The sequence below is a fragment of the Hibiscus syriacus genome, unplaced genomic scaffold, assembly GCF_006381635.1.
Source record: "Hibiscus syriacus cultivar Baekdansim isolate YM2019G1 unplaced genomic scaffold, ASM638163v2 tig00110328_pilon, whole genome shotgun sequence".
Classification (NCBI taxonomy): Eukaryota; Viridiplantae; Streptophyta; class Magnoliopsida; order Malvales; family Malvaceae; genus Hibiscus; species Hibiscus syriacus.
In genome coordinates, this window is record NW_024062685.1 from 347,895 (window position 1) to 619,848 (window position 271,954).

Sequence of the window (271,954 nt, forward strand, 5' to 3'; positions counted from 1 at the left end):
TTCGACTTAGTATTGCATTCGGTTCAGATTCAGCTCGGTTCGAGTCAAATCAGGTTTTGATTTAGTTCGAGTCTATGGAAATTTAGTTCGGGTCGGGTCAAATTGAGTCATTGGTTTTCGGGTCGGGTCAGAATCAGATTGATTGACTTTCAAGGTGGGTCAAAATCGAATTGGTTGGTTTCGTGTCGAGTCAATATCGGACCAGTTGATTTCAGTTCGTGTCAATTCATGTTGGTTTAGGTTCAGATCAATCTTTAGATTTTTGACTTAATTCAGATTGTTTCAGTTTGAGTCAACCGTCGTTACTCTTTGTTGTCTTAATCAACGGTTCATCTTTATAACTTGTAATTCAGAAAATTTATGTGACTATATATCGTCACATCCCAAATTCAGAGCTAAAAGTTCTAGTTTAAATTAATAGAATTAATAAATCTTTAAAATCTAAAATTGAATATCAAATTAGAATATTTGGAGGTATAAAAATAACTTTATAAATCATAATACATTTTAGGATTTAGGATTGATTGTAGTATTAACCCTCAACAATTTTTTACTTTTATTATAACCAATTATCATTTACATATTTAAAAAATACATAGTATATATACATATTTATTAATTTAATTTAATTGTTTATATTATTTTACTAAGAAGTAAAAACACATTACATGTACCCAATTCTCAACCCCAAATTAAAAAATTACTAAAAGTGATGATTACCTAGTTGTATAATATAAAATGAGAAAAAATATATATAATTATACTATTTATCTAACTACTAAAAATATATGATAATAATAATAAATTATTATTTGTTTATTAAGACTCAGTTATCGGGTTAAAATCGGGTCAAAGTTTGGTTCGAATCATATTGGTAAATTAAATTTGGGTTATTTTCGATTCGGGTTGATTTCAGTTTGGGTTGGTTTTTGTTATACTATAATTCGGGTCGATTTCAGTTCGGTTTACTTCGGGTTTCAGGTCAATTTTGGGTTATCATATTCAGGTCTGTATCGGGTCTCGGTTCAGGTAAATCAGTTCGGGTAATCGGGTATGAATTGAATTTGCCAGATCTATAAGCAGCTTGATATCGGTTAAGCAAGGTCTCAGATTCGAATTCTTGTGTATGCAGAAAATCTCCGCTGGGAGACTCTCCCACCAAAGCTAAGTGTGTGACCCGGGTCAGTCCATATTAATCAGGGCGAAGCCTTGGAACTGGAATGCAGAAAAAAATATATTTTCCTTTTGGGTCGGGACCTATCAACCTTTGGAAACATGTCTCAAATGTGGTTCTAAACAAATGGACTGCTAATACAACTTGAACTTTGAAGCTTGCAAAGGCCGTAATGAGTCTGGTCAATTAAACCAATCCATGTTAATTATTATCGTTACACAATATTGACTTTCAGTTTGCTGTAATCTTTCGACAAAACATATAGAACGTGGCAATTTGACCATCATAAAAATATTGTAATAAATTACAAATAAAGAAACCCAAGAAGGTCTTCGATTATCGCTTAAGGAAGAAGCTGTAAATGAAAGTGGTGCAAATAAACCCCACTTGATATCAAAGACTCACCAAGCTGGTTAAAAGTAGATTATCAACATTAAAATCTATCTAGTGATAGAGGGACAGCTGTATCTGTCATCGTTTTTCTATTCCGATCAAATATTATAAAAATTTATTATAAAAACAAATTTTAATCTAATTTATTTCATTAACAACACCGCGATGTTATAACATATGTAAAACGTTATTTATACAACTCGATTGTATATCCAATTTACGTAAGAATAACCGCAAGCTTCAGTGTGATACAATTTGCCTGCATTCATTCTCCACTTGTCACCTTTGATAAGCAAATAGAAGCAAGTTTTGTAACATTTCAACCTGCACAGCCAATGTTCTGACAAAACCCTAATTAAGCTTGTAAACATTTTTTCTCAAAGCTTGTAAACATTTTTTCTCAAAGCTTTTGAAAAAAAAAAGAGTAAAACCGAGGGGCTACAAAATTGAAACGGAAATACAAGAAGATAAAGAGAGTAGGTCAAGAAAGTGGACATTTAACCTAACCATGAAGGCATGTAATGATGGAAAAAAGGGAGAGCGTGTACTTTGAGATGATCATCCACTTTAAATACACCTTAATGAACCAGATGGTCCAGCTCTACTGCGCCTAATCAATTCCTTACCATCTCTAATTAGGTTACTTCTTTGCAAATCGGAACTGTTGGAGTTTTTTTCCAATCCAAATTCGGAGGAGATTTTATCATATCTGTGAATAGATTTGATGGGTGGGTGTGCCTTTCGGTCTTCTCCTGAAAAAGCTTCGTGCGCACGTAAATTAAATATGTATGAGCAATAATAATAGACTGAGATTGTTGAAATCAAAATACAGGTGTATGCTGAGGTAGTAGCTGGTGATATTTACATGCCCGATCTAACAAATTTATGTATGATTGTTACTTATGTATGCAAGGTGTTTGAGAAAAAGTCACAGTAAACTAGTCTGTTATCGTAAGTCTACGGGTTGAGTAAAATGGAGAGGAAGGGAGGCGAAACAACAACTTTGTTTGTTCAGAATATTCCACCGAGATATCATTGGAGAGGATTGTGGCAACTCTTTGGTAGGCATGGAGATGTGGTAAGCTCGTTCATATCAAGGAAGTATGATAGAGCAGGGGTTTTGGTTTTGTCAGTTTATCCAACAGGATCGATGCAGATAGAGAGTTCTTAGGTTGAATGGTTTATGGATTCTCGGATACCGGTTAACAGTCAAAGAAGCTAGGTACAGTGATAGGAGCCAAAGCAGGAAATTGTATTCGCAATCAGATTCCAAAGTTGTATCATCGGCAGAACAAGAAAAGAATAGTTTTTCTGGAGTGAGCACAGAGGAGCAAGCAATGAGGAGAAGGAAGATTGTTCAGGGGAAGTAGATGAGAATGTTGTTCGAAAACTTCAAAATGTTGGTAGGGACATGGCGTCGGTTTGTTCTTTGTGTCAAGTGGAAGATAGATTACGAGCTGGAGGCCTAGGAGAAATAAGTACTAAATTCCTGGGAGGGAGAGATTTCTTAATAGAGATTGAGGACGATGAGTTACTAAGAATTCTGAAGGAGAATAACTGGTCGTATCTCAAGGAAGTATTCTTGGATGTACAACCTTGGACAGAATCGTATAGAACGCCTCAAAGAATAACTTGGATTAAATTATTTGGAGTTCCGCTGCATTGTTGGAACCATGTTACCTTTAAGAGGATAGCAGAACAATGGGGTGAATTCTTATCGATGGGAGAAAATGCTTTGCAAGAGATGGGCTGCGACGAGGTGACAGTTCTTATTGCAACAGACAGGAAAGAGTCCATTGTTGATGTACTTGATTTGGAAGTGGGTCGAGATTTATTTAAAGTAAGAATTATAGAACAGATTACTGACAGCAGTGTTACAAAGTTTCAAAAGAGAGACAATAAAGAGTTTGAGTTGGCCGGTGACTCTCTGTCTCCGGTCGGAAAAAGCAGGTCTTCATCGGAGGAAGATAATACAGAAATGTGCCTTGAGGAAGACGATTTTCAATTACAATGTATGGAAATTTATAAGGAGACGACTGTTTATCGGGTGAGGGCGTGGGGGAAAGGAACATTGGAGAAGAAGCAATTATGGGGCTGAGAAAAAATGTTGATGGCAGTGGGAATGTGCAGAAGATAATTAATGAAGAGGTTGAAAACGTGGAGGGAGTTGAAGTTTCTGCTAGGAGGTTTTTAAATGTTCAAACACGTGCTAATGTGGAAGAAGAAGATAATTATAGAGATTTATCTATGTGGGATGGTACAGCTAATAATAGGATAGTGGAAGATCAAGTGGAATGGATGCAAGTAGATCTAATTAGAGGGAACCCCAAAATAGGAAATAAAAGGGAGGATTTGGATCAGAGGTTAAATGCACAAATGTATTTGAGTGAGGATTTTATATCGGATAAAAGCAGACAGAATTCAAGAGCAAAGGTCGGGAAAAATAAAAAATATGCTTCTTTAAAATGCATTCAATACAACTTTGCTAACTTACCAAGGAAGAGAAGAAATAGCCGGGCAAAGAAAAATAAAAAGAAGATAGAGTGCGAGGAAGACTGGACTGAATTAGAAGGAAGGTCTCTATCAGATTTTGATCTGCAAGCTAGATGGCAGAGACAAAAGATGGAAGCAAAGAAAACACTGCAGATTGGAAGAGCGTTGGGGATAGAGTTTGATGGTCCAGAAGAGATTTTAGTTAGGGAAATTGTAGCAGCGGAGGAATCGGAAGGCATATCCCAATCGTTATCTATTGCCTTTTAATTGATATTAGAGGGGGAAATTTCGGGGTGAAGTTTCTATCCTGGAACATAAGAGGTATGAGTTTTGCAGTTAAATTTTCTGAATTTAAGAGGGTAATTAGTGTTCATCAGATTGGATTTGCGTTGTCTCAAGAACAAAGAAAGTAGAGTTCATTGAAGTTGAAATAGGGTGCATTATTGTTGGTTTGGTATAAAAATGGTTTCAAGGTGGATAGTAGTATTACTAATGATAGATTCATTATGATTAGTGGAAGAGTTCTTGTGATGATTCGATTGTTTCTATAGTTAATGTTTACGCCCTTTGTGAAGTTAGAGGCCAAAACACATTATGGAATGAGGTAGTGATGGTTGTTAATCTGTTATATTTATCTGCATTAATATGATGGCTTTGTTTTTTGTTTATCGTCAATAATTAGCAGAAATGCAGTGTTGTCTGGTTCTGTCACTTTCTAAGTGGGTGGTATTGGGTGAGATGATATTTCAGGTTATGGGGCCTTTGCCCTGTCCGTATTGTTTGGATGTTGGTTGGGTTGGCAAGGCTGATCTAGTGTTAGAGTTGGAGTCTAGTTTGGTGCTAAGCTGAAATTGAGATCTCCATAAGGGCTGTTGCGCTACTGTTTATTGTTGCTGGTGCGGCAGATTGTTGTCTTCCTTCCAGCTTGGTTGTAGGAACCTTGGGGAATTGGTGCTTAGCTGAATTGATTACAATTTGCTGGTGCACTAAGGTGATTGGAATTTTGTGTCTTGTGGGGTTTTGCCTATGGTGTAGGTTGCTTTGTTTTGTTGCTTCAGATTTTATTGTTGTGTATGATTCTAAGTCGGGCTATGACTCTTCGGCAAGGTGGTTTGTAGAGTCTCATATTTTAAGTATTATGTAGGATCAATCCAAGAAGTGGTGTTGTTCTGGTTCTTGATAGTTTCATTTTAGTGCTGTAAGGGTAAGCAGTTCGGCCGATATTTGGGATTGAATTCTCGTTGTTATGGTTTTGTTAACATCATTTTTATTTTGTTCCTTGAACCTAGTTTTGAGTACTCTTTTCCTCTATTTAGGTTAGGGAGGTTTTTAACGAGACTCTTAACTTAGGTTTGTTTAATTATTAATAAATCTTATTTGCCGAGCAAAAAAAAAAACCAAATTTATGTGAAGCAGGTTGCATTGCAATTTCTCTCATCTTATCTTTCTATTTTTGTATCTATATGATCTGCTTATTTAACTATGTTCAAAATTCAAGAATCAAATTATTCAACGAAATAATGTGATTGATTCTTTTACCTTGCCGAGAAAAAAAATTATGTAATTGATCAAATCATGCGTATATTAATTGAGTGTTATTAAGGGGAGTGTTGTTATCCCTAAGGGTGTGTTTGGTTTGCGAAATCTTACATTACCAAGAGGAATATTTTTTTTTCGGAATTGTATTTTCACGTTTGGTTCACATAATCTTATATTACCGGGAATACTCTTTTCTCAATAGTAACATTTTTTTGTTAAAATGGTGTGAATGCCATTACCTCCAAATTCTTAGGTAATGAACAATTCCCACCACTTTGGACAAGAATACCCTTGGACTAATGAATTCTTTTTATAATGATCCTTCTAAATTCTTATTTTTTATACTTTACTCAAAATTATAAATTAATGAGTTTATTTATTAAAATATTAATAAATTTGAGAATTTAAAAATGTGAATTATTGTAAAAATGTAATTATTTAAAATAATATTTAACTTTTAGTTATTAAAAAATAGATCTTATATAATTGAAAAAAAATAATATTATCCACTACCATAATATTATTTTTTATATTATATTATATTTTATATAAATAAATATGATACTTATGAACATTATTTAAAAATATAAATTTAATATACTAATTATATTAATTATATATTAAATGTAATTTCTACTCAAAAGTTAGATAGTATAACGATTAAAATATTTTTCTGAATTTTCATTCAAATATTTATAAATTAATATTAAAGTTTAAGTTTAAAAAAATATCACTAGGATAATTTGATAAAATGTGCATCCAAGTAATCTTATATTCCTCCAACCAAACACTGTAATATTACATTCCCACTAAACAAACCAAATAAGATAATACAATATTTTCATAGTAATGTTACATTCCAGTAATGTTATTCCCAAAGATAATCTTACATTCCGTGAACCAAACGTCCCCTAAAGGTATTGAATTCAAGCAACTACTTCTGCGAGTATATGTGTTATTAATGACTAAGCAAGATATGAACATATATTATCTTATAATTACCCTAAACTATTCAAAATAAACTGTTAAGCTCATCCTCCGCTAGTTAATTGAGTTTGAAAATATGATGTTATCATAGGTCAAATCATAATTGTTGGAATTTATAAGAGTTCTAATATATTCTATCGTGCAACAAATTAGAGTAATTTGGTTAAAATATTGATTAAGCGGTTTCATGTTACAGTTTATGATTTTAATTTTGATTTAGTCTTATTTTTAAAAACTTCTGGTACTATCTGATTAACAAAGAAACAAATTAAGAGAAAAAAATTATGAGCTATAATATGAGTAGAGAGTAGAGACTCGGGGACAGAACCTGTCGGGATGCGACGACGAAGTCTCATGGTACTAACCTTGTTATACATCAAATTTGTATATTTCTTTGGTCAAATGTTGATTAAAAATATGAAACCTAATTGAGATAGATCTTCAAGTATACTTTATAATAAAGTAATTATCTTTATAAATAGATAATAGAAATTAGAGTTAACACTAAACCGGTGTAATCATTTAAAATCTCAAACAATTATCTTATACTATTAGATAAGTATTGAATATCTTTCCTCTATTCTTTTTTTTTTCCTAAAATTTTTCATATAAATTTGATATTTTTATTTTTAGTATTATTTATTTTACTGGTGACCATCTTCTCAATTATCATAACACCACAAAATTATTATTAAAAAAACACACACACCCCACAAAGCATAAAAAACAACTTAATGTCTTCACAACGACCAACGGGATAGTTGGTTGATCTAACCCATCCGGGTATCATTGCTTTGGATGTTAGCGTGTATCCGTGAAGTTAAACGCCTCAGAACAATCCAAGCCCTGAATTTTGAATCACGCAATTCAATACTTAGCCTGAAAATGGTTGCCGTCATTAAGAAAGGTAGACGCAATTTAGACTTGAAAATCCTTCTCCTCTGCTACACAATGCCCGTATTTAAGATCAACAACCACTACTTTTCGTGTGAGTAAATTACTCACAACTGTCTTTGTCCTTCACTTCCTTTGCAGACACCCCACCCAAATGTAAGAACTTCATGTACGTGGATTCATATGTACATTTGAAATGTGCGACTTTGCATGCATTCATGATATAATTACACATCTCACGTGCATATATATTTACTTGATTGTTAAAACGCATGGTTTTTCATAGGTGATCAACCCCGTGTTCTTCAACTGGCTAGAAAGATATGTAAAAGTTTAAAAAAGGAAGTCCAATGAAATGAATGATCAAGTCATAATTAATTTTAACAAGAATCTTGAAATGGCTGCTGCAGTAAATTAGTTGATATAGTAGCAGTTATGTAATCAAACTTAGTATTGTATAATTAATGATTTAGATGTCAATGAGTATTTGGTATAATGACAAGGTATATTGTATTGTTAATAAGAGAATTCATATTCAAATTTTAAAGACGATATATGTGTATTTTTATAACTATCATGATTGGCTGAGGTTTATTTTGTGTCACTTTTCTTGTTTAATTGCTAGTTGTTTGTTCATGTTATCATTTGAATTGGGTGCTTTTACATGTTTTTTGTACATGACGATAGTTTTTGGAAAATGTGCTAAAAAGGCCAAAAGTTGCATTTTTTGTTCTGGAATCAAGACTGGAACAATGGGCATGAAATCGGGCATGAAATGCTAACGTGGCAGTGAGTCAGCAGCTTTTGGAAGGTTCAACCAACATCCAGTTAGCAAGCTTCTGGAAGACGTGCGGACGACTGAGCAATTCAAATTCAAAAAATTAGATTTATCTTTTAGAATTAAATTCAAACATTTTTCAGAATTATCTTTATAATTTTATTTGATTTTTTTAGCTTTTCTAGGGTATTAGAGACTATAAATACCCACCTCAAGAAGCCATTTGGATCATTCAATATCTTGAGTCATCAGAATTCTCTTGTTTTTCTTTTTTTAATTTTATTAAATTTCTTATTTTACTTTGTTATTTTTCTTTTAAAGTTTTATTTTTAAAATGTTAAGTATGACTTTTGTCATGCTTAGCTAATTTTCCTTTTAGCGCGGGTAAAAACGATGACTCAATTCTAACGAGAGAATTGAATAACATTGCAATAACTTCAGAATTTTTCTCTCATTCTCTACGCTTATTTTTATAAAATCAAAACAAATTTTCAAAACTAAAGATTGACTTTGGTCTTGATTATTATCGCGATTATATATGTGGGAGGAAGGATCGGCTCAAAACACATTCGACTTCCTAAGAACACAATTTAACAAGATTACCTTGTTAAGTGAGAATTGAGATCGAAGAAGCGATTATTGAAATATCTTGTCCCAGTTGGTTGCAAATGCTCTTGGATCTTGATCATTATCAAGATTGCCTTGGTTTGATTAATTTCCAAAATCAAAATCGAAGATTGACTTTATTCGATGTACAACTTAGTCACGCGGATTGCACATGCTTAACGCGATAACCGAAGTAAATCCCGAAGGGTAAATCCATTTCGATGATCAGAAGAATTTGAGTTAGAACTATTACCCAAAGCTGCCTAAATCAACTGACTTTTCAGATTTTATTTTCTTTAATTTACCTTTCTTTATTTTCTTTAATTATTTTTTCTTTAATTTCTTTACAATCTTTCTTTCAATTTTATTTTTAATTCTCAAACCATCAAATTCACCCATCTTATTTACTTTTCATGCAAATCACGCCTAGGCCATAATCAAAGACGAAGAAATTCATCAGTCTCTTTAGTCCCTGTGAGATTGATCCTACTTCTCCTATACTATGATCAATTTAGTTTCCTTTATTTATTTTTATTTTATTCGAGAAGGAAGGAAATTATTTGACGTGAAAAACAACGCACATCAATGATTCAACATCAATGATTCAACATGATTTTATCCTAAAGTCGATTTTATTTCGATCTCAATTCTTGCCTTTACAAATATTAGTCTTTTTATGTTTGCCTTCTTGTGGTGATCTTTTGACATTTCTATGGTTGTATGTACTCTTTTTCTCTAATTAGACTTAGAGAGGTTTTTAATGAAATATACCACTCGTGTTAGACCTGTTTGATTAATCATTAATAAAATCATCTTCTCAAGAAAGAAAAACATTAACTTGCCTCAAACTCAAATTTCTTTCAAATAATTCGGCTATCCCTATAAGAGGAATAAGACGTAAAACCATTTCATCCCTTAGATTTGAGAGGGCCAAAGCCCAATAAAACTCGATACCCTAATTTTCTATGTACAAAAGGAGGGCTACCATGTGTTCCCTGTCCAATTTGATTAGATCTCTAAGGCGCCATATATACAAGTTGGTTTTTTAGGGTACCATCTCTTCTATAGAAGAGCTAATTTCTGTTGACTGGCTGTTAAGTACATACTCCAGCTGATGCAATGGCTAATCAAATGGTTGTAGTGAACGAAACAATACTTGGCCATTGTTTCCTTGGCTTGAAGGGTTACGATTTATTTGCTTTGTTTGCTGAAGTCATCACCATTTCACGGTTGCATTGAGCTTGTTTTTCAATTGGCATTGAGTTTATTCAGCTCAAATATGCCTTGAAAAAACATTCTCACTGAAACAGGTAAATAGCAGTAAAGCAACATAAATAAACACACATCCATACATTGCTTTATTTGAGCATAATATCCAAACACAACAGAGATTACAATATAAAAAAGTAAAAAATGCAGCAGTTAGTCCCAACAATCCACTTATTCAAATTACGGCTGCAAATAATACGGTAGAACATAGATTCGCAGTCTCTTTAACACACCTACCCTCTTAATTTCCACAAAATGCCTCCATTGTTTAGTGACCTTCTCTTGAATCATTCTCTCAGCCCTTTCACCTGCCTCCCCACCCTTATTCCCCTCTGCAACTGCTTCGGCAACAGCACCGACGTGGGAATCTTTCACAATGATATGACTTGGCTGCGAGTCTAGTTCCTTCAGGACCTCCTCGATATGTGAGATAAGTCTCTCGGCCAGGCTGCGACCAAAGTCCTCCCTAACGACCACACGCAGAAAGGCGATGTGTTGAGCATCTGCAGGCATCGTATACGCTGGAACAATCCACCCGAACTTCTTCAAACTATCGGATATCTGAAACACTGTGTATTTACTGCTGTCTTTCAGAGCAAAAGCCACCAGGGGAACGCCGACGTCTTTGGAGACTACTTCGAATCGTCCTGTGCTTTCTATCCCTTCCTTCAGAGGTCTTGCATTGTCAATGCAGTTTTCCATGATATTCTTGTATCCCTTTTATTGACAAAATATATAAACAGAGAACCGTGACCAAAGATCAAAATGAAATACAACTTTCACAACCTTGATAGTTTATATCAAAATTTTCCTAGAATTTACCTCTAAACCAAGCCGAATAAGCTGATAATATTGAACTATGATTTGACTGGACCCTGCAACAAGGGAGAAGGAGATGCTAATCATCAACATATATACAAGCGTATGAACTCTACTACTAAATATCAATTGCAATGAGATCGATCCTACATCTAAGCATTCGAGTTAAAATAATTCACTTACAAAGATGAAAAATGAATGCACAAAGATGTTACCTAGAATTAATAATATTTCTGATAATTTTTTATCGATTTATTATAAAATAATAACAAAATTATTAACAACTTTTTTTAATCGTATAAAACTATCGTGAACATTTCCTAAATATGCGATTGCGAATTGATCTGTACGATTAGTAACCCCAGTGTGGAACATTATCAATAATACACGCCAACTGCGCTGTCTTTTCCAACAGTCGAATGTGTGTCTGGGCCCCGGAAGGAATCCAACCAAAAACATCTTTGTCGGCAAAAATTATGTTGAGAACTTTAGATATTTTATTACACAGTGTTTCCTCTGCGTCAAATATCACTAACTTTTACGTGTTGATTGATTTATAATTTAATTTTGTTAATTTTAACATTAGCCTTTATTTTTAAATACAATTATATTATTTCATAGTTAATGATTTAACGATATGATGATATGATAGTTCTGTATTATGATGTAGTTGACGTGAATGCCTAAAAAAATCATTTTATTAGCATAAATAATATTAATTTTTTTAAAAAATCATAAAAATCCCAACCCCACAAATTCCCGAAATCCCAAAAAAACACTAAAAACCCTAAATCATTATCCCTAAATTCACCAACCATCGTCGTGGATAGCAAGTTGTTGTCATCGCATTGAAGTCTCCTCCTCTTGACGTGCAAGTTATTCACCATTCACCCGTCGATTAGTCCTCTTTCATGGTTCGATTAGAACACTTTATATTCTATGTTTTCGACGATAAATTAACATATTGTTCTTCTATTTGTGGAGACAATAGAGTGGGGTAGTTGGTGGTAAGGGTTTGTAGGTGAAAATGATGGGTGATGGCCATTGATTCGACGTCGATAATGGGTGAAATTAGGGATTTAGTATTTAGGGTTTTGGGGAATTTGAGAATTTTGAAAATTTTAGGTGTTTTTTGAAAAATATTATTTTAAGAATATATTTGTATATTATATTTGTAAGAATGTAACCAAAATCTTAAGTTAGTTGAGCGGCTAAGCTTCGTCCTTTGATTCCAATGGTCTTAAGATCAATTATTATCAAACTCATTTTTTTTAAATCTTTTCAAGCAAAACTACGTCGTTTTGGCTTTTTAAGCATCAAAACAACAATGTCAAAATGACATCATTTTGGTGAGGCACTCACGTCAACAACGTTACAGTGTGAAGCTTCCATGTCATTATGTTGTTAAATCATTAATGACAGAGTGGTATAATAGCACTTAAAAGTAAACATTAGTGCTAAAATTGAAACATTAAAGCGTTATTGGTATAAACGAGTCAACTCTTAAAGGTTGGTGATATTTGAAATAGTTTATCTTTTTTTATTACTCTATAGTTATTAAGACAATATATGTTATATATTTTTAATTATTGACAACGCATATTACTTTCAAACAATTACTCTCTAAAACTTTAAAGGAAACAACATTTTCTTCAATCTCTGGAGTTACCCAATGTGTTTTAATACAAAACATCTTAAAATAATAACAAAAGTACATATACATCATGATAATTACTCCTTTTTTAAACCATTATTAATAATTTGAGATTAATTTATGATGTTAATTTAAATCTTATGTAATAATTTAAAATGACGTGGGCTGCTTAAATTATTTACCCTAGTTTGCTTACCAGTTGCCAAGACCCCTTTAAAGTTGAGATAAGGCTTGAACTATTATGAAATGTAGTTGATGGAGGTCGCCTTCTTCATTGGGCTACGTAAACTAAAAACCAAAATCCCAGTTTCTGTTTCAATGGTCCCAAAGACATGGCTGTTGTATACCCATCAACTCGTCGTTCCATACAAATCCAGCATGAAACCAAAACCTAGCCCTCTTTATGTTTTGTATTTTCTTAATATATACACTGCTTTTTCACTTGCCACGTGGAGAATAGCAGATCCAGAAATATTTTTTAGAACAGAAATATATTTATAAGTAATCAAAAAATTTTGTTTGGGACACACACAAATAAAATTTCAGGGTTGACACTTTCAGTGAAGTGAACAACTAATATAAAAATATTCAAATTCCAGGGTGGATAAAATAAAATTTTAGGGTGGACACCTTCAAAAAAAATAACAATTAATATAAAGAAATTCAGATTCCAAAGTAAATACGTGATCACTTGAAATGTGGATACTCATCGTTTCTAATATATACTAATCGTAACTATTACTATACTTTAACGACTTATAACTTCGGAAATTAAGAAAATGAACCAAATTAAACCAACATCATGGTATGATTTGAATATCTATACTTTTAATTACATAATAAAATAAGTGTTTCTAAAATGTATCATATTTCTAAAAGCATATCATTGCATCTCAATTATTTTTTCATTTTTGTTTTCAAAATTATGTAAAAACTTGATTTTATAAAAAAAAATCATTACGGATAAAGGTAGATAAACGTCTATAAAATAATAAAACTCCAAACAGATATATTTATATAATTATAAAACACAATAATCCTAATTGAAAAATATAATGTAACTATTATTTTTTCACTAAAGGAATCATAACTAAATTTTGGAATCAAATTAAACACAATTCAAATTATAAAATCTAACAAAAAAATAATTTTGGTAGAAAATAATACATTTACTATGTCATAGACCCGTCAGAGGGGAGGGCATAGCTATACGGGTGAAAGTTAAGTTAAATGGGTTTGTATTTAACGAGACCATAACTTTCTAATTTTTAAAATATAATATATTTTCTATGTACGTTCAATAAATTATATAAATTAAAGTTTAAATATATACATGTGTGTATATTTTATAAGGTTAGCTGTAGGGGTTGGTGGGTGAATGACGAAAGATGGAAGATGGATTTTGGCTTCACTTTGTAAACAAGCGAAAACATTTCTCCAACTTGCACATTGTTAGTCCAACAATCAAACCAACAACACATCAATCCCCCACTTTGGTTTTCGGCTAAATCAATTTATATGGTTCCTCACTGCGCTTCACATTTGAATTCCAATTTCTACTTCTAAAACATGCGGGGCATTTTTATGAGTTTTAAAGCATAAACCACCTTTAATATTTACTACTTATCTTAAGATTATTCTTTCAGTAATATCTTCAACGATTATTGATGATAATTAACTTTCTAAGATATAAAGTGACATTTATTTAAATTATATTTCTCAAATATACGAGAATTCAGAAGAAAAAAATTCCAATTAATCTTTTATTATGTGATCACTCTGATTGAATTAAATATCGAGTTAATCATAACATGCATGTTACTATTCCTTTGTTGAGTTCATTAAACAAGAGAAATTCATGGCATCTAACATTTAGTTGAAATAATTAATGTCCCACTCATAGTGGAATTTTATTCAAAGGGTGATGGAGAAGGTCAGCAGGTGTTTGACTGTTAAAAAAGAACAGTTTAATTTGTTAATCATACACGTCCCAATTTTTAAGCTATCAAGCTGTTAATGTTAGTTAGGTCCGAAAGCCTAACAATAACCTAAAATCCCCCGAATACTTGCATTACTTCACAACCCCATCACGTAATTCATAAGTACACCCAGCCGAAAATAATATCAATTCATCTTTCTTTCTTCTTTTGTCCTCTAAGTTCCAAGTGCTTTGTCTTGACTAATCTGGACCGGCCCGTGTTGTACACATGATTTTGGTGAGTGAGTCTCCCAACAGAGATTTTCTGCATACACAAAGACTCAAACTTGAGGCATTATTTAGACAGAATCAAACTACTTATCACTTTAACCAATTCCTGCCAGTAAATTCATCTTTTTATTCTATTTAATTTATTATGTATGAATTATGGAAGTTATGTCTATCCGTTTAAATAAATATAATATTGAACGTTATAAAAATTATATTTAAACTCAGGACGTTGATAAATTAAAAAACCTAATATAAATTGATTATTTTTATTGTTGCAAGCATGATCATACTTATAATGAAAACATATTCATACCTAAATAGAACCAAGATGATTTAGACAAAGTGTGGTTAGCTTGAATGGGATATTAGTTTGGAAATGAAGGGAAAATGGGTAAGTTTGTAAGATCATGTAATGGTAGATAGGTGGGTTATAAGTAGAGGTTGTAGGTTAGAAACTGGAAAGACGTTGAAAGGTAAACGGAATTCAGCCACCAAGCAACCTCTCTTTCTCTTTCCATTTGTGTGTGTTATAAAAGTTGATGGATTACTCAGACCCTAATGTAAAGTGTTCGTTAGCCAAAACTTTGGCATCAATCACCGCTGCTGCTCCAACTCTCTAACGGAAAACACTTTCCCATCTTATATATATATATATTTCATCTACTTTCTACCATCTGATCTGAGTTCATTTCCCTTTTAATGTTCATCAAGTGAAAGATCAGATCATCAGCAGAAAAAGCTCCATGTGCACCAGAGGTCATTGGAGGCCGGCAGAAGATGAACGGCTTCGTGAGTTGGTGGAACGCTACGGTCCTCATAATTGGAACGCCATAGCCGAAAAGCTTCAAGGGAGATCAGGTACTTTACCATGTTTCACTTTTTTCAGAAGCTAGCTAGGGTTTGTATTGAAACATGCGGAGCTTATGCTTTGATTTATCAGGGAAAAGCTGTAGGCTGAGATGGTTTAACCAGTTGGATCCGAGGATCAACCGGAGCCCTTTCACGGAAGAGGAGGAAGAGCTATTGTTGACTGCTCATAGGATCCATGGGAACCGAGGGCTGTGATTGCTAGGCTTTTTCCCGGTCGAAACTGATAACGCTGTGAAGATCATTGGCATGTTATCATGGCTCGTAGATGCCGACAACGATCCACTCCCTATGCTAAAACATCACTTTCCTATCATCCCCAAAACCCTTCTCAGCCTCAGATAACCCCAAGATTTCCCCTACTTTTGTACAAGTTAAACCAAGGGTTCCCTCACCACACCTGTTCACCTCTGGATCCGACCCATTGTGTTGCAATAAGTCAAGGTATTTGTTAGAGTTTGTGACCCAAATTTCTCCTTCATATTTTTTATCATTTATGTATATTTTGGTGTCTTCGCTTTTGTTTTACCATCATTTCTTTATATTTGTATTTGAAATTTGTATATAACGAATACATATTCTTTACAAATAAGTAATCAACATATCAAACATGGTACATGCAGATCAGAAAAAGCAGGCAATTGAATTCTATGATTTCCTTCAAGTGAATACGGATTCCAATAGAAGTGAAGTGACAGACAACAGCAGGAGAGACGAAGATGAAGAAGTAATCAACAAGCAGTGCAACAGCACACAAAGACGGGGCCTGCTTCTTCGATTTCTTGTCCCTGGGAAGCTCCTCGGAATGATGTTCCTTTCTGTAAAACACTCATCACTTACATCAATACCTTGTAAAGAGAAAAAGGGAAGAAGAAACTAACTCCAACATTTGTAGGTGATATGTTGCCACTGCATCATTTGACATAACATATATTTATGAAATTCTATGAAACCATTTAGGTTTTTCCTAAGAAGAAAAAAAAGGCATGGTTATGTATGCTATATAGCTTATATACACAAAAGATATTGATGAAAGTGCAAACCCTTTTTGTTTCTATAGAAATAATGATTTGTCATCATTTTTCAAGGTTGATTTTTTAATGCTCATAAGTTATTGAATTTTAAATTTGATTTTTATTTACCATATGAGTTTATGAAGTAAAGGTTTACGCTATACATAATTTGTTGAATTTCAATATATTAAATATTCCAACAGTATGAATTTGTTTAATTCATAAATTCTTTATTTTTTTTAAATTATAAATTCATCACTAAATGAAACATCCAAGTAATTCATGTTAAATTCATGAATTAACATGTAAACATGACGGTACGAAATATGTATTTCAAATTTACACTTTTTTTTAAATTTAAATTCCAGTATCCATAGACATATATCTTAATATGCGAAAATTCTACGGTGCTCGACGCGAGCACCGTTAATTTAATTTATAAAAATTTAAATTCAACGAACTTAATGTATAATGACTAATTTTAATAATTAAAATAAACTTAACCCTCAAATCTTTAATTTTAAAAGTTATGACATGTTCTATATTTATAACAAAATAAAATTTAATCTCTAAAATATAGGACTCTAAAATTTAGTACTAGTGCAGAATATAACTTAGGGCTCTAAAATCTAAATCTTCAAAATGTCTTGAGTTTTCACAGGCTTAAATTTGGGTAGTCTTATAATCGAAATTCAAGTGTGGGTTGACTTCTTGTTAGGTTTAAAGCTACTAACTTGGTTTGCTGCTATAAACTTGGCTTACCAGGTTACGAGAGTGGTATATAGACTCTAAAATTTAGTACTAGTGCAGAATATAATTTAGGGCTCTAAAATCTAAATCTTCAAAATGTCTTGAGTTTTCACAGGCTTAAATTTTGGTAGTCTTATATCGAAATTCAAGTGTGGGTTGACTTCTTGTTAGGTTTAAAGCTACTAACTTGGTTTGCTGCTATAACTTGGCTTACCAGGTTACGATGAGTGGTGGTGTGAACCAGAACAGTGATAAAAATATGTAATTATACCAATATTTTAATTGTCACATCAGCTTCTCTATTAAATATTAATTGTAATTGACTTAATTAAATGCATTTAAATAGTGATCTGATTGAAAAATTTCAAAAATATTAGTTAAAATGAAAATGGACAATAGTTATTGATCGCTGATATAGTTTTACCTTTTATTTTAAATAATTTATCTTTAAATTTTTTAACTAATTTATAATTATACGTTGAGTCATTTGAAATTTAAATTTTATAAATTAAATTAAATCATAGTATTCGTCGTTAGTGGTCGAGCGTGGAAGAATGATCCCTTAATATACTAGATAATTCATTTTAAAAGCCAGTTAATGAATTTTACGAAGATGGAAATTATAAATTGTTACAAAATTATATTTAATGATTAACGCATATAGTGTAGTATAAAAATATCAGAGTATAATAATGACAAAATTTAAAACAACCGAATATAAATTATAGAAAAAAAAAACACGACTGGGGTAATAAAAAAGGCATAAACGGCGGCCGGTCTAATGGAGGACTGATAGCCTCAGTTTGGGCCAACAGAATATCAACTTCGGCTGGATTCAGCCTAAACGCAGAGTCGTTAGTACACAAGTCCAATTACGGGGCGATTCAATCCCATTGTTTTTGGTTTCCGATCACACCTGGCCGCCACCCCAAAATCATAGGAGTCTTTGAATTTGTCATTCCGGTTAGATTTGAAGCATGCTCTTGCCATTATGTAACTAATTGTTTTATAGGCAAAGTATGGCTAGCTGGAGATCCATCAAAAGATAACATAATAAAGTTAAAACAGCTCTGATTACCTCATGTGCTTAGCTCCTCTGTCTATCGGGCATTTAATCACTGTAAATATAAGGTTTAATCTGCCCTCACTCTCCGTATTCTTAAACTTTAGCCCCTCTATTTTAATTTCAGTCTCCATATCCTGAGTTTAATACCCAATGTGTAATAAAAAAATTAAAGTGAAGGAGTTGAATTAAAAATTAGGAACTAAATTTAAAAATTCCAAAGAGTAAAGGGGCTCGGAGCAAATTGAACCAAAACGAACTGCATATTATATTAGAATACATAGAGCAATATTTTATTTAATTGTTTCTACTGTTTTACTGGATGGTTTAAGGATGATAAAAAATCTAAAATCAATTGATTTTGATTGATTTAATTTTCTGAAATTTAATTTTGGATAGGGTTTTTAAATTTTTGGGTGGGTTATGAAGAAATTCGTACACGTTGATAGATTTATTAAAATATGTTTTTAAATTATATATTTAAGTTTTATTAAAAAAATTAATTCGAGACGAAAAACTAGTTTTTTTTTTGTTAACAAAGAAGAAGAAGAGAAGCACATTGTTCGAGAAAAAAAGTCAAAAAGAGAAATAAAAACAACCATAAAAGTTCCCAGCTTTAGCTTTAGCCGTCCTCTAGCCTTTTTGGGTTGGTTCTGCGGTGCGGCGTCTAAAAAACGGTTAATATACGGTGTGACCGGTTAAATAAGTGACCGGTTAAAATTTAGACCGGTTATGTTATATTATTTAACCGGAAATATTATAAAGTACAATAACATACTAGGTAGCGCTTATATATTAATAGGTAGCGCTTATATTTACCTATTATAAGTAACCGGTATATTATACCGATAGCATTGCAAATTTACCTATTACATTATTATATTGAAAGTGTCCATACTTTTTATAAAAAGGATCGATACTTTACAGTGTTCATGTTTTCCACCTACAATATTAATTTAATAATTTCATTTGCACAAAAATTATTTGATTGTTTTGTATTTATAAAATAATTTAGAATTTTTAATTTAATAATAATATATCGTAACGTAAGAAATAAATCATTAGACGCCTATAATTACTAAATTAATATCTTAAAACTCACTCAAAGGATAACCTTAAGAACACTTGAAGAAGCAAGAGAACAAATCCAAGCCAATCAAAAAAGAGAAAATCCCAAATGATAACACCGAACATCATATCAATGTTCAAATCAAGTTGTAGATTTTGATTTCCTTTTGCTTGGCATCATATGAGATTTGGATTTTGATTTCCTTTTGCTTGGCACCATATGACTTTGGATTTTGATGAGCATCGGAAGTATTTCAGACTTATGATTTGGGTGGTACTCAACTTATGATTTTAGTTGCTATTTGTTACATTTCTTGTATACCACCAGATCATACGCCCGAAAGTTTCTGACGCTTTAAAGTTGACCAAAAATAAATGGTCGGGATTCCCTCACGTTTATACGTTGGAAAAAAAACAATGGAAATTAGGAATAATCAATGATACATGCATATTGGCTTGGGCTAATATTTATGGAGCCGAAATATATTGAAATTCAAACTCAATTGAAATTTAAATTCAACTCCAATTACATATGAAATGAATTTGAAATGCAGTGTTAAATTGAACATGAAAATTGCATATTGATTCATACTGTTCAAGTAACATGCTTTATGAACCATCAAGCTAAAAGACAATATTGATTGAGTTCAAAGCTGAGTTGTGAGTTGATGGAGTTGTCACACTTGTCACATGGTTGGAATAAAGTACTCACATGCGAGATAGATTGTTTTGTTATACATAACCCATCTCAACGAAATTAATCCAATAATGTACCCATAACAATGTTCAATTAATGTACCACAACAATGTTCTATCTTAAAACTCACTCAAAAGATAACCTTAAATTAATGTTTTCCACAGTGAAAAAGTATGGACACTTTTATAAAAGGATAGACACTTTACAATAACCACTACCTATTACATTATATAAACGATACCTATTACATTATAAGGGCTACCTATTACATCATATGTTTACCTATATATTGAAGTGTCCATACTTTTTTAAAAGGATCGATATTTTTTTAAACTTATGTAATTTGTTTCAATTTTTTTAACAGTTTCATGTTTCCACCTACAATATTGATTTAATAATTTCATTTGCACAAAAAATTATTTGATTGTTTTTATATTTTAAAATATTATTTAGAATTTTTTTTAATAATAATATACCGTACGTAAAAAATAAATCATTAGACGCCTATAATTACTAAATATCTTAAAACTCACTCAAAGATAACCTTAAATTAATGTTTTCCACAGTGAAAAAGTATGGACACTTTTATAAAAAGGATAGACACTTTACAATATAACCACTACCTATTACATTATATAAACGATACCTATTACATTATATAAGGGCTACCTATACATCATATTTTACCTATTATATTGAAGTGTCCATACTTTTTATAAAAATGATCGATACTTTTTTTAAAACTTATTAATTTATGTTTCAATTTTTTTAACAGTGTTTCATGTTTTCCACCTACAATATGATTTATAATTTCATTTGCACAAAAAATTATTTGATTGTTTTTATATTTTATAAATATTATTAGAATTTTTAATTTAATAATAATAATACCGTAACGTAAAAATAAATCATTAGACGCCTATATACTAAATAATATCTTAAAACTCACTCAAAGATAACTTAAATTAATTTTTCCACAGTGAAAAAAGTATGGACACTTTTATAAAAAGGATAGACACTTTACAATATAACCACTACCTATTACATTATAAACGATACCTATTACATTATATAAGGGCTACCTATTACATATATGTTTACCTATTATTGAAAGTGTCCATACTTTTTATAAAAAGGATCATACTTTTTTTAAAACATCATTTGCAATGGTATGGTGTCTTACCTTCTCACAGTCGGTGAATTTCACATAGTTATCCAAAATGACACCCCAGAAGTAGAAATATTCTCAACACTTTCTTTATTGTTGGCTTCCAACGCCTGTGCTGTAATTACGCAACAAACATTATTAATTTAACCGTCTATAACCTACTTTACAATATTATAATTTAACTCACCACTAAGGTATGGAAGGTAGCCAATCCTCCGGTCTGACTTTTGAGAATCGTAGCATATGGTCCAGGCGAGCAAATCGATACCTAACAAAATTAATTACACATCAGAACATATTCAATAAGTTTTATTTATTTTCTACTTTCTACTTACACACCGCCAACCCATTCCGTAGGCTTCAACGTTGCAACGTCGTATACAGTAGCGAATTGATTTCCCATTGATATTACAGAATATCTGTATGAATCATTAGGATATATCTTGTCATGAAATTTAAATCACTAACAAAACAATATTTCACTTACCCCGATTCTAACTCGCTATTCCATAAGTAATCACAATGCAGCTTCGATGTCATCAATTCCGGTTGGAATGTCGCTTTTCAACCTCAATTTGCATACAAATTTTGTCACAACACATAATAAAAATCAAATTAAGTATTCTTTATTAAACTTACCTTCTGCTTCTTCTGGGGTGCAGGACATTCCGAATCCAAAACTGCTGCTATAACACTCTCCGGTGTATAAATGACATCGACTTCCTTCCTCATTTCTTCCTCTCTTCTTCTTCCTCTCCCTCTTTTCTTCTCATATTTTTTCATTTCATCGTACTTTTTTTCTACATAGCTCTTCATATCTTTTATTTCACCCTTCATTGAGCTCCTTCATCCGAGCATTTATCAACCACCCCTTCACCCCCGTAAGTTCACTCCAAATCACAACCTCCTTCACCACTCCCTCAAATTTTTCTCCCGTCACCATCTAATATCACCCCTTAACACGAAACTTCTTTCACCACTCACCCTCAACACCTCTACTTCTTTCACCACTCCATCTATTTTTCCTTCCACTACCCCTTATGCCTCGAGTTTCTCTACGACTTGATCAAGTTTCTCTTCGACCTTGATTGTCTTTGCATGATTCAAATTGGAATTTTTGATATCAGCCAATTCAGACATCAAAATGTCGAAGTTACTCTGTTTTGCTTCACGTCGTCCCACTCACCTTCATCCCCCAATACAACATCCCTCCTTTCTTCTCCTCTGCCTCCACTGCTCCTCTACATCCTTGCCAATAACCTTCAAAAATTAAATTACAATATTAACATTGATATATTCTTAATATTATTTAATTATATTTATTACAATTTCTTGCTTCTTCCCTCTATCCAACTTCAACTTCACCATCACTCTAACCACCTCTTCCTTCCCCCATGCACGGATGCGTGCCACTCCGTTCTTTCATAAGCCGGCACTGCCTCCAGCCCCCAAAATCGAACAGTGCAACCTGCATTATAATAAAATTTATATTTTATATAAAAACACAAAAAAGTGATTCAACTCATTTACCTCTAAGATTGCTACCCTTTGAGGTATCTCTGGCTGCCCTTTTAAGGTGATAATGATTCAATCAATCTCGAATGGATATATTCAGCCCAATTGAATTCACCCTTCAAGCCTTCATCGCAAAGAGCTTCATATATCCTTGTTCGTTGACGTATCACCCGTTGGACAAAGAAATATACGACAAGGTACAATAGAACTCGGCCTTCAGCTCATCCCCCAAGTAAGATCCACTTTTGATATCATCTTCAACTTCAGTATATGTCACCTTAGATTCAAACCATTTTGGAGGCAAGTGCTTTCCAGTTCTTACTCCTACAGACTTCTATAACACTTTTGCCTTTGTTTGTACCCCCATACGGCTGCAGCAGTCGATAACCCCAGAGGGAATGAATAATCACCATACTAGCCATACATTGACTGACGTCAAATTGTGCCATCAAGGATCGACACATTCCCTCCGAATAGGTCGATCCTTACTCCGATCAACGATCCAAAACCTATTTCTCCCAGCACATTCAACTGACCCTTCTCCTTAAGGTGTTTAATAATAAATTCACCCTTTTAATGCTGCATCTTGTCGACACTTCCTACATTTTTTAACAATATATAATGTTATAGTTCTATATATTTGTATCAACGTATTACAAGTTTAATGAATACCTTATTTTCATGTGCTTTCCTCCGTTCTTTGTATTCTTTACTATCATTCCTTGACTGTGTGATGTAAGGTTCCTTTCAGCATCACTCATTGAATTCCATTTGGACCTCACATCTTTTTCACCTAATATTAACATACTTTCTTAATCAATACATTAACCTAAATACTAATACTACTCATGTCAATTCTTTTACATACCGAACCGCTCTGTGTGCCATCTCCCTTCATCCTTTTGCATTCGCCATACTGTTAACATTTAAAATTTGTAATCAATTTAAAGTTTATCGATACTTTAATCCAATTACCATTTCAACAATAATAACAAAAAGACATTGATACTTACTAGAAGTACATATATCCACCCTTTGGTTGCTTTCGAGTCTCGCTCAATTTCAAGTACTCTCCCCAACAATTTCCAACCCATTGACTCCATTTTTCCTTCATATCAGTTTACGCAAATCAAATTATTTTGTTACTACACTTTCAATACAAATATAGATAACTACTCTTGTGGTAAAACGGTTTTCTTCAAAAGATTTGAATGGCCACACCAAATGTGTCGCACATTTATACACCTATAATATCATTTTCTACCTATATATTAATAAAAGTATCGACATTTATATTTTTCTGATATCTATTTCTACCTGCAATCGGTCCCAAATGCTTCCTTACTCCAAACCCCAAACACACATAAAAAACCCTATCGCGATTACTGTAATAAAAAAAATTAGGGTTCGACAACATACTTTTCGATTCGACTGCAGCAACAAACAACAAACTTCGCTTTAGAAAAGCCTTCTGAAATGCAGCAACAATTACTCTTCGATTTCAAAAACTCGTGTTCTATCTTTTTTCAGAGATATTTAGCTATGGCCTTTATATTTTGATCGGATATGTTATTTATATTTAATCGATACAAATACAAAAGTGTCGATACTTTTATGTCAGGTGTCGATACTTTCGAAGGATAATTACCTATTCTTGAAAGTGTCGATAATTTATTACACTACTTACGAAAGTATCGACACTTCAATATATCCGGTATCATTTACCGTTTTTATTTTTGATACCGTTTTTATCATATTTTACCTGTTATTCGTGTGGATCGATATTTTTTAAGTATCGACACATTAAGGCGCTATACGCTTCTCTTTAAATTCACAAGTGTCGATCCTTATAAACGTATCGACACTTTTAATTTACCGGTTTTCATTTGTTACCGGTTTATCATATTTTACATGGTATTCGTTTTGGATCGATATATTTTTTAAAAGTATCGACACTTTTTAGGATTTAAAACTGCTTTTAAAGTTGTAATTTATGTTTCATTATTTAATAGTGTTTCATGTTTTCCACCTACATATAATTTAAATTTAATTTACACAAAATTTTATTTGATTGTTTTGATATTTATAAAATATTTTTAGCATTTAAATTAACAATATTAACCAAATATAATAATAATAGTTTCAACAGTGAAATAGTATGGACACTTTTATAAAAATGATATACTTTTTTGAAAGTTATGTAATTTATGTTTCAATTTTTTATAGTGTTTCATGTTTTCCACCTACAATATTAATTTAATAATTTCATTTACACAAAAATTATTTGATTGTTTTGATATTTTATAAAATATTATTTAGATTTAAATTTAACAATATTAACTAAATAATAAATATATTTTCACAGTGAAATAAGTATGGACACTTTTATAAAAGGATAGATAATTTACAATATAACAGGTAAAATATGACAAACCAGATTCATTATGACAAAATCGGTAAAATTTACTTGATATGTTAAACTATGGACACTTTATAAAATGATAGATACTTACCGATAACCAAAGTTTACCGGTTATCAAATTTTTTAATAGTTTTCATATTTTCTACCTAAAACATTATTATTGTCAACATAATAGGTACCGCTAAACCGAATTATTAAATACATTTTAATGTATCCGGTAATGCTGTATATTAGCCGTATATTAACCCGCCTTTCCTGAGACAATCCCAGCCTTTTTGTTTTGGTTGAAATGGTGAAAAAGATAACAGCAAAAACATGACTGAGCCGAAAAGTTATGAATAAATGGTGCCCTCTGTAAAGGAAGAGAAAATTGCATTATTTGCTTCTCCTTCTTCTTCTCCTTCTTCTTAATGCCGTATGGGACTCACTCTGATGCACATACGAAAGTGAGCGGCTGAGTGATAAATGGAGTTTGGTTGGAGAAGTTGAAAGCGACGATTCTCGTCTGTCATTAAAACTATGGCACTGAAAAACATGGAGTTTTTTCGAACATATCACTTTGAAAAGGAACCATCACATTCTTCCTCTCTTTCTCTCTCTCGAGCTCTGATTTGTACTGATATTTATCAATGTTTCTGTGGGCAATATACGAGTAATTGGTGCCTGCTTTCAGTTCTTCTCAGTACCATTCTTTAATGCCACCCCATTGATGGTCTTACAATCCAATGAGTCCAAGCAGATAAGCCAAAATAACCCAAACCAAAAGCTGAGTATTCTGCTGATGACAAGGAAACTTCGTTTTCATCCGTCTCTCTGATCTTTTATTCAATGTAAATAGTATGAGTGGCAAACCTAACCAGGATCATGCCTGTTTAGAGTCTACTTAATCTTGGATACAGTCACAGTCATGATTAATGAAACTTCAAGACATCGATATACATAGTAACAAAATAATAATCAAAATTTATCTATTATATCATCCGTTTAAAATCCTAAAATGAAAAGTTATGATCTAGTTTGTTTAATTTTAAGATCGACAGGGACTTAAGGTATTTAAAAAAAAGTAGCTTAGGGATTAATTTGCTTAATTTCCATACTAAGAGGGACATATAAAGCAATTGAACAGAAAAGGGGGCAAGGCTTAATTTCTTCAATTAGATCTAAATATTGTGGAGAGCTGAGCTCTAGGACTAGTCAAGATAGAACTCCGAGGGACTTACTGGTTATAATCAAAATAAATTATGCTTGAATCGGATAAAGAAAAATGGTCTAACTTGTTGCCCTGAAATACTTGCCTAACATAATCCACATAACTCCAAGCTTTTCATTTAACCAAATCAATGAACAAATCACATAACACAAAATGCAGGATACAAACAATTCACTGATCAACTTTAGATCATAAAACAACCCTTTTTGCTATAGCATCAGTAGAACCTCAAAACAACCATTGTTTTACGTGTTAGTAAGATTTGATCGAATTGTTTCAACCGGTTCCTGTAATAGCTGATGAAATGTAACTCACAACAAGAGAGTTCTCATCGGGTGTTGTACTTGTTTCTTGAAGTTGATGCTTGCAGGCATGGCAGGTGATTTGAAGAATGCTGTTGTTGATTTGCTTCGTCGCATGATCTCTCAAAGCTTGAGCCTTCTCTAATTCTGCTTGTGCTTGCTGCCTGAGTCTCTTCGCCTTGGCAAACTCTTGCTCCGCTAATTCGACCAGCCTTTTCGCTTGCCGTCTCGCCTCTGTGGCGTAAGCTTTATCCGCCACCGCCAACTTTAACTGCTCTTCAGCATCGATGTTCTTGTTTGCACAAGTTACGGTCGGCCCGTTTTTCTCTCCGATATCGGAGGAGCCAATCGAGAGCTGTAACTGGGTGGAATGTTTATCATCTGTAGATGAATGGGGCACAGAGGGCTCCCTTGATGTGGTTAAGAGTTGAAGGTCCAAATTGTGGTAGTGGACATTTTTAGAGGAATTATTATGTATCGTAGGGTTGAAGAACATGATCTCACTAGATGGACTGGGGCTTGAAGCGGTTCGAGACAAACAAACCGGCTGTACTTCTTGCGATCCGGACTGGATATTGCAAGCATCTTGATGTTCTATGAAGCTCTCAACTCTGAAAAGATAAAGCCATAAAGGCAACGTTAACCAATTAGTAATAAGAAATAAGAAATCAATCTTTCACATATATCTTATAGTATAGGTATATTTTATAGGTATATGTGAAGTCGAACTTGTTTAAACAATTAATATCAGTAAGAATTTGAAATGAACAGTAGGATGACCAACGGGAAACTGATCATCGGGAGATGCGCTCAATTGTATATAAACAGCTATCAGTAAAAAAAAACAATGGAAATGGAACAAACCTTGAGAAAACTCTACCGCAGTCGCAAGAATGACCACGGGTCCCGCATGTTTTAAGATGGGCCTTATAATCAGATTGAACCGCATATCCCTTGGAGCATTTCTGGCACACCCATTGCTTGTGATTACTGTGTTTTCTCCTGAAGTGCTTCTTGATCCCAACCAGATCGCCTAGAGCATGACAAGGATCATGGTGCAAGCAACTAGGCTCGGGGCAAACGAACACCCTTTTTCTCACCACCGGAGTCTCTCTCTTCAGCAATTTCCAGGGAACCTTGTGTCGCCGCCGGTGCATCTGTAGGTTTTGGTCCCTCTGGAACCCTTGGTTGCAGATCTCGCAACATAACGATCCGATTCCAGTAGTGTCTTTGGCGAAAGAGAAACCACTTCTGCATCTGGATCTAAACATCACCATTCACCACCCCAATATAATATATTCAAACAATCAAACTACAACGGAAAATCTTATTATATACATATAGATAGAGAGAAAAGGAGATAATATGTACGTACCTGGTGTTCCTGCAGGTCTTCTTTTTCTCTTGTTGTTATGATTAGCATTCTCAAAGAAAGCAAATGGCTCCGAAGAAGGAAGTGAAGGACAAGAGATATTGGGCAACATGGATAAACTTTGCAGCAAATGAAAACCTTCCCTTGTTTAATATAAAACGAAAGAGGAGAGAAGATGAGAGGAAGGGAAGGGAAATGAAAGGAAAGGAAAGGACTTTTTGGTTAGATTTCTTTGGTGTTTGATGGTCGTCAGCTTTCCTTTTTACGCTTGCTTTAAACATTCAGCTTTTTTGGGGGGTGCTTTGGTATCAGCTTTTTTTTTTCCTCTGTTAAATTTCCAGCTCTCATGTTCATCAGGTATTTGTGTATTGTATAGTGACGGTGTCGACTGTAGAGTGTCCTCTCCCTAATAATAGCCTGTTTCCTCAGCCAATCAAAATGCTTCAAACTTGATCCCACATTGCAGAGAGAGAAAGAAAGAAACAAGCCTCTTCTAATTCATCCAAAATTGTTAATTTGCATGCAACAAATATGGGTTTGCTAATACTTTTCCTGAACTACTATTTAAGACTACTTAAGCTTTTATTTCACACATTAATGAGATAAGGTCCAAATCCAATAATTTTAAGATAAGACTTTTTTTTAATCTAAACGTGAATATAATGTAGTATATGTTCGAAAGAATCCTAATTTATTTGACAACGAAAATTCAAACTCCCCTAACATGCAATATACTCAAATATGAGACCTTTAAGGATAACAACTATCAATTTAATCACTGAAATAACTTGATTCATATTTTTAAGATACAAGATTTAATTATAATTCAATATACTAACAAACCATCTTTATAGCATAAGAAAAGTCGGGTAAGATGGCCAACTTACAACACTATAAATTGCTATTGATGTTAGTAAATATGTAACAATTTTAAGTTGTTTTTTTTATATGAATGCAATGAAATTGTACATCGAATAACTGCATAGCATTATTGTACGATATATATATATATATATCCCTTGTGACCAAACTTCTCTGACGTGTAATTAATTTAATCTGAACCAGCTTTTTTTAAAAAGAAAATAGTATACCGAATAAAAAGAAAGGGTATAAATTAATTGATTGTACCAATTGATATATATATACCCATTTCAGTGATTCCGGTCAATATTAGTAATATATATGAGAAATATTTAAAATAATATAGATAAACTTGAAATGTGACGTGCTGCTGGCCTAGAAAGAAGTACGACCCGTAGCTTATATGTTAAGTAAGTAGTAATATAATTGTTTAATATGGAGAAAAAGATTAGGAGCAATGGAATTTGGATGGACAATATGATTAGGAACCACATTCATCTGCAATGCCGCATGTGTTTACGAATCCAAATCTCACCATCCCCTCTTTCCTCTATTTAATAACCTTAATTACTGCACAGAGTTGGGCAGCCTTATGCCTTTTCCATTGTCATTCTTCTTGTTAATAAATTATTTATGTGCATCGTTATTACTTATTCAGGTTAAACGATGTTATAACAGATTTTACAAGTTTTGAGGATTTCGGCGGAGGTGTTTATGGATGCGTTCAAAAATTTGATATTTTCATAATAAGTTGGAACCATGCCTATATCTAGGATTATGGTTTAAATCTAAATGAAGTTATATAAATAGAAATAATGGATGGATGGGAAAGTAAGATATATTATGGTTTCTTTTGCTTTATCTTTTTGGGTTGTACTCTATTCTGGGTATAGGACCCTTTTCACTCTCCATGCATGTGCTGCCTGCCTCCCTCTATCGTCTTAATACGGTGGTGGATTCATATATCAATCTCCCACCCAAACACTAGCACCTAAAAAGTGTGCGATATCTTCATCTGTGCCGTTGTCTTTGAGCCAACGGGACGTCTCACTCGCCATCGGGTTTTCGAGGGAACCGAAGCACGTAATCTTCGTCCCTCCTAGGGAAGAAGAACAATCAAAAAGTGGCCAAAAAGAAAGGGGGTTTTAGTGGTGAACACAACATGCCTCACACCATGGAAAGAATCTTGAAGATAAAGGGAGTTGTTATGTGAGAGGGAAAGAGCCTTTCCATTAAGGACAAATAATGCTTTGCTAGGAAGGATCTAAGAGGCCCATGGTTTTCGGTATCGAGCTTCTTTGGGGGTGGTTGCGTTGGTTAATAACCTCTTGTTGTTTATATTATACGGATCATGATAATGATAACTATCAGTTGTATACCAAGTTCATAATTAAACCAAAGTTATATACATGATAAAAGAAAGCATGAGAATGGAGTAGATGGTAAGAAGCTTTCGGCAGGGAACCCTAACCTAATGATGAAGGAGTGGTGGGGGGGGGGGAATCTTTGATCCAAAAACAACTTTAGAAATTGCCCAAAGTCGAATGGTGATGGGTGAAGGAACAAGGCATGTGAGTGGGGAGACTTGTCTTTAAATCCAAAAAGGGAAGTTTGGGTGGGATAGTCCAAAAAGTCAATGCATCAAACCTAAAAGATCAAACACCCCTCGCCTTTATAAAAGTAACCAATGTGCAATTACTGTCACATTGTAGCCTTCAGTTTACGTAACCATTCATAATGAACCAAACAAAGGCTAAAATACATTCTCATGTCATTCGATTCATAATTTATTCACAAACAAGCCACCAAATTTTTAAAAAAAGAACTTAATAAAAAATTAAATACATTTAACCTTCCATTCTTAAAAATTCCATCAGTTCAATCCATCTTGTGATATTATCAAACCGAACGAGTCCATCCTATCAAAGCAGTAGTTAGATAACTACATTCTACAATTAAAACATCAAAACATTATTAGTATAATATGAAAGTAATATAACATTTGTGGGAGAAGAACAAGTAATTTAAAAGGACAAAAACTAAATTGTTTCAAATCGATAGAATGTATAAATTTTAATTATTAAAATTATTATTATGTCAGACCTCATCATTATTCCTTCTAATATTTGATTGTCAGTGACTTTTTTATAATAATATTTAATTGAGAGATTAAATTATAAATTTTAAAAGTAATCTATTTATAATCAGACTAATAATTGAGTGACCTGAATTGTATTTTACCCATAAATAAAACTAAATTATCAAAATGCAAGAAGGAGAAACTGATTGATGGGGACTTATCTCCCTCCCCCGTTACAGATGTTGCATTTTTTAATGTTCTTAGATTAGGAAATATTTCTTTCTCAATGAATTAAAGTACATAACCCTAGGCCTGTAAATGAACTGAACGTTCAGCGAACCGTTCATGAACCGTGCGGCTGGAAGTTCGTTTATGTGCGTTTATTTATTAAATGAACAAAAATGAACAAGATTTTGTGTACGTTTAATTAAATGAACGAACATGAACATAGGTCTTGTTCGTTCATTTACGTTCGTGAACGTTCAGTTATGTTCGTTTATGTTCGTTCGGTTATGTTCGTTTATGTTCGTTCGGTTATGTATGTTTATGTTCATTCATTTATGTTTAACCCAATCTTCTTAAATCAATTTTGGTGACCAATTTGTAAGTATCTTAAAAATATTAATTAATATGATATTCTGATGACCAACTCCATAATCAACCCAATTTTATTTGGAGATTAAATCGAATATGTTAACCCGTGAGGCACCTCGCACATATATTCATTTTCCTCCTTTTTTTCCCAAACCCTAGTGTTCACTGGAGAGTGGAGATGATCGCTGAAAGCTTCAAAACAAGTTATATTATAGTGCAATCTGAAGTTTGACATGTCTGTTTTCATCTCTTTCTCTGTTTTATTTGGCTTAATAGTTGATATGTAAAGTTATTGCGGGTATCTTCACATCTAAAACTCAAGAAAACATTATACTTCTTTCTAGAAATAGATGGGAAGATAAAGGTAACAATCGGAAGTATATAAGCATCAGTAAAGAGAAAAATATATAGAATTTGCAAGAAACAAAACAAAGGTTTCTATGCAATTTCTGAAAAAGAGTGTGATAGCGGAAGTAATGAGTTTTCCAGGAAGAACACATTAATAAGTAGAAAATACACTTTGACAATGAACTTTTGTTTTCATAGTTCTTGACCTTTAGTTGTGGAGTAGACTTTAGGTACGTTAAAATTTTGAATGGTGGTTTAACAATAATATCAGTTACGATATGTAACATCGAAGGGATTTCGGATCTATGTTATTGCCTTGTAGTCCAATTTGTACCGTTCGAAATCTTCATGCTGTTAAATTTTCTACTCTGCCAACGGAAAGGACCATTATTAACAAACCTCACTAAAGTCTGACATTGATGTCACAAAACTTTTAGTCGGCGAATTTATTAGAATAACGTAGTGGAAAATGATTGTTCATATGTAATCATAGATCACAAAGATAAATGTTATAGCGTTAAATTAAAGTCGTGTAAATCATTTAATATCTTTAAAAGATCAATCGAAATATTTGATATATTCAAACATTTCATCAATGTTAATCAGCTCTTACGCTATTTATCACTGTAGATTTGGTTGATTTGCATTGTCGACTATTTTTCATGAAAGAGCAATGGAAGGTAGGGTCTCTAATGTTTATGTTCGTTTATGTTCGTGTTCATTTATGTTCGTGTTCGTTTATGTTCGTGTTTGTTTATGTTCGTTTATTTATTAAATGAACGAACATGAACAAGTTATATTCCTTAATAAACGAACATGAACAAAAAAAATTTTGTTCGTTTATGTTTGTGTTTGTTTAAGTTCGTTTATTTATTAAATGAACGAACATAAACATATCTCCGTTCGTGTGCGTTTGGTTCGTTTACAGGCCTGATAACCCCTGCCCAATGCGATGATGTGTGCTTTATTGTGTAGCATTTGGAAGTTTGCATTCTTGGCAAAAGGATGAGGACCTAACATGAAATTAATCATGACTAAAATTTTCTAATGTTTTGGCATTGCAGGACCTCAAACACACTTTGTTTTTGGCACTGCAATCATCACTAAAATTCTCTACGCGGAATTTTGTCTGAAATCCCGTCACAACACAACTCTGAACCGATTAAGTACTTGAGTATGTTCTTATTCGAATCCAAACGTGTAATTTTTCTACATGTCCAGGTTTCTGTCAAATCTAGTTTTTTTGAAGGGAAGAGATCAGCTTCGAGTTAAGGTGTGAAATATCTAACTCGACCCAAAATAATATTGTAATTATCTTTTATATATTTAGGAAAAATCGTAACAATAACCATCCTAGATGAAAAAAAAATCCGATAAAATCATTCAGGAAATTATCGATAACCGGACGCATACGAAATGGGCGGAAAAAGAGTGAGTTTAAAGAAGGAACTTGTTGAATGGAAATCACGTAAATAAGTTCAGAAATAGGAAACAGTGCATCATCATATTGCTCAAGCAGAATGTAAAGAAGCTATATCAAGTCTCAACAAAGCAACAACGAGTTTATGCGGTCGGGACGTTTCTCCCCCCGACTCCACAACAAGGCAACTGCCATCACTTTGCTAGCATCATCCTTACAAACTCCTCATAGTTAACCTGCCCGTCACCATCTGTATCCGCTTCTCGAATCATTTCATCCACTTCCTCGTCCGTCAACTTTTCCCCCAGATTCGCCATCACATGCCGGAGCTGCAAAGTGAAAAGAGCCAACCCTTATCACCATGAAAGAAGCGCTTTCTCTATAGTTATAACATTTATATCTAAATCTTTTACAATGGTTCTTGAGAGGAGTGAAGAGATGAGGAGTACTCATGCTCTTTTACCTCAGCTGCAGAAATAAAGCCATTCTGATCCTTATCGAAAACCTTGAAAGCTTCCCTAAGTTCCTCCTCGGAATCAGTATCCTTCACAAGACAATTCAAGAGAAGCAAAAATCATCAAGTATAATTGATACAACAAGAGTATGATTACAATAGTACAGTATTTGGCAGAAAATTTTGTGATGACAAGTTAATGCAATGAATCTGGTGATGCCTCAACTCCTTAATAGAGGTGTGCATTCGGTTTGACAAATTAATGCTGGAATCCATGAAACAAGTCCATTCAAATGCAGAGAAGCCATGGTAAGAGCAATATTCAAGCAATACCAGATCCAATTATGGCTGCAGAAGGAAATGCTATACGGCAAATAATCACATTAGACTTCTATGATAGGAATGCAAACCATACGAGACTCGTGTTCGAGGAATTCACCTCAAGAAATGATGCAACGCAAATACACAACCGAAAGAGCAGAGGCTAGCTGCCACTACTGCAGCAAAAGAAGAGATTACCACACAGAAGGAATGACAAATAAACAATTGCAAGTCAATGTTTTTTGGTTTACGGAGTATATGCATCTGGAAGTGAAAATACACAATGTTAGCCTGTTCGATCCGATAAACAACAGCCTACCAGTGAAATGAAAACATAGAGAATTGAAAATGCACAGAATCAGAGTTTGAAATGAAATGAAAACCAATGAAATGTTTAAGTCATCAGGATTGCGATCGCAATTGCAAATGAAACACTTGGTTGGAATGTGTGTTCCATGGAATAAGCACAATGAAATGCAGGGTTTCAGTCACCTTCATTTTCTTTGCCATCAAATTTAAGAACTCGGGGAAGTCAATAGTGCCATTTTGATCAGCATCAACCTCGTTGATCATATCCTTCAGTTCAGCTTCAGTCGGATTTTGTCCGAGAGATCTCATCACCGTTCCGAGCTCTTTTGTAGTGATGCAACCTACACATCATGAGTTGTCCAGAAAGCTTTAATTTCAAACGTAAACCACACTAGGCCGAAGACACAGTGAGTTCTCAAAAGTCAACCAAGCATATGGGTTGCTAACTACACATATTCAATCCAAACAGGGGGCGCGGCGATCCCTTCGGATCAGACAGTGACAACCACCTTCCTCTCAGGTTGTCACAACCCAACCTAGCTCGCCGGGCAGCGCCGTGAAAGCATAGATCGGAATTATTATCTTGCATACCCACAGGCGTACGACTGCAGTCTAGTAATACAAGATGGGAAATAACTCAGATAGGATTCCAGTCCATACCCAAGAATGCTAAAGTTCTTCTATCTAAGAATTAGACAAATATGTTGTACTTTTTAGTGAATTTTTCCATGGAAGCAAAGCAAAAGTAAGGGGGGGGGGGAAGAACAAAGAACGGAGCATGTATACCATCACCGTCCTTGTCGAAGAGGCTAAAAGCTTCCTTGAACTCAGCGATGTGCTCCTCGGTGAGTTGTTCCGCCATTGTTTTCTCTCAGTTCAGGCAAAAGTGTATGCGATTTGCGAATGTGGTGGGTTGACTAGGTTATACTTCAGTTATATGTAAGAAGAAGCTTAAACTTCGGAGAATGGGACCCGCGAACTAAGGTTCCAAAGCACTAATTCTAAAGAATTAGATTCTAGCTATATACAATTGAGGCGTATTTCTCGAAAAATCACCCTTAAAAGCATAATTTTTCTGTTAGATACCGTTTAAATTTTATTTTTAATCTAACATCATTTGCAGGAAGGCACGCCCATGAAGCGTGCCTTACGTTGACATGAACACACGCTGGCAAAGACACGGCCCCTGGGGCGCGCCATATGCCACTTAAGGGTATAGTGTGATGCAGGGGTCGCACCTTTACTTTAATTTTGACATGCGTCAGAAATACACAGTGCAGAGGCCGCACCTTTACTTTAATTTCAGACTGTTCACACCCTTTTCTCACCCCTATAAATACATCTATTTTCATTCATTTGTATTACACCAAACCCTCTAAACTGCTCTCAAATCATCTCAACTTAAGGTATATTTAATTTAATTTAATATTTTATTAGTATTTTATTTAATTATTTAAATATTTTAATTAATTAATTTTTTTGCAGTTATAAAATGGAAAGTGATATGTTTCGTTTGGATGGAAATCATATATCGAGTCATTATACTGATACAATAATATTTTCATTTTAATTTAATTTGAATTATAATAATTTATTATTTAATGCATGATTATTAGTTTATAAATTAATTTTTGTAATTGTTAATATTTTAAGAGAGCGACCGTATATTAGATCATTTTATTAGGAACCTTAAGTTAGTGATACTTGCCTGTGTCTGCCCGTATTTAGTCGAGGCTGGATTCAGTCACATAGGTAGATATAAAGGCCATTGTAAGATAGAACCATACCTTATTTCTGCATTAGTGGAGCGGTGGAGGCCGGAGACCCACACATTTCATCTTCCGTGCGGAGAGTGCATGATTACGCTTGAGGATGTTTATATGCACTTGGGGCTTCCGGTGGATGGAGATGATTTCTAGGATGGCGCACGGTGTCTGGACTACTTTGTCGGGATTATCTAGGAGGTGTCCTGCGAAATTTTAAACGATTGTTGGATACCGTTAAATTGGTTAGATGCAAATTTTCGGGAGTTGAGCGAGGATGCCTCTGATGATGAAGTTAAAATGTATGCACGGGCATGCATACTGCAGCTGATAGGAGGGTTGCTGATACCGGACAAATCGCGCAACCAAGTTCACTGTATGTGGTTGCGACATCTTGGTGACTTTCATCTGGCCGGATCACTAAGTTGGGGCTCGACAGTCTTGGCTTTCCTGTATAGGGAGATGTGTCGAGCGACTGACTACAGGAAAATGTTATCGGCCGATGTCTCCTTCTGCTGCAGTCTTGGGCATGGTATCGATTGCCCTTTTTATGTCCTGTTGTGAAGAACCCGTTCGTATTTCCGCTACTATTGAGGTAATTATAAAACTGATTTTGTATATTAATCATTTTATACAGTGTATAATAAAAAAATCCTTTAATAGGTGGTCTACTGACAAGAAAATCATTGGGAGCTACCTGATGATTTAGAAAAAATGAGGGTATTAATCGATCAAAAGGCTTGCACAGAGGTATGCATTTTAATGTTTAAAAATCGATTTTTTATTATATTATTATAATTAGATTATTATTCTGATAAAAACTATATATTTGTTTTAGTTTGAATGTGTTCCATATTATCATGATGATGTGAGGATGTACATCCCACCTGAGTTGAGGGGCCCATCAGATTTTTGGATGACGATGGTCACTTTGATCTGTTATGCGATCGTCGAGTGGCACTCCACTGATCGCGTGCTCCGATAATTTGGTTTTGTACAATCAATTCCGGAAGCACCTCGTAATATGGACGAGTTGCATAGCACAGATCGATGCGACAAGTCAGATACAGATTGGCTGGTGAAGCATCATAAGTGGGTCGTGATGTGGGAAGATCGACATCGGCGCCTTCCCCGTAGAGAGCCCATTTATGATGACCTCTTGACGGTTGCAGATGGTTATTATGAGTGGTTCAACAGTAACGGGAAATTGTTTCTGCTTTTCGAGGATGCACGAGGGTAGAGCTTTTAGCGACGTCAACAGAGACGTGTACTGTCACAACCCCATCGTCTCCCGACTCATGGACGGAGAGCAGGTGCTTCTGGTTCATTCTCAGCTGTACCAGCAGGAACTTCACAGCAGCCACCGTCTGCAGCGACCTACACCCTACAGCCATATCTGATGTCGCCACCATCTTTCCCTTACCAGATGTCACCGCCGCCACTGTCTCCTGGTTTTATAACCCTGCCGCCGCCACTATCACAGAGTTATATAACCCCTCATGGAGGATATTATGGGTCTATGATTGCATATCTGACTTGGGGTTCATATTCTGGTTATTTGGCGAGTGCAGTCTCATCACCAATTGGCTGCCGCACAGACACCTCCTGTAAAATTTTCTCATTCATCGATGTCTGGGTTTTATGAGTTTTCCTAGTTATCTATGAGCGGTGGGTTAGTCAGTCATACACATCCAGAGTCCTTATTCTATGAAGGTGCTACATCGTCATCAGTTCCTCATCAACAAAATACATCTGCTCCTGACGACGACGACGACGATGATGATGATGGTGATGATGATGACAGTGAGGAGTCACAACCAGTTATACGAAGAAATCCTCCTCGAGACCGACAGCCACCGCCCTGCGGAATACATTCGCACCGCAGACATCGACAGTTTTTTATATTTTATTATATTTATATTTACTTGTTTATTGGACTTTCTTTATTATAATTTTTATTATTATTTATCATTTAATACTTAATTTATTTTGTTAATTTTGTTGGCCTTTTTGTTAATTAATTTGTTTATTACAATTTAATATCAGTTATTGTAATTTTTTTTTTTACCATTTAATACTTATTGTAAGTTTTTTTATTTAAAATATATTCAAATACCAATTTCTATTAGTTGAATAATATTTAATAATTGTGTTCTATAACTTTCTTAAGTTTGTCACTTATTATCTTTTATTATAATCACATATAAACGCTAACATTGAATCCCGTTTTCATTGAATTGTTTTTTTAATCATCATTAGTGGTTATCAACTGAAATTAACTTTAAGTAAATATTATTTGATAAACAACATTATATCAGTTCCTCATCAATGGTTACTTGATGACAAAAGAAGTGGACATATTCTTCTAGTGTGTCCTGAGTTTCTACAATGCCTACATTTTTGTCGTGTCTATATGTTTCTCGAATATCCATATAACAATAAATTCGAGTGGATTTTAGATGACCACGCTCCCTTGATGAGTGTTCAGAATAGTTAATATTTGCTCGTTATTTCTTCAGTTTTTGGGATTTATTGCTGTTGATTTGGCCATGTTGTGCTTGTTTTCGTACAGGTCATTGTTTTCCAGAATTTGTGACAAAACGGGTGAATTCTGCATTTTTTTATTATTTGGTCACGGCTGGAGACATGGGCACGACTCTGGGCACGACGCGGTATGACGTGGCAGTTTCTAGAAGGTCCAGTCAGCGGCGGTTTCTAGAAGACTTCTTCCGCACGCCTTCTGGAAGATTGACGAGTAGAGTTGCATTAGGAGACTAGTTTAAGTTTGAATTTAAATTTAAAAACAATTATCTTTTGTATTATTTTATTATTTTCTTTGCTTATCCTTTAGGCTTTGAGAGGCTATAATACCCACTTGGGGTAAGCCTAAAATCAGCATTCAGAATACATTCTTCTTTTCTCTAGTTTTTATAAAAGTTTTCTCTTTTCCTTTTCAAGTTCTTTTTTAGTTTTCTTTTTTTCAAGTTTTATTTTTATGCTAAGTATGACTTTTGTTATGCTTAGCTAAACTTTTCATAAGCCGATAGCTGTCGCAATGATTCAATTCCAACGGGAGAATTGAAACGGTCCCTTAATATCTTCGGAATCTCTCTCTCAATCTCTGCGCTTATTTTTCAAACTCAAAATAGTTTTCAAAATCGAAGATTGACTTTGGTCAAGAAGTTGTTGCGATTAAACGTGTGGGAGGAAGATTCGGCTTATAGAAATTCGACTTTCTGGGAACACACTTGGCGAGATAGCTTCGCCAAGAGGGAATTGAGATCGGAATTGACGGTTTATAGAAACAACAATCCGAGTCGGTCGCCACGAACTTAAACGGTATTTGATCTACAAATAGATTGTTAGAATCAACTACCGAAGCCGGAATCAAAGATTGCCTTGGGTACCGGTATACAAGATAGAGTCACAAGGATAGCCCTTGTAGACAAAGTAACCGACGTGAATCCCGAAGAGAAAATCTTATTCGATGATCTAAAGGAAATTGAATCAAAGCAAAGCTTGAGGCTACTTTTACCGTATTTATTCACAATCTTCATCTTCTTATTTTACTTTAATTACTTTTATTTAATCACTTTATTATCTTTTACTAAAATCCCCCCATTTTTACTGTTTCACGCCTGGCATAAATAATTCAGACAGAAATTTATAATTTTCTAAGTCCCTGTGGAATCGACCATTACTTCTCTTTGCTACGCATTTCCTTAATTTATTGATTGAGAATAAGGAATTATTTTGACATCCGAAACGATAGTTGTCAAATTGGCGCCGTTGCCGGGGACTTTGCCAAAGTTACTAATTTTGTTTGTTTTGATTTATGATCAGGACTAATCCGGGCACATAGTGGAGTACAACCTGGAGATCGAAGCTGAAGCTAGGAGACTCCATGCACAGACACTTCGGGAAAGAAAGAGACAACAATTAGATCCAGAAGAAAGATCAAATTCAGGTAATACAAATCCGATGGCCGAACCTATTATTCGGGAGTTAGCCGCGCCACCCACTGAACAAGGACCTATGTGCATAATTTTCCCCAAGGCGAAACTCCATACCATTTGAAAACTGGCCTTATTCATCTCCTCCCTACATTCCGCGGATTGCCAAACGAGGATCCACACAAACATCTCAAAGAATTTCACATGGTCTGCTCTAGCATGACACCACAGGGAGTAACCGAGGACCAAATAAAACTTAGAGTTTTCCCTTTTCCTTAGCCGACGGCTAAGGAGTGGTTATTTTATCTTCCTCCTAATTCGTTACTACATGGGCTAATATGACTCGTCTTTTTCTTGACAGGTTTTTCCCTGCAGCAAAAGTAAGTGAACTACGAATGAGAATACTTGGAATCAAGCAACTTGATGGAGAGTCGCTCTACGACTACTGGAGCGGTTTAAGAAGTTATGTTCTAGTTGCCCACAACATTGGGCTAACCGAACAAACATCATTCAATACTTCTATGAAGGATTATCTCCCCTGGAAATGAAGATGATCGATGTTGCTAGCGGTGGAGCCTTGGTGAATATACTCCTACCGAGGCTAAAGACTTAATATCGACGATGGCTGCAAATTCCTAACAGTTCCGCCCAAATAATGAACCTTCTCGAAGGGTTCATGAGATAAGTTCATATTCCTTGGAAAGTAAAATAGATAAGTTAACTGAAGTCGTAAACTCTCTGTTGCAGGAAAGACAGGACAAAACCGAGTATGTGAATATGTGCATTGTCTGATCATCCAACAGACGGTTGTCCACTGATTCAAGACGATGCAACAGCTCAAGTCAACGTAGTCGGAACTTCCCGGGACCTCCCCAAAGAGCTTATAATCCTATGGTAATACATACAACCCAGGATGGAGGGACCATCCGAACTTCAGTTATGCGCAGAACCCGAGACCGAATCAAGGCTATCAAGCGAGACCTCCACCACCGCAACAACCGCAGAAGTCATCATTAGAATTGATTGTCGAGAGGTTAGCACTATCCCAGAGAAATTCCAGACTCGAACTGAAACCTACTTCCAAGAGATGGACAAGCAATTGAGCCAACTGGCTCAAACCGTGGGGAGATTAGAGTCACAAAGGAGGCTACCATCACAAACTGAACCGAATCCAATAGAGAATGTTAGCGCCATCACCCTCCGAAGTGGTACAATTATTGAACAACCAAACCCTAAGGAGGTAAGCGCAAGATCCCGGAAGAAAGAAGAAGATTCAAACTCCAAAGTGAAGAAGAAGCAGTTGACGCAGAATCCCAGAAAGAACGATGAAGAACAAACGGACGATCCGAATCCATCTCCTACGATGTGCCACGCCTTTTCCATCAGGTTAGTTAAAAAGGATAAAAAGTTGAGGAAAAGGAAATAGACGTACTTCGGAAGGTAGAAGTTAGCATACCTCTCCTCGAAGTTATTCGGAAAGTTCCAAGGTATTGTCGGTTTCTGAAGGATCTCTGTATGACTAAAAGGAAGCTTACCGGGGTCGAGAAAGTGGATTTAGGCGTGAACGTCTCAGTAGTTTTCCAACGACCGCTTCCACCGAAGTATAAAGACCAAGGTATGTTTTCAATACCTTGTAAAATTGGTGAGGTTAAAATCAAGCGAGCTATGTGCGATCTAAGTGCCTCTATCAATGTAATGCCTCTCTCCGTCTATAATTTAATTTCCACCAAGCCTTTGAAGGAGACGAGAGTTACACTTCAGCTAGCCGACAAATCAATAATTTATCCTGAAGGACTCATAGAAAATGTTCTAGTGGTGGTAAAAAACTTAATTTTCCCTGCTGATTTTTATGTGATTGATATGGAAAATGATCGTAGCAACATTGGTTCTGAAATCCTCCTCGGTCGTCCTTTTCTGAGCACGGCAAATGCAAAGATTGATGTTCGAAGCGGTATCTTACTATGGAGTTCGACGGTGAGATCTTAAAATTTGATGTCTATAAAGCAATGAGATATCCGGATAACGTTCATAGTATTAATTTGTTGGCATTTTGAACTTGTTGATGATGAATCTAACTTTGTTGATGATTTATGCAAGAATCAGAAGATAAAAAGAAGACATAAGGGAGTTGAAAATATTTCAGTTGTTGATTCAAATTGATCTCAACTCCTTTAAAACTAAAGGTTTACCTTCCTTTTTGCAGGCACCAAAAATTAAGTCGAAATCATCAAGGAGCCGTTTGAAGAAATCATTTTTTGGTAAAAAATATGTTTTGACGGCCATTCTTCTGGACAAGTTTTTAAAATTGGGAAATATCCGAAGAAATCTTTGTGAGAATTTTCAAATTTCTCATAAGGAATTTCTTAGTTGGAGAAAGCGAATGAAGCGGAAGTGTTTGTCACGAAACCTGTAGTTTGAACCAGGTCGTCAAGCTAATGACGTTAAATAAAGCGCTTCATGGGAGGCAACCCATTGTTTTCAATTCCGTTATATTTTTATTTTTATTTTTTTCTTTTATTTTTTTTCGATTAAGCATATTTTATTTAATTTTGCAAGAATTTCAAACTTAAACAACGAAGAATTGAGAGATTATCGTCCGAAAAATGCCAAATTCTACCCCTAGCATGTAACGGTGCACGTTAGCACACTTCTAAGGAGACCGGTCGACAGTAAATCCGGGGAGTACTCTGTTCCTTCTCTTGCACTTTAATTTTTTTTTCGTTTTGAGGCAAAACGCTTTAAGTGAGGGGGAGTAGAGTGTAGGATTGAATTTCATTTCGCTTATCTTTATGCTTTGAATCTAGTATGTGTTGGTTGAATTGGTCGGAAATTTCATTAATTATCTTTGTCTTGTTGAAAATTTTTGGAATGCTATGCTTGTTTGGGAACACATGATTATTTAGGTTATGATATTCTTGATAATGGATAGCATGGATTGTGATAAGTTGGTATTTTTGTGATATTTCATGACTTTGTTGGTTGAAATATGATTAGCTCAATACATGAAAACAATTTGGTGAGATTTGAGCCTTTACGAGCATATCATTTTCGCTCTCATTTTGTTTGATTGAGTGTATCGAATTTGGCATTGGTATTCTAGAACCTGCATGTTAAATACTGTCGAGATTACACATGAACATGATGCTTAAAAATGATTTGGGCACCTTAGGATTAACCATTTCGTTTCCCCACTAAATAGCCTACCCATGCATATTTTCCCTTAGTTAAACACTTTTGAGCCTATTCCCGCTTCTTTGTTTTCACCATATTCATAAACCCGAGCCTTTTTATTTTATCCCTATTTTCTACCTTTTTCAGGGCAAGTGAATAATTTTTAACATTGTATTCTCCATCGAAAAATGTTGAATGAAAAAAAACAAAAGCTGCTGTTCGAAAAAAGAGAGACTGTTCAAAAAAAAAAGAACACAAAAAAAGACGTGAAAAAAAAATGCAAGACAAAACAACAAAATTGTGAAAAATGCATTTCGATAAGAAATTTGTTGTTTGATATTTTGTTTTTTTTATCTTGTTGTGCTTAATGTTTTGATGGAGTTGAGATTATTATTTGTTAGTTCCTTGCCTTGAACATTTAGCCTTATGTTTAGCCTTTTCCTCACCTTTACCTAAGCCCCGTTACAACCAATAAAAGACCCTTTGATTTATGCATCTTGTTCTTATTAGTAGTGGAGATTTGATTTACTTACAGGCTTATGGTAATACTGTGTAAATTCTGACATTGAGCGTTTCTTTACCCCAAACACATGGAGTGATTTGAGTGAATCCCGGTAAGGTATTGAGTTATGAGCATTGAAATTAATGAATGAATGGATATTACAATTGCACTTGACTTGTTCTAATTGGTGATGTTCAATTGATTGATTTCTTGACTTGAATAGTTATTGTGGTCTCTACCTTGCTTCCCTAAATGTGAAACTTGAGAAAGAACGTTTAATGAAGTTTTTGACTGATTTGGTTAATCATACTTGAGGACAAGCATGAGATAAGTGGGGGAATTGATGATGTTCAGAATAGTTAATATTTGCTCGTTATTTCTTCGGTTTTATAGATTTATTGCTGTTGATTTGGTCGTGTTGTGCTTGTTTTCGTACAGGTCATTGTTTTCCAGAATTTGTGACAAAACGGGCGAATTCTGCATTTTTTTTTATTATTTGGTCACGGCTGGAGACATGGGCACGACTCTGGGCACGACGCGGTATGACGTGGCAGTTTCTAGAAGGTCCAGTCAGCGGCGGTTTCTAGAATACTTCTTCCGCACGCCTTCTGGAAGATTGACGAGTAGAGTTGCATTAGGAGACTAGTTTAAGTTTGAATTTAAATTTAAAAACAATTATCTTTTGTATTATTTTATTATTTTCTTTGCTTATCCTTTAGGCTTTGAGAGGCTATAAATACCTACTTGGGGTAAGCCTAAAATCAACATTCAGAATACATTCTTCTTTTCTCTCTAGTTTTTATAAAAGTTTTCTCTTTTCCTTTTCAAGTTCTTTTTTATTTTTCTTTATTTTCAAGTTTTATTTTTATGCTAAGTATGACTTTTGTCATGCTTAGCTAAACTTTTCATAAGCCGATAGCTGTCGCAATGATTCAATTCCAACGGGAGAATTGAAACGGTCCCTTAATATCTTCGGAATCTCTCTCTCAATCTCTGCGCTTATTTTTCAAACTCAAAATAGTTTTCAAAATCGAAGATTGACTTTGGTCAAGAAGTTGTTGCGATTAAACGTGTGGGAGGAAGATTCGGCTTATAGAAAGCAATTCGACTTTCTGGGAACACACTTGGCGATAGCTTCGCCAAGAGGGAATTGAGATCGGAATTGACGGTTATAGAAACAACAATCCGAGTCGGTCGCCACGAACTTAAACGGTATTTGATCTACGACAATAGATGTTAGAATCAACTACCGAAGCCGGAATCAAAGATTGCATTGGGTATTCGGTATACAAGATAGAGTCACAAGGATAGCCCTTGTAGACAAAGTAACCGACGTGAATCCCGAAGAGAAAATCTTATTCGATGATCTAAAGGAAATTGAATCAAAGCGAAGCTTGAGGCTACTTTTACCGTATTTATTCACAATCTTCATCTTCTTATTTTTACTTTAATTACTTTTATTTAATCACTTTATTATCTTTTACTAAACCCCCCATTTTTACTGTTTCACGCCTGGCATAAATAATTCAGACAGAAATTTATAATTTTCTAAGTCCCTGTGGAATCGACCCTTACTTCTATTTGCTACGCATTTCCTTAATTTATTGATTGAGAATAAGGAATTATTTTGACATCCGAAACGACAGTTATCATCCCTCAATAAACTCGGATCTAGTACAATCAAAACCCAATTCTGAACCTCATCAGGGTCTTTGTCATTACATATGGGGGAACTCAAATTCATATACCTTAAAAACTTATGATAGTAGGTATACGGGATCTACAAAACGGTTATATTCTTAACGGGTATGCGAGCAAACTGCTATCACATGAGAGCGTGGATACTTTAGAGCTTGAAAAAACCCGCAGTAGCACCATCTGTCCCGTAGATTTACTCTTAACGACACAACTTCAATCCCTTGAAGAGGTCGTGGCAACTCTGTGACACGAAACAATACATATGTTATAGAGAAGCTTGTTACATATATTCCATTTAATGTAATAATTTTTTTGTAGATATGCAACTAATCTAGGGTGATAGACATGACCGCCTTGCATCCAGGTTTGAGCTTATCCCCCGAGCTTCGCAAAAAGTGCCCCCAAACAAAAATATATAGTTCTTACAAAAGCCGCTACAGGTAAGTGACGTGCAGCCTTTAAGGTTGAATTGATTGCCTTAGCCAAGCTGGTCGTCATGTGTCCATATCGATATCCACCATCATATGTGTTTGTCCACATTTCTTTATCGATGAGGCTGATGTAATCGTATCCTTCATCGTTCTTCGCTCACAAATCTTAAAGCATGGATTCAAATGTTTGAGGAAGTAGTTCGTAACCTGATCAAAAAATATAGAACTTACTAACTTTGTTTCTTTAAAAAATGAAAATGATCGAAAGAAAACAAACTACATCAGTTTCACTTACCCATGCGTATAAGTAATTGACGCTCATCATTCTTCTTGTACCTTCCATGGTAGTTCAAAACAATGTGTTGGATACAATACCTATGTTGGACAAAGGGTGGTTGCCACATTGGAGCCAAGGACTCCATTGTTGCTTTGATCCCAACTCCGCGATCTGAAATGACACAGATTTTTCCCCTCGTGATAACATGTGAACATAAGTTTCGGAGGAAAAAAACCCAAGAATCTGTATCTTCTCCTTCAACAAGAGAAAAAGCAACTGGAATAATGTTGCGATTACCATCTTGGACAACTGCCAATAGTAAAACTTGCTTGTATTTTCCATACAAGAAAGTCCCGTCGATATGCACCACAGGCTTGCAGTATTTGACAGCATTAACGCACTGTGGGTAAGTCCAAAAACCCCTGTAGGATTGACATCGATTGCGAAGAACTTGATCATTATGGTATGCATAGGAGGTTTCGAAGTCCACAATTATCCCAGGATTCAACCTCCGCACCACCCTAAACCAACTTGGAATTTCGTTATAAGATGCATCCCATTCGCCATGAAGTTTGACAATAACATTTTGTTTTGCCAACCAAGCTTTTTATAGGAGATAGTGTACCCATATTGTGATTGTATAGCAGAAATCAACACTGCAATAGCTATATGGGAGCTTGCTTTTACCATGGGCATGATGACTTGGCAGATCACTTCAGAGTCCAAGTTGGGATGATCTTGGTTGATCCCTCTAGCACAACACGTGTGAGGACCATTGCATACCTTTAGTTCCCATCTATTGTTTTTCCTCTTCCTCTTCGATACGCGAACCATCCAATTGTATCCATTTTCGCATTGGGCACAGTGGCATACATATTTTTCTGTCATGGAGAGGTCGACTCTAGATTTAACAGAATTACGGATATTGTAATTTTTATAGCCATCATCGCTTCTTATTTGCTTGAAAACTCTATGCTTAAAGATAACTCACCATTATTTATTGATGAGTAATATCCATAGTCACCGAGATGAGGCATATTCGTAAATTCTTGCCCGTACATTGCACCATAATCAACTTCATACATGTGTGCTGGAGGGTCAAGTTATGCCACATTTGAAGGAACTTCATCTATATTATCATCATCATCGGAGTTGAATTGCGGTGATTCTGGGTGAATGACTAGTCCAGTCTCAGCACCATCCGCACCTAGCTCACGAATCGATTCTTCTAGTAGAGATGATGGTTCTTCCATGCTCTCCACATTTAGGTCGAAGAACCTACTACTTGCATGTCTTCCCTTTGAACTAGAAGGCATATCGACATTGAGATCGAAAAAGCTCGCAGTCGAAGGCCTCCCCTAGAGCTTGAAGCTATCATGTCAAATGGAAACTGCACAGATTGTTGCGTCGAGGGCATATCCATATTAAGGTCAAAGAAATTGGCAGATGAATGTCTTCCCCTTGAACTGGACGTGATGTTGCCATACGGATTGTTCGTGAACCCACCTCAATACATATAGTAAGGAGTTGCTGATGAATGTCTCCCCATTGAAGTTGATGGGACGACACCATGATGCGGATTTCCCATTATGACATTAAAATCATTACACATTACTATAGTCGGGTTGTCAACTTGATCAGCTTGTTCAGCTAGCCCATAGTGAGAGCTTAATGATAAACCCCGAACAACACACACTTCAACAAACTTTGCATACATATCTGTAACGGCGTCTGAATAATTATTTTGAGAATCAACCATCATTTCAACATCATCATTGTTCGATAGTTCGAATGTTGTATAAGTTAATGGCAACAATGATGTTTGAAATCTGTACTGAAGCGACGACATTCTTCTAGTACATGAACCTTCCTTGAAATCTTCGTTATTAGCTCCTCAAGAGTTATGTTTCTCTTGAACGATATTTTAACATAATGATTTGATACGAAAATAATACCGATTTCATCTTCCCGAATTTCTCCATCATAATAAACAATAGCTGAAATTTGCATCATTTTTAGAGTTTAAAAGTGAGACAATCTATATCTGCAAAAAATAACCTGAAACAAGCCTAATTAAATAAATAATATATGAATTAAAATATACAGAAAAAAAATTTTACAAACATAAAAAATAATTTAAATAATATAATTTTATATTATTACCTTATCGGCAAAAATATTTCAATCTATGCTCTCGCTTTCCAATTTTACAAGCACAAAAATTAATTGCAAACAATTAGTATAATATTTTTTTTCAAATAATCATATATAATTATAAAAAATATTATAAAAAAATTACCTTATAACGAAAGATCGAACGAACTTATGAATCAAATATAAGAGGATTACCAGGTGTTATACTGGTTGAGAGGATTGTTGTATTAGTTTTTCGGTTGAGAGGAAGTTGTGAGAGAGTTTACGATGGAGAGGGGTATTTATAGCCGAGAGGAGTTAGTGTAATTATACAAGGCGCGGCCCATGCACCGCACCTTATATAATTGTCTCAAACTTAAAGTAAAGGCTCCCCCTACACCGCGCCTTGCATAATTGTGTCAGAATTAAAGTAAAGGCGCAACCCCTGCACTGCACTATACCCCTAAGGCGAGCCCCAGGGGCCGCGCATTTGCCAGCGTGTGTCCATGTCAACATAAGACACGCTTCAAAAGACGTGCCTTCCTATAAAGGGTGTTAGATCAGAAAATAAAGTCTGAATGGTGGCCGACAGGGAAAATATGATTTTAAGAGTAATTTTTCGGGAAATTCGCCTATAATTCACGGTGCATACAAGTTGACCCAAATCCACGGCCAATCTTTTTAACGTCGTGGGCCTTACCAACGAGCAACAACTTTCTTATATTATTAATTTTAATATAAGATAATATATATTTAAACCCATCTCCTAATTATTTGATATTAAATATTTACACTTTTAATATTTTTTATACTCGAATATGGACCACTTATTTTCTTTATTACTACCCCACACATTACATGTTACCTGCAAAGTAAACGTTGTTATAAATCATATAAATTATAATACTCTTAAGACGTGCCTCCACACTCTAAACTAATTATTAAGATTGCTTGTGTGATTTTAATTATAGGATAAATTACATTAGATATTTCTAAATTTTGAGCGTTGATTCGTTTATATCATCAAACTTTTAATTTTATCAATTTTAGTATTAATGTTTACTTTTAAGTACAATTATATCACTCATTCGTTAATAATATAACAGTACGATGACATGACAGTTGCATACTGTAATAATACTAACATGGAAATCTCACCAAAATGACATCGTTTTGATTAAGCTATTTTGATATCCTAAAAGACTTGAAACTACGTAGTTTTTCATAAAAAAATTTATTATAATTGTATATGAAGGATTTTAACTATTAACCTTTAAGATTAAATATCAAAGCTTATCCACTAAATCAACTTGAATTTGTTTTATACAATTTTATACACACAAGACACATCATTTCAAGACATGATTCACTTCTTCTTCTTCAACTTCAAACCTTTGAAATCGAGAAGCCATACCATTTTCAATACAGACTACGTAGAAGTACAGAAGAGAATCCAAAGATGAGTTGCTCAACGATTTCACATTTGAAACTACTATTAAGTCATGAATCGCTAAGATTATCAGAAACGATATTGAACCTTGTATTATTGTGCAACAATCTTAATTTCTCCTCAATCTTCTCTTTACCACTCGACAAGGAAGCGGAGTTTTGACTCAAGCATATCGCCTTCTTCATCGTCTTTTTTTTTTCTATTTTTTTTCCCATTTCTCGTGTTTTCTCAGCAACGACTCTAATTTCTTTAACATTTTCATCCAATTTAGATTCATCGAAATAAAAAATCGTTCTAGAATTTGATTCAACTTTCCCACTATTAAAAAATCTACCATTTTACTTCTATTATCCCTTTGGAAACCATTCAAGTCTCCATCTTTATCCTGAGAATTCCTATTTCTCATCATCTAAGTAGGAATTAATTTCTGAAACACTCAAATCCCAACAAAATAAAACCCAAATTTCAAAACGGAATGAGTTGAATATTTACCACAAATGCCATTGTTTTCTCCAGTTACACTCGATGACTCAGAAACCTGAAATTCTTCCACTTTATCGATTTCTTCCGAGGGAGGCTCGAAAACGATAACGTCGAGTGGTTTTGTTTTAGGTGAGGATTCTAATGGGGTTATGGGATTGAGGAGGAGAAGAAGCTTTTGCAGCAACTCATCATTGGGTTCTTTTCTATTCTTCTGCTCAGTCTGTGTTGAAAATGGTATGCTACTTGGTTTCTAAAAGCTTAGAGTTGTAGAAGAAGTGACCACGTCATATATATATAATGTTTATAAAACACGTAATAATTCAAGTTAGTTAGGTGGTTAACTTCTAATTTTTAGATTTAAAGGTTTTGAGTTAATCCCCTTAAATACAAATATTATAATAATATTTTTAAACAAAAGACGTAATTTTGTGTCTTCAGGGCATCAAAATAGCTTCACCGAAACAATGTCGTTTAGTGAGACAACCACGCCAACAATGTTACGGATCACAACTGCTAAGTCATCGTCACGTTAAATCATTAGCGGTGAAGTGACATAATTACACTTAAAAATAAACGTTAGTATTAAATTGACAAATTAAAAACTTGGTAGTATAAACGAGTCAACGCTCAAAGGTTGATGGTATCTAATGTAGTTTACCCTTAATTATAATTTGTAGATTAAGTTTATAGTATATTAATAAATTATAATATTTTATTTCTGGTTGATTTTTTATTTTAAATTTGGTAAATATACTTTTTTTCCTTTGCTCTTGTAAGGAATATAATTATGATCCATGCAAAAATTCAAAAGATTTATGAACAAAGAAGTAGGATTTTTAAATGAGATTGTTGAATTTTGTGACTCGATGTGCTATTTTTGGTAGTTCAGCAGTGTGATGTTGCAGAGTGTTGCATTTTCTTTTTGGTAGATCATGCTGCAATATAGGCAGCTTTTCATGCTGTTTTTCTCTGTTTGTTGCTTCTGTTTATGCTTTGTTTTGTGGCTGATCTTGCTGCAATTTATGCAGCGTTTTCAGGCGTGGTTTGCTGCTGGAAATTTGTTTATATGAGTTTTAGATCAATTGTATCTACTAATCACTTATGCAATCCAACTGTATCAATTAGTTACAGAAGTAAAGGAGAAAGACTTGTATCATTATCATGTAGTGGGTTAATTCATATTAAGGGAGCAGCAATCCTTTGTAAGTGGGAGGCATGGAGACAGGAGGAGAAATAGAAGAGCTTGCACATGTGGCGGTGGTAGCAGAAGAGAAGTTAGAGCTTAGTGTGGATGATGTGATAAACAGATCCCTGGGATTATCTCAGCTGTTGCATGTAGTATTAGTTTCATTGGCATGGGTACTTGATTCTCAAAGTACCTTAATCACCATCTTTACTGATGCACAGCCATCTGCTTGGAGATGCAAACAACTCGACCATCATCACACTAATTGGTGCATCGACGACGCTAGTAGTGGCAGCCAAGGCCAACCGATCAGCTAAGTTTGTGGATTAGCAGGCGGGACTTGGGAGTGGGTTGGAGGGAACACCACCTCCACTATTGCCGAGTGGAACCTTATCTGTGACCGCAAGTTTCTTGCTGCTCTTCCCGCTTTTCCCTTTTTCAAAGGAACAATTTTCGGTAATCATAACTTTCTTTCCTATGCCTTCATCAATGCAGCAAAACATGTATATAACGGCGTTTTCAAAGTAAACGCCACTAAATTTATACATATCGTGGCGTTTATATCCAAAACATCACAAAATGGTAACATTAATGGCATTTTTCCACAAACGCCGTTAAAACTCAGACTTTGGCGGCGTTTATTTCACAAATGTCGATACAGATAAGTACTTTAGTGGCGTTTTTAAACAAACACCGCCACAGAATCCTACTTCAGTGACGTTTCGGAATAAACGCCGCAAAAGAACCGTTCTTTAGTGGCGTTTTTGAACAAAAGCCGCAATAGGTTAGTGGTGTTTTTTTAACAAATGTTGTAACATAATCGTTCTTTAGTGGCATTTTTGAAACAAACGCCACAATATTTCGGAACATTTTATGTTGAAATGTTAGTGGCGTTTTGTTTGAAAATGTCGCGATATTTTGTTCTATAGTGGCGTTTGGTTTAAAAAAATGTCACAAAGTTTTATAAAAACCCCAAACTCGATCAGTGATGTATCTTTCTCTCTCAAATGTTTCAAGTGTTGTAAACCCTAACTAAGCTGCCAAATCCCTCTTCCTCGTACAACCCCCATAGTGCAAGCCCTTTTTAATCCTAAGTCGGTTGTGGTTCCTCAGGCCTCGCTTAATATGCGTTCTATCTCTGCAAATTCTATCGAAGGTCAATATGCTCTTCATCACTACTTCAAGCTTTTCCATGAAAACTATGACGATTTTGGCATTGAAAGAAGCGAAAGAGTTGATTGAGGGGTTGCCCAAGAAGTTCAAAGAAGGATTTTCGAAAGAGGAGGTTGATGATGCCAAGAAACAACTAGAAGAAGCTGGAGTTAAAGTTTCTATTGCTTAGATAACAAACATTTTCAAGCTGGAAGAAACTGCTTATAAATTTCTGAAATTTAATCATCCATGATATAATATAAAAACATAATAAACTTTGGGTTTACAATTTATAGGGAGCTCCTAAAATGCATCCGCAAAATAATACAAATATTGAGTTTCAACAAGAGTTATAGCTGAATACATAATAAAGTCTATAACAGTACATGCCTTATAAAGTTGACTCAAGATGTACTCTAAAAGGTCTCTGGAAATCTGCTCTACTGTACTGGAATATCTTATGACGATAGCTCCCCACAATCTGCCCTTAAGAAAATGCGCACAAAAACACATTCCGAACACTGAGCTTACGAGCTCAGTGCCTCACTGGAAATTGTACTATACTATATGCATTCACTAGATAAAGTGACAAGTGGCACAAGCCTAAATATGCTAAGTATTGTACTACTAATTTGTGGCTGGCATCATGGTGCAGTTGACGGATTCTGCATCTTGGTGCTCACGCACCCCTCTAGCACCTCCGAAGCACCATCGGGTACTCCTGGATGAGATCCAAAATTCTGTATCAGAAACATGCACCCACCGACTTACTCTGTCGAGTCTTGGGGCATCTGGCGCCCAGTCGGCTGCTGAAGTGTCGTAACACTAACTTGGATCCACTGACTATCGTATTTCTGCTAAAAGAAACCCAGGTGTCCTGATTATTTTCCGACCATCAAACAAGACTAGTTTTATGTAAACCTAGCTATATTATTTCTACTGTTATGATATTAATTATTTTTCTCGCTTGAAGTCTTATTTGAGGATAGTTTAGAAACTATGACCCAAGAGTATTGATACTATCCCTCTAGTATACAGAGATCATAAAATAGGTGCAAAACTCCTATTCTTCTATCTCAAAGACCTTAGTGAGGTCTCCACATATTATTAATATTTTATGAAGATACAAAGGAGAATAAATAGGGCTTTAAACATATTTATAACTTTAAAACATGAAATCTACCATGAGAGTGCTTTAAGCTCATGCAACCTACTACATTTCATCTAAATGACTTACACATGGTATAGTTAAGTCAAAAGTGAGTTACATTTGATATTAAGCTATTAGAAACGTCAAAGACTCATTCCAAAACAAGCTTTTCCTTCCCCTAGCTTTGGAGCCTTCTCCAACCTCTTACTCTAAACAAAACTAATTGCAAGGATTACTAACTGTTTTTAGGAGTTAAGGAGGGTTTTAAAACACTTTCTAAGGCTAGAAATATATGAAAACCGGATTGGAACCATTTAATTTCTTAACCTTTCTAAAACACGTTTTTGAGAACTATGGTGAAATGAGTGGTTTGAGAGCTTAAAAGAAAGATTGGGGAGTGCTGAATTCGTTTCTTACCTTGATGTTATTGGAAAATGCCTGAAGGGAACTAAAGCTCTCACCTTTACTTAGAGAGTTGAGGAAGAAGATGAAGAAGAGATAGGGAGTTTGGGAGAGAAGACAAAGATAAAGAAAAGAGGGAGGCAAAGAAAGCAGACGTGAGATCACTGTTCATAAATGGTTTTCAGCTTTTGAAATCCTCAATGGTGCGATTGCTCTTTTGGTTCTCCTGATTTTGGTTGCAAACTAAAAACACCCTTTTTAATCTCTATTGGACTTACCTCAAGCCTAGATCCTCTTTAATTTGGGTCAAGGCTTCCTACAAGCTAATGAATTAAACCAAGGCCCATCTTGGGTTAGCCCAATACTTCTAACCCGGGATTCAGGACGTTACAAAGTCCATATCTCTTGTTTGTTGTATTTGGGACTCTTTCCATCGTAAGCATAATGTTAAGTATATGGCTTCCTGAGACTAGGAATGCCCCTCTTTATGAATCGCTGAAACAACAAGAAGAGGAAGAGAAACTTCGTCGACTACCATCCAATTTGTCACCCAGTGGTGTAATTTTAGAGCTTTGAAATAAGATAACGATGATATCTCTTAAATATTGTGCATTTGAATCAATATAAAAGAACAAATTAATGCAAACTTTAAGCTACCATATATTTCCATTTATGTTGTGTAAAAGAGACCATTACAAAGGTTCGGAAACAACCTAAAATGTCGTGGAGAGCAATAGTCCCTAAAATTAATAACAACATTTTATCAATTCAAAAAAAAAAACTATGAGATTCGGATATTGATGCTGTGAGTATTATTTGGAATACAAATTACTGTATCCTACTTCCCTAGAAACCTTCTACTAGCGAAACTTGATAGAGTTTGTTCTAATTTATCTTTCTCAAGGTAAAAGAATTTCGTATTCTCTTTTGATACCGAAGCTTACTCTTTTTACTGTAAACTTGAACCATTGGATTATTTCGTCCAATAGCTTTGGTTCGGGTTCGATGAGGAGATCATGTAATAGACGTTCGAATAATTTTGTATTCTTTCGACAATGTTCGACTCGAATTTTTTTTAAATAATAGAGTTATAAAATATGACTCATTAAATCAAATAACTCAAATTCTTTTTCTTCTGCTTGACTTATAGAATATTCACTCGTAATCATTCATATTCAAAGAGTTCATGGTATTGGTGATTTATTCCGTTTTAAATTAACAACCATTAAACCAGCCATTATAATATGAATAAAGAAATATATGAGACCGCATTTGTAGTTCATGAAGCTTGAGGGCAAAAAAATAGGAATGACTTTAAATCATCTTCGAGTTTAATTGTCATGATATTATTGTTTCTCAACTAAACTCATTGGGGGACCAAGAGCGTGAATTTTTTTCCCCAATAGAATTAAGATAATTTTTATGTCAATTTATGGTTTATTAAGGGTTTCCCGGCGGAATTCATGTACGAGTAGTCGAGTACAACACACTATTTTCATAATATTTTACAATCTATAAGTGAATTGTTAGTTCAACTCTAAACAACCCTTACCATTCGGTTGAGCATCAAGAAACTCATATTGGTCCAACATATTGAAGATCATGGACGTATAATTGCTGGGTTGTTTTGCTGATTGCTGAGGTGTCATATAATTGGTTGGGATAACACACTTGGTTAATTCGTTTGTTGGTTACAGCCTGGATGGTGGTTGTTGAGTTAAACTTTTAGTGTTCACTTGCTTTACCATCAGGGGCTATAAAAAATTAACTCGAGAGGCCAGATTGTCAAATGGCCAAAATTCCTTTTTAGCATTAGATTCCTATTTTAGACATATTCTTGCTTGAATTCTGCAGCGTTTCATCTGCGCTAATAGCAGTAAACACGCAAGACATGAAACGCAATAGAGGAGCACATGAAACTGATATCCTCACTTGACAATTGAAGCTATCAGTTTCAATTAATCTCTTAATTGCAGTCTCTAAATTTGTGAATAATAGCTAGCTGTCAAGCTGAACGGTTGCAAGGAGGGTTAAAGGCTCTTTCATTCCTTCATTTCCACTTCATCTTGGCTTTCGTCTGCTTGTATTTTCTTTTGGATCCTCTCTTTGATTCTCTGTTGTGCTCTCTTCTTTTGTATTTCTATACAACATGGAGAAAGCAGGAGAAATGCAAGAGCTCCACATGATGCAGAAGCAGAAACAAGAGAAATAGAAGAGCTCCCACATGATGCAGCAACAACAGAAGCAGAAAGAGGAGAAATAGAAGAGCTCCAACATGATGCAGAAGCAGAAGGGAATTTGGTGCTCACAGTGGATGATGCCATGGACAGATACATGGAATCCCTAGGGTTATACCAGCTGCTGCACGTGGTCTTAGTTTCCTTTGCATGGGTATTGATTCCCAAAGCACACTAATTACCATATTCACTGATGCCCAACCATCTTGGAAATGCAACCATCATGACGTTAATGTATCAATATCTTCTTCGTCTTGGTGCATGAATGCCACTAGCAGTGGCAGCAAAGGCCAACCCGGTCAGGTTTGTGAACTGGCAGCCGGGACTTGGGAGTGGGTTGGAGGGAACACAACCTCCACTATTGCCGAGTGGAATCTTATCTGCCACCGCAGGTTTCTCGCTGCTATTCCAGCTTCCCTCTTCTTCCTTGGCACAATTCTCGGTAATCATGGCCTCATTCATATTTAAAATTTCAATTTTGATTCCCCAAAGAAAATGGCTTTTCCCTTTTGGTACCTGCTGGGTGATTGCTTCTACTGATCTATTAAGAGAGCAAAATTTAGAAGGATTTTTTTATTCGTATAATAAGTACATATGTGTTTTAATATGTTTCACCTTAGATTTTGGTCGGTATTTAACGTACAAACTAATGGTTGGTATTTAAAGTACCAGCTTATACTTGAGCGAGAAACTAGTTATTAACGATTGTATGTTTAGTTTTCACAGGGTGTGCTATCTATGGTAGACTAGCAGACGCATGGTTGGGTAGAAAAAAAACATTATTGGTGGCATGCATCTTTACTTCCATCACTTCTTTCGTGACCTCTCTTTCACCAAATGTTTGGATATATGCATTTCTCCGATTCGCAAACGGCTTTGCCCGTTCTGGAGCCGGTATATGTTGCCTTGTCCTCTCGTCAGAAGCCGTCGGCCGCAAATGGCGAGGCCGAGTAAGTCAATATGGTTCTTGTTCTTTACCGTCGGCTTCCTATCTCTCCCATTCATTTCCTACACTACAAGAACTCATTGGAGGTATATGTAGGATCATATCCCTTCCCCCTCTTGTCTATATAATTATCATAGTCCCATTTGTCTCAGAGTCACCTCGCTGGCTCCTTGTTCGAGGGAAAAACAAAGAAGCACTTGATGTATTACGAAAATTAGCGGGCGGAAAGGAACTACCCGATGATATAGAGCTTATAGTTCCATCTTCGACAACAACGGGCACAGACAACAGATGATAAAAATGAAAGTTTATGGACCACAAAATGGGCTGCAAAGAGGATGATTACGATAATGGGGTCTGGTTTGGGGATCGGATTTGTGTACTATGGCATCCAATTAAATGCCGGAAATCTCAACTTCAATTTCTACGTCACCGTTATAATTAATGCCCTGATGGATATTCCCGCTGTTCTTATCGGTGGAGTGCTATTAGGGTTCACGAACCGACGTATTCTCTTATCGGTGTTTGCAATTTCAGCCGGCATTTTGAGTCTTCTTTGCATCATATTCTCAGCCGCACCGAAAGACAAAACAAGTAGCAGCAGCTGGCCTCAGTTGACTATTGAAGCTATAGGTTTCATGGCAGCTTCTATTGCGTTTAATGTCTTGTATGTTTACTGCGTGGAGCTTTTCCCTACCAACGTTAGGAATTTTGCAGTGTCGCAGTTGCAGCAATCATATATGCTAGGGGCTTCTTTATCGCCTTTGTTGGTGGTCGTTGGCCGCCTGAGCTCGACTATCTCGTTCACCGTATTTGGGGCTCTTTCTATCTTGAGTGGAATGCTGAGTATATGGCTTCCCGAGACTAGGAATGCTCCTCTTTATGAAACGCTAAAGCAACAAGAAGAGAATGAGAACTTGGTCCACTGTCACCCAATTCGCCGCTTACTGTGCTCTAGCTTTACAACTTTGAAATAAGACAACAGTGACATCTCCTGTGCATATTAATCAGTATAGAAGAACAAATTAATGCAAACTTCGAGCTACCATGAGTTTCCGTTTATGTGGTGTAGTAGAGACCATTATAGTACTTCAGGAACAACATTTTGAGAGTGATCGATCTAATTCTTAAAGTCTGTAATATTCTATTAATTAAAATAGTTTTATTTTTTTCAACTAATTATTATATTCTTACATTCATATCAAATAAGTCAAATGATAACAAGTATTGAAGTTAATACAGAAGAGTCTACCGTGCACGTCCCATTACCACGTCGTACCACTAAAGCAGTACATTGAAACGTACTACAATAAATTTATCTTTTATTATGTAAATATTAAAAATTATAATAACTTATCTAAAATTAATTATTAATTTTAATACAACTATATTTAAATTATAATTTTTTATTAAAAATAATAATTAATTTAAGTAATTTAATTTGTTTAGTATTAAGATTTGTAAATTATTTAAGTTAAGAATGATCTGACAGTTATCGCTGAAGACCCTTAATTCATCGGAAAACTTGCCTAAAAACTCGTCAGAAAATATTATATTACAAATCTAACGCTGTCATTTTTCGTCGGTTGATTCACCATCGCCTAATAATCACCCAGTAATCGCTCAGCAGTCGAACGCCTAGGAGAACCCCGCAGAAAAGTGAGCGGCGCCCCTCTGCTGTTTCATTGATTCCACGAGGGTGGAAGGAAAATTTTAATTTTGAATGGTAAAATTACATTGCAACCTCCATTTGTGTTTTATTTTGAATGGTTAAATTCTATGAAACCCCCCATAGTTCCTCCTATTTATATTTGAGACAACTTACTTTTCTGTTTTAATAACATGGCTAAATTACACTACCCCATACTTTTGTTCTAATTTAAATGGACAAATTGCATGCAAACCCCTTCCCTTTCCCATGTTTAGATTTTACACTTCTAGGTTTTAAGAAATTTAATTTTTATTTATTAATGATAACAAATAATATGAAATTAATCCTAATAAAAATATGAATAAATAAAGTATTAATAATATTGTTAATTAAAATCAAAGAGTAAATTTGAAATTAATTATCAAAATAAAATAAAGTAACAAATATAGAAGATTTAAAACTTAAAAATGTAAAATCTAAACATGGGAAAGTGAGGGGCTTTGCATGCAATTTGACCATTTAAATTAGAACAAAATTATGGGGTCTATTAAAACATAAAAGTAAGTTTGTCTAAAATATAGACAAGAGAAACTATGAGGGTTTTTAATGAATTTAACCATTACAAATAAAACACAAATAGGGGGAGTTTAAATGTAATTCTACCATTCAAAATGAAACTTACCTTCCTCCCTCGTGTGATCAATGAAACAGCAAAGAGGGGCGCGGTCACTTTTCTGCGGGGTTCTCCTCGGCGTTCAATTGCTGGACGATTGTTGGGTGATTATTAGGCGATGGTGAACCGAGCGACGGAATATGACAATGTTAGATTTGTAATATAATATTTTTAGATAAATTTTTCGGCGAGTTAAGGTCTCTAATAACTGATGTTGATGGTCATTCTTAACTTAAATAATGTAAAAATCTTAATATTAAACAAATTAAATACTTAAATTGATTATTATTTAAATAAAAAAATTCATAATTTAAATATAGTTATGTTAAAATTAAAACTAAATTTGAATTAATGATTAATTTTAGATAAATCCTTATACTTTTTAATATTTACATAATAAAACAAATTTGCTTGTGGTACGTTTCGATACACTATTTAGTGGTACATTATGATATGTGACGTACGCTGTAGAATTTTCTAGTTAGTATATATATATATTAAACTATTATATTTATAATTAGTATATTACAAATTTAATTATCATTTATCATAAATATGATTTATTAGGGGAGTTTGGTAAACAACTTTTTTGAAGAGTTTTTAACTTATTTGATAATAAATAGTTTATTAGTAGTCAAACATTCTATTTTTAGTGTTTAATAAATACCTTTTTGAAAGAGTTTATTGTGCAAAATAAGCTGAAAATGAAAACGTTAGAAAATCTAACAGTTTGAAATATCTGATTGCAAAATAAGATGTTAAACGACATATTTGACAATATTTTTCCATAATCACATCCTTACCATAGAACCTAATATAATGAAATAGCATTCATCATAATATATTTAAGCTGAAATTTTATTTTATCATTTCATTTTGTAGTTGTAGATTCTCAAATATATTTTAGTTAAGAAAATATAGCAAAACATAAAAGTAAAAAAATGTAGTGTTGATATTTTATATAAAGTTAATAGTATGTATCAACTCATAAGGTTAATATTTTTAAATATTAAATTTAAAAAAAATTATTCAAAATTTTTAAAAATATTCACTAATTTTCTAAAGGAATTTTTAATTCATTGTGAAAAGCATTTTATCTGAATAATTTTACCCCAATAAAAACTAAAGTATTATAAAACATATATGTACTTAATAACTAAATGTATCATACTCTTATTTTTCATTTTACCCATGTCAGCTAGTAGTTAAATTTTACCAAACACTTCTATATAAACAGTTAATCAAATCAGTTTCTCAAATCAACTAATTAAATCAATTGGTCAAATCAACTACTGGAACCAGCTACCAGCAACTAGCTATGAGCTATCAGTTGTTTGTCAAACACTCCATAATCTATAAAGCAGTCCCACAAAATAATAATATATTAGATATTAACATTTATAAAACAGTGGTTTTTAGATTGTAATCCTTGTGAGAACATATCTTGTTATGCTAATTGATTGTGTCATGAGTTTTTATGCTCACAAATTGTAATATTACAGAAATTCAAGTTGAAAAATTCTTTAAGATTGATGATCGGGGTTTTTTAAAAAAATTATTTTAGTAAATTAGAATGTTGGAATTTGTGTCTGATTGGTTACTGACTAAATTGATTAACTGTCTATTTTCAAATTTTAATGGAGGATTAAAAGCATAAAATGAACAAGTGTGAACCAAATTGATAATAAATGAAAATGTGTTAGTATTATAAATGCATTATATACAGTTTAAATAATGTGTATAACTTTATTATGTGATAAATGCTTAAAGCATTAAATTTTCTACTCAAACTGAATTGAAAACCTCGTATTATACTCGTTTTAAAAATTTTAATTTTTTTAAGTAGTACGAGATTCAAAAAAAATTAATCATTGATGATGCACACACCCTGCAGATACATCTACTCGAACCCAATATATGTATAAATAACTTAAGTTGAGAAAGTTCTAAAAATTTAGTTGATAAGATGAATAAAGGAATTACGGGACCACAATTGTTAGTTCATGAAGGTCATGGTGTTGCAAGATTGAGGGCAAGAAATTTGGGATGACCAGAAGTTCATCTTTGAGTTTAATTGTCACGATATTATTGTTCCTCAACTAAACTCATCCGGCAGTTAGACCAATTTAGTCACGCACATTGTGTAAATAGAAGAGCGTGGATCATATATTGAAGAAGCAGCAAGAAACGCATCGGTTTCATATAAAGGTACTGTTGTAGGTGGGGGGCATCGAGAAAGAGCTTGCACATGCAGCAGTTGGAGGAGGAGAAATAGAAGAGCTTGCAAATGCAGAAGAAGTGAAGATCGGGCTCAGCCTGGATGATCCGATAGACAGCCACGTGGTATCCCTATGGTTGTCCCTGCTGTTGCACGTGCTCTTAGTTTAATCAGCATGGTGCTTGATTCCCAGAAAACCCTAGTCACCGTCTACGAAGGTCGAATGCCCAACCATCCGCTTCGTATGGAGATGCAAAATCCTTGACCCTCGTCACATCATCAATATCCATGTCTTGGTGAATGAACACAACTAGCAGCGTTAGCGAAGGCCAAACGAATCATGTTTGTGGATTGGCAGCCGGGAGTTGGTAGTGGATTGGAGGGAACACCACGCCTACTGTTGTCGAGTGGAATTTTATCCTCGACCGCAAGTTTCTTGTGCCAATAAAGAAGATGGATGCCGGAATAGTAGCAAGACTCTTGCCATCGCAAATAAGATTCCACTCTGTAATATTTGACGTGGTGTTCCCCGCAACCCACCCCAAGTCTCGGTTTCCAATCCACAAACATGACTCGGTTTGCCTCCGTTGCCACTGCTAGCATTGTTCATGCACCAAGACTAGATATTGATGCATTAGCATGATGATGGTCAAGGCTTTTACATCTCCAAGAAGATGTCAGGGCATCTGTAAATATGGTTATTAAGGTGTTCTGGGAATCAAATACCCATGCAAATGAAACTAAGACTACGTGCAACAGCTAGGATAACTCTCAATTAAATTGTACTCGGATATATATATATTATAGGGTGCTCAGTGGATATAATCCACAATTTGATTTCATCCTTAATTCCTTATCGAATTGCTATGCCATGATCCTTTGGACACTTATGAATTTAAGATGAAAATATCTCAAACATAAGAGCGAAGGACACCTACAAATCTCAAACATAAACTTACGTGACAAATATAAAAAAAAAACGAGAAATTAAATATATTTCTTTATCGTTGTAAATTATATAGCATTTTCGTAAGTTTTATTGCGCTATATGTAGCGTCCATGATACGTGCGACTTATTCAATTTTAAATTAAGAATTCATTGAATATATTAAGTGGTTTTAGTAGTTAGAAGGGAATGTTAATTTCCTTAGATATTCTAAGTTTATGTAATTACGTTTGCAATTAAGAATCATTAAAAGTTATGAGTTCAAGTAATTGCTTTTGCATGATGCGATTAGTAATTCATTAATTTTGTGTTTGTAATACAAATAAATGAATTATGGACTTGCAAGCTTGAGGGCAAAAAATTAGGGATGGCTTCCAGTCATATTTGAGTTGGCCTGTCATGATATTACTTTTGGTTTATCTTACCAAACTCAACTTTTGTCGGACCAAATTAGTGGCGCACATTGTGTAAATAAGTTATGCATGACTAGATGATAAGAAACAATAAGACGACGAATTGAAAGTCTAGAAATGTTAATTTAATTGGGTAGTTTTTTTTAAATGATTTGATGACCAGAAAGAAGGCTCGAAATTGGACGTGGATTGCCGCGTCGAATAGCAATGGGAGAGACCATCCAGATGCACGCCTTGCCACCAAAAAGTGTCCTGTTGAAAAGTAAGGAAAACGGTGCATTAATGCACCGAATTCATTCAATGCAAATTGTCAAAAGTTTCAATTAATTTATTAAAAAAAATGGTAAAATCTTAAATTAGTCATTGTATTTTAGGGTATTTACAAATTAGTCCTTAAGACTTCGACTATAAATACCCTAGTTCATTTAGCTTCAAAATCATCCCAAAGCATTCTAGCTTTCTTCTAATACTAGAGAGAATTTAGAGAGTTTCTTGAGAGGTGTTTTCTCCTTTTTATCAAGAGAAATTATCATTGTATTCTTCTTGGTAGATCGAGAGAGGTTGTAATTCCTATTTTTCTCATAGTGAAATTCTTCTACCGTTGCCCGTGGTTTTTACCCTATATTATTTAGGGGTTTTCCACGTAAATTTTGTGTCTCTTTTATCTTCATTTTTATTTTCTCAAATTATCATTTGCGATTTTGCTCTATCCGATAGCCGTCTTCCGCAACAATTGGTATCCGAGCCAGATTTGAGTGTGTAATATCTACTTATTGTCTTTGTGGTTGCCACCAAAAGGTAGATCCTCCAACATAAGAAAATAAGAAGGTATTACCATTCTTTGAGGTTCTAGAGAACTATTCACGATAGTGAAATAGTGGGAGCTATCAATAATAGAAGCTATGGCAACAAAATTTGATATTGAAAAGTTCAATGGGGGAAATTTCTCATTGTGGAAATTGAAGATGAAAGCCATCCTCAGGAAAGACGGGTGTCTAGCGGCTATCAATGAAAGGCCGGTGGATTTCGCAGATGACATCAAATGGAACGAGATGGACGAGAATGATATGGCAAACGTTCATCTAGCATTAGCAGATGAAGTATTGTCAAACATCGAGGAGAAGAAGACAGCTAAGGAGATATGAGATCATCTCACCAAATTGTACGAGGCCACATCGCTGCACAATAAAATTTTCCTTAAGAGGAAATTGTACACTCTCCGTATGCCAAATCTACTTCAGTGACGGAGCACTTAAATATTTTCTCAGCTTACATCCTTAAGCTGTAAAATAGGAGAACAAGAACGTGCTGAACTTCTACTTCAAAGTCTATCGGATTCGTACGATCAACTCATCATCAACTTGACAAACAATAATGTCACCAGTCTAGTCTTCGATGATGTTGCAGCTGACAAGGAAGACAGACAAGTAAAGTTGCAACAAGCAGAAGCGTTGACAACGATGAGAGGGAGATCAACAGAACGTGGCCAAAGCAACAGTCACAAACATGGTAGATTGAAGTCGAGGAGCAAGAAGAATTTAAAGTGTTACAACTGTGGAAAGAAGGGTCACTTGAAGAAGGATTGTTGGAGTCTAAATAAAACTCAAATCCACAAGGCAATACTGCAAACACTTCAGATGATGGAGATGCTCTATGCTGTGAAGCGTTAACCATCGTGGAAGGTAGAAAGAGATATGCAGACATATGGCTTATTGATTCGGGAGCAACATATCACATGATCTCAAGAAGAGAATGGTTCCATCAGTATGAACCTGTCTCAGGAGGATCTGTGTATAGTTGCAATGATCATGCCTTAGAGATCATTGGCGTGGGAACCATCAAATTGAAGATGTACGATGGAACAATCAAAATTGTTCGAGATGTGCGGCACGTGAAAGGCCTGAAGAAAAATTTATTATCCTACGGATTGTTGGATAATAATGCAAGCAAGATTGAAACACAGAAAGGAATCATGAAGGTGTTCCGTGGAGCGCTTGTGGTGCTGAAAGGAGAAAAGATAGCTGCAAACTTGTACATGCTGAAGGGAGAGACTTTGCTAGAAGCAGAAGCCTCTATTGCCTCATGTAGTTCAGATTCTTCAATGCTATGGCATCAGAAACTTGGACACATGTCAGAACAATGAATGAAAGTTCTTGTGGAGGAAAGCTACTTCTAGGCTTAACAAAGGTATCACTTACTTTGTGTGAGCATTGCATAACAAGTAAGCAGCACCAGTTAAAATTCAACACGTCAAATTCTAGAGGCAAAAATGTTCTAGAATTGGTTCATTCTGACGTATGGCAAGCACCAGTTACATCCCTAGGCGGAGCAAAATACTTTGTCTCATTTATTGATGACTACTCCAGGAGATATTGGGTGTACCCTATTAAGAAGAAGTCAGATGTGTTTTTAACTTTCAAAAACTTCAAAGCATGGTTGGAACTTGATTCTGGAAATAAGATCAAGTGTTTCAGAACAGATAATGGAGGAGAATACACAAGCGAATAATTTGATGACTTTTGCAAGAAAGAAGGCATCAAAAGACAGTTCACAGTGGCGAACACTCCTCAACAAAATGGAGTGGTAGAGTGGATGAACAGAACCTTGTTAGAAAGAACAAGAGCAATGTTGAGGGATGCAAGCCTAGAAAAATCATTCTGGGCAGAAGCAGTCAATACCGCCTGTTATTTGGTGAATCGAGCTCCATCAACTGCAATAGAGCTGAAGACACCAATGGAGATGTGGACTGGTAAACCAGCTGATTATTTAAACCTCTATGTATTTGGAAGTATAGTGTACGTGATGTACAACTCCCAAGAAATTTCAAAGTTAGATCCAAAATCCAGGAAATGCAAATTCTTGGGGTATGTTGATAGAGTAAAAGGGTATCGCTTGTGGGATCCCACTGCCCGCAAAGTGATCATTAGCAGAGATGTTATCTTTGTAGAAGACAAGCTACAAAGAAAAGAAGACGATGATAGCGTTGAAAAGTCAAAGACTACACAGATACATGTGGAAAAGGAGTTTGAACAAGGAGATTCTTCTGAAGCAGAACCAGCACATGATGAATAAGAACCAGAGAGTTCTGAAGCTCCAACAACTCGTCAATCAGATCGTGTGAGAAGACGTCCCAATTGGCACTCAGATTATATTATAGAAGGAAATATTGCATACTGCCTTTTAACAGAGGATGGTGAGCCATCAACATACCAGGAGGCAATAAACAGCTCAGATGCTTCACTGTGGATGATGGCGATGCAAGAAGAAATCGAAGCCCTTCATAAAAATAATACATGGGATCTTGTGCGACTACCACAAGGAAGGAAGCCAATTAGTAACAAATGGGTTTTCAAAATCAAGCGAAATGGTGACGATCAAGTGGAGAGGTATCGTGCAAGACTGGTGGTCAAAGGATATGCTCAGAAAGAAGGTATTGATTTCAATGAAATTTTTTCTCCTGTGGTTCGACTAACAACAGTTCGAGTAGTCTTGACAATGTGTACTACATTGAATTTACATCTGGAACAGCTAGATGTTAAAAAAGCTTTTCTTCATGGAAATCTTGAAGAAGAGATTTATATGCTCCAGCCTGAAGGTTTTGAAGAAGACGAAAAGAAGAACTTGGTTTGCAGGCTGAACAAATCTCTGTACGGTTTAAAGCAGGCGCCGAGGTGTTGGTATAAGAGATTTGATTCCTTCATTATGTTCATTGGATACAACAGACTTAATGCAGACCCTTGTGCTTATTTCAAGAGGTCTGGTGATAACGATTTTGTTATATTGTTGTTGTATGTGGATGACATGTTGGTTGCAGTACCCAACAAAGATCATATTGAAGAATTGAAGGCACAACTGGCTAGGGAATTTGAAATGAAGGACTTGGGATCAGCAAACAAGATTCTAGGGATGCAAATTCACCGAGACAGAAGTAATAGGAAGATTTGGCTTTCACAAAAGAATTACTTGAGGAAAATCTTGTCACGATTTAGCATGCAAGATTGTAAGCCAATTTCTACCCCTCTTCCTATTAACTTCAAATTATCCTCCAGTATGAGTCCTAGCAGTGAAGAAGAGATGATGAAGATGTCTCGAGTACCGTATGCATCAGCAGTGGGAAGCTTATTGTTCGCTATGATATGCACAAGACCAGACATTGCACAAGCACTGGGAGTGGTTAGTCGGTACATGGCGAATCCAGGCAAAGAGCATTAGAATACAGTAAAGAGGATCCTGAGATACATCAAAGGGACCTCAAATGTTGCATTATGTTACGGATGATCAAACTTACTAATCAATGGGTATGTAGATTCTGACTATGCAGGAGATTTAGATAAAAGCAAATCTACGACAGGATATGTGTTCAAAATTGCTGATGGAGCTGTAAGCTGGGTTTCAAAATTGCAATCAGTTGTGGCTACATCCACAACAGAAGCAGAATATGTAGCAGCTACACAAGCCAGTAAAGAAGCAATTTGGTTGAAGATGTTATTGGAGGAGCTTGGGCACAATCAAGAGTACGTCTCTCTGTTTTGTGACAGTCAAAGCGCCTTGCATATAGCAAGGAATCCATCATTTCATTCAAGGACAAAGCATATACGAGTTCAGTACCACTTCATTCGTGAAAAGGTGGAAGAAGGGACGATAGATATGCAGAAGATCCATACCAAAGACAACATAGCAGATTTCATGACGAAGGCAATCAATGCTGATAAATTTACCTGGTGTCGATCCTTCTGTGGCCTGTCATAGACATAAGCAACATGAAGGTACAAGGTAGAAAGAATGGTGTGAAGATATGACTGTTCCAATCAAATCTTCAAGTGGGAGATTGTTGAAAAGTCAAGGAAAACGGTGCATTAATGCACCGAATTCATTCAATGCAAATTGTCAAAAGTTTCAACTAATTTGTTGGAAAAAAAAATGGTAAAAGCTTAAATTAGTCATTGTACTTTAGTGTATTTACAAATTAGTCCTTAAAACTTCGACTATAAATACCCTAGCTCATTTAGCTTCAAAATCATCCCAAAGCATTCTAGCTTTCTTCTAATACTAGAGAGAATTTAGAGAGTTTCTTAAGAGTTGTTTTCTCCTTTTTATCAAGAGAGAATTATCATTGTATTCTCCTTGGTAGATCGAGAGATGTTGTAATTCCTATTTTTCTCATAGTGAAATTCTTCTACCGTTGCCCGTAGTTTTTACCCTATATTATTTAGGGGGTTTTTACGTAAATTTTGTATCTCTTTTATCTTCATTTTTATTTTCTCAAATTATCAGTTACGATTTTACTTTATCCGATAACCGTCTTCCGCAACATGTCCAATATACTTCTTGCATGGTCTTTTAGGGCATATATACCTCTTTTGTGGGCCGTGGCTGCTATCAATTCCTCGTCCGCCGAATATGTTCTGATGACCAAATTCCATTATCATGCCAATAATTTATCAGTGAATAATAATATGCAATGTAAATTAAATAATATAATAATAATCAGCCGCTCTAGCCTGTATCAATTTAGTGGCACACATTGTGCAAATAAGCTATTCGTGCTACAATCCACCACCACCACCTCTTGTCTCGGGCCCTACGCTAACTGTGCATTGAGTGAATCGTATATATGAGTCGATTTTTTTTAATAGAATCAAATAATTTTAATATTTACTTTATTATTACATATTCAAAATGATGGTTTTCTTTTATATTAATGTTAGTTCTCACACGTGAATCATCCTAAATAGTTAGTGTTTAATTGTTAATTCAAGCTTTAAACAACTCCCACCGTTCATTAAAATATATAAATAAAATACGTATCTTCCTTTAGTCAGTGGTGGGGTTTTAAGTGAACAGTGCATATGATGCTCTAATCAATTCGATTCATTTTTAATCCCTTCCTTTTTATTGATTTGGGTAATATATTAAGGGAGCAGCAAGAAACACCTTGGTGCAGCATAAAAATCTTGTTGTGGGTGAGGAACATGGAGAAAGGTGGAGAAGCAGAAGAGGTTTCACATGCAGCACCAGCAGCTGAAGGGAAGTTGCAGCTCAGTGTGGATGATGTGATAGACAGATACGTGGGATCCCTGGGGTTATCCCAGCTGCTGCACGTGCTCTTAGTTTCATTCGCTTGGGTATTTGATTCCCAAAACACCCTAGTCACCATCTTTACTGATGCCCAACCATCTACTTGGAGATGCAAAAGCCTTGACCATCACCACACTAATGCATCAATGTCCTCGTCTTGGTGCATCAACAACGCTAGCGATGGCAGCAAAGGCCAACCGAGTCATGTTTGCGGATTGGCAGCCGGGACTTGGGAGTGGGTTGGAGGCAACACCACCTCCACTATTGCCGAGTGGAACCTTATCTGCCACCACAAGTTTCTTGCTGCTATTCCAGCTTCCCTCTTCTTCATTGGCACAATTTTCGGTATGAACTATCATTCAAATTGTTTAATAGTACGTATTTAAACTCAATCGGTGGTGAACCTTCCACGTTTTCGAAGGTGAGGGATGGGAGGGAGAGGGATGACGTAAGGAGAGGGTTAGATTTTTTTTATTTTTTTAAAAATAATATTTTTATTATTAAAAGTAAAAAAATATAACGAAGAAAACATTAGACAGTTATTTTTAATGAAAAAATCTTTAGGAATCAAAAGTCAATTTGAGGTATAGTTTAGGCACCTAAAATTGTATCTTTTTGAAGTTTTTTTTTTGAAATTTTACATGTATGACATGCATTAGATAATAGTTAAATTTAACGGTCGTTAACGTCTATACACCTAAAAGTGTAATATTAAAACGTTAACCACCTATTTTTAACAAAAAAAAAATCTTTCGACACTGAAAATTAATTTGTGATGTAATTTATACACCTAAAACAAGTCATGTTCTAATTCAATCTTAAACATAAGAACATAATATAAACCATATTCTTTATTTTAATTTAGACATTTAAAATAGTTTAATTTTGACGTTGAATATATTTAAAATATGTGAATTAAATTATAAATATGCATACTCCGTTATAACGTGAGAGAGAAGTAATGGCCTTGCGCCTAAATATGAAATGTTTTATTTAGTCCCTTAAACAATGGAGAAATTATAATATGGTCCTATATTAATATTATACTTTGCTCCCTCCCTACACACACAAAATTTTTAAAAAATCATTTTTGATCTATGGAAACATGACTTTGTTCTTATGTGTACCTACTGAATGATAGCTTCGATCCAACTTGTTAAATAAGAGTGACAATGAAATCTTTGAAGAATTGGTTTTATTTGTCGGATCCTTTTTACCCACACAATAAGTATCTAATTAGTATCTTAAATATATTTCACGTTAGATTTAGATTGACATTTAACATCCAAACTAATGTCTATACTCACAAAAAGGACTAGATTAAAAATAATATTTCGACAAATCAATTAAACTGTTCTAAAAATTAGATCATAATTTAAGGATTCATAGTACACTTAAATCATTGAATATGTATGTGTGCGGATATACATACGTGTGAATATCATAGTAAGGCCAAAGTTATATTCTAAAAAAGTCTCAAGTATAAAATTAAACTCGACCATCCAAAGTATTAATTTTCTGCGATCATAACTCTTTTTATGCATGGAAAATGGGAAATTTATGTTGTTCCTTTAAAGCTGAAACCATAACTGAATGAGCGAGAAACTAGTTACTGATCATTGCTTGTTTTCCTTTCACAGGATGTGCTTTCTTCGGCCGATTAGCGGACACATGGTTAGGTAGAAAGAAAACATTATTGGTGGCATGCATCTTAACCTCCACCACAACTTTCATGACTTCTTTTTCGCCAAATATTTGGATATATGCACTTCTTCGATTTGCAAATGGATTTTCACGTTCCGGAGCCGGTATATGTTGTCTTGTCCTTTCAACAGAAGTTGTCGGCCGTAAATGGCGAGGCCAAGTAGGCCAATACGGTTTCTTTTTCTTCACTGCTGGCTTCCTATCTCTCCCATTCATTGCCTATCCTACAAAAGCCCATTGGAGGTATATGTATAGGATTATATCCCTTCCCCCACTTATCTATATTTTTCTTAGTCTCATTGGTATCAGAGTCGCCTCGTTGGCTCCTTGTTCGAGGGAGAAATAATGAAGCACTCGACGTATTACGAAAGTTAGCACGAGGAAAGAAATTACCCGACAATATAGAGCTCATAGTCCCATCTTCACCAACAATAAGCATAGGCGTTGAAGGTGATGAAAATGAAAGCATATGGACCACAAAATGGGCTGCTAAGAGGATGGTTACTGTAATGGCATCTGCTCTTGGGGTTGGATTTGCGTACTATGGTATCCAACTAAATGCCCAGAACCTCAACTTCAATTTCTACGTCACTGTTATAATTAATGCTCTGATGGATATTCCTGCTGTTCTTATCGGTGGCGTGCTATTGGGCTTTACGAACCGACGTCTCCTTTTATTGCTATCGACGGTTTCAGGCGGGGTTTCATGTCTTCTTTGCATCGTATTCTCCACTACATCGAAAGGCAAAGCAAAGGTTGATGATGGGTCCAAAAGTACTAGCAGTTGGCCTCAATTGACAATCGAAGCTATCGGTTTCATGTCCTCTTCTATTGCGTTTAACGTCTTGTATGTTTACTGCGTGGAGCTTTTTCCAACCAACGTAAGGAATTTGGCGGTGTCGCTATTACAACAATCATTGATGCTAGGCGCTTCGTTATCGCCTTTGTTGGTGGTCGTTGGCCGCTTGAGTCCGTCTCTCTCGTTTGCTGTATTTGGGGCTCTTTCTATCGTGAGCGGAGCGCTAAGTACATGGCTTCCCGAGACTAGAAATGCTCCTCTTTATGAAACGTTAAAGCAACAAGAAGAGGAAGAGAAACTTCGTCGATTACCACCTGATTCATCACATACTGTCTAGTTTTAGAGCTTCAAAATAAAACAACAATAGCATCTCTTAAATGTTGTGCATTTGAATTAATATAAAAGGGCAAATTAATGCAAACTTCAGGCTACCATATGTTTCCATTTATGCTGTGTAGCAGAGCCAGCTACCATTATAGAGCTTCATGATTATTCCCTTAACTATTAATTTTGATATTAATTAAATACTAGATTAAATTTGATGTGATTTATATTCGAAACGATTAAATCAAATTTAAATATATCTTTATACTACAATTTCATCCACATATTTTAATATGTTTCTTGTCCAATCCAGATTGATATTTAATTTATAAATTGATGATTAGACTGACGAAAAGATCTAGTTGGACAATACTAATGCTCTAAGGACTCAATTAGGTTGTATTGTAGTGAAGAGGCAAATTTTAGATCCGAATGATAGGTTAAGGACATTTCGATGGAATTTACCCAAATTTTTTTGTAAGACTTTGAATCTTGGATTTACAAGGTCTCAAGGTTCTTTGGGCTTGAGTTTCATCCGTAGGCCTTTCACATGGTTATTAGATATTAGAAAGCCCTAATTCCATTCCTCGCTTTCAATTTCTTCTTTGAAGAAGCACTTCGCTCTCTCTATCACGCATTTTGCTTCGACTTTGTTATTTCGAAGAGGAAAAAAAAAAGGCTAGCCGACGATGTCGCTTCGAGTGTTGAACCCTAATGCCGAAGTTCTCAACAAATCGGCGGCGCTGCACATGAACATCAACGCCGCCAAGGGGTTGCAAGATGTTCTCAAAACAAATCTGGGACCCAAAGGCACCATCAAAATGCTTGTTGGTGGTGCTGGCGATATCAAGCTCACCAAAGATGGAAACACTCTCCTGAAAGAAATGGTTCGTTCCTTTTTCCTGAAAATTTTGTAGCTTTTGTAGCTTTTTTTGTTTTTTTCTTCTTCTTCTTGTTCCTTGTTTGATTCGAGAAGTTTTCATTGTCTATTCCAGATTTAAATGCTTTTGCTATTACTGAAAGAATGTTAAATAATTAGTTAGGGAGATTAAGACTTTTCATGTTTGAGAAAGGAAATGGTTGATTTAGTTAGATTTACTGAGCTGTTCGATTTGAAAATGTTTCAGCAAATTCAAAACCCGACTACTATTATGAAAGCAAGGACAGCTGTTGCACAAGATGACGCTAGCGGTGATGGAACTACATCTACTGTGCTCTTCATCGGAGAGTTAATGAAGCAATCTGAGCGTTACATTGATGAGGGTTAGGACTCGTATGGCTGATTTGAATCCATGCTAAAGAACTGCTCACTTTGCACTTTTGTATCAGATTTAAGGATCATTTTTAGTTGGATGACGTTGAGATAATCAGAGCAGTTGTGTCAGTCATGTTACTGGCTGTAATCTTGTCATTGATAGGAAAATTTAAGATTAGGACTTTAGTAAGATTCTTTAGGTCAAGATCATGATATTGCCCACTGAAAATGATTAAAGAGAATTTTAAACTCAAAAATCCAAATGGTAGTAATCTACAAGTATGGACCTAGGCACATAGCATTTCCACATGTATATACACATACATAAATATTCATATCTACTTCCTGTTCTCGTTATCCATTATCTCTATCCATACTGATAAAGCATTGGTTTAGGGATGCATCCACGTGTTCTGGTGGATGGTTTTTAAATTGCCAAAAGAGCTACCCTTCAGTTCCTTGATAAGTTTAAGACTCCTGTGGTGATGGGTTCTGAACCAGATAAGGATATCATGAAAATGGTTGCCAGAACCACACTAAGGACTAAGGTATTTTCCAATTTTCTACTCTTTCTCCTTTACTATCTTGTATGTTTTCAATGACATCTGGTTTATATGTTTGACCATTTGTATTCTCACGCAGTTGTATGAAAGATTGGCAGATCAACTGACAGACATAGTTGTAAATGCTGTAAGTGGGAAAATCATTTGTTTCTACCTTTTTTTTTTCTCTTGACACTGAAGTTAAATGAACTTTTATTTAATTTTGCAGGTGCTTGGTATCCGAAAACCAGATGAGCCTATTGATCTCTTTATGGTGGAAATAATGCACATGCAGCATAAGTTTGTTGTAGACACACGGCTGGCATATTCATATTTCCTTCTTTTTATCTTGCATTGTATTTGTATGTATTCCACCTTCCTTGATGCTTGTGCTCTTGTTTAAATCATTCAAGATTGTAGTATTCAATGTCTTTGTTGTGGTTGCTGCTGTTTCAGTATGATAGTGAGTTCAGATGGCTTATTAATCACACATTTATTTATAATTTTAAGAATTTTGTTTGGATATTATGCCTTTGAGTTATGAGGCCAATTTCTTTTCTTTTTTTTTCAAGAGAGTGCCCCCCTTGAGAGGAAAATCAGTTGCTCTCTAGATTCTAACCAGTCCATTTGCCTGTAGTCTTCAGGTGCATTATTATTTTCCCCTTTAGCGGTTTTTGATATTTTGGCTGCATCAAGGTGTGCCTCTTGACAACATTGAGTTCTACTCATTGAGCGTTTTTTCATATTTTTGCTTATCTACTTTGTTTTTGGTATGTGTTGGCCTGTTTCTATATTAAGCAGCTTCTTCTGTTTACTTTTTGTGGTTTCCCTAGGTGGAGGGATTAGTATTGGATCATGGGTCTAGACATCCGGATATGAAGCGACGAGCAGAAAATTGTTACATTTTGACATGTAATGTATCGTTGGAGTATGAGAAAAGGTATATATATGACCATGCCTTTAACTCCATTTTTTTATTTGTTCATGATATGAGGGGTTCAAGGGGAGGGGGCACAAGGTTATCTGGTTTGTGGATCGGTTCAGTACAAGGAATGAAAACTGGAATGCAATTCTTACTTCTAAAAAACATAATTCGACAAGGGTTGTCTTTTTCGGTTCGTTCAGTAGGAACAAAATACGTTATATTGTAATGTATAGCTTTTTTGTAGAACTTTTATATATATTATTTGTGTTTATATAAACACAAAACCCTAAATGAATAACTTTAAAGTTTGTTAATTGTCTTGGTGTCTGCCACTGCATTTCTTTGGTTATCCTCAATATAGATATATTTTGTTGTGGTTGGCATCATGTAACTAATGTTTTAGCCCTCAGTGAAATAAATGCAGGCTTTTTCTACTCAAATGCTGAGCAGAGAGAGGCAATGGTTGCAGCTGAAAGGCGCTCAGTTGATGAAAGAGTCAAAAAAATTATTGAGCAAAAAAATAAGGTAGCATTTTATGCCTCACATACCCATTGTAATTGTGGTATTTCTGTAGCACGTATATATAAATTCTTATGATATTCCTACTACTCTTGGCCATCTGTAGGTTTGTGCGGGTACTGAAAATAACTTTGTTGTTATCAATCAAAAGGGTATTGATCCCCCTTCTTTGCATCTTCTTCAACAAGAAGGGGTAAGAAATGGGCTTTTGTTCTTTCAATCCCTATTCCTACTTACAAAATCTTCATAATATCTTTCTCTTTAGTAGATGTGTATTGCTTTCTTACAAGTGCTGCAATCTATCTATTTTTCTTCAATGTAGATGAGGAAGCATCAAATATAAGGCTGATGCGATTATAAATATTTTCTTCTATTGAAATGTTGCGTATATTAATGAATTTTATTTTATTTTTTGATGGTTTTTGTTGAAGTTTGTATCGCCTGTTTTTTATTTCAATTTGCTGATTTGTGGTTTTGTAGATCATTGCCCTCAGAAGAGCGAAGAGAAGAAATATAGAAAGGCTTGTTTTGGCTTGTGGAGGAGAAGCTGTAAATTCTGTTGATGATTTAACCCCTGACTGTCTTGGCTGGGCAGGACTCGTCTATGAGCATGTCCTTGGGGAAGATAAGTATACATTTGTGGAAAATGTAAGACATCCCCATTCATGTACAATTTTGATAAAAGGTACGTAGAACTGTTTTCATTTAATTAATTTGTACAAATTTAATATATATATTGTTAGTGCCGCATATGGAACATTATCTAGTTGTTTATATTCTACTCAAGCTCTTGTCAATAATACAGGGCCTAATGACCACACAATTGCCCAAATTAAGGTTTCTGTTCGTGATGGGCTTCGAGCCGTTAAGAATACCGTTGAAGACGAAGCAGTTGTATTAGTAAGTTTTGCCTGGTTGGCATTTTATTTGCAATGTAGCTCATATTCCACGTCTTCACATAAGCCTCAGCCTATGATAGAAAATGAATGCTGCAGGCAACCCTTGAACCCTAATTTAACCATAAAGCCATAGGTTGGAACAGAATTATTTTGGCTTGAATCTTACACACTTAAACCTTTTATGACATTTTCTGATATATGAATATATTTGTGCTTCAGGGTGCAGGAGCTTTTGAAGTTGCAGCTAGACAATACCTGATTAATGAAGTAAAGAAAACTGTTCAAGGGGTATGTCTCTGGTATATTTCCCTGTTACAATTAGTGAAATGACTTTTGACATATTTCTAATGTTTATAAATTCTGAACAGCGTGCCCAATTAGGCGTTGAAGCTTTTGCAGATGCCCTTCTTGTGGTGCCAAAGACTTGCTGAAAATGCTGGGCTTGATACTCAGGATGTCATAATTGGTCTTACGGTACTGCTACTTATTTTGTCTACTGTTCATTTTGACCCCATCTTGTCACTAGAAGCTGAAGAAAATACTAAGTTTAGCAATTGTCTTTGACTATCGATTCAGGGGGAGCATGACAGAGGCAACGTTGTGGGTCTAAACCATCAAAAGGAGAACCTATGGACCCCCAAATGGAGGGTATATTTTATACTACTCCGTTAAACGCCAAATTATAAACTCTGGGTACGTAAAAGCCTTTCCTACTTGTAGTTTCGAAGTACATTCATTTGCCGCATCTTTTTTCTTCTGTATTTTGCCATTGCTGACATGTATATTTCCATCTTGACCAATATCTTCCATTTGGTGTTTATTACGACTGCGTGTTTAGTACATGAAGCTTAAGAGTTCGTTTGTTTTGGACTCTGAAACAATGGAGGTATTATGATTTACAGGCCCGTAACTGCTTCACAGTTGCTGTTGGTGGATGAGGTGATTCGTGCCTTCAGAAACATGCGAAAACCAACTAAGGGCCTGTCCTTCTACTCTGTATTCGTGTGGCTTGGGTTAAATACATTCTGGGTTTTGCCAGTATGTTTAATGAAAGATTTTGTAGTGCATCCTATTCCTATACTAAGATTTTGTGTTTAGTTAGTAATAGTATGAACAAGTTCTTTTTCCCCTAACCTATTTCTTAATTAAATCTTAATAGTTTGAGTTTTAATTTGGAAGTGTCATGATTTTGGATCTTGAAATCACTTGAAGCTACGTACTCCTAGTTTCCGTTTAGTCACATTAAGGTTATTCTTGGAAATGGAACTTTTAAATTAATTATGGGGGAGGTTAACGCAACTCAATTTGTTTTAATTGCAATGTCAAGATTTTAATATTTAAGTTTATTTAAAAAATTTAATATTTTATTCTGCTAGATTTTGTATTTGTTCTAAAGATTTTCTATTCATTTGACAATAAATGTTCAAATATTTTGTAGTTTGTGGTGTAACTTGGAACTTCTAGGAATAATAATAAATTTTTTTAATCATTGAGATTACGTGTTTAATGAGTTCAATGTTAATTTATAAGATATATCATTTTATGATTAGAATACTTTTGAATTTAGCCTATAAACCCTTTGAAATTTGTAGAAGAAAAGAAACAATCGACAAACAAAAAACTGATGAAAAAATATAGGAATTGATAACAGTTAGGAAACTATAAAAACGGAAACAAACGGCTCAACGTCTGCAAGAAGACAGCGGAATATTAATGGGTTTGCACGACTCCATCGGTGTAATGTTCAGTTTGCAGCCAACGCCACAAGAACCGCCAGCCCTTTGCTCTGGGAAATGGAAACTAATTTGGTTTGAACCATTTGAAATGGCAAATGCATACCAACACAAATGTCATTAATATAAAACCCCAACGTTGGCATTGAAAAAATAAATGAAGATTTAAGCAAGAGGAGAAAAAAATCGAGAAACGGGTGATCATTTATATGTTGTGCTTTGCAAGTCAAATATACGTATCAGCCGAGCTGGAGAGATTGGATTTGATGGTTTACTCAGCTTTTTGGTGGTCGGAGATTGGGGCAGAAAAGCGGGGGGGGGGGATGTTTAACCAATCGCGTGTTGCATTCCAGGCAATTCATTCTTCACCAACTTCTACTTCAATTCCAGGTATCAATTCAATGACTGATTGTAAACTATATATAGATGGGAAGGATTGGAGCAAAGCTGGACATCGATTTTGTAGTGTCGACCGGAGATAACTTCTATGACAATGGGTTGAACAGCCAACATGACCCAGCATTTCGACAGTCTTTCACTAACGTTTTCAAATACGGGAGCCTGCAAACCCCATGGTTCAGCGGTAACTCCCACTAAATAATTCATACATTTTCATAGAATTCGATGTTGTATATTGATCTACGTTAACCACTAATTACGCGATTCCATGCAGTTCTGGGCAACCATAACTATAGGGGTCATGCAGAGGCTCAGCTGAGTCCTTTTCTTAGACAAATTGACTCTAGATGGTTTTGTTTAAGATCATTCATCGTCAATGCTGGTCAGTATTTTTATTTCTTTTTCCTTCTGTTTAACTCCATGTCAATCATATTAATTGGTTTTAAAATTTATTCAGAACCGGTTGAGTTCATCTTTGTCGACACCACTCCTTTTGTGAACAGCTACTTCCTAAGCCCGGATAGACAGACAGACGATTGGCTCGGTATAATTCCTCGCAGACTACATTACAAATCAGTTGAAGGTACGCTAAATACCCAAATTGTTACCGATTTATTTCAGTTTCAATTCAAATATAATTTTCAATCTGATCATGTATAGGATGTGGAGTCCGCATTACGAGACTCGAGAGCCAAATGGAAGATTGTTGTTGGACACCATGCAATTAGAAGCATCGGATACCACGGTGACACTGAGGAACTTAAAAGCCAGCTCCTCCCTATTCTCAAGGCTTATGATGTTCATTTCTACATCAACGGCCATGATCACAGCCTACAACACATCAGTGATACCAACAGGTAAACAGGGAAGAGATGAGCGTTGTTCGGGATCGAATTCCATCGGCCAAAACAATACTAACTTTGAATCCTTGAACTTTCAACCGCATACAGTTTTGACAAGCGGGGCAGGGTCCAAGGCATGGAGGGGAAGCATGAAAAAACAAAAGAGGGGAAAAGGTTCTATTATGATGGCCAAGGTTTTCTCTCTCTTCAATTCTCCAAATTTAATGCCCGCATAGCCTTCTACGATGTTTATGGCATCATTTTGCATACTTGGAGTACAAGGAAACCGTTTCTTCAGCCACACAGCACATCAACAATCAGTTGAGGATTCCATCTTGTTATACACTATAAGATGCAGTTTTAAGAAAATTTTGAATTCAAATGTAACTTGACGTACATTTGAATTGTGTTCATTACTATTTAATATAAACTTAATCATCATTTGTAAATACGACTGTTAAATCTGAATGTTTATGATTAACATAATGAAAAATGAAGAACATAATCTCAGCCTATATGAGTTGCAATGCAATCCCAAATCATGGTTTGAATCTTTATTATTTTCGTGTATGTATCTGTGCTCGTTACATTCTAAACGGGGTTTAATGAGACGATTCCTTTAGATGCATTATTACGTGACAAGATGCAAATTCCAACAGCAAAACATAAATACATACAGAACAATCAGTGCAAATTACTAAGTAGCAATCACCAAAATTTACACGAAACTAAAATATCTGGTCACCTAAGTCTCTGCTACAAAGCTTGTTTTAACAGGGATCTTATTGAAAGTAGCTAATTCATTACAAAATGGTACCTTGACTCTACGAAGCTTTCAACATCCCACAGAAAAGAACCAAAAGTGACGGCCTCCAAAACAAGCCTCTTCAAGCCACCAAAGCTAATCTTAATACGCTCGTTCTTGGAAGAACCAGCAGTCCCCCAAGGTGTAATAACAGTCCCAGGTCTTCCAAACAAGGCCTCTGTGTGCTTCTCAATAATGCTGACAGCTTCTTTCGATCTAATCGTAGCAAATCTCTGAAGTGTCTCCCCCTCAAAGGACATCACGTAAGTCCGTAACCGAGAGGGCTTTACCAAGTTAGCGTACTCTTCAGGACTGATGATACCAGACCAAGATGAGACTTCAGGGCGCGACGGAACAGTTTGATAGTCCCCCGCAGGTCCTATGTCCTCTCTCACAGCTAGCTCGATGCTACTTCCCTCAGCATCTGAAGCATTTGGAAGGATTTTCATGGTCTTCTCCAGCTGAAATCGCTGGTCAACCCGCTTCAGGAAGTACCCATACATTGCCGACGCAGCATATACTTGACCAATCATGCGTTTACTAGTCTGTGCAACAGATGATAAATCATCCGCTCGATCTCCCAGAATGAGAGATAGATGGTTCTGGATCATCTCATTAGCCTCCAGCGAGTGAAGCTGCACAAGCTTGTCTTCTTGGCTCGGCCACGTATCCACTAGACCCAAAGAATCCATAGAGGATGGAGTTATTGCAGGCACCAAAGAAACATTGGCATCCATAAACTTCTGAACAACCAATGCGTAGAGGATTTCCTCCAAAGCTCTATTTCGCTCATTAGCCTTAACCTCTGCAATTCTCCTGTAAAGCCAAACCTTTTCCATGATATATATATATATGTCCAGTTATCAATATACAGTAAGATGAATCACCAACCTATGCAATGTTAAGTCCGTGCCTGATGCAGAGGGTACTTCCTTCTTTTGCTCAGCATCCCACTCGGTTTGAAGCTGTTCGAGCTGCTGCTCAACCGCTGCAGGCATAAGATGTGGATGGCTCATCAAGATTTGAGACAAAAATTGCCCAATTGGAGACTCCATCCTTAGGGGTGCAATTGGAGCAGATGGGTCAGCCGAGTCAGGAGACGAAGATGATGATGATGCCCGTACAACCATCCCTCTCCTACTTCCCAAAACCATTCTTTTATTCCATGATCTTGAACAAGCTAGAGAGTAATAATGCTGCAACAATGAATTGATACACATTAAAAAAACAAAAACAAATTCAAATTCAAAATCATCAGAGAAATGTGTTCCACGGCTGGTGAGCAGTGGCGGATGCACAAAGCCCCAATTATTTTAGAAAATTGGTTAAATTTAGCTTAATGTGTTAAGGGGTAAATTACAATTTTTGCATAACCATTATTTTTAAGAAAATAAAATTAAAATTTTGGACTCCATTCTTAAATTTCTGGATCACTGCGTGAGTGGTGGGTTTCCATCCACAAGTATCAAATTATTCCCTTTTTCTTCCCTAGTTAATTTCACATAACGCGGCGAAACAGAAATAAAAAATAACAACAAATATATGAAAGACACAAATTTGGTAAAGATATATTGATATAACAACACAAATATAACAAACTAGTAAGTAATTTGGAACCTTAATCGAGAAGGAGGGGAGAGATCCGGCGGAGAAAACTGTCGATTTAGCAACAGAGCTTGTAGGTGGGTGTAGATACAAAGAAGAGCCGAACAAAGTGGCGGCGGCTGCCTCCATTTTCAGGAAGAGGAGAAATCTTTCACGAATATAATGAAAAAAAATTATCTTTGATGAGTCGATGAGGATCGAGAGGATTATTGGTTTTTGTTTTGTTTTCTTGTGTTGGGGACTGTGAGTCGATTGTTTTGTGATTGTCGCCTCTTGGTTCTGATCAAATGGTTTTTGACATTTTGGTCTAATTCCTATTGTAATCCTTTTATTAGGTTAAATTTATAATTTAATATGTGCAATAAAATTTCATGATTATTCAAAAAAATAATTATAATTTAACCCCTTTAATTTCATCACATCTCTTGTTTTTTTTATGGAAAAAACATTAGAAGATAACGACATTAAAAAATGAATTATCTTCTTAAAAAAATTCAATGAGAAAATCATTTATTTAATTCTTTTAATATTTTGTATCGTTTATGTTATGTGATAATTTTAGGTGAAAAAAGTGTAACATTTATACATGTATCTTATTAGCATGCCAATTATGTGACGATAACTTTCTTTTCTCGAGAGAAAAAGAATAAATATCATTTAATTAGAGAAAAGGTTCATTCTCCTCTAGAAAAGAAAGAAAATCTTCTTTCATCATTAACATAGTGTAGTAATTTTGGCTAAATAGGCTGTTGATAATGGTGTTGGTTCTTATAAACTTATCTATTATATAATGATAAAATATTTAATTTTATTGGATATTTGTCATAAATATATCAAATAATTACCGTAAGTATTTCAAAATAATACCAAAGGTACAATATTTGTAAAAATACATCAATCTTAAATATAAAGTAAATTCATTAAAGTTTATTAGATAATTCATATTTAAGGGTTGAGAAAAAGATTGCAAAAAAATCCAAATATTTAAGTAATTTTAGGGGTGAGCAAAACTCGATTCAATTCAAAAAATCGAATTTTTTCAGTTTCGAGTTATTCGAGTCAACTCGAATTTTTGCTTCGGTTTTCGAGTTCGAGTAGAGTTAGATTTTGCCAACTCGGATAACCGAAATTCAAAATGGATTTGTTTTGATATTTAGGTTTAAATATATTAAAACTACGTCAATAATTTATCAAAATGTCGATTGTACCGAGATACATCATACATGTCTTGTTGGCTGAAGTTGCAATTGACAGTAGAACATAATTCATTCATTGTTATAGGAACTTTTTCTAGTTGTTTTGTGACAATGTTTCTTATGGATGCTTTAAATGTTTAAACTTTCCTTTGTTAGCTACTGAACCAGTGACGGTCAGTTTGGCCAAAGTAATTGTTCCATGTTATATTTTTTTGTTGGCAATCTCTGTTTCCTTAGGTACCAACTGATTCGAATCAATTCCAAGGGACTGCATGATGGTTGCAAATGGCTGGAAATGTTTGAAGACGTATGGGCAGTGATTTTCTGTGTTTCTTTGAGCGATTACAACGAGACGTGGTCCCATGGTACAGGCTCCGTCTGTAACAAAATGTTGGCAAGCAGAGATATGTTTGAGAATCTGGTGAGCCACCCGTCTTTTAGGGACATCACTTTCGTGCTTTTGCTGACCAAATATGATGCCTTGGAGGAGAAGATAAACCTGATCCCATTGTCCACTTGCGAGTGGTTCGGGGATTTTAGCTCCTTGAAGCCTCATCACAATCAACAGGCCCTGGCACAACAAGCGTACTATTACGTGGCGGTGAAATTCAAGGAGCTGTATTATTCAATATGCGGCAGAAAACTGTTCGTTTGGCAGACTAGAGGCAGAGATCGCAGATCGATTGACGAGGCATTCAAATATTTAAGGGAGGTACTGAAATGGGATGAAGAAAAGAATGATAATACGTACGACGTCAACGATGAAGATTCGTTTTACAGTACGGAATTGAGTTCTTCTCCGTTTATAAGGCAGGAATAATCCCAGTAATCACAAAGCCAACATGTTGCAAATTGATCTTCTACGACTATAGATTAACTTGGCAAGACTGATATGTGATGGATTCATTATAGATTCTGCAGCAGATCTCTGTTGATGGTTGCTTACCAATTTTTCTGACATATTTTTCTGGGACATGCAGATTCATATTTTTGGGATAATAATTTGTACATCTGTAAAGTTTATTTGTTGGACATGGAGTAATTGGGATGCAATCCTATTCCTTTGTAGATAAATTGTATTTTTATACCAATAATATTGTTGCATAGTTTCTTGCTTTCAGTCCATGCTCTCCTATTTATTACTTATTAGGCTTTAGGACGATTGATTAAACAATTCTTGAATATTTAGGTTAGATGGATGATCACACAAGTTTATCGGTGTAACATCCTAAAAATTGGGTTAAATTGAAATGTTGATAAGTTTACTAGTCTATTTGGGAACTCTTTAAAAATATGGGGTTTTGGGTTGTAATTAACCCATAAATTTTGGAGTTTGAATACCCAAAACTTGCATTCACGTTACCATTTGTTATTTTGAAAAAAAATAGGCACCTTAGTCGGTTCTTTCTCTATTTTCTCCCTCTCAACAAAATGTTTTTGGTTTTTCTTTAGTTCGTTGCTAATCGAGAGGAGGTGTTCGACACCTCCAGTACCATTGCGTTCGTCTCGTCGACCTCGTTCGTCTAGTGTCCTTGGATTTTCATTCACCATCGCCGTTTGTAATCGGTGAAGTTTCGAATGTTCGGATTTCGCTAAAAAAACCCATCTTCGTCGATCTTTTTTGCAAACTGACCCATGTGATCACACTTATCAACATCATTCACCAGTTGACCCTGACCGTTCTCGCTCAACTCAGTTCGATTATGTCTGTTTGTCTTGAGATATGCGTAAGTATTATTTAATGACGTTATAGTCTTTTACCATTTAAAATTATGGATTTTGTGTTCATAGACTAGTATTATTTTAGAATTATGGATTATGTGTTCATAGACTAGTATTGTTTTAGATTCCCATTCTGCAGGACCTAGTATTACTAATGTGGGAAACGTAAGACTTGGCTGATATGCATTTTTCTCTTATAGGTATGTTTCATTGACCTGTTTGATATATTTAACATGTTATACTATATGTTATTATCTGTAAACATGTTTGTGATCTGATTTTATATTTATATATATATTATTTTTTTATGCATACTGTAACATCCTCAATATCGGGTTAGTGACTAAATTGGAAAGTTTCAGATTTTGGTGATTAAAATAGAATGAATGAATAGTATAAAGATTTATATGTAAATGATTGTGTAGAATTTAATTGAAAGGAAGAAGGAATGGAAGGGCCAAAGAGTCATTTGCAAGGAAAATTAATTAAAGAAGGGATAAGGATATATATGAGTACAAGTGGGTTGAAAAGGAGAGAACATCAAAGGCTTCCAAAGTTCTCTTCTTCTTCTTCTTTCTTCCTTGTGCGTGTGAACCAAAGCAAAGGTAAGATTTCTGATTATTGAGTTTCTTGTTAAATTTAATATTAGGTTTTGATTATTAGATGATAACTAAGCTTAAGGAAGCTTAAGTTATCTTAACATCAAAGGATGATTGAGTTATGAGAGATTTAAGATTTGAAGTTCTTAAATGAAATCTTGGAATAGAGTTCATAACTAGAATTGAAAGTTATATTTGACTTGTCATCAATCTAGTTAAGATATACGAAGTGTTAAAAGCGAAATTCAAACATGTTGATTTATTAATGTAATTCTTGAATTACATATGAAGGATAGGATTTGAAGGTTTAAGATGAAAAAAATGAGTATAAATTGGTTTAAGGATGTGTACTAGAGTTAAGAATGAAAAAGAGGATTAAACATAAAGGATTTAATCCAAAATGAATGAATTTTCGGGTTCAAAAAGAGGATTATGGGCAGAGTGCATCGATGCACATTCATAGTGCATCGATGCATCAAGGTTAAAACCCAGAAATTGTTTGAAGGTGTATCGATGCATTGGTAGTGCATTGATGCACTCTTTTAAAATAAAAACATCAAATGTAATTCATGCATCGATGCATAAGTAGTGCATCGATACATCCCATTAATAATGAAACATCGAATGCAATTGGTGCATCGATGCATAAGGAGTGCATCGATGCATCCCAGCAATAATAATACATCGAATACCTTTTATGCACCGATGCATCAGTAGTGCATCGATGCATACGTTCATTAAAAGATGAAATTGACTTTTCTCTTAGTCTAAAGAGTGAACCAATAGAGTATATTAGTTATAATACTGATATAAATCCATGTGTGATTATGTCGATACTAAAAGTAAGCTTATTCCGGAACGATCAAAGGATTAGAATCGAATCAAAGCAAAGCTAAGGTGAGTGCATACTATATGTATATTATAATGGAATAAGACTTGTGATAAGTCTAATCCCTAAGTTGATTTTTATAATATAGTAGTGGTGAATATGCATACATGATAATTATTGTGATACATGCATAAGACATATATATGTTCATGTGATATGATATGTGATATGACATGTGATATGAGATACATGATCACAAGAGAAATGATATGAGTACATGAACATATGAAATATAACAATAATGCCCATAGTATACGATATGAGAACTATATGTGTAATTGGCATGCCAAGAGTCGAGGGTATAATAGTCTTTCGGGATATAGTCCTTCGGGATGTAGTCCTTCGGGATGTAGGGGTCCTACGGGATATAGATAATAGTCCTACGGGACGAATACTGAACTAAGGTTCGGTGCCCCATGAGGGAATTGATACGAGCTGTGGCGACAACATTAGTGCACAACCTCAATGTACTCACATACCTCTATTCTCAATAATATACATGGGCTATACAATTGAAATGCATATTTACAGTGAAAGTGACACAAGAAGGTAAGTTTCGTATGTGCATTATATGTTATCGTGCGATAGATACATGCATATTGAAATGTCATGATCCAATGGTAAGTATGAACATTCATAAGTTTATTGTTGCATATTCATTTATTGCCTCACTAAGTCTATGACTTAGCGTGTAAGTGATTTACACGTAGGTACCAAGAATCAGGAAAAGTGGAAATAGAAGTAGCACGGACAACAATACTACTAAGAGATCAGATCAGAAGTAATTGACAAAGTATGTACTTGGTTATGTATAGAATGTTAGCATGTAATAAGTGTTAATTACGAATACTCTGATCGATTTTGTATTTTATGGTCTTATGTAAATTAAAGTATTTCGTTTTAATGAAAGTTTTAAAAATTCCCGGGATTTTCTATAAGAGTCAAGGTTTTGAAAATTCAATGTGACACCTCAGACTTGTATTCGGGTCGGATATGAGTTAAGGGTGTTATATTTAATGGTATCAGAGCTACAGTTTAGTCGATTCTCGGCATAAACCGAAGTCTAGAGCGTCTTATAAGGTATACATGCCAACAAAATAGTGGAAACTTCTTATCTGATGGAATAGTAAGTATGTTGTTTTGCTAATAGAACTATATGGTTGTATTTTTATAGATGTTCGGACAAAGTAGATCTAGAAATGAAGCGGGAGGCGATATACCCGCTGAAAGCAGTAATTCACCTGCCCTGGTCAGGCAGAGTGAAGAACAGACATCCTCTAGAATGCCTGTCAATGATCAAGATATATTCTTTAGAACGTTAGACGCGGTATTGACGCGTTTCCAACCTCCTGTTACTTCAACTCCAAAAATGAATGTTGCGAAAGAGTTGAAGGGATTAGGAGCTCCAGAGTTTAAAGGGGAAGCCAATGAAGGTCCTGTTATTGCGGACCTTTGGCTTAATGACATGAAAGTCATGCTTACGGGACTTCATTGTTCCGATGCTGAGAAGCTGGATGGAGTAATTTCCTTGTTGAGAGGACAAGCAAGGATCTGGTGGACCAATGTTACATTGAGGATATCTAATGTCCAAGTAACTTGGTCATTATTTTTAGAAGAATTCAAGCATAAGTACATTGGAGATCAATTTGTTCGTCAAATGAAGCAAGAGTTCATGAATTTGAAGCAATGGAATCACACTGTATATGAGTACGAGTGTGAATTCAATAAGTTGAGCCGCTTTGCTGCTGAGCTAGTTCCTACTGAAAAGGGTGTCTGTGAGTTGTTCGTAGAGGGTTTACGTCCTCGGTTAAAGGAAATGTTGATTGTCTTGAATTTATCATCATTTCAAGAAGTAGTTAACCGTGCCAAGGCTCTGGAAAGAGCTCAGAACGAGTGGTTTGAAAATTCAAGAGCTCATACAGTCAAAAGAACGGGTGTTTCTTCGAGTTTCGCACCATCAAAAATGGGAAGAGATGTTGGTTTTCGACCCATGTTAGATCAGAATCAGTGGCATCCTCCGCTAGAGGATCAAATCAAATGAGAGGTAGACAATCTCAGTCAGTGGAATCTGGAGCTGGGAGAACTAATCAGAGTCAAGCCATACAATACCCGTATTGTGGAAAGAATCATTTAGGGGTATGCCGGATGATTTCTGAAGTCTGTTTTAGATGTGGAGACGCCAGACATTTCGTTTGAGATTGTCCAATGTCAACCAGTAAATCTGTACAGCCAGAGAGGTCTGTTTCTGTAGCCCATAGGGGAAGAGGTAGAGGCAGAGGAAGAAGTCAGTCAGAGTCCTCTGCTCAACAGGAGATACACTCCACTGCTCGAGTGTACAACCTCAAGACCAATGAGGATTGTGATGACCCAGATATTATAACAGGTACCTTTCTATTGTTTGACAAAGGTGTTATTGTATTGATTGATCCGGGGTCTACATATTTATATATTACTAGTACGTTAGTAAGAGAATTGAACATTCCTTTAGAAACTACTAGTAATGAAGTAATAGTGACGAATCCACTAGGGCACAGTGCTCAGGTAAATATGGTGAGCCGAGGGTGTCCCATACGGATTCAGAGAATTGAATTTCCTGCTAATCTGATGGAATTACCTTTTGATGAATTCGAAGTGATACTGGGGATGGATTGGTTATATCGTTATTACGCTGATGTTGATTGTAGATTGAAAAGAGTGACATTGAGAAGTTCCGAGGGAATAGAAGTTATTGTATTTAGTGAAAGATGTAATCCATTAGCAAATGTGATTTCAGTGATGACTGCAAAGAAGTTACTACTACAGGGATGTCAAGGGTTTATTGCTAATGTACTGGATGTTAGAACCAAGGAGAAAGGGATTGAAGAGATTCCTATAGTCAGAGAGTTTCTCAATGTATTTCCTGCAGAGTTGCCATGTTTACCTCCTGACAGAGAGGTAGAATTCCAGATTGAGATAATACCAGGAACAACGCCCATTGCAATGGCACCATACAGAATGGCTCCAAAGGAATTGCAAGAATTAAAGATTCAATTAAAGGAGTTATTGGACAAAGGGTTTATTAGACCAAGTGTATCACCTTGGGGAGCTCCAGTTCTATTCGTTAAGAAGAAAGATGGATCAATGCATCTTTGTATCGATTACAGACAACTCAATAAAGTGACCATCAAGAACAAGTATCCACTTCCCCGAATCGATGATTTATTTGATCAATTAAAGGAAGCTTCAGTGTTCTCAAAAATTGATCTACGTTCGGGTTATCATCAATTAAAGATTCAAGAAAAAGATATTTCAAAAATGACGTTTAGAACAAGATATGGTCACTATGAATTTATCGTGATGCCGTTTGGAGTTACGAATGCACCAGCTGCTTTTATGGATTTAATGAACAGAATTTTCCAACCATATTTAGATCAGTTTGTTGTGGTGTTTATTGATGATATTTTAATATATTCAAAGTAAGAAGAAGAGCATAGTTCACACTTACAGATTGTTTTACAGATTTTACGAGACAAGAAGCTTTATGCAAAATTTTCTAAATGTGAATTCTGGTTGAATGAAGTGGCATTCCTTGGACATGTAATTTCTGCAGAAGGAGTTCGAGTGGATCCCCAAAAGATTAAAGCTATTCTGGAGTGGGAAGTTCCAAAGAATATATCGAAAGTTAGAAGTTTTCTGGGGTTAGCTGGTTATTATCGAAGGTTTGTTAAAAACTTTTCGATTATAGCATTACCCCTTACTAAACTGTTGAAAAAGGAAGTAAAATTTGTTTGGACTCAAGAATGTTAAGAGAGTTTTGGAAAGTTAAAGAAGATTCTTACAGAAGCTCCAGTGTTAGTTCAACCCGAGTCTGGAAAGAACTTTATAGTGTATAGTGATGCGTCTCATAGTGGTTTGGGATGCATATTAATGCAAGAAGGCAAAGTGGTAGCCTATGCTTCGAGACAACTAAAACCGCACGAGAAAAATTATCCAACGCACGACCTAGAGATGGCGGCAGTAGTGTTTGCTTTAAAGATCTGGCGTCACTACTTGTATGGTGAAAAGTGCTACTTGTATACGGATCATAAGAGCTTAAAATACTCGATGACTCAGAAAGAGTTGAATTTAAGACAAAGAAGATGGGTGGAATTTCTCAAGGATTATGATGTGGTGATTGATTTCCATCCTGGAAAGGCAAATGTGGTAGCTGATGCCTTGAGTCGAAACACGTTTGCAGCTTTGCGAACTCTTGATGCTAGATTATCGTTAAGATAATATGGTGCAATTTGTGTAGAACTGATGGTCAAGCCCGTATGGCTAAATTGAATTAAAGAATTGCAAGTTAAAGATGAAAAGTGTTTAAAGAGTATACAACAGATAAAGAATGGAGAGGGTACGGATTATGAGATTAAGTCTGATGAGAACTTGTATTATCAAGAAAGATTAGTAATTCCAGATGATGATGAATTAAAGAATGATTTGTTAACGGAAGCTCATTGTAGTCCATTGACAATGCATCCGGGAGGGAACAAAATGTATATGGATCTCAAGAGTCGATATTGGTGGCCAGGAATGAAGAAAGACATTACGGAATTTGTATCAAAGTGTTTGACTTGTCAACAAGTCAAAGCTGAACATCAAGTTCCGTCAGGATTATTACAACCGATTTTAATTCCTCAATGGAAATGGGAAAACATAACGATGGATTTTGTGACGGGTTTGCCTTTAAATCTGAACAAAAAGGATTCAATCTGGGTAATCGTGGATAGATTGACTAAGTCAGCCCATTTTATTCCAGTACGAACTGATTTCTCCATAGTTTCTGATCGGGATCCTAGATTCACATCACGGTTTTGGAAGTCATTACATAGAGCATTGGGAACTTGGTTAAACTTCAGTACAGCGTTTCATCCTCAAACCGATGATCAATCCGAGCGAACTATTCAAATTCTGGAGGATATGCTAAGAGCTTGTGTTATTGAATTCAAAGGATCGTGGGAAAGGTATTTACCACTTGCTGAATTTGCATACAACAATAGTTATCAGTCAAGCATCAAAATGGCTCCCTATGAAGCTCTATACGGAAGAAGATGTTGTACGTCCTTGAACTGGTATGAACTTAAGGATCGAGAAGTTATTGGTCCTTAGTTGATTCAGAATACGGAAGAGAAAATTCAAGTAATTCAGAATAATTTGAAAGCTGCAGCTGATAGACAGAAATCATATGCTGATTTAAAAAGGAAAGAAATTGAATTTCAAGTCGGAGATAAAGTATTCTTGAAAGTGTCTTCGTGGAAGAAAGTATTGAGGTTTGGACGTAAAGGAAAGTTGAGTCCTCGGTTCATTGGACCTTATGAGATTACTAAGAGGGTAGGATCAGTAGCATATCAGTTAGTTTTGCCACCTGAAATGGAAAAGATACACAATGTTTTTCATGTCTCAATGCTTAGGAAATATATATCTGATTCATCTCACATTGTGACTCCTGAATAAATTGAAGTCCGACCAGATTTAACTTATGAGGAAGAACCTATTCAAATATTAGCTCACGAAGTCAAACAACTAAGGAACAAGACTATTCCATTGGTTAAGGTCTTGTGGAGGAATCACAAAGTAGAGGAAACAACATGGGAACGTGAAGAGGATATGAGGATTAAGTACCCCTACCTCTTTGCATAATGAAAATTCGAGGATGAATTTTCTTAAGGAGGGAGAGTTGTAACATCCTCAATACCGGGTTAGTGACTAAATTGGAAAGTTTCAGATTTTGGTGATTAAAATAAAATGAATGAATAGTATAAAGATTTATATGTAAATGATTGTGTAGAATTTAATTGAAAGGAAGAAGGAATGGAAGGTCCAAAGAGTCATTTGCAAGGAAAATTAATTAAAGAAGGGATAAGGATATATATGAGTACAAGTGGGTTGAAAAGGAGAGAACAACAAAGGCTTCCAGGGTTCTCTTCTTCTTCTTTTTTCTTCCTTGTGCGTGTGAACCAAAGCAAAGGTAAGATTTCTGATTATTGAGTTTCTTGTTAAATTTAATATTGGGTTTTGATTATTAGATGATAACTAAGCTTAAGGAAAGCTTAAGTTATCTTAACATCAAATGATGATTGAGTTAGGAGAGATTTAAGATTTGAAGTTCTTAAATGAAATCTTGGAATAGAGTTCATGACTAGAATTGAAAGTTATATTTGACTTGTCATCAATCTAGTTAAGATATACGAAGTGTTAAAAGCGGAATTCAAACATGTTGATTTATTAATGTAATTCTTGAATTACATATGAAGGATAGGATTTGAAGGTTTAAGATGAAATAAATGAGTATAAATTGGTTTAAGGATGTGTACTAAAGTTAAGAATGAAAAAGAGGATAAAACATGAAGGATTTAATCCAAAATGAATGAATTTTCGGGTTCAAAAAGAGGATTCTGGGCAGAGTGCATCGATGCACATTCATAGTGCATCGATGCATCAAGGTTAAAACCCAAAAATTGTTTGAAGGTGTATCGATGCATTGGTAGTGCATCGATGCACTCTTTTAAAATAAAAACATCGAATGCAATTCATGCATCGATGCATAAGTAGTGCATCGATGCATCCCATTAATAATGAAACATTGAATGCAATTGGTGCATCGATGCATAAGGAGTGCATCGATGCATCCCAGCAATAATAATACATTGAATACCTTTTATGCACCGATGCATCAGTAGTGTATCGATGCATACCTTCATTAAAAGATGAAATTGACTTTTCTCTTAGTCTAAAGAGTGAACCATTAGAGTATATTAGTTATAATACTGATATAAATCCATGTGTGATTATGTAGATACTAAAAGTAAGCTTATTCCGGAACGATCAAAGGATTAGAATCGAATCAAAGAAAAGCTAAGGTGAGTGCATACTATATGTATATTATAATGGAATAAGACTTGTGATAAGTCTAATCCCTAAGTTGATTTTTATAATATAGTAGTGGTGAACATGCATACATGATAATTATTGTGATACATGCATAAGACATATATATGTTCATGTGATATGATATGTGATATGACATGTTATATGAAAACATGATATGAAGTGATATGAGATACATGATCACAAGAGAAATAATATGAGTACATTAACATATGAAATATAACAATAATGCCCATAGTATACGATATAAGAACTATAGGTGTAATTGGCATGCCAAGAGTCGAGGGTATAATAGTCCTTCGGGATGTAGTCCTTCGGAATGTAAGGGTCCTACGGGACATAGATAATAGTCCTACGGGACGAATACTGAACTAAGGTTCGGTGCCCCATGAGGAAATTGATTTGAGCTGTGGTGACAGCATTAGTGCACAACCTCAATGTACTCACATATCTCTATTCTCAATAATATACATGGGTTATACAATTGAAATGCATATTTACAGTGAAAGTGATACAAGAAGGTAAGTTTCGTATGTGCATTATATGTTATCGTGCGATAGATACATGCATGTTGAAATGTCATGATCTAATGGTAAGTATGAACATTCATAAGTTTATTGTTGCATATTCATTTATTGCCTCACTAAGTCTATGACTTAGTGTGTAAGTGATTTACACGTAGGTACCAAGAATCAGGAAAAGTGGAAATAGAAGTAGCACAGACAACAATATTACTAAGAGATCATATCAGAAGTAATTGACAAAGTATGTACTTGGTTATGTATAGAATGTTGGCATGTAATAAGTGTTAATTACGAATACTTTGATCGATTTTGTATTTTATGGTCTTTTTTAAATTAAAGTATTTCGTTTTAATGAAAGTTTTAAAAATTCCCGGGATTTTCTATAAGAGTCAAGGTTTTGAAAAGTCAATGTGACACCTCAGACTTGTATTCGGGTCGGATATGAGTTAAGGGTGTTACATATACACTATATATCTGACTTCTGAATATTGTGATATCAATATTAATTTGCATGTTGATGCATTTATGATATATGTATAAGATCCTCTATGGAGGGCATAATCCCCATCCTGATTCTACATGGGATTTATTTTTTGTCTGATTCTGCATGGGACATCGTTACTCGTTCTGAAGTCTGTATGGGATAAACTCCCCGTTCTGACATCTGCATGGGATAAATTCCCCGTTCTGACATCTGCATGGGATTATATCTCCGTCCTGACTCTGTTTTGTTGAGAAACTAGATTGAGCTTCAATATTCAAGAAACATTGAATTTATTCTTATTGATTTCAGTAGCCAGATACATTGCTTTATAGTAGCTAATAGAAGCTTAGCACAAGTCTAGAAGCTTTACAACTAGCTCCACTAGTTTCTAACAATTCTAACTCCCTTAACTAACCTTAACTGCTTAGCTATTCTAATATTCCCTCTACTTTCTCCTCTTCCTTCAACAAGGTAAGACACACATCCTTCCGTTCGACTTGAATCGGAAGTGTTGATGCTTTCTTCCGTTTGAATTGAATCGGAAGTGCCGATGCTTCCCTCCGTTCGACTTGAATCGGAAGTGCCGATGCTTCCCTCCGTTTGACTTGAATCGGAAGTGCTGATGTTTCCCTCCGTTCGACTTGAATCGGAAGTGTCGATGCTTCCTTTCGTTCGACTTGAATCGGAAGTGAACTTTTGATGTGAACGAACATTCAACAAAAAAATTCTTAAAAAAACCTATTCTATAACAACAATGTTTCGCAGCTTAACTACTAACAGTTCTTCATCCTCCTTGCGGTTGGGCATCATCTACAATAGTGATTACAGAGAGCGTCTTATCAAAATGATACCAACAACGGTTGGCCAAATGTCCGTTTTTGCCACACAACTGGAATTGGAAACGAGAACGACCTCTAGCACGACCACTACGAAAGGATTGCGTTTGACCACCTCGTGAACCAGAGATATTGACTGCACCAGAATAATTCACAACCTCTAAAGCAGAAGCTTGAGCAACGTTAGTACTGATGCTCAGACCATCAAATCGGTCAAAACTTTGATGCTGAAGCTCAACATTAAGAAGAATCGACACAACGCCATCAAATGTGACAGGGCCTCGACTAACGGTAATCACAGCGACAAACGAACGGTATTCAGTTGGTAACCCACTCAAGATTGTAGGAACCTTCTCATGCTTGAACACCAGACTCTCACACGCGACCAAATCATCACAGCTTTCTTTGACTTGTGAGATATAAGAACGCATGCTCAGCTCTCCTTTCTTAACTGCTTTCAACCGGTAATGCAGATTCATTATGGTAGTGATGGATTTACTCGCAAAAAAATTGTTTACGGCTGACCAGATCTCTGTCGCGGACTCCGCCCCAACCAGCTGAAGAAGAAGCGATGGACTAACAGTGGACAGAAACCACAACGCTAAAGCACTATCTTGTACAATAAAGACCTCATAATCTTCGTTTTCCACCACTCTCCCGTCATCAAGGATCACCGTCTGAGGCGGAGGCTGAACCAAGCCATACAACAGCTTCTTCAATCGGTGACTACGAACAACGAGAAGAATATGTTGTTTCCTCAACAAGAAGTTGAGTTCATCAAGAACGATACTAATCTTCTTGTTAGTGAACAGCTTGGAGTGAACCACCGTTTCACCACCGGAGGTCGTCGTATCCTCAGAACTAGCTCCATGAACCATGTTGTGAGTGAAAGAATAAAAAACGGAAGCACCAGGAAGTACCAGAATCGACAGCGAATGATACCATGTTGAGAAGCTAGATTGAGCTTCAATATTCAAGAAACATTGAATTCATTCTTATTGATTTCAGTAACTAGATACATTGCTTTATAACAGCTAATAAAAAGCTTAGCACAAGTCTAGAAGCTTTGCAACTAACTCACAATTCTAACTCCCTTAACTAACCTTAACTGCTTAGCTATTCTAATGTGTTTGGGATCCTCATATGAGGGCTAAATTTCCATTCTGATTTTGGTATTCAGTTTTCGATATCTCCTTGTAAGGTAATGTGCATATTCTATTGATTCGGAACGAAAGGTAAGATTGCTAATTTCTGTTGGGACATTCTGCTGGTAAAATATCTAAATTTTAATATTGGTCGATTATTATTTTGTTTATTATTTATACTTGAAATTTTTCTGCGTTGCAGTATTATCTGATTAAATTTTAGAGGACACATTGAGCATTGTAGCTCACTCCGTTTCTGTCTTTCTTTTTCATATTGTCTAGATATATGACCAGTTTTGGCTATCGAAAGTATTATCTCGATTATACACTGTATGTGGTTTAATATTTACTTTTAAGCCTTCTTAAAATGTGGCATGAGTTTATTTTTGATTTTATAATTGGTAAGCATTTTCAGAACGGCTTATTAAAAATTTTCGTTCGTGGATCGTATATGTGATCAACATGGTCACCTTGATTCAATTGTAACTCCTATATTGGGTCTAGAGAATTACAATTGGTGTCTATGGTGGCAAAATACATTGGAAAAAGATGACGACTACAAATGTATAAAAAAATCTTAATTTCAAAGAAGAAGATGCAGTAGAATAAAAAATTATTTTTTAACTCCCATGTCAACACATATTAGCACCAAACTATTATCAATAGTTTAACTGCCCAATATTTTAATTGAACCTAAAACTAAAAATTAAATGTTAAAATCGAATTAATTTAAAATTCAATGATGAATTAATACAAAAAAAAAACTAATGGTAAGTGAGATTTGAATAAAAACATGGTTGATAGGAGTTTGAAGGAGGAGGTTGGTTTGATCTGCCGTATAATATTAGTCCTAAAGTCAACAATGACATTTAGCTTGAAACAGCTTAGGCCTAGCACCGTGTTACCTGATCCACACATGCAAACGGTTCCGATGGTCAAGACTCGAAAACAAAGGTAATTAGCCAATCCCCGTACTATTATTATTCAAAATTTAATAATCGTATACGAATCAAACAATCTCGATAATAAAAAACATTTTTATTCTTTAGATTTCGAATTCAAAAATTAAAAATGTTAGAGATATAAACGTTTAATATTAAATAACTAATTGCGTTTACCTCATATTAATAAAAAAAAATTAATAATGGTATGATAGATAATGAATAAATCAACCTCGCGGGGTAGGTTTTCAGGGTCGGGAGACGAATAATTCAGATATCCAAGTCGACCCGTCAAACTCGCTACCTCAAAGACATGTTCAAACAAGCTTTGGTTTACTCGTAAGCGGAAAGGGCAGTGTTTTACCATTTCCAGTCCAATTCTTTTACTCCTTCAAAAATGGTTTTTTTTTTCTTTTTCAATGGTCAAAATTCAACACTCGCATCCCCTAAAACCTTAAATTAATTTCGTAGCATTTGGGTTTTATTACTAATAATCCAATTTGAACGCTTCTCGATCTTCAACCATCCTTTCGTGTTCAAGTCTGGACTTTGAACACCGTGTAATAGATCCCAGATTCAGCTCAATATAAAAACCTCAAGAAGCTCCCTTTATCCTTCACAAAATCAAGAACAAATTAGCCCCTTGCCTTTGAATTCATTAGCTCTGATATAATAACCTGTGGCAATGGTTTTCAGTTGGAGAAAAAGAAAACCCAGAAATGGAGATAAAAAAGTGCATCATATGGAGCTTGAGATCCCAAGGCATTTCATTTGCCCAATAGCTCTTGATCTTATGAAGGATCCGGTCACAATATCTTCTGGGATGACTTACGATCGAGAAAGCATCGAGAAATGGCTCGAAGAGGGGAATTTCACATGCCCCGTTACGAATCAAGTCCTTACAAATTTCGATCAGATACCCAATCATTCTCTCAGGAAAATGATCCAAGATTGGTGCGTGGAGAACCGGAGCCACGGCGTTGAAAGGATCCCGACGCCGAGAATCCCCGTCAGCTCAGCCGAGGTCTCCGAGGTTCTGTTTTCGGTTACCGATTCGAAGAGACGATTGGACCGATGCGAGTGTCTGAATTCCGTTCATAAAATCAAAAAATGGGGTCTCGAAAGCGAGCGAAACAGGAGATGCATCGTTGCGAACGATGCCGCCGGGGTCCTCGCCGCGGCGTTCGACGCATTCGCAAGCGACTCGGTGGAGAAGAATGCCAATGTGTTGGAGGAAATATTGTATGTAATGAACTGGATGTTCCCACTTGCTGAAGCTCAATTGCTCCTTGGATCAAAACCTTCCTTGCGTTGCATGGTTTGGTTTTTGAAATCAAACGACATTTCAGTGAAGCAAAACTCCATTAACGTCCTGAAAGAGCTTACTTCTTGCGACCAGCTATACGGAGAACGCTTGGCCGCCATTGATGGAGTCATTGGAATCCTATTCAAGTTCATTAAAGACCCAATTTCTCCTTTGATCACGAAAGCTTCTCTCATGGTCATTTACCACATGGTTTCATCACCAAACGAGAAAACCAAGGCTGAACTTGTGGAAATGGGTCTGGTTTCTTTACTATTAGAATCCATAATCGAATCTGAAAAGAGCTACTGCGAGAGGGCTTTAGGTGTTATAGACAAACTCTGCGAGACCAAACAAGGGAGGGAATCTGCTTACGATAACGCTCTGGCAATGCCGGTTCTGGTGAAGAAGATATTGCGTGTTTCGGAACTGGCAACCGAGTACTCTGTTTTGGCCATATGGAAGCTAAGCAAATACGAAGAAAAGGTCTTGATTGAAGCTCTTCAAGTCGGTGCATTTCAAAAGCTCTTGTTGCTCATACAAGTCGGGTGCAGCGGTGAAACCAAAGAGAAAGCAACTGAGCTTTTGAAGTTGTTGAATCCTTACAGACCTGGATTGGAGTGTATTGATTCTCAGGATTTCAAGAACATCAAGAGATCTTTTTGAGTTTTTTCTTCTTGTTTATCCTTGCAAATTCTTTATTCTTTGAAAATCCAAGCTGAATGTGCTTGGGTTCATTCATTTGGGGGTTTCATTTTTGTTGTAAAAAGAAAAAAACTAATGCATCACATTTTTAGCAGAATAATTTGTTGTTTTTGTTCTTTTCGTTTAACCATACTGAAATCGAATCGTTTGCAAATTTGGGGAATCAACATGAACATAAGGAGATGCTGTCACTAGTAACCTTGACGGACATTTCCAATTCAAGTTGAGATCAATGATTCAACCACAGAACCAGACATAAAGAGAGGAGTTCATTAAACTACAAGGAAACGAGTTTGCGTGAAAATGATTTGATTTGCCAATATTCAAATGTAACAAAAACACGAGTTGACGCTAACGTTAAAAATGTGAATCCACAACCTCATCGATTTGATTAATTGATTTTGTTTCGTTTTTTTCAAAATTAAAAAGAGTACAATACGGTTTGGACCGTCAAATTGACGCATTCAAACCGGTTGATATTATAGATGCAAACCCTAAACCGATGATGGGCTTCAAGTCGGAAGCAAGCAAAGCAAAGCTGCGCGTAATTTGACTTTTGTGTTCAAATCATATGAGAAAGCGTTGAATTAGAAGACCTCCCATTTCTTTTTAGAGAAAATAATCTCAGTGACCGAAAATGCCTTACAATATACGATTTTAATCAATTTTTTTTAGATTTGCCAAAATGACCAACAAAATCGTAACGCGAACTCTAATTTTTTAACTCAGTTTTCAAATTCGCAACGCGATTGTAAGATTCGTAACGCGATTGTAAGATTCGCAACGCGATTTTGAAAAATGTGTTGCGATAGTTAAAATGTGTTGCGAGAGTTTGAAAAACGTGTTGTTGCGATAGTGAAAAAGTGTTGCAATAGTGAAAAATCCAAAATAAGTTTACATTTTAACTATTACAAATTCACGTAGAGTTTGAAACAATAAAGAATGTGTTGCGATAGTGTAAAAGATTCTCAAACCATTTGTAAGATCTTAGTTTGAAACAATAAAGAATGTGTTGCGATAGTGTAAAAGATTCCCAAGTGTTTGCAATGCTCAATCCCACATAGTATTGGAAACACTATTGGGAATGGGTATTTAAGGCTTGAATTTCTCACTTCCTTGTTGAGTGGAAGAGAACAAGGGGGACTCTCGCGCACCGCCGTCGTCCCGTCCCGTCTCGGGTCGTGGTTGTGGTCGTGGTAATACATGTCTTCGACACGTTCGCGCAGATATTATCTTTTTAGAGAAAATTCTTAAGAAATCGCAACGTGAACTTGGACTATCGCAACGAATTTGGAAAATCGCATTGCGATAGTCAGAATCGCGTTGCGGTTTACATATTTGCATTGCGAATCTGGAAACTGATTTGCGATACTGGAGATCGCGTTGCGATTTACATATTCGCATTGCGATTTTCTAAAATCGCAACCCGAATTTGGAAAATCGCAATGCGATAGTCAAAATTGCGTTGCGAATCTGGAAACTGATTTGCGATACTGGAGATCGCGTTGCGATTTAGAGATCGCGTTGCGATTTAGAGATCGCGTTGCGATTTAGAGATCGCATTACGATTTTGTTGGTCATTTTGACAAATCAAAAAAAAGTTTGTCAAAATCGTATATTATAAGGCATTTTCGGTCACTGAGGTTATTTTCTCTTCTTTTTATTAAGCTAAGATCATTATATATTATAAATATTCTTAATCATTTAATAATGAACGCTCAATCGCTCTGTTATAGTTATTGATGTTCGAATCTATAAGAGCAACAATGATTCCTTTAACCACTGAAATAAGTTGGTTCGTACTAAAAGCTCCAAATTTAATAACATATGATAATAACAATCTCTAATAAATACAAATTTTTTATTATATTCATGAGATTTAAGATTTTAAACTATTTATTGATGTTTTGTATTCGAGCATTAGGAATATCAAATGTGTGAATATTCAATGTCAAATGCTTAAGAATTATCTTTAAACAAATATTGTTTTTACCATAGATTAATAAAAAAGATTTTAAGTTATTGTATAAATTCTCTTTCGACACGTATATATTTTAATTATACTAACTAGAATGTAAAAATAATAATTTCAAAACAAATAAGATTTAAACATGTTGTTAAGATTTTTGTTATCATCTACAGAGACTGCGTATGTTGAATATAAGAATGTTTAACATATACGTAGAGCTGTAAACGAGTCGAGTCGAGTTCGTGTATTGTTGAGTTTGACTTGACTCGAATATTCTAAAATGAAACATGACTCGGCTCGAAAACTAGCAAACCTAAAATTTTAAAATTTGACTTGATCTCGAAACTAGGAAGTGAAGCTTGTAAAAGCTCGAAATGAAAAAAAACCTAAATTTAACTCGATTCAAGCCTCAAACTCGAAGTTAAACCTTAAATACAAGAAAACCTTATACTTTATTTTTTTAAAAAAAAGCCAACATGTAAATGTTAATATTATTAATAACTTATTTAAAAATAAAATCTTAATATATTATATTTTCGAGTTACTCTTAAATTTTTCTTATAAAATATTAAATAGTTTATTTCGACTCGTTAAGCATTTGAACAGATGTCGCTGGATTTTGCTGATATGGAGAAAAGGTCGAATCAATGGGTTGGAAAAATTTACAAATAGGATTTGGGGTTTTGGGCTTATTTCATTGTAGAGGCTTTAGAAGAAAGCTTTTTAAGGAAATATATAGAGAGAAAGAAGGCTTTTATATTGATTGCAAATATATTTTTATATTATATAGAAATTATTCACATTTTTTTAAATGTTTAATAATTAATATAATCATTTGAATATAATTTAATGGTTTTTTTTTATGTTTTTATTCAAGTTAAATAAAAAAGTTTGGTGGCATGTCTGTTTGGACAGAGCATAGTAAAGTGAAGGTACGACCAATGCACTACACTTAATATCATCTATAAAACTTGATCCGTTAATAATACACACGTACGCGTAATAAAATAATATTTGTTTCATGTTAAATTATAACATCTTTTATTCAATCAAAAACAACTATAACATCTTTTATCATTCTTTTATTTTTTTGTATATATAAAAATAAATTTTTCTTCCATTGGTACGATTTTAATTATTTGTTAGTATTTTTAAGTTGGAATGTAATTTTCATGATTTATATTTATAAATGTTGAATGAATATAAGCCATTGACTTATCCTCCTTCATGCAAACCATTTTTATATAGGTTTGGTTTGAAGATTATTTATTTATTTATTTTTTATATTTGAATTTAATCTTTAAGAAATAACAATAATTTATTTGACATTGAAATTGTTAAGTTGATGCATGGAGACCTTATTTGAATAGTAAACATGGAGACCTTATTTGACTTGACATAGGATAGAACGGAAAAAGAAAAGTCGTGTAAATCTTTGAGTACAAAGTCGGCGTGCTTGGCAAACAAGTCATATGACAATATGCTCACAATTCTACTACTGCTGCCCCACGAATACGTAATATTATCTTCCAAGTAATACACAAACCCTATAATTTAAAAATCTTGGAGCCCACTTCTCCTCTCTACCCTCTCACCTTCCTCGCTCAAGTCGACTCTTATCACGTATATATTCAAGGCTTCCTTTTCCTTGAACTTCATTTACTTTTTTCACTCAAAAAACCTTCCTTTTTCCTTCACATGGCAGTATCTCGTAAGCGACGCCAGATTAACCTCAGCCTCCGGCTTCTGTTGTCGGAGGTTTCCGATCACCGCCCCCGGTTCCCCCTCCCCCTCCCTCCATCTGCCACCACAAGCGCTGTAACAGCTTCTTCGGTTACTATCCCAGCAGCGGAGCTCGAGAGACTCGGAGTACTCGGCTACGGGAATGGAGGCACAGTATACAAAGTCCAACACAAGCGAACCTCCAAGATTTATGCACTGAAAGTTGTTTATGGCAACGGAGACCTGACGACACGTCGACAAGTTTACAGAGAGATGGATATTCTTCGAAAAATTGATTCGCCTCACGTCGTTCGTTGCTACGAAACGTACGAGAATCCTTCAGGGGATGTCGCGATTTTGATGGAGTACATGGACTCTGGAACTCTGGATACACTTCTCCGTAACAAGGGGACTTTCTCGGAGCCCGGACTTGCTCATATAACGAGGCAGATTCTAAAAGGATTGAGTTACTTGCATAGCCATAAGATAACTCATCGAGACCTCAAGCCTTCGAATCTGTTGGTGAACAAGAAGATGGAAGTTAAGATCGCCGATTTCGGAGTGAGTAAGATTATGTCACGGACGCTGGAAGCATGCAATTCCTACGTCGGAACCTGCGCTTACATGAGTCCCGAACGGTTCGACCCGGACGCTAACGGAGGTAACTACGATGGATTCCTCGGCGATATCTGGAGTTTAGGGCTTACTTTGATGGAGCTTTTCGTGGGCCACTTTCCGTATATACCGGCGGGTCAAAAACCCGACTGGGCTACTTTGATGGTCTCGATATGCTTCGGCGAACCCCCTGTTTTGCCCCCTAGTGCTTCCGATGAGTTCCGGAGCTTCATGGAGTGTTGCTTGCAGAAGGAATCTAGTAAGAGGTGGACAGCCTCTCAGCTTTTGGAGCATCCGTTTTTGATCAAGTATCCGGTCGCAGATAATTGAACCGACCTGACAACAAACAGATCGTGGGATATGGGATTAGATGGTCGAGTTATTTTGTATAGACAATAATTAAATCTGGATTCTAGTTTTTCTTTATCCATTTTGTTTCTGAATATTATTTCTTTATGTAACGATGGTAGATTCATTACATTGAAAATTAACTAGTTTCGATATCCAGGGAGGACGAAGGGGAGAATAGGTCGTAGCACATGTATTTTGATAACGATAGAAATGGTGTAAGGATGCATGAAGCCGAGCAAGGCAAGCTTAGCCAAATTAAAGCTAATGGTAATAGTTTCGAGTGGTAGCGTACCAACTCCCCAACTACCTTCTAGTTTAGTTTCACATCATTCATTTGTTCATCAATGACGACACACCCTCATTCCACGTCTCATTTTCTGCACTTCACTATCTAAAGTAGGCGTGCTTAATCAACGACTGCAGCATTTTTAACCCGATTCAGTAAAAGTTCAATTTAAATTAATTGGACTTAACTTAACGAATTGAGTCGAATAAAATTTAAATTAACTCGATAAATTAATGAATAATTTATTAATTTTTCTTTATAATTTTTTAATAGTTATCTTAAAAAAATCAAAAAAGTATTGGTTTACTAATAAATAATAATAAAATAGATAAATTACTAATCTATTAATGTTATAATAAACAATAAAAAATAAAAAAAATATTAATTAATATTTTACTACGTTTAAAAATCAAATCCTACTTATTATTTTAATGTTTTTCAGATTTTTACATTAAAGTTTAGATTTTGAAATTGTTTCATACAATATTTTAACAATTTTTGGTTAATTTTAATAATTTATATTTGTATTAAACTATATATAATATTAGTAGATTTTACTTATGGTTAAGAAAATAAAAAAAAATTCAATAAACTTAACAAGCAAAACGAGCATACAAAATAAAAATTTAAAATTCAGATCATAATTTTTCAAAATCCAGCAAATTTCTTAATGAACAACGAGCTCGAAAATTTTCAAAGCTTTTAATTAACCATCAAATTTTTAATTTTAAAATTTAGATCATAATTTTCAAAATCCAGCAAATTAAATCCAATTAAACTATAACAATAATAATCCTAGCCCCGGATGTGGGGGGTAACAGATTCCCCATTGCCATGTTTGCATACCCAATCTGCCATAGTTTGCCGTGAATCATGCATCGTTTGCACCCCGCAAGTCAACAGAATTCTTTGCCACTAAACACACAATGGTTCGACTTAATTATCACTCGTAACGATTCAACTTGAACTCTCACTTTAGAGTTATTCTAATAATAGTAATACAGACATATTGATATACAATTTGATAAGGAAACAAAACTCGTCAATCTTGATACTTGGCATCATCGAGAGCACTGTCTTGAGAGGTTTGTATTCTCGACTCTAAACATCTTAATCAGGGTCCAATACAACATAACATATCATATATCAAGGAAAGAGAACTGAAGTACCAATCTTTTACATCATGTATATTATGCTTAGGTTACAAAGTTTTGGATATTGATGTTAGAGACATTCTTGAAACACAAGGGTCTGTTTGGCAATGGCAATACAAAGTTTTTCTGCATCTAATGATCTACACCATTCGACGACTCTCGGTACTCTTGGTCCCTCACTTTGAATTCTTCATTTCAGCTTCCTGCTGCACAAGTTTCAAATAAAATTACTCAAATCAAATTTAGTGTAAATATGGATTGAACTCGCACATGGTGAGATTTGAAGTTGGAATCTTTAAGTTCCTCTATCTCTTCCATGTCACTAAGCGAAGGCCTATTCGTTGTTGCCATTGGTAAATGATTATTACTAAAGGCAATTATTGATTGAGAATAATGACCAGAAATACATCAGGTGAAAGGGGATTAGATCTGGCCAGGTCCCTGAGTTGAGAATGCATGCCGTTGATGAAGGCTATTGATTCCAGCTGAGGTTCCTCCATTGCTTCCTTTAGCTTGCTCAGGACCGAGCAGTATCCTTCCTGCATGTATGCCGACCATTTAAGTACGCCCTAACCTATCTTCTGCAGTCGACTATTATGTATGAGAGGAATAAAATAAAGGAGTGTACCATGAAGAGGTCTAACTCTGATTTGCCGTTTAGCTGCATGCTGTTAGAACATGTATTCTTGTTCATATTATTACTACTATCATAAGGCTCAGCTTGCCTTTGATTTCCCTTGCTGTTTCTGCCTCCATTGCCAATGCCACCAACCTGACCAATGTGAGGGAAAAAAACAGTAAATAACTGTATAGTAAAGCACTAACCTATATAAGCAAATGGCTATGAGCTTGAGACTGAATGTAATCTTTCCTAGCAGATATAATAGGTTATGCTGGTGAATTGGTTGATACAGAAAATGTAAATTTGGTTCTAAACTAACTAGAACCTACAAGGTAGCTAGGTTAATACTATAGAACATTAACCCTAATTACATAAACTAAATATCAATATCATGTATCATAAAGTTAACAATGAGTACTTCAACAAGATCGTAGGATGCGGTGAACGTTCAATGCTAGTAAAACCTAAACCCAAGGGTTTGGGAGAGAGAGAACCTTCAAGCAGTCGAGGTGATTCTCAACGAGCCTTCCATACAAAGGATGACTAGAAATTCTTCTCTTGAGAAGCTCAATATCGTCACTATCTTCACCTTCTTCCTCCTGGTGATGATCTTCACTCTTATTGGCCTCCATCTCCAGTTCCTATCTAAAAACAACTCCTTAGTTTTGCCATATTTGTAAAGCAAAAATGTTTAATTAAAGGGCTGAAGGAGTATCCCAGATAGCACTGTTGGTACTATCTGGTAACAAATTTCATTGCAAGATACAGAGATAGTCCCCATTTTCGGAATGACCCATGCATATCCTGAAAGTGGTTTCATCATCAGTCAGATAAACAGAAGAAACACACTCATTGAAAGTAGTTTTCTCCCCTTTCTCTGCAACCCTGCACTAACTCTCATTGTCTTTTTATAGCAACGAAAGGAACATTTCAAAGGGTGGGTTTCTCGAGTAATGGGGATGCGAAAGCTCGTACTAGTCTTCATTTGTACAGTTTTCCCGTCTTTATTTGACCTTTGCACTGCTCATTCTCCTCCCACTTTATGTGTGGCAGAAAATTCCAAATTTGTCACTGTTTAGCACGGTACTCTTTCATCACCTGGCCTTGTTCCCACTCTTGGAAAAGACCTTGTTCCTTAACTGTTCATTGCCTTCCCCATCACTTTTTGACATTGACAATTCGATACCTACTGCAACATATATATATATATATATATATATATATTTATTGATTAGTAAACTGGAATGCTTTTGATGGGGACAAGTAGAGAGGACGATCACTGTTTATGAGGGCTACAGGCTACAGCTACTCTCTAACCATTTCATGGTTTTTGGCAGATTGCATACATAAATGGGCTCTTTACTACTTCAATGTGTTCCATATCTGGAATCCTTTTCACATGCACCAGATTCAAATCCTACCCTAAATATACATATAACTCGAAACTACTATTTCAGATTTTTTTTATTCATAATTTAAGGGGACAGCACTCCATCTGTCAACTTACAGAAAGATTCTGGCTATCTTCAATGTACCAAAAGAGTTTTTTTTTTATAATCATATCTACTAAATCAATAGGTGGTGTTACCAATTCTCTTATCTAACCTAAAATAAAATATATGACATTGAAATAGACATGTTATATAGATTCGGAGACTTGGTGCTCAGTTTTGGGTTTGGACTGAGGTTGGGCCTTTATTCTTTCATTTGACCACTTGGGGATGTTGGCCTTTTTTTCAGGAATGAGTTTTGCACGTGATTAAAAAAATCCCCACTACTAGACATGTTTAAAACCAATCACAATTTACCATCCCTTTTTATGCTCAACCAAAGAAATGATCTTTGACCATTTTTCTCTTACTTTTTTTCCTTTAAAGAATTTTATAAAATACTTTCCTTTTAAAAGTTATTTTCTTTGTTTCTTTATCTTTCTTGGTGTAAACAACTTTCCGTGTGAGGCATGTTTAACTATATTTATTGTTTCTATCAAGACAACTTATCATTCTATTTAGAAACTTGCTCTTCAGTTGTTCCTTTAAATCTTGATTTAGCCAAAAGCAGGTGATCCGATTATGGACATGATGGAAAAGTACAGAAATGAATAATTATTTGCAGAAACCAAAATGTATGCATCAACGAGCTTAATGAATTGCACAAATATTACTGGTAACCAACGTGTGATCTATGGGTTTATTTTGATGTTACCAGGATTCGATTGATTTGTAGATACTTCGAGCAAAGAACTGGCGGACAACAACATGATGCTATGGACAAACTTCGAGCTATTTTTATTTATATATATATATATACGTACACGATGATGATGATGATGATGATATCAATATCATGTGAAGCTGTCGTATGAGAACGTGATCCCATGAGGCCTTGGAATACATACATACATATATATATAATTTTTGAAATATAGAATTGCAGGCGTCAGTGTCAGTCCAGCATTCAAATTGCCATAGAAAAACAACAAACTGTCTTGGAATCGGCCGACCATTCTTAAGACTAACTTTCTATGTGTTAATCAAACTGGCATAGACTCAACCGCTACTTCATTCCCATTTTTGTTTTTTTTCTTACATTTTTTTCCCAATGAAAAGCTTTTCCTGTTATCTCTCACTTGGTCTCTGTTTCTCTTAATGGATCCTCCATTGAGCCCCGGAACCTACTCTATTCCCTTCAAGGTTAGTTGTTTGTTAAAGTGCAGAATACTTGGTTTCTCTCTGCTTTCTGCATGTTTTGCTTAAGTTCTTGCTTTGTTTTATCAGACCCGGATGCAGTTTCATAGTGTTAATTAATGATCCATTTTAGTAATCTTAATTTGATTCAAAATTTCATCTTTGTATATTATTGATGGGATCTTGTAGATGGTCAAATTTTAGTATCTGATATGATCGTTAGCGGAGACGGTCTAGCGGTTGTTTAACTTCATGGAATTAGAGATAAATGATATAATGAATTATGTGCAGTGCCTTAGTATTAAGCATTTGATTATCTGTTATTTTGATTTTCTTGATGTGGTTTCAGAAGGAGACCTGGAAGCATACAATCTTTTTGTCATTCCAAAGCCTTGGAGTAGTTTATGGTCGCCTGAGTACTGCTCCTTTATATTTCTTTACTTCAATCCCTACACAGGAATTCAAATCCGATGAGAGTGCATACGAGTACTTGTCGTTTATCTTTTGGACGTTGATGAATTTTAACTTGGATGATAACTTGCAGGTGGTACTTTTGCTTTGTACTCACTATTGTGCAGGCACGGAAAAGTTGGTCTGCTCCCTAATAACAATAGCGATAACAACGTTATGCAATATGACGATGAAAGTCCTTCCGTAAACAAGGTTGAATCGAGAGCTCGAAGGGTTATCGCTAAACATAAGAGCAGTCATTACTTGATGCTGTTCATGGCCCTGCTCGGCTCTTGCATGTTAATAGCCGATGCAGTTCTTACACCAGCTATTTCTGGTTTGATAAACCTGTTCAAATTCTCTTCTTTTGTGATAGTTTTTCTCACCGAATGGTACTCTGTATTTATGTTTCCTTTTTTTCTATTTTCCTTCACCAGTTTTAGCGGCTTCATCCGGTATTAAAAGATCAATAATAGATGATAAATGTAAGGACCGGCAGTAATAAGTGCAACCTTATATTTGAACCATCCATCAACCTTTAGCTAATAACCTTCCTATGTTGATTTTGCAGATCCCTCTTCCAATGAAAGAGAGGAGTCATCAACGAGAAATATTAAGAGATGTAAGTTTTATGAAACTTGATATATTCGAATTTGATATTTCAAAAAATAATGGTTGAAGGATAATTGACGTCTCTGTTGTACTCTTATTTATTTCAGATGTTCCTGTGCCTGTTGCATGTGCCATATTGGTCTGCCTTTTCACAGTGCAACTGTAACACCCCAAAATACGAGTTAGTGACTAAATTGTAAAACTTCAGAATTTGGTGATTAAAGTAGAATAATTGGATAATTCAATGATTTATCTGGAAGGATTGTTAGTAATTATTAAAAGAATTAAAGGGCAAAATGATCATTTAACCATTAAATGATTAAATTGTGTTATGTTGAGGATATATACGGGGGAAAGGGATAAGAAGAATATCTCTTCTTCTCCTCTTTGTTCTTCCATACGAGAGAAAGCCACAACAAAGGTGAGTTTTCTATTTTCTTGGTTATTTGTTGTTTTAAAAGTTGGGTTATGATCACTAGATGATAATTAAGCTTAAGGAAAGCTTAATTTGTTCTAAAACAAAAAGATGAAGAATTTATAAGAGATTTAAGAAAACGTGTTTTATATGAAATCATGGAAAAGAGTTGATAAGTTGAATTTGAAGTTAAGTTTGACTTGTCATCATGCTAATTAAGGAGTATGAAGTGTTAGAATGATATTTAGAACATATTGAAATTTGAGTATGATTCTTGAATTACATATGAATGATAAGATTTTGAAGTTATAGATGATTTTCATAGATATAAGTTGGTTTAAGTAATGGTAGTTGAGTTTAATGACATGATAGGGGTTTAAAATAGAAGAATTAAGTGAAGAATTGATGATTTTCGGGGTTAAAATACAATTTCTGGGTAGAGGGAACCGATACCCTATGAATGGGAATCGATTCCCCCTCTTGGACAAAAAATTCCAGAATGTCCAGGGGGTATCGATTCCCCTGGGGGGAATCGATTCCCCCCTAAAGGAAAAATGAAATTGGGTTCAATAATTTGGCTTAAGTTGTTAACATCAAGTTTAAGGTTTAGGCTTCTGATAGTTGTTTTGAAATGTTATATTTATGTAGATATTGAGCCTAAACAAGTTCTGGAATAATCAAAGGATTAGAATTGATTCAAATCAAACAAGGCTAAGGTGAGTGTAATTTTAATTGTACTTATATTATTGAACGAACATTGGCTTGCGATGAGCCAATGATGGACTTACTATGGTAAGAAGTGACTCCTAAAATGTTATTTGATATGTGATTCTTATATGTACATGAATACATGATATGCATAAACATAATAGCATGAAACATAAGATATATGATATGATATACATGATTATATGCATATGTGATATATGCTATGAGATATGACCAATGTGAAATGAAATAAGCTATGTGAATATATGAAATGGCATATGAATATGTAATATGATATGAAATATATGGTTACACATACATGTGGTATGTGACAGAAGAGAAAGAACAAGTGATGAGAAATATATTAATAATAAATGCCATAGTATATGATACGAGAGCTATAGGTATAGTTGGCATGCCAAGAGTCGAGGGTATTGTAGTCCTTCGGGACATAGTGGTCCTACGGACATATATAGCAGTCATTCGGGACGAATACTGAACAAATGTTTGGTGCCCCATGAGGGAATTTATACGAGCTGTGGTGATAGCATTAGTGCACAACCTCAATGTACTCACATACCTCTATTCTCAATAATATACATGGGCAACAACAACAACAATTGAAATATAAATTAAAGTGAAAGTGATGCAAAAAGGTTAGTTTCATGTGTGCATGACTTGATTATATATGTCATAGGAAATATATCCATGCATATTGAAATATCATGATCAAATGGTAAGAATGCATATTAATGAATCTACTGTTACATGTGTATTTATTGCCTCACTAAGTCTATGACTTAGCGTGTAAGTGATTTACACGTAGGTACCAAGAAACGTGAAGAGCATGAATAGAAGTGGCAAGGACATTATTATTACTAGAAGATCATATTAGAAGTAATCGACAAAGTATGTATTTTGTTGTGTATAGAGTGTTGGCATGTAATAAGTCGTTAATTATGAGCACTCTGATCGAGTTTGTATTTTGTAGACACTTTTATGTAAATTAAAGTATTTTGTTTTAAACCAAGTTTTAAATTCCCGGGGTTTTTCTTTAAGTGTCAAGGTTTGAAAAATCAATGTGACACCTCAGACTCGTATTCGGGTTGGGTACGGGTTGGGGCGTTATAGTTAATGGCATCAGAGCTAAGGTTTAGTCGATTCTCGGCATAAAATGGAGTCTTAAGTGTTTTATAAGGTATACATGCCAACAAAATAGTGAAAACTTCTGATCTGATGGAATAGTAAGTATACTGTTGTGCTAATAGAACTATATGATTGTATTTTTATAGATGTCCAGACAAGGTAGTTCTAAAAATGAAGTGGGAGATGATATACCCGCTAAAAGCAGTAATTCACCTACCTTGGCCAGGTAGAGTGAAGAACAGACACCCTTTGGAGTGCATGTGAATGATCAAGATGTATTCTTTAGAACTTTAGATGCGGTATTGACGCGTTTTCAACCTCCTGTAACTTCAACTCCAAAAATGAATATTGCGAAAGAGTTGAAGGGATTAGGAGCTCCAGAGTTTGGAGGGGAAGCCGATGAAGGTCCTGTTATTGCGGACCTTTGGCTTAATGACGTGAAGGTCATGCTTACGGGACTTCATTGTTCCGATGCTGAGAAGCTAGATGGAGTAATTTCCTTGTTGAGAGGACAAGCAAGGATCTGGTGGACCAATGTTACATTGAGGATGACTAACGTCCAAGTAACTTGGTCATTGTTTTTAAAAGAATTCAAACATAAGTACATCGGAGATCAATTTGTTCGACAAATGAAGCAAGAGTTCATGAATCTGAAGTAATGGAATCACATTGTATATGAGTACGAGTGTGAATTCAATAAGTTGAGTCGCTTTGCTGCCGAGCTTGTTCCTACTGAAAAGGACGCTTGTGAGTGGTTCGTAGAGGGGTTACGTCCTTGGTTGAAGGAGATGTTGATTGTATTGAATCTATCCTCATTTCAAGAGGTAGTCAATCATGCCAAAGCTTTGGAAAGAGCTCAGAATGAGAGATTTGAAAATTCAAGGACTCAAACAGTCAAGAGAACGGGTACTTCTTCGAGTTCTGCACCGTCAAAAAGAGGCAGAGATGCTGGTTCTCGACCTGAAGCTAGATCGGAGTCAGTGGTATCCTCAGCTAGAGGATCAAATCCGATGAGAAGCAGACAAACTCAATCAGCAGGATCTGGAGCTGGGAGATTTAACCAGAGTCAAGACAGACAATGCCAATATTGTGGAAAGAATCATTCTGGGATATGTAGAAGGATTTCTGGAGCTTGCTTTAGATGTGGGGAGATCGGACATTTTGTTCGGGATTGTCCTAGAGTAGTCGATGAATCTGCACAGCCAGAGAGGTCTATTTTTTACAGGCCAAAGGGGAAGAGGTAGAGGCAGAGGAAGAAATCAGTCAGAGTCCTCTACTCAACAAGAGATACGTTCCACTGCTCGAGTGTATAATCTCAGGACCAATGAGGATCGGGATGACCCAGAGATTATAATATGTACCTTTCTGTTGTTTGATAAACGGGTTATGGTATTGATTTATACGGGTTCTATATATTCATACATTACTAGTAAGTTAGTGAGAGAATTGAACATTCAATTAGAAGCTACTAACAATGAGGTGATAGTGACGAATCCGTTAGGACACAGTGCTCGGGTAAATATGGTGAGTCAAGGGTGTCCCATACAAATTCAGGGAATTGAATTCCCTGCTAATTTGATGAAATTACCTTTTGAAGAATTTGAAGTGATACTGGGAATGGATTGGTTATATCGTTATTATGCTAATGTCGACTGTAGACTGAAAAGAGTAACGTTGAGAAGTCCAGAAGAGGTAAAAATCGTGGTGTTTAGTGAAAGGTGGAATCCATTGGCAAATGTGATCTCAGTGATGACGACAAAGAAGTTACTGTTACAAGGATGTCAAGGGTTCATTGCTAGTGTGTTGGATGGAAGAGCCAAAGACAAAGAGATTGAAGAAATTCCTATCGTTAGAGAGTTCTCTGATGTATTTCCTGCAGAATTGCCAGGTTTACTTCCGAACAGAGAGGTAGAATTTCCAGATTGAGATAATGCCGGGAACAGCGCCCATTGCAATGGCACCATACAGGATGGCTCCAAAAGAGTTACAAGAATTAAAGATTCAATTACAAGAATTGTTGGACAAAGGTTTTATTAGAACAAGTGTATCACCTTGGGGAGCTCCAGTTTTATTTGTTAAGAAGAATGACGGTTCAATGCGTCTCTGCATTGACTACAGACAACTCAATAAAGTGACCATCAAGAACAAGTATCCACTTCCCCGAATTGACGATTTATTTGATCAATTAAAGGGAGCTTCAGTGTTCTCAAAAATTGATTTACGTTCGGGTTATCATCAATTAAAGATTCAAGAGAAAGATATTCCAAAGACGGCGTTTAGAACAAGATATGGTCACTATGAGTTTATCGTAATACCGTTTGGAGTTACGAATGCACCAGTTGCTTTCATGGATCTAATGAACAGAATTTTTCAACCCTATTTGGATCAGTTCGTGGTGGTTTTCATTGATGATACTTTAATATATTCAAAGTCAGAGGAAGAGCATAGTTCTCATTTGAGGATTATCTTGCAGAATTTACGAAACAAGAAGCTTTATGCTAAATTCTCTAAATGTGAATTCTGGTTGAATGAAGTGACATTTCTTGGACATGTAATTTCTGCAGAAGGAGTTCGAGTGGATCCTCAAAAGATTAAAGCTATTCTGGAGTGGGGAGTTCCAAAGAATATGACAGAAGTTTGAAGTTTTCTGGGGTTAGCTGGTTATTATCGAAGGTTTGTTAAAAACTTTTCAATCATAGCATTACCCCTAACTAAACTGTTGAAAAAGGAAGTAAAATTTGTTTGGACTCAAGAATGTCAAGAGAGTTTTGAAAAGTTAAAGAAGATTTTGACAGAAGCTCCAGTGTTAGTCCAACCTGAGTCTGGCAAGGACTTTGTAGTGTATAGTGATGCGTCTCATAATGGCTTGGGATGTGTATTAATGCAAGAAAGCAAGGTGGTGGCCTATGCTTCGAGACAATTAAAACCGTATGAGAAGAATTATCCGACACACGATCTGGATATGGCTGCAGTAGTGTTTGCTCTTAAGATCTGGCGTCACTACTTGTATGGTGAAAAATGCTACTTGTATACGGATCACAAAAGTTTAAAGTACTTGATGACTCATAAAGAGTTAAATTTAAGACAGAGAATATGGGTGGAATTTCTCAAGGATTATGATGTTATGATTGATTTCCATCCCGGAAAGGCAAATGTGGTAGCGGATGCCTTAAGCCGAAAGACGTTTGCAGCCTTACGAGCTATGGATTCTAAACTATCATTAGGTGGAGATGGTGCAATTTGTGCGGAATTGACTATCAAACCATCATGGTTAGATCGAATTAAAGAATTGCAAGCTAAAGATGAAAAGTGTTCAAAGAAGTTGCAGCAAATAAAGAATGGAGAAATGTACAGATTATGAGATGAAAACTAATGGGAACTTATATTATCAAGGGAGGCTAGTGATTCCAGATGTTAATGAATTAAAGAATGATTTATTAATGGAAGCTCATTATAGTCCATTGACGATGCATCCAGGAGGAAACAAAATGTATATGGACCTCAAGAGTCGATATTGGTGGCTGGGAATGAAGAAAGACATTACGGAATTTGTATCAAAATGTTTGATTTGTCAGCAAGTTAAGGCTGAGCATCAGGTTCCGTCGGGATTGTTACAATCAATTTCAATTCCTCAATGGAAATTGGAGAATGTAACAATGGATTTTGTGACGGGGTTGCCTTTAACTCCGAACAAAAGAGATTCAATATGGGTGATTGTAGACAGGTTGACTAAGTCAGCTCATTTTATTCCGGTACAAACTGATTTCTCTATGGATAAATATATTGAGTTGTATATCAGAGAGATTATACGGTTACATGGTGTACCTATTTCTATAGTTTCTTATCGGGATCCTAGATTCACGTCATGATTTTAGAAGTCTTTACATGGATCATTGAGCACAAGACTGAATTTTAGCACAGCGTTTTATCCTCAGACAGATGGTCAGTCTGAGCGAACTATCCAAATTCTGGAGGATATGTTAAGAGCTTGTGTTATTCAATTTAAAGGATCGTGGGAAAAATATTTTCCACTTGCTGAATTTGCATACAATAATAGTTATCAGTCAAGCATCAAAAATGGCTCCCTATGAAGTTTTATATGGGAGAAGATGTCGTACACCCTTGAATTGGTATGAAATTAAAGATCGAGAAGTTATTGGTCCTGAGTTGATTCAGGAAATGGAAGAGAAAGTCAAGTCATTCAGAATAATCTGAAAGTTGCAGCTGATAGACAGAAATCATATGTTGATTTAAAAAGGAAAGAAATTGAGTTTCAAATTGGAGATAAAGTGTTCTTGAAAGTGTCCCCATGGAAGAAAGTATTGAGATTTATACGTAAAGGAAAATTGAGTCCTCGGTTTATTGGACCATATGAAATCGTTAAGAGAGTAGGACCAGTGGCATACCAATTGGCTTTGCCACCTGAAATGGAGAAAATCCATAACGTCTTTCATGTCTCCATGCTTAGGAAATATCGATCTGATCCATCTCATATTGTAACTACCGAAGATATCAAAGTTCAATCAGATTTGACTTATGAGGAAGAACATGTTCAAATATTGGCTCACGAAGTCAAGCAATTAGGAACAAGACTATTCCATTAGTCAAAGTGTTGTAGAGAAATCACAAGGTGGAAGAAGCGACGTGGGAACATGAAGACGACATGAAGATTCAATATCCCCATCTCTTTATACAATGAAAATTCGAGGACGAATTTTCTTAAGGGGGAGAGATTTGTAACATCCCAAAATACGGGTTAGTGACTAAATTGTAAAACTTCAGAATTTGGTGATTAAAGTAGAATAATTGGACAATTCAATGATTTATCTGGAAGGATTGTTAGTAATTATTAAAAGAATTAAAGGGCAAAATGGTCATTTAACCATTAAATGATTAAATTGTATTATGTTGAGGATATATACGGGGGAAAGGGATAAGAAGAATATCTCTTCTTCTCCTATTTGTTCTTCCATACGAGAGAAAGCCACAGCAAAGGTGAGTTTTCTATTTTCTTGGTTATTTGTTGTTTTAAAAGTTGGTTATGATCACTAGATCATAATTAAGCTTAAGGAAAGCATAATTTGTTCTAAAAGAAAAAGATGAAGAAGTTATAAGAGATTTAAGAAAACAAGTTTTTATATGAAATCATGGAAAATAGTTGATAAGTTGAATTTGAAGTTAAATTTGACTTGTCATCATGCTAATTAAGGAGTATGAAGTGTTAGAATGGTATTTATAACATATTGAAATTTGAGTATGATTTTGAATTACATATGAATTATAGGATTTTGAAGTTATAGATGATTTTCATGGATATAAGTTGGTTTAAGTAATGGTAGTTGAGTTTAATGACATGATAGGGGTTTAAAATAAAAGAATTAAGTGAAGAATGATGATTTTCGGGTTAAAATACAATTTCTGGGTAGAGGGAACCGATACCCTATGAATGGGAATTGATTCCCCCTCTTGGACGAAAAATTCCAAAATGTTCAGGGGGTATCGATTCCCCTGGGGGGGAATCGATTCCCCCTAAAGGAAAAATGAAATTGGATTCAATAATCTGGCTTAAGTTGTTAACATCAAGTTTAAGGTTTAGGCTTCTGATAGTTGTTTTGAAATGTTATATTGATGTAGATATTGAGCCTAAACAAGTTCTGGAATAATCAAAGGATTATAATTGATTCAAATCAAACAAGGCTAAGGTGAGTGCAATTTTAATTATACTTATATTATTGAACGAACATTGGCTTGCGATGAGCCAATGATGGAGTTACTATGGTAAGAAGTGACTCCTAAAATGTTATTTGATATGTGATTCTTATATGTACATGAATACATGATATGCATAAACATAAGAGCATGAAACATAAGATATATGATATGATATACATGATTATATGCATATGTGATATATGCTATGAGATATGACCAATGTGAAATGAAATAAGCTATGTGAATATATGAAATGACATATGAATATGCAATATGTGATATGATATGAAATATATGGTTACATATACATGTGGTATGTGACAGAAGAGAAAGATCAAGTGATGAGAAATATATTCATAATAAATGCCCATAGTATATGATACGAGAGTTATAGGTATAGTTGGCATGCTAAGAGTCGAGGGTATTGTAGTATTTCGGGACGTGGTCCTTCGAGATGTAGTGGTCCTACGGGACATATATAGCAGTCCTTCGAGACGAATACTGAACAAATGTTCGGTGCCCCATGAGGGAATTTATACGAGCTGTGGTGACAGCATTAGTGCACAACCTCAATGTACTCACATACCTCTATTCTCAATAATATACATGGGCAACAACAACAACAATTGAAATATAAGTTAAAGTGAAAGTGATGCAAAAAAGATAAGTTTCATGTGTGCATGACTTGATTATATATGTCATAGGAAATATATCCATGCAAATTGAAATATCATGATCAAATGGTAAGAATGCATATTCATGAATCTACTGTTACATGTTTATTTATTGCCTCACTAAGTCTATGACTTAGCGTGTAAGTGATTTACACGTAGGTACCAAGAAACTTGAAGAGCAAGAATAGAAGTGGCAAGGACAGTATTATTACTAGAAGATCATATCAGAAGTAACTGACAAAGTATGTATTTTGTTGTGTATAGAGTGTTGGCATGTAATAAGTCGTTAATTATGAGCACTCTGATCGAGTTTGTATTTTGTGGACTCTTTTATGTAAATTAAAGTATTTTGTTTTAAACCAAGTTTTAAATTCCCTGGGGTTTTTCTTTAAGTGTCAAGGTTTGAAAAGTCAATGTGACACCTCAGACTCGTATTCGGGTTGGGTACGGGTTGGGGTGTTACAACAACGCTACGGAACCCGTAGAATCGGGCTCATATTTGCTCCGATAGCCATAGCATGCCTCTTGTTTATTAGCGGAATGGGTGTATACAATATTTTGCATTATGATCCATATATCATATATGCAATCTCCCCAAAATACATTTACATGTATTTGAAAGGTATTAGCCTCCGTAGCTGGAGGTTATTGGGAAGTCTCACTCTTTGCGTGGCAGGTCAGCATAGGCTCATAATCTGGTTTACTGTTAAGCATAACAAGATAGCTTCTTGTATTATTAGTTTTCAAACTGCATATGCAACATGTTTTCTTTGCAGGATTGGAGGCTATGTATGTGGATCTAGGTCATTTCTCGGGGAAATCGATCAAGGTGCTCGATCTAGTTTATGTCTTAACAAACTGCACTGATAATTCGATTATAGATTGACATAACTTTTCTCGGTTCTCTACTACATATGACATTTTTCTGCGTGATTTACCCTGTTTTAATTGTATGTTACGCGGGTCAAGTTGCGCATTCCTCTCCCATACACTAACCGCAAAGAGCTCACCCGGTCTTTCTGACGAATATAATCACCTTTTTCGATCCGTACCTGGTAAGTTGTTCAGCTGATTTCTACTTCATGCTTTAGATTGGCATTTTTGTTACTAACTGAAGATTGATTGGCAATTGCAGATCATTTTCGGCATGTCTACACGGTCTTGGCTCTATTTGCTTCGGTGATCGGAAGCCAAGCGACAATAACAACGTGTTTTTCCATTGTGAACCAGCGCCTAGCACTTGGTTGCTTCCCCATAGTGAAAGTGATTCATACATCAGATACGATACATGGCCAGGTTTATATACCAGATCTTAACTGGATAGTAATGTTTCTTAGCCTCAGTGTTACAATAGGCTTCCATGATGCCCCGCGAATCGGAAATGCTCTAGGTAAGCTTGTTGCACATATAAGAGTACGGTAAGCGTTCAAAATCCGTATTTACTGTCAAATTTGTAGTATGAAACCAATAGTAAATTTTGTGTACAGGCACGGCTGTGGTCTCTAGCATGCTGGTAACAACTTTTCTAATGTCACTTGTGATTGACCTGTACTGGGAAAAGAACTTGCTAGTGTCTGCTTGCTTCTTACTGTTTTTCAGGTTCATCGAGGCTTTGTATTTATCATGTAACATATTAAATTTTCATAAAGGAACCTGGTATCTGGCTATTCTTTTGGTGCTATCCTTGACTATCATGGTTTCATGGCATTATGGAACTTTGAAGAAATATCAATTTGACTTGGAAAACAAGGTAACTACCGAATGGCTTATGGAACTCAGCTCGGGCCTCGGAGTTTCCAGGGTACCCAAATAGGCTTTGTCTACACCGACATAGTAACTGGAATCTCGGTTTTCTTCTCCCATTTTATCACAAACGTACCCGCCTTTAATCAAGTGCTAATTTTGTGTCATTCAAGTCACTGCCTGAGCCTTTCATTCCTCCGAGTAGGCGTTATCTTATAGGCAGAGTTGGGCCTCGAACTAATAGAATCTACCGATGCATCGTAATATATGGATACCGAGATCATATCAGGGACACAGGTGACTTCGATGAATAGATCATTCGCTCCATTGGAGATTTTATCTGTTGTGGAAGGCGGCTATCGGATAGAGCAAAAACGCAACTGATAATTTGAGAAAATAAAAATTGAAGATAAAAGAGACACAAAATTTACGTGGAAAACCCCTAAATAATATAGGGTAAAAACCACGGGCAACGGTAGAAGAATTTCATTATGAGAAAATAGGAATTACAACTTCTCTGATCTACCAAGGAGAAAACAATGATAATTCTCTCTTGATAAAAAAGAGAAAACAACTCTCAAGAAACTCTCTAAATTCTGTCTAGTATTGGAAGAAAACTAGAATGCTTTGGGATGATTTTGAAGCTAAATGAGCTAGGGTATTTATAGTTGAAGCTTCAGGACTAATTTAAAATACCCTAAATTACAATGACTAAATTATGATTTAACCATTGTCCAAATTCTACAATTGTGTGCTGCCAATTTGCCTAATTAGCCGCCCACATTTTTTATAGCCATAATATTTTAACTTTGAACAATCTCCCACTTGAATATTTGATTGGAAAATCATGTCTTCACACATTCTTTCTACCTTGTACCATCATGTTGCTTACGTCTCTGACATGCCACAAGAGGATTGACACCAGGTAAATTTATCAGCGTTGATCGCCTTCGTCATGAAATCTGATATGTTATCTTTGGTATGAGTCTTCTGCATATCTATTGTCCCTTCTTCCACCTTTTCACAAATGAAATGGTACTGAACTCGTATGTGCTTTGTCCTTGAATGAAATGCTAGATGCAAGGTGCTTTGACTGTCACAAAACAGAGAGATATACTCTTAATTGTGCCCAAGCTCTTCCAATATCATCTTCAACCAAATTGCTTCTTTACTGGCTTGTGTAGCTGCTACATATTCTGCTTCTGTTGTTGACATAACCACAACTGACTATAATTTTGAAACCCAGCTTACAGCTCCACCAGCAATTTTGAACACATATCCTGTAGTAGATTTGCTTTTATCCAAATCCCCTGCATAGTCAGAATCTACATACCTATTGATTAATAAGTTTGATCCTCCGTAATATAATGCAATATTTGAGGTCCCTTTGATATATCTCAGGATCCTCTTTACTATATTCCAATGCTCTTTGCCTGGATTCGCCATGTACCGACTAACTACTCCACTGCTTGTGCAATGTCTGGTCTTGTGCATATCATAACGAACATTAAACTTCCCACTGCTGATGCATATGGTACTCGAGACATATTCATCCTCTCTTCTTCACTGCTAGGACTCATACTAGAGGATAATTTGAAGTTAATAGGAAGAGGGGTAGAAATTGGCTTACAATCTTGCATGCTAAATCATGACAAGATCTTCTTCAAGTAATTCTTTTGTGAAAGGCAAATCTTCCTATTACTTCTGTCTCGGTGAATTTGCATCCCTAGAATCTTGTTTGCTGATCCCAAGTCCTTCATTTCAAATTCCCTAGCAGTTGTGCCTTCAATTCTTCAATATGATCTTTGTTGGGTCCTGCAACCAACATGTCATCCACATACAACAACAATATAACAAAATCGTTATCACCAGACCTCTTAAAATAAGCACAAGGGTCTGCATTAAGTCTATTGTATCCAAGGCACATAATGAAAGAATCAAATCTCTTATACCAACACCTCGGTGCCTGCTTTAGACCGTACAGAGATTTGTTCAACCTGCAAACCAAGTTCTTCTTTTCTTTTTTCTTCAAAACCTTCAGGCTGGAGCATGTAAATCTCTTCTTCAAGATTTCCATGAAGAAAAGTTGTTTTAACATCTAGCTGCTCTAGATGTAAGTTCAATATAACACACATTGCCAAGACTACTCGAACAGTTGTTAGTCGAACCACAGGAGAAAAAATTTCATTGAAATCAATACCTTCTTTTTGAGTATATCATTTGACCACCAGTCTTGCACGATACCTCTTCACTTGATCGTCACCATTTCGCTTGATTTTGAAGACCCATTGTTACCAATTGGCTTCCTTCCTTGTAGTAGTGGCACAAGGTCCCATGTATTATTTTTATGAAGGGCTTCGATTTCTTCTTGCATCGCCATCATCCACAATGAAGCATCTGAGCTGTTTATTGCCTCCTGGTATGTTGATGGCTCACCGTCTTCTGTTAAAAGGCAGTATGCAACATTTTCTTCTATAACATAATCTGAGTGCCAATTGGGACGTCTTCTCACATGATCTGATTGATGAGTTGTTGGAGCTTCAGAACTCTCTGGTTCTTATTCATCATGTGCTGGTTCTACTTTAGAAGAATCTCCTTGTTCAACCTTTTTTTTCATATGTATCTGTGTAGTCTCTAACTTTTTAGCTCTATCATCATCTTATTTTTTTTGTAGCTTATCTTCTACAAAGATAACATCCCTGCTGATGACTACTTTATGGGCAGTGGGATCCCACAAGCGATACCCCTTGACTCCATCAACATACTCCAAGAATTTGCATTTCCTGGATTTTGGATCCAGCTTTGAGATTTCTTGGGAGTTGTACATCACGTACACAATACTTCCAAATATATGGAGGTTTGAATAATCAGCTGGTTTACCAGTCCACATCTCCATTATCTTCAGCTCTATTGCAGTTGATGGAACTCGATTCACCAAATAACAGGCGGTATTGACTGCTTCTGCCCAGAATGATTTTTCTAGGCTTGCATCCCTTAACATTGCTCTTGTTCTTTCTAACAAGGTTCTGTTAATCCGCTCTGCCACTCCATTTTATTAAGGAGTGTTCGCCACTGTGAACTATCTTTTGATGCATTCTTTCCTTCAAAAGTCATCAAATTCTTCGCTTGTGTATTCTTCTCCATTATATGTTCTAAAACACTTGATCTTATTTCCAGAATCAAGTTCCACCCGCGCTTTGAATTTTTTGAAAGTTGAAAATACATCTGACTTCTTCTTAATAGGGTACACCCAGCATCTCCTAGAGTAATCATCAATAAATGAGACAAAGTATTTTGCTCCACCTATGGATGTAACTGGTGCTTACCATACGTCAGAGTGAACCAATTCTAGAACACTTTTGCCTCTAGAATTTGATTTGTTGAATTTCAACCGGTGCTGCTTACTTGTTATGCAATGGTCACACAAAGGAAGTGTTACCTTTGTTAAGCCTGTAAGTAGGTTTTGATCCACAAGGACTTTCATTCCTTGTTCTGACATGTGTCCAAGTTTCTGATGCCATAGTATTACCGAATCTGAACTACATGAGGCAACAGAGGCTTCTGTTTCTACCAAAGTCTCTCCCTTCAGCATGTACAAGTTTGCAGCTATCTTTTCACCTTTCAGCACCACAAGCGCTCCACGGAACACCTTCATGATTCCTTTCCGTGTTTCAATCTTGCTTGCATTATTATCCAACAATCCGTAGGATAATAAATTTTCTTCAAGCCTTTCACGTGCCGCACATCTAGAACAACTTTAATTGTTCTATCATACATATTCAATTTGATGGTTCTCACGCCAATGATCTCTAAGGCATGATCATTGTAACTATACACAGATCCTCCTGAGACAGGTTCATAATGATGAACCATTCTCTTCTTGAGGTCATGTGATATGTTGCTCCCGAATCAATGAGCCATATATCTGCAAATCTTTTTCTGCCTTCCACGGTGGTTGATGCTTCATAACATAGAGCATACTCATCATCTGAAGTGTTTGCGGTATTGCCTTGTGGGTTGGAGTTTTTATTTAGACTCCAACAATCCTTCTTCAAGTGACCCTTCTTTCCACAGTTGTAGCACTTTAAATTCTTCTTGCTCCTCGACTTTGATCTACCATGTTTGTGACTGCTGCTTTGGCCACGTTCTGTTGATCTCTCTCTCATCGTTGTCAATACTTCTGCTTGTTGCAGATTTACTTGTCTGTCTTCCTTGTTCTTGCGCGATTTTCTTCTTGTAGAATAGCAGCTGCAACGTCATCGAAGACTAGACTAGTGACATTATTGTTTGTCAAGTTGATGATGCGTTGATCATACGAATCCGGTAGACTTTGAAATAGAAGTTCAACACGTTCTTGTTCTCCTATTTTACAGCTTAATGATGTAAGCTGAGAAAATAAAGTGTTCAGTGTATTTAAGTGCTCCGTCACTAAAGTAGATTCTGGCATACGGAGAGTGTACAATTTTCTCTTAAGGAAAATTTTATTGTGCAGCGATGTGGCCTCGTACAATTTGGTGAGATGATATCATATCTCCTTAGTTGTCTTCTCCTCCTCAATGCTTGACAATACTTCATCTGCTAATGCTAGATGAAAGTTTTCCATAGCATTCCCGTCCATTTCGATCCATTTGTTGTCATCTGTGAAATCCACCGGCCTTTCACTGATAACTGGTAGACAACCGTCTTTCCTCAGGATGACATTCATCTTCAATTTCCATAATAAAAAATTTCTACCATTAAATTTTTCAATATCAATTTTCGTTGCCATAGCTTCTTTTACGGATAGCTCACACTATTTTACTATCGTGAATAGTTCTCTGGAACCTTTAAAGAATGAGTAATAACTTCTTACTTTCTTATGTTGGGGGATCCACCTTTTGGTGGCAACCACAAAGACAATAAGCAGATATTACATACTCTAATATGGCTCTGATACCAATTGTTGCGGAAAGACAACTATCAGATAGAGCAAAAACGCAACTGATAATTTGAGAAAATAAAAATTGAAGATAAAATAGACACAAAATCTACGTGGAAAACTCCTAAATAATATATGGTAAAAACCACGGGCAACGGTAGAAGAATTTCACTATGAGAAAATAGGAATTACAACTTCTCTCGATTACCAAGGAGAAACCAATGATAATTCTCTCTTGATAAAAAAAAAAACAACTCTCAATAAACTCTCTAAATTCTCTCTAGTATTTGAAGAAAGCTAGAATGCTTTGGGATGATTTTGAAGCTAAATGAGCTATGGTATTTATAGTTGAAGCTTAAGGATTAATTTATAAATATCCTAAATTACAATGACTAAATTATGATTTAATCATTGTCCAAATTCAACAATTGTGTGCTGCCAATTTGCCTAATTAGCCGCCCACATGTTTTTTATAGCCATCGTATTTTGACTTTGAACATTATCTCCATAGAAGAACCCGATGCCGAGTCCTTGGTGGCACCCGAAGGAACAATGATTTTTGATGGAAAACAAGCAGAAGGAGATGGTTTGATACCTTTACATGATAACCAAGGCACAAGCTCAACCATTGCAGCAGCACAAGCGAACGGAAGCTCGACCGTTGACGCCAAAGGAAAGAAGAAGAAGGTACGGTTCATGTTGCCTGTTAATAGCCCGCGACTGCGTGTGTCGGTAAGGGAGGAGCTAAACGAACTAATCGAGGCCAGGGAGAGCGGGACTGCATATTTCTTGGGTCAATCACATCTGGTGGTACGCAATGGCTCCAACTTCCTGAAGCGATTCCTCGTCATGGTGTATGTTTTCCTTGATTAAAATGGTAGAGAGCCCCATGTGGCATTGAACATCCCTCATGCAGCTCTTGTGGAGGTTGCTATGGTGTATACGATATAATTGTAAAGGGCTGAGTACCCATACGTTTGTACAATGTACGTACATCATAGCAGGCGACTGCAGTCGCAATTTGCTATTACTTGTATATAGCAAATAACTGGTGAAAAATAAGAGAAAAACAGTTGCTTCACTCGACATTCAGGGGAATCCGATCGGATTTCAGAGAGATTTCAAATAAATTTATTAGAATTCCATCATACTCATATATACAAAGATTATGAGAAAACAGGGGATTAAGTCGGTAGACCGTATTGTTTAAATACAGTTTATTATAGCTTTTTGTTCAAAAACCGATCTCAGAAGCAGCCCCGTGCCCTCTAGTGACCGACAGAGATCGGGCTGCCACCGCTCAACCCTAAAGGAGATGGACGAGACCTCTGGTATGGAGAAATCTCTCTAAAAGCATGTCTCATCTCAGGCTGTCCAGGCGAACCGTCGATAATTTGCTCCGATTCAAGCTTTATTTTCCGAACTTGGCTGTGAATTGCAACATTACCCATGTCTTCTTTTCCTATGAAATACCTGCTGCTGCTGCTGTTGTTCTTCGACTCCATCTCTGCTGCCTGCTTCAACCTTGACAACGATACTTAACACAAAATTTCACAACCAAATATCTGTTTCTTCAAATCTTTGTATGATTTTCGATGGCGAAAAATGATGAGAGATGTATATATATATATATATACACAGAGAGAGAGAACGAGAAGGAAAAGGATAGAGATGAGGAGGAGACGTATGAAGGCAGGGCAGGCAAAGACGGAAGAAGTTCGGTGGGGAATAAATATCTTTTTTACGCGGATCAATTTGACCATCTTCAAATGTTTCCTCCTTCAACAGAAAAAAAAAAGAGTTTGTTAAATTCCTTACAAGTTCCTGTACTACACTTTGGATTTCATTTTAGTCCCTTGTTTGAAAAATGAGCAAATCAGTTCATTTATATACAAAAATCATTTTCTCACGTCATTTAATCCGAAAAAACATACCCAAGTATACAGAAATTTTAAGAGAGAGATTAATTATTATTTCACTCTTCTCTGTAAAGCACGTGGATTAGTTTGATCATTTTTTAAAATAAGGGATTAAAATGTAAATTCAAAATATAATAATACTTTTACCAAAAACGATGTGGGAAAAAGGTAGATAGGAATATTAATTTAATTGGATGCGTTGGATTTAATGGTATTTTCCCAATTGGTAGTCTCTATACGGAGACGAGGAGATGTCCACCAAAAATTGCCAAACTTGGAATTCTTTTATTTGACTGTGATCTTCTTATTATTTATCAAGACGTGAAGCGATTGAGAAACAAAACTAGTGGTTTAGTCCAATTTAATATTAACATAAATGGACAGTCAAGTTAAATTAAGATCGTGTTTAGATTAGCAACAATATAAGGTGGAGTTGGGCAATGAATAGTGTCAATTTCTGTTGATGTTCAAAACTTCAAAGGGGCTGCTGCGTACCAAATGAAAATTGGAACAAAAGAATCGTATTCTAGGCGGTTAGACTTCTAAGTCGGCCGTTCCATTGTCACCTGGTCAGCATATTGTAAACCACGTTGCATCATACCCCTTGCCCTTTTTCATTGGGTTTATGTTGATTTTAATTAACACTAAATCTAAGTTTAATATCAAATAAAACTCATCAAACGATTTTAATAATAAAAAAGTTATTTTTATTAGAGATCTTAAATTCGAGTAAAACCGTTCATAAAATATGCACGTTATTTAAATATATATATATATATATATATATATATATATATATATATATATATATATATATATATATATAATAGTCTCAAACATAAGACATTTGAATTTTACATAACTCCACCTATAATAATGTATTTAGGCTGCATATCACGTTTATCTTTCATATGCATATCTGTCTTTTATTCCATTTTAATATAATATTGGATATGGTTCAGAAAAATGATATACACGTGTTGCCCATAAACGCTCTTCAAACAACACGTCCCCCAAGCATGCAATAGCAATAGCAATAGCAATACGCACAAATCTTTTGGCCATTTTAGGTTTTCTTTTGAGCCATTTTTGTTCATGCCGCTTTATTATCACTCCAAATTAATTATGCGATGGATGAAACAAAAATCCTTTTATGCTTATTTATATTGATAATTAATATCTCGAATTATTTTATATATAATTATATTCAAAATTATAAGTATATAATATCTTTATCACAATAACTAATCATTATAGTGAGAACGTGTCGGTTTATTTCCTATTTATTTTTTTTATCTATCGTTTTCTATTAATAAAGGAGTAGATAAAAAAAAAGATGGGAGAGATCGGATTTGGCTCTTACATCTTAACCACATACTGATTTAACGATAAAATCTCCTCTAAAAATTGAGGATTGCTAAACGATGGAAACTCTAAATTTGGTTTGAATGGTGATGAACAGAAGGAAATATAAAATCAGCACAATCCCAAAAGCATTGTGTTTCTATTTCTTTTCTCCTTCCTAAATTTCTATGACAACATAAGAGGGGTGTCTGGATTTCATACAGAACTTCCCCCTTGGCCAGCATGTTGGCGTCTCTCATTGAGAAGATACCTATGAAACTGCAGGTTCCTGTGGAGTATATATGGTTCCTCTTATTTCTTATCGCCCTCCTCGCAGTGGCAGGCACTCGCAACGCTACGATGAAAGAGTCTCTTTGTAACATCCTACACTAGTACGACACACAGTCGATCGATAAGAGTGTCACACGGGACCACCGAAGTGATTAACCAAAAATTTTCTTTGACATGTTTCCATAAAATAATATTTACTGGTAGACATTCATAATAAAATAAATAACAACGTTATACAAACAATTTACGCTCGGGAGCTCCCATAAAATAATTAGACAAAATATACATACAATCTTTTAAAACAAGTAATGACTCGAGTATACAAAACAATAAATTTGAATATACATGCCCTCTAAAAGACTCGAGACGTACTGTGCTCTGGATCAAGGTCTAGATCACTGCTGGTCAACAGGCTCCCCTACGATTCTTCATCTAATCTGCGTAAGGAAACAAATTTCAAACACTGAACTAACAAGCCTAGTGCCACGCTAACAACTAAATTATACTAACATAGATCATTTATAACACGCTCAAATAATTGAATAAGAGTGTACAATGAAACTATCTAAATTCCAACATTAGTGAGTATCTTTGCGATACCCACTCTTTATACTATGGTAGATATCATGGTGCGGTTGAGGGATTTTTGCATCTCGGAGCTCACGCACCCCTCTAGTCTATAGAGGATGTGGCCCCTGGAAACTCTACATCGAACACCACATCCGCTGACTAGCCCACCCCTTGCAAGTGTTGGACCTTACGCCCTAACTAGTCAGATTTTAAGGGCCTTGCGCTCTACCTAAGGATATATCCAGGCTGTATCTATACTTTCGACACCCTAAACTAAAGAAAATCGGGTGTTCGAATCATTTCCCCGAGCATCAAACAAGGCTAGTCTTATTTGTCCCTATTTTATTTTGTTTTTACGTTCGATTTACATTTTATTATTGTTCTCACTTGTAGTCTTATTTTGGAGTTATTACAGAATTCTTGGGAAAACCTCACTTGCCTCTGTAATTCTCCTTGCTTAAAAGTCTAAAACATACCCTTGGTATTGATACTAGCCTTACAGTATAGATACCCACTCTGCAGTATTGATATCCCTATTAACTATTTCATCCATTGCAACCCAACTTTAAACACCTTCTCTTGCACTTATTCTAGTGTTTTACCTATTCGATACCATTTATGGTCATACTATGGGTCTAAGGTCTTCTGGGCAACGTTTTGGACAATTTTTGACATTTTAGGAAGGGGTTTCGAAACCTCTAAGGATGGTTTTGAAACCTCTCTGACAGAATGTCATTATGGACAAGGGGTTTCGAAACCAACCCAAGTGTTTCGAAACATTGTAGATTTCATTTTTTTTCACTCGAGAAAACTCTCCAACACACTCTCAAAGTCCATAATTTTCTACCTTGAGGTTTCCCAATTATTATTAAAGTTTTATGTGATCATATGAGTAAAAAATAAGGCTTTATAACATGCTAATAATACTAAAATACAAAATCACCATGGAAATCATCATATCACGCTCTATCTAACTTTCAAGCAACTACTACTTCCTTAATGACCTACAATAAGCATAAAAGAGTTATAAGTGTGGATACCTTGTGTTCTTGGCTAAATGCAAAGCTCTAATCACTTTAATGGAGCTTTCTCTTTTCCATTAACTTTTGAAGTTTCTCCTACCTCTTTCACTATTCAATGTTAAGAAAATGAAATTTTAAATGAACCAAAATGATGTAAATAAGATTGTAAACATTTCTTAAAACTTAAAGCTATCAAAGAAACTTGGAATCAAATTCTATTGAGCCTCCCCAAAAACCCATTTTAAAACTATGGTAAAAACTTACAAAATAAGTCTTATATTAAAGTTTGAAGAATGGTTATTCAAAATCTTACCTTAGTTTAACCAAAATGAAATGAAATGCTTAGAAAACAAGATAGATTTGAGATGGAAGAGGAAGAGAAATGAAAAATGCTAGAAGGAATAATGAGAATAGTATTTGGTAAGATTTTAGGGGCTTTGGTTCACGTGAATCTAATATAAAATGAGGGGGGAATTTTCATCTTCAACAAATTGGGTAAACTACACTTTAGGTCTTTACATTTTCAACCCTAATAATTTCACCACCTTCTATAAACTTCTTGGGCCAACTCAGCCCAATTCCAATTAAACTTGGTCCAAACCATCTTAATACATCTTTTGGGCTCTAAAATGGGTCTCGGGTTGACCCCAACTATTGATATGGGTTTCGGGGTGTTACACTCTCATTTAGTTGTTAGGTAATTTATTTCCTGTTTGTTTAGTTGGTTATATTAACGGATTAAAAGTTTTCAATTTTTTCTTTGAATAGATGTATCCCGTATCGATATAAGAAAACGAACGAAATAGATTCGAATGATGAAATGATCGAAGTACTTGTGATCAATGCACAAAATGGGAAAGATGTGTTATTCCCCAAAGGTGGCTGGGAACATGATGAATCCATGGAAGAGGCAACCGTTCGAGAGACGCTCAAAGAAGTCGGTGTTGTCGACAATATTGAAGTTAATGTATCTTATATAAATTCTTCATTTACAACATTTCTTGTTATTCCTCAATTTTAACCCCTACAATTTGGATGTACTTCGTTTTAATAGGGCAAACTAGGGAAGTGGTAGTATGAGAGCAAGAGACAAGTATTGTCCATGAAGGCCACATGTTTCCTATGCTTGTCTAGTAAGAATTTGACCTTTGGCCTGAGAAAAACATCTGGACAAGGAAATGGGTATGTAAGAAATGCTAGGTTGTGATCGCAATTGTTGGACAAACAAGCATTACACCGAACATTTTAAATTAATTTGAATCTAATTGTATACTTAGGTAACAATATCTAAAGGTCGAGAAGAATGCCCCTATTTGTGGATGAGGGAAGCTTTAGAAGAGTTGGTTTCCCGCCAGCAAATGCAGCATCGGACACATGAGGAAGTTGATCGAACAAATTGTAAGTGACCAACTTTCTATTTTATATAGTAAACATGCATGGGGTGGTGTTTGTTTCATTGAATTTGTGAGATATATAACTCAACCTAGCATGATCAACGTCATTGTTGCATAATAAAAGCTGCTTTCATTTCAGGATATATGTGCAAACAATCAAACATCTTTCTCTTTTATTTTATTTTTTGTAAGTACAAATTGTATTCATTCTTTGAGTTTGATAGAAATATGAAGATCCCAAATCCATATTGAGTTCAATTAATATCGAAAAAACCGAAGATTAATCCTTGTCTGAATTTAATATTTTTCTGTGAAGAGACGAAAGTCGAAATACCGGAGAAGATAAGATATGTTATCCCACCCAAGAAGCCGACGATAGTCCATGGTTGACTAAAATGGGTGTAAACCATGCAATATAGTCGAGCCAAGTAGGGGGTCAACGGAACCGATGGTGCTACTCGCCTCTCTCGACACCGTCAGGTTTTTTTCTCCGCAAGCGCTCGAGTAGATAAGCGCAATCGTCCTGCCCGTCTTCAGTGCTGAGGCTCTGTTGCGAAAGACGACTATCGGATAGAACAAAATCACAACCGATAATTTGATAAAATAAAAATGAAGATAAAAGAGACACAAAATTTACATGGAAACCCCCTAAATAATATAGGGTAAAAACCACGGGCAACGGTAGAAGAATTTCACTATGAGAAAATAGGAATTACAACTTCTCTCGATCTACCAAGGATAAAACAATGATAATTATCTCTTGATAAAAATGAGAAAACAACTCTCAAGAAACTCTTTAAATTCTCTAGTATTGGGAGAAAGCTAGAAGGATTTGGGATGATTTTGAAGCTAAATGGGTTAGTGTATTTATAATTGAAGCTTAAGGACAAATCTTGTAAATACTCTAAAGTTGTAATGACTAAATTTACAATTATACCATATAAAAAATTCAACAATTTCCACTTGCACCTTTCGATGCATTAATACATACAACTTTCGGTGTAAGTTGCACCAATTTTCAACAATCTTCCACTTGAAGATTTGATTGGAACAATCATATCTTCACACCATTCTTCTATATTGTACCATCATGTTGCTTACGTATCTGACAGGCCACAAGAGGATCGACACCAGGTAAATTTATCAACGTTGATCGCCTTCGTCATGAAATCTGCTATGTTGTCTTTGGTATGGATCTTCTGCATATCTACTGTCCCTTCTTCCACCTTTTCACGAATAAAATGGTACTGAACTCGTATGTGTTTTGTCCTTGGATGAAATGCTGGATTCCTTGCTAGATGCAAGGCGCTTTGACTGTCACAAAATAGAGAGACATACTTTTGATTGTGCCCAAGCTCCTCCAATAGCATCTTCAACCAAATTGCTTCTTTACTGGCTTGTGTAGCTGCTACATATTCTGTCTCTGTTGTGGATGTAGCCACAATTGACTGTAATTTTGAAACCCAGCTTACAGCTCCACCAGCAACTTTGAACATATATCTTGTAGTAGATTTGCTTTTATCCAAATCCCCTGCATAGTCAGAATCTACATACCTATTGATTAGTAAGTTTGATCCTCCATAACATAATGCAACATTTGAGGTCCCTTTGATGTATATCAGGATCCTCTTTACTATATTCCAATGCTCATTGCTTGGATTCGCCATGTATCGACTAACCATTCCCACTGCTTGTGCAATGTCTGGTCTTGTGCATATCATAGCGAACATTAAACTTCCCACTACTGATGCATACGGTACTCGAGACATCTCCATCCTCTCTTCTTCACTGCTAGGACTCATACTGGAGGATAATTTGAAGTTAATAGGAAGAGGGGTATAAATTGGCTTACAATCTTGCATGTTGAATCGTGACAAGATCTTCTTCAAGTAATTATTTTGTGAAAGCCAAATCTTCCTATTACTTCTGTCTCAGTGAATTTGCATCCCTAGAATCTTGTTTGTTGATCCCAAGTCCTTCATTTCAAATTCCCTAGTTAGTTGTGCATTTAATTCTTCAATATGATCTTTGTTGGGTCCTGCAACCAACATGTCATCCACATACAACATCAATATAACAAAATCATTATCACCAGACCTCTTGAAATAAGCACAAGGGTATACATTAAGTCTGTTGTACCCAAGACACATAATGAAGGAATCAAATCTCTTATACCAACACCTCGGCGCCTGCTTTAGACCATACATAGATTTGTTCAACCTGCAAACCAAGTTCTTCTTTTCTTTTTCTTCAAAACCTTAGGCTGGAGCATGTAAATCTCTTCTTCAAGATTTCCATGAACAAAAGCTGTTTTAACATCTAGTTGCTCTAGATGTAAGTTCAATGTATCACATATTGCCAAAACTACTCGAACTGTTGTTAGTTGAACCACGGGAGAAAAGATTTCATTGAAATCAATACCTTCTTTTTGAGCATATCCTTTGACCACCAATCTTGCACGATACCTCTCCACTTGATCGTCACCATTTCGCTTGATTTTGAAGACCTATTTGTTACCAATTGGCTTCCTTCCTTGTGGTAGTGGCACAAGGTCCCATGTATTATTTTTATGAAGGGCTTCAATTTCTTCTTGCATCGCCATCATTCACAGTGCATCATCTGAGTTGTTTATTACTTCCTGGTATGTTGATGACTCACCGTCCTCTGTTAAAAGGTAGTATGCAATATTTCCTTCTATAACATAATCTGAGTGCCAATTGAGACGTCTTCTCACACGATCTGATTGACGAGTTGTTGGAGCTTCAGAACTCTCTGATTCTTGTTCATCATGTGATGGTTCTACTTCATAAGAATCTCATTGTTCAAACTCTTTTTCCATATGTATCTTTGTAGTCTCTGACTTTTCAGTGTTACCATCTTATTCTTTTCTTTGTAGCTTATCTTCTATAAAGATAACATTCTTGCTAATGATCACTTTGCGGGCAGTGGGATCCCACAAGTGATACCCCTTTACACCATCAGCATACCCCAAGAATTTGCATTTCCTGGATTTTGGATCCAACTTTGAAATTTCTTGGGAGTTGTACATCACGTACACAATACTTCTAAATATATGGAGGTTTGAATAATCAGTTGGTTTACCAGTCCACATCTCCATTGGTGTCTTCAGCTCTATTGCAGTTGATAAAGCTCAATTTACCAAATAACGACGGTATTGACTGCTTCTGCCCAAAATGATTTTTCTAGGCCTGCAGCTCTCAACATTGTTATTGTTCTCTCTAACAAGGTTCTATTCATCCGCTCTGCCACTCCATTTTGTTGAGGAGTGTTCACCACTGTGAACTGTCTTTTGATGCATTCTTTTATGCAAAAGTCATCAAATTCTTCACTTGTGTATTCTCCTCCATTATCTGTTCTGAAACACTTGATCTTATTTCCAGAATCAAGTTCCACCCGCGCTTTGAAGTTTTTGAAAGTTGAAAACACATCTGACTTCTTCTTAATAGGGTACACCCAACATCACCTAGAGTAGTCATCAATAAATGAGACAAAATATTTTGCTCTACCTAAGGATGTAACTGATGCTTGCCATACGTCATAATGAACCAATTCTAGAAAACTTTTGCCTCTAGAATTTGACGTGTTGAATTTTAACTGGTATTGCTTACTTGTCAAGCCTGGAAGTAGTTTTTGCTGCACAATGACTTTCATTCCTTGTTCTGACATGTGTCCAAGTTTCTGATGCCATAACATTGTAGAATCTGAACTACATAAGGCAACAGAGGCTTCTGCTTCTAGCAAAGTTTATCCCTTCAGCATGTATAAGTTTGTTGCTATTTTTTCACCTTTCAACACCACAAGCGCTCCACGGAACACCTTCATGATTCCTTTTCGTGTTTCAATCTTGCTTGCATTATTATCCAACAATTCGTAGGATAATAAATTTTTCTTCAGGCCTTTCACGTATCGCACATCTCGAACAACTTTAATTGTTCCATCATACATCTTCAATTTGATGGTTCCCACACTAAAGATCTCTAAGGCATGATCATTGCAACTATACACAGATCTTCCTGAGACGAGTTCATAATGATGGAGTCATTCTCTTCTTGAGGTCATGTGATATGTTGCTCCCGAATCAATGAGCCATATATATGCATATATCTTTCTACCTTCCACGGTGGTTAACATAGATCGTCTACATCATCTGAAGTGTTTGCGGTATTGCCTTGTGGATTGAAGTTTTTATTTAGACTCCAACAATCCTTTTCAAGTGATCTTTGTTTCCACAGTTGTAGCACTTTAAAATTTTCTTGTTTCTCAACTTTGATCTACCATGTTTGTGACTGCTATTTTGGTCACGTTTTGTTGATCTCCCTCTCATCGTTGTCAATGCTTCTGCTTGTTGTAGATTTACTTGTCTGTCTTCCTTGTTCTTGCGCCGATTTTTTTTCTTGTAGAACAGTTGCTACAACGTCATCGAAGACTAGACTGGTGACATTATTGTTTGTCAAGTTGATGATGAGTTGATCATACGAATCAAGTAGACTTTGAAGTAGAAGTTCAGCACGTTCTTGTTCTTCTATTGTACATCTAAGGATGTAAGCTGAGAAAATAACGTGTTCAGTGTGTTTAAGTGCTCCGTCACTGAAGTAGATTCTGACATACGGAGAGTGTACAATTTCCTCTTAAGGAAAATTTTATTGTGCAACGATGTGGCCTCGTACAATTTGGTGAGATGATCTCATATCTCCTTAGTTGTTTTCTTCTCCTCGATGCTTGATAATACTTCATCTGCTAATGCTAGATGAAAGTTTACCATAACATTCCCGTCTATTTCGATCCATTTGTTGTCATCTGTGAAATCTACCGGCATTTCACTAATAGCTGCTAGACATCCGTCTTTCCTCAGGATGACATTCATCTTCAATTTCCACAATGAGAAATTTCTCTCATTGAATTTTTCAATATCAAATTTCGTTGCCATAGCTTCTATTACGAATAGCTCCCACTATTTCACTATCGTGAATAGTTCTCTAGAACCTTCAAAGAATGGGTAATACCTTCTTACTTTCTTATGTTGGAGGATCCATCTTTTGGTGGTAACCACAAAGACAATAAGCATATATTACACACTCAAATCTGGCTCGGATACCAATTGTTGCGGAAGACGGCTATCGGATAGAGAAAAATCGCAACCAATAATTTGAAAAAATAAAAATGAAGATAAAAGAGATACAAAATTTACGTGGAAACCCCTAAATAATATATGGTAAAAACCACAGGCAACGGTAGAAGAATTTCACTATGAGAAAATAGGAATTACAGCTTCTCTCGATCTACCAAGGAGAAAACAATTATAACAACTCAAGAAACTCTCTAAATTCTCTAGTATTAGGAGAAAGCTAGAATGATTTGGGATGATTTTGAAGCTAATGGGTTAGGGTATTTATAGTTGAAATTTGAGGACTAATCTTGTAAATATCTTAAAGTTACAATGACTAAATTTGCAATTATACAATATAAAAAATTCAACAATTCCCACTTGCACCTTTCGGTGCATTAATACTTGCAACTTTCGTTGCAAGTTGCACCAATTTTCAACAGGCTCTGCTGTCCACTTTGTATATTAGTCAGGACGTTATCCGCTATGAATTTTGTGATCGAGTCTTTCCATTTTTTGGGTTCCTTGGTTGAGTCGATCAAAATCTGGAGGACTCCGTAAGGAAGTTGGTTTTCCAGCATGAACAGATCAACTGGTGCAAATACGAGACGAACTGCTTTGGTTTTTAGTTTGCCAAACTTACGTTCGACGCCGTAGTGTATGGCGAATAACAGCACTGACCCGTCAACGACGAACATCTGAGATAACTCATCATCAGCGTATTGCTCTATATCTTTCGGATCGTAATATCTCCTCAGATCATTTACCTCTGCCTTGATCTTGTTAAACAAAGATTGGACAGTCGTTTCATTCTCCTCTGATGAGAATCTGAGCTTGGTCTTCTCAGCTCGCTCCAACCTGTGTCGGATAAATATATTTACATATTTATACATGTGAAAGCATAAAACTTTATAGTAAGTTTAAAATCAAATATGATATAAAAATAAAGTTATTTTATTTAAAAATACTTGTTTATAAATATACAATACCTTTGGCTGCGATGATGCAAAGGACCGAGGGCTATCAGCTTTGGCTCAAAATATTTCTGAAAATCCGTCTCGATACCTATCAGAACGGATGAAACTCTTTGTATTAATTATTTGGCTCTTTGGGAGCCTATCTCGATTGCGAGGAATCCAGATGACGAGCAACCAGTTGGATACAAAGAGTCAAAGGGAGATCAAAGGGAGGATATGATATGGGAAAATGCTTTAATTTATTTCTAAGCGATTAACACGTTGAGTTGGATAAAGTTATAAAAGTCGAATCAGATGTATTGGAAATGGACTTATCTGATGGTTGCAACTTCTGCATGATTAAGAATCCAAAGATTTTGGTTGAGATTCCTTATTACTACTGATTGAAATTGACCTGAAATGTTAGTGTGTATTGAATATGAACTGAAAGAAATAATATATAATTTGATGATCAAATCAGAGTTAAAGAGTAATTATTCGAATTATAAAAATATATGTGAGAATCAGACTGGACACTATTACTATATGTTGTTTTGTTAATAGTTTAGTCGTTTACTCTTCTTTTTGTATATAAAATATCACATATTATCATACAAAATTATTTAGAGATGAGTTCAACTTTTTAGTTTTACTAATCAAATTAATTCACTTTTAAAGAATTATTTAAAATAAATAAAAATTTCAAAATTATGACATGTTTTCAAATGAATCGGACTCAATATTATAAAATTAAAATATGAAGGTTGAATTTTACATTTCAAAATTGTATAGGGTTCGAAGACATATTTAAACCAAAAATGTTGTATATAAACTGTACCCCCCCCCTTGCTTTGCCGTAGACCTAAAACGTTTTTGACGGTCTCTGTTGTTCTTCGAGATAGTGGGAAGCTGCCACAAGCCCACAATGCCCACCGTAAGTGTCGGAAGGGATCGTCTTTTCGCTGCTCTCGGCAGATCATACAGTGAGTTTCTAAATCAATAACCTCATATTTTCCTTTTCTTCATCTAATTTCATTTTAGCCTCTAACGGAAGTAAAAACAAAATTCCTCAGCTCAAGAAGAGTTTGAAGATCTGTGTTTCAGTTTCGGGATTGAACTTGATGATGTGGTGAGTGTATTCTTACGCTTTTTCATTGGAAAACCGTGGGTATCTATGATTTTTTTGAAGAATGTTTTGCTATTGTGAACCAGACTACGGAGAAAGCGGTAATTTCGAAAGAGAAGCATTTGGAGGAGGAAAAACCTTGTGCTGACGATGAAATTATCTACAAGATTGAAGTACCTGCTAACAGGTTTCTGCGCTTATCTCTATAAAATTTTGTTTGTTAGTTCGATAGAAATTTACCACGTATTGTTGTTCGAAACTGGCTACATTACACCTTATAGCAATTTGGTAGCTTCTTGAATGTTGCTTATGAATTTACTCTTAATTTTATTAAGAACATCGGTTTAGTAACTGTTAGATTCCTTTGCAAAAATAGTTTCAATTTTAATTTAATCTAGTTGCGGTGACATGGAAATTGGAGAGAATTACGAGGAACATATCATAATTGTACTCATGTTTTTAGTTTGAAGTTTAGTTTAATAATAAAGAAGTATTGATGAAGGTTTTCTTTACAGGTATGACTTACTTTGTTTGGAAGGGCTTGCACAAGCCCTTCGCATTTTCAATGGGCTGGAGAAGATACCCAGATACACAGTTGCAAAGATTAGTAAGGAATCGATGCATAAAATGCATGTGAAAAAGAGGTAATTTTGAAGGTTGAAAAATTGGTTTTCACATTCTTTAGGATGTTACTGATACCTTATTCATTTCCTTATGTTTGCAGACATCTCTAATCCGGCCCTTTGTTGTTTGTGCGGTTTTGAGGGGCATAAATTTTGATGAAGCTAGCTATAACAGCTTCATTGATCTCCAGGATAAGCTGCACCAAAATATTTGCAGGTAACGTTATTAAACTAGTAAATCTGTCTGCTTACGTTTTCCATATAACCTATGTTTGTCGTCTGCCTATTTCTGATCTAATTTGAACTTGCAAAACAAATTTGCATGAGCTGTAAAGATATGATTGATTTTAATCTCTGATGGCAAAGGGGAATATTTACATGCATTCATCAAAGTCTGAGTGGCTATAGTTTAGTTTCAGTGCTTGGGGGAATATATAGCTTATTACAGTTTGGGTTGGACCTTTGTCGAGATGACATGGAGGGGTGAAAAGTAAGAAGAGGAAGCAAATTGTGCACATATTTTCATATAAAGCAATATTTATCAGTTTCTTCTTCATGTTTAGAAATTTAATAAGTGAGACTTACATGGGAAGTTATGTTAGGTCCAGTGGCATCTGCACTCAGCTGCTGAAATGAGCGTCTTTTGAATTGGGCGTCCATTTAGAATTATTCCAGCACAGAAACTGATACTCCCTCCCAATTGGATAGTAGGATTCTTGCTCCTGAATTTAAATTTAAAGTATATTTGACAACACTTTACCTTTGAAATGATTTTAATGAAGACAAAGAAGACTCTTGTTTTGTCACAATAATTAAAAATGACAAGTCTAGAAAGAATTTTCATTTCTGAAAAATGGAAGTGCCAAAAGAGGAAATAATTCCTAAATCTATTTTTTTACTTCCATTTTTGACTACTTAAGTGTTGATGTCTTTGAAACTTTCTAAACATAAGCAACCGATTTTTATTGTTCAAAGGTTTCACCTTTTTTTTAAGTTGTCCTACATAAATTTACTTTATTGGTTCAGGAGGCGGACCTTAGTTGCTATTGGGACACATGACTTGGATACATTACAAGGGCCTTTTACATATGAGGTGGGCTTCCTAACAGTATAATTCATATTTTACTAATATAATATTTGACAATTGTTTATGGATTACTAAAATGGTTGCCATACAAATAGTTGAAGATGCTTTAGAACCTCTGTTGAAGGTCAAACCTTGAGGGGAAAGGGCAGCTGCAGCCCAAGGCTGAAATCCGCTGCCTATTGTTAATTTGGTAAACTAGCAACCTGTGCGGTAGATAAGGGATCTTTTCTTATTTTTGTTGACTAGCAGAGGTGTATTTTTTATTTGTTTATTTATTTTGTATCAACCCAGCTGTCAATTGTCAAATTGGTAATGTTAGCAATAATTGCTTTTCTCTGTCTTGTTTAATTGAAGTTTAATTGTTGCTATTAGTATAGTTTGCTTAAACTTCTTTGCTTCCTTTTTGTTGTTCGTTTCCCCTTAAAGTATCAAAAGAGGAAATACTGTTTGATTAGGAATTATTGAGCAAATGTAATGTTTGATTCAATATTTTAAGACCTAGTAATTACTTTTGACATTATCATGTAGCCTTACTTCTCAATATCACATTCTAACTTGTAAGCAATTACTTAATTATTTGTAGGCCCTGACACCTACGGAGATAAATTTGTTCCACTGAAACAGGTATTACTGTTTTCTTATTGATACTATTTCTCATATACATATTGGCTAGACTATCCATTGTTATCTTGTCACTTTGATTTCCATTTGATAAAGTTCTTAGGAACTTAGCTTATACTAAAGAGTAGGGGTGTAAACGAGCCGAGCCAAGCCGAGTCGAGCTCGAGTATTGCTGAGCTTGACTCGACTCGAAAATTCTGAAATGGAGCTCGACTCGAACTCGAAATCCTGAACTGAAGCTCGTAAGCAGCTCGAAATGAAAAACAAATTCTTAAACTTAACTAGATTGAAGCCTCGAATTCAAACTCGAACCTGAACTTTAAATACATGAAACCTTAACTGTATTTTTTTTAAAGAAATCAACACATAAATGTTAATATTATTAATAATTTATCTTAAAAAAAATAAAATCTTAATATATATTTTCGAGCTGCTCACGAGCTTTTCAAGTTGAGTATCAAGTAGCTCGTTTCAGCTCGTTAAGAAATTGAGTTGAGTCCATTCGATCCTAGTATTTATTGAGCCTTGACTGAGTCAATCTCGAGTAGCTCGTGATCTATCTCATCTCATTTATAGCCCAACTAAAGAGAAAATGATTATTATTTTTTTGGTGAACTTCTACCGTTTTCAATTGGAAATTTATTATTGAATGCTCGTGTTGATCATGCTTCTATTATTATTATTAAAACAGCTAAGATCCCTTCTAATTTTTAAGATATTATCTTAATTTAAGAACTGTTTCTGGATATAGTTACCTTGCTATAAACTCTTGGCTACATAATGCTTAGATGTTTTAGGAACAAAACTTGTTAAGGGTGCTTTTCTGTTGTAGTGCCTTGGTTTTTAGGGATTGCAGTTGGTCTTTCCTTCAGCATTCTTGATCATCAACTCCTTTATTCCTCTTCTTGTTAATCATCTGCACACTTTTATTCATTTGAAATTTTTTCCTCGGTCCTCTGAGCAAACCTGGAATGGATCTTCTTGGTTTAGGTGAAGAACTTCAGAGCTGATGAGCTGATGGAATTTTATAAGGTAAACCTTCATAAAGGTTATTTGTCATGCTTAACCATGAAGTTGCTTTATTAAGCAATCAGTATCTTGGTACTTCTGTCTGAAACTTCTGCTCTTGTTTCTCCTTGTCTTTAGATAGGATTTGAGTACATTTTTTTCACTGAAGGGTTATGCTAAATATGTTTTACTAACACTTAACAGTCAGATTTGAAGTTGAAGAAGTTCTTGCACATTATCGAGAATTCAAGTGTGTTCCCTGTCATTTATGACTGCAACAGGTATGGTTGCTCTTGGTAATGTTCATCTGATCATTAGTTTTAGCTTTTGCGATTAGCAACCAATTTCACATTGACTTAAAGCTGCTTAACCTTCTGCCAGTATTTACTTCTTTTCAAGTGTATATTTGTACTGTAAGTCTTGTTAGGTTTAAAAATACTGAAATACAGCTGCATGACCTCTCTGTTTTTCTTTTCTTTATACAGAACTGTTTTGTCTTTACCACCAATTATTAATGGTGCACACTCAGCAATTACTTTGAAGACAAAAAATGTCTTCATTGAGTGCACAGCAACTGATCTAACAAAGGCTAAAATTGTTTTAAATACAATGGTAAGGAATTGAGTGCTGTTAGCTTCTGTTCTCACTTTTATAAGTGGTGGTAGGAAATGAACATTTCTTTCTATCTACAGGTAACTACATTTGCTACCTATTGTGAAAGAAAATTTGAGGTTGAACCGGTTGAAGTGATATCATTTGATGGAAACTCAAGTGTTTATCCAGATTTATCAGAATACAATATGGAAGTTCCACTATCATATATTACTGGTTCCATTGGAGTTCCTCTGGAAGTAGATGAGGTAATGCTTTCATTTTCTTTTTGCCTCTTATTTCTTCATTATCTTTTATGTTATCCATGTAGTGAAAAATTGTTTAATGGAGTTCCACTCATGCTGGTCTGTTTTGATATTTCTATATGTTGTAAACTGGCATATTTGTCTGAGTTTGTTCACTTAACCGCCCACTTATATAAAGGCGAGAAAGAATATTGAGTGAGGTTACACTAGTCTGATGTGGTCATGGTCATAGTGTCTATTTGTTCTTTGTTTTGATGGCATCATTGGTGGTATTCTATTGCTGACACTGGTCAGTTGATATAATTTAATAACCATCATGTGGTAAACTATTCTTAATTTGTTCTTCCATTGTTGTCGCTAAACAGGTCACTAATCTATTAAAACGAATGCAATTGAATGCTGAAAAAGCTGCATCAGAAGTACACAGTATCAGTGTGTCTGTACCTCCAACCAGAAGTGACATCCTTCACCCATGTGATGTTATGGAGGTAATGATCAAAGGAATAGTATTTCATGGACACATTTTTGAGGGAGACGTTGGGTGGCTCCCTTGTGGGTTTCTGCTAATGAGGCTCTTTATTCTTTTGCAGGATGTTGCAATTGCTTATGGCTATAATAATATTCCAAAGAGAATGCTTTCATCTTTGAAGCCCCTTCCCTTGAACCATCTCAGTGATCTTATCAGATCTGAGGTTGCCTAAATAAACTGAAGTAGTTTTTTCGTCTGTAGATTTTCTTATTGTTATTTTTCTATTCCCTAATTGAGGTTCTTTTTAGATTGCAATGAGCGGTTTTACCGAGGTGTTGACATGGATTTTATGTTCTAAGAAAGAGAATTTTGAGATGTTAAATCGAAAGGATGACAAATCCACTGCAGTGATCATTGGAAACCCCCGCTCTTCTGATTTTGAGGTTTGTATTTTCATGTTAAATATATGTATAAGATCATTTCAACATTCCAGCTTTCTGGGTTCCTCGTTACTGTGTCTGCTAGATTTGTAATTCAAGACTGATTGAGAACTAGTATTAGCTTTTATGATTTTTCAACCTTAATTTTTTGTCTAGTCTTCTTGAAATATTGTACATGGCCTTATTGTGACAATCAATTTTATTTTGACTGGTCTTAAAAATTGAACAGCCAATCGAGGAGCCCATTATTGTTCTCTATAGATAAGTGATAAACATTTGGTTCATTTGAAGGATGAGGGGGGCCAGGCTGGGGGGGGGGGGAAGACAAAGAAATTAGAATCAGATGTTCTGTGTTTTTACTTGAGCCTTTTATCGGAACTCTTTCTAATTAAAGAACAATGAAGATTGCTTATTCTGTTTGCATAGGTGGTCCGCACAAGTCTCATGCCTGGCATGCTAAAAACTGTTGGCCATAACAAAGACCATCCAAAGCCCATTAAGGTACAATTTTGGTTTTGAATTGGTTCAGGCTGAAACAGTCACTGAATATAGTGTTATGAATTTACTTTTTTGAATTGTGACACCTCATCTGTTGTGTTCTTTCTCGTCCCTTCTAACTAGAAGTCCTTGGACTTCTATTCTGTTGGAAGCATTCTTTCTTTTGAAAGACTGAATGACTGATGTTGGTATATGGAGGGGGATATATTTGTGGATATTCTTGTGTTAGTTGAACCGTTGTTTCATTGACAGTATCAGTGTAATACATTCAATGTCTCCTCTTCTTATGCAGAAATGTTCCCGGCTGTTATTTTACTATTATTTTCCTGTTATTCTTATCAAGTTTTACCTCATTCGTCTTAATCCATGAGTGTATGATTACCCTGCTTTTATTTTGTACTCATTTTTGGAAACTCACATGGCCAGATTTATGAAGTGGGTGATGTGGTACTTTTGGATGAGAAGAAAGATGTTGGTGCGTCAAACCATCGCCTACTTGCTGCATTATATTGTGGTGCTAACTCGGTTTGAGGTAAAATTTCCTTATTACACCCTCTTGTTTTTGTTATTAGATGACTCCATGCATTGACTTATTGTAATCTTTAATTGTCGGTTCTTGTTTTTGTAAAGATTGAAAATGTTCTTATTTAGTTGGTTTTGTAATCTTTATTTAAATGATCACAATGAACTTCTGGTTGATTGTGCATTGTTTTTTAAAAGTTTGGTTTTATTATGTGTAGAAGATTTCACAAGTTTTTTTCTTTGTTATGTATGGAGAATGGATAGTCCAAAATAGGAAGATATATAGTTTTGGGAAGAATATGGTGTTCTGAGATCTATAAGTATTGTCCAATTATTTATTTGTTCCTTGTGCGTTGATGGAACTTGATGAAATAAGGGCTTATTGTCTACAGCTGATTCATAGTCTGGTGGACAAAATCATGGAAGTTATGGGGACTCCTTTTGTTCCAGTTGGTGATAAATCAGGATATTATATAGAGCTTTCTGATGTAAGTGTCCCGTTCTTTGTTTTCTATTTTTTGGTGCATCCGTGCATGAGAGAGGGAAAGCACAAATTCTCCAACCACTTTTACTCAAGCCGTACTTATGACATTTATGTTTACTGTAGGAACCTGAGTTTCTATCGGGTAGGCAAGCCAAAATCATTTACAAAGGAAGGCGCATTGGCATTTTTGGTATTGTGCACCCTGAGGTATTGTTCTCAATTTAAGAAACCTTTTTCCGCCACTCAATCCTATGAAAATTCTGTTATTTGACGTTCTTTCTTTAGCATTTTGAACCTAGTGACTGTTTTTGCTCTGTTTTGATCTCCTCCTTCCGTACAATTAAACAAATACTCTAAAACTGCATCAGCATCAAAATTGTATGACTTGAAATTTGAGTGTCTTGGTGGGTAGTATAATGGACGTAATGTATAAGCTTTTTTTTCTTGCGTGGCATCCAGGTCTTGAACAATTTTGATATTCCTGATCCCTGCTCCTTCGTGGAACTCGACATAGAGAATTTTTTGTAGAAGATGTGTCATAACAGCTGAAGCTAGTTTGTCACATCTCTGTCTTTTGTATGGTTGTTACGACTAAATATTACGGTTTATAATTACTCGTAATCAAGCTTCCGGTCCTTACATCTATCTTTTGCATTGCTTAATGAACAAACAGGTAGATCAGCAGCAGTTGTACTTTGCCAAGTGCCGACTTAGTAGTACTGTTGTTTTAGACTACACCATTGGAATACTTCATTGCTTAATGGTTTGCCTGAGAATCTGTTGTTCACTGCTGTACTTTCAGGAAGTTATGTTTTGATGACGCATTTTTATGAGAGATTATACTGGATTGTAATGTTAACAAAGTTTTGATTATTGAAATTTGTTTTTATTGGGGTGGTGATGTAAAGAACTGTTCACAAATGTTAATATCTGTCCATACAAATCTAATCTATGTTTTAATAAACAAGTGTGTTTGTAACACTTCGGATCATAGTTTCAGTATCTAAGAAGCACTTGTGTTTGTATTTTGATGTTGAATCCGACAATGTATCATTCATGCAGATGAACATAGAGAAGTACTCTTTTGGAGTTCGATGGATTTTACAATTACCAGAGTAATATGCAACAATGTGTTGCAGAATGTTCCGAATGTTTTATAGGTTAATCATTCCTCTGAATAACAAAAAGAAAGCATCTGCTAACAAGATAACAACAAACAAAATATATATATATATGTATATATGTATGCATATATTATTCTTACATAACCCAAAATCGAACATCAAAAGACGTATATCACGGGAAGAAACAAGTCAACAATGAGATTTGAAGACCCTTAATTGATGGGTTGCATAGGACTTGAACCAGCAGAAGAAAAACTTATCCCATCAGACCCAAGACGACTGGAACCAGTAGATTTCTGGCTGATACTGTACGGCGCGGTGTTTGATGCTCTGTGCGTAAAACCAGAAACATGTAAAGCTCAGAAAACCCGATATATATATATATATATATATATATATATATAAATCTTCTCAGTATTATCAAGTACCTTTCTTTACGCTTCTCTAAAAACCGAGCTAATGAAGCTTTTCGAGCTTGTGGCACTGCTACTACAGTAAATAAATATAAAATGAGACTCACAGAAAATGAGAGCAGAATACGATAGCTACTGGAGAAATCCTGTAGAAAAAAGTTTAATACCTGTGGGAATTCGAGTTGTCACACCAGATCCTACTGAATTAACTGATTTGGGAGGCTGAGGTTGGTTACTAGTAGATGCTAACACACCTGCTCTTGGGGCTGCTGTTAGGTCATTGGTGCTGCTTGATCGTCCACCGGGGTTTAAATTGACATGAGAGGTCACAGAAAGATGACTCGGAGGACCCGAGAAAGGCGACACGGTGCGGGAACTATTTCCGGAAAAAGCATCGGCGGTACACGGTCGTGAAACATGTGTTAGCGCTTGAGTCATGGGAGCGGTTTTACTCTGAGCAGCGGAAGAACCGTTTCCAGCCAATAACATAATAGCTTGAGCCTGGATATGCAAGTAAAGAACCATGTACCACCCAAAGTTAATGGTGTAAAGAAGTTAAACAAACATGCTCAAGCAATAAGATTACCTTCTCAGGAGGCACGTCATCGTAAACGCACACGGATCCAGCATAAAAGATAGTCAATTGAGATGGTGCCGCGGAAGATTTTGCAGCAGTCCTACAGAAGGAATCCAACCGGAAATTTAGGCTATAATCTTTATCATATGCAATTGAGATTCAATAAGATGACTTGATATTCAAGTTTAGATACCTAATTTCAGTAGTAACGATAACAGAACTGGATGGAGGAACAACAGATACAGGGGGAGCCTTGATTGGAACTCCCGCAAAAGGTTGCAGCTTTACAGTTTGACCAACTATATTCTGTCCGATTGAAGCAAGACGGGGCTGGAGAAGAGGAGTGCTCATAGGAACTGTAATAGTTTGATTTGGCTGGCTGGAGACTTGAAATATCCTCGCAGCGCCATACGAATCGGCAGTCTGTATAGCCATAAATCCGGTCGACGGCGGAGGTTCATAAGCAGCCTTCCTCGGCCTATCTTCTTGAGCAGCTTTGAAAGATAGGAACTGAGGAAGGGTAGGTGCCTTGTTTGAGAAAGACAACTGCATCCCAAAAGAATACTGCAGAACCAAATGAAAATAGATATATTACCTCCAAACTTATAAATATGCAGGCAACAGCTACCTTGGGTTCAACAAGATCAAATGCAACGTGCATTCTTGACTGGTAAATTTATATAATAAGGTCAAACCATATATGCTACATCACTAATAATTAAACACAAATATGCTATAAGTTCATACATCACTAATAATTATATTAAAACAAAATCCGTATATGAAGCCAAAATCCCCATACATGATGATATCATGAGGAATCTAATTCATGCTCTTTCTTTTTGGTTATAAAAACCCCATTTGTCAGGTCATCTATGGCATTGGAATAAATTAGTCATTCACATTGTAAATAAATGTTTTATTTAATGAGATTTCCCATTTAAAAAAACCCAGATCACATGTCCTTACAGGTAGGCACTGCTTTTCAAATTGCCACATTGATGAAAAATAAAGTTTAAGTTCTTGATAAGAACAATATTAAATCACATGGGTATCCATCCATGTTATTTTTATTAACACGCAACCATGTATCAGCTTATATTTATCTGTCCTTTCCCAACTCCAATTTAAGATTTTATCTTAAAAAATCAAATATTGATATTATAAATAAAAAATTTAAATTAAAAGGATTATTTCCATAATAAATCTTCATAATATCCATAAATTAGAACCAAATATGTATAATTAATATTTTTTTTTTAAAATATCAATCAGCACTTGAAGTAATACCTATCAAAGATCATTATTATTTCTTTGGATAAATTACACGTTTAATATCTAAACTATTAGTTTTGATCTGTTTTAGCACTTAAAATTTAACAATATCTCAAGTTTAGCTTTTGTTTCACTTTAGTAACCCATTCAAAATTTAAAGTTAAGTTTGAAAAAAAATTAGAAATATAAGTATTAAAACGGACCAAAACTGATAGTTTTAATACTAAACGTGTTAAGTTTTTAATGACAGATACTAAAATAAAACAACGTTGAGTATGATTTTAAAAAATAAAAAATTTAAATACTAAAATGAATAAAAATGATAGTTTAGATATTAAATTCACAATTTACCTATTTCTTTTTCTTAATATTGGCTGCTCTTAAAATAACACACAGTGGAAACTAAGAATCTCACGCACATCGTCAACTTTATTAAAAATATCATAAGGTTGATGTAAAGTAATTGTACCTTGTGCTTATAAATATTGTACCCCAGACTCGTTTTTTTTTGTTAGTATTTATACGCATTTAAAGGAGGAGGACGTTTTGCTCGTGGTTTCTCTTATTGGAGGAAAACTTCCCGGGTTCCCCACGTTTGGTTACCGAGAAAATTGAGCAACTCGAGATGCGCATTAAAGCATATTTCATCAAGGCTCTAAACTGTACTTGGCGTCCTATTGAAATTTTATAAATGCCAAGCAAGATGACTTGGGCCTTGATTTTAGATACTCAAGTGCCACACAACATTATTATGTATTTCCCTAATTTTACGTATACAAATAAATTATTTTCTCTACCAAGTACTAATCAATGGTTTAATTCAATGATTCTTTCATGTATAAGCAAAGAACTGAAACTTCAACTGACAAACATGGAAATGGAGATCCAAGAAAAAATAGTCAAAACCCCAGAATTATTTTCTCTCGTTTTTGGAGTAAAATCTGAGAACCACGTAGAAAAACAGGCGGTAGAGAACTCCCCATGCAAGCAAGATAAGAATATCATACCAAAGGTTCTCCAAGTTAATTCCCATGGATGATATAACATCCTCTCCGATCATTGTGCATTGCAGGGTATCATTGTGTTGGATATGGAAGTCACTGATCGTCAGCTGCCCTAAAGGTCCCGGAGAAAGATCGGCCGGGTCTCCCGTGTAGCAGATTTCCTGGTCTTTGAACTCATTCACCAGCAAGGCCTCGAACGGGTATTTGATTGCCGATATGTAGTGGAGCCACCTCCAATAGATGGGTATCTTGTTCCCTTTGAGGAAGAATCCACATGTGAGGAAGAAGAGAGCCGTGGTGGCGATCACGACGGCGTAGCCGGTGATGTAACTCGGGACGAGTGCGCTCACGAGCATCACGTAAGCGTTGGTTGTTATCAGAGATGCGTAAAGGATAAGCCAGAAGTTTAAGAGGCTGCTGTTGAGGTGAAGCCAGCTTGGTGATTGCAGCGAATGTAAAGCCTTGGATGGCGAAAAACGGGAGGTAGACGATGAGGGAGGATATGACATAGGATGAAGCTCGATACGCGTTGTGGGAGGTTTCTCTGATGAAGATGAACCTTTCTTGTATGAACGTCGGGACGGCGTCGTTGGAGGAGAAGAACACCAAGCATATTGCGAAGATGTAGAAATTGAGAAGCCTGTTGATTGTTTTGAAATCATAGTGGCTCAAGTTTCGGAAGAGTGAGGATAAGATGATTGCCATGATTGTCAATACTATCTCTCGTGAAAGGAAAAGTTCCGGGGTTCGGGCCACGATGAGAAGGGTGCGCCACGACAGGATTGCAACCTCTCTGAGCCATGGGTTGGCGAACTTGGGTCCATGATCTGGCTCATCCAGCACTTCTTCCATGTCGAACTCGTATGAAGGTGCATACTGGTCTATCGATGGGCTAAAAACAACCGGGGTCTTGTGGTGAGAAGGAGGTGTTCGATTTTGTTGAGCCATTTGATGTCGGCCTGAAAGAAAACTCCTTGCACCAGAACTAGGCGTTTGACCGGGAGTTTGAGCTGGAGTCCAGGATGGTGCACGGCGAGGTGTTCCGGTGACACCGCGGTACACCCAGACAGAGAAATCTTTGTAGAACTGAGAGGCCAAGCGTGGCTGATATGCACTACTCTGCATACTCAATGGAGTCTGGGCCGGGAACCGGGACGATTTACGCTCCAGAGAGTAGTCGAAGTCTTCATCGTCATCTTCGTCTTCATCGTTGTAATCAAATCGGCCCGATTCTGATCGAGAAGCTCCATTGGCAGTAGAGAAAGCATGGCTATGAAGGCTAATAGCATGCCTCGAAACAGGTGTTTTCACGAAAGAGTTCTTTGGTATTCTCGGAGTTCTCGGAACCGGAGTCCTCGCAGCTTGATCAGGCTTGATACCATCACGTTGGTATAACACAAGAGGGTCGAGTCCTACAGTCGATTCATCGTACTCCTTGATAACATCAAGGAGATATTCAAGGCTGTTCTCGCCATCGGGAACCGGCCTTCCGAACCCAGAAAGGTGAGCCGGCAGAGTGCTCGGGCTTCCCGTATATATTAGTCTACCCCTGTAACATTTCATGCATGTACATATAGCTTAATTCAACAACTAGCCATAAATTTTATACGATGAGGAGCTATTGATGTGTTAAGTACTTTTGTACCTTGCTAAGACTGTTATACGGTCCAAGAGCAACTGAATTCTGTAGGAAGGTTGATGAATGGTCATGAGGACGATGCTACCACCACGAGCTATGTCCTTCACCTTCTCCACCACACTGTAAGCGCTCGTCGAGTCGAGACCCGACGTCGGTTCATCAAGGAACAACAGAGATGGCTTATGAATGATGTCAATGCCGATTGACACCCTTCGCCTCTCTCCTCCGGAAACCCCTCTCCTTCCTTCATCCCCAATATACGTATGTGCCGCAGTCTGTATATAGACAGAACCATAAATATATCATTTAATCTGTCGTTTTAAATTCCATCATACTATCTGTAATTAAGGCTAAAGGGCACACCTCTAAGCCGAGCTGTTTAAGCAACTCATCGACTCGATTTTTCTTTTCCTCCATGGAAATTGAGGGAGGCAGCCTTACTTCTGCTGCAAACATGAAGGTTTCTTGAACCGTCAACATGGAGAACAACTGGTCATCTTGCATTACATATGACGAAATCATTTTCATGTAGCTCGTAGTCACCTGAACCAAAGCATAACTAAAGAGTGAGCCAAGTTACTAAGATAATATATGTATGTGTGTGTGTGCGTACTGACCGGCTTTCCATTGATTCGAACAGACCCTTCGAGACTCCCACGAGCAATCCGACCAGCAAGGGCATCGAGAAACGTGGATTTCCCAGCACCACTAGGCCCCATGATGGCCATGATTTCGCCCCTCACGGCCTGGCCCGATATATCATTCAGAAGATAAACATCTTTCTTCACCCATTCACCATCTTTCTTTTGCTTCTTGGTGACACTGTAGGACAAGTTACTGAACTCAAACCCCTGACCGGGAATCATCTTCCTCGCCGGCACAGGTGGCACGCCGATATTCTTTCCAGCTGCGGCAGTTTTGTCCATGTCTAGGAGAGTCTCGAGGCTTTTATTCGCCGCATATTTCCCCGCCCTCGCCATTGGAAAATCAGTTTAAGCAGGCAGGCCCTGAAGTTTTAAGAGCTTGGCGTGGAGTGATGTGTAGGGGTTATAAAGAAGATAAAAGTGAAGTTGCAGACAAAAATGGTGAGGTTGGAGGGTTCAGCCGGCCATGAGGAATGTATATGAGAGATTGCAGACGAAGAAGACAAACGAAGAAATGATCGGTAAGACGAATTTTCTCTCTGTTTTTTCTCCTTTGGGTTTGTCGTTGATTTGCATTGGCATTACCGGAAAGCTGCTAAAGCTTGGTTCCATTTAGCACATGAGACAAATCGTACTTATAATTTTTGTGATTAATTTATAATTTTTAGGGTAAATGACCATATAACTATAGGGTGAGTTGCCAAATGACCATCATTTTTTAATTTACGTTAATATGATCATTGAACTATTTAAATTTTTTTAATATAGTCACTTATCGTTAACACTTAAATAATCGGCGATCCAACCAATAGTTATATGATCATCTATGTAGTTTATCCTAATTTTAATAATCGAAAGACTCAATAAAGTATCCAAAGATAATTTTATAATTTTTTAATAGTTAAGTAACTTAATTAGGGATGGCAAACGGGCGGGTCGGGTGCGGATACCCCCTCCCCATCCCCATACCCACCTAATATTTTTCAATCCACCACCCGCCCACCACCCATGATGGGTACAAATTTTCAAATCCACACCCGCCCACACGGGTACATTTTCAAATCCATCCCCACACCCACTACCCACTAACGACATACCCATCTAGACCCGTCTGACAGCAAACTAATGGGATGTTGGAGTTGGTTCCCAGACAGTTCGTGATGGGGTAGCAGCGCAAGCTTCAATTTGTTAGAGGAGTAGCTCTACGAATGTTATGGAGACAGATTGTAGGGAGCATGTAGTCGCAGAGCTGGATTGTTGTGTTGCTTTCGATGTTAATGCTCATAGTGCGCCTAATATGGATTTTGAGGGGCTAAAGAACATAGAAACTGATGCTTTTGATGTTAATGCTTATAGTACGGCTAATTTGTGTTTGGATGGGCAGCATGGGCTAAAGAACATGGAAAGTGACGTGGTTAGTGGGATTATGGGTTTAATCAAAGAGTCGAATATTTTCCTAATTAAAGACCAGATTAAAGACTAAATATCCTTAATATTTCGATAAATTATATGTTATATATTATACAATATTAAAATTTATAAATTAGTCTCTAAAATTACACCTAAATTCATAATGGTCCAAAATTTAATAGATATTTAGCTGGGTGGGCGGATGTGGGGCGGGCAGATGCGGGGCGGGTAATGTCTCAAACCCATTACCCGCCCACCACCCACGACGGGTACCACTTTATAAATCCACACCCGCCCACTACTCGCTTAAATTATACCCATCCCCGCTTCAATTGGAGCGGATACGGTGCGGAATCCACGAAACTGTACCCGTTTGCCATCCCTAGACTTAATATATTATTATTCTATAGTCAATGGACCATTTATGTACCTTACCCATTAAATTATTATATGATATTCGGGAGCAGTTATAATAAGTATTGGGTAGATTACACCCTTCCTCACTATATTATACTCTCTCTCCTATTTTTCTCACCCAACTTTCAATTTTTCTATTTCGCTTACTGAACTTTACAGATTGAATCATTTTGTTCACTGTGCCATTAACTTTTTAAAGGTGTTATGACGTGGCACATGAATAAAAATGACGCGTTTTGAAAAACTCAAATATACTCTAAAATGATGTCATTTTGGTGAGTAAAATATGAGATATATTAAAGTTTAATGACTCATGGTGTAATTTACCCTTTTCCTTCTCTTCTCTATTTTCTCTCCGCTGCCCACACGTCATTTTTCATTCCGACCACCATCAGCTGCCATAGATGGCGGTCGTTTGGTCCCAAAATGGGATGGGTCAGTTCGTCTCGACCCCCTGAGTCCAGATCTGGTGGTTGTTTCACGGAAAATGTCCCAAAACCTGTGAATTTGGACTGAAATGTTTCGATTTCCTTCCTTTCAATCTCAAATTTGTGGACTTCAGAGCAACTTCCAACAAAATGGAGGTCGGATTCAAACTCACGACGTCGAGGCGAAGCGACCCATCCTATTTTGGGACCAAACGACCACCATCTACGGCGGTCAACGATGACCAGCAATGACATCAAACCACCTTCTATTTTTATTTTATTTTTATTTTATTTTAAATAATAATAAAAAATGCCACATCAGCAGTCGTTAGAGAGAAAACGGAGAGTGAGTAAAATGGTTCAATTTGTAAAGTTTAGTGAGCAAAATAAAAAAAATTAAAAGTTGAGTAATGAAAATAGGAGAGAGAGTATAATACAGTTAGGAACGATGTAATTTACCCATAAGTATTTTATTCTTATAATACTATTTTTGTAATGTGTTCGTTTTTTTTGAGATATTTCTTAAAAACATTAAAAATAAGAAGATAAAATCTTGAATATTTTACAATACTATTATTTAAAAAATACAATAATTAATTATTAGGATTTTGATCGATCTTAATAAATTAAGATATTATTAAATATTTTATTAATCTTTTATGCACATAATATATGTTTTTTAGTAAGAAAGCTTTTTTAGTTAGAGAAAATAACCTCAGCGACAAAAAATCCCATATAATATACGATTTTAACCAATTTTTTCCGGATTTGCCAAAATGACCAACAAAATCACAATGCGATCGCTAATTCGCAACGCGATCTCCATTATCGTAAATCAGTTTCCAGATTCGCAACGCGATTATTACTATCGCAATGCGATTTTCCAATTTTGCGTTGCGATTTTCCCAATTCGCAATGCGAATAAGTAAATCGCAATGCGAATTTGGAAAATCGTAATGCGATACTGACTATCGCAACGCGATAATACAAAATCGCAATGCGAATTTGGAAAATCGTAATGCGATACTGACTATCGCAACGCGATAATACAAAATCGCAATGCGATACTAACTATCGCAACGCGATAATACAAAATCGCAACGCGATACTGACTTTCGCAACGCGATACTGACTTTCGCAACGCGATTCTGACTTTCGCAACGAGATTCTGACTATCGCAACGAGATAATACAGAATCGCAATGCGATTTTCAAAGTTCGCAACAGGTTTTAGTTTCGCAACACAAATTTTTTGTGTATATACCTACGCAGCAGCAACAACTCATAACCTAAATCCCTAAATCGCAACTCATCCATCTCCATCTATCACTCTCTCCGGCGACGTTCCTATATCCAACGACATCCTTCCCCCGGCAAACATGTCTTAGTTTCGCAGCTCGTTTGTTTAGTAAATTAATTTACAACCATGAAATCTCTAATGTTGATCATGTTTGGATAAATTTGTGTTTGGAGGGTCATGGGAGAATGTTCATGGTTTACAATATATGCCTTTACCATGAATCTTCAACTAAAACTGTCATTAAAAAAGTTAACTTATGAAACTCTAATGTTACGTGTTTCAAAGAAATTGAATTAGAGCCCCTAAGTGGATTTAGGCTATCTTATCAGAGAAATGGTAAAGTTTATTTTTAACCGACAATGAAGATGTTGAACAATTCATTGCTTACATTAGTGTTTCAAGTGATGATGTTACATTGTATGTTGTTGAACCTAGAGTATTGTTGGGTCAGTAGCGGGTAGTAATCAACTAAGTTTTCTCAAAACCCACAACCTTTCTCTAATCCAAATCCCAATCAACTTTCAGCACCAAATTTCGGTTTTCGTATTGACCAATTAGACGATGATGAGCCAACAGAAAAAATTGTGAGTACTAGTCAGTATTCGAAATTTGATCTTGGTCAATACCCGGACTTTGATATTGGTCAATACTCGGATTTTGATGATGTTTCAGAAGAAGAAACAAACCCTGCGGTAATGATTTTGATATTGGTCAATACCCGAATTTGATGATGAAACAGCCGTTGCCGAGGAAGATGTTGTTGATGATAATGAGGAGGAAGTTACGACTGTGAATGAACATGTTGAACATCCATTCTGTAATTCATATAATCCTGAAGAAGAAAAAGAAGAAGAAAAATTCCCCGAAGAAAAGAAAATGCCATTGGAGTATAACTAGAATATGCCAGAATTACTTCAGCTACCAGAAGAAGAGTTGGTAAAGAAAGCAGTTGATTGTTACACAAAAGTTATTCGTATCAAGAAAGATGATTGTTTTGATACAAAGGAAGACTTGAAGATAGCTTTGTATACGAAATGTGTGGAAGATGGCTATCAACTAAAAGTTAACAAATCAAGTAAAGATCGTTTCGAAAAAGGTGTATTGACAAAAACTGTACGTGGCGTATGATTGCAAAGAGGATAAAAGATTACGAAATGTTTCAAGTTAGGACTTTATTGATAAACATACGTTCAGAACCCAAGTTTTTCCTCACCATAGACATGCAAAAAAATGTGTTGGGTGGTTTTCTGGCTGAGTTAATGTTTTTGAATGGCAGGTATATCGGGGACATGAAATTATGACTGACATGAATACTCGGTTCAAGATTAGTATATCATATTCTCAAGCTTGGAGAGCAAAATGTTATGCCTTGGAATGTTGAGGGGGTCGCCAGAAGCATCGTTTGCCCAACTGCCGGCTTATTGTCACAATTTAAAGCTGAAAAAATCCTGGGTCGGTAACTCATATCAAAACAGATAGAGATGGACGCTTTGAGTGCTGTTTATCGCCATTGGTGCTACAGTTAGTAAATCAATATAATTCTGTTGACTCATTTTTGTTAGTTACATGCATTTCACATTTAAATGATTATATTTCTGTGTATATATTTTGTAGATTCGTTCGTTTATTACTTGCATGTGCCCAGTTTTATTTACGGAGCACATTAAAAGGTCGATACCTTGGAGTAAACTTATAGCAGTAGCCATGGATACTAACAATGGGATATTGCCAATAGCTTACGGGGTTGGCAAATCTGAAACCTCTGATTCATGGACATGGTTTATGGGGCATCTTAGGGATTGCATAGGTCCTATTAGCAATCTGATAATCATATCCGATAGGGAAAACTCAATTGACAACGCTGTTAGAAGATGTTTCCCAGATGCTTTTCATGGACTTTGTGGTGTTCATTTGTATAGATATCTAAAATCAAGGTCTGCTGGTATAAAAAATCACAAATGGACATACTGGAAGGCTGTAAAAGCTTATCGGGAAGTGGATTTTAATAAGCATATAAACTGTTTAAGATGTGTTTTACCTCAGTGTGCTCAAACACTAGAAGATGTCTGGTTTGAAAGATGGTCAAGAGTACATCAACTTGGAACAAGATATGGTTTCATGACGTCTAATAGTGCAGAATCAATCAACGCTCTAAGTCGTCATTCCCGGAAATTACCCATTACTATGTTAATGGAGTTTTTTCGAGACTCTATTCAACAGTGGTACTACAAGAAAAGAAACCATGCAGGTATTATTTCTTTAAATTCGTAACTTATCATATATTTTACTAAGTATTATTTATTTAAATTTACAGGAACATTGGAACATCGTGTTACACCATGGACAGAAAAAAAGATAACGAAACGTGTTGTGAAGTCAACGTCATGGAGAGTTGAACCATGTTCAAACACTTTGTTTGAAGTACTGGATAATAACTTAAATGGGCTTGTCGATCTAAATGCAAAGACGTGTAGTTGTATGAAATGGAAAACATCTGGTTATCCGTGTGGCCATTCTTCATCTAAACCAAGATGATTCAAGCGCATACGCTATGGATTGCTACACTACAGAAGTATATCGACAGATTTATGGCGAGATTGTCTACCCTATTCCACATCCTTCTGAGTGGAACATACCAGATGACTTACAAATAGTTTTGCCACTAGCCATGGACAGAAGGCTACCTGGCTGGCCAAAAAGTCACGATCATATACCGTCTAAGGGTGAAGAGAAGAAGAGATCGACATGTAGTCAGTGCAAGGAAAGTGGTCATACAAGGTTGACATGTGGATCACCAGTGCCATCACAATCATCTTTTCCTCTACCAAAATATGGATCCTCATCAAAATCCAAAGCTCATATGGTGTCAAGAAAAAGGCAATCAAAATCGCAATCATCTTTAAAATCCCAATCACAACTGGCTTCACCTTTTGGGACTGTTAACTTAAGTGATTTTTAAATGCAAACGTTGTATTATGTAGATTTTATGTGTGAACTTTTAACATTTTCAGTTAGGCATGTATTAGTAACTTGAGTTTGAAAATTGTTATGATCTGTTCAGTTGTTATCACTTATTAGGCAATCATTTGACTATCGCAACAAGAAAATGACGTTCGCAATCATCTTAATGTCTATCGCAACATTGAAATGACTATCGCAATGCGAAAAGAAAATCGCAACGAGAGAATCGCAATGCGAAATGAAAATCGCAACGAGAGAATCGCAATGCGAAATGAAAATCGCAACGAGGGAATCGCAAAGCGAAATGAAAATCGCAACGCGAATTTAGTTTCGCGTTGCGATTTTGTCGTTGCGATTTCATTTCGCATTGCGATAGTCATTTTTGCCTTCAAACATAATGCAGATTGAATCAACAAAATCAACCATTACATTTCAATCAATTAAACAAGCACAAATAAGAATTAGTTCACATCAATTAAACAAATCAACTTTACAAATCATCTTTTACAAATCAATTAAACAATAAAAAAAATAAGCAATAATTCTTATTTCCTCATCTTCTATTGAATCAACTTTTGCAGCCATACATCATTTTCACGCAGCTCACTTCTGAGATTAACCTGCATAAACCAAATATTTGCTCAAACAACACTTTCTACATATCTAAAACCTACAAACAGCAAATTATTGAATTCTAGGTACTTAACCAAACATTTTCAACCACAAGCCTATAAACTTACCAATTATTTGGACATTTTATAACGCGGATGCAGGTAGGCAGTCTCGTATATATCGATCTAGCATATAATGCCGAAACCACAAGCCTACTGCAGCTCTATCTCTATCGGTGGGAGGTAGATACTTTATACTTCCTGTGATCAAACGCTCCAACGCCAAGCATACAAGAGGACCACAATCCCCTCTGGGTCCTTTCATTTATTGTGATGCGGTCTCGTCTCTGCTAACTGTAATATTGAGCTTCTTTGGCTTATTGTTTCTAGAACGAGTCCAATAATTTATCGCATCCAAGAATTTAGCCAAATGAGAGCTCCATCCCTTAATAATATCTCTTAAATCAGCCATGATATGTAATTTATCATGATGTCATACTATTGCCTTAAGGGATGGGAGCTGAAGCTCGACGAGAAGCCAATGTTTACGTTCCAAAACAGGGATAAACACCTGCAATCATAAGTAATAATTCATTCATTTGCGCACTTATTTATGAATACCTTTAAACTCAATCTAAAATAAATACTAACCTTATCGACCTCCCACCATGCAGGATAAAGTTTAGCTTGTCCATTGCCCAACGCAAATGATTCATCTCGTTGATTCTTCAAGTGAACGGCGTTAAAAGATGTCGGCAATTGTATATCGTGTATTTCTTTTATTTCCTTAAGTTTCCTAATTATTAGAAACGTGACACCCACGCATCGATGCTGTTTTACAAAAAAAAGACATATATTAGTAACTTACATAAATTTTAAAAAAATAATCAAATTAAATATAAGAAAAATATAAGACTTACCCCTCCATCGAAAATAGCCATGTCTTCGACCCCTAATAATTCGCCCCACCAACGATCAAGCAACAAATAGATATCATCGTTGAGCTTGCATATGTCAGTGAAACACCCCTGGCTCCGCTCATGTAGATAAAAATCAATTGCGGTCTTAGCCCAAAGGGTGTTATCCAGAATTGTGTCCGGTAGTTGTCTCCTCTCCACTTCAGATACCGATATGGTATTGGTCGGTAACTCATACGAGAGCCAACTTGAATCCGTCATGTCCGACACGTCAGAGGGTTTCTCAAGAATCCTACATATGACGCCATGTGAATCGGGCTTGAATGGTGGGAGGGACCACTCAACGATGACAGTGGCCTCTTGAACGGTGGGATGGACTCGAGGAATGATAAGGGCCTCTTCAATGATAGGAGTGGACTCTTGAGGGATGACAGGCGAGTCGGGCTTCTTCTTACGGTGTCTTCGCATTATTGGGGTGTACGGAGACTTAATAGCACGTGCACGCCGTCTGATGCGTGAACTCTGTCATACAAGAAAAACCCGACGTAAAGCATCTACCTTATCGGTCCGCTAAATAATTAAATACAAATATCAGTAAATAAACAGACATGATATTTAAACAATGAAAACAAAGACAAATATGTTTCAAACTTGCATTGAATTCACCCAAGTCATTATTCTATCATAGTTCACAAATGCATCAGATAACAAAGGCAAATATGTTTTCAAACTTGCAACACTGTCAACTTAGTATTTGTCTTTGTCTATTGGTTGAAGTAATGCAATTCATTCAAGTTTCAATTTGTAGAAGAAGAATAGTTTCAATTGGCAGCAAACGAACAAATTTACTTTCAACCAAAAGACAAACAAAGACAAATACTAACTTCACAGTGTTAAAGAATACACGTTTAGCAGAATTGGCAGCAACTGAACAAATTTACTTTCAACCAAAAGATAAAACAAAGACAAATACTAACTTCACAGTGTTAAAGAATACACAGTTTTAGCAGAATTGGCAGCGAATAAATTTACTTCAACCAAAGACAAAACAAAAGACAAATACTAACTTCACAGTGTTAATAAACAGTTTAGCAGTATTGGCAGCAACCGAATAAATTTACTAAGCAATCTAAGTGAAATGGTTAATCTAAGTGAAATTACGAGTAAATTTATCATCAAGTTAAATATGAAAAATCTTAAACTTACCTCGTTGCGTAGAGTATGAACCTCATTCTGCAACGATACTACCATCTCACGTAGAGCGGCAACCTCACCACGTAACTAGACACCTCCACCGCCATGCACCATCGTTATCGCGTAGAGTACCGATCTCCTCACGCAAGGCATTGACCTCATCACGTAACTCCCTTGACTCATCCCGTGGAGGTGGAGGTGGAGAACAGGGAGATAGAAGTCGTGGCATCTTGCCGGTCGCCTATCATGAGGTGATGGTGGAGAAGAGGCTCGATGATGTGACGGGATAGGTGATGGCTCTCGTTGTAGAGGTGTATAGTCGGGTCGATCAGGTGATGGGCTCTGGGTGAGGTGATGGCTCTCGAAGTGGAGGAAGTGGAGGCTGCTCATCATTCGTGCCATCAAGAAAACGCTGACTAGCTTGCCACCAATCAGTGGCAAGCTCAGCCTCCGTGGGTGTCAGTCTCATAATGGAGTGTTGGCCTCCTAAAAATATAAAAACTCAAACAAAGTTAAACATCTACTATTAATAACTTGTTTATATGATAGTATTTGTGTTAACTTACATTATTTATTGTCGCATATGGTATTAAGTCTTCCCAATCCAACAGACGTTTCCTCTTCCAGGAAATAGCCCTAGGAATATCATTTGAGGTTTTTAATGCATATGTCCGCATGCTGGGGAAAGCCTCGAATATCCAAATCTACAAACAATATAATAACAAACATTAATAATTGTTAAATAATTAATTATAATTTTGAAAACATTATATAGAAATTCTTACCTTAAAGGCCCAAACAAAGCCTGACAAAGTGTATTTCGACCCATCGCCCCGCAAACTTTTGCGGTCTTCAAAGGCAGACGACAACTTAGTCCAGGTAGCTTTCCATATATACGAACCCCACGGAAACAGATTCCATGTATTTAGGTCCTCTACCAATAATATTAGCTCCTGAGGAATAGGTTGTCTGGCCTCTCTGCCTAAAAAGTCGGCATACAAAAGTAGTAGAAGGCATACTCGGACAACATCGACGTTATTCATCCGAGTAAAACTATCTTTCTTATTAAACAATTTCTTCATGTCGTCGACGTGTAAGTTCGGCTTCTCTATTGACTCATCAGGAAAAACCTTGGATAACCATGATGGACGGGTGATATGACGAGTGTACGGCCTACATCATCGTGTCCGAATCGTAGACCAGTGATTAAGCAGAACTCCTTCCGCCCAAAACAAGTATACGCCGGTGGAAAATGAAACCATATCTCTTCCTCACCACGTTATACTGTCGGTATCGCTAGTCATGGTCTGAAGCCACAAATGGGTCAAATTAGCATCTCCACCCGGATGTTGTACTCTCAGCCATGGCCCGAAGCAGGTTTCCTCAAACAATTTTCTTTGTGCAGGTGAAAGCTTCGAAGCAATTGTAGTGGCTAGGCTAACTTTATTCCTTAATGTCAATGAAGCCGAAAAAAAATTTCTACAAAAACAATAAACATACCAAGTTAGATATACCAAAAACTACACTGTGAAGATGTACCAAAAACAATAAACATAAATAGTAGTTTATTCTTGAAACTAAAATTTGCAACACTGTTTTGTCTTTTGGTTGAAATGAAAATCGCAACGAGAGAATGAAAATCGCAACACGGAAATGACTATCACAACGCGAAATGAAAATCGCAACGAGAGAATCGCAACGCGAATGAAAATCGCAATGCGATTTTGGTTTCGCGTTGCGATTTTCATTTCGCGTTGCGATTATCTCGTTGCGATTTTCATTTCGCGTTTCGATTCTCTCGTTGCGATAGTCATTTCCGCGTTGTGATTTTCATTCTCGAAACTATTCTTCTTCTGCATTACTTCAACCAAAAGACAAAACAAAGACAAATACTAACTTCACAGGGTTAAATACTAAACAGTTTAGCAGTATTGGCAGCAATCGAATGAATTTAATAAGAAATCTAAGTGAATGGTTAATCTATTATTGAAATTACCAGTAAACTTATCATCAATTTCAATATGAAAACCTAAAATAATGCAAAAATTTCAAAAAAAAATAATTAAAAAAAACTAACCCTCGGAGGTTGATTTTCCATTTCTGAATGATTGTGAGGGATTTCTGACCGTGAATGGTTGTGAGGGATTTCGCCGGCGATGGGGACGGAAATCTTCGGAGATGGGGACGGATTCGCCGTAGAGAGTGAGAGATGGAGATGAGACTGAGTGTTGTGATTTTAGGTTTGAGGTTATGAGTTGCGATTACTGTGGACGGTTCAATTTCCGATATATTAAGAAAAAATTCGTGTTTGGAATTTGAAAAAAAATACGCATTAATACGAATGACGCTATGTAAATCGCATTGCGATAGTCAGATTCGCATTGCGATTTACGTATTCGCATTGCGATTTACGTATTCGCATTGCGATTTACGTATTCGCATTGCGATTTTTCTAATTCGCATTGCGATTTACTTAATCGCGTTGCGATTTACGTATTCGCATTGCGAATTATGAAAATCGCAACGCGAATACGTAAATCGCAATGCGAATTAGGAAAATTGCATCGCGATAGTCAGTATCGCATTGCGATTTTCCAAATTCGTATTGCGATTTACTTATTCGCATTGCGAATTGGGAAAATCGCAACGCGGAATTGGAAAATCGCATTGCGATAGTAATAATCGCGTTGCGAATCTGGAAACTGATTTGCGATAATGGAGATCGCGTTGCGAATTAGCGATCGCATTGCGATTTTGTTGGTCATTTTGGAAAATCCGGAAAAAATTGATTAAAATCATATATTATATGAGATTTTTTGTCACTGAGGTTATTTTCTCTTTCAGTTATATCCTTATAGCATCGAGGGATGAAAGATTATTCGTGCTATAGAAAATCCGGGGTGATAAAAATATGTTAATTGCTTATTGTACGTGTATTGTAATATTTTGTGTTATAATTGCATTTAAGGTGTAACACACTTATATGCGTCCCATATATAAGTTAAAGATGCACATCAATCGAATAAAACATTTACGGTCCGAAAATTAATAAATTTTTTTCCTTTAAATTAAAAATATTTAATTACATTTAAGTCTATAATATAAAATATATAAAATATTATTTATTCATCACATGATCAAAAAAAATTCAAACATATTTAAGTCAGAGTCCTAAAATATAAATATGTACATGCCAACTAAGGAACATAAAAAATATCGAAAAGATGTCATACTGATTTTGGCTATCTGAACTGGTCTTCAAAATATGTAAGATGTCCTGCTTGGCTCCTCACTCGGCTGACTTCTCTTTACTTACGTGTGAACCAATCAAACGCTAAGTTTTTCACCTAGTGAGGCAACATAAAAACATAATTAAAATAATTAACATATACAATAAATCATTTCAGATATAATCATCATCCAAATAAAACATATATATAGTTTACATCTAATCAAATATTCGAAATTAAACAGTATTATAAAAATTCGATAAGTCCTTGTGAGTCATTCTAAATTGTACTTTTCTATTTCATATCATATCATTTTCATATTTTATTCAGATCAGATCTTTTACTTTACCCATTGTATTTTTCATGAGAATATATGGTATGCAAGTCAGATAACGAGTGAGCGCGCTATATACAAATTCATTGTCAGAACAGATTGCACTGAGTTACTCTACCTCGTGAATCACTAAGATACGCCGAGTCAGAGCATGAATGACCCATCTTGATGCCACATCATATATGTATCGTGTCAAATAATTGCATCGAATCACTTCAACTCGTGCACCGTTAAGATACGCCGAGTCAGAGCACGAGTGATACATTTGGTGCCATATCTAAAATAGAAATATATTCACTCCACCTTATGACATACCATTATACCACTAACCCTCATTATCATACAATGAACTTCTTTTAAATTCAATTACTAATTTGTATAAAAAAATAATTCAGATAATTGAATATAAAACCGTTCTCATAAAAAATTAGATTTTTGGGTAGTATGTACCCAAAAATATTTAGATGCTATGAAATAAAATAAAAATAAAATGTATGTATTTAAAAATAAAATTTTTACATTTAGTTAATATTAATATTTTTGATATAAAAAAGGAGTGAAATTTAAGTTTACGTGACGAATTGAAAGTGATTCAACCCAACTCCAATCATTTACGAAATAAATTATGTTATTTACACAATTACTACTGAAATATGCGTTGAATTTATTGGGAAACGGACACGCAAAATTATGCAGTTCCTCCAAAACAACAAGAATTCCGATTACGCTGAGGAATCTGCCCTTCACAAGGCCATGTCTCCCTCCCCGCAGTCCCTAAACTTTTTTTTCTTCATATAACTTTAATTGATTAACCAACAGCAAAAAACCTTGGTCTCTTGTTTTGAATTACTTCACTCGTAATCTTCAAAGCAATTTCCTTCGCCCTTCCACAAATTCCTTTTTTTCTGTCCTTAAAGCTTCTCGAATCTGAGAAACGGTTAAGAATTTTGGTTTGTTTGTATTATATTCGCACTGTGGGATTGAACGTGTGTTTATTGATGAACTTTCGATGCGGTGCCGGCGGATGGTTTTCTTTTCTTTTTCTGAACCCTAATTCTCTGCTATCGATGGCGATCGTCACCGGTGATCGCTACATCGAGAAGTTGGTCAAGTTCGTTGACGAACGAGCCGGGGCTTTGATCGAAGGTACGAAGGTGCTGAAGCTCAACCCGGCTGGGCTCCACTACGTGCAATCGCGTCTCGAGGCGTTGCAGGAGCTCGAGAGACTTCTAGCTGGAACTCCGGTTGACTATCTACGTGCCTACGTGTCGGACCTCGGCGATCACCGGGCGCTCGAGCAACTTCGCCGGATTCTGCGGCTCCTGACGATTCTTAAAGTGGTGTCTGCCTTATCTCCGCCTGCGCGTGACCCCACGCCTCTCTCTTTGTTTCCGTTTGCGAGGCTGAAGGTTCTTGAACTCAGAGGCTGCGATTTGTCTACTTCGGCAGCCAAAGGATTGCTTGAGTTGAGGCATACGTTGGAGAAGATTATTTGTCATAATTCAACTGTGAGTCTCTTTGGGTGTTTTGCATTTGTTACAAACACAGAAGAATGAATTACCCACTTTAGTTTATATATTATTCCTTCTTCTGGTCTCCTAGCGACAATTTAGTAATATTACGAATGAACTCTGTAGACAAAATCTTCACCTTAATTTTTATCTTATTAATAGTAGGCGAATTAGTGTTGGAACTTACAACAACTCTTGAATTATTTTTATCCTTTTAAAATATGCAGGATGCTTTGCGTCATGTGTTTGCCAGTAGAATTGCTAAGATAAAAGGCTCTCCACAGTGGAACCGCTTGTCCTTTGTTTCTTGTGCATGCAATGGCTTGTTACTAATGGATGAGTCTTTGCAACTTCTTCCTGCTGTTGAAACTCTAGATTTAAGTCGAAACAAGTTTGCAAAGGTGGATAATCTTCGGAAATGTGCCAAGTTGAAGCACTTGGACCTTGGATTCAATCACTTGCGATCCATCTCATCATTTTGTGAGGTAAGTCACTAGGATTATTACTATCAAATTATGATTTTTGGCTTTTACTTACTGCTGAAAAATTAATAAATGGAGATATATATTTGTCATTGTATTTTCAATTGCCTCTACTATCTAGTCTTTTTTCACATAGTACAAAAGATGGTATTATTCAGGGAGAACCTAATGCTAATATTAAAACAATGTGACCCTAAATGTCAAGTAGTTCACTTTTTCATTTGTTCAGAAAATGATGTTTGCTGCAATGAGATTGTTAAGATGGATACATGTATATGTGATAAAACATATTAGATCGAAACAGGTGGGTAGCTGTATCACCAATTAAAGTAATGGACACATCTAAGATGGTTTCTACATATGAGACAACGGAATAACAGTGATTCTGTCAAGATTAATTTCCCATGTCTAAAGGAAGAGAATAAATAAGATGTGGGAGGAAAGTTTAAAAAGAGATCTGGTTCTATATAGAAGAGAATAGTCTAATTTGATCCTTGTAGCTGACTTGACAGTTTTGGATTTTTTTAGTGTTTGTTTACTCGTTTTCTTGTGTACCCCTTGAGAACTTTGGTTGTCCTCTCATTGTTCTTTTCTGTTAACACTTTCTCTTATTCTTTTTTTTAACTTTTCACAAGAACAAGTCATGCATAAAGAAAGGGGACTTTTCATTTAGCTAAGGTCTATACGTCTGTTTAAACATTTACTGGTTTGACATTTATTTAGTTGTTTTGGGCTAACTATTTTCTTGAACCTTTTCTTCGGTTATGATCTCCATAGCTTGAATGTTTTGCTTTCACTGAATATTTTGATATAGGAATTCTATCTGAACAATACATCATTGTTGATGAAAATTGCAGGTCTCCTGTCATGTTGTTAAACTTGTTTTGAGGAACAATGCTCTAACTACATTGCGTGGTATTGAGAATCTGAAGTCTCTTGAAGGGCTTGATGTTTCCTACAATATTCTTTCCAACTTTTTAGAGTTAGAGTTCCTTGAGGGGCTCCCATCTCTTCGAAGCTTGTGGCTTGAAGGGAATCCACTATGTTGTGCCCGATGGTACCGTGCACATGTATTCAGCTACTTCAGTCATCCCGAAAATGTAAGTCTGATAAGTATCTATTTGCAGATGGAGTTTTGGTTATTGAACTTCTATGATCCTTTGCTAAAACATTTCATAATTTTAGTTTCTATCTTGTAATATGCTAATGTTACAGCTTTCCTTTGTTCTATTATATGGTTTGGTTAGTTGAAATTAGATGACAAAGAAATCAGCACAAAAGAGTATTGGAAGAGGATGATCATTGTTGCCAGCAGACAGAAGCGACCTTCCAGCTTTGGGTTCTACTATCCTGCAAAAATGATGCTGATGGAGAGGGGGTTATCACAAAAAGAGGGTGCGTAAAGTTTTACCAATTCTCAGTTTTTTATGTTATTTTAACTTTACAGTCATCCATCTTCCCTTCGCCTTGTGGTGAAACTTTCGCTCCCTGGTTAGTCTTTTGGATGTATTCCATGAATTTTGGTTGGTCATGTACTTCATAATATATTATACCCTTGTAGAAGTGCTAATTGGTGATTATCATTTAACTCCTTGCAGATAAAGGCATCTCGACTTGCTTGTATTGAGAATGAACAAGAAAACACACACATTTATTCTGATCTAGATTCTTGTCATGTGATAACGAAATGCGAAGCAGAGAGGAGAACATTGTATCTGAGGATGAAGCTGAAATAGTCGATTTGATGAAAAGAGTAGAACAATTGAAGAAAGAGCGTTCTATTCTTTGGCTACGGGAGTTCAAGGACTGGATGGATCATCCTTCTGAGAATTTTGCTGATGGTGGTTTTAATAAATCTATGTTACAACATGGGAAAGACAATTATAAGGTAGGCGGGGAAGCGTGAGGCATCTTAGTGAAAGTTCTAGATATGTTTCAGACTCGGCTCAAGCTTCAGGAGATGAAAGTAGCATGAATGTTTTGGAATCTGATAATTCTTTTGCAGATACGTCTGCCAGTGTGAATGCCAACAGATATTTTGACCATATTCTTCCTCAGGAATTACTGGTGGATTCTCTCTACCAGGCTTGAGGACAATGGATGTGAAACAGGAGTATCAGAAATCTTACTTGCATGATGAGACTGGTAGTGGATCCATTTTAACTGAGAGTTCTCATCGTAATATTTTTGCCCTTGAAGAAACTAATATAATGGTTGAAATGCCAGTGTATCACATTTGAATACAATTGATAATATAACAGAGTCTAATTCTTCATCTGCTAACCCTGGATCACCGCCTCTTTATAAGAAAGACCTTTTGCATCGTCGCCAGAATTTGGTGGAAGAAATTCTGCAGTTATCAGCGGAGTCCTATTCAGCGGCATCATCTGACAGTGATACAAGCTGCAGTGAAGATGATTATGGTGAAGCTGGGATACCTGCAGAGGAATATCTCAATAGGAGCACCGAAGGGCATTCTCCGGCAATTTTTTTGAGCGTGCTTATTATGAAAATGGAAAAACACTTCACATGGGAGTGAAAATGGCATCTGCATCATGGATTCACGCGCTGAACAAGCCCTAGGACCAACAAATTTGTAAATATGAAACAATCCCTGCAACTGTCCAGTGAGTTGGATACATGTTCTAATGATCTAGAGACATCTTTTGTGAACCAAGAGGCGATTGGCTTGAAAATAGAGAGAGCGGAAGGAAACCAAAAGAAGAGTGATTTCACTGTTGGAAGAGAACAGCTGTCAACAGGTACCACAAGAATCAAACGGCGGCCCGGGGCTAGTGTCTCATATTAAAGAAATGAAAGGGAAACTCTCTTCAAACGAGAGTGATCATCAGAAAGATTTTGATAGAAACCAGATCAAAAAGCAATGCCAGTGGTGCCACTTGATGATGGTGTGAGATATTCTCAAGCTGAGTTCTCTTCTCAGGGGAAGAATGATTTTATTGAGGACTATTTCAATAAAAATGTTGCGGATTTGAGAGTTCATGAAACTTGTAGGTTATATATGCATTGCAGTTGTATAGTTGACCAACCTTTTTGCAAAGAAAGGTAAGTACTGCAGAAAATTTTAGGGGGAAAAATGTCCTAATATTTGTTTGATGAGGCTTTTTCTGTCTCCTGTTAGTGAATCCAAAATCATAGTACTGGTAATCATTGACGCTACTTTTGCAATGAGTTTCAATTCACAATAGCATCTAATGTTATTATCTTAATCAGAAATTTTTCATCTGAAGTTTTACCAATCAATTACTGTTTATATTATTTATGCGTTTGTCTTTACCCTTGGGCCCTAACATACTTTAAATATTTTATATCTCTGAGAAAAAATATCACTTTTCATATTAATCTTCACGATTTTCTAATGTGTTTTAGGCTAGATGTTCACATTGGGCATTTCTGAAAATCCTTGATCATTTTTGCTTGATATGGTTTCATAGTGTTTTATTTTTTTTGTGGTTTTGATTTTTCATAAACCTGCACTAACCAGACATTTCTTAAATTGCGGACTTGGTATTTTAAATAATTTCGTTTTTCTTGCTTTGCTTACATATGCAGAGAAGTAGCTCTGGTATTAAGCAGCGAGGAAAAGTTGTACGTACTGCTTGTTCGCGTCACATTTGATGGATCAGGTTGGATAATGAAGTAACTTTTGCATAAGGCATGCATATGTTGATAGTCTTTTCAGTGCTGATTTGTTGACAAAATTTCTTGTGTTGGTTATCAATTTTCATTATGGTGTGCACTTTACTTCTCTGCAGAGAGTACTTTGGATTATTAGGTTCCCATAGGGTTGAAGATATAAGAGCAGTTTAGTTGGTCTGAGCCTTCAGGTTGTGAGGTTAGTGAATAGTGATTTGTAACTTCGATGGAATTTTAGATACTTATCATTCCTCTAACTGTTTCTATTTTCTATTGTTGTTTAGGGTGAATATTGAAAGGAGTGTAACGTACTTGTTCATAACAAGGAGCTTCAAGAAATCAATTCAACTACTTTACACGTTGAAACTTGCCGATTTATCTGCACGATTCTAAATGTTCTTAAGGAGGTGATTTCAATACTCTTTCACTTAACCGTGAAACTTGATGCTTAACATGCCATATGCAATTGTCTGTATTTATGTGATGTAAAGATTTATATGAACATCGTAAAATGAATTTCATAATATGAAGCATGAACACTTGTCTGTGGAGTATCCAAGTGCCGAACACTTGTTCGACAAAACATTGCTCTGATGCGGCAAAATACATTGGAAACGCAATGTTAAGCCTGGAAGAAAATCAGACAGAAATGTCTGGTCATACTCGGGGGCATGATATTTTTGTTGAATACCAGAAAGAGTAGGATTAGAAAAGGAATTTTTAACCTAAATGTATGGATTGAAAACCGGGGGGAAAGAAGCATGAGGTGGTACTAAATGAGACAGGTATTAGAGTACGATAATTTAGGACCTTTTGTCCTAATGATTTTTTAAGGTTCAAGTTGCATTTTTATTGTAGATTATCTTGTAAAAGTTTTTTTTAATTGTTGTCTTGCCGGATTTGTCTCCTAATTTTTAGAATTTGCCATGTTACCATGTGCGTTCTGTGTTCTACTCGTATTACGCATTCTTGTTGGTACTTCCTAGATTTAATATTGGTCTTTTTTTTTATATCTGTGTTTTCTTTTTCTCCCCTATATCTCAGTGAATGTGGTTAAAGTTGCATGCAAATGTAAATTTCTGTCCAAAACTGCTCTATATCAACAACTTACATCAAATGGGACGAGGAATTTAATAATGATTAGTTTTGATGTCAATAACTGCCATACAAAGTACATTTCTTTTTCATGATAGATTGAGGTTTGGAAATTTAAATGGCAGTTTGGAGCAGGTTCAGGTTGAGTTATTTGAGAAACAAATATGTGGAGGTTTAAAATTGAGCATTTCCCAATACTCGATGGTGCTTTTCCAGAAAGGTGGTAATGAAGGTATGTTCAGTGAATTTTATCTTGTCATGACTTGTTATATTTAATATGCTTGTCATCTATAGCTTATATCCTATAATTTTGTGTGCTATGGGGAGGGTAGATACTGCTCCAAGCAAAGTGATGAAAATTCAAAGGCAGAGAAACAAACGGCAATGTAGTTTAGAGTCAGTTTTGATATGTTTTTGTTCTTTGAAAAATTTTGTTCTTTCAGTCCAGATAAATTTTGGTTGTTATTGATATGCAACTTTAGATGAACAGAATTGATTTTTTGTAATGACACGACTTCTACGTTGTATACAACTTAGTTGCCATTTGTGATTGTAGGATTGTTTAAAGGGTGCGAATCAGGTGGTATTTGCAGATGATATTGTTTGTTAAAGAGACCGAATTTGCTTCTTTTTTTGTCTAGAATCATTGTCTAGTCTGTAGGACTGTCATAATTTCCTTTTCAGAGGTCTAAAAAGTAAAATTGTTCCAGTTTGTCCAGAATATCTTTGGTATGCTTTCATGAATATCATTAATTTTCTTTCTTGCATGTATCATAGTTGTCGATGCTGATGCCTTTGTTCTTGTGCATACATGTGTTCAGAGGAAAAAGTGGTCGTATGATATTATATTTAGCATCCTTTTTTGGTTGCCTAAGCATAGAGACATAAACCTTGGACTTGATAATGCTTAATCTTCATGTGAAAACAGAGGAATCATGGCTTTCACGATCACTGTTTGTAATTGGAGGACAAGTGATTGTGTGTGTTGAAGACATTATTCAGTTCAGTTTGATCCTAAATGATGAATGTTCACCTCCATATTTCTCCCTGGATTCATGCTGCAACGTTGCTGATGTATCTAAGATGGTAACTTTTATAGTGCCTTGTTTTGCATTCTGCAACTAATATGTTATGTTGTTGATGAAATCGGTTGCTGTAACAGTCACAATAGCAGTATATGGCCATATTTTTTAGTTTCTACTTGTTATCCTTGCTATCAATGTCAAGGTCAAGAAAGATAATTACTGATCTGATTTCCACTCTAGGTTATCGATAACAGAGGGAGGCATTGTGTGACGTTATCTCTCGAGTGCAGCACATCAAAGGCCTGCTCCTCAACGAAAATGCAAAAGGAAAATAATGTAGCGAGGTCTCGGATGTGGAAACTGAGGTGGTTCTCGGAAGAGTGTCTATCCCAGTTTGTGGCATTGGTGAAGGCAATCCATCTAGGGATTACTTCATCTCCTTTGCATGTAAGATTTGAATCATGAGAGCTTTATGTTTTCGGGTTTTGCATGTTCCTTGTTACGTAGTATAGTCATTTCATCCTTTCGATTGGGTGCTTTCTTGTGTTTTCCTTTTCCTCTCTCTCAGAATTATGGGATTTTGTTTGGTTATGGTGTGTCGAGTACATAACTTTGTTTCAGTGTTCTTTGATTTGTATTCTTTTAGAAGTTAAAATTTTACTTGTACAGACAGTACAGTATATAGAATAGCAAAGCAAGTCGATGTATGGATGTCAAGCCTTTAGTGATCGTAAAACTTTCTGCAACTTTTGATCAAAGCAGTCAAATGTCATCCAGATTTTCATGTTTAGTGTTAGACTTAATAATCTTTGCATTCATATCATATTTGTATCATTTTCATGTAACATTATCTAATTAAGGTATTCTAATTTTTTATATAAAATTTTACTTGATAATCAATGTATACTTTCACTTGTGATGTGTTTTGAGTAATTTTTTAGGGATAATGTCACATATGATGCTTGTAGTTTCATAAAAATGTTGTAGTATTTATGTTTTGATAAAATTCTAATGTGGTACTTGCATTTTGACCAAATGTTCAATGTGGGAAAAATTGTATTTTCAAAATGTCCAACGTAGTACCTTTATTTTGAATAAATATTTAATGTGGTATTTGAATTATCACTTCACGTTATTATGGTACTTGGATTAACACCATATTTAGTGTAAATTAATAAAAAGAAATGAGATAAACTACTACATATGTTATTAAATTATAAGTTTAATATCAATTTTTGTCATTAAATTTTAGATTGATATAATTGTATTATCAAATTTCAATTTTGAGTTCAATTATAGTTACTCTGTCCGGACTCCATTCTTCATGAGACAATAACTCTTTAGTTTTGTGGCCCAATTGAATAGATCATCTATAATCACTAAACCTTTTCATAAACAGTTCCGATTAAATGTCATTTCTTAAAAATAGTATACAAGTCACATACACCAACTACCATTACCATATTGATATAAAGAAGAGTTTGCAAGCTAGCAAATACAATACAGAAGATTTGACATACAAAACAAATGCTGTCTAAATATTCTCAATTTCTTGTCAGCTTATGTACCTAAAAAGAGAGGATTTATTAATGGTTAATGGTTAAGTAATATAATGAACAAGGTTAGGCGAACAGCTGCAGAGAATACTATCCAAGACCATGTCCAATCATAGGATTGGTGGTGCCGTGTTGTGATGCCTACTTAACATTACTCCATCCCTCACCCATGTGCTCACTCATTAAACAATTTGTTACTTTTCCGCATTAAACAAAGCTCCAAATATGCCCGAGCACTGCATTTTTTTTTCTTATGGATTGATTCTAACATGATGGTGGCTGTTAAATCACTATAGTTAACTTTATTTTTTTCGAAAACAACAATTGTATCATAGTTAAGTGACCTCTTTTATAATTTTATAACTATTACAATGATTATAATATTATAATGATCATTTTGTAATAGTTTGATAAGTTTAATGATTATTTTATAATTGTTAAAATTTTAATGACTAAAAAGATTATTTTATCGTAAGTAAGTGATCACTTTTATAATTTTTAGAAATGAAATAAAAAAGAAAAAAGGGAAAGGGAAAATTATAAATTTGGTAACTGAACATTTCTCTCTCCTATTTCACTTACTATACTTCAAATCTTTTCAATTTTCTCACTAAACTTAATAAATTGGGTTTTTTGGTCACTCATTCGTTTCCTCACTAACGACGTTATAAATGGGCTTTTATATAGATGTAAAATGACGTTGTTTTGGTAAAAAAAATTATTTTTCTAAAAAAGTGTTGTTTTAACGCCGTTAACCATATAACGGTGGAGTGACAAAAAAATCTAATGAAAAAATTTAGTGAGAAAATTGAAAACTTTTAAAGTTTAGTGAGCAAAATAGTAGAAAGAGTAATGTTAGTGATGAAATTTGTAGTTACCAAAGTGAAAAGAGCCAAATAGGCAGTAGAGTATGTGATGACACTTGTCCCATCAGGTATCTCGACTCATGAAAATTTGCATCTGTTGTCCGATAGTGATATGTGAAGAAGCACTAAAAGTAAAAGCAAACACAAATAAACAAAAACATAAAATCTCCCTTTGATCGCTCAACCACCATCTTTGCATGCTCATATATCATCAATCCACCATCTCCATTCAGTAACTCACCAAACAACAAACGCGGCCTCTGTTTCCTCTCTCTATCTGATAATGGGGAATGCAGCTTCTTGTGCGCCGTCGATTACTTCAAGTGGCGGAGCAGTGAAAGTGGTGTTCCAGATGGGAATTTGCAGATATACACGAAACCGATCAAAGCAGCCGATCTGATGGTGGAGAATCCAGGCCAATTCGTGTGCTATTCCAGCAGTTTAAGAGTCGGTTCCAGGGTTTATGGATTAACGGCGGATGATGAACTAGAGCGGCGCCAGGTTTATTTCCTTCTTCCCATGGACCTGCTTTACTCCGTGCTGACTCAAGAGGAGATGAGTTGGCTCAGTTACAACGCTAACAAGGCGTTGAAACATGCCGGCTTTAACATCGGGAGGATCTTCCCCGTCGTCTTAACCGAGTTCTGTATTTTCCCGTTCGACGCGAAGACGGCGCCGAAGAACTCGGTCGTAAACGGTGCGGAGGATTCCGTCCAGAGGTTCTCGAAGCAGAGATCGTGGAAGCCGGCGTTGGAGACCATTCTTGAAACTCCCTCCTCGTAGGCAATGCCGACCAACCAATTAATATTAATTGCATAATTTGCCTTTGTGTATTGTTTTCCTTTTTACATTGTTTAAAATCTTCTCCTAACTATATTCTCGAATAAATTATACACAAAGAAGATGAGAAAAGATTAATGACAGACTGTATGATAGCTCGGCCTCCCTGTTTGCATGATATAATAAGAACTATTGTTTACATAAATTAATTGCAGGTTTCCTGCACCCACTCAAAACTTGGCACCTAACTCTTCTGAAATTGTAGTTAAATAGGATGGTGAATTTGCACTCTGATCACTATAATAAGTCTTTGACCTTTAGTGCATATCTATAATTTAAAATCAAATTATGACCATCCACGCTTGTAATTTTGTTGGGTCTAATTACACCAAAAGAAATATCATGAACCTTATACTTTGTTACACCACGTTCATGTCACACAATCAGGCATTTTTTTGAGACAAGAAGCAATATCTTAGTATTTGAGATGGACAGTGATCCTCAGCAATGTTGCGGAAGACGGTTATCGATAGAGTAAAATCGCAACTGATAATTTGAGAAAATAAAAATGAAGATAAAAGAGACACAAAATTTACGTGGAAAACCCCTAAAATTTAGGGTAAAAACCCGGGCAACGGTAGAAGAATTTCACTATGAGAAAAATAGGAATTACAACCTCTCTCGATCTACCAAGGAGAAAACAATGATAATTCTCTCTTGATAAAAGGAAAAAAAAATAACTCTCAAGAAACTCTCTAAATTTCTCTAGTATTGGAAGAAAGCTAGAATGATTTGGGGGTTTTGAAGCTAAATGAGCTAGGGTATTTACAGTTGAAACTTAAGGACTAATCTTGTAAATACCCTAGAGTCTAATGACTAAAGTTTGTGATTTGCCATACAAAAATCAATAAAATTTGCAGCCATTTGGACTAGAATAGCCGCCCATTTGCCATTCCCATTTTCCATTTTTGACCAAAGAATTCTGCAGCCACCAAATTTGACATTTGATTTTAACAATCTCCCACTTGAAGATTTGATTGGAACATATCTTAACACCATTCTTTCTACCATGTACCTTCATGTTGCTTACGTCTCTGACAGGCCACAAGAGGATCGACACCAGGTAAATTTATCAGCGTTGATCGCCTTCGTCATGAAATTTGCTATGTTATCTTTGGTATGGATCTTCTGCATATCTACTGTCCATTCTTTCACCTTTTCACGAATGAAATGGTACTGAACTCGTACGTGTTTTGTCCTTGAATGAAATGCTGGATTCCTTGCTAGATGCAAGGGCTTTGACTGTCACAAAACAGAGAGACATATTATTGATTGTGCCCAAGCTCCTCCAATAGCATCTTCAACCAAATTGTTTTACTGGCTTGTGTAGTTGCTACATATTCTGCCTCTGTTGTGGATGTAGCTACAATTGACTGTAATTTTGAAACCCAGCTTATAGCCCACAGCAACTTTGAACACATATCCTGTAGTAGATTTGCTTTTATCCAAATCCCCTGCATAGTCAGAATCTACATACCCATTGATTAGTAAGTTTGATCCTCCATAATATAATGCAACATTTGAGGGCCCTTTGATGTTTCTCAGATCTTTACTGTATTCCAATGCTCTTTGCCTGGATTCGCCCATGTATCGACTAATCACTCCCACTGCTTGTGCAATGTCTGGTCTTGTGCATATCATAGCGACATTAAACTTCCACTGCTGAGATACGGTACGAGACATCTCCATCCTCTTCTTCACTGCTAGGACTCATACTGGAGGATAATTTGAAGTTAATAGGAAGAGGGGGTAGAAATTGGCTTACAATCTTGCATGCTAAATCGTGACAAGATTTTCTTCAAGTAATTCTTTTGTGAAAGCCAAATCTTCCTATTACTTCTGTCTCGGTGAATTTGCATTCCTAGAATCTTGTTTGCTGATCCCAAGTCCTTCATTTCAAATTCCCTAGCCAGTTGTGCCTTCAATTCTTCAATATGATCTTTATTGGGTCCTACAACCAACATGTCATCCACATACAACAGCAATATAACAAAATCGTTATCACCAGACCTCTTGAAATAAGCACAAGGGTCTGCATTAAGTCTGTTGTATCCAAGGTACATAATGAAGGAATCAAATCTCTTATACCAACACCTCGGCGACTGCTTTAGACCGTACAGAGATTTTTTCAACCTGCAAACCAAGTTCTTCTTTTCGTCTTCTTCAAAACCTTCAGGTTGGAGCATATAAATCTCTTATTCAAGATTTCCATGAAGAAAAACTGTTTTAACATCTAGTTGCTCTAGATGTAAGTTCAATGTAGCACACATTGCCAAAACTACTCGAACTGTTGTTAGTCGAACCACAGGAGAAAATATTTCATTGAAATCAATACCTTCCTTTTGAGCATATCCTTGACCACCATTCTTGCACGATACCTCTCAACTTGATCATCACCATTTCACTTGATTTTGAAGACCCATTTGTTACCAATTGGCTTCCTTCCTTGTGGTAGTGGCACAAGGTCCCATGTATTAATTTTATAAAGGGCTTCAATTTCTTCTTGCATCGCCATCATCTACAGTGAAGCATCTGAGTTATTTATTGCCTCCTGGTATGTTGATGGCTCACCGTCCTCTGTTAAAAGGCAGCATGCAATATTACCTTCTATAACATAATCTGAGTGCCAATTGGGACATCTTCTAATACGATCTGATTGACGAGTTGTTAGAGCTTCAGAACTCTCTGGTTCTTGTTCATCATGTGCTGGTTCTTCTTCAGAAGAATCTCCTTGTTCAACCTCATTTTCCATGTATCTGTGTAGTCTCTGACTTTTCAGCATTATCGTCTTCTTTTCTTTGTAGTTTATCCTTTACAAAGATAATATCCCTGCTGATGATCACTTTATGGGCAGTGGGATCCCACAAGCGATACCCCTTTACACCATCAGTATACCCCAAGAATTTGCATTTCCTGGATTTTGGATCCAGCTTTGAAATTTCTTGGGCGTTGTACATCACGTACACAACTTCCAAATACATGGAGGTTTGATAATCAGCTGGTTTATCAGTCCACATCTCCATTGGTGTCTTCACTCTATTGCAGTTGATGGAGCTCGATTCACCAAAAAAGGCGGTATTGACTGCTCTACCAGAATGATTTTTCTAGGCATGCATCCCTCAACATTGCTCTTGTTCTTTCTAACAAGGTTCTGTTCATCCGCTCTGCCACTCCATTTTGTTGAGGAGTGTTCGCCACTGTGAACTGTCTTTTGATGCCTTCTTTCCTGCAAAAGTCATCAAATTCTTCGCTTGTGTATTCTCCTCCATTATCTGTTCTGAAACACTTGATCTTATTTCCAGAATCAAGTTCCACCGCGCTTTGAAGTTTTTAAAAGTTGAAAACACATCTGACTTCTTCTTAATAGGGTACACCCAACATATCGTAGAGTAGTCATCAATAAATGAGACAAAATATTTTGCTCCGCCAAGGGATGTAGCTGGTGCTTGCCATACATCAGAGTGGACCAATTATAGAACACTTTTGCCTCTAGAATTTGATGTGTTGAATTTCAACCAGTGCTGCTTACTTGTTATGCAATGCTCATACAAAGGAAGTGATACATTTGTTAAGCCTGGAAGTAGCTTTTGCTCCACAAGGACTTTCATTCCTTGTTCTGACATGTGTCCAAGTTTCTGATGCCATAGCATTGCAGAATCTAAACTACATGAGGCAACAGAGGCTTCTTCTTCTAGCAAAGTCTCTCCCTTCAGCATGTACAAGTTTGCTGCTATCTTTTCGCCTTTCAGCACCACAAGCGCTCCACGGAACACCTTCATGATTCATTTCCGTGTTTCAATCTTGCTTGCATTATTATCCAACAATCCGTAGGATAATAAATTTTTCTTCAGGCCTTTCACGTGCCGTACATCTCGAACAACTTTAATTGTTCCATCATACATCTTCAATTTGATGGTTCCCATGCCAATGATCTCTAAGGCATGATCATTGCAACTATACACAGATCCTCCTGAGACAGGTTCATAATGATGGAACCATTCTCTTTTTGAGGTTATGTGATTTGTTGCTCCCGAATCAATGAGTCATATGTCTACATATCTCTTTCTACCTTCCACGGTGGTTGACGCTTCACAGCATAGAGCATCTCCATCATCTGAAGTGTTTGCAGTGTTGCCTTGTGGATTGGAGTTTTTATTTAGACTCCAACAATCCTTCTTCAAGTGACCCTTCTTTCCATAGTTGTAACACTTTAAATTCTTCTTGCTCCTCGACTTCGATCTACCATGTTTATGACTGCTGCTTTGGCCACGTTCCGTTGATCTCCCTCTCATTGTTGTCAACGCTTCTGCTTGTTGCAGATTTACTTGTCTGTCTTCCTTGTTCTTGCACCGATTTTCTTCTTGTAGAACAACAACTGCAACATCATCGAAGACTAGACTGGTGACATTACTGTTTGTCAAGTTGATGATGAGTTGATCATACGAATCAGGTAGACTTGAAGTAGAAGTTCAGCACGTTTGTTCTCCTATGTACATCTTAGGGATGTAAGCTGAGAAATAAAGCGTTCAGCGTGTTTAAGTGCTCCGTCACTGAAGTAGATTCTGACATACGTAGAGTATGCAATTTCCTCTTAAGGAAAATTTTATTGTGCAACGATGTGGCCTCGTACAATTTGGTGAGATGATCCCATATCTCCTTAGCTGTCTTCTTCTCCTCGATGCTTGACAATACTTCATCTGCTAATGCTAGATGAAAGTTTGCCATAGGATTCCCGTCCATCTCGTTCCATTTGATGCCATCTGCGAAATCCACCGGCCTTTCATTGATAGCCGCTAGACACCCGTCTTTCCTCAGGATGGCCTTCATCTTTAATTTCCACAATGAGAAATTTCTCCCATTGAACTTTTCAATATCAAATTTCGTTGACATAGCTTCTTTTACGGATAACTCCCACAATTTCACTATCGTGAATAGTTCTCTGGAACCTTCAAAGAATGGGTAATAACTTCTTACTTTCTTATGTTGGAGGATCCACCTTTTGGTGGCAACCACAAAGACAATAAGCAGATATTACACACTTTAATCTAGCTCGGATACCAATTGTTGCGGAAGACGGCTATCGGATAGAGCAAAATCGCAACTAATAATTTGAGAAAATAAAAATGAAGATAAAAGAGACACAAAATTTACATGGAAAACCCCTAAAAATTTAGGGTAAAAACCACGGGCAACGGTAGAAGAATTTCACTATGAGAAAAATAGGAATTACAACCTCTCTCGATCTACCAAGGAGAAAACAATGATAATTCTCTCTTGATAAAAAGGAAAAAACAACTCTCAAGAAACTCTCTAAATTTTCTCTAGTATTGGAAGAAAGCTAGAATGCTTTGGGATGATTTTGAAGCTAAATGAGCTAGGGTATTTATAGTTGAAACTTAAGGACTAATCTTGTAAATACCTTAGAGTCTAATGACTAAAGTTTGTGATTTGCCCATACAAAAAATTAATAAAATTTGCAGCCATTTTGGACTAGAATTAGCCGCCCATTTGCCATTCCCCATTTTCCATTTTTTGACCAAAGAATTCTGCAGCCACCAAATTTGACATTTGATTTTTAACAAGCAATGTCTCAACGCCATCAGTGACATGTTGACCTGGTGGTGTAAGTGGTCGAACATCGGCGATACCACAAGCATTCTTAAACTTTCCCGTTCCACTGGTCACCGATACATGCGATACCGTGCTTCCGACTTTGTACACCCCATAGAAGTTGAGGTTGTCGTCGTATTCCCCGCCTTCGATCATGGCCGTAAACGCCATCATTTGGGTTGTTCTGTCGGCCGAGCTGGCCACGTAAACTATCTGATCTCCCTATCACCTGTGACCCCAAATCAGAGCTAACGGTGATTATGTCGTCAATAACAGTGATCGTTCCGAAGCCTAGTCCCAACCCTTCTGGTCCCAAAGGGACCTGAGGCTGACCGTTTTGGGACGGATTGCCGGCTAATTCGGTCCCCAACAGAGACCGCTGACGCCATTGATAGTTGGAATAGCACCATTTGCATTGGGTATTGCAACACCACCGGCTGGGGGTAGGAACCCAACTGGCTTAGCAAATGGTACCTGACCGCTATATATGTTTCCAAGTAAGCCAGTTATTGCCTTGCCGTGGGACTACTTCCACCTAGGATATCATGCATGTAAAACTCTAAAATTGGTTATTCTGCTGTCGCCGCCGCGGCGGCCGCTGAGTTGCTGCTGCCAGCATTGCCCCACGTAGACTGTTGCAATTAGCAATGAGATGATGAACATTGGAGAGTGTTGTACCAACATTTTGTCGTGTGATTAGGGTTTTCGATTAGTGTGCCAGAATCATGAAGCTTGCTCTTTAAGTAAAAAGGATAATGACATCAGCCTATATATTGGAGTTGTTGAAAGATTATTGGATGGTGAAGTTGTTGGTGTCAACATTACTTACGTCCATATTTATCTTCTTCGCGTATTGGTTAATATTCTCATCATATAGAGGGGAATAAATACGTGTTCAAATGATTAATTTGATTATAGATGGAATCGAATTAATTAATATTAAATTAATCAATTTTTCTTCTAATTATAAAATTTAGATTTATTCTTAGTTTTTATTATTATTATTTAACCCATCAAACATCTACGTTGCATTTGAGATACGAATATTAATGGTTCGTATCAAAATAGGATTTTGGTCTATCCGAATCTGATTAAATATTGTAATAATAAAAATTAATTTTAACTCTAGTCTAAAAGTATTTTTATCTAATTCAAATTCTATAAAAATAGTTTATTAAAAATGCTACTATAAAAAATTTCATTACAAAAAATTGTCTCAATAAAAACCCCTTCCGATATTAATATTTTAGGCAAATTACACGTTTAGTATTTAAATTATCAATTATAAGATAATTTTATTTTTTTCAAAATCATACATAAAATTTAGTTTTTGTTTCATTTTAGTACACTGTTCAAAATTTAATATTATTTTTTTGAAAAAATTGATAATTTATGTACTAAACGTATTAAGTTTTTAACAATGAGATACAAATGAAACAAAAATTAAACATTAAATATGATTTTTTTTAAAAATACCTAAAACTACCAAAATTAATAGTTTAGGTAATAAATAGGTAATTTACCCTAATATTGTTGCCCTCCCTACTTTGAGGTGTGCCATTTTACTTGAAATTTTATGGCAGTGAATCACTTCAATTATTATGAATTAATAAAAAGTAGAATGTTTCAGTTGAAGGAAATGTTTTGGTGTTCAATTAAATATTGGTTGCTGCCTTGAAGCTTCAATGGTGTGGAGTAGCTAAAGCAGTGAGTGGAGAAGAAACAGTCACGATAACCTTTATTTGCATGAACCTCACAATTAAAATGCAATCACATGGATTTGGAAAGGGTTTTCGGATTTATTTGTGAAATTATACACCGAGATAAAACAATAAAGAATTGTACGGTGAGCAGAGGACCTTTATCCAATGCCACCGCTACATATCCCCGTGAGCGACCCCGGGAATCTACAAAGAGGCCCCGCCATCGATGCCTTTTCATCCTCTTCATCATCATAATCACCGGCCGGAGGATGAGTCGCCGCCGACGCAGGAGGCAACACCCTCCCATCGGCAAACAATGACCGTCCATTCCTCGCCTCGTGATGCTCATCGTGCGCTGTCCCCATCACTCCCTCAAGCTCCTTCGCCGCCGTACAGTAAAACGCCCCGTCTCCGAACCTCCTCTCCACCTCCAGGAACTCTCCGAGAGAAGCCGGCTTGGAATCCCCGTCCCTGCATATCTGCCAACCTCCTCCGCCTCCTCCCTAAACGTTCCGCCCCGAACGCAGCCGTCAGCGATCTCCTCTTCTTGGGTTCGATACGGAAGCCGAACCGGCGTTCGCGGGTTGGATCTCGCGGTGGTGACGGGAAGGAGCTCGGAAAGTAACAGCTGGGAAACTCCATTAGAGTACCCAATGTGGTGCTTCTATCTGGAAAAACGAACCTGTCGACTTCATTCACGCTCAAAAAAAAAAAGAAAAAGACCAAAGAACATCAAATGAAAATATATAATGCATGCAACAACGGTACTAATCCAATTAGATTCAACCAATAAAACTACCAAAAATAAAATGGGTAATGAAAACTTACCTCGGTGTCGAGATCGAGGAGTAGACGGATGAGATGGTGGGGGAGGACGGAGGCAGGCAGATCGGAGGGATCTAGCATTTGTTGTTGTTGTTATGGGATTTAGATGTTAGAAGAGAAAAGACATTTGTGGTGGGTGGGGTAATTGTAGCTAAAACAACGAGAGGAAGAAAGGGCAGAAATGGTGGTGTGTACTGATGGATAAAGTGTTTTCCCACCCCCTCTTGGGCTTTTGGATTTGTGAATTTCATCATTATTGTCCGTATCTTTTGCTCTTCACCTTGTTTTTTTTTTAATCCTTAAAATGGTTTCCATGAGATCAATTTGTCTGAATAGATGATATCAAACTTCGAAACTATTTAAGGCTCATTATTGTCCACGTATCATTATTGACATCATTTCAGAAGTACCGTATTGTTATTCCTATAAAATGTCAGTAAGATGTACAGTGTTATCGCTTCATAATTAACTAATATATGCAATCAGCTGACATAACAGGTAATTGCTTTTCAGCAGCCAATGTGAGTGAGCAATATCAAGATCAAAGATCCAATCAATTGGGTGTGTATATATCCTCTGGTTGTGACATAAATATAATGAAAAGAAATCAAAACATACCCAGGATTTCAACTCCTGAGAACATTTTATGCCTTCCATTGTTGTTATGAATCAGGGAAAAATTGCACAAAATATATGATAAATTCAGTGGTTAGCTGCCAATTCCTTTCTATAAATAAAGATGTCTGCAAAATTGAAGCAGAGGTAACTCCTCCATCAAGTGTGTCTATCGAAAAACTTTCGATTGCAACCGAGAATGCAGCAAAGCCAGCACAGCCAACACATGCTGCTTTCGGACCGGCTATAAACACGCAAACAGAACTGAGATGTAAGATAAATCAAGGAACCGAAAACAAAATGAATTGTGAACATCATTATAGCTGGCAAACATGGGAGGTTAACTTTTGACAGTGAAATCGGAGATCATAAGTTAGGGGAAAAATGCAAAGCTAAGACATCATCAATAATTATTTGTTTGAACCACCACTCATATGAGCAAGAAGCTAACCTAAAATAAAGTAGTTCGATTCGTGTGAGTTTACGATGTAATGAGATATTTCAATTCCCTAAAGTAAAAGGTTAACTCCTCTCCTACCATGTATAGAACAACGGGAAAGTACATCTGCTTTCTTCCATCTTCCCGCATTCTAAAACTAATGATATTCATGCAAGAATAACCAAAAGATATTGTAACGATGCATGAAAGGATTTTACAAAGAACTACCAAAATTTATCAGGAATTGAAAGAACAAAACTTTTCAAATGAACAAGTGTTATCAACCGACTCTAAATTAAATTGCCACTTGTTTTCTATGCTAACTAAGTTATGAACACCAACCCTAACAGTATCGAAGAACAGTGAGAAAGTATATACCTTTCGCTGACATTGTTCCTCCAGTTACACATCCAGCAACAACAGTATGGTGTCATGTTTGGCCCGAGCCTTTAAAAAAAACATGAATACGAGTTCAGATTCCAATTCCTTTCAATGTGCATGTGAATGTGAGTGTGTTTGAATTCTAACTTCTAGTTTCTGCATACTACCTTCTCAACAACACATTCGACGGCAGAAAATACAACGCCCATAACTGCAAATGTTTTTGCAGAACTCCAGCTTCTGTCCCATTTGCTTTAAGTTATAAATTAACTGTTGCCTTCCACTCATTTGTTCTTGCATTATAGGATTATCCAATGCACCCAGAAACACGCCCATCATGAATCCCAACCCACCTCCTGCAAATATCATCAAATATATTAAAACCCCTAAAACCTTACTTAGACCTCCAAAATCCAAGAAAGATCAATGCAAAAGGTAAATATTTACTACTTTATTCCAATAATTCCTCACAAAGATCAATTCAAATTCAAATATTTAGTAAACTATCCAGTTCTTTTCCTCTCTTTTCTTGATTGCCAAACAAATTATCAATCATAATTTTTTTTTTGGCTGAATCAATAAGAACAATTTTATTTTAGCATAGAAACACAAATACAAGCATAAATAAAGATCTACAACATCATCGTAAAAACATAGAAACCACTATGCCTAAAGCAACTCGAATGTAAACTCAGCTAAAGAATTAGCTCCCCTAATCGAATCAAACAACCCTGCTGCTGCACTTTAATCGATCAGCGCAAAGCTATTTAAACCATCATCCTTTGATTCAATGGCAATTAACCACTTTATCGCGCCAAATTAAATGAAATAAACCAAAACAAAAAAGAGAGTAGAAAATACTAAAAGAATTAAATGAAACCGGAATTTGGGACTTACCCATGACTCCACTGGCGACGCTACGAACAGCACAGTTATTCCAAACTTCTTGAGCACGAATCTCCTCCATGCTTGGCATTCGAATAGCTTGAATCTGAGACTGCTCTGCTTCATTTGAGCTTGGAACTTGGGTTTTCACATCGTTCTCTGAGCTGGAAGCCGCCATTTTAAAACTAAACTCCGTCTCCACTGAAGAAAAGGGAAATGTGGTGGGTTGAGCCGCCGAACTTGGATGGAAGTTCTCTTCTAATGGTTCAAAAAGGCAAACCCCTTGGCTTGGGCTGGAATAACTGTAGCAGAATTAATTGGACTGGCCCCTTCTCTCTGGGTTCGTTAACTAAGCTTTGGGTATCTCTCTTGTACTCTTGAGCAGGGCTCGATTGAAAATCTGGTATAAGAAAAATATATATTTATTTAAACAAAAAGACAGCAATCAGGCCGAACCATTTACACAATTTTATACATCATTGGGCTGCAACAATTCCCATTCATTAGGTAACAATCCTTTTTCTACTTTTTTTTTTCATTGATCCTCCACTTAAATTTAAAGATGAAACAGACTTCAATCAGAACTGCCAAAGCAACGGAGGCATCCGCAACATCTGGAAATGCTTTGGGGTCAGTCCTTGGCGTCGGAGTGTCATGGTCCACTGATTTGCCAAGTGATCGAATGAAAATCCGAGATGTGTCGAGAGAGTTTAACGATGTTAGAAATGTGCTTCTTGTACCGGACTTCAGTGCATCAAAGAAGACGTATAATAATTTCGATAGCGGGGATGCAATCTGATGCTAGACGTTTCCATAGTATTTCCTCAAATTAGATTAAACAAAATGGCTAAATATGGTTTTAGTTCCTCTAGTATGGTAAGGTAATATTTGAACTATAATTATTTTTTACTTCCCGGTCCTACAAAGCTTTACCCTGACAAATCAAATTAACTCGTGTCGTAAACCTGACTTTGACGAGTGAATCTTCCAACAATAACTTTGTATACATGATTGCTTTAATTATTTTAGTTAAAATAGTTATGTGTTAATTCTCCCATGTAAGATTCTTTTGGAATGAAATCATACCCTTTCACCAAGAAAATTAACATTTAAATTTATTATTATTAATCACTATTAATGACTTTTTTATTAATCTAGGGTGATTACAAGTGGTAGTATCTGCAGACATTCATTTTCATTCGTATTTTTTATTATAATATGTAGTATATGTATCATATGATATGAATACTATATTATATATTATAATTATAATAAACATATATTAATTGTTTTTCGTTTTGTCTTTAGGATCAGACCCTAAGCCCATTACAAATAAAAAACACACTCGTAGTCCAACAGTGGACCCAACAACTCGCGCAACCCGAATCCAAGTCCTCAACCCGAAGCCAACCTGGAGCATCCAGAACCGGCCTGCTGGAGTGACCCACATCGATTAGGGTTGTTGAAACCCTAACCCTATCTCTTAAGCGGTACATGCTCCCTTCTCTCCCCTACGCCACTTTTCACGGTAGTAAACCCCAACGACCGAGTTTCTCATCTCCGCAACGTCCGGCGCAAGAAAGGAAAGCAAAAAAATAACAAGCATCAGCGTTATACTCAGAATCAAACGCTCAATATAGCCTAAAAATAGGATTTTTTTTAACTTATAAATTGATGTAATCGAGCACAAGGGGGACACGATTGACAGGCAATATTACGAGACAAATACAGAGAAGAAATGAGAGAAACTGAAACACGAAAATCACGGGAGGAACAGAGGAAGACTCGAACGAAAACGAAAAAAATAAAAAAAATACCAGATTCATTCGAAGTTAAAAAAAAGAACCGTTCGAGGGGATCCTGGAGGAAACCAGAAATCATTTCTCAAATACAAAGAAGGAAACAAAGAGCCAAGTAAAAAACCTGACATTTCCATTCGAATAAGGCAATTTTCGTTCACCAGAGCCAAGAACCTTCAAAAGGGGTAATTTCAATCGAAAAAAGGTAATTACTCGAATCAAATTTTTAAATTTAAATTCTTAATTTTCACAATTAAAGACAACCGACAAATTAATTGGTACCGAAAGGGCGGTTCAAGGGTGCTAATCATTCCTTGACCGTAACCAACTCCCGAACCCGACATATTTCTGGTAAAATACAGATCAGGTAAGATGGTGTCCGACCTACCTAAATGTTTTAAAATGGTCGGTGGTGACTCTAACCCAATTATTCAAGTTGAAGCCCAATTTTGGGTCCACCCGAAAGACAGCCGCGACAGCTTGACGACTCTGCTGGAGACAGGTAACTGAGTCAGGCCGAAATTAATTTTCGGTTGTCTTTTTGCGAAAATAGCAAATTTTAATTTATTTATTCGATTCCAATTATTTACCTTTGATTATTTTTCAAATAAATAGTTGTACTAACGTTTTTTAATGATTTCAGATTTTCAAAGTTTTTTCATCTAAAGCTCTATACCCGAGCTCTGAACCCCTGCGTGAGAATTTATTCTCTGTGCGGGCCTAGCAAGTAGCCTTCGGGATTCATATACCTTATGTCTTCGTGTGAATTTATTCACCGTACGGGCATAAGGGAATGTATCATCTCGAGTTTAACTTAGTCCACACAAGCTTGTAATGGGCTTAGGACTAAGGGTCTGGCAAGCCCAATGGGGCACCGACAAGAAGAACTCGAGTACCTTCTTTAGAACCTAAACCGGGAGACTATGGAGAAATAGAGCCTACCCCAAAACCCCATTTCAAACCCTAAGACATTTTTTCCCTAACTATGTTTTTTTCCCTCATACTCTTATTTCTTTCTTTTGTCATTTTTTTATATTTTTTTATTTTACTAACTTTTTGCCTCTGTATTTTTTAAGCAGTTGCATCATAACAAGAGGTCATTGATCCCTAAAAAAGGTGTTTGTTACACATAAAATAATCTGAATTAATGGAAAAAGGAGTTGTAATACAAGAGATGAAAATGCAGAGGACAGTCTATAAGGCGACTATGTGTCACATTCAATCCAAAAGATGTGGTGCCCACAATTGAAGAGTATATCATTCTACTGCATTATAAATGACTCAGAATGAACCGGGTCTACATCAAGCGCAATGAAAGTCTATCTTTGAAGAACTGATTGACAGAGGTTGCAAGGGCAAGATGAAGGTTATTGATATTGGAGTCCCTTAAAAGACAACAATGGCAAATGATAGCTGAAATTGGAGATCATTCCTGTCGAATTCAAGAAACAGACAAATGAACTTTACATATCAATTGAGGGCTCTAATGACGTATTCGTTATGAACATGCTCAACAAAAGATAAATGCCCGAGATGCAGTCATTCGAGACTTCTTGGGCCAATACAAAAAGCAACTCAACATTAGCACGGTTCATCCAGAGAAGCCGGAGCGGTACGACAGATTATTCAACCGGTGACAGACAAACGCAGAATACTAGTCAACATGTCAGAAGCTGTCATGATATTTTTGGTCTCTTAAAAGTAAAACACTTTTTCCCCAATAAGGATTATTCATAATAACAGGCATATTTTTTTGGATCAATGCCTCAGACATTTCATGCATCATGCATTTAGACATATTTTTCATTTTGTTATTTTCTTTGCATTCGCATTAACTAACGAAAGAGTGCTTCAATAAAAGGAATAAATATTGGATACACCACCTCAAGCGTTGGACACATCCCATCCGTATAACACCCGCTTGAAAAAGAGGCGAATGGAGGCCAGAATCATTCAAATCGAAGATAATATGGAAAAACTGCAGAAAGAGCTAGAGGATAAGATGCCTCAGAATAGTCAAAGTACCCTGGAGTCCATCAAGAAGAACCAGGAGTCCTTGGTCGATCAAATTATGGCCAAGTTATCAGGTCTCCAACAAGCCAGTATACCAGGGGCAGGTTCATCTAAAAGAGTCACTATACCACCAACCCCACAATTGATTGTCTCACCTGGGATCTTACCCGGATTACAAGTGGACTCATCTACTATCAAGGGGAAAGCCATATCTGGTGCAAATATACAAGCTTCCGCAACCAACACTGACAAACATCCGGAAGACTATTATATCCTAGATTTTGACGAGGAGGATAAGACAAAGAAAATGGAAGAAAAGATCAAGATGTTAGAAGATCAGATGAACATAGTCCAAGGGGACCATGATTATTATGGAGTGGACGCAATAGAGATGAGCTTGATTCCAGATTTGGTGCTTCCACCAAAGTTTAAGGTCCCTGAGTTCGAGAAATTCGATGGGAATAGATGTCCCTTAGCCCACATCACTATGTTCTGTCAGAAGATGACGGGATATGGGGGAAATGACCAACTCCTGATTCACTGTTTTCAAGAGAACATGTTCGGTTCAGCTATCCGGTGGTACAACCATCTCAGCCGAACTCATATCAAGACATGGAAAGACTTACCAAGTCTTTCTTAGAACAGTACAAGCATATCAATAATATGAGACTAGACCGGGTTATGCTACAAAGCCTAGAGAAAAAACACAATGAAAGTTTCCGACAATACGCACAACGATGGAGGGATTTGGTTGTGCAAGTTCATTCACCTTTGGATGAAAAATAAACCAGGAAGCTGTTTCTACAAACCCTGAAGACGCCTTACTTCGGGCACCTAGTGGCAATTACATCGGGAACTTTCTCAGATCTAGTTATGGCTGGTGAGATGATCGAGCTAGCTATAAAACAAGGAAAAATTGAGGGAAGTGACTCCAGTGAGAAGCCTCCCATGAAGAACAAAGAGCGAGAGATCAACAATATCAACACCTACAATACTCATATCAACCACTGTAGAGAACCAAGGAATGAAATGGAATCTTACCTGACTAATTTGGGGATTAGACCTCATAATATCTTCCATAAAAAGACTCACATCAGTCCAATCCCAATGACATATGAGGAGTTACTCCCCAACACTAGTTGAGAAGAATCTTGTGACTCTGGTTCAGTCCAAACCTAGAGAGGCCCCATATCCTGAAGGCCATGATATTAACTCTATATGCAACTATCATATTGGCTGTGGGGCATTGAAACGTAAGGTCCGAGATCTGATCGATTCAGGGGCATTGACTTTCAATGTGTAATAAGGCATTCTGATCGAGTTGATTAGGGCATCCATCAGGAGTTTTGTTGTGTTCTAATCTTGTTTGAAATTGTTTTTCTTTTTTGTTTCTTATGTTCAAAAGTCACTTGACATTCAAACATTTTAAATAAAATGCTTCATTCTGAGGAAATGAACAAATTTTAATCTTGAATTCCTTGAATATCACCTTAATTAAAAGCTTTTTAAATTGAGGTTGTAAATATATGACAAATGATAAGATTGAACCCTGTAAAACAAAGACCCATTGATCGTAATTTAAAAGATACAACAGACTACACGCTCTTCTCTTATGGGGATCGAACTAGTTTTCTCTTCTCATGAAGATTCCATCAAGGAGCGGATAAATTGGGGCATCTAGTACATGAAATTGCAAAGCTAATTGGTTTCTACTTCTATTAACGATGTTCAATGATGATCATGATCTTCTCAGATGGAATGGTCAAGTAGATGAATCTAATTTAGGTCAGTTGCTTTGGAATTGAACTCTAAAGATGAGATTTTCTGACATTCAAAAACACCTAGACTATAACAGGTTTTTCTTAACAAACTTAAGAAATTAGACCCGTATACCCACATTATAATATTATTTATATACAATAAAGCTTTAGTTGTCCTTCTAGAGTAATTGGTTAAACGCCCCGACTTTATGGATAATATTCAGCTAGCCTGATAAAGGTGATTATATTATACAATAAAGCTTGAGCTGTCCCTCTAAGGCAATTGGTTAAACGCCCTGACTTTATGGATAAGATTCAGCTAACCTGATAAAGGTATTTACATATTGAGTTGTCCCTCTAGAGCAATTGGTAAACACCACAGCTTTATGGATTCGGCTAGCCATTTAATGACAAATTTAAATAAGGAGTTTTGGTAAAAATTGACTAAGGGAGTTAAGGAACACCTATTATAGTCAAATACACACGAGCACTCAAGAATCTCATTTTTAGACCGATATTTCTGCACTACCTTTGTTAGAGGAGCTTACAAAACTTGAACAAATGGAAGATTTCAGAGAAATGAAACAGAAGTGTTCTAAAAGGTCTAGCCATTGATTTTGCTAGTTGTGTCATTTTGTTCGCCTCCGATCAAAATGCCAAATCAAGAAAGAGGGGCATGCCATGATCTTCACGATGACCGAATCGATGAAACAAACCTTAATAACCCACCTCTAAACCAACTTTTCAATCTTGATATTTGTCAAAGGTTTGCAGCTATCAAAGATTAAAAGAGCATTTGATTCTTTTGATATCCAATGAACTCCGGTTTTATGATTTGCTTCAATTGTGAAACCTAGAAGGAGGTAATATTTTTCAAAATTTTGAAAATTCAAAGGAAAAAAGCATTTTCAAACAAGATGAGTTCTCTAGAAGCATGTCTTGGAAATCAACGAATATCTCTTCGAAGCTCAAGATTGAAGTTGGGGCATGAGAAGCCAATTTTTTTGGGGCAAAATTTATTGGAGCAAGGAAAATAAATTATCTTAGGTTGAGGTTTGCAAGAGTACACCCTGATGGAAATGAAAACAAACTGAGTCAGAGATAGAATGAAGACTGCTCACATAATTATTCCCTTCACAGATCAACATTATGTACATCGGATTTAAGCATATTGAAGAATCCAATATCAAGAATCAGAAATTCAAGATTCCAACATCAAGAGTCATCGAGACTGACAACCAGAGATTGAGATTTCTCTCCAAACCCTAAAATAACATGTTTCGCATATATATTTTAGGCATACATAAGAGCATCACATCCATAGCATCGCATATATGCATAATTTTGCACATTCATCCTAGAGTCAATTTCAACTTCACAGCGAAAGATATTGAACTCAAAAGAAGTGCAATTTACAAGTGTGGATCTTAACATCACAATGAAGAACATCCAATTAAAAGCTCAATTTCACAGCGAATGAGCCATCCACGATTTCAACTTCACGAAGAAGGATATCATGCCCGTTGAAGTGATTTGGTGTCATAACAAACATGTCATCCACAAATTTAACTTCCTTAAGTCAACGATTAAAGCTTCTGAAAGGATTTCTTTAACATGCATGAACAAGCAGATTATCGATCACCTTTGAGATTGTTTCTCTAGAAACAAGGGGTCGCCTCACTCAAGACTAATTTACTCAAAACAAAGTTTTGTCTCTCTCGAGACATTTTCTCTTAAAACAAATTTTGTCTTTCTTGAGACGGTTTCCCTTGAAACAAAAACTTCGAATTTGTTTTCCTTGAAATAGAGTTTTGTCTCTCTTGAGACAGTTTCTCTTAAAACAAATTTTGTCTCTCTTGAGACATTTTCTCTTAAAACAAATTTTGTCTCTATTGAGACAGTTTCCCTTGAAACAAAATCTTTGAATCTGTTTTCCTTAAAACAAATTTCGTCTCCCTTGAGACAGTTTCTTTTAAAACAAATTTTGTCTCTCTTGAGACGGTTTCCCTTGAAACAAAATCCTTGAATATGTTTTCCTTTAAACAAATTTCGTCTCTCTCGAGATAGTTTCTCTTGAAGCACCAATCTTTGAAATTGTTTCTCTTGAAACACAAAAAAAAACCTTTGAAACAATTTTTCTTGAAACACAAAAAAAATCTTGGGAAATTTTCTTTTGAACACAAAAACCTTTGAAATTGTTTCTCTTGAAAAAAAAAACCTTTGAAAATATTTCTCTTGAAACCCTGAATCTTCAAGTTCAGTTACGCTTGGCTCAAAGGCACATCATTTGTAGCATAGCTTAAGTCGAGAAAAGTTGTCTGTCAACGAATACATTTCGAGTTCGATCTCATTCAGCTTGAGTGTCTATCAACCACTTGGTGAAGTCAAAGAATTACTCTCCAGTCGGATTTTTAAACCAAGGACTTTAAACCGAGAAGAAGACCGAAGTTGACTACAATTTGGCAACGAGAAGCCACGTTCCAATTCAAATTCCAGACTACGCCTTCAATTCCATATCATTTCAGGATGGACTCAACTTCACGAAAGAGGAACCATCCACAACTCCATTCGAAAGGGAGTTATTCTTTAACTCCACCGAATGAAAATTTGTGTCCTTTTGTCTTTGTTCTATTTTTTGTTCTACGAAAAAGGACAAAAAGGGGCATCTGTAGACACTCATTTTCGTCCGTATTTTTTATTATAATATATAGTATATGTATCATATGATATGAATATTATATTATATATTATATATTATAATTATAATAAACATATATTATTATTATTATTTCGTTTTGTCTTCAGGATCAGACCCTAAGCCCATTACAAATAAAAAACACGCTCGTAGTCCAACAGTGGACCCAACAACTCGTGCAACCCAGATCCAAGTCCTCAACCCGAAGCCAACCTGGAGCATCTAGAACCGGCCTGCTGGAGTGACCCATATCGATTAGGGTTGTTGAAACCCTAACCCTATCTCTTAAGTGGTACATGCTCCCTTCTCTCCCCTGCGCCACTTTTCACGTCAGTACACCCCAACGACCGGGTTTCTCATCTCCGCAACGTCCGACGCAAGAAAGGCAAGCCAAAAAACAACAAGCATCAGTGTTTTACTCGGAATCAAACGCTCAATATAGCCTAAAAATATGATTTTTTTTTAACTTATAAATTGATGTAAACCGAGCACAAGGGGACACGATTGACAGGCAAATATTACGAGACAAATACAGAGAAGAAACGAGAGAAACAGAAACACAAAAAATCACGGGAGGAACAGAGGAAGACTCGAACGAAAACCAGAAAAAAAAAAGGTACCAGATTCATTCGAAGTTAAAAAAAAAGAGAACCGTTCGAGGGGATCCATTGGAGAAAACCAGAAATCATATCTCAAATACAAAGAAGGAAACAAAGAGCCAAGTAAAAAACCTGACCTTTCCATTCGAAGAAGGCAATTTTCGTTCACCACAGCCAATAACCTTCAAAAGGGGTAATTTCAATCGATCAAAGGTAATTATTCGAATCAAATTTTTAAATTTAAATTCTTAATTTTCGCAATTAAAGACAATCGACAAATTAATTGGTACCGAATAAAAAAAAGGGTACCAGATTCATTCGAAGTTAAAAAAAAAGAGAACCGTTCGAGGGGATCCAGTGGAGAAAACCAGAAATCATTTCTCAAATACAAAGAAGGAAACAAAGATCCAAGTAAAAAACCTGACCTTTCCATTCGAAGAAGGCAATTTTCGTTCACCAGAGCCAAGAACCTTCAAAAGGGGTAATTTCAATCGGTCAAAGGTAATTATTCGAATCAAATTTTTAAATTTAAATTTAAATTCTTAATTTTCACAATTAAAGACAACCGACAAATTAATTGGTACCGAAAGGGCGGTTCAAGAGTGCTAATTCTTCATTGACCGTAACTGACTCACGAACCCGACATATTTCTGGTAAAATACAGATCATGTAAGATGGTGTCCGACCTACCTAAATGTTTTAAAATGGTCGGTGGTGACTCTAACCCAATTATTCAAGTTGAAGCCCAATTCCGGGTCCACCCGAAAGACGGCCGCGACAATATCAATATTATACAGTTGATGATACTCAAATCCGAAACATCTAGAGATAACAGTCATACCTCTAACAACCGAGGATGCTTAATTCGTATAATTAATGAAATTTTTATACAATACTAATTGCGTGATCGAATAATAAAATAAAATAAATTATATTTACCATAAATCATATAAAAACTCTTTCATGCCGATTACAATATGTTATATATGATCCTTTCCTTTCACTTAAGTTATAAGTTCTATAGTTATTAGGAATAAAATTATTCTTTCTCCTCTTAGGAAGTAGAAATTATTTTTGAAAAATCGAACCGATCAATCCATGTCAACCAGCTAAGAAAACAGCAATTTATTTCTTATTGTATTGACTTGACTTAAACAATACGGTCGAACATTAATTTCATGCAATAATGAGCCTTAAGAATTGAGATTTTCTTGCATGTGGCAAGACTAAGCTAAAGCCATTCATACCACCAGTTTTTTAGAGTAGTTTCTTCATTAGTCCAAAATAAAAGTCAATAATATTAAACATTCTCAAATTATAACTTTTTTATTTAGAATAATTACATTCGATCGGTTGGCTAAGTTACTCACTTTTGTTCCCTTATATTTTTTTTAGGTTATGAGTTTTAGTCTCGCTAAAAGTATTTTTCTTTTTTTTCATAGAGTTTCATTTATCTCCCCTCTAGATAAGATTAGAATTATATTTAAAATTTGTCAAAAAATTTATTTAAATTAATTTTTAAATTTTACAGTTTCATCTTTGAATTATTTAAATTATCAGTGTATATAGTTTTAATGTAACACCCTTAATCCATATACGTATTCGTATAAATAGCGTTTTCTACAAATTTCAGATTGAAAATCTAACAGAATAAAAATCCTTCTTTTTAAGGTAAACTATCCATTCATGTAACCAAAATATATAAAATTTTCAAAATTACACTTTAGATCCCTAAATGTTTCTAATTTTATACTTTAGTCACCAACTTTCAAAATTTTCATTTTAGTCACTTGTTGAAATTTTTGGGTATTACATTTAATCCCTTTCCTTTTTTTAAAAAAAACTGTTAATAAATTTGTTAAGTGTATTGTAATCACCTATGTGGAACATTTAAATAGTTAATTAAGTCATAAAGAAATAGTTTTAATGTAAAGTTAAACAAACAACAAAGCTTCAAAATTGAGAATATCACCCTTTTTATTTGTTCTTTCCATCCTTCGAGTTTATTGGTATTTATATCAAGGATTGTTGTTGTTTAATGAGTCCTGCATTTGTAATAGAAGTTTATTGAATCTTAAAAAATAAATTATATGACGAAATATCCTTATGGATGGTGTTTTATGTATGCCTTAAGTTATTTATCTCGTATTTTGATTCATCAATTTAGTGTAAGAATTTGATTGAACATGTACATACAGTTTCATGATGAATTTAAAATCAATTTAGATTGATAATTATAGTTTAGGGATATCTAAATGATTATAGTTTAGGGATATCTTATATAATTAACTCTTAAAAATATTAAAATTTCTAAGACAGCCTTAAGGGATTGTTGTTATATTGTCCTGAGTTCGAGTACCACATATGTAGGATATAATTGTTCATCGTCAAATGGTTGAGAGACTTTGAATAAATATTGCATTGTATTCGCCCTAGATTTATATATAAAAAAAGTCTTTCAAATTTTCTTTTTATTCAATTTAATTTCCTTAATATTTAGTCTAAAATTGACCCCTATTTATTTTACAATCTAGTTAAATATTTAATACAATCTAATAAAAATAAATAAAAAATTATAGAATAATATTAAATAAAAATAAAAATAAATACAGTTAATTTCAGATTAAATAATATTTGTAAGGATTAAATTCAATAAAGAACGTGAAAGGACAGAACATAAAAAGGAAACACTACTTGAGAAAACGACCGAGTAAAAAATATACTTAAAAGAGATAACTTTTTTAAACCAAATCTACCAAAGACATAAAACACTATCCACAGCATTCTAAATCGAAACTAAAATACCTATTACAAGTTAGCCATCACTATTTTCGTGTGCCGTGAGGACCGGAATGGGTGGTGGAAATAACAAGTATTTTCCTGGGAAATAAATCATTGTTGAAATAGGGAGAATTTAACATGTAGTACGCGTCACGCCACTCACAATTTTCTATTAGTTGACTTTGCTGAATATTTCTAGTCTATCTTGAAATATTTGGAGGGACTGTAATTGCCTTTAAAAAGGAACCAAAAACAGAAGAAGGGTCATTAGTATTTGAATTTCCCTACAGATACCATGTTATCGAAGCTACTAAGTTGCATTCTTTTCCTGTTTTGCAGTCTTTGTAAGTTGGATCATGTTAAATCCAGGACATCAAGGAATGAGACTGAAATACAAGCATTGCTGGCCATCAAGGCTCGAATACCTCTTGATCCTTACGGGGTCTTCAACTCCTGGAATGATTCTCTACATTTCTGCAACTGGCCAGGAGTAATATGCGGTCGCCGGCATCGGAGAGTGACCGTCCTACATCTATCATCACTCAAGCTGGCAGGTGACCTTTCTCCCCACATAGCCAACCTCACGTTCCTTAGGGTGATCGATCTCGGGAACAATAGCTTCCGTGGTCAAATCCCTCGAGAAGTGACTCGATTGCGTCGTCTAGAGGCATTGCTTCTCACTAACAACTCCTTCCAAGGTGAACTTCCAAGAAACCTTAGTCATTGTTCGAACCTAAAAGTCATCGACATAGTGGGAAATACGCTCGGTGGGGAAATACATGCCGAGATCGGTTCATTGTCTAGCCTCCAAACTCTTCAACTAACCAGGAACAACTTCATAGGAACAATTCCACCGTCATTAGGGAACATCTCTTCTCTACTTCATCTTTCCCTGATGCAGAACCACCTCGAAGGAAACATTCCAAGTGAGCTCGGCCACCTCACCAAACTAAAATTTCTTCAGTTGTCTTTAAACAAGCTCTCTGGTACAGTTCCTAATAAACTATATAATATCTCATCCATTTATTTTTTTTCTTTAGCTGATAACCAGTTACAAGGTCAGATCCCTCCTTACATAGGCTTGACCCTTCCTAATCTTGAGTTCGTTTCTCTCGGGGAAAACAACTTTTCAGGGCCAATTCCAACATCAATAGTCAATTTCTCCAGGCTCGTAAGCCTTGAACTGGGTGTAAATGCACTGGCAGGACCGATACCAAGGAATTTGGGAAGCCTTCAAAATATAGAATACTTGAACTTAGGTACCAACTTCCTTGAGAGTTCCAATGATTTAAGTTTTCTCACTTCATTGACTAACTGCACCAATCTTGTTTTCTTAGCTTTATCCAAAAATAACCTCACAGGCATTTTGCCTGATTCAATTGGGAATCTCTCTGCAAATCTCAATCAATTGCGAATTCAAACCAATTATATATCCGGTACCATACCGAAAGAGATGGGAAACCTTGTAGGCTTGGAGTGGCTTGGACTATATGGAAACATGCTGACAGGCAGTATACCTGATTCTGTTGGAAAATTTTCCAAGATGAAATATTTCGGTGCTTTCATAAATAGAATCACAGGGGAAATTCCTCATTCTTTGGGAAATCTAACCCAACTAATTCAGCTCAGCCTATTTGATAATTTGCTGGAAGGACGCATACCAACATCTTTGGGTAACTGCAGTTACTTGGTACTATTGGATCTATCAAGGAATCGTCTTAATGGCATGATACCGAAGGAAGTTATCGGTCCCTGTTCCTTCTCAATACAACTTTACTTTGATTCAAATAGTTTAACGGGAACTTTGCCACCAGAGATTGGAAACTGCAAAAATCTCAACGTGTTGGATGTATCAAGGAACAAACTTCATGGGGAGATTCCAACCTCTCTTCAAACTGTGTGATGCTAGAATATCTCTACCTGCGGGGGAACTCTTTTGAAGGAACTATTCCTTCTTCATTCCAAAAATTGAGAAGCATGCAAGTTCTTGATGTCTCCCACAATAATCTCTCAGGCCTAATACCAGAGTTTCTAGCTGAACTTCCCTTTTTCACCAATCTCAACTTGTCTTTCAATAGCTTTGAAGGCAAAGTGCCAACGAAAGGAGTGTTCAACAACATCAGTGCATTCTCGGTTGTTGGAAACAACAAGTTATGCGGAGGGATTGAGCCACTTCGATTGCCTGATTGTTCTACAGAAATTGCAAAGAAAGGGAAGAACTTTCGACGCAGTGCGATAATTGCATCCAGTATTGTCCTCTTCGCTGTTTTGTTCTTCATTTCTCTTGTTGCAATCAAACGACGGCTCAGCTTGTCAAGAAAGAAAGAGGGCCTTGCCACACCTTTGGATAAGAAACACCCACAACTTTCCTACGCTGAGCTCCTTCATGCGACCGACAGTTTCTCTTTAGCCAACTTAATTGGCAAGGGAAGATATGGTTCAGTCTATAAAGGGATTCTAAGTGGTGATGATCAAACAACAGTTGCTGTGAAAGTACTTAATCTTCAACAGCAGGGTGCCGATCGGACTTTCAAGGCTGAATGTGAAGCCCTTAGGAAGCTTAGGCATCGAAATCTCGTCAAGGTCATTACATCTTGCTCCAGCATAGATTTTCAAGGTAACAATTTCAAAGCCTTGGTGCTCGAGCTCTTGCCAAATGGGAGCTTAGAAACTTGGTTACATCCAAGTTCAACCGAGTTACACAATTCACCAATCTTAAATCTAATTCAGAGGCTCAACATTGCCATTGATGTTGCCTCCGCATTAGATTATCTTCATTCCCAATTTGACAAGCCGGTAGTCCATTGTGACTTAAAGCCGAGCAATGTTCTTCTAGACACCGACTTTACAGCCCATATTAGTGATTTTGGCCTAACAAGGTTTCTTTCGGATACAACTGAGCAATCCATTACTGAGCAAAGCAGTTCTATGGGAATAAGAGGAACCATTGGATATATTCCTCCAGGTAATTCCGTTCCACATTAATAAATTTGATGCAATTTTGTATTTGATACAATGCTATTCATCCTAATGACCAATATTTGGAATTGCAGAATACGGAATAGGAAAGGAAATATCAACACATGGTGATGTGTTTAGCTATGGCATCGTTCTAATGGAGCTGTTTACAGGCAAAAGGCCCACTGACAACATATTTACAGGAGAGTTGAGTCTACGTGAATATGTTAAGACGGCCATGGCTGATCATGTGGTGGAGATAGTTGATACTTGGCTCAAATTTGAAAATAAAGCAGCAGTCAATCAAAATTGCCAAAGTAGCAACATCTGGAAATGCTTGGACTCGGTGCTTAGCATAGGAGTGTCATGCTCGGCAGATTCGCCGAACGAACGATGAGCATCGGAGATGTTCTGAGAAACTTCAAAAGGCTAGAAATATGCTTCTTGAAGATCAAAGGAGAAGTGCGTTACAAACTTCAGTGCATCACAGAAGACGTTAGAAATTTATACCAAAGAGATGTTATAAACATGATATTTTGATGCAATGCTGCTAAGCATTTCCATAGACTGTATTTTCTTAATTTAGATTAAATAAAAGGGCCACATAAGTTTTTGGTCCCTCTACTATGCTAAACTTCTCTTATTATTATCAAAATTTCTCCACTCTTTGTTCCATCTATCCATCTCAACCAGCTGATAGAATTGCATTTATTTGCCATTTTAGGGACTTGACTTTAAACAATACGGTTGAACATTACTTTATGCAGTAATGATGCGGCATAAAACTTGACATTTGCTTGCATGTGCCAACACTACACTAGGGCCATTCGTGCTAGCAGTTATTTTTTAGGGTAGTTTCATTGTCGTTCCAAAGTTAGAAATAGATTCAATTGTACTAGACGTCCCTAAACTATGACTTTCATTCTAAATTAATTCTTAAACTTTAAATCGTTTTAATTTCATTCCCAAACTATCAATATAAGCCAATCAAATTCTTACGTTAATAAAACAAACAATAAATTTGGATGTGGAGTATTTAAATAGGTAAGTAAGAAATAAATAAATAAATAAATAAATTTAATGAAAAGTAAAACAAACAACAAAACCCTAAAAATCTATTTCATAAACCAAAATTCTAAATTTCAATTTCAATTTAAAGGAATTCAAATCAAAGCTATTATCACTAAGCTTCTCAGGTTAAACACAAATTTTATCTTGCTTCGTTTTTCTAGGGATAATTTAATTAATATTTTGCATTAGCTCAAAGTTGAGGCAAAGTACCTAACGGAGTGTTTGACAGCATCAGTGCATTCTCCATCGTTGGAAACGACTTATGCGGAGGGATCAAGCCACTTCGATTGACTACTTGTCCTACAGAAATTGCAAAGAAAAGTAAAAACTTCCCACTTAGAGCGATAATTGTGACTAGTATTATCCTCTTTGTTGTTTTGTTCTTAATATGCCTCTTTGCAATCAAACGACGGGTCACGGGTCAGCTTGTCAAAAAAGAGAGAGGGCATTATCAGCCCATCAGGGAAGAAACATCTTAAACTTTCCTACGCCGAGCTCCTCCATGCCACTGATGATTTCTCTTCAGCCAACTTAATTGGTAAGGGAAGATATGGTTCGGTCTATAAAGGGATTCTAAGTGGTGATGATCAAACAACAGTTGCTGTGAAAGTACTTAATCTTCAACAGCGGGGTGCCAACAGGGCTTTCAAGGCTGAATGTGAAGCCCCTAGGAAGCTTAGGCATCGGAATCTCGTCAGGGTCATTACTTCTTGCTCAAGCATGGATTTTCAAGGTAACGACTTCAAAGCCTTGATGTTCGAACTCATGTCAAAAGGGAGCTTAGAAACTTGGTGACATCCGAGTTCAACGGACGTACACAATTCACCAAGCTTAAATCTAATTCAGAGGCTCAACATTGCCATTGATGTAGCCTCTGCATTAGATTATCTTCATTCCCAATTCGATAACTCGGTCATCCATGGTGATTTAATGCCGAGCAATATTCTTCTTGATGCCGACCTTACAGCCCATATTAGTGATTTTGGCCTAACAAAGTTTCTTTCGGAGGCAACCGAGCAAAGCAGTTCGATGGGTATAAGAGGAACCGTGGGATATATTCTTCCAGGTAATTCCGTTAGTAAAGAACTTCATGCATTTTTGTATTAGATATAATTATATTCATCCTGATGACCAATGTTTGGAATTGCAGAATATGGAATGGGAAAGGAAATATCAACACACGGTGATGTGTACAGCTATGGCATAGTTTTAATGGAGCTGTTTACAGGCAAAAGACCCACCGACAGCATGTTCACTGGAAAGTTGAGCCTGGGTGAGCCTGTTAAGACGGCCATGCCTGATCATGTGGCGGAGATAGTTGATACTTGGCTCAATTTTGAAGGTGAAGCAGCCGTCAATCAAAATGGTCAAAGCAGCAGAGGCATCGACAACATTTGGAAATGTTTGGGCTCGGTGCTTAGCATAGGAGTGTCATGCTCGGCTGATTCGCCAAACGAACGAATGAACATCGGAGATGTGCTGAGAGAACTTCAGATGGCTAGAAACATGCTTCTTGAAGATCAAAGGAGAGGAGCGTTATAAGCTTCAGTGCATCAAAGAAGTAATAAATTTGTACCAAAAAGATGTTATAAACATTTGGATGCAATGCTGGTAGGCATTTCCCTGGTCAGTATTTTCCCAAATTAGATTAAATGAAAAGGTTTCATATGGTTTTTTACCTCTACTATGTTAAAATTTGAAATACAAATTCTCTAATTCGATGTCATTTGTTCGTCTATTTCTATAATGTTATTAATAAGTCCAACTTGAACAAATTGTCAATTTCCATTACTTGTTACTTAACGTTGCCGTAAACCCAGTTCGTGAAATCCGTAGTGTTTTCTCGGCTGTGTTGTAATTGTGGGATGAAACTGCAAGAGAGTCCACGATCGCCGGCATCCATAACACAACTCCTTTGGTTTTTCGGCATAGCCACCGTCGTAAAGCTGCTACTAATCCCAGCCTACTACAGCACGGACCTGGAAGTCCACCGCCACTGGCTGGCCATTACCCACTCTCTTCCTCTCGGTCAATGGTACTACGACGAGACGAGTGAATGGACCCTCGATTACCCTCCTTTCTTTGCCTACTTCGAACGCTTCCTCTCCTTCTTTGCTCCTCTAATTGACCCATGGATCGTCCATCTCCATCACGGCCTTAGTTACAAAGCCGATTCCTCCATTTATTTCCAGAGGATATCAGTGATCGTCTCAGATTTGTTTCTACAATATGGGGTTCACATATCGACTCGAAATTTGGCTTCTCTAAAGCGGAATTTGGTATGGGTGTTTGTGATTTGGTCTCCGGGACTCCTTATTGTGGACCACCTCCATTTTCAGTACAATGGGTTTTTGTTTGGCTGGTTGTTGTTGTCGATCTCGTTTTTAGCGCAAGGTAGGGATTTGATGGGTGGCTTTATGTTTGCTGTGTTGTTGTGCTTTAAGCATTTGTTTGCGGTGGCGGCCCCTGTTTATTTTGTTTACTTGCTGAGGCATTACTGTCGAGGTGGCCTGGTTCGGGGTTTTGCTCGGCTTTCTGTTTTGGGAGCTATTGTTGTGGCCGTTTTCGCAGCTGCATATGGGCCATTTGTTTATCATGGACAGGTAATTCATCTTCGATTTATTGTAAAGAACTTGATATACTGTTGAATTTTGACAGATTTATTAGATAACTAAATATTGGAAGAGCTTGATATAAAAAAATGATAGCTTTGCTTCACAGATTTAAAAAAGTTAGGGAAGTGCATGTTGTTTAGCAAGTTTTCTAGTTCTACTTATTAGTCGTGCTGTAAGTGCTAATGCCTAAAGCCATTAATTACCTTGTTATGTATAGTGAATTAAGTGTGCAGCAAATACCTTGCAGATACAACAAGTCATCCGCCGAATGTTTCCTTTTGGCAGGGGACTCTGCCATGCTTACTGGGCTCCAAACTTTTGGGTTTTCTATATAGTGTTAGATAAAGGAATTGCTTTCTTGCTGAGGAAATTTGGGTTCGATATTCCATCACCAGTAGCTTCATTCACAGGTGGACTAGTTGGCGATGCATCACCGTTTGCTGTATTACCTCGGGTAAGGAGATTCGGTTAATATAGTAGGATGGATCTTGGTACATAATTGCCAATCAATTTGATATTCATGTCGATACCTACTCCCTTATCCCTTTGATAAACATGTCCTCAGCAACGAGTAGAGGCATTGGTTGTTAGCTGTGTTGTTCGATATTGTTCCTTGTTTATATGTAACATTTGATGAGATGCTATTTCCGTTTTGTCTATGGTAAACTTACTGATTAATCTGTCTTATTATATTGGATCTCTATGAAATGGCAGATAACACCCATGACAACCTTCATTATGGTCCTGCTTGCCTTATCTCCTTGTCTTTTTAAAACTTGGAGGTATCCCAGGCCGAGGCTGATTGCCAGATCGGTCGCCTATGCATACACGTGTGGTTTTTTATTTGGGTGGCATATTCATGAGAAAGCATCACTACACATATCTATCCCCCTTGCTCTTGTTGCTGTGGAAAGTTTGGAGGACTCAAAGCATTATTTCTTGTTATCCGTAGGTAATCCTTCTCCTCTCTGTTATCTCTTGTTCGACTTTCAAACTTGTACAGGTATTACACTTGAGCAGAACCTTGGCATTGTCTATTCATCCATGGTTTCAGTTGCTTTCATTCACATTTTTGTCTAATTTTTATTATCAGGTGGATAACTTGAAATGAATTTCATCAAACTAAAATATTGACATGTAGTTTATCACTTACGAGCATGAAATTTCGAAAACTAACGTGCATGTTGTTCCACATATGTTGTTGCAACAGTGTCTTGCTACTCGCTCTTTCCCCTTATATACGAGGCCCAAGAATACCCGATAAAAGTATTGCTGTTGCTGTTGCTGCTACACACGATCCTGATGTGGTTCTGTTTTTCCGCACTATTCCCGAAGATCATAGGGACAAAGGGCTCTTTGCAGTCTGATAAGAAGGCCACTCAATCTGATTCGAAGGGAATTTCCAGAACCGCTGCTGAGAAACAATGGTTCGAGCTCGGTTGGGTCGCAAAGAGTTACCTCTTAGGTGTTGTGGTGGTAGAGACATGGGGTCAATTTTTGCATCCTTACCTTCTCGGTGACAAGCTTCCCTTTCTACCTCTAATGTTGATCTCAATGTATTGTGCAATAGGGATTTCTTACTCTTGGATCTGGCAACTGAAACGGATAATCATACTCTCCTGACTTCACTTGGCTTGCTTTATTTCTATTATATATGAGGACATTCTTGATTAATTGTGCTTTGTTATTCTAGCAAGTAGATTTTTAGTTTTCCACATTTTTTAATATTTTATAAATTTTAATAATTTTAATATTATTTTTTTCACAAAATGTTAAAAATAAATGACAAAATCTGGCGTTTTAGGAATTTTTTTCGATTAATATTTAGTATGAAAAAGATATTAAAACTAAAAATATTTTGTTATAATCCATTTTAAAATCAATTAATTTTAAATTTTTGAAAAAACTCAAATAATTTATAAAAAAAAAGTTTCTTTATTTTTTAATTTTTAGTATAACTTATTTTCTAATAATAAATCATTTTAACATAAAAACCCCAATAGGTTAAATCCTATAATTTAAACTCGGGCGTATTTCACTCGAATTCCCTCCCGTATATACATGGACGACCCATTCCCGCCCAGTAGTTTCCCATACCGAGTACCGGATTTCTCGGTCACTGTTCTGTGATATTAACCTGCCTTGGTTCCCACCATCCCGCTCCCTCCAAATACTTTCTACCAACTTTTATATAAAAAAAAAATAAAACTCCCAGACTATCAACGAAGAGAGAGGGTCCCTTCTGTAGTATAAAAGCAGGGGAGACAAAAACGAAATGACAGAATCTCCACGAGAAAAAAAAAAACAAAGAGCTCGTTGTTGATGGACGAATTGTTGGGTCTTCTCCGGATTCGGGTCAAACGTGGGGTCAACCTCGCCGTTCGTGATGTCCGTAGCAGCGACCCTTACGTTGTTGTTAAGATGGGTAAACAGGTCTGTTTCTGTTCTTGTCTCCCTTATTTCTCTGTTTCTCTTTTGTTCCTCTTCGTTTTTCAGTTTTGAAGGATTTTTTTATAGTTTACGGACAATTTTTCCGGGAAACTTTTTTTTGGAGGTAAAATTCTATATTTGATCATGAAGCTCACTTCTATGCTATGTGATTGCCTCCTAAAAAGCTTCCAAATTCTGGGTTCTTATCGAAATTCAGAATTCTGGACTCAGAAGCAGTTGTTAGTTCATTGGCTGAATTTGATTACTGGTTGTATATGAGAATTAACAACGTGAAGTTAGGGTTCCTTTGATCGATGGATCTCAAAGATTTTATTCCTGTGCGGTCCTGTTTTTATCATAGTTGACTTTCACATTGAATAACTCTATTGATGTTACTAATTAGTTTGAAGGTAACTACTTGTATTCTCTTTAGCATGTAAAATTATTAATTTGATATTGCTAATGCTAATTGTGATAGTCGAACTCGGATGTTATGGCCTGAGCATGAATGTTTCCTGGAGTCGTTTTTTGGAGCAACTTGCTCATTGTTCTAATTCTGTATGTAACCATTTCTTTTGCAGAAACTGAAGACTCGTGTAATAAATAAGGATGTTAATCCTGAGTGGAATGAGGATTTGACACTTTCCGTAATGGATCCTAGCGTTCCAATAAAAATGGTAAGTTTTTTTCTTACAATATCAATAGAGTTTGAAACGGAAAGATAGTTCAACAACCAGTACTTGCATTATATATAGGAGAACATTTGGCCTTAGCTTCGGAAGCCATTGATTCCTAGATAACCATTCCCACAATGTTTTACAGCTTCTAGATTTAGTTGCATATATGTGTATGCAAACGTGTTTAAATTGCTAGAAGTTTTCAACCAGCTCATAATTTACATGCTTAAATTGTTGTTTGTCTTCTTGATCATGCAAATGATGTTCAATCTCTCTTTCTTTCCTTTTTAATTCCTTGAGTTGGGTTAACATGTGTTCTTTGCAAAGTTGTTCGATGTCAACATATGCCGATCCCCATTTTATATTTTTAGTTGTTTAACTATCAAGGAACGATATGCATTTTTCCAGGGGTTTAGTCCAAAGCAATTTTCTGTTTTAGTGTTTTTGTGGTCAGTCACTTGTGTAGGCAACCTTCTGCAGTTTTCTGAATTGCTTATAGAGAGCAAAACAATATCAAATGACAGAGGTGTGTTACCTAATTCGCGATTCACTTTGGTTCGTGGAACGGGTACGAAATCGCAATTCATTCATTAATTTTACCGTTTGCGATTCATGGGGGTAGACTTATTTGGAACGGATTTTAGGATCATGATTCGTGTTGATTTTTTGTGCAATTTAATGATTTTTTAATAATTTTCCCATATGTTCATTTTTTTTTGTTAGATTAAAATATAGTGATTGCTTATTTATTGATTAGAGAGTAAGGAAAGACATTTATGCTCCCATTGTATAACAGAATAGTTTCTATTTCTTTCCCAATGCCAATATATTCAGCCTTTAAAGAAAAGTATAATACCCCATAACGTCTAGGAGTTTAACCATTAAACTTTAATGTTTGATTCTCCTAAAAGATTTGCACTAAGTCTGCAACTTAATTGTTTCCTGTTTCCAATGCTAATGCATTGATAGCAACTTCGATTTACCTTATTCCTGTAGGGGTTTAATGTTTCATTTTCCTATAAGCTGTGCATCGCACATCTGCAATTTAATTGATTCTTAGCTAATGCACTGATAGTGACTAAAATTTACCTTATTCCCGAGGCTAATTATTGATTGCAGTGTAAGAATCTAAATGTTCTTTCTCTTCCTCATTATTTGTTTTTATTGAGCTGAAATTTTTGGAATTCCAATTTGATCGTTCCAATACGCGTTCCTTAACGATTTGGAGCGTAAACGAACTGCAAATTGGAACGAAATTCATGAGGGCAGGTGCGAACTAGGTAACACTGGATAGAATACTTGAATGCGTACATGATCGAGTGACGTAGCATCAAATCATAGAACAAGAGAAAACAAAACAAAAGAGGAGCAGAACTCAAGACGTTCCCATGTTTCATTATTTGATAACAAACCCCATGCCCTAGCATGAATGTCTTGAGATTTAAGAAACCTGCCAAGATTTTATTAAATATTTACACGAATATGCATTAGTTTCAATTTGAAGAAATTACAAGGGCTGTATTCATGTTTTATTCTTTTGGCATTTTATTGTACGAGATCGTTTCTGCGACTAGTTCGTTTATGGTACTTTCTATGTCTGCATGACTCTCCAGACAGTGTATGATCATGACACTTTTAGCAAGGATGACAAAATGGGAGATGCCGAATTTGACATCAGGCCTTACGTAGAAGCCTTGAAACAGGATTCGGAAGACATCCCGAGGGGAACCACAATATCGAGAGTGCAGCCGTGCAGGACCAACTGTCTGTCTGAAGAGAGCGCCATTAAGTGGATTGACGGGAAGGTCGTGCAAAATCTTTGCCTCCGATTGAGAAATGTAGAGTGCGGTGAACTGGAAATCGAACTGAACTGGATTGACCTTCCTGGGTCTAAAGGTGTATGAAGTTCATAAAAATGCCGTTCTGTTCTAGCTTCTGTCTCGTTACGTTTCACTGCAGGTTCCGGAGCTTCCAGTACCGGATGCCTTTTTAGTTTCGTGCTGGGGTTGGTTTGTTCATTGAACAGTTTGAATATGTAGCCAGATCTTTCTATAGTAGCAACTGAACTTGCTCATATATATATACACACGTGTCAAATACCGGCTTGAAGATGTATATTGTTTTCAGTATAATCAACTAAATCAAAACTATTTTTAAAAGTAAATTACTTTCAAAATCTATGTTATTATATAATAATTTTTTATCTAAAAGTTCTCTTTAAAATTAATTTTATAATTTTTATATGTTACATGAATAATAATAATAATAATAATAATATATTAATTTAATTTAATTTAGTATATAGTAAATTTATTATTTATTTTTATAAATAAATACAATTTGGACTCAAAAAAGTTCTTTTATTAAAAAAGTTAGATTCCTATCCTATTGTTTAATTTAAAATTTTAAAACATAATAAATGTACTCTTGGCTGCATAATTATTGACTTTTATAATACTCGAGTCTTGAATAAATTATTATGAAAAAATATTGCATTCAATGAAAGTGAAAACTCCTGTGCGTGAACGATGAGGTGTCCTCCGCTGTTTGTCGTTTGTCTTCACCGAGTCAATTTTATAATGTCTCCCTCGAAATCACCTCCGTCGATCCAAAAGCCAATTAGGGATAAAAAAAAGTTTATTAGAAAATGGGTAAACTACACAAATGATTCATTGATTGTCACACCCCCAAATTCTAGGAATAATTTTAGTAATTTCAACAATCTTTTTCAAGGGACTAAATTATGAGAATTTGATATCTTAGGATCTCTCTTGTGAGATTCATGTTAGTTCGAGGACTTGACTTGGGATTTACCCGTTTTCTTTGACCAAAAATCACAAAAATGATATGAAAAGATTAAATTTGTGGTTTTTGGGTTTTAAGAAAATTATGCATTTCGACACTTTTAATATATAATTAAAAAAATATTATTAGTTTTGTTATTATTTAATTAATAAAATCGATAAAAAAAAATACCTAAAATATTATTATTTCTACTTAAAACATTAATATTTTTTAATATTTCTGGTAAAGTATCCAACAATAATAAAATCGGTAAAAATAATAAAATCGATAAAAATAATAATATTTTTAATATTTTTTATTAATTTTTTATTTAAATAATAACAAAATCGATAATATTTTTTTTGAATAATATACTATGATCATTTCCCCTAGAAGCATAGAAAACCATGTCTCTGCCTTCCAGATTAGTTACTATAGTTGTAATATAATAATTAAAATATCTGATAAATTATTTCTTTTGGATTTTTAAAACTTTGAGCTAATCGGACTCCAAATTTTCTTGACGTTTTCAAACAGAAATTAAGGTTTCAAAAACCTCAAATCTCGACCCAATTAATTTGTCCATCGTCAATCACCGACTTTCGGTCAAGGGTTATCGACAGCGCCACCACTACTAGTACTGTCACTATCTCGCTACTTTAATATTGGTCGACAATCGTCCGTATCGTCAACTGTTCTTCGTAAAATAAGCAAAGAGCATTCAAGCACCATCACCGATCTCCGTCGTCACCCGACAGTCTCATGTACCGCCTCTGTCATCGTGCTCGCCCTCGTCCGATGACTAAAACCCTTCAACAATTCGTCGAATATTATCTTCGATCGCCGTGGAAAGCTCCGAGAAGTTTCGTCAAAAACCTAACCCCCCATCGTTATTTTTCCCACCGATTCAGTCTATGTTAGGCCTCCATTCGCCTCACCACCTTCATATTCGGGATCCTCAGCTCATTACAATCAAAACCCCATCAGATTCATTGTCCCACCATCATTTGTTCGTAGTCCATCGTGGTAAGTGCTCCGACCTTTTTTCATCTGATTTCACCGTGGTTTGGCTGCTTTTTTTATCTGTTTTTGGTTGATTATGGTGAGTCCTTAAATAGAGAGTAATCGACCGCTTGAACCGACTCCGTCGTCGTCGTCACGCTCCTTCACGTACCACCGTCGAGCGTGGGTCTTGTCTGTCAGTAGGAAATTTTATGGATATAATCCAGTTGGACCGGATCGGACTAAACCAATTGTTTACACCGAGCTGGTGAGTGTTGCATTGAGTTAACTCGTTGCGTCAACTCTCATTGAGTCAGCTCAAACTAATCTGATCCGTTGATTTTGACTGTCAGTTGACCTAATTAAAATTGACTTTGAACAAAAAATTAAATTTTTTAAAGATTCATATTTTATGTTATTCAATGTCTTAAGTCTGAATATGAAGTCCGTTTTATCAAATTCAATCCCATTAAACTATTTTTTGATGTTTTATTTCCCGATTTTATACGAAGTTTCATGTTTAAATTATGTTTCTAACGTAAATTCATTTGCTATTTATCCAAGACTTTATGGGATGTGAACTTAAAGTTTAAGGGTGATCGAATGGAGATTATTTGGTCGATCGCTATACAATTAAATCGAGGTAATACTTTATTACTTTTTGAATGATTTATTGTACTTGTTGATAATTGACAATTAATGAATGAAAATGATCAATCTTGTGCTTATTAAGTATTTCTGAAACTAATACTGAATATGGTATAAAGGTAGTAAATTGAATAAGACTCAATGGACTCGTAGAAGGAACTATAAGATTAACAAGAAATAACTTCAAATTCAGTGGTTAATTGGTAATTCAAGTAACCTACGAATCCGTAAACACTAATTTCTTCTATAAAAGAGTTAAATGCCAAAAATATTTGGAAAATAAATTATGAAAATACTCATGCTATGAAAAATTATGAAAATATCTTTATGATGTAAAAAGACGATAATTGTGCCCAAAGTGGAAAATAATCCTGGAAATCATACTTAGAGTTATGTTCCTACTGAAGACTAAACCAACCAAGGTATCAATAACGTCTGAATAGTTTAAAATGGTTGAATTATATGATAAGACTAAATTGAAAGATAATTACTAGAGTAACCCGAGTACTGAAATGACCCAAATACCCTAATGATATGGTTTAAGGAAATGTTTGTAGTTAAGTTTTGAAAGTACCAGTGAAACATTAAATATTTTAATGACCCCTAAAGGTTATGGAGATGACCCAAGTACGTTGGTCATCTTGGAGACTGTTGTAATAAATAAATAAAACAAATATCATTGAAATACGTACAAGTTCTCAAGATTCGTTCAACGATGGTTCTGAAGATGATCAGTTCGACTATTGCTGTCAGTATTATAGTGAGAATATTCTTGAAGTGTATCGATTTGAGTGGTTGACAGATATCGTAGTGCTAGAATTTGTTCAGCTCGAGTTGACCTGATATCCTGATAAATCAACTTGAATCTTGAATATGGTAAATCATTGTTTCACCTTATTGAATTAAGTTACTCAGAATCTACTAGAAATAAAAGTGTCTGAAATACTCCTAACGGCCTAAATAATAGAATCACTCTGGTTATATCTGAAAATATTAATTTATTCTTATGTAAAGGTTCTTAAACACCTTTATGATACATCTAAAATCCTAAATGGTCATAAAGTATCAAACTTTGAATGTTTGTTTAGATCTAATAGTAATTAAACCCTTTTAATGAGGATCTCGATCCTAAAATCTGATCAATTTTGCGTAAATTCATACTTTTTATTACTTATAATTTTCAAGCGCATTCAAAAAAATATATGGATCCTCTAGTTTGTTCCCAATTGACAAAAATGTTTTCTTTGATTTATATAAAGTACAGTTTCTAATATTTGGTTTCTGATTTCTGACACAAGGTACAATTAGCTCCTGATTTTTTATATTACTTGTTGGGATTGCGAATGAAGCTCAATTAGACAATCGAATAATTTATGAAGAGGGGTTGAAGTGGATTTGAGAAATATTTAGAGATTAAGGAAATTTGAAGGAAGAAATAATTGATGTACAAAGATTTATAGTGGTTCGACTTCTCAACCAAGTCTGCATCTATTACCTTAGCTCCTCACCAAGGATTTTCTAACAAATTCACTAATTTGTTCTTTGTTTTTACAGGATCAAGAGATAACATTTACAAATCCTTAGTTTTTCAATTGGCTAAACTATAATCACTCCCCTTTTTTCAAAAAAAATAAAAATGTAAACAAGAAAACATCATAAGGTAGGTGTTTACAAAATTTAAACTCACTCAAACACTAATATTTACAAGAGAAAGAAAATAAAGAGTGAAAAAAGCTTTTCTCTTGTGTTTGATTGCTTGGATAGGTGTTCTAACCCTTCTTCAAATGTCCTCAACTTGTTTTTATATGTTGGAACGAGTTTGTGGTAGTTTCTAGCATTTGGGGATGTTTTGGAGCCGTTGAGAATTAATTTTCTGCAAAATAAAATTTCTCAGGACAGGGAATATCGATACTCCTTTAATAAGTATCAATGTTACCTTTGTAATATTTAAATAAACTAGCCGTTAATGATCGTTGGGCTTGACCGGTATCGATACTATGATCATGGTATCGATACTACTGTGTAAAGTAGTATTGGTACCCCTTTGGGTATCGACACCTATTTTGCATTCTAGAATTTGAGTCTTTTGGAAAACAACTGGAAGTATCGATACTATCTTGAGAGTATCGATATTTCTCTTACATTTGGTATCAGTACCACATGAACAATATCGATATTATTCATATAGTATTGATATTGTAAGAACAATATTGGTACTACTTACCAAGAAAATAATTTTGTGCTCAAATTCTAGTTTAATGGACTTTGAATTATTTTTTAAAAGTTTTGAACAAATTCAATCAAGTCCAAAAACATTTTACCTTAATTTGTTATATCAAAACATTATAAAATATGGTTCAACAATTTCCTCCTTTTTGATATAACAAAACATTTAAAAAATTATTTTTGACAAAACTCCCCCTTAATAAAATATTTAATAAAAAATAAATATTTGAAAAATATTAAAGCTCCCCCTTTTTCATTAAAAAATTGATTTTTTCAAACCTAACTTGAATTGGACAACCGAACAAAGATTTACCAAGAGGGGTTGAAGTGATTTGAGAAATATTTAGGGATTAAAGAGATCTAAAGGATGAGAAAATTAATCCACAAAGATTTATAGTGGATCGACTTCTCAACCAAATCTATATCCACTACCTTAGCTCCTCACCTAGGATTTTCTCACAAATTCACTAATTTGTTCTTTCTTTTTACAAGATCAAGAGATAACCTTTACAAATCCCTAGTTTTTCAATTGATTAAACTAGAACCACTCCCTTTTTTCAAAAGGAATAAAAATGTAAACAAGAAAACCTCACAAGGTAGGTGTTTACAAAGTTTAAGCTCACTTAAACACTAATATTTACAAGAGAAAGAAAATAAGAGTGAAAAAGCTTTTCTCTTGTGTTTGATTGCTTGGATAGGTGTTCTAACCCTTCTTTAAATGTCTTCAACTTATTTTTATATGTTGGAATGAGTTTGTGGTCGTTTCTAGCCGTTGGAGATTAGTTTTCTGTCAAATAAAACTGTCAAGGATAAGGAGTATCGATAATTCTTTAATGAGTATCGGTAATATCTTTGTAATATTTAAATAAACTAGTTGTTAAAGATAGTTGGGCTTGACCTGTATCGATATTATTGTATGGTATCGATACTACTGTGTAAAGTAGTATCGGTACCCGTTTGGGTATTAGTACCTATTTTACATTTTAGAATTTGAGCCTTTTGGAAAACAACTGGTAGTATATACTACCTTGAAAGTATCAATACTTCTCTTACCTTTGGTATCGGTACCACATGAACAATATCGTTATTGTTCATATAGTATCAATACTGTAAGAAAAGTATCAATACTACTTACCCATAAAATATTTTTGTGCTCAAATTCTAGTTTAATGGACTTTGAATTATTTTTGAAAAGCTTTGAACAAATTCAATCAAGTTCAAAAACATTTTTGCCTTAATTTATTATATCAAAACATTATAAAAAATGGTTCAACATTATTGTTTGCTATGTGATCTATTTTATTGGGGTATTGTCTGGATATGTGTCTGGAGACTTTGAGGTTCAGTTAGCTGGTAAATCCTTTCTGTTCTGATCATCCATATTGGACTCCTAGATCCTAACGGTCTAATGTAAGTCCTTATGAATGTCTGTTATGGGGTACTGTATTTGGTGTACGGTTAGAGGGAAACTCTGTATTTTAAATAAAAACTCACCTTCTGATTTCTTTTTTATGATATTACTGGTTCTATCTGAAATTGTTTTATTGGGGTATTGATTGGATAGGATTCTAGAGTCTATGAGATTCAACTAGCTAGTAAATCCTTTCTGTTATGATCATTCGTATTAGACTCCTAGATCCTAGAGGTCTAGGGTAAGTCTTTATGGATGATGTACTGGGGAATTTCACTTAGAGTATTCGGATTGAGGGTACTACAATGATTTTAAAAACATGTTTTACTGAAATAACTACTAATATTTTTAAACTATGATTAAATTTTATTATGGTTTTGAAAGAACACACTAGAGATCTGTTTTAATCTCTTGAACCTAGTCTTCTGAACGTTTCCTCTAAGCTACAAGCTACATGTATGTAATCTGAAGAAATATTAGTGGAACCTTAGCTTATCAGGGGGACCTATATATGCCTGAAACAATAAGGAAATTTTCTGCTTTGTCGTGTCTACTTGTCCTTTAGCATTCTTTTGGTAGTTTTGTATTACTAAACTTCCCAAAGTTCACTCTTTTACTCACCATTTCAACTTAAAAGAATATATCCGGTGCAACTATCAACTTCAGTAATGGGAGTTCATTTAGCTTGGCTTGCAGAGTACAATACAAATGTAATTAGGGGGCATGTAGGTCACATTTGATATTTATGTTGAGTTTGGAACTTGTATGATTTTAATTTTATTTATAATATATGAATGATTTTCTAAACTTGTATTTTATTTATAAATTGTTTTATGATTTTACATGTTTTAACAAAAAAATTATTTTTTCCTGGATATTTACTGTGGGTCGCTCTGGTGGCCATAATGTGACACCTCGGATCAGATCGGGTCACCCGTATCGATTTGAGGGTGTTACATTTGATTATAGAATGATGATTTGTTAACTCCTATGATTATTGGTAAATACAAAATGATTCTTCAACTATAGAGTGTTGTTTTGTTGATTATCTCGACTATTCGAAGTTACAAAATGATCACCCCAACTATTCATATGCTCTAAATTTATCATTTTTCATTACAAAATTAACAATTGTCTAAATTGGAGTTTAACATGATAATTGAGATGTCATAAAATCATATTTTAATAATGTCTACCAACATCATAGTTGCTTTCAAGCACTAGCTCGACGATATAATTTAACAAAGATTTGATCCATAAAATACAAGTTAAATAGTTATAGGATCATGTTTTATCGTATCTCAGTGAGCATGTTAACATTTAGTCTAGACGTACATCAATTTTTAATGAAAAGTATGAGTTTAGAATATATGAATAGTAATGTGACTAAATTTTAATTGGTAATAGTTAAAAAACTTAATCGAGTAATATCTTATAGTTAAATGATCTTTTTATAATTTTCAATAATTGATGACTCAATAAAAATAACACTATAATCTGAGAATTATTTGTGTACTTTACTCTTGAAAAATTTAGTACAGTACAACAATAATCTCTAGATTATGATTTAATATTGTAGAAAGATTATTGATATATTTTATATTAAAAAGTTATAAATTTTACCCTATATTTTGAGAATTGATATTAAGATTATATTTCTAATTTATATGTAATAAAAGGACTAATTATAAAATTTGACCAACACATTATGCATTTATAATGATAAGATTTTATTTTATTTCCTTTTAAACTCAAATATTCTCCATCACAAATTGTTTTTCTTTTAAAGATTGACATGTGTCAATAAGATACATAATTGATCTGGACCGAACAAAAACTCTAAAAAAAAATAAAACGATGAACTCTTTAAAATCAAGACTTTTCAAATTGGAAAAAGTACATTTATATAATAAAAAAACAATGAGTGTAATTTTTAGGTAAAGTGCACAGATAATTCTTTGATTATAAGATTTTTTATGAAATATTTTAATTATTAAAAATTACAAAAGTTACAAAATAATATTTCGATTACAAGATTTTACTTTGTTAAATATCATTATTCTTAAAAGTTATAAAATGATCATCAACTATTCATATATTTTAAATTTATACTTTTATTAAAAAATTTGATAACAATATGAGTCAGACTTTAATATGTTAATTCGGATATGATAATTATTTAAGATTTTAATATCGTATTTTATCATATCACACTCAACATGTTAATGTACAACTCAAACTACTATCAATTTTTAACATAAAATAATGAGTTGAAACAAATGAATAATTATTGACTATTTTATAAATTTTAATAGTAAAAAATTCAACAAATCAATATCTTATAATTACATGAATATTTCATAACATTTAATAATTAGATTATTTAATAAAATAGTGTCTATAAAATAATAAAATAATAATTATCGTAGTAGTAACGTTTTAACGTTATTGTCCTTTATATTGAGATGCGCAATAGTAATAAAATAATAATTATCGTAATAGGAAATGACGATATTGTCCTTCGTTGGCTCTATAAAGCGCGAGTAAGGCGCCTTTTGTAGTGGTAGTACTGTGAGCTCAATAATTTTGCATTTTGTGTGTGTGTGATGCAGCAGCGAGGAAGACTGGACAACAGCAGATCAAGGCCTTGCTATTGAGGGATTCTAAATCTTTTCTTTTTCTTTCCTAAAGAATATAAAAAAAAAATCAAAGAGAATCCGTCAGAAAGATAGCTACCGATCTTTCTCCATTAACAATGGCGGCCAACGGTGAGATCTCTAGATCCATCTAGAAATTTCACTGCACTATTATTCGAATTGAACAGATGAGAATTGAAATTGATCGTCAAATTTTAACAAACTCTTGCAAGAGCACGGATATCTGATTGACTTTTAAGTAAAATTTCAGAAAAATTAAAGGAAAATTGAATTGATTATTTGAAAATGATAGGTGAACGAGCGGTTCAAAAGAACTACTGGATGGAGAACTCCATTGATTCGGTGGAGGATGTCAAGGTCGGAGATATTGACAAAGAAGATAAACTCGAAGTAATATATTTTTTTTCTTTTCCATTTTTTGTTCTCTGTTTTTTATGCATTTTTCTATATTTTAATGCATTAAGTCTATGTCACTTAGCATTTTTTAACTATGCACATAAACTTAAATTATTGATTTGTTAAATATATTTTTCTTATTTCTCGTTCTTGCTAAACAGAAGCGTGTAGCACTAAACTTTTGAGACCAGATATTATATAATTAATGTGGAAATTAATTATTCTTAAATAATTTGTAAAGAAATAGTCAGAGAGTAAATTTCATTTTCTGTTGATCTTTTATTAATCTCATTTTGATCCTTGTTCTAATTTTGGTTTGTTACTTGTTGAAACTCTGTTTTTCTACTTCAATTATCTCCATAACTTGGTTTGTTGAATTGCCCTCGTAGCGAGAGATGGATCGAAGGGTGCGATTAGGGGCAGTCGCCAATTTAAAATTATCATATATTTTAGAATTTTTGTTTATTGATAATTGTTTTCACTCTAGAATTTTACAAGTTTTTCCATTTCTCAAGAATTTTACAAGTTCACACCAAACATAAAATCTTACATTTATCCCATTTATCCCTAGACTCATTGCAGCTATAAGTTTTGCTTAATTATCTCTATAATCTGAGTTTGATCCACTTTTAAATGGTTAATTCATTGTGTTTGATGAATTATTTCGTCCGTTATTAGTTATTCAGTACTACAAACGCATCTCATTATAAAAGAAAGAAAATATATGTATGAATTCTCTACCACTCCACAAAGAATCATTCTTGATAAAATTGTACAAAATATATATGTATATATTTATTTAGAAGTCTTACGTTTAATCTGGAGGTGCTTAGATCAAGTAATGTTAAGCAAGATAGATTAAAAGAAATTAAAATTCGATCTAGAACAGGGGATGATATAAAAGGTTAACATGAACATAAGACGAATATATAAGTATCTCAAATATTTACATACTAGAAATTATATAGACATAATATTTTTTTCCATAAAAAGTACATAAATACAACACTAATACGTGAATAATCAAATTCCGAAGCTTTTCATGCTTAAATGTACTATCAGAAGCCCCAAATAAATTGTTACTTTTAGCATTAGGAAAATAAAACGGAATAAGAAAAGCAATTTGTATGTGTTGCTAGTAGTCTTAATATTTGTGTGGCATGATGATGATTCTGTAATTATGCTAATAATTTCGTTTTTCTTCAGTTTTGGTGGCCTAATTTTATCTAATAGCTACAGATAGTGGAAATGATTTGGCCTTGGAATTTTATAAAAGATACGCACTAACTTTGGGTGATTCTTGATGTAAAAGATGAAAAACAAGTTAGTTGTTCAAAGAAATTGATGATTTTTGTTTATTTGATTTGTTCAATGTCAATTTTTCCACTACTATATTTAGATTCCTAATTGTGGCTGATATAAGCAGGTGCTCTCCCTTCTCCCACCATATGAAGGGAAATCTGTTTTGGAGCTAGGAGCTGGCACTGGCCGATTTACTGGTGATTTAGCTCAGAAGGCTGATCAGGTTACTGCTTTGGATTTCGTTGAGGACCTTATAAATAAGGTAATGGAGTGCTCAACAATCTGACAGAAATTGTTTAGATTGCTATTTCATGAGAGACTTGATTTTCTCTTTGGATTTCCTCAATTGCAGAATGAAAGCATCAATGGACATTATAAGAATATCAAATTTCTCAGTGCCGATGCGACTTCCCCAGATTTGGATATTTCAGAAGGATCAATGGACTTGATAATTTCCAATTTGCTGCTGATGTATCTCTCAGATGAAGAGGTAATTTTATTAGAAGAACTCGTTTATCTCCTTTATGTTCTGTCATCACACAATCAGGTTTAGGTGAGATTCTTTGGAGCAAACACCTTAAGCTAAGCTTTTATGGTTTTAATGAATGTTTATTTGGTTCTGAATGTCATACATGTATATGCTCCCTTGAATATGGTTCATGGCATATTAAAGGAGTTTGGAGAGGCACGTTAGCTGTTCAGACTTCAGAGTGATTGTGTCCCCCTCTGGCTTTAGATTTACAAGTTAACCATATTTTTTTAGTATATTTCTGTCTAAAACCATCATAAAACACAGGTTAAGGAGTTAGCCAAAAGGATGGTGAAGTGGTTGAAAGTTGGAGGACATATTTTCTTCAGGGAGACTTGTTTTCATCCATCTGGTGACAGCAAACAAAAGCACGACCCAGCTCACTACCGTGAGCCCACATTTTACTCGGAGGTTTTCCTTGAATATATCTTTTATTCCGTGTGCTCTGAGGACTGAAATATGTATGAAACAGTGTGAGCCCTCTTTCATATCCTTTTTCTGAACAGATGTTGGCTATGTATTCTAATGCCAGGTCTTTACAAAATGCCAAGCAACTGATGGTTCAGGAAACTCGTTTAAGCTTTCTTTAGTTGGCTTCAAGTGCATCAGTGCTTATGTTAAGCACAAAAAGAATCAGAATCAGGCAAAACAAAACATGAACTCAATGATTTTATTATAGCTTCTTGTTGTTCAAAATTGCATTCACTGACAAGATTCAACATATTGTCTTACATGTGCAGATTATTTGGATCTGGGAAAAAGTGAATGCAGATTATGATGGGGGATTCCAGCGCTTCTTGGATACTGTTCAGTACAAATCTAATAGCATACTTCGTTATGAACGTACCTTCGGTCCGGGATTTGTGAGCACGGGAGGAATCGGTATCCTTCAACCAAATCACTAAATTTGTGTATTTGTTTTAAATTTGAACACTACGTGCTCGAAAGCTTTTGTCTGGGATTTGTATATTGTATCGAGTAGCATGGTTTTGGACTATAACTTTTATCACTAATATCTGAACCTCTCAAAACATCAGTTCTGGCTGGCTATAATCTATACTGTTCGAAGGTTATTGATATATCTAATGATTAATAAAATGAAACTTGGTTTTGAGCAGACACAACCAAAGAGTTTGTGGCAATGTTGGATCTTAAGCCTGGCCAAAAGGTTCTCGATGTTGGCTGTGGCATTGGTGGAGGTGACTTTTATATGGCACAAGAATTCGGTGTCTATGTTGTGGGCATTGATCTGTCCATAAATATGATAGCTATTGCTCTTGAACGGGCAAATGGGCTCAATTGCGCGGTTGAATTTGAAGTTGCTGATTGCACTACAATAACTTACCCGGAAAACACACTTTTGATGTTATCTACAGTCGTGACACCATTCTGCACATTCAAGTAAGAGCATACTAGTTTTGTGTTTGATTTTTTTTTATATTTTGATGAGAATTTCTACAGGGAAAGTCGCTTTGTAATGGACAAGTAAACAGAGTTGATAATCACTTTCTGTACCTAAATTCGACTTTCAGGACAAACCTGCACTATTTAGATCTTTCTTCAAATGGTTGAAGCCAGGGGGCAAAGTTCTTATTAGTGATTACTGCAAAACTGCCGGAGCTTCATCGCCGGAATTTGCGGCGTATATCATGCAGAGAGGCTATGATCTTCATGATGTAAAAGCTTATGGCCAGGTATGTATCATTCAAATTAATAACAAACTGTTGATCAGATCTTCATGTGATATTCTTGTTTTCTATTACAATTTCTAACACCACTATTTATGTTTTTTTTTGTATGCAGATGCTTAAGGATGCTGGTTTTGTTGAGGTCGTTGCAGAGGATCGAACTGACCAGGTTCAAATAAACCAACCAATTCATTTCTTATTTTTCGTATGATTGTGAAATTGTGAACTCGTTGGTCAAAATTACAACGAATGCGGATCAGTCCGATGTGAAGAATGAAGAAGTAGAACATAAGTCGCTATTTGTATGAAATAAAATTCGATGGTGTAGTCCTTTTGAGCTAATAAATGAATGGCTTGGGTTATGTTTTCAGTTCATACAAGTCCTGCAGCGCGAATTAGACAAAGTTGAGAAGGAGAAGGATACTTTCGTCTCCGACTTCTCTCGAGTAAGATTTTTGTTCATCGTTTTGATAATGTATTTGCATCAAAAATGGTGTGTACATGAATTCTTTATTTTTATTTCACTTCTGACATTCAGGCGGACTATGACGACATTGTTGGGGGCTGGAAGGCAAAGCTGATAAGGACCAAAGCTGGGGAGCAGCGATGGGGCCTTTTCATTGCCAAGAAAAATTAACTAGTCTTGTTTCTTCTCCAACGTTGAGTTCTCATTTCTATAGTAAGAAAAAATAAGCGTTTCTTGCATGATATTATGGACTTTTGACACTCTTTGAGTTGAATAATTGCGTCAGTTTCATTGATAATTATTTTAGACTTTGGACCCCGTTGAATGCATTTGATCGTATTAGTATAGTCCCAAATATTCCATAACATGAAATATTATGGTGATGCAATACTGGTTTGGACAAATTTGGGCTTCATCTTATTGGGGTTTTGTTCTTAAAATTTGGTGAGAATGGAGTCCTCTTATAAATAAGAGGAAAAGTGGGTACGTAACGGAGTAAGAAAATTAAGTTGAGTAGAAAATAATTAATGATAAAAAATAATATTAGAAAAAACAATTCAAATATATATTGTAATTAATAAGAATAATATATGATAACATGCATGCATATCTTATATATGTAGCTATTCAAATTCAATTTTTAAGATTCATTTGTATTCGAGGTTTTAAATCATAATTTTTTATTAGTATTTATTAATATAACTTGTATAATTCTTTTAAAATCTATGAATAAGATGTAAGTGGTATTTGCAATATTTGTAAATCATTTATATAAATATACCAGTTATTAGTTTATTTATATTTTATAATAATTAATTTTAATTTCTAAGTGATTCCAATACATATTGTACAAATAACTTGAGAAATAAAATGTAAGTCCTTTTTATTCAATTAATGAATTTAACCTTCTGTTTAAATGTTAAAAATTTGAGAATTAAATTGTTCTGTTTTCAAAAAATAAAAATAAACTAAACTTTTTTTTGATGATATTGGATGAAATGTTGTTTTAGTGAAACCACAGTGTTGGAGGAAAGCCGGTTTTCCATTTATTATTTAGAAAGACAAATTAAAATGCGTTATAATGGTTTCATTGATTTGTAAATAATGTATTTGTCGGCAAAGTTTTTGTTGAAACTGTGTTTTCATACAAGAAAAGAGTCAATAAAGTAGCAACTGACAACGACGCTTCGAGGCTTAAAGCCTTGAAATGTGCGTATATTCTTAACTTTTCCCTTGGGGCGCTGAGATATGATCCAAATCCAGAATTAACTCTCCAAGACTAAAATATAACAAAATTTAAATATTAGATTTTATATTTCATAATTAAAATTTAAATTATTTAGTGATGGAATTATAAAATCTTTTATCTTATTGGAAGCATTGATAACATATCTTTGTGTAATTAGATTTTTATATGAGTTAAATTGATAGTTTTATACATCCTCCACAAGTTGTATGATCATATGTCTTAATTAAATATTTTTAATTAAATCATTTATTAAAATTTAAAAAATCATTAAATCTTAATTTTTTTTAAAAATTACTTTAAATTTTAAAATTTTTAAATAAATCTCAAATTATCTTGCCAGAATGTATCACCGCCATATATATTGATTAGTATATTTTAAAGAAGCTCAATCTCCTAGTTTTGATTTTCATATTTTATGAATTTATTTTTGAAAAAAATATTACCAATCAATTAGTACTATATAATGGGGAAACCTTATAAACTATACCTTATAACGGTACACCAAACTTATTGGTGCTCAATCATATACAAAAGGCTTGTATTTAATTACAAAAGAGAGAATTTGCTAAGTCACTATCGTAATAATTAATCAATAATGAAGAATTTCCGTGGATTTATAAAGGGAGGGACAGTAGGGTACCCCAATAACTGGAGAGATTCAAATCATTTCATCATAATGACCAATGGGCTAAACCTTATATATCTTATAAAGAAAATAAAATATATCAGCCTTTTGTATGATGTAATTTTGCATTGAAAAAAACCAGTAAAGGGAAGATTCCAAAAATAACTTTCAGTGCTGTAAAAATGTAACAATCCCATGCACATATATATAATAATGTCTTCAAGTAACATCACATATACATGCTACAGACAACTATGATACATCATACTACTTGGATGTATATATGCATGTGCATATGTATAATTTTCAATGCAGACATATAAAGGAACAAAAAATATATATATTTAAATTTGTATGTATGTGTATAACATTTCAAACCACAATCTTGTCTGCATGTGTTGTTTGTATGTCTGCATGCACAGTACAGAGTTTAATAACTATTTTTGTCTTACTTGTACAAACGGGCAACAGCTCATTCCTTCATTTTCTGCTTCCAAACTTGGCAATATTTAACATATAATTCGTTAAAGATGTATAAAATAACATGGATAGTATTGTTCCTCGAGACGATGTCATGCCCAAAATTTTATAAATTCTATCTCCTAATATAAAATCATATGATTGTCCATATAGAATACCAATGATTGCATGAATCAAACCATGTTGGAGACATTTTGAAACTTCATTGCTTAAAACGATAATGATACACACGTTACATGTATGTGTATAGGTATGCATGTACATGAATATGCATGGGAAGAGAGAGAGAGAGTGGATCCATGGGAGACAGAGAATATAGACAAAGAAAAGGGTAAGGGAAGCAGAAGGGAAGAGAGGGGCAGTTCGGATTGAGAATATGAATGAAAGGGAGAGGACATGAAGGCAACAATAAATGAAAGAGAGGAGTGATGAGGCTTATGATAACCCTCATCATCGTCACGTCGTTTTTCTTTCACCACTCCCCAAATCCCTCCTCCCAGAATTCCACGCCTCTCTTTGCCATTTTCTCATCTCTTCTCCCCATTCCCACACACTCTCTGCCTCATACATTCATACTCATTAGTCAACCTCATGTTTTTTCCTCTCTTCCACCCCTTTCTCTTATATAATATCACTTGTATGAACACAATGTTTTGAAACCATTGCCATTGCATCATTGCATGCTTCATTAAACCCTAAGACTATATTGGTGTTCTCCGTTGTCTAGTTTCTACTGCTGGCCAAGATGTGGATGATGGGTTACAACGATGGTGCCGAGTTCAACATGCCTGATTCCTTCAATGGTAGTAGGAAATTCATGCCTTTGATTCCCAGGCCTATATCTTCTCCCAACACCTCTCCTTGTATTGGCCGTATCAATGGCTCCGAGTTTTTTGCACTAAATCATCACCTCAGTACGTTCTCTTCTTCTTCTTCTTCATTACTTTGGTTATATATGCATGCTTGTAGTACCAGATGTCACTCATATCATTGTTTTTTTATCCATTTTAAAAGCAGGCATGGGAGACCAAACGAAGAGGGAGTTCAACACACAACCAGCTGTTGTGGTGGGCTCGAGGTGGAACCCGACGCCCGAGCAGCTAAGAACACTCGAAGAGCTTTACAGACGAGGCACTCGAACCCCGTCCGCCGACCAGATTCAGCATATAACAGCACAACTGCGTAGGTATGGCAAGATCGAAGGGAAGAATGTGTTCTACTGGTTTCAAAATCACAAGGCAAGGGAACGCCAAAAGCGACGCCGCCAAATGGAATCTGCTCAAGATGAACACATTCGCGAACCCGACATCTTCGAAAGAAAGGATCCAGGTATATATATATATATATTACCTAATGGAATATCCATATGTGTACGTATGCGTTGGATATGAATGGACTTTTGCTGAAAGAATTTGTTTCTTTTGAGAAGTTAGGTTTACTTTTCCATTTCTGCTTCCCATTAATATTCCATTTGCTGGTTATTCATATTCCATTTGTTGTTACAGAATAAACATTTGCTTTGCTTTGCTTTTCGGGTTTCCACCATTGATTTTGTTTGTAAGAGAGAGTAAAGTTGCATTCTTTTTTGTTCTTACCTATGTCTCCCTGCAGAAACGAATAGGACAACTTATGAAGTCGAACAGACCAAAAACTGGGCACCCCCTACAAACTGCAGTACACTAGCAGAGGTCTATATCATCTCTTCTTCCTCCTCAGTCAATGTAGACATGTCCATGCAACATATTCATAAAAGTAACACCATCTCTAATCAAGGTTCCACTTTCCCTAACCCTTCTTAAACCAGATTACATTGCATGAGTAAGGATTATGGTTAAGGCCTTATATCAATATGAATATATATATATATATATATATATATATATATATATATATATATATATACACACACACAAAGAATAAGAAAAAGCATTGAATTGTTGGGAAATGAAAAGGGCTTAAAAGCTGTACTTCCTTCTGTCGGGCTGCTGTAATGAAACGAGCTGGGTTTTTTTTGGGGTGTTGTGCTCGATATGCATTCATGGCATTCAGTCTAGGTATTGATTTGAGCACCTCCTCCCTCCATTTTCAAATATATATATATAAGCTACGTAAATTCGACCACTCTGACAGTGAAAAGACTTGGGCTCATCCCGATAGTACAATTTGTCATCCCATACAGCCTATCAGCTCTGGACCATTTGTCCTTTGATTTGAATGGAATGTAAAAACTGTTCCTATACACAGTTTACAGTTTGGATTATGTGTTTCCTGGGAAATTAATTCATTTACTTTTTGGTTAAAATTGTATTATTTGTCTGCAAATTATTTAGTGATGATTTGTCCATGACCATGAGGGAGATTATTAATTTGTATTATTCACTATTACCAGGAATCTGTCTCTATACAAATGGCAGCAAAAGCAGTGGTGTCAGATGGATGGATCCAATTCGAGGAAGGGGAATTACAGCAGAGGAGAAACTTTGTTGAAAGGCATGCCACGTGGCAGCAGCACAAGATGCAATTCCCCTACTCTTCTTGCCTGTCTCCTAGCCCTAGCCCTGCCACTTGTTTTCCCTCTAGTACTTGTGCTCCCACGGCAGCGATTAGCACCGCGACCACTACCGTCGACTCGTCTCCGATCAGAACAATGGACTCGAAGCAACAGCCCCATTCTTTAAAACGCATGATCTCAACATCTTTAAGTCCCCTTGCGGGCACAATGCCAATGTGGTCGACCACTTCAACCTTGCTAGAAACCATGAAGCTGTTGCCTCCGGGGAGGACTCCCAAACCATACAGCTCTTCCCTCTTCGCTCTGAGAAATCAAACGAAAAAGAGAACGAAATATCGGTTGCTGCCGCATCCTCAACCGTCAACGTCGGTCCGAATTACCAGTTTTTTGAATTCCTCCCTTTGAAAAACTAAAAACAAACTGTCACTTCCGTTCTTATTTTTTTACTTAATATGCTATGTAGGTAAAATTTGAAACGTCGTGTAATGTTTAGGTTAATGTAGTTTCTTTATTGTTGGAAATTGGGAACTATGTTGTTGTTGTTTTCTTCTGTGATGTTACATTTCATGGAATGGGTGCAATGGGGAATTGTGGGGATATGAAGGAAGCGTTGCCTTAAAATGCAATTGGACCATGTTGCACAGCCACATTCAAGACTAAGACAACATTAAAAACAAAGTGATTAATGTCGACAGAACAACAGGTTGTCTGTGGTTCCCCAAAGCAAGGGTTCTGAAATTGATTGGTTTGTTTAGACTGTGATGATGTTGAAATATGTGAGGGGCATGAAAAATGATATTTGAAATTATCTTCTTAATTCTGGTATTTACATGTGTCTTTCGAGATCTTATCACATTCAAATTCGTGCTCGTAAATTCAAACTCAAAACATAAAAATATTATTCCATAAAAAGCTTCTTTCATATCCACTTACACTGGTACAATTTTTAGTTTTATACTTTATATGATCGTTGGATGAGAAAAAAATCAAAAGTTGAGATTAACTCAATTTTTTTCGATAAATATTTTCTCATTTCCTAATATTTGTCTGAGTTTTTAATTTCTTCTCAGTCAACGAACTTAAAAAGATTTGTTTTTTTAATTTTACATTATAATTGGATGTAATTGGAATAACGGGCATATCTAAATGCAAAATGGTAACTGAGCCTACAAGGTCTACAATACATAGCAGCTGACCACGGTAGCCCAAACGTGATTGGGTTAGTCCATAATTAAACTCCAACACTTTTTAAAATTACCCATGTGTTGACCAAACCTAAAAGGATTTTAGCACCTAGCCATGAAAATTAGGTCAATGCTTCAGCTAAACGTAAACCCAAGGCCTATACAATGCCAGCAATTGTTTTGCTGCAATTTCAGGTCCTTTGGGAATACAAGGCACGAATTAATGTGGCAGAGGTGATTTGCTAAAGATTAGGATTCAATTCTCGGACAACTCAAATCCGGGAACATAGAAAAAATATGCTGTTATTACAAGAAAAGAATCACGTTGAGGTTGAGTGTTATAAGTTGCAAATTTAAAATTAAAGTAATATAATATATCACAAGAGAAAATAATTAGTCTAATCTAAAGAAATTACAAAGTAGAAAATTACGATGACAATGGAATTCTATTTACTTTCGGTGAAGAATCTATTATAAATGAAGAGTGAATTCTAGACTTTCATAACAATTTTCATATGAATCTTAACTACGAATGATTTGTAACTTATAAAATTATATTTTTAGAGAATATAAATTATATGCTTAAGATATTTTGTTTCTAAAATATTCCATTCCACGCCGTTATTTTAATTAAAGCAATTATTAGTTTGAGATTATTAATGATGTAGCATATTTCGAGCCTTGTGAAGTTCTCTCAGCACACCTTAGATAATCATTCGTTCACTCGGTGAATCGTCCGAGTAGGGCACTCCTATGTTAAACACCGAGCCCAAGCATTTCACGATATTGTCGTTGCCCACGGTGCTTTTCCTATTTTGATTGAAGGTTGCACCTGCTACATCTTCAAAATTGAGCCTAGCATCAACTATTTCCATCACATGATCATGCTTGGCAGCCTTTACATACTCACGTAGCTAGGCTTAACTCCCCTGTAAACATGTTGTCTGTCGGTCTTTTTCCAGTAAACAACTCCATTAAAATGATGCTATAGCTGTACATGTCGCCATTTGTAGATATTTTCATACTCATTCCATATTCTGCAATTCCAGACAAGATTATTATCACTGTATCAAATACAATAATGTATCCATGTGGAATGGAGTTACATGGAGGAATATATCCCATGGTTCCTCTTATTCCCACCAAACTGCTTTGTTAGGAAACGAATTGCTCGGTAGTCTCGGAAAGAAACCTTGTTAGGCCAAAACTAATGTGCTGTAAGGTTAGCATTGAGAAGAATATGCTCGGCTTAGATCACATTGGGCGACTGGCCCGTCGAATTGGGAATGAAGATAATCTAACGCAGAGGCTACATCAATGGAAATGCTGAGCCTCTGAATTAGATTTAAGCTTGATGAATTGTGTACCTCGGTTGACCTGGGATGTAACCAAGTTTCTAAGCTCCCGTTCGGCATGAGCTCAAACACCAAGGCTTTGAATTAATTACCTTGAAAATCAATACTTGAGCATGAAGTAATCAACTGGACTAAATTCAGATGCCTAAGCTTCCTAAGGGCTTCACATTCAGCCTTGAAAGTCTGATCAGCACCCCGCTGTTGAAGATAGTACTTTCACAGCAACTGTTCTTCGATCATTACAGTTTAGAATTCCTTTATAGACTGAACCATATCTTCCCCTACCAATTAAGTTGGCTGAAGAGAAACTGTCGGTCGCATGAAGCAGCTCAGCGTAGGAAAATTTTGGATGTTTCTTATCCAAAGGTGTGACAATGCCCTTATTCTTTTTTGACAAACTGAGCCATCCTTTGAATGCAAAGAGAGAAATGAAAAACAAAACAAAGAAGAGGACAATACCGGATACAATTATCGCTCTACATCAAAAGTACTTCCATTTCTTTACAATTTCTTTAGGGCAATCAGGCAATCGAAGTGCCTTAATCCCTCCGCATGATTCGTTTCCAACAACCGAGAATGCACTGATGTTGTCAAACACTCCTTTGGTCGGCACTTTGCCATTGAAGTATTGAGAAAGTTGAGATTGGAAAGAGGAAGTTCAGCTAGAAATTCTGGTATTAGACCTGACAGATTATTGTGGGAAACATCAAGAACTTGTAATCTTCTTAGTTTTCGGAATGAAGAAGGAATAATTCCTTCAAAAGAGTTTCACTGCAGGTAAAGTGATTCAAACATCACAGAGTTCTCAAGAGATCTTGGAATTTCCCCATGATGTTTGTTGCTTGATACATCCAAAATGTTGAGATAGTTGCAGTTTCCAACCTCCGGTTGTAAAGTTCCTGTTAAACTATTTGAACCAAATTAGAGGTCTCTTACGAAGGAACACAGACCGATTGCTTCCTTTGGAATGGTGCCACTAAGACGATTCATTGAAAGATCCAATCTTTCCAAGCGAATGCAGTTACCCAAAGATGCAGCTATTTCTCCGCCAAACAAGTTATCAATTAGACTGAGGACAATTAGTTGGGTTAGATTTCCCAAAGAATAAGAAATTTCCCCTATGATACCGTTTCTGTAACCATAGAAATATTTCAGTTCGGAAAATTTTCCAATAGAATCAGGGATAATGCCTGTGAACATGTTTTCATATAATCCAAGGAACTCCAAGCCTACAAGGTTTCCTATCTCTTTCGGTACCATACCGGATATATAATTAGAATTTATCCTCAATTGAATGAGATTTGTGGAGAGGTTCCCAATTGAATAAAGCAAAACGCCTGTGAGGCTGTTTTTGGATAACCATAATCGACTAAGATTGGTGCAATTAATCAATGAGGTGAAAAAACTTAAATCATTGGAACTCTCAAGGAAGTTGTGGCCAAGGTTTAAGATTTGTATATTTTGCAGGCTTCCGAAATTCTTTGGTATTGTCCCGGACAAAGAATTCAAACCCATATCAAGTTGTATGAGCCTTGAGCAATTGACTATTGATGTTGGAATTGGCCCTGAAAACTTGTTTCCCCCAAGATAAATGCCCTCAAGATTAGAAAGAATCAAGCCTATATAAGGAGGGATTTGGCCATGCAACTGGTTACCAGCTAATGAAAAGAGAGATATGGTCGAGATATTATATAGTTGTTTCGGAACTGTACCAGAGAAGTTTAAAGACAACTGCAGAAATTTCAAGTTTGAGAGCTGCCCAAGCTTACTAGGAATGTTTCCTTCAAGGTGGTTCTGCTTCAGGGAAAGATGAAGGAGAGGAGATGTTCCCTAATGAAGCGGGAATTGTTCCTATGAAGTCGTTTGCTGCTAGTAGAAGACTTCGGAGCATAGACAAAGAACCTAGCTCATCATGTATTTCCCCTCCGAGTGTATTTCCGTTTAAGTTGACGACCTTGAAGTTTGAACAACATGAAAGCTGTTGTTCCCGAGATCGATCACCCTAAGGAAGGTGAGGTTGGCTATGTGAGGAGAAAGGTCACCTCCCAACTTGAGTGATGATAAATACAATGCAGTCACTCTTTGATGTCGTCGACCGCATGTCACTCCTCGCCAGTTGCAGAAATGTAGAGAATCATTCAAGGGGGTGAAGACCCCGTAAGGATCAACTTGTATTCGAGCCTTGATGGCCAGCAATGCTTGTATTTCAGTCTCATTCCTTGATGTCCAGGACTCAACATGATCCAGCTTACAAAGAATGCAAAAAAGGAAAAGAGAGCAACTTAGTAGCTTTGAAATCATGGAATTCGTGGGGAAATTCAAAAACCAATGTCCATCCATCAGTATTTGGTTCCTTTTTAAAGGCAATTATAGTGCCTCCAAATATTTCAAGATTGACTAGAAATCTGCAGCAAAGAGAAGTCATTACAAGGAAATTTTTTGGCCGGCGTGTTAAATTTTCACAATTTCAACGTTGACTTATTTTTCCGCAGGAAAATACAATCCAGGGGACTTGGACAGGGTGATTTGGATTCATTCAACTTGACGTTTATGTGGAAGAAGACGACAGGGGAGAGCAAACAAGGAGCTGGCTTTCAGGTGCTTGTTGAATTTTCTAGATACATTCGTTACTTTCTCTTTCTGTTCTTGGTTATGACCAGGGTTTCAAATCGCGGTCGCGGTCACGTTTTCGGTTATTTCGGATTTACCTTGATTGCGGTTGTCGCGGACGCTATTGCGGCCGCCGCGGGTAACTCGGACGGCGGCGAAACCACTATATTGCGGTCGCGGACCGTTTTTTAAATCCCTGGTTATGACAGTGACTAGTCCGGCCACCGCAACCACCACAGCTGAAACTAGCCATTAGTTTTCTATGATGCTTAAAAAAACTCATTAGTTTTCTCAAGGTAATAGAGAGTGATTCATCTATTTTTATAATATTATCAGTAAATCATAATGTTGGTTGTTATTGTTAAATAAAATAAATACTATTTTGTAATCACCTTAGCTTAATAAAAAAAAATACTACATAACTTTTAAAAGAAAAAATTATAAACAAAAAAGACTTCATTATAATTAAAAATTATATAAATTAAAGATTTTAAAACAGTAGGTACAAATAGAATTTACTTTTGTCTTAAATGTATAAGTTTTCATTAATTTTAAAATTAGGTATTTTTTTAAAAAATAAACAAAATAATTAAATATTTACCATAATGTCATGAAAAGGAATATCAAGGCCAAATAAGAAAATGACACGTTGGAACAAAATAATTGAGCTGCCCTGCCCTCAACAAATATATATTTTAAGTATGATCTCGGATTTAAAGTTTATAGGTGAAACAAAATAGAAATGGTTTTCTTATTGTACAAGTGTATAATTTAATTTTGTTTTTTAATAAAATATTAGCGATGTCAATTATAATTATGGAGTACGAAAGGTTAGTGATAATCAACATCAAAGTAACAGGTGATCATATGGCTTTATCTATGTTTTCACATGTAAATGTAAACAAATTGGACCAAAACGCAGCTGATTAGGAGTCTTATGTATGACTAAACATCTCAGTTTCGTGAATCTTCGATTTTCCTCTGTGGTCTTTCTCTGCTTCTGATCTTTGGTTTACTGGGCACAAGCTTCGTGTATGGCTGATTCCTACGACGAAGAGTGATTACCTGTTCAAGGCAGTTCTGATCGGGGATTCGGCGGTTGGGAAATCGAACCTTCTCTCGAGGTTTGCTTCCGACGAATTCCGATTGGATTCGAAGCCAACCATCGGAGTTGAATTCGCTTACCGGAACGTCAAGATCGGCGATAAAATCATCAAAGCTCAGATATGGGACACAGCCGGCCAGGAAAGGTAATATCTCCATAGCTTTACTTCATTGAAGAAGAATTGTCAAGTCCTTTGACTCCCCGCATAAGCTGTCACCGAGTTAATTATTGTATTAAGCATGTTGATGGACTGATTTAGATATCACCTCACAAAATTCAGCTAGAGCAACGCAAGACACTCACTTAGTTAACCGACTCACTCTGTAGAAACTGATTTCCAGCATATGTAAAGTATGAACTAGTGAGTTAACTCGATCATGCCTATCATATGAACATGTCTTTCCAGCTACATGATGATCTAGTTGCTGATTCAACGGAGATAAATGGAAGTATTTAGTGGGACCTAAGATATGGGAAATAAATATTTTAGTTTATGTTTGATAAATGTGGAAAATATATGTTAATTTATGATTATGTAATTTTTAATAATAGTAATTTTGTTTTTGTTTTGTTTTTTTATTTCTTTTGGGTCGACAAGTGGCAAAGTGACCGCGTGCCTTGTTGCAACTCTTTCTAATTCATTTATTGCTAATGAGATTAACCCACCACAAAACCCTAGTTTTCTTTGGACATTGAGATCTTGAATTTGACAATTTTCATTGTTGTTTAGGAGTTTGGTTTATTTGATAGCTGGTAATATTTTGTTAGTTTATAAATGGTTCAATAGTCATCTTGACCCTCGGATTGTATATATTTTCTTACTTTTTATCTTATTTTAGTACTTAAATCATTTTTATCATACTTTATCTAAAAAATATCAACATCCGCTGATAACGAGTTTTATTTTGGGGTAAATTATGACAGAAATAATAACTTAAGTGTTGAAGTTGGATAAAAAAAAATTGAGGTATACCGAAATAGAAAAACGGGTATAGTTCATGCGTCAAAATGAGCATTAAACCTTTACGAATTGATATATCCTCATGATGTTATTTGTTGAAATAAACACAGGTTTAGAGCAATTACAAGTTCATACTATCGGGGAGCATTGGGTGCAGTGTTAGTGTACGACATAACCCGAAGAGCAACATTCGACAGCGTGAAGAAATGGATGCACGAGCTGCGAGAGTTCGGCGATTCCACCATAGTTGTCGTCCTCGTCGGAAACAAATCGGATTTGAGTCAATTTCGAGAAGTCACTGAGGAAGAAGCGAGAAACCTAGCCGAGTCCAGGGCCTATTTTTCATGGAAACATCTGCTCTGCAAAACTTGAACGTGGAGGAAGCTTTTTTACTAATGATCACTAAAATCCACGAGATCACGAGTAAAAATATATAGATTCCAAAACGAAAGAAATATTACCAGTCTTAAAGGCGGTAAAGAAATCATTACTCTTGATGAAGTTTCTGCAACAAAACAGTCGAGTAATTGTTGCTACTAGCTCTACAACTTCAATATAAATTTTCATATTAACTTCCGTATTTCTACTGTTCAGATATCTGACTTGTATTTATACAATTCGAGTACTGCGAATGTAGATAATATTTAAACCCGGATATTCTAATTACCATCTGCATTCTTGTTGCAGCATCCTTCATATATACACACATAATATGCACAAATTGAATACCTTCTCCTTGGCCTAGCAGGCCATGGGAATTACTTTGAAGATACAGTCGATCTCGGAACTTGTGCACTTGTTATAGGCTTTTGCAGTGGCTTCAAAGCAGCCATAATTTCCGAAAACGTCGGCCTCAGTTTCGGGTCTCTACAATTTCAAAACAACTGGGATCAGTTCTGCCTATCACCAATAAACACATTCAGATACATCTTCTGCAACTACATACTATTGATTGCAATGCCATCACCATAGAGTTTGGAGTACAACCGCAACCTCCGCCATTCGTGGAAGTTTGGTTCTTGGTGTTTTAATATGACTGTTTTAAAATACAGGGAACTAGGACCACAGAAATATACTCACGTGTGCCAACATTTTCTAATAATTTCTGCAACGGCAGAATCTAGGTCGTCTGGAATGTTGAGACGACGGTGCTGAAATCCTACAGCACCAACAACTTGCATCGGATTCATTCCTTTCCATGGTTGTTGCATTGTTGAGAGGGGAAAGGGGAAAGCCTACTTCTCTGCGGGTTCATTTCGTAGTACCTCGGGAGCCATCCACTCAGCCTGGAGAAAAGCGATACGGGACGGTTAAATTCAAAAGCATATCACATATGGTAAACTAAAAACTGTTTGGTATTACGTCCCTGCAGTTGACATTGATGATAGATATGTGCTGCTTCATCCGTGACAAACCGAAATCACAGACCTACAAAATTCCATGTTAGGATGAGCTGTTTAGAAAAGAAATCCTAAAAGGATCGGTGATAATTAAGAGGGGAAAAGGCAACCTTTACAACCCAATTTTGTCAACTAAAAGATTGGGGGACTTCAAATCACGGTGTACTATCGGAGTGCAATTGTGCAGTAATTCATTCCCCGAGCCTGAAAGTTCAAGCATTCAAAGGAGAAAGATAAGAAGCAAAGCCACCAAGTGAAGGCTTAAACAGACCAAACAAAATACAATTACAAGAACACATAATCGTTTGGCACCCGAGCATTTTGATTACAGGTTGGTGCAAGTATCCCCCATCTCAAAGAGCTGGGTTCAAATCCCCAGTCTCCAATGACAAAACAAAATAATCTACAACATATAAAGCACAAATGTTGGTAAACTTATGGTTGACGAAAAAGGAGTTTCTTTTTAAAAATAAACTAAAACTAGAGAGCTAATAGAATACATCCTAACAAGCTGGGAGCTACCCAACCCCTTCATTTTAGAAATTCTAAAATACAACTTGTTAATATAAGACTTAAAAACAGCGGAAATCGGTTGCAACTGAAAATCTTATCAAGAGTAACTTTTGAGTGGGTAGAGCAACTTTTTAGGTTGGACAGGTTACAACCGAAAATGTTATAAATTTTAACTTTTTAGGTTGAACATGATAACATTTTAGGTTGAAACCGTCTTTAAATTAACCTTAAATTAGGCTGCCGCACAGCAGAACTACCGTTTTATATTTCTCCTAAAATATATTATTTTTCATTGTAAACATTCTTTCACTTACAAAGTGAGTGTGATAAATCCTAGTACTGTTAATAATAAAATGATAAGATCATACAGCATCAAGAGCCATCCTTAAGCGCTCCGTTCATTCAATTGATTGTTCGGTCGGTGAATTAACCTATACAAACTACCTCTGCAGAATACAAGATAAAAATGCATAGAGTGAAGATAGGCAAGATACAAAAATGAATAGCTAAGCAATTAGCAAATAGGAAATCGGCAATAATACAAAATAGTTGTCGATAACAGAGGGAATCAGATCAAAAGAGTCGGCATGCCATGAACAAGTTCAGAATCCAGAACCATGCCTAAAAACAGCATGCCAAGATGAACAAGTTCGGAACCCTCCAGATGAAGTTCCAATAAATTATGAAAAAATACTGATAGACGGCATACCTATGAAGAAATTCTGTTACAATCGAAAGGTTTGGAGGACGAGTTACAGCTCCCATGAAGAGAACGCATTGGGATGTCTGAGCTTTTTCATGATTAGGACCTACAAATTTTGTATTTAAAAGAAGTAACTTAGACAAATAAATGGAGGGGCAATGAAGAGAGTGCAATGTTATTTTTGGGAAAACGCTTACTGCCGAAGAACGGTGATCATGCCAAATGAAACCCCTCAGAAAGGAAATGCTATTAATGAAATCAAAAATACGCCTAACATGTTCTCATATACATGGGAAAACAAGGCTTTACTTTCTCAAAAAAATATGCTTCATAGTTAATTATATGGTAATCTGTAACTGAAGGTTAAAGTAAAACATCTCCAATGACATGAACAGTACATCTATTTAGGCTTTGGCATAAGGTAAGTGCGCGTGTAAAATAGCAGCAAGGAGAAAGGAAAGGTTACCTCACTTTGAATTCTTCAAGTGAATCCCCAGAGATATCCTGATTTAGGAACTTTTTTACGCAACTTCCTGTAAAATCAAGGGCAAGAAGATGGCCAATGTTTTCATTCAGAGAAAAGCAACATATTATGGCAAGGTTACCCCATCAAAGACCTAGGCAGCAAAATATTTCTACTTAAAGGTAGGAAAGTGAAAAATCATGCTATAAATTTGATTGAAAATCAATTTACAAGTTTAAGATAATCCAAGTGCGTGAAAGAATTATTAGTTAATAAATACGGAATAATTACCCAGCCCCAGAATAAAGAAACACACTGCAAGACTTAATAAGGCTAGTCCGTCTATCCTTGTTTCAGGTTCATAATTTTAATATAAATGAAAAATAAACGGGAGCAAAGCTCATTTGAAAGTCAATGATTCTGATAGTGTTTTAAAACCTCCAATCTAAATCAATTTGGTAACAAAGCAAGAGGACATTAGACATAAAGATTAAGCATAAGAAAACTCACGGTTCCATGCCAGTCTCCACGATAAACCTCACCATATGATCTGCAACAGAATGATGCACCAAAATAATGAAAATAGATCACATCAACTGAAAACAAACTGGAACCATATTATCTACACAAGACAGAGCATGGAATTTGTAGATAAAGAACACATTGATACCAAGTCCAATTCGTTCACCCAAGGTGATTTCCTCCCAAGGTAGCTCGCATTCCACAACATCAAGGGAAATATCAGACTTTGAACTATTATTACCGGCTGATCTATCAGATAATCTATTGCCTCCAGAATTTAGCCTCAAAGCATCTTGCTCCCTTTCACCAGTATGCTCACAGCCAGAAGAGTCAGCATCTACATCACTACAATCATTATCCTTTGCGATGCTCTTGTCGCTACCACTGCAGCGGTAGCAGCAGCTGCTACAGGAAGTTCAACATTTGAATCTGTGAGAGACTTTTTTGCAGCAGCTACCATTGAAGATGCAACAGCAGCAGCTACTGCAGCAGCAACTGGGACATTTCTGGGATTTGAATAGGAGACGCTTCAGATTGTGATGACACAGGTGGTCGAGTGACTTCTCTTGTATCAATGGATAAATGACCCTAGGCCTTTCACAGGTTTATGATGCTCAGGTTGGTCATGGTAGCTTGCCTTAACATATACTTTCTGCTGGGGAAGTGGAGGCAAGTAAGGAGAAGGTGCAAAATCATCGTGGTTCTTACTTTCACCAGGTCCAGTGCCCTGCTATTTTCATCCTTAGTTTCAACAGACAATGACTTCAATATTTGATGTATCTAGCTGCTCCGAATATGCCAGTAAATAAATTAGGAGGAGCAACAACACTCTCAAGTAATCGTGAAGTTTTTGAGCTAATTGTGGGTTTTCCTTGGTGACATCAATCATGTATTGTGATGCATCTCACCTTCATCTCATGCACAGTAGGGGGTTAATACCTTCTGTCCAGGAAGGAGATCTTGTGAGCGGACAAGGATAATTAGGTCTGTTACGAAGCTCTAAACAGGCCTTCTCCATGCTGGAACGGATTTTGAAGTCATCCATGGATTCCTTAGATTGCTCCCCACTTGCCCCGGATAAATCTGAGCAAGCACTACAATCTCCTTTCATCACATTTGTTTCCTCCAAAAGCAATTTTTTTGAATTGGATCTCTTCTCCGTGTCCCATATTCTGAACCATTCCAATGAACTCCCAATCCCACTACTAGAAGAGGCCATATGGGATGAATCAATGTCTCGAGACAAAGGACCGGAGGAAAAGAAAGAATCATCATATGCCACATGAGATCCACCTGCATCAGAAGGGATAAGTGTGCCAGGATCTGCCATTAGGTCAACAATGTATTCCCTGAAAACACACAGACCACTTTTGATGAGTAATCAAGCTTTTGCAACCTATATCAATAATTTTCAAACCTAGAAGTACCACTAGCCCACAGAAAGTCTTGCTGAGCAATTTTTGAAAAAAGAAATGCAATAGCCACAATGCCAATTTTAAAACAAAGATACAGATGAAAAATGCTGAGGTTTCTATAGAAGGTAGCTATAGAATTCAGCAAAAGAAACATGTTGAATAAAAAAAGTAGTCAGCTGTGCCCTACTCAAAAAATGACAAGTATTCTACCTCCAAGAAAACAGAACCTAATTAATTCAGGTGGTTAATTTCATATTTTAGGGGAAAAGGTAAACATGGACAGCATAGTAAAATCACCTTTCATCATCAATCTTACAAAGTTCATTGCACGTCATCAGAACCTGTATATTGTTTCCCCTTCACCAATCGGCAAGGAATGCCAACACTATCAGCCAGAACCTATGCAAACCAAAAATATAGACAACCATATTGCTATAGGAGAAGTCAACGAAGGTCCTCGCATTCAATCCATAAAAATCTAACTGCTAAAGTATGTTCTCCATAACTAAAGGCAAGAATAAAAAAAAAGCCAAACAGTACAAGGGTGGAGGGTGAACATATTGTACATGACCTAAAATAAATTTGCAAAATAATGACACTTGTGGAAGAAAGCACAAACGAACATTGTTGACCAAAACATAAATATTCAAGAACATAGAAATCAGAAAGAATAGAGGGTCATTTGACATAATTAATTACTGTCTCTTTCATAATTTTCTTTTTTCTCCATGTTGAATATTTCTTTGATAGAGGATAGTAGGGAAGCAATAAAAAAAGCAATCTTGCATAGCGGGAAGGCTTTTTTTTTGGGCAATTGTTTCTCAATATGGTTTGCATTAATTACAACCTTTTTCAAAGTAACATATTTTTTCCTCATGCATTTTATTGCAACTTTTCTCCACTCGTAACAACCCATTTAATGGCACAAGATAATGAACAAGCATACCTTGTTATCTTTTGGTGACATGTCTCAGACATCTTAGCATATTAACATAAGACAGGATCTTTGTGAATCATGAGAAAAGAAATACACAAATAACAAGTAGCTAAATCTCACAGTACTGCATAAACTGACATAATTATAGGCAGCCCCAAACTCCTAATAAAAGAAAACAATATTTAGTTGAACTAAAAATAAAATAAATTATAAACTTTGACGATCCAATTCTTATTCCAACTTGGGATTGGCAGTATGAAACCTTTCCCTTTAAATCATTATTGTAAATCTTGAGAAATTCTGTTGTCAATCCATAAAAAAAACAACTTTTAAAAAAGGAATGAAGAAACTGGTTAAGTACCTTGAATAACAACGTACGATGACGAGCCAAACCAATTGTTAAAGAACCAAGTGGCAAAACCATGCTGTTAAGGGTAGTTTTGAGACTGTAACTAAGACTTCGCCAGGCTCGTGACATATTGCCAGTATCCGCAACTGGTCCACCCATATATTCAGAAACAAAACTGAAGATTTTGCACCAGATTGCTGCTTACAGAAGGCAAAGGTTCCGACCTTAACTTTGCAATCAACTCTAGTGCTTTTTGTTCAAGTTTCAACAAATTTGCATCATAATCTCTATTCACCATAACTGCTTCCCAAGAGACATTGTCTTCCACCAACAGCCCTTGCAGATCAAGGAGTGAAGGCATTCCTGCTGAAGCGGATTCGGTTACAGTTCCATACAGGTCATAAAAGCCATCGGGGATCTTGTCATCATAATTCAGAGCATTATAATTCTGCAAAGCATGGACAATTCAGAGATATAAGCTGGTTAGCTATATGCTTATCTAGTTAGTTTCTGGGGTTAATTTGCTAATTAGTTAACTTCATTTTGCAGTACGTGCTTGAACCTATAGTCTAAGAAGTTGACCTGAACCCCAAAAGCCAGCCAAAGCACAACTCAAACTCGAAACAATCTGAGATGACCCTTAAGGCCTTAACTTATACTGAATACAATATAATGAACAACTATAACACAAACTACTGGTTTATTACCAATACATTGCTCTACCTTTACTATTGCAATTCCATGTAACTTGGTAGAAACCTTAATTATGACTAGAATAGTTGGTTAAAGCTCTAACAAGAAAAGAAAGCTAAGATCAGCATTTAACTACGAGATTCCGAAGATTACTTTAGCAAGTTACTAAGAAGGATAAGACAAAAGGGGGAAAAAGCTAAATGGAAACATACCCAATATATATGCAGCAACTTCAGCTGGAGTATTCTCCGGACCACAAGAGTTTAAACTAATTTGCTTGACAGCCTCAATCTGAGCTGCCTCGGGATCCTCCCTAGCACTCAACTCCATGGCCAATTGTATCTGATACTCCTCTTCTACTCAGGATCCCTTGAGTTGTTAGACCCAGAATTGCGCCTTGCTCCCTCCAAATCAGCCTCTAAACCACTAGAACTGACTGAGTCATTGGATTCGATAGTTTTCTGACTCTCCTCCAAATTTGAAGAGGATGGTGGACTAGGACTTTTTCTACTAGAAACTGAATTCAACCAACTGGAAAGAACAGACGATGATTTATTATTGTCTTCCGACTGTTTCGACACATGCAGTTTCTTCAGAATGTTCTTCATGTCATTTCACCAAGCTACATAAGCATCCTAGTGCTAAAGAAATGGATTTTCTGACCATAAACATCTCCACCAAGTTTGGACCGAAGCATGAAATCTGAGCTGAAACCAATCCAAAGAAGAGCCCCCTTTTCTTTTTCACCCAAGAATCAACCCATCAAATCCAGAAACGAGAACAACCATAACTTGGAAGCAATACACAGTCAAGCTTCTCAAGTATGAAAAGGGCCCAGATGATCCGATTGAAAGAGAACAACCCTCCTTTCCTCATACAAAGAAACACGCGCACCGGAAAAGGAAAGAAAATGAAATGGTTTAACAACATAACCAGGACACCGGCTTCCTTTCACTTCAACTACCGACTAAAAAACCCAAGTTCAGTGATGGATGTACTGAAGAAAGCAGAGTAAGGAGTAGATTGCAAGTACGTACACATAGATATACACTAATTTGTTTTTTTTCCTTGTATGAGAATATAATAAACATAAAAAGATGTTATATAGGTGAAATTGTTTATTAGTCCCTATAATTATATATAAATTATGCGTTTAGTCTTATACTCATATTCGATCAATTTTAATTTTATTTCAATTCTCAACGAATTAAATCGCCCAATAAATTATAAAGTTTTTTTATTAATTAAGGTGATTACGTAGTAATAACTGTTTTAATACTTCAATCATTTATAATAAACACTTAATATATTATAATTATTGGTGCTCGAACTCTAAATTTAATAAAATAATTTTTTAAAACACCAAAAAATTAGTTCGGGTTATAAATATAAACAAGCAAATAGAAAATAAATTGGTTCAAAAATATATGGAGACAAAATAGAAGTATTGATGTGGGCCTTTTTCATATGTAATTGGATGAGTGGAAAATTGTGCAGAAGAGGATAACTCCATGGAGTCTCATAAGCATTAACCTTTATCTGGCCTTTAATTTTGTTGTCTTATTCATCCCATGCCCTACCCCAGTCGCCACTTTGGTCTTGTCAAATTGAACCCCCATTGAATCCACTCCCTTTACTCCTTAACTTTATTTTTCCTACTTAACTTTCTTCCAACTTTTTCTATTATCATGGGATTATATGTGTAGAAAACTTTTTAATACATAATCCCATAATTGTGTTTTATTAACGGATATAATTTTATGTTAGGAGATAAATTTAAACTTTTAAATTTTTAGAAGGGTCACTTAAAATTATAAAATTCTAAGAACGGAACCATATTTTTAATAAAAAAAATTAAAATACATAATAATTTTAAATTCCAAGAGGTCTTCTTACATTCACTTAGTCAGTCCATTCGTATGTATCATTTAAAAAATTTAAACATGGATCATACTTTCCATTACTTCCGATTTCTTTTAGTTTTTTTTATTAAGCTAATGTGATTACAAAGTAATATTGTTTCTGATTTCTTCTATTTTTTTTATTAAGTTAAGGTGATTACAAAGTAATATTATTCTAAATACTCTATTTATTTGACAATAGACGTTCAATCACCCCTGCTAAACTATTGTGTTGTTACCCATTACTTCTAAAAATAACAACGATTTCTTTAATCACTGAGAGTTAGTCATGCAATTTCTTTTAGTTTTAGATTCTTTGGTTTTCACTTAATCGCATGAATGATGAGTGAGCTTGACGTTTGTATTTATCTTGATATTGTTTTTAAATCATATCTTCAATTGACTTAATTTATAGTCAAATGTTTGTATCGTTTTTTTTAATTTGTATTATATTTACAAAGCATTTTTCCAAATAAAAACTTGTATAAAAGAAAGCCCACGGAGTTTGGGCCAAATATGGTGGGCCTACCTACCATAGCTCACTACATTTCCAAAAATTGGCCCAATAGAAGACAGATAAAAAATTGATCGAATAGATCATCTCCAAAATTAATGTGGGATATAAGGCAAATGATACAGTGTAGGGGAAACTCGTCGCCCACATGACGAGTTTGCCCAAATAACAATTTTATTCAAACTCATTTCATTGACGTCATAAGTTTAATATATATATATTATTAGAATTTGTCACGTCAGAGTGATAAGTTCTAATAAAAATATTTTATTAAAAATCGTTATGTTCACGTGATGAATTCTAAATCGCTGAAACAAATATAGTAAATCCCAAATAAATTTGATCATATACTATTATTTCGACCTATCACCATCCGTACCATGCAATTAGTGTAATTGATTTGATTTAACCTTAAAATAAATTAAAGGTTGTGTTAATATATGTAATAATTTCATTTGGAAGACAAAAAGCTCCCTCCTAGTTAGGGCATGTCCATGCGCATGCATTTCATTTTATGGGTAAACTTTAACTTGTAGTGCAAGTGAAAACAAAGCGGATTAAAATGATTACTTGTTCTTTTACTTATAGGTAACTTACAACATAGTCATTGAAATTTGATGCTATCTCGTTTAATCATTCAATTATAAAAAAAAAATTATCACTAAACTTTTCGAATTAGGTTTTTTCACTATGTAGTATTTATAACAACATGATAAGTGGTCATTCATTTTTTTATGTTTTCTATAGAAAATTGTCAATTCTTTTGGTTGCAACCACCGATTAATTATTGTTCATTAATGGTTGTCATTCATAGCAAGGTCGATAATATTTTCTCTTTAGATTGTTTTTTTATATATAATCCACTTAAAATTAATGAAAATACATCTAAAATTGCATACCCTGATCCTCTGACAATTGTCTGACGAGACTAATTCGAGATGCAAAGTTTTCTTTAAAGAATGCTCTTTATATAGGTTTTTAAATGAACACTTTGAACATAAATGGTGGATTTTCTAGGTTTATGTTAATGTATTTTAAATAAGTTTTGAAAAGCATGAATCAAGTGGCTTTGTAGTAAAGGATTTGTTATTATTCCTTGAGGACATGGATTCAGCATCAAGAATGTCAGGGATGTGAGCGTTCAGTCAAGAGGTTGATAGCTTTTAAAAGTATACCGTCTTGTACTTATTCATATTAATAATAAATAGGTTTGAGAAGATTTAAATTGATAAAGTATTAGAAGATAATAAGAAGAGTTTGTCATAGTATGATCGTAAAAGGTGCATACAAACTATTTTTTTTATGAGTGAAATAAGAAACACTCCAAATATCAATGAGAATGACAGTGAAGTATAAAAATGCTAGTTCAATAAAATGAATAAAAAACATTTAAACTTCCATATTAGAATAAAATATCACACCATTGATTGTTAATGATTTACACTCAATGATAAAAAAACAATTAAAAAGTTGAGTGATAAAACTGAATTTTTCTAGTTATTGACCACACAAGACAACCATAAGTCCAGTGATTAATAAATTTACCCTTTATACAACCCATATGCTTTTTGCATGATTTGCATGTTCTGGTGATGTAATCCCGCACCAATGTAAAAAAAAAACCTAAACAAAGCCTCAATGATTCGCCAACTAAAGTTCGTAATTCGTTTATTAATATTCATTTTTCATTTATACAATTATACTAACATAAGCATATTAAACATTTCACTTAGTTATATATAGTTTCGCAATCAAATAATTAATTTTATCCCTAATAGCAATCATGCAATTATTATTTCTATAAAATGGAAAAGTCTATGGTTTCCACTTTCGGCGTTTTGTCGGAAGCGTGCACTGAAGCCATACCCCTATTTGCAGCTGATTGCAACCACACAATTGCTGACACTTCTCCAAAATCGCTTTTCATATATTTGAATTTATTTAATTATATCGGATCTAATTTAAGGGTAAAATATATAAATAGTCCTGAACTTTTAGGATACTTTCATTTTAGTCACTCAACTTTTGAAACTTGCAATACAATCATCAAACTTTTAGTTCGTTTTCAATAAGGTCTCTGTCGTTACCCCGTTAGTTTTGCTGATGTGGCATTTAATTACCGTTAAACCATTTTTCTTCTTCTTTCGTTTCTGTTCACCCTACCTCCGATTAGCGATGACTTACATCGTCATTGTCGTCGCCTCCCGACAACACCCCAACCCTTGATTCATACTCAGTGTCCACCGTTCATCCCAAATCACGAGAAGACAGTTTGAACATCCATCTCTGATCTATGTCGTCGATCGTTGGTGACCATCACTATCGATACTAGTAGGAGCGTCACTCCGGAAAAACCCACTAGCCACTTCCCGAGACTTACCTCCTTTTCGCCCCTTTTATTTTCGTCAATTTTCAATGATTAGGTCGTCTGTTAGCCACACCGCCACCACCTTTGGAGTGCTCACATTGTTCCGACCAAAACCTAGTAGGTCGTGCCTCCTCCTCATCGTCCCTTCTTCGTCCGTCATTGGTTTAAAACAGAAAAGAGGCATTGTGGTCTTCTCATGATTTTGGGCGAACTATGGATGGTGAATATGAATCGAGGTCGGGTGTGATCAAGAGGTGACGCCGATGACGATAGTGATGGTGGCGTGAGCCATTGCTGATTGGAGGTGGGATGAACAAGAATAGGAGGATGAGGAGGAGAGAAGAAGAATAAGAAGAAGACGAGGAGGAGGAAGAAGAAGAAGAATAAGGGTTTAACGGGAGTTAAGTGTCATGTCAGTAAAAACTAACGAGATAACGACATGGACTATATTGAAAATGAACTAAAGTTCGACTATATGCAAGTTTCAAAAGTTAGGTGGCCAAGATGCCCGCACCTTAAAGTACAGGGACTGTTTTATACTTTACTCAAATTTTAATTAAATTGTTATTTTTTTAATTAATTCATGTATAGCTAAATTTTTAGTCACTAACATAAATTTAATGATCAAAATGGAATGTATCCATAATTTAGTGACATAGAAGGTAGATTACGCTTTATTTAATTAAAGCGATATATGAAAACCCAGCACGCGATGAGCTGGTTTGCGCGTTGGCTTCGATAGGCCACCTATTTCAACCAAGCAATTGTATCCAAAGTTAGAGAATTTTATTATTTTAATTTTTTATTATAAATTTATTAAAATATAAGTATTAAAAAAATTAAAAAAGAAATGTATTATGAAATCTTAAAATAATTTGTGAAATTAGTAAAAAACATTATTAGCTGACCATATTCCCTTATGTAATGGGGTAAGAGGGAGGTAGGATAATAGGCTACCACCAACGTCAGGTTGAGAGCAGCTTCCGTAAGAAACCTCCAATTATGAATTTTCCACCGTAGGACTCGATCCCACGACCACAAGGTTAAGAGCCTTGCGCTCTATCAACTGAGCTGGACAGACAATTATGAAATTAGTAAAAAAACGAAGGATAATAACAGAAAAACGAAGATAAGAGAAAAACGAAGAAAATTGAAGTTTTAATCCAAGGAAGCCTAATAAATTTTAGGTAGGTTACAAATTTAGCAACTAAAGTTAACTATCTCTCATTTTACTTATTTAACTTTAAATATTTTTCAATTTTCTTAATGAACTTAATACATTGAGTTTTTGGTTACACAGTCGTTTATCACGAACAACATAGTCGTTTTATCACGAACAACATAATAAATGAGCTTTTGTATAAATGTAAAACAACGTTGTTTTGATAAAAAAAATATTTTTTTTAAAACGGCTTCGTTTTAACGCCGACAAAAAAACTCAATGTATTAAGTCAATGAGAAAATTGAGAACTTTTGAAGTTCAGTGAACAAAATAGGAGAGAGAGTAAATCGTGATTAATTTGTAATTTACCCTAAATTTAAAAAAATTAATGTACAAAAGAATAGTGTAATAATTACTTATTATATAGTTTTCTTCATTAATTTTCGAAAAAAATGGGTTAAAATTTGTTTAGTTATTAAAAAAATAAAATACTGATTAAAGATACAGAAAATTGAACGGATATTTAATCATAACATTAAAATTCCATTAATTCATTTGGTAAAAAACCGTTTTAAGTAATCTTAGGAGTTTATGAAAAAAAATCTGTGTGTTTAATATTTGAAGCTGGCGGCAAAAATAGTGGAAAATATTAAAGGTTAATTCACTGAATCCCCCCAAACTACCTCTCATATTCTAAATGGGTCCATAAGTTTCAAGAGGTTATAACCAGTCAATCAATTTCAATTTAAATATGATGTCGAGCATATTAAAATACATGAAATGAATTGAATTGCAAGTATGCTTATAGGCATTACATATAGTTTACAAGGGTGATAAAGCCGATTAAATAAAAATGATTATTGTTTAACGACTTAGATTTAAGTATTTCATGATATAAGTAGACATACATTTATAAATTAACCGACACGATTTAATGAAAATATTTTTTTTTTGGATAAATAATTTATATTCCATCCAAGAAAGCAGCCTAGCTACTACAATAAACAAAGAACCTCAATACAGACCCCAGTTCAAGTATAAATGGGTATTAACATCCTCAATCCTAAGACATCCAAATCTACACAACATGACTCTAACAGCCTCTTTTATGCTATTTACGACTACAAACCGAGCGAGTCGAGCCTCGAAAGAGTCTATGATTACGCTCTTCCCAGACAAAATACAGCCAGTCCAAGCCAACTTCATAATACGAACTTTGATGGATTTGCCCTTCAAGTTTACAATCAACCAGTTGAAAATATCATCCCAACTGTTAAGGTCATAACGAATATCACAAGCAATTAAAACAATTCCCCACACTTCTTTTGCAAAAGGGCATTCAGCAAAAAGATGATATCGAGATTCAATACCAAAACCACACAAACCATATACATTGTCAATATCCAAACCAAACCGAATAAACCTGTCTTTAGTAGCAATATGTCGAGAATGACCATCCACGAGACAAGGAGGATTTTGGAATGTGGGCAGGGAACCAAATCAGTCTATGCCAGTTTACATTGTCAATATTTAATGAAAATATTGAAGCTAGTTTAACAATAAAAAAAATGGAATATTTTAATTTAATTTGTGATCAAGAGATGGATAAATAGAAGAGAGAAGGAGAGAAAATGGGAAACGGGAAATGCTGGAATTGGTCGTCTCTGAATCTAAAGTAAAACAAAGACTATATGGGGGGAAGTGGAACTCTCGTTGACGGTGTTCGTCGCTGGTTGCAGCGGCGCAATTTAATTTCTTCTTCTACGAACAATCAGGATACCGTTATCATCGATCACAATGATAGCTCTTCCTCTGCTGTAACCCTCACTCAGAAACAACAATCACAAGAAACAACAACCGATCTCGTCGTTCAAGATTTTGATTTCTCTTCCTTGAGGCTCGTCAAAGTTCCTAAGCGTCATTACTTCGTTGTTTCTTCCATGGATTCTCACAAAAAGGTACTTTTCCTTTTTTTTTCCAGATCTCAACTGCTTAGTTTCATTGCTTGCAGTATTTTCGTTAATGCGAGACTGGAAATTACGGAGATTCTTCATCTAAGGAGCTAAATCATTGCTTCGCATGCTTTGTAATGAATCATTGATTTGCCTGCTCAAAGAATTAGTTTCATTCATTTATTTTCTTAATAAAAAAAGATCCGAGAACTTTATTTCAAGTTGCTTTTAATTTATAGGTAAACGTAGATTTTTTTTCATGATGTTCTTTGAATGCTGCGATCTTCTTTTATCTTTTCTTTTGATACTGCATTAAGACGAGCCAAAATTTTAGGAGATTATTTTGCATGCTAATTTAGCGCTTAAGGATTGCAAATGTCCTTGCATTTATTTATTTACAGAACTTCTTCGTAAATGATCCGATATTCCTTTTTCCACCAATGTTTGAATTGGTAGCTAAATAACCTTCTCTGTACCTACTTTATATTATTTCGTACTATGTTATTTCAAAGATGCTATGATTCCGCTCATATTCTCGGCAGGCAAAGATTGTTCTGTTTATTCTAAAATTTGGAAACCAAGTTGTGTCTAGGTTGTCGATCTGCTAGTCAAAGCTGAATTTTGTTGATGGAAAAGTAAGGGGCAATGCCCTGTTTACTATTGTTTATGCGCATATATTTATTTATAGCAGCTGCTGAGAGGTATGAACACATTTCCTATCTTTTTGGAAGCCTAATAGAAATTATTATTGAGAAACTACATCTGTGATCCTGGAATTTCAATTGACCATGTTTAGGTAGAAAATTTATCTTTTTTAATCTTAGCTAGCATGCATTTTTAAACCTCATTTCTTTGTGGTTTTATAGTAGTGCCAATGTTAGTATAATACAAATAAAAAGTATTTATTTTCGAAACATGCATCTGTCACCTTCTGGATTTTGTCCTCTTCAAATATGAGTTTTCATGTTTCTAAACAATTGTGCTATACAGGGTGCACTTGAAAAAGAATTTTTCACCGAGTATGGAGATGCAAACCGATATCAAGTTCAGGAGGTCATTGGAAAAGGAAGTTATGGGGTTGTTGCTTCCGCAATTGACACCCACACTGGTGAAAAACTTGCAATAAAAAAGATTAACGATGTATTTGATCATGTCTCTGACGCGACCCGGATTTTGAGAGAAGTCAAGCTGCTACGGTTGCTTCGTCATCCAGATGTTGTACAAATAAAACATATTATGCTCCTCCATCGCGGCGAGAATTTAGAGATATTTATGTAATTTTTGAGTTGATGGAATCTGATCTTCATCAAGAAATTAAGTTTAACGATAACTTAACTCCTGAGCACCATCAGTTTTTTTTATACCAGCTTCTTCGCGGTCTGAAGTATATACATGCAGGTCTGTTTTTTTCAGTATGCTTCCCTACCTCCACTCCTTGGATTTGTTATTGATTTTTATTTAAAAAAATTCCTGCAGCAAATATATTCCATCGAGATTTAAAACCCAAGAACATTCTTGCCAATGCTGATTGTAAGTTGAAGATATGTGATTTGGGCTTGCCCGAGTATCATTTAATGATGCCCCATCGGCGATTTATTGGACTGTATGTTGTTCTGTCATGAAATTTTATTCTTTAAGCCTATGCTTTCATGATTCCTTAGTATTTATCAAAAGGCAAATTTTGCTTTAAATTTTGTTTTCCACGTTACAGAGGGTAAGCCTCTAAAACTGTTATACTAAATTAAATTGGTTTAATCCATTAAGGATTATGTAGCAACACGTTGGTATCGAGCTCCTGAACTCTGTGGATCTTTTTTCTCCAAAGTAAGTTCTGACGATCTTCAATATACTAGGCCTTTTGATTTTATTTTCTGTTTTCAGTTGCTTAGATGGCTCTAATAGATGTTTCTGTTTTGTTTACCTAGACAGCAAATATGGAGTTTTTCCCGTGAATGTTTTATCACACTGGCCTTCCCCCTTCTAATATGTTTTTTATCTGAACTTTGAATTAAAGAAAGTGAAAACCACATTAGGTTGCTTCCTTCTACTTTCTGATGGATAAGGAATTTCGTGCATATACCTATTTACTGTGTATATTTGCACTCAAATGTTCGTGCCTTTACTTCCAGAGTATTCACGGATCTAGTTTATTCCATGCCTGTTATCATGACTATTTACTCACTTTTGTTGTTATTAGTGCACATATCAGTCGTCTTTCATCAGTATTTTTTTGTTGCAAGTCTTGATGAGGAAGGGGTGGGTCACTGCTTATATCTTTATCTTTTGGAAATGAGAACCAAATTTTCATGTATGGTATTCATATAAAAATAATTTTTTTATTAGGCTATAATTGAAATTTCTGAGCCTTTCGTCCTTCTGCAGTACACTCCTGCGATTGATACATGGAGCATAGGATGCATATTTGCTGAGATGCTTTTAGGAAAACCACTCTTCCTGGGAAAAATGTGGTACACCAATTGGATCTCATGACTGATCTGCTTGGTACACCTTCTGCTGAATCCATATCAAAGGTTGATTATTTTCTTTTCTTAATATTCCGCTGTATTTTGCATTTGACACTCTTTCCCTTTTTCTCATAGTCTTTGAGGTTCTAGAGGTTAAATACCGAAGAACTCATCAATACTTAATCTATTATGACCAAGCAGATTCGTAATGAAAAGGCAAGGAGGTACCTTAGTAACATGCGCAGAAAGCAACCGGTTCCTTTCTCAAAAAGGTTCCCCAATGCGGGTCCACTGGCTCTTAGCTTACTTCAGCGCCTACTTGCTTTTGATCCAAAAGATCGCCCCACAGCTGAAGAAGTAAGATTGCAATCTGTTATATTTGAATTTCCTCCCCAAAAGCATGAACAAGGGAATGAAGTATGCTTTTACAAGAGATAACCCTGAAATCGATTTGATTGTGTGTGTATTCAAAAAAGGATTAAAAGTATAAATCCTATAAAATTGAATGAAGGGATGATCTTTACTGCTACTTCTTTGATCTAAAGTTCTGTTGGCATCACTTCATCAAAGATATGACAATTCCTATCACCAAGGACACCAAAACAAGTATTAATGATTATTGAGCAAGAGATCTTGACTTACAAGCTTCTGATATCATTAATGCGAATAAACTACGCTTGCAGGCATTAGCTGATCCATATTTTTGTGGTTTGGCCAATGTGGATTGTGAACCAACCACCAAACCGATTTCAAAACTAGAATTTGAGTTTGAGAGAAGGAAAATGGCAAAAGATGATGTCAGAGAGCTGATTTATCGAGAGGTACTTTTCATGTGTGACTTTGGTTTTATGTGTGGCTTTTATCTATCATTGAGCTTAATCAACTTCTTACTTTGAGTGAACAGATATTAGAGTATCATCCGCAGATGCTGCAAGAGTATCTTCAGGGTGGGGAGCAAACCAGCTTCATGTACCCAAGGTTAGAGAACACTTAATATTCTGTAACTTGGTTTAAGTTTTCACATATAAATGGGAATTATGATGTGATTACCAATACGGGATTCAGGTCTAAAGTCTTTCATAGTTTCTTGGATAATTGGAAGTTCTTAATTTCATGTCATCTTTGAAATGATTAACTATTTAAATGTATGCGATTTTTCCCCTTATGTTCTTTGTTTTGGTTTAGTTTCTTCAGCACTTGACCCGTGAAGGAATTTTTGTAGTTATACAGGAATGAAAGTACATATAGGAAGGAATTTTATAGTTTCAGGAATCTCATGAAAAAGCTAGTATTACCCAATAGTTTGAACCTAATTAGTGTACAAATCAGTTGAGGGGCGCACAAAAAGGATATTAAGGAAAGTCTGTTTGAAAACATTTGCTGCCAGATCACAATTAATATTTCTTTCCTTTTCAATTCACTAGTGGTGTTGATCGATTCAAGCAGCAATTTGCACATCTGGAGGAACATTATGGTAAAGGCGAAAAAAGTACTCCACTTCATAGACAGCATGTTTCTTTGCCTCGGTATGCTTCGTAAAGTTTTAGGAACCATATTACTTCTTAAACCAGGAGCTACAGTAGTACTTTAGATTGGGCGGAATTTACCTCTATTTTGCCTGTGGTATGTGTCTTGATTCAATTAGCTTGATCAACTGTGTTATTTTTTTTCAGAGAGCGAGTTCCTGCTCCCAAGGATGAGCACAATGTTGAAAATAATGATATAGTTTCGAAGTCTCAGTTCTCAGACGGTTCAGAGAACACAAATGCAGTAGGGGAGAATGGCCCTAGCAAAGCCAACAATAGTGCTCGTAGCCTGTTGAAGAGTGATAGCATTAGCGCCTCTAAATGTGTTGTCGTGAAAGAGAAAAATGAATCGACGGTAGACTATTCTCTCTGTCTTGCAACCAACACTGTTGTGGAACGATGTGAACATTGTGTATGTATCTTATTTATGGCCATATATATATTTTTGTTGCTGCAGGAGGAACCACTTGCTGAAGCCGATGATGAGACAGTGGATGCCTTGTCTCGAGAGGTTGCAGCTATCAATGCGTGATCGAAACTTGGAATTTGCTTTCCGATATATAGTTGCCTTGCTGCTTTACTCATTTCCCCCGATTATTGGGAAGAGGGGAATTCATATTAATTTGCACCAAAAGAAATTATTTTCTTTTTTTCGTCTTACTCGGACAGAAGCTAGCAGTAGAACTATAGAATCGGGTAATGCACGAGAAGAGTCCGGCTGGCATGTAGCTTCACATTTGAGGAAGCAAGAGTTGTAATTTGTCTTATAATGAAAAAGAGAACAATGCATACTATTGTGTAATGTTATGGTTTCTGTTCTGTTCTGTAATTTCTAGAGTCTTGGTTTGATTCGATCTATGGACATCTCTAGCTCACATGTGGACCTGATCTTCTCTCCTGTTGGAATCATCGGTTTAATTTGGTTAAGAATGCTGCGATAGTTGGATTAAACAAGGAAATTGAGTTGATATTGGCTTCCCCAACCCAGCGGAACAGTCGGAAGTGGGAAGTGTTTATGAACCATATATGAAAACGATAATGAATACCTTTGCATACCCTAATCAATGCTGCTCAATACGTGATTAGTTTGCACTTGTCTATTTCTTTCTGTGCCGAAGGAATGGGGCAGCTCAAAATCGTTTTGGAAAGGTTACTAAAGAGTTTTGACGGGCTTGCCATCGCTTCTTCACACAACTCCATATATGTTCGAGAAATGTCCGACAGCAACCTGCACACTGACGGCCACCCTGTGACAAGTAATGAAAGATCAAGGATTAGGTACGGTGAAGCCCGGTCTCATATTTCACGATTGGAAATCAATTACCTGTGAAAAGTTTCTTTTCTGCAGCAAAATGCAAAGGATCAACATTCAACCTTTTGCCTTTTGCACTTCATTCCGTCATAGATTGGTTCTAAAGCTAATTCAGATGTAAAGCAAATCAGGAGCTGATGCCTATCCTTATTGTCCCACATGCCAAGTACATTACACGGGCATTTCCTTGATGTATACACAGATCAAATGCACTACACAGTATCATGGCAAAAAGCTAGAAGTTCGATTAATTTTTCGTTATTGATCACGGGCAAACGTCAGTCCACAGAATCAATGATAATTAAACAAAAATAAAAAGATCATCTTAGATTTACTACACTTGTAGGATGAAGACCAGAAGGAGGCAGGCTCTTTCCACATGCAGCACATTGGTGGTATCAATCGTTAGCTGTTCCACTTAAAACAGCTTCTTATACACTGTCACCAATAATCTCCACAGGAACATGAACCCTCCCTGAAATGGTGAAAACGGTTTGAATCCCTTAAGATAATCAACCGGCCCATAATCTTTGATATATATTTGATGGCATTGTGGCAGTCTTCATAAACACGCAAGTTTTTTATCATACGGATATGTCGACCAGCAGGTATAGAGAGAATGCCATACGCCACAGCTAATTTTTCACTGTGATACTTAGCATATGTTCCTTCTCTTCCTCATTTACGTCATGTAGAATCAATTTTGTAGAGGAGACACAGCCCTCCCGCTTCATTTGAGATACAATTCTTCTAAATAAGCATAGATCTTATCCCTATCTGGGTGGAATGAGTCCCCGACCGAGAACGTATGGATCTTGTTCTGCACCTCAAGCCAAATATACCCTGGTACTTTCTTCACGCCGGTATCCCTCATTTTCATTCTCATCTTACTAACATCAGCCCATCTACCGGAAGCTGCATATAAATTTGAGAGAACATACATTCCTGAATTTTCAGGTTCCATTTCAAAAATCAACTCAGCAGCCATTTCAGCTAATTTGGTATTGCCATGAATTCTGCTTGCACCAAGTAAAGCACCCTATGTTGCTGCATCTGGTTCAAAGGGCATGTTTCTGATCAGCTTTTGGGGCCTCATCCAATCGACCTGGGCACCTTTCGGATTACTTCTAAGAGTGGGATGTTGATATCTACTTTCTAGAAAACGTCTAGGATCTCCTCCTCGGCTTGCTTGTCTTTCTTTATGAATCTCACTGGGAAAGGAGGATGCACGACATATGGAGACGCTGCAGATTCGGAAATTGGATTCTTCTTCTTTCTTTGAATTGTAGCATCATCTTTCTTTTGGGATTTGGTGTCAATCTCCTCACGGACTAGTTGTTTGACGACTGTTCCGCTTCTTAGAGTGATGACACTCACATTCTCCTGTGGGTTCGCTTGGTTTGTGAGGGAAGTTTGCCGTGTGATTCTAAGTGGCCAACAGTTTGTGCCAATTGACTGATCTGCTTGTCAATCTCTTGCAAGTGTGACTCTGTGCTGTTCTGGAATTTTTCTTGCGATTGCATCAATCGTTTCACGAGGGTCTCGAGTGAAGTCTTTGGCGGTTGGTATGATTGTGGTGGAGGCATCGTTGGTTGGTAAGATTGGTTCGGCCTCGGTTTTTGCTCATAGCTGAAATTAGGATAATCTCGCCATCCCGGATTGTATGTGTTGCTATTGGGATTATAGGGCCTTTGGGGAGGTCCCGAAAAATTCCCCATGACATTCACTTGTGTGCTTGTTTCATCTTGGAGCGTCGGGCAACTATCGGTTGGTGGTATGGCATCATACAAAATCCCGCATACTCTGGTTGATTCGTTTTTTTCTTAAACAAGAGAATTAATGATATTAGTTAATTTGTCGATTTTATTTTCAAGTGAAACAGTGCTTACCTCGTGAACCCTTTGGTTGGATTCACTTGATAAGTCAAACTGTTGAGAGTTTGGCTGTCATCGTTGAAATTAATACCCTCGCTTGGTTTGGTGTCATGTTGACGAGAGCTCCCCCGCTAGCAGCATCCATCATTTTCATTTACATCGGAAGCAAGCCTTAGTAGAAATATTGTAGAAGTTTCTGTTCGGTCAATCCGTGTTGCGGACAACTCGCACATAGCTTCTTAAATCGCTCCCAATAGTCGTAAAGCGATTCTTCGTTCTTTTGTTTAATTCCAAGTATGCTTCACCTTAATTCACTTGCCTTCACTGCTAGAAAAAACTTGTCGAGAAAAAATATGATTTAAATCAGTCCAAGTATTTATCGAATTTGGTGGTAAATAAAATAGTCATTCTTTCGCTATGTCAGATAAAGGGAATGGAAATGCTCGTAATTTAATTTGGTCTTCGAATACCCCTTGAGGTTTCGTGCTTGAACAAACCAAATGAAATTCCACTAAGTGCTTGTGTGGGCTCTCGCTAGAAAGACTGTGAAAGGTAGAAAGTAGATGTATCAATCCTGTTTTGAGTTGAAATGGCATTTCGCCTTGAGGGAAAATGATGCAGAGTGGTTGTTGTACCGCAGGAGCTGCGAATAGTTCGCGGATAGTTTGATCTCCCATTAGTTATGGATGTTGTAAGTCGTGCGTTGGATCGGCAATGGTTGTGTGATCGGCGTCGATTGGATTGGTGGATTGCCTGGAATCCGTCGATTCCTTGTATGTGACATCGGTTGAATCTTCAAAATTTGCTTGCTCTTGTTGTTTCTTCATTTTCTCCCAAAGTGTTTGACCATGAATTTGTCTGGCTCGTGCTTCAAGATTTCAGGATCAAATTCTTCTAATGTGTATGTATTTTTCCTAGTCATAAATCATAAACAAGAAAATTAAATCAGTAACTTACCGTAGTCCTCGATAACGGTGCCAATTCTGACATTGTGTCGTTCTGTTGTCAAAATAAAAATAGCCTTAATCTCAAAATAAAATTAAATAAAGAATAGTATAAGGAAAGTAAGGGTCGATCCACGGGGACTAGAAGATTGATGAATTTCTCGCTCTTGATTCCGATTTAGGCATGACATAAAGGACAATAAAAGGGGGTTTGATGAGAAATTGAAATAATTAAAGATGAAAACAATTAATTAAATAAAAGAAAGTAAAAATAAAATTAAAGACGAAGATTTAATATGATTAAATCAGCCTTGGGCTAAAGCTTATGCCTTGGGCTAAAGCTTCTACCTTGATTCAAATCGATCCTTTAATAGGACTTTTACCTCCGGGCTCACGTCGGTTACAGTCTATAGAGCCCAACCCTATAACTTGTTCTTCTCTCAAATGAATAGAGAATCTAAAATCAATTTTTAGATCTATACTCTTTTGTGAATCAATTGCGACCATCACTTACTAATTCAACAATTTTAAGTTCTGGAAAAACCCGACTCGGATTCTATCATCTCAATTGAGAATCTAACCCAATTTCAATTTCCCTTAGCAGACTGCCGCTAATTGTGTTCACAGGAAGTCGAATGTGTCACAGGCCGATCATTCCTCCCAACTATTAATCAAAACCGAAATTCAATTCCAACATGCACTTTTTGAAATGAAATCGCTTTGATTGTAAAAGGAAAGTCGATTATCGATCCCCTGATTTTCAAAAACTGAAAATGTAACCCTTGAGGGTATGATGTGCTTTACGATTCTCAAGACTTAGAATCGAGTCATTGCTTTAGCCTTCGGCTATGAAAAACTTAGCTAAGCATGGTAGAGACCATACTTAGCATTTTAAAAATAAAATAAAATAAAAACTAGAAAAGAAAATAAAATAAAAAAGGAAAACTTTATTAAACTAAGAAAGAAGAAACAAGAGTTGAGAAACGAATTCTGAATGATCAAGTTGGTCTTTGAGGCTTACCTTAATGGGATATTTATAGTCTATAAAAATCCTAAAAGATAACATTTAAAACTAAAAAGATAATTCGTAAAATAAAAATAAAATAAATCCTAATTTGAATTCAAAAATTCGACTGAGTCTTTGGTCTTCATGCCACTACTGACTGGACCTTCTAGAAGCTGCTGATTGGACACCACATCAGCGATGTCATGCCCAAAGTCATGCCCATTACTCCGGCCATGAATTCAGAAAATAAAAAATTGTACAATTTCGTCAGTTTTAACCTATTTTTCGGAATTCAATGTCATGTATCGAAAATAAGCGAAAAGGGCCAAGTTAGCAACTTAAAATAAATAATAAAGGAGTAATTGATCATAAAATAATGTATAATTTAAGCACTAATCACAGTCTCAAAATTTTGCAAGAGTTTTGAGCTATATATATATCTATATATAAATTAAGGGATGAGTCAACGCACCATTAAAGCGATGTACCGAAACACACTATAAGCAAACTATAAGTAAACTTGTTCTTATTATGTAAATATTAAAAAAGTGTAAGAATTTATTTAAAATTAACCATTTATTAAAATTAAATTTTACAGTGATGGAAGGATACGGACATTCATCGATTCCGATGGTGACATTTATCGTTGGATCGTCGATTGGAAACACTGCTACAGCTACAAACTAGGCCGCGAAACCCTGATTTAGGATAACGGGAACCGTTATGATGGACAATGGGAAAACGAAGTTCCCAAGGGAAACAAGTTTGTCACTTGGCCGGACGGGAGTTGTTTTATTGGACCGTGGAACGAAGATAATATGCAGAAACTTCAACAGTTAAACAACGACAAAGAGCATTGCGTTGAAGGAGGGGAGAATTTGGTTGTTATACCGAGGAAATGATCGTCCGTTGATGGAATGGGAAGCATAAGCTCAGAGGAACGAATCAACTTCGCGAGGATTTGTATATGGGAAAGTGATAGAAAAGCAGGGGATACTACTTGCGATATACTCTATAATCTCGAGGATTCGTTGATTTATAATGATGGGTTTAAGCAATTTAGAAGAAATCCTTGTTAGTTTAGTAATGAAATTAAGAAGTCCGGAGAAACGATTTCAAAAGGTCATAAACTCGTCTCGACTCGAAAAATTTCAAGTTCAAACTAAGTTGTGAAATTCAACTCGAATAACTTGAATAGTAACTCGAACTTTTTAGTAATTAGGGGATTTTCAAGTTTGAGTTGAGTCCCTCGACTTTGTATGATAAATGTATATCACATATGATAAAAATAAAGAAATATACATGTATTGTATATGGTTATAAAAAACCATTTAAATTGGAATCAAATAATATCATAATATTATAAATTTTATAATTAAATTTAAACTGAAACTCGAAAATTTGACTCGGCTCGAAAAATTTTCAAGTCAACTTCGAGTTGTAAAATAGGACTCGTTAACTCGAATAACTTGAATTTTTTTATTCGATTTGACTCAATCGAACACTTGTATATAAACAAATTTGGAACATATTATTTACAATAAGATAAAATAATAATATAGTATGATTAAAAAGGAAATGAAACACATGTAGTAATATAGTATATCGAATTGGCTACAACTACCACAATTTGTTAGTGTATACAGTTAAAACTCTATAAATTAATAATGTCAGGACCGAAGAAATTTATTAATTTAGAGAGTTATTAATTTATCGATAAATTAATAATTATTAATTTAAAGAGTTTTTAAGTAATTATATTGTACATACCAAACAAAAAGGTAAATTAGTCTATGCATCTTAGAATTACGTTGCAAGAGATGAGTTAAATTAATAATGAGCTCCAAATAGACTTGAACTTTAAAGTAAAACAGACAACTATTGAATCATATTTCAATAGAGTGTAATATATTTTTTTCAGTTTCTATGAATTATTAATTTATGATTTTCTTAGGACCGAAAATTATAAAGGGATCTCACAAAAAATTATTATCTTATTATTTTATCGTGTTTTTCAATTTTTTACATTGGCCCAAGTCGAGACCGGACAAATTTATTATTTTAGAGAATTTATTAATTTACCGAGTATTAATTTAAAGAGTTTCTACTGTATATACAAAATAAAAAAGCACAAAAGATAATTGATAAGAATGAAGGTATAGATAGATTGGTTTAATAAGGTTGATATGTTATTAATATAATGGGAAAAGTACGTAAATGGTCCCTTGACTATAGCGTACATAAACGATCATCCTACTGCTAAAGTTACTCGGGTACGTGTCCTCATCGTTTCCCGAGTGACACACATGGGCATAAGTCTTATGGAATCTTACCTCATAAGGCTTTTTATATTATCACAAAATTAATTTTACTATCTCATTATTATTATAAGGCTCTCATCTAGAGCTACGCCTTAACAAACGTCAACTGATGCCACATTACAGCAGGCGAAGTAGTTGGATCACTTGCTACTGAACTTATAGAAGTCAGGTGAGGTCATATCCCCTTCATCTGAGACTATCCCGCTCGTCCTCTCACCTAGGACGTTATGGGAGGGGTATTATTACTTATAGGGTATTTTACTCATTTCTACCTCCGGAGAGGTTTCTAAGAGTTTCATAATTTCCTGGTGATTATGGTGTTTGATGTACACTGACTGATCCAATCGTTAGCCCGATACTTAACTCAGGCTCATTATTGGGTAACAACACTCCTAACACTCTTATCGTACTTCTCCCAATACCCCTTGAAGTAGTGGAACAACTTATCCATTTTCGGTTCACTGACGTTCTCGAGACACCACGCTCTTTTTCGATATTGAATCTGACATGTTTATCTTGCCGCTCATCGGATATCTCATGTACTAATCTTCAATCCCAACCATCAGTATACGTCCTCGATTGAAGATAATCTAGTGTATTACACTTAATATGGTTACACCCGGTGTAACCTACTCCTACGAGTGTTTTTAGGTATGTTTGATAATTTATGTCCTCACATACTAAGTCTTACTATTACAGATCGTCCTTAGATCTTACGTACCTTAAACGGGTCAGAGAACATTCAACAACACTTAGGACCTTTAATGAATGCTAATCCATCCTTTTTCATCGATCAAAACAAAGAAGGGATCGATCTTTTCTTTCGAATGATCGATCGATCCTTTTGAAAAGGGAACGATCCTTTCTCCCGTGGGATCAATCCTTTCTCTGGAAATGACTTGCTTAAGCTCGAGAATCACTAAAAAATCACTCCAAACGACATGGGTTGGTTTATAAACTTATTCTAAAGTTTTAGTAAGTTATTTAGGGTCATTAGGCATCATTAAAACATGTTACTAACGCCTAAAACATGATTTGGTTAAGAAATCAAATATAAACCCTAAAATGCTAAAATAATCAAATCATAACAAAAACCATGGATTTATGAAACCTCAATACTCCAAAGGATTATAAATACACTACCTTGATGCTTGAATCCCGAAATGAACCTCCTTTAGCTAGAAATCATCATTCTCAAGGCTTGGATGGAGAAAATCCCTCTTTTTCATGCAAACAAAACCCAAAGCTTGAATCTTCTAAAAAATAAGGTTGCTAGGGTTTTATTAGGACGAGATGAAGCAATAAAAATGCTCAAGTTTTTACCTTGAATTCAAAAGTACGCAAATGGTCCCTTGACTATAGCGTACGTAAACGATCGTCCTAATGCTAAAGTTACTCAGGTACGTGTCCTCATCGTTTCCCGAGTGACACACATGGGCATAAGTCTTATGGAATCTTACCACATAAGGCTTTTTATGGTTATCACACAATTAATGTTATTATTTCATTATTATTATAAGGCTCTCATCTAGAGCTACGCCTTAACAAACATCAACCGATGCCACACTACAGCAGGCGAAGTAGCTCGATCACTCGCTACTGAACTTATAGAAGTCAAGTGAGGTCATATCCTCTTCACCTGAGACTATCCCGCTCGTCCTCTCACCTAGGACGTTATGGGAGGGGTATTATTACTTATAGGGTATTTTACTCATTTCTACCTCCGGAGAGGTCTCTAAGAGTTTCATAATTTCCTGGTGATTATGGTGTTTGATGTACACTGACTGATCCAATCGTTAGCCCGATACTTGACTCAGGCTCATTATTGGGTAACAACACTCCTAACACTATTATCGTACTTCTCCCAATACCCCTTGAAGTAGTGGAACAACTTATCCATTTTCGGTTCACTGACGTTCTCGAGACACCATGCTCTTTTTCGATACTGAATCTGACATGTTTATCTTGCAGCTCATCAGATATCTCATGTACTGATCTTCAATCCCAACCATCAGTATACGTCCTCGATTGAAGATAATCTAGTGTATTACGCTTAATATGGTTACACCCGGTGTAACCTACTCCTATGAGTGTTTTTAGGTATGTTTGATAATTTATGTCCTCACATACTAAGTCTTACTATTACAGATCGTCCTTAGATCTTACGTACCTTAAACGGGTCAGAGAACATTCAACAACACTTAGGACCTTTAATGAATGCTAATCCATCCTTTTTCATCGATCAAAACAAAGAAGGGATCGATCTTTTCTTTCGAATGATCGATTGATCCTTTTGAAAAGGGATCGATCCTTTCTCCCGTGGGATCGATCCTTTTTCTAGGAATGACTTGCTTAAGCTCGGGAATCACTCAAAAATCACTTCAAACGATAAGGGTTGGTTTATAAACTTATTCTAAAATTTTAGTAAAGTATTTAGGGTCATTAGGCATCATTAAAACATGTTACTAACATCTAAAACGTGATTTGGTTAAGAAATCAAATATAAGCCCTAAAATACTCAAATAATCAAATCTTAACAAAAACCATGGATTTATGAAACCTCAATACTCTAAAAGATTATAAATACACTACATTGATGCTTGAATCCCGAAATGAACCTCTTTTAGCTAGAAATCAACCTTCTCAAGGCTTGGATGGAGAAAATCCCTCTTTTTCATGCAAACAAAACCCAAAGCTTGTTGAATCTTCTAAAAAAATACGTTTGCTAGGGTTTTATTAGGACGAGATGAAGCAATAAAAATGTTAAAGTTCTTACCTTGAAGCTATAGTCACTGAAGGAGACGAAGGAAGAAGAAATGGAGAAGAAGAATGAAGAGAAGAGAAGTGGGAAGGAAACCCACTTCTGAAACCCCTTTAAAACCCTCAACAATATCTTCCAAAACCAACAATGGTCCAATTTCACTTTAGGTCCTTCATATTTTGTCCCTTAATTAAAAATCTCCTTTTTGTGACTATTTGGGTCCCAAATCCAACGCAATTAAGCTCAACAGCTTAATTTATAAATTTCACAAGGTCCACTTACCTCTGGGGTAAACCCGAAACTACTAACCTGTAATTTAGGGTGTTACAACTCTCTCCTCCTTAAAAGAAATTTCGTCATCAAAATTTACTCTTTCCAAATAACGACACAACCTTAGGTCAAACACTTAGGAACTTCGCCTTTGTCGGTAAGAAACTGAATCAGATTTTATGTATACATTTTCATGTCGGGGTCGGAGCAGCAAAAAAAACTTACCCACCCCGTCCCGCCCGTAACCATCCCTAAGTCGCCTTTGTTTTGTCTTCGTTCATCTCAGCCACAATCATTGTCTTTTTCTTTTTTTTTGAACTCTACCTTTGCTTCTGCTTTTTCTTTATTCTTTTCAACTTAAAAAATGGCTTCTTCTTCCCTAACTTTTTAAACGCGACAATGGACATGTTTACCTAGGGGTGTTCAAATAACCGAACTAATTCGGTTAACTGACCGAACCGAATTAGTTCGGTTAATTCGATTCGGTTACCGAATTAGTTTTATCGGTTAACGGTTAAGAAAAAATTTAGAATTCGGTTAACGGTTAATTCGGTTCGAATTTGATTAATTAACCGAATTAACCGAAATTAAATTTTAAATATTAAATATATTATATATAACATATGGGCTCAACCCAAATCATTTAAAACCCAATTAATAATTTAAGATCCAATAACTTTTAAACTTAAATCAATATTAATTAATTAAAAAATTATATAAATTTTTATTTTATAATTATATATTGTTTAAATTATTGTAAACTGTTTTTAATTAAAAAATATTAAATATATTATATAACATATGGGCTAAGCCCAAACCATTTAAAGCCCAATTAATAATTTAAGATCCAATAACTTTTAAACTTAAATCAATATTAATTAATTAAAAAATTTATCTAAAATTTTTATTTATAATTATATATTATTTAAATTAATTATAAACTTTTTTTGAATTAAAAATATTTAATTTTATATAAATTAGAAAATTTTAAAAAAATTCGGTTAATTCGAAATTAACCGAAATTTATTCGGTTCGGTTAATATGTTCGGAAAAAAATTCGGTTCGGTTAATGGTTAAAGAAAAAAAAAGTTTGGTTAATTCGGTTATGGTTAATTCGGTTCGGTCGGCCACCGTTTTAACCGAATGAACACCCCTATGTTTACCTGTACCAACATTTTGTACAAGCATATCTTTCAAACCCTCAACAAAGATAGTTACCCTATTTTAAAAGAATAACTAATTAGCTTAAGTTACATGAACACAAATCTTATTATAAAATATCAAAGTGCAGTCATACGGGTGGTTATAAGCATATAGCCAAGTGACTTATTTTTAGCATGCACTTTTTGAGGTTATAATTTGAAGTTAAACAATTTAACCCCTTTAGTATTTAATCTTAATTTCATCAATATGTAAAAAGTTTGTCGTATTAAGAAACATATGTACAATAAAGATAAGAATATTACTTAACCTTTCTTGATCAACATATAGATTGTTGTGTGAAAGTGTTGAGAATTAACTAATTTGATTATTTTATCCATTATCATATTGGATTTGTAATAAATTTATTATGTTTTTATCATCTACCTAACTTGAATAATGTTCACACGAGAAATGTAGGGAATAAAATTATTATTTGAGCACTTTTTTTTTTAATTAATCACGATCTATTGACCGACTAATTCAGTTCGGGTACTGCAGAGGCGAGGGCGACCCTCCCAACCCAATTTGCTCCATTCGTAATCGCGAGGATTCGAACCCCTGAACTTACTTAAAAGATTTAATGTCTCATCCTACTAAATCAATTATTTGAACAGTCTTTAAATGAGCTGGAAAACAAGCGCTCAAATAAATGTGGTTGGTATAACTAATTTTTAATTACAGTTGACCAAGTCATTGAATTATTTTAAAATAGCATTAATATTAATTAAAGTTGACCAAGTCAATGAATTATTTTAAAAAAACATTTGAGCACGACTTTAAATGTTATTTTAAATGTTAGCTAATTTTTAAATGTTATTTTAAATATTTCAATGACTTTGTCAACTTTAATTAAAATTAGTTATACCAACCACATTTGTTTGAGCACTTGTTTTCCAGCTCATGCCACAAGCGCTACACTCTCTAGCTCCCTGCAGTGTATTTCTTACCCTAACTCCATAAATTGGAGCAACAGTCTAAGCCTAAGCAACAAGCAACCAAAGCAGTAAACCATGTCACCTGCACTTCATTTCTCTTCTTTCTCTTCTCAATAAGTTCGTTTTTCTCATCGGTAGCCAACGCCGCAAGGAAGCCCGTGCTTGATACCGATGGCAAAGCGCTCCGCTCAGGCGTTCAATATTATATTGTTTCAACAATACAGGGTGCCGGTGGTGCTGCACTAGAGTCACGCTCGGCGGAAAAACCATGTCCAAAACTCGTAGTCCTAAACGAATATCAACTTGGCGTGCCGGTGTTATTTATCCCGACTACAACGAAACCACCGTCTACGAATCCACGATGTAAACATACAGTTCGTCCCCGGAGTGGACCCTGACTGCAAAACATCGACTACGTGGAAGCTCGACGATTATGACCCTTCATCGGGAAGATGGTGGCTCACGGTCGGTGGGGTTGAAGGTAATCCCAGTCCTCAGACTTTGACGAGTTGGTTCAGAATCAGGGAAGTTGGAAATGGTTACATATTAGGCTTCTGCCCTGCAGTATGTGATTCCTGCATATCTTTATGCAAGGAGATCAATAAGTTGTCTTATGATTCCAAGGTCCGTTTGGGTCTGGCTAAAGGAGATGGCGCCTCATTCTACTTTATGAAAGCATCGAACGACATAAAGCAAGAATTGTAGAGAAGCACTCCTAGTAATGTTGAGTATGAACTCAACTATCCGTTTAGCTTCGGTTAATACATAAACTAGATGTTTGCTTCGTATAAATCTGGCTTTTAGTCAATGAAGCCATAGCTGTAATGAATGTGTTATCTTTTTTTTTGTAATATTGTCTACTTAGTTGAACCTTACAAACGTGTACAATTTCGTAGATTCCGTACCGTACTCGTTCTAATTGGGACAGAGATGAGTATTATTAGTGGGTAGATGACGGGTGTGGATTAGAAAGTAGTACCTGTCGAGGGTAGTGGGCGGGTGATGGGTTTGAGACCTTACTCGCCCTGCATCCTCCCGCTCACTAAATACTCATTAAATTTTGGACTATTATAAATTTAGGTATAATTTTAGGATTTGTCATTATGTGTGCCAAAGAACAAAATATTATGTGTTTGTCATTTATGTTTTTAGTCTTTTATTATGGTGTTTTATGTACTTTAAGATCTATGTTAACATTTAACTCAGATAATCCTTGGTTTATTTTATTATGTTTCTTGATGGATGTGTTTGTTTTATGTTTATTGCTTATGTATAACTTAATGTTGCTGTCAGGCGGGTCTAGTTGGTTACGTCTATAGTTGGATAGTGGGTGTGAGGATGAATTTGATAATGTACCGGTGTGGGTGGGTGTGAATTTGAAAAATTCTACCCATCATGGGTGGTGGGCGGGTGGTGAATTTGAAAATATTATGTGAATATGGGGATGGGAGGGGGTATCCGCACCCGACCCGCCTGTTTGTCATCCCTAACTGAACCTATCAAATTAAAATATCAGTTGGATAATTCCATTTTATTATAAAATAAAATAGACATTAAAGTATTATAATAGAAAAATAATATAATATTTATATAAAAAATAAAGATTAAATTAATAGAATTTTTAAATATATAAATTAGATTCATTATTTTTTCAGAGTAGATGAAATTTATATATATCTACTAAACTACTAAATGATTAGTATATATACATGAATGAATTATATCTTAATGTAAAAAAGTCGTAAGAAGATAAGGGTTACTTAAATGGCAAGTCACTCTATTCATGGATAAACAACCGGAAAATCTCATTGTAAGGGATTATGGCATGGTATAGCTTTGTGTTAATGCTCAGTTGTAACATATCTTTTAAATGATATTTATTTCAATTTTAAATAGTTTTAAATTGTTTCTTCGGAATGACTTATGTACCCTCACTATTTAGCTTATAAATAACGGTTAACTTTACTCATTTTATACCATCCCTAAGCAAGTGACATTTTGCTTGAAATACTCTTCCTCTTTAAGTGTTATTTGAGTTGAGAGAAGAGCAATACCATCTAAGTTCAATCCAGTTTTTGGGTGTATGAATTCTTGGAGTGTTGTGCTAACATCTGGGGGTTGTTCGTCTATTGTAGCGATTACACATATCAGAACGAATTCGCTTCTAAGACAGTGAGTTATCACGACACGGTTAATCGATTATTTGCTTATATAATTCATTTTATATTATTTTCAGTCAGTACTAACGGCTCGTTTTGTAGTAGTCTATCTTCCAACAATTTATAAACGAATTCAATTACTACAAGATATATAGATGATTCGAAATTTATGCAAAAAAGAAAAGGAAATTTCTATGTCTAGTATGTTTACTTCAAAATACCTTATTCCCATTTTCCTTCTAAATTATCTATTCTCAAAATTCTCCAATTTTCCTCTAAATTTCTAATAAAATCAAAATTTTCCCCACACAAATAATTCTTTCTTTTAAAAGTTCTCTCACCACTCATTTTGAATATATATATAATCTCAATAATTTCATTTATATGATATTTTAAAATTTTATGTTAAATTATATTTAAATTATTAATTAATTATTACATGAAAAATAAATTAAACTTATAAATATTAAATTAATTTTATATAATCTAATAAAATCATGTTCAATAAATAAATTATTTAATAAAATTAATTTAATGATTATAATTAAGATTTATAAAATAAGGATTTGTAATAAATTTATTATATTTTTATTATCTACCTAACTTGAATGTTGTTCACACGAGAAACGAAGGGAAACTTATCTCCTACCAAATATCTAACGGGTGGCGTGAACTTAATTAAAATGAATTAAATTATTATTGGTCACGTGTTTTCGCTTCATGCACAGTCGCGAAAGATAATAGGGACTGATGGGACCATGGTCTTAAAAAAATAGGAAATATTATAATTTAAACTTTTAAAAAATTTAAAATATTTAATTCAACGTTCATAAATTTTTTAGAAATCCATATTATGTTTTAAACTTTTAAATATTTTTAATTAAATTTTTTTTAAAATTTTTAAAATTTTTCATTAAGTCTCTCAAAATATAAAAAATATTAGTTATATTTCAATTATTTTAAAAAAAATAAAATTGAACTTTTCAAAATTTTTAAAAATTTTAATTTAAATCTCTAGATTTTTTAAAATTTTAAATTATTCCACTAAATTTTATCACCAATTTCAGCCACTATTCATACATTTTATTTCTTAATCCTTCCTCTATAAATTGGAGCATCAATCTAAGCTTAAGCAACCAGCATCCAAAGCAGTAAGCCATGAAAACCTTGTCACCTGCAGTTCATTTCTTCTTCTCTTCTCAACAAGTTCGTTTTTCTCATCGCTAGCCAACGCCGCAAGGAAGCCGGTGCTCGATTCCGAGGGCAAAGCGCTCCGCTCAGGCGTTCAATACTATATTGTGTCAACACAGGGTGCCGGTGGCGCCTTGCTCGCGTCACGCTCGGTTGAAAATCCATGTCCAAAACTCGTAGTCCTAAACGAATATCAACTTGGCGTGCCGGTGTTATTTTATCCGACTACAACGAAACCACCGTCTATGAATCCACCGATGTAAACACAGTTCGTCCCCGGTGCGGACCCTGAATGCAAAACATCGACCACGTGGAAGGTCGACGACTATGACCCTTCATCGGGAAAATGGTGGCTCACGCTTGGTGGGGGTGTAGGTAACCCGGTCCCAGACTTTGACGAGTTGGTTCAGAATCAGGAAAGGTGGAAAGGGATACATATTAGGTTTCTGCCCTTCGGTATGTGATTCCTGCATATCTTTATGCAATGAGATCAATAGGGTTTCTTATAATTCCAAGGTCCGTTTGGGTCTGGCTAAAGGAGATGGCGCCTCATTCTACTTCTTCAAAGCACCAAACGCCATAAAGCAAGTTGTAGAGAAGCAGTCCGAGTAATGTTGAGTATTAACTCAACAACCCATTTAGTTTCAGCCAATAAATAGACTAGATGTTTTCTTCAAATAAATCTGGCTTTCAGTCAATGAAGCCATATTTGTAATGATTTTGTTATCTTTTTGTATATTGTCAACTTGGCTGAATATTTAGAATTAAAATATCTGTTGGATAATTCCATTTATTATGAAATAATACATAGATGTTAAAAAATTATTATAATAGAAAAATAATATAACATTCATAAAAAAATAAAGGCTAGATTGATAGAATAAACATATAGATTAACATAAATAATAATATAATATGTACAATAAGACTAAAATATGTCTAACAACGAAATCTTGAACCTTCTTGATCAACATATAGATTGTTGTGTAAAGGTATCAAGAATTCTACCTAACTTGAATATTATTTTTTTTCTTATGTCTTATACCAAAAAAGTATTAAACTATATTATTTTCTCGAATAGGTGTCTAAACTATTTTTCTTATCATTTGGTGTCTAATGTTTTATATGTTATCATTTTCGGTTTTAACATTTTCTTCGTTACTATTTTAGGTATTTTTGTCCTTAATTGATGTTAAAAAAACTATGTTAATTGACACATGTCATGTTGGGATAATTTTAAAATTTTTATTTAAAATAAAAAATATAATTTTTTTTAAAAAAAAAACCTAATTTTTTAAAACTTTAAAAAAAACTAAAAACTTTTAACACTTTAATTTTAATTCCTTAGCCACGCCGGCCGCATCAATAATGTCAATCGACCGAACACCCAACGACATGTGACCTATCAACCTTCCATAAACTAATAAAATTCAACTCAAAATATTTAATTGAAGATGTGGATGATGGAGAGCACAGACGAAGGGAATGATGGGGAGAGCACGGCGAAATAGAAGGGAAATGTGGCGGGGTGGGAGAGGGGACATGTGTCACTTAACGAGTTTTTAATAGAGTTAACGCCCCCGGACACCTAAAATGATAACGAAGAAAACGTTAGACACCTAAAATGGTAACGAGAAAAAAGTTAAATACTAAGATGAGTCAAAAAATAGTTTAAGCACCTATTCAAGAAAAATATAAAGTTTAAACTCTATTTTGGTATTAAGCCTTTATTATCTACCTAACTTAGAATGTTGTTCAGACGAGAATGTATTGAAATTTATCTCCGCCAATTGTCTAACGCGTGGCGTGAACTAATTAAATTAATGGCGCAAGTGGTCATTTTGTTTGGATCCATTGATGCCTTTTTGGCAGGGCGAGGTGCATATTGTATTCAAGGATTGCAGTGGTGGTAGTGTTGTCGAAGGGTGCCTTTTTGGCGCTTTGGTTATTTGGTAGGCAAGAGCTGCCATGTAGTATCGAGCTGGTGGCTGGTCACCTTTGATCCCACAGATGGACTCAGAGGGAAGTGGGTGATCTCTTCCTAAAATTTTAAAATTTTTGTATATTTTAGATGTTTAATTTTTTATATTTTCGATTGAAATTTGATTTTATTTTCTAAAATTTATAAGTTTCCCGGAAAATTATACGTACATCCCTATTTGAAGAAGATCAGTGGCATTATATTGGAAAGTATGACCGGGAAGCAAGCCGTTCACGGTGATGCTGTTCTGAGTCTT

At 35.6% G+C, this 271,954-nt stretch overlaps 14 protein-coding genes, 2 long non-coding RNA genes and 17 pseudogenes across 20 annotated transcripts; 21 read left to right on the forward strand and 12 right to left on the reverse strand.

Moving 5' to 3' along the window:
• The first annotated feature begins 15,494 nt into the window (after positions 1–15,494).
• On the forward strand, positions 15,495–16,562 carry LOC120118784 (annotated as a pseudogene).
• Positions 16,563–22,157: 5,595 nt separating this feature from the next.
• LOC120118405 (calmodulin) lies at positions 22,158–35,640 on the reverse strand. 3 transcript variants are annotated; one of them, XM_039138438.1, is made up of 5 exons: positions 35,436–35,511; positions 34,833–34,990; positions 34,029–34,109; positions 33,739–33,894; positions 22,158–22,168 (listed from the first exon to the last, which is right to left on the reverse strand). In XM_039138438.1, the coding sequence occupies exons 1-4, from the start codon at positions 35,509–35,511 to the stop codon at positions 33,760–33,762; spliced, it is 450 nt and encodes a 149-aa protein (XP_038994369.1). In that variant the 3' UTR covers positions 22,158–22,168; positions 33,739–33,759. The 3 variants fall into 3 exon arrangements, with proteins under 3 accessions (XP_038994369.1, XP_038994368.1, XP_038994367.1); XM_039138436.1 differs by lacking the exon at positions 22,158–22,168 and adding an exon at positions 35,549–35,640 and having other exon boundaries at positions 33,754–33,894; positions 35,436–35,517; XM_039138437.1 differs by lacking the exon at positions 22,158–22,168 and having other exon boundaries at positions 33,619–33,894.
• Positions 26,696–28,796, reverse strand: LOC120118403 (annotated as a pseudogene).
• Positions 35,641–51,725: 16,085 nt separating the features above from the next.
• LOC120118786 lies at positions 51,726–58,560 on the forward strand (annotated as a pseudogene).
• A 10,853-nt stretch (positions 58,561–69,413) lies between these two features.
• LOC120118771 (organic cation/carnitine transporter 1-like) lies at positions 69,414–72,511 on the forward strand. Its single transcript, XM_039138760.1, is given in 3 exon segments — positions 69,414–69,907; positions 71,203–71,554; positions 71,556–72,511. Coding segments are annotated over 3 exon segments (1,650 nt in total). The 5' UTR covers positions 69,414–69,456; the 3' UTR covers positions 72,403–72,511.
• A 457-nt stretch (positions 72,512–72,968) lies between these two features.
• Positions 72,969–77,627, forward strand: LOC120118787 (annotated as a pseudogene).
• Positions 77,628–78,570: 943 nt separating this feature from the next.
• LOC120118788 lies at positions 78,571–79,828 on the forward strand (annotated as a pseudogene).
• A 428-nt stretch (positions 79,829–80,256) lies between these two features.
• Positions 80,257–82,172, reverse strand: LOC120118406 (UV-B-induced protein At3g17800, chloroplastic-like). 2 transcript variants are annotated; one of them, XM_039138439.1, is made up of 3 exons: positions 81,926–82,170; positions 81,200–81,504; positions 80,257–81,124 (listed from the first exon to the last, which is right to left on the reverse strand). In XM_039138439.1, exons 1-3 carry the CDS (start codon positions 82,040–82,042, stop codon positions 80,299–80,301), a joined length of 1,248 nt encoding a protein of 415 aa, XP_038994370.1. In that variant the 5' UTR covers positions 82,043–82,170; the 3' UTR covers positions 80,257–80,298. The 2 variants fall into 2 exon arrangements, with proteins under 2 accessions (XP_038994370.1, XP_038994372.1); XM_039138441.1 differs by having other exon boundaries at positions 80,299–81,124; positions 81,932–82,172.
• Positions 82,173–97,751: 15,579 nt separating this feature from the next.
• On the forward strand, positions 97,752–99,201 carry LOC120118724 (U-box domain-containing protein 21-like). The gene has a single exon (XM_039138726.1). It carries the CDS (start codon positions 97,841–97,843, stop codon positions 99,122–99,124), a length of 1,284 nt encoding a protein of 427 aa, XP_038994657.1. The 5' UTR covers positions 97,752–97,840; the 3' UTR covers positions 99,125–99,201.
• Positions 99,202–102,819: 3,618 nt separating this feature from the next.
• On the forward strand, positions 102,820–103,821 carry LOC120118685 (mitogen-activated protein kinase kinase 9-like). The gene has a single exon (XM_039138695.1). It carries the CDS (start codon positions 102,831–102,833, stop codon positions 103,797–103,799), a length of 969 nt encoding a protein of 322 aa, XP_038994626.1. The 5' UTR covers positions 102,820–102,830; the 3' UTR covers positions 103,800–103,821.
• Positions 103,822–105,428: 1,607 nt separating this feature from the next.
• LOC120118773 lies at positions 105,429–105,911 on the reverse strand. Its single transcript, XR_005515782.1, has 3 exons — positions 105,889–105,911; positions 105,659–105,799; positions 105,429–105,466 (listed from the first exon to the last, which is right to left on the reverse strand). It is a non-coding gene; the product is annotated as an uncharacterized LOC120118773 (long non-coding RNA).
• A 2,949-nt stretch (positions 105,912–108,860) lies between these two features.
• LOC120118690 lies at positions 108,861–126,045 on the forward strand (annotated as a pseudogene).
• A 573-nt stretch (positions 126,046–126,618) lies between these two features.
• LOC120118789 lies at positions 126,619–131,499 on the forward strand (annotated as a pseudogene).
• A 242-nt stretch (positions 131,500–131,741) lies between these two features.
• On the reverse strand, positions 131,742–137,926 carry LOC120118790. Its single transcript, XM_039138765.1, has 4 exons — positions 137,848–137,926; positions 137,602–137,677; positions 137,018–137,470; positions 131,742–131,949 (listed from the first exon to the last, which is right to left on the reverse strand). The coding sequence occupies exons 1-4, from the start codon at positions 137,924–137,926 to the stop codon at positions 131,742–131,744; spliced, it is 816 nt and encodes a 271-aa protein (XP_038994696.1).
• Positions 137,927–138,417: 491 nt separating this feature from the next.
• On the forward strand, positions 138,418–145,873 carry LOC120118407 (annotated as a pseudogene).
• A 766-nt stretch (positions 145,874–146,639) lies between these two features.
• Positions 146,640–152,315, reverse strand: LOC120118791 (ABC transporter G family member STR-like). The gene is given in 10 exon segments (XM_039138766.1): positions 146,640–146,757; positions 146,856–146,916; positions 147,008–147,341; positions 147,427–147,517; positions 147,611–147,981; positions 149,612–150,131; positions 150,133–151,245; positions 151,342–151,610; positions 151,699–151,878; positions 151,953–152,315. Coding segments are annotated over 10 exon segments (3,420 nt in total).
• A 13,156-nt stretch (positions 152,316–165,471) lies between these two features.
• On the forward strand, positions 165,472–173,278 carry LOC120118792 (annotated as a pseudogene).
• Positions 173,279–174,800: 1,522 nt separating this feature from the next.
• LOC120118793 lies at positions 174,801–175,755 on the forward strand. The gene is made up of 2 exons (XM_039138767.1): positions 174,801–174,814; positions 175,269–175,755. Exons 1-2 carry the CDS (start codon positions 174,801–174,803, stop codon positions 175,753–175,755), a joined length of 501 nt encoding a protein of 166 aa, XP_038994698.1.
• Positions 175,756–176,227: 472 nt separating this feature from the next.
• On the reverse strand, positions 176,228–182,106 carry LOC120118794 (annotated as a pseudogene).
• Positions 182,107–183,164: 1,058 nt separating this feature from the next.
• Positions 183,165–184,344, reverse strand: LOC120118412 (annotated as a pseudogene).
• Positions 184,345–184,724: 380 nt separating this feature from the next.
• LOC120118410 lies at positions 184,725–206,553 on the reverse strand (annotated as a pseudogene).
• LOC120118795 (putative receptor-like protein kinase At3g47110) lies at positions 197,989–199,820 on the forward strand. Its single transcript, XM_039138768.1, has 2 exons — positions 197,989–198,008; positions 198,257–199,820. The coding sequence occupies exons 1-2, from the start codon at positions 197,989–197,991 to the stop codon at positions 199,818–199,820; spliced, it is 1,584 nt and encodes a 527-aa protein (XP_038994699.1).
• Positions 199,802–203,502, forward strand: LOC120118409 (probable LRR receptor-like serine/threonine-protein kinase At3g47570). 2 transcript variants are annotated; one of them, XM_039138443.1, is made up of 2 exons: positions 199,802–200,882; positions 203,097–203,502. In XM_039138443.1, the coding sequence occupies exons 1-2, from the start codon at positions 199,820–199,822 to the stop codon at positions 203,486–203,488; spliced, it is 1,455 nt and encodes a 484-aa protein (XP_038994374.1). In that variant the 5' UTR covers positions 199,802–199,819; the 3' UTR covers positions 203,489–203,502. The 2 variants fall into 2 exon arrangements, with proteins under 2 accessions (XP_038994374.1, XP_038994375.1); XM_039138444.1 differs by lacking the exon at positions 203,097–203,502 and adding an exon at positions 200,971–201,462.
• On the forward strand, positions 203,812–206,193 carry LOC120118408 (probable dolichyl pyrophosphate Glc1Man9GlcNAc2 alpha-1,3-glucosyltransferase). The gene is made up of 4 exons (XM_039138442.1): positions 203,812–204,549; positions 204,809–205,015; positions 205,276–205,513; positions 205,772–206,193. Exons 1-4 carry the CDS (start codon positions 203,812–203,814, stop codon positions 206,182–206,184), a joined length of 1,596 nt encoding a protein of 531 aa, XP_038994373.1. The 3' UTR covers positions 206,185–206,193.
• Positions 206,554–206,815: 262 nt separating the features above from the next.
• On the forward strand, positions 206,816–209,761 carry LOC120118411 (protein C2-DOMAIN ABA-RELATED 4). Its single transcript, XM_039138445.1, has 3 exons — positions 206,816–206,994; positions 207,573–207,668; positions 209,282–209,761. The coding sequence occupies exons 1-3, from the start codon at positions 206,884–206,886 to the stop codon at positions 209,570–209,572; spliced, it is 498 nt and encodes a 165-aa protein (XP_038994376.1). The 5' UTR covers positions 206,816–206,883; the 3' UTR covers positions 209,573–209,761.
• Positions 209,762–218,298: 8,537 nt separating this feature from the next.
• Positions 218,299–223,075, forward strand: LOC120118415 (annotated as a pseudogene).
• A 2,582-nt stretch (positions 223,076–225,657) lies between these two features.
• LOC120118416 lies at positions 225,658–228,425 on the forward strand (annotated as a pseudogene).
• A 2,258-nt stretch (positions 228,426–230,683) lies between these two features.
• LOC120118796 (probable LRR receptor-like serine/threonine-protein kinase At3g47570) lies at positions 230,684–232,522 on the reverse strand. The gene is made up of 3 exons (XM_039138769.1): positions 232,154–232,522; positions 231,133–232,012; positions 230,684–230,937 (listed from the first exon to the last, which is right to left on the reverse strand). Exons 1-3 carry the CDS (start codon positions 232,520–232,522, stop codon positions 230,684–230,686), a joined length of 1,503 nt encoding a protein of 500 aa, XP_038994700.1.
• A 1,172-nt stretch (positions 232,523–233,694) lies between these two features.
• Positions 233,695–235,524, forward strand: LOC120118417 (annotated as a pseudogene).
• On the reverse strand, positions 235,136–242,875 carry LOC120118797 (annotated as a pseudogene).
• A 6,500-nt stretch (positions 242,876–249,375) lies between these two features.
• On the forward strand, positions 249,376–254,567 carry LOC120118414 (annotated as a pseudogene).
• Positions 254,568–255,279: 712 nt separating this feature from the next.
• Positions 255,280–262,351, reverse strand: LOC120118418. Its single transcript, XR_005515747.1, has 3 exons — positions 262,339–262,351; positions 256,431–256,436; positions 255,280–255,377 (listed from the first exon to the last, which is right to left on the reverse strand). It is a non-coding gene; the product is annotated as an uncharacterized LOC120118418 (long non-coding RNA).
• Positions 262,352–266,538: 4,187 nt separating this feature from the next.
• LOC120118798 (21 kDa seed protein-like) lies at positions 266,539–267,072 on the forward strand. Its single transcript, XM_039138770.1, has 2 exons — positions 266,539–266,601; positions 266,743–267,072. The coding sequence occupies exons 1-2, from the start codon at positions 266,539–266,541 to the stop codon at positions 267,070–267,072; spliced, it is 393 nt and encodes a 130-aa protein (XP_038994701.1).
• Positions 267,073–271,954: the final 4,882 nt, after the last annotated feature.

What these genes read in the sequence shown, in the direction of transcription:
- LOC120118796 (XM_039138769.1), bottom strand. Translation starts at nt 232,522, where the DNA reads ATGGATGGACATTGGTTTTTGAATTTCCCCACGAATTCCATGATTTCA. An exon ending in TCGGGAACAACAGCTTTCAT is followed by an intron (nt 232,013 to 232,153) that starts GTTGTTCAAACT and finishes CCGCTTCATTAG; the next exon opens with GGAACATCTCCTCTCCTTCA. An exon ending in CATTCCAAAGGAAGCAATCG is followed by an intron (nt 230,938 to 231,132) that starts GTCTGTGTTCCT and finishes ACTCTTTTGAAG; the next exon opens with GAATTATTCCTTCTTCATTC.
- LOC120118411 (XM_039138445.1), top strand. Translation starts at nt 206,884, where the DNA reads ATGGACGAATTGTTGGGTCTTCTCCGGATTCGGGTCAAACGTGGGGTC. An exon ending in TTGTTAAGATGGGTAAACAG is followed by an intron (nt 206,995 to 207,572) that starts GTCTGTTTCTGT and finishes TTTCTTTTGCAG; the next exon opens with AAACTGAAGACTCGTGTAAT. An exon ending in CTAGCGTTCCAATAAAAATG is followed by an intron (nt 207,669 to 209,281) that starts GTAAGTTTTTTT and finishes ATGACTCTCCAG; the next exon opens with ACAGTGTATGATCATGACAC.
- LOC120118408 (XM_039138442.1), top strand. Translation starts at nt 203,812, where the DNA reads ATGAAACTGCAAGAGAGTCCACGATCGCCGGCATCCATAACACAACTC. An exon ending in CGTTTGCTGTATTACCTCGG is followed by an intron (nt 205,016 to 205,275) that starts GTAAGGAGATTC and finishes ATGAAATGGCAG; the next exon opens with ATAACACCCATGACAACCTT. An exon ending in TTATTTCTTGTTATCCGTAG is followed by an intron (nt 205,514 to 205,771) that starts GTAATCCTTCTC and finishes TTGTTGCAACAG; the next exon opens with TGTCTTGCTACTCGCTCTTT.
- LOC120118790 (XM_039138765.1), bottom strand. Translation starts at nt 137,926, where the DNA reads ATGCAGAAGTTGCAACCATCAGATAAGTCCATTTCCAATACATCTGAT. An exon ending in AACTTTATCCAACTCAACGT is followed by an intron (nt 137,678 to 137,847) that starts GTTAATCGCTTA and finishes CCGTTCTGATAG; the next exon opens with GTATCGAGACGGATTTTCAG. An exon ending in TTGCATCATCGCAGCCAAAG is followed by an intron (nt 137,471 to 137,601) that starts GTATTGTATATT and finishes TATCCGACACAG; the next exon opens with GTTGGAGCGAGCTGAGAAGA.
- LOC120118406 (XM_039138439.1), bottom strand. Translation starts at nt 82,042, where the DNA reads ATGGAGGCAGCCGCCGCCACTTTGTTCGGCTCTTCTTTGTATCTACAC. An exon ending in TCCCCTCCTTCTCGATTAAG is followed by an intron (nt 81,505 to 81,925) that starts GTTCCAAATTAC and finishes TCATTGTTGCAG; the next exon opens with CATTATTACTCTCTAGCTTG. An exon ending in ACGGACTTAACATTGCATAG is followed by an intron (nt 81,125 to 81,199) that starts GTTGGTGATTCA and finishes TTGGCTTTACAG; the next exon opens with GAGAATTGCAGAGGTTAAGG.
- LOC120118685 (XM_039138695.1), top strand. Translation starts at nt 102,831, where the DNA reads ATGGCAGTATCTCGTAAGCGACGCCAGATTAACCTCAGCCTCCGGCTT.
- LOC120118409 (XM_039138443.1), top strand. Translation starts at nt 199,820, where the DNA reads ATGCTAGAATATCTCTACCTGCGGGGGAACTCTTTTGAAGGAACTATT. An exon ending in CATTGGATATATTCCTCCAG is followed by an intron (nt 200,883 to 203,096) that starts GTAATTCCGTTC and finishes TTGGAATTGCAG; the next exon opens with AATATGGAATGGGAAAGGAA.
- LOC120118795 (XM_039138768.1), top strand. Translation starts at nt 197,989, where the DNA reads ATGGGTGGTGGAAATAACAA. An exon ending in ATGGGTGGTGGAAATAACAA is followed by an intron (nt 198,009 to 198,256) that starts GTATTTTCCTGG and finishes CCTGTTTTGCAG; the next exon opens with TCTTTGTAAGTTGGATCATG.
- LOC120118724 (XM_039138726.1), top strand. Translation starts at nt 97,841, where the DNA reads ATGGTTTTCAGTTGGAGAAAAAGAAAACCCAGAAATGGAGATAAAAAA.
- LOC120118798 (XM_039138770.1), top strand. Translation starts at nt 266,539, where the DNA reads ATGGCAAAGCGCTCCGCTCAGGCGTTCAATATTATATTGTTTCAACAA. An exon ending in AACAATACAGGGTGCCGGTG is followed by an intron (nt 266,602 to 266,742) that starts GTGCTGCACTAG and finishes GTAAACATACAG; the next exon opens with TTCGTCCCCGGAGTGGACCC.
- LOC120118405 (XM_039138438.1), bottom strand. Translation starts at nt 35,511, where the DNA reads ATGGCGGAACAACTCACCGAGGAGCACATCGCTGAGTTCAAGGAAGCT. An exon ending in TGATGGCAAAGAAAATGAAG is followed by an intron (nt 34,110 to 34,832) that starts GTGACTGAAACC and finishes TGTCTTGTGAAG; the next exon opens with GATACTGATTCCGAGGAGGA. An exon ending in GCTTTATTTCTGCAGCTGAG is followed by an intron (nt 33,895 to 34,028) that starts GTAAAAGAGCAT and finishes TTCACTTTGCAG; the next exon opens with CTCCGGCATGTGATGGCGAA.